Source organism: Coregonus lavaretus (assembly GCF_964263955.1).
Source record: "Coregonus lavaretus genome assembly, chromosome: 40".
Taxonomy (NCBI): domain Eukaryota; kingdom Metazoa; phylum Chordata; class Actinopteri; order Salmoniformes; family Salmonidae; genus Coregonus; species Coregonus lavaretus.
Genome location: NC_140027.1, coordinates 13,541,225 through 13,796,798, shown reverse-complemented (window position 1 = coordinate 13,796,798; position 255,574 = coordinate 13,541,225). Strand labels below are relative to the sequence as shown.

The 255,574-nt window shown below is 43.4% G+C and overlaps 2 protein-coding genes and 1 pseudogene across 3 annotated transcripts; 1 reads left to right on the top strand and 2 right to left on the bottom strand.

The window, feature by feature from the left end:
- Positions 1-9,227: 9,227 nt before the first annotated feature.
- Positions 9,228-43,180, top strand: LOC311113742 (putative C-mannosyltransferase DPY19L4). The gene is given in 21 exon segments (XM_084157043.1): positions 9,228-9,344; positions 9,347-9,352; positions 9,631-9,730; positions 9,840-9,995; positions 10,218-10,342; positions 11,785-11,875; positions 12,276-12,397; positions 12,592-12,737; positions 13,261-13,384; positions 17,795-17,929; positions 18,129-18,260; positions 18,384-18,485; positions 18,682-18,755; positions 18,978-19,136; positions 19,262-19,381; positions 19,491-19,611; positions 39,707-39,763; positions 39,887-39,969; positions 40,112-40,244; positions 40,455-40,613; positions 42,412-43,180. Coding segments are annotated over 21 exon segments (2,331 nt in total). The 5' UTR covers positions 9,228-9,323; the 3' UTR covers positions 42,577-43,180.
- A 27,251-nt stretch (positions 43,181-70,431) lies between these two features.
- LOC311113626 (zinc finger protein ZFPM2-like) lies at positions 70,432-205,975 on the bottom strand (the record flags this gene model as incomplete). The annotated part of the gene is made up of 8 exons (XM_084156887.1): positions 70,432-72,875; positions 91,657-91,899; positions 92,562-92,768; positions 123,665-123,785; positions 137,197-137,321; positions 150,286-150,384; positions 154,323-154,457; positions 205,936-205,975. The coding sequence occupies 8 exons, from the start codon at positions 205,973-205,975 to the stop codon at positions 70,432-70,434; spliced, it is 3,414 nt and encodes a 1,137-aa protein (XP_084013013.1).
- A 4,545-nt stretch (positions 205,976-210,520) lies between these two features.
- On the bottom strand, positions 210,521-237,659 carry LOC311113409 (kelch-like protein 11; annotated as a pseudogene). The gene is made up of 3 exons: positions 237,437-237,659; positions 229,637-231,001; positions 210,521-210,538 (listed from the first exon to the last, which is right to left on the bottom strand). The product of its transcript is annotated as a kelch-like protein 11 (transcript).
- Positions 237,660-255,574: the final 17,915 nt, after the last annotated feature.

The window sequence follows — 255,574 nt, the reverse complement described above, 5'->3', positions numbered from 1 at the left end:
GCAGATTCCCCCCGAGTATGAGGATTTGGCACTGGCGTTCAGTAAGACTAGGGCGGCGCAGCTGCCGCCTCATAGACGGGGGGATTGTGCGATAGATCTCCAGTCAGGAGCAGCTCTCCCGCGGAGCCATGTGTATCCCTTGTCTCAAGAGGAGAGAAAGGCTATGGAGACGTACATCTCTGAGTCTCTTAGACAGGGATACATACGGACCTCCGTTTCACCCGCTTCCTCAAGTTTCTTTTTTGTGAAGAAAAAGGATGGAGGTCTGCGCCCGTGTATTGATTACCGCGGTCTCAATCAGATCACAGTGAAGTACAGCTATCCACTTCCTCTGATTGCGACTATGACGGAGTCACTGCACGGTGCGCAGTTCTTTACAAAATTGGATCTTAGGAGCGCATATAACTTGGTGCGCATTCGAGAGGGCGATGAATGGAAGACAGCGTTTAGCACGACTTCCGGACACTACGAGTATCTAGTCATGCCATATGGGTTGATGAATGCTCCCTCAGTCTTCCAATCCTTCGTCGATGAGATTTTCCGGGACATGCAGGGACAGGGAGTAGTTGTGTACATCGACGACATTCTGGTGTATAGCCCTACCCGTGCTGAGCATGTAGCCCTGGTGCGCCGAGTATTGAGGAGGCTGTTGGAGCATGACCTATATGTCAAGGCAGAGAAATGTCTGTTTTTCCAGAAGTCGGTCTCCTTTCTGGGTTACCAGTTATCTGCGTCAGGGGTGAAGATGGAGGTAGACCGGGTGTCAGCTGTGCGTAATTGGCAGACCCCAACCACTGTGAAGGAGGTGCAACGGTTCTTGGGTTTTGCGAATTATTACCGGAGGTTTATCCGGGGTTTTGGACAGGTGGCAGCTCCCATAACGTCTCTGTTAAAGGGGGGTCCGGTGCGCTTGCGGTGGTCAGCTGAGGCGGACAGGGCATTTGGGAGACTGAAGGACCTGTTTACCTCGGCGCCGGTGTTGGCGCATCCGGATCCCTCTTTACCGTTCCAAGTAGAGGTGGACGCGTCAGAGGCCGGGATAGGGGCCGTTCTTTCCCAGCGTTCTGGCACTCCACCTAAACTCCGTCCCTGTGCGTTTTACAGTAAGAAGCTCAGTCCGGCGGAGCGGAATTATGACGTAGGAGACAGGGAGCTGTTAGCCGTGGTACAGGCCCTAAAGGTGTGGCGGCATTGGCTCGAGGGGGCTCAACACCCTTTCCTCATTCTAACTGACCATCGTAACCTGGAGTACATCCGGGCAGCTAGGAGACTGAATCCTCGCCAGGCTCGCTGGACTATGTTCCTAGCCCGGTTTGTGTTTAAAATCACATACATCCCTGGGTCCCAGAACGGGAAGGCAGATGCTCTGTCTCGGCGGTATGACGCAGAGGAGAGGTCAGTTGAGTCCACGCCCATACTACCGGAGTCCTGTCTGGTTGCTCCGGTGGTGTGGGAGGTTGATGGTGAGATCGAGCGGGCGTTACGCACCGACCCGAGTCCTCCACAGTGTCCTGTGGGTCGGACGTACGTTCCGCTCGAGGTACGCGATCGCCTCATTTGTTGGGCTCATACGTCCCCCTCCTCTGGCCATCCGGGTATCGGCCGGACAGTGCACTGCCTTAGCACGAAGTACTGGTGGCCAACGTTAGCTAGGGATGTGAGGATTTATGTCTCCTCCTGTTCGGTGTGTGCCCAGTGTAAGGCGCCCAGACATTTGCCCAGGGGTAAGTTACAACCCCTGCCTATTCCACAACGACCCTGGTCCCACCTCTCGGTGGATTTTGTTACCGACCTTCCCCCCTCACAGGGGAATACTACCATCCTGGTCGTTGTGGATCGGTTCTCTAAGGCCTGTCGTCTCCTTCCCATGCCGGGTCTACCCACTGCCCTACAGACCGCAGAGGCTCTGTTCACCCATGTCTTCCGGCACTACGGGGTACCCGAGGATATAGTGTCTGACCGAGGCCCCCAGTTCACCTCTAGAGTGTGGAGAGCATTTATGGAACGGTTGGGGGTTTCGGTAAGCCTTACCTCGGGTTACCACCCGGAGAGTAATGGGCAGGTTGAACGTGTCAACCAGGACGTGGGTAGGTTTCTGAGGTCATACTGTCAGGGCCGGCCGGAGGAGTGGGCGAGATATGTGCCCTGGGCCGAGATGGCACAGAACTCTCTTCGCCACTCCTCCACCCAACTAACCCCTTTTCAGTGTGTATTAGGGTACCAGCCGGTTCTGGCACCATGGCATGAGAGCCAGATCGAGGCCCCCGCTGTGGATGAGTGGGTGCGGCGCTCGGAGGAGACGTGGGACGCTGCACACGTCCATCTGCAGCGTGCCATACGTCGACAGAAGACGAGCGCCGACCTACACCGCAGTGAGGGGCCAGTGTACGCACCTGGAGATCGAGTCTGGCTCTCAACCAGAAACCTGCCCCTCCGCCTGCCCTGCCGGAAGCTGGGTCGGCGGTTTGTGGGGCCATTTAAAGTCCTGAGGAGATTGAACGAGGTGAGTTATAGGTTAGAACTACCTGTTGATTACAAAAATATTAACCCCTCGTTCCATGTGTCTCTCCTCAGGCCGGTGGTAGCTGGTCCACTCCAGGACTTTGAGATTGAGGAGACTCCTCCGCCCCCGTTGGACATCGAGGGGGCTCCGGCGTACACCGTGAGGTCCATCCTGGATTCTAGACGCCGGATGGGGGGTCTTCAATATCTCGTGGAGTGGGAGGGGTACGGTCCGGAGGAGCGGTGCTGGGTGCCAAGGAGGGACGTATTAGACCAGTCCCTACTGACCGATTTCCATCGGGGTCATCCTGCGCGCCCTGCTCCGCGTCGTCCGGGTCGTCCCCGAGCTCCGGGTCGGCGCACGGCTGGGGCCGCGCGTCAAGGGGGGGGTACTGTCACGGTTTCGGCCGAGGCTGCTCCTCTTCCTTGTTCGGGCAGGCTTCGGCGGTCGTCGTCTCCGGAGTACTAGCTGTCACCGTTCTATGTTTCATGTTCATTTGGTTTTGTCTGTTCATAACACCTGTCCCTTATTTGTGTCTTAATTGTTTCCCTATTTAGTTTCGTGTGTTTGGGTCAGGTGTTATGCGTGATTGTTTATTGTCAGCCTGCCTCTGAGAAGTTTATTGTATCTCTCGTTGTTGTTACCCGAGAGCTCGCACTACGTGCGCTTTTCTTGTTTAGACGCACTGTGTTTTTGTGCGTAATTGTTTGCGCCACCCGGTTGGGTTGGCGACTCATTGTTCACGTGTTTTTTGAACATTACTAAAGACGGTTGAAGTCATCCTGTTCCTGCGCTTGATTCCTTCCACGCATCTTACACACCACTCTGACAGTGGCCAGAGCGGTAGAAAGAATGACCCACCCCATGACAGGAATAGTAAGGTTTGGGCTGCCGTTAGAGGGCAGTGGGTTTCAGGGGATGCCCATAGGACACTTTTGCCATGGGCCGATTACGGAGAGTATGTTGGGAAAATAACTGAATTGTGTAATAGTCTCAGAGAGACATGCAATCCATCAGACAGGAGAGAAGAGAGAGAAGTCCATCCCCCAGCTTTGAGCGTGAGAAAGAGGAAGATAAGGCGTGACTAGTCCTTGAGGGAGAAATAGTAGATTCTAGTGGGGGGAAGACTAAGGAACCCTTTGATCCAAATTGTGAGGTGTTTGAATTGGCTACTATTGACTTAGCACTTCAACAGGAACAGAGAAACCTAATTTGACATTGACAGTAATGGGTATGAAAATTAATTGGATGATGGGGTTTTGTGTTGAATTAGAGACAGTGAGACTATTAGTCAATACCTAGGAGAGAAGAGAGGTTACGGTAGCAAAGACAGACAAGAAGGAAATAGTAATAGTGGAGACAGGAGTGAGTGGAAGTGTTACAATTGTGACAAAACGGGACATTTTGCTAGAGAATGTGAGGAACCGTGTAGTTACTGCAAGGAAAGGGCACCAGTTAAGAAACTGTAGGCAGAAGGGGAAGAGAGAAATCAGGAGTCCTCATGACCTGGCTGTTTGGTTGTTGTTTTTTAATTGGGGTTTTCAAATAGAAAACAACACACCTAGTATGATGTTTATAAAGCCTTGTTGTTTCAATTTTGGAGGGTTTTCAGCAGGTCAAGGGTGATAGGTCTTAGAGAAGCACACAGTGAATTTTATGGAGTTTTTTAGGTTTTGGCTGAGTTTGGGGTATATATGATTTCTTATGAGAATGAATGTCATGAGGACTTAATGAACACTTGGGATAACTAACATTTATGAAATATGTATAATAATGGTAATGTTTAGTATACTATGGGATTAAACAGTTCGTTAAATGATTTCAATGCCCTCTGAACTCTGTTTTAACATTCTGGTGTTATTTTAATCATCCACACTAGTAAATTCTAAAGGCATGAGAGGAGGACTTTAAGATAGTTTATTTTACTAAGTTGAGGGTAATTTATAGTACTGTGAAAATTGTGAAGAAGATTATAATTTGGTAATAATATATTTGATTTGAACCATAAAATAACAGAAGAGAGAGTGGAGGAATGGCAATTGGATAATGAAATACCAATATTAACTAAAGTGATTGTTTAGGTAGGTGGTAATATTGACACATGGCCAAATCATGTGTCAAAAAGGGGGATGGTTGGATTAAATATTAAATATATACGAAGGAGAGGACAAAATACTTAAAAGATAGTTTATTAACCACACCTGTATGTCAGAGGTTTTGTGCCCCACAGGTGAACTAAAGGAGAAGGTGACCCACTCTATCTAACCAGGAGACTGAATCAGGCCTGGCGGGAAGGGCCCTACCAAGTACTGCCTTTGCCAGCAGAATAGCTGAGAGATCCATCTGGGTCCATGTCACACACTGTAAAAAGGCAAAACCAGCTACACCTGACGAACAAACACAGAGTTAGGAGAAAGATCCGATTACCACTAGGGCTCGGGGGTTGGCTCCTTAACGAAGATTCCCTTACCCTGTCTGATCATCCCTGTGTGAGTTCGATAGAAGGTAAAGCAATGGGTTGGCCTCTGGCATCTGACATGTTCTCAGGGCAAGGGTGGGGATTCACAGGTCTCCCGACGGTAGGTAGCTGTCTGATTGTGGGGGCCATATTCCTAGCACACACGGACCCTCCTGTTTCAGCCAGAAGTGGTAGTTAACCTAACACAAGTTGAAAAGGCATAGGAGACAGCTAGACGTAGGGAAAGGGGAAATTCTAGAGTAAACCTCTCTGAGGGAGGTAGTGAGACCGGGGCTGTGGTAAAGATAGTGCAAAACTATAGACCTGGAGGAAGTAGTACAGGTGGAAACGGGGTATAGAAATCTTAACCTGTGGTTGGAATGGATTCAGTATACGGCAAAAACTATGTCTAAAGAGGACTGTTTTGCCTGTGGGACAGCCAAACCAGGGTTAACAACTACTCCGTTCCCCTTGACAGGCTTTAACTCTCTGTCAGGTTTTTCCTCCATGCAAGCCACCTGGGAATGTGGTGAAAGAGTCTTATGGTAACTTGCACTATCTGTTTCCCCCGATAACAAAGTCATCCCGACCTGGGTTGCCTCCGTTTGAAGTCACAGGGGATTCTAAATTGTTTTTCTAGGACTAGTAAGGATAGGATACAGGGTAGGGCCTTTTAGCTCCTGCTCCCACACAGAGAATGTTACACCTAAAGAGACCATGACTAATCTCTCCTCTTTGTTGCAGCCAGAGGATTTTAGGAGCAAAAAACCAGACCCGTGCTGACATCTGATGGATGTGTGGTGATAACTGATTGTGAACTCACCTACATACGCAAACAATCAAACGTGTCAGAGACTGGTGAGTTGTCACATAGAAAGTAGGACCTCCTCCCGGGATCCTTTGATGAAAGGATATATATTGATGGGATCCACAATCAGATCGCAGCTGGGTTTGAATCAAGTATTTTCTGGTGGTCAACAATTAATAAAAATGTAGATTGGATAAATTATATTTAATATAACCAGCAAAATATTTATAAACCACACTCGTGATGCAATAAAGGGATTAGCTGAGCAGACAGCGGCAACTAGCTTAATGACATGGCAGAATAGAATAGCTTTAGATATGCTTTTGGCTGAGCGGGACGGGGTTTGTGTTCTGTTTGGATATATGTGCTGTACTTTCATCTCCAACAATATAGCACCGGACGGGCCCGTGACCAAAGCGCTTGAGTGACCATCACCACGCTGGAGATCGAACTGGTTGAGAACTCTGGTATTGATAGCTCCATAGACGGTTGGTTTGATAACATATTTGGTAAATGGAAAACTATTGTTGTGACTATTCTGGGTGAACTTATGGCCTCTATGGGTATACTTGTTCTTTGTGGATGTTGCCTTATTTCCTGGCTGAGTGACTGGTTTGGTGAGTACTCTTCTATGGTGGTTACTGGATTTCTGACCCTAGTAATTGTGTTTTTGCTGTTAATGTGTTGTGCTGCTTGCATCGTCCCCTGTCTCAGGAGGTCAGTGGTAGGAGTGGTGCAGGCGTCAGGTATGATGCTGTTGTTACCGGCCCAGGATGATGCAGGTGACTCTGCTACTGACTCTGAGACCAAGCTGGATGATCCATGTTTTGCCTAGTAAAATACATACACGCATTTATTTTCAGTTCTTGCTCATTTATTACCTTATGTTTTTACTAACCACTGTGATTGTTTATTCTTCCTGATGTGAAGGTAAAGGATTCCTGGGTGGCTGGTAGCCAACTCAGTCCATGTTAGGTGTAGGGGAGGAATAGAGGGTTAAAATTATTATTTTTATTTTTATTAACATTAAATGTTGTGATTTAATTTCCATATCCTGTTATTCTTAAGGGTGATTATACTCTGTTTAGAGTGACACAATAAAATTGTTGGCTTTTATTTTTAATTGGATCTGTATGTGATGAATAGCTTGGAAGGAATGCATTAAGGAGGAGCACTGTACTGATATGGATTGTTTCACATAACAGGCTGATAAGAACACTCTCTCTTTGTTGTCTGTGAAACTGTCCTTGAACATGGGTACATGGAGTACAGTTAGTGTCTTTTGGGTGCTGACTGTTATACCATTAATAAAAACGTCGATAGAATTAACTACATACATTAATGTTCAAAAATTAGGCAATTGGACACAACAAGGTTTTGAGGAGGTGCATGGCCAGTTGGCTGCAACCTCTCTCATGGCTTTCCAAAATCGTATTGCTGTCGACATGCTCCTGGCTGAAAAAGGAGGAGTATGTGCTATGTTTGGTGAACAATGTTGTACCTTTATTCCCAACAATACAGCCTCAGATGGCAGCTTGACTGTCGCCCTGGAAGGGTTACGAACTCTTAATGGCAAAATGAAGAGCCACTCAGGGGTGGATACTTCAATGTGGGACTCTTGGATGGATGCGTTTGGTAAATATAAAACGCTTGTTTCTTCTATACTTGTATCCATCTCTGTTTTTGCTGCAATTCTAGTGCTTTGTGGATGCTGTTGCATTCCATGCATACGGACGCTGACAACCAGGATTATAACCACCGCTATTGATCCAAATCCTGCAGATAACGGTCAGATGTTTCCTTTGCTTGCTATTGACGATGCTGACCAAGGATATCTGGATGATGAATAGCATTTAAGCTTTTTGTCACGTCTCTTGTGAGACATGAAGAGGGGGAATGTAAAACTTTATCTTCTGATAAAGTTTTCCCTATTTTGCCAATTGCAGCATTTAAGCTTTTTGTCACGTCTCTTGTGAGACGTGAAGAGGGGGAATGTAAAACTTTATCTTCTGATAAAGTTTTCCCTATTTTGCCAAATTGCAGCATTTAAGCTTTTTGTCACGTCTCTTGTGAGACGTGAAGAGGGGGAATCAAAACTTTATCTTCTGATAAAGTTTTCCCTATTTTGCCAATTACACTGTTAGCTTGTGTCACGTCTTAAGTTTTCCTTCTTTACTGTTACTTGGTCACGTCTCTGGGGAGACGTGAAGAGAGGGATTTGTCGTAGTAAATATATAATGTTATAGCTTGGTCTGACTAAAATCTTGTGCATGACCCATTTTGTGTTGGGCCTTTGTATTCAATACAATGGACAAAAAGAGTCCTATCTTGTCAGCCTTGTCAGCAGGTGGCTATGGACAACACCCACGCCATAGGTCTCTCAGTTCTTCCAACTCACGAGTTCTTGCTCTGAGGACACACACACACACACACACACACACATCATCACTGATAAACACACACACACACACACACACACACACACACACACACACACACACACACACACACACACACACACACACACACACACCACTGATAAACACACACACACACACACACACACACACACACACACACACACACACACACCACTGTTAAACACACACAAACACACACACACACAAAAACCCCCTTCTCTTAGGCTGAACATCTGAAGACAGAGAACCCGACTCAGAGCCAATGCAACAGTGACACTGGCCTGGAGGTGACCTCGCCCAACTCATCAGGACCAATCAGAAGATCAGAACTACTAGATTCAACCTACTTCATTTTATTGTATAAAATGTCAGCACACAATGTTTCGGGGCTCTCTCAGATATCTCCCTACGAGATTGACGAACGGGTCCGTGCACGCGATTCCAGATATCTTTACCTCTGAATAAACTGCCTTTCTTATACCATATCCACCCTGTCCAAAGTCTCTACTTGGTCTCAGTTCTCCAGTAAACTTGTTTTATCAACACGCCCCTGCCCAGTCAAGTGAAATCCATAGATTAGGATATAATGCATTTATTTCAATTGACTAATTTCCTTATATGAACTGCAACTCAGTAAAATCTTTGAAATTGTTGCAATAGTTGGCATGGTGAAAAATGCCCTAAAATAAGGCCTGCTAACACCCGTGGGACAATTTACATTTGCAGCAGCACTACGACACAATGGTAGGGATTATCTGAGCAGGGCTGGGTCACTGATAAATCAATATGATTTGGCGTGTTTTTAGGGAGTTCCATCTTTGTTTTGGTTATTTTCCTAGTTTAGACCTGCTAGGGTGATGACTTCTTCCTCGGGAGTTGTAACAAAGCATTTAGCTAGTTGCCACACTGCCATCTAGTGTGTAGGAGAAGGGTTGACGACACTGGGACATTGTCTGCGAACTTGGTTCAACGAATGACTAACGTTAGCTTTAGTGCCGTGGCTGTCTCTATCAAGCCAGCTAGCTAGTTACTCCGAGTCCTCAAGAGATGTATTCAACCAACCAGAGAAACTACTGTAGCTAGTTAAGTATTAGTAAGCTAGTAGTAACGTTAGCTAGCTATCTATCTCTGTTAATGTCATGGAATTGCTGTGAAACTCCCTGGTAGGTAATGTATTCGTTAGCTTTGCCAGCTAACTTAGCTACAGTACCAGTTTGTACAGATATGTATTAATTTGTTAGGAATCTGTCTGTGTGCTAATTTTGGTTAGTTAGCTAGCTGATTAGCAAACGTTAGCAAGCTAGTTTGTTAACTAATGTTAACGTTATCTAACAGACCCGAAGTAGCTGCTAGTTAGCGAGAAGCGAGCTAGGTGTGGATTATGTTAGGCCAGGGTGTCTGATCCAGAATGTGAATATGCCTCTTGTGGTTTGTTTAACAGGATATGGCAGATTTGAGATGTCGGAAAACATTGGTAAAGGAGAGTGAGGAGGAACACCAGCAATGTGAATCTGAACCTCACTCAGAAAATAATGTTACAGGTAGCCAACCACACTCAGTAGGTGACAAGATACAACTTTATGATTTGGTGACCGCCAGGAAATAAAAGTATGTGGGTGAAGCTGTAATGTATTCCTTTTCTTTTACCAGTGGACAAGGTTAGTTTGAAGGAGAAGTGTTTGGAGGACACAGATGGAGCTGTCTGTGGGGCTCAGGAGAAAGAGGAGGAAAAGAAGGATGAAGATGAAAAGGAGGCAGACGGTCAGAAGCCCTCTCCTGTCAAAAGAACCCAGAGTGCCTGCAGATGTGAGTGGATCTCTTATTTACTCACTGGAAGGGTATGGATGGAGCCTCTCACTGATTCATCTCTTTCACCAGATTCTTCCTCCCAATGCTATGCGCAAATAGCCTGGGGACGAGGTTACTCACTCACTGACACAATCACACAGTAAAAGATGTGGGTGAGTGTGTGCGACTTTTGTATGACAATAACGTGATGTTCAAACGTACTCTACCCCCACTCCACAGCAGTTATGCTTCAGCGGCTAGTGAAGCTGTTCTTCGGATGCCTGGCAGCAGTAACATGTGGCATGATGTATGCTGTGTATCTCTACACCTACCACGAGAGGAAGTTCTGGTTTTCAAGCAGACAGGTGGGTAGCACTAGCCTGGCATGGGAAGGAGTGGAATGATAGCCTACAGCGGTGGTCACCAACCGGTCCATCATGATTGACTGGTCGATCTCCAAGGCATTCCTAGTTGATCGCCAAACATTTCTGTAAAAAAAAAGAAAAAAAATCCTTGCGTTCCTATTTTTTGTATTCGCTTCGCCCTGTTGGCGGTAGGTCCACTTGATTCAGCAGCCCTAGCGCCAGGAAGGCAAAGTGTTCCCATTTTGAACCATTTCATGTGTCTGAAGGTAGAACTCCGCCTACCCGGCAGGCCAAGAGAGCAAATCAAGTGCACCTATAGTTCTGCCGCTGGTCAATCAGATAAATCAGATCACCGTGTTTGCACAGTTTCCTCGAACCTTAGACTGGAAGAAGAAGCCTCGCCCAGCAAAGTTGATGCTGAGATTTCAAAACTTTTAAAACCATGATTAGAGAGAGACTCAACGAATACAGCAAAGACCTGCTATTTTTGTGTGTGTGAGTTCATGTTTAAGTTGTTATTCGGCACTGTCAACACTTTGTTCAACACCTTTTATAAGCCATAAAATGATTATTCTCCCTACTTCCACACTCTACAACCAGCACTGCAGCTGCAATGACTGAGTATAGCAAAGTGTTCCGATAAGCTTGCGTTATTATTAGTGGCTTGTGTCTTTTTTTATATTGAGGAAAATTTCACTTTCTCTGATTATAGGAGTAACAACATGAATTGGTGCATGAGGCAGAAATAATGCAGTGCGAGTTGAGTTTAGCCATCGGCTGGAAGACTGTGTCCCCTTTTCTCAGCGGGTGGAGGGACGGTGAGTCGGGTGAGAGGCAGCCTCACCGCTGCTCCCTCCCTTCCCTCAGACTGACCATCAGATGCAGGCCATCAGTCCAGTAAAAAAACAAAGAAGCAAATTATTATGCTCACTTAGCTGTGCCTCGCAAGTAATACAACAAATGATCCATTACCAATGTGATCATATACCAATTTTATTTTTTATTTTTGTTATATATATCTGAGAAGAACAACATTGGCAGGGCAATTCAAGCATAGCCAATATGCAGTGATAATGTATTGGGCCTATAGCCTACTGCACAAACCTCATTGCTACAGAACTGTTTTTAATTGGTTAATGTTGCATAAGCTTATGTTTTTTAAGTCATGTTTAATACAAATCTGAGCAGTAGATCTCGGCTTGCATTTTGACTCAAAGTGATCTTGACTCAGTAAAGGCTGGTTACCACTGGCCTACAGACTAGTAACCAGGCTAGGGTAGCGCTGCGTCTTCCGCCATCCATTTGTCTCAGCCTGACAGTTGTTCTCTCTTCCTGTCCTGTCTCGTTCTCTCTTCCTGTCTGATAAACCGTTAGATAAGGGCAAGGTGTTAACAGGAATATGAACAGTGCTTACCCTGCCTTTTGTGTTTATTTTGTATCAGGAGCTGGAACGGGAAATCACCTTCCAGGGTGGCAGTGGACTCTACTATTACTACTACAAACACATGTTGACAGCACCCTCCTTTGAAAGTGGTAATAGCCTAATCTTGCCCCAAACATGCCAGTATCCAATACATATCAGTGGTTTTGATATCCAAACCTAAGACAGCCTGCCTCACCCAGTCACAGTTCTACTGTAACACTATCATGCCATACTGTTAATACATTTACATTTACGTAATTTAACAGACGCTCTTATCCAGAGCGACTTACAGGAGCAATTAGGGTTAAGTGCCTTGCTCAAGGGCACATCGACAGATTTTTCACCTAGTTGGCTCGGGGATTAGAACCAGCGACCTTTCGGTTACTGGCACAACGCTCTTAACCACTAAGCTACCTGCCGCCACCAATACAATACATCTATGGTTTTCAGTGATCATCATCATCCTCTTTATTATTTCTGTGTTATGGATTTTTTGTTTTTCTGCTCTAGGGATATACGAGTTGACGAGAGACAACAGGACTGTGTCTGGTCAGACCATCAATGTAGTGGAGCGCCTGTCTCTGTACCCAGAACTTGTCACGAGTCTGCTCTATAGAGTCACAGGAAGCCAGGTCAGTCCACCACCCAGAGATAATCTCTTTCCCTTGATCAAAAAGATCTGACATGAACCTCTGGTTTTTGGCTGCATGGCAACTTGCGTTAGTTGACGCGCTGCCTACCCACAACCTGCAGTCTTATCACCCATAGAGATGCTGGTGATGTACTCTGTGTGTGTCTGACTGGTATGGTTTCCTCCACCCTGCAGGATGTAATAGAGCCAGTATACTTCTACATCGGGGTGGTGTTTGGCCTCCAGGCGGTCTACGTCACTGCCCTCTTCGTGTCCAGCTGGGTGATGAGTGGCACCTGGGTGGCTGGCATGCTGGCCGTGGCCTGGTATGTCATCAACCGGTGAGTGGGAGATGGACACAGTCGGACACAATGTCTGCGTCCCTATTCCCTTCGGTGTGCACTACTTTTGACCAGGGCCCTATGATGCAGGCTATGTCTGTATCCCCATTCTCCTGCCTTTTCCAGAAGTGTGCACTTGTACCCTCCCTGTCATGGATTTAAAAGCATAGGAGTGTTGTAAACACTGGCTGGAGGGTAGTTTCCACCATTGTTAAATCCATGAGAGCAAGTGTAAGTGTGTTGAATCAGGACACAGCCATTATCACCCGAGCCATGGCCCTTCTCCCCGCTTCCGTCACTCAGACGCGGGCAGTACAAGAGCATCATGGCTAAAACTAACAGACTGACCAATAGCTTCTACCCCCAGACCATCAGGCTGCTGAATAGCCACCACTGGTCAGCTACCTGCTCGCCCTGTCCCCCTCCTGCCCCTGTCCCCCTCCTGCCCTGGTCTTCCTAGGCATTTAGAGATTACAACATACCTTGTTTTAATTCTCTCACTGTTCATTCATTTTCTCCCCAGACCAGACACGACCAAAGTGGACTATGCAATTCCTCTGCGGGACAACTGGGCCTTGCCTTATTTCTCCTGCCAAGTTGCAGCCTTAACAGGATTCCTGAGTAATAACATTAACTCTGCCACAGAGGTGAGCTCCCTTTGCATTTTGCTCCAAATGTAATTACTTTTTAAACACCTAGGTAATTGGAGTACGGGAGAGGAATAGAGTGAAAAAAGAAAGAATGGCGCCGAAGTGGATGGCTGCTGTTTTACGGGCTCCTAACCAATTGTGCTATTTTTTTTATTTTTTTCGCATTGTTTGTAACTTATTTTCTACATAATGTTGATGCTACCGTCTCTTATGACTGAAAAGAGCTTCTGGATATCAGAACAGCGATGACTCACCTCAAACTGGACAAAGATTTGTTTCTTTAATGAGTCTGACGAGAAGGATTTCATGTTGCTCCCAGTAATGAAATACAGGGGGCGGAGATCAGGGTGCCTTGTGATAATTAGTCGGCGAGTGGGTAACCCGCCTCTACCATCCGTTCTATTAGCCAACGTGCAATCACTGGAGAATAAACTGGAGAGCTCCGTTCGAGACAACGGGACATTAAAAACTGTAATATCTTATGTTTCACCGTGTCGTCACGACTCACGACCGTTTGCTGGGTTTTCCGTGCATCGGCAGGACAGAACAGCTACATCCGGTAAGACGAGGGGTGGGGGTGTGTGTCTATTTGTCAATAACAGCTGGTGCGCGATATCCAATATTAAGGTAGTCTCGAGGTATTGCTCGTCTCAGGTAGAGTACCACATAATAAGCTGTAGACCACACTATCTACCATTTTTATACCACACTATGTATATTTTTCGTAACTGTCGATTTACCACCACAAACTGATGCTGGCACTAATACCGCACTCAACGAGCTGTATATGGCCATAAGCAACGAAGAAAATGCTCATCCAGAAGTGGCGCTCCTAGTGCCCGGGGACTTTATTGCAGGCAAACAGAGGAAAAAATTACTCTAGACCACCTTTACTCCACACACAGAGACGGGTACAAAGCCCCTTTAACTTTTCCACATTTTGTTATGTTACAGCCTTATTCTAAAATAGTTTAAATATATATTTTTTCATCAATCTACACACAATACCCCATATTGACAAAGCAAAAACAGGTTTTGTATAAAATAAAATAAAAATGACATTTACAAAAGTATTCAGACCCTTTACTCAGTACTTTGTTGAAGAAACGTTGGCAGCGATTGCAGCCTCGAGTCGTCTTGGGTATGACGCTACAAGCTTGGCACACCTGTATATGGGGAGTTTCTCCCATTCTTCTCTGCAGATCCTCTCAAGCTCTGTCAGGTTGGATGGAGAGCGTCGCTGCACAGCTATTTTCAGGTCTCGAGATGTTCGTCCGGGCTCTGGCTGGGCCACTCAAGGACATTCAGAGACTTGTCCCAAAGCCACTCCTGCATTGTCTTGGCTGTGTGCTTAGGGTCGTTGTCCTTAGGGTCGTTGTTGGAAGGTGAACATTCGACCCAGTCTGAGGTCCAGAGCGCTCTGGAGCAGGATTTCTCTATACTTTGCTCCGTTCATCTTTGTTCGATCCTGACATGATACTGCCACCACCATGCTTCACCGTAGGGATGGTGCCAGGTTTCCTCCAGACGTGACGCTTGGCATTCATGGCAAAGTGTTCAGTCTTGGTTTCATCAGACCAGAGAATCTGAGAGTTTTGGTGCCTTATGGCAAACTCCAAGCTGGCTGTAATTTGCCTTTTACTGAGGAGTGGCTTCCGTCTGGCCACTCTACCATAAAAGCCTGATTTGCGGAGTGCTGCAGAGATTGTTGTCCTTCTAGAAGTTTCTCCCATCTCCACAGAGGAACTCTGGAGCTCTGTCAGATTGACCATTGGGGTCTTGGTCACCTCCCTGACCAAGGCCCTTCTCCCCCAATTGCTCAGTTTGGCCGGGCGGCCAGCTCTAGGAAGAGTCTTGGTGGTTCCACATTTCTTCCATTTAAGAATGATGGAGGCCACTTTGTTCTGGGGGACCTTCAATGCTACAGAAATTTTTGGGGACCCTTCCCCAGATTTGACTCCAAGTTGTAGAAAAAACTTTAGGATGATCAATGGAAACAGGAAGCACCTGAGCTCAATTTCGAGTCTCATAGCAAAGGGTCTGATTACTTATGTAAATAAGGTATTTTGGTTTTTATTTTTAATACATTTGCAAAAATTTATAAAAAACAGTTTTCACTTTGTCATTACGGGGTATTGTGTGTCGATTGATGAGGAAAAAATATATAATTTAATCAATTTTAGAATAATGCTGTAACGTAACAAAATGTGGAAAAAGTAAAGGGGTCTGAATACTTTCCAAATGCACTGAATATATCCCAACCAGAAGCCGTGTATTATTGGCAACATCCGCACCGAGCTAAAGGCTAGAGCTGCCGCTTTCAAGGTGCGGGACACTAATAAGAAATGCTGCTATGCCTTCAGACAAACCATCAAACAGGCAATGCGTCAATACAGGACTAAGATTTAATTCTACTACACCGGCTCTGACGCTCGTCGGATGTGGCAGGGCTTGCAAACTATTACAGACTACAAAGGGAAACCTAGCTGCGAGCAGACCAGTGACACGAGCCTACCAGATGGGCTAAATGCCTTTTATGCTCGCTTCGAGGCAAGCAACACTGAAACATGCATGAGAGCACCAGCTGTTCCGGACGACTATGTGATCACGCTCTCCATAGCCGATGTGAGCAAGACCTTTTAAAAGGGTCAACATTCACAAGGGCGCGGGGCCAGACGGATTACCAGGCTGTGTACTCCGAGCCATGCGTGGACCAACTGGCAAGTGTCTTCACTGACATTTTCAACCTCTGCCTGACCGAGTCTGTAATACCTACATGTTTCAAGCAGACCATCATTATCCCTGTGGCCAAGAAAGCGAAGGTAACCTGCCTAAATGAATACCGCCCCGTAGCACTCACGTCGGTAGCCATGAAGTGCTTTGAAAGGCTAGTAATGTCTCACATCAACACCACCATCCCAAACCCTAGACCCACTCCAATTCACATACCGCCCCAACAGATCCACAGATGACGCAATCTCAATCACACTCCACACTGCCCTTTCCCACCTGGACAAAAGGAACACCTATGTGAGAGTGCTGTTCATTGACTACAGCTCAGCGTTCAATACCATAGTGCCCACAAAGTTCATCACTAAGCTAAACAACACATCTGCCACGCTGATCCTCAACACGGGGGCCCCTCGGGTGCGTGCTTAGTCTCCTCCTGTACTCCCTGTTCACCCATGACTGCGTGGCCAAGCACGACTCCTCCAACACCATCATTAAGTTTGCTGACGACACAACGGTGGTAGGCCTGATCACAGACAACGATGAGACAGCCTATAGGGAAAAGGTCAGAGACCTGGCAGTGTGGTGCCAGGACAACAACCTCTCCCTCAACGTGAGCAAGGCAAAGGAGCTGATCGTGGACTACAGGAAAAGGAGGGCCGAACATTCCCCCATTCACATCGACGGGGCTGTAGTGGAGCGGGTCACATCACCAACAAACTATCATGGTCCAAACACACCAAGACAGTCGTGAAGAGGGCACGACAACGCTTTTTCCCCCTCAGGAGACTGAAAAGATTTGGCATGGGTCCTCAGATGCTCAAAGTTCTACGGCTACACCATCGAGAGCATCCTGACCGGTTGCATCACCGCCTGGTATGGCAACTGCTCTGCATACGACCGTAAGGCGCTACAGAGGGTAGTGCGTACCACCCAGTACATCATTGGGTCCAAGCTTCCTGCCGTCCAGGACCTATATACTAGGCGCTGTCAAAGAAAGGCCCAAAAAATTGTCAGACTCCAGTCACCCAAGTTATAGACTGTTCTTTCTGCTACCGTACGTCAAGCGGTACTGGAGCGTCAAGTCTAGGTCCAAAAGGCTCCTTAACAGCTTCTACCCCCAAGCCATAAGACTGCTGAGCAATTAATCAAATGGCCACCCGGACTATTTTCATTGACACCCCCACCACCCCCTTTGTTTTTACACTGCTGCTACTTGCTGTTTATTATCTATGCATTTTCACTTTACCCCTACTCCTGTACATATGACCTCGACTAACCTGTACCCCCGCACATTGACTCTGTACCGGTACCCCCTGTATATAGCCTCATTATTGTTATTTTATTGTGTTACTTTTTATTTTTTACTTTAGTTTATTTAGTCAATATTTTCTTAACTCTATTTTCTTAAAACTGCATTGTTGGTTAAGTAAGCATTTCACGGTAAGGTCTACACCTGTTGTATTCGGCGCATGTGACAAATAGAAATTGATTTCATATGCTTTTTTAGCGCTTTCAATTGAATTGATTTAAAAGCTGTAAACTCATCAGTATGTGTGTGGAAATATGGAATATAGAGATATTCTAAGTGTGTCTTTGAAAGCTCTTCATCATACCCCATGTTGGATTCACCTTATTGGTAATATTGACATGATGGCTCTCCCCTCTGTGTTGTAGATGTTCTGTTACCTCCTGATGAGTGCCACCACCTTCATCTTCATCCTGGTGTGGGAGCACAGTCACTACGTGCTCTTCATCCAGGGCCTGGCCCTGTTCCTGCTTGACTCCTTTGACCTGGTGCCGCCCCGCAAGGTACTGACTTACTGCCATCAAAAGTTATTGTGATATTTTGAAGACCTATTTGCTGACTTGAAATGCTGACTTCCGTCTTCATGGTTGTTGCAGATTAAACATTTGCTTTACGGATATTTTGGTGTGATAAAATGTCTAATTATTCAGTCAATTGGATCTCTTTCTCTCTCTCTCTCTCTCTCTCTGTGTGATTGACAAGATGGCTGACATTCACAAGGTGTACCTGAGCTCTCTGCTCCTGGCCTATGTCCTCCAGTTCCAGAACCCAGCCCTGCTCAGCTCCCCTCTGCTCAGCCTCCTCATCAGCTCTGTGCTCGCGAGGTACTTCCAGGTAGAGATAGCTTCTCACTCACTCTGTGGAACCAAATGGAAGTTAACTTACAGCTCCAAAGCCTAATTTCCACCTTTCACACAAAATGATGACACAAAATGATGAAATATTGAACGTTTTCAGCAAAACATGAAGATGGGCCCCCTAGTGGCCAGACTGATAAAGATCTTTCTGCATTTCTACCTTTGCTTCACCACCGGGATCACTTTCAGCTATGTGGTCAAGGTGAGAGTCCCTGAGTTTAGGTTCAGTTTCATCAATATTGTAACATTGATTAAATATGGGAATGTACCCTCTGTGGATGTGTATCTGGAAGGAAATTGCAATATCTGATTAACAAACACACCACATATTGTATTAGATGGGATTTCATTTGACAAATCAATATTTGAATATAATATGCTTCTAATTTGATTTCCAGCGACTAATGCCAGTCAGTGAGAGTGATTTCATTTTGAAATTTCTTGAAGTGAAATTCGGACTCAACACAACAACGTGAGTTCAACACTTTCAAACTTAGAACTGACCCAAATATTTGGCATTCAGCAATAAGACAAAGATAAGGTCATTCTAGTGTAAGTGGCCTGTAAGTCTTAAACTTCAGTTTACTTCAGTATGCATGTAGTAATATTAAGTGTTCAATCATAATGTTAACTAGCAATGAACAACATTAAATATAAAATATTCACTAAATATTGAATGGTTTCTCTTCCTCAGAGACTTTGTGACCAACCGGCTCCTGTGTCAAGAATGCTTCCAGACGCCCAGTCAGGACTTTTTCCTGCGGCTGACCCAAGCATCAGTCCTGCCTTTCTACTTACTGGTCCTCCTCATCTGTCTCATATCAACACTGCAGACCATCTACAGGAGGCTCAGGTTAGAAACTACACGTAGTAGACGGCAAGAGAAGCTGTTGTTTTGTGTTCTCATAATATGGTAGGTTTGAAATAGGAAGGTTTTTGTATGACTGTTCAGTAATTCCTGTATCTCCATAGTAACAGTGGTGAGCCAATGAAAACAAACCTCCGACTCGAAGATGGACGAATAGGAGAGCAACCAGAGGTCGTCTACCATGTTTTCCACACAATTCTGTTTGGGGCCCTCGCTATGTCCTTTGAGGGGTATGTTCCAAAATGATTCAGGCGTACTTGCTATATAACCTGTCAGATCAGCAAAAAAATGTCTGTCCTTGTTCACGTGTTGTTCAACTATGGATTGATTCTCCCACAGGATGAAGTATTTGTGGACCCCATACGTCTGCATGTTCACAGCGTTTGGTGTGTGTTCTCCAGAGCTCTGGATGACTGTGTTCAGGTGGCTGAGGCTGAAGTCCATCCACCCTGTAGTACTGGTGAGAGAGGCATTTTTTTCCATTCAGTTAGCTCCAAGCGCCACAACTTCTACTCTTTAAGTGGGGACATGCCTCCGGCTCCACACTCATAGCTAACAAATAGATTCCGGAATACCGAACAGTCCCTTTACAAGTCAGAATGTTGAATACATTTTATTTGAACTTACTCTACCGGTTGTCCTCTGAGTTCGTCCTTATGCCATTGGAACTTTGAGACAAAATATCCACAGCAAAGTATTATTAAACCGACTTCAAAACGTGGGTCTCTGCGTGGCTGTCACGGTTTGTTTGTTCATCACCTGAGGCACAACGACGACACAGTGTTTCACCCATTGAGTGATAAGTGCTTAATTCCAGTATCACGTGAGCAGGCAGCCGCATATAAACCCTGGATGACTGACACGGGGAGCTGTATTGAAGCCACCTCAGAACCAGCTTGATACTCAATTGTAAAAAAAGATTTTGGAAGCTAGCTATAGAAATGCATTTATGAATGTCTACATTCATTTTTTTTATATGTTTATTATATTACAGACACTTTAATGCATACTTTTCAATTATATTATTTGAGCTAAACATAAAAATGAAAAAATATATATTAATTTTTTTGGAGAGTATTAATGTTACTGTGCCCACTACAACAACAACATACTTAAATACATGTAATTTTGTCCTTGAAACATTTAATTGAAATACTGTAGAATTTCATTCATTCATATAGAGCCCCACAGTGAATTTGTCATAATACCCATAAAACCTAGCGGTGAAACAGGGAAATGGTTCCAATCGTTTTTCCACCATACATTTTTCTCGTAGGGAATTTTAGAAACACTTTTCATGTAGGCTTACCCTGGCGTGACATTTTGATAACCATGTAAATCTGTCTTGGACAAGGAGACTTTTAGCAATATATTTTTCTCTATTTACTCTGAATCGAAAATGCTAAATACCATCAATGTAGACATGCAAGACTACAAATCCCTGCCAGCTCCTGCAAGGCATCGCTAGCTGACACCTTTGCTAACAGGTATTGTGTCAATTTAAAACTTGCACAAGACAGTTCACAGAATTGTCAATTTTAAAGAAATTTAGCCAGTTTATTCATTACTAAATTAAGCCAACATTAGATAGTTAATCCAGAGATTCTCACCTTTGCCTCGATTCGGCAGTCTCGTCCAGATCATCATGGCATTTGTAGTTCTTTATCATAGCCACATTAGCTGCTAATTAGCATTTCATTTTTGGGGGGGGGATAAATACAGGCGAATATATTTATAAAAGTCACTTTGTCCTAGAGAGATTTACACGGTTATCAAAACGTCACGCCAGGGTAAGCCTACATGAAACACAGCCCTTATTTTAAGTGTTTCTAAAATCCCCTATGGGACAATTGAACGGTGGAAAAACGATTGGAACCATTTCCTTGTTTGACCGCTAGGTTTTATGGGTATTACGACTCATACTGTGGTAGTCTATGGAGGACTGCTTCTACTAGGGAGTGCCAGTATGGCCGACCGGTGGCTTCAAAGCCTCTCAATGGCCAATACATAGCGTCAGCAATCCAGGGTTTATATAGGTCATTGGCCGCATCCCCTATCCAGCCATTAGCCTACTTAGCCGCTTCTTTCCGTCCGTTCTTTCTGCGCATCTCCATCAATTTTAAAAATTATTTAGCCGTGATGGCGAGCTAGGGGTGTGCAGACAGGGTAGGGGTTTCCGTTACATTCGTTTCATTATTGGAGCGGCTCGCAGCGTGATCAAAATTTCGCTTGAAAGAACAAGTAGGTCAGTCTGACTAGGCTTCGCTGTCATGCAGCCATAGAGACATGTTTTAGCAGTGACAGTCATGCTTACGCCTTTACATCACTGAAAACCGTGAGTTTCTAGCCCAAACCCAATTCTACCGTGAATTGGTTCACGTTATTTAATTTTTATAAACAATGTCACGGGCCGTTTTAAACTACTCGTGGGCAGCGAGTTTTTGGTTTGATAACAAACAACCTTGTTTAGTCATACTACTTGGCTAGCTAGCTAACAACATGGTACCCCTTGGCTATGCACACATTTGGATGGCACAGGAAAAATGGAAAAGGGATATATAGCCAACTCAAAGAGATGCTTCAAAGGTAGGATGCATATGCCTAATCACTGAATGAAAATATAAACGCAAAATGCAACAATTTCAAAGATTTTACTGAGTTACAGTTCATGTAAGGAAATCAGTCAATTGAAATAAATAAATTAGGCCCTAATCTATGGATTTCACATGACTGGGTGTTATGTGAATTATTTAACAAACTATTTTAGTGTGTCTGTGCGTCTCCCAAAAGGTTGTAAGTCTTTTGGGATTTAAGTAACGGCCAGAGTCCCGGTCTGCATAGTCAGAGATATTTATTCATTGAGAATTCTGAAACAAAATGGTGGTACAATCCTTTTATACACATAAGTCATACTAAAAATCCTGCCCCCCCCCCCTTAAGCGGCCTGTATTTTTCCACTATACACATCTTGTAAACACACACACACCTCGGCTCAGCTCATGTTTTCCTCTGCTCTCCTGACCATCACTGTTCTTATCTTTTCCCACTCCTTGCTCGGCCAGGTGCAGATATCGCATCCTCCCTAAATTGGGAGGCCCCTTTATCTTGGTTTAGACAGTTCTCCATTGTTGTCTGGTCTAACTCTTACTCACATTGCTAAATAGTAGCTCAATGGTAGCTTACTGGTCCTACACTCACACATTTCTAACACATTATACACAGTTTCAGGGTGTAATAATTAGTTATTAATAATTAATCTATCAATCCACCCTTTGACTTAATATTAAGCACATACAAAATATATGTTGTTATAGAAATAAATCACACTCATTGAAGTATATAAGTTGGTTTGCATATAAAAACATTAAAAAGTGTCTCATTCAATACAGGTTCATCAGGGTTACCCCATGATTAAAAGCGTAATGTTATTATTTAGCAATGGTACCTAACCTGTTTACCCACTATCTGGAAACAACAGTCTAAGCCTATAGTGAAGAACATTTGCTTCATCACATCCTGCAATATTGATTAATTAGTACATCATACTTAAAACGAGACTTTAATACACAAAAGTCATTACAATAACTTTTAAACTAGAGATTTGTAGTTCTAGGTTAACATCCAATCATAGCTCTTCGTTAGATTTTCACTGCAACCTTCACACATTAGAACTAAGAAAAGTTTCATCCAGTCTCAAACTATCTGAATCGTCGTCATCCTCCACCAAGCCTGGTAGGTCATATCCTTCATTCCTTAGGTCGGAGTCCGGGATTGGGCCGTATCTCACCATCTGTTGGGAAACTGCCTTCTCCATCGCCTTGCTCACCAACCCTCGGACACAGGGAATAAGACAACATCCACAAAGAACAAGCATACCCATAGAAGCTATAGCTGCACCCAGAATAGTTACAACAATAGTTTTCCATTTACCAAATATGTTATCAAACCAACCGTTTAGGGAGCTATCAATACCAGAGTTCTCAGCCAGTTCGTTCGCCAGCGTGGTGAGTCCCTGAAGCGCTTTGGTCACGGACCCGTCCGGTGCTGTATTGTTGGGGATGAAAGTACAGCACATAGATCCAAACAGAACACAAACTCCGCCCCGCTCAGCCAAAAGCATATCTAAAGCTATTCTATTCTGCCATGCCATTAAGCTAGTTGCCGCTGTCTGCTCAGCCAATCCCTTTATTGCATCACGAGTGTGGTTTATAAATCTTTGCTGGTTATAGTAAATATAATTTATCCAATCTACGTTTTTATTAATTGTTGACCACCAGAAAAGACTTGATTCAAACCCAGCTGCGATCTGATTCCTAGCTTTGAATTCTTCTGGAACCCCTCGAGGTACTCCTATCCCATCAATATATATCCTTTCATCAAAGGATCCCGGGAGGAGGTCCCGCTTTCTACGTGACAACTCACCAGTCTCTGACACGTTTGATTGTTTGATGAGAGTGAAGGGCATTACCAGCTGAGCTAGCGCACAGGTTCCTGTCCAATTAGTATGTAGGTGAGGCCACAGTCTGTCATCACCACACAACCACCAGATGTCAGCACGGGCCTGGTTTTGGTTCCTAAAATCCTCTGGCTGCAACAAAGAGGAGAGATTAGTCATGGTCTCTTTAGTTGTGACATTCTCTGTGTGGGAGCAGGAGCTAAGATGCCCTACCCTGTATCCTATTTTATCAGTCCTAGAGAAACAATAGTAAGAATCCCCTGAGACTTCAAACGGAGGTAACCTAGGTCGGGGTGACTTTGTTATCGGGGGATACAGATAGTGCAAGTTACTACAAGACTCCTTCACCACATTCCCAGGTGGCTTGAACAATTTAATCATGCAAGATAAACCTGACGGAGAGTTAAAGCCCGTCAAGGGGAACGGAGTAGTTGTTAACCTTGGTTTGGCTGTCCCACAGGCATAACAGTCCTCTTTAGACATAGTTCTTGCCGTATACTGAATCCATTCCAACCACAGGTTAGGATCCCTGTACCCCGTCTCCACCTGTACTACTTCCTTCAGGTCTATAGTTTGCACTATCTTCACCACGGCCCCGGTCTCACTACCTCCCTCAGAGAGGTTTACTCTATATGGTGCCCCAGTTGAAGAGGATATCTCACTTGTCAGGTCTGTAACATCTGCTGGGTTGATTACTACCCAGAAAGCCACTAATGGGTCTCCACAACATTTGCGGTCAAATCCTATGTACCACATTCCCTCATCCGTAGCCTTTACCTGTTTTAGCGTAATTCGGACTTTCAGACAGTACCTACCCTTATATGGGTCGCTCTGCCATTTCTGGTAATTCCCTACTTTCACAATACTCCACCTGTCCTTAAACTGTGTATGGAGATTGACATATCCCCCTCGCTCGGTATGAGCAACTACATGGTCCCAGGATGTACATGGTGACATACATATACAGTGGGGAGAACAAGTATTTGATACACTGCCGATTTTGCAGGTTTTCCTACCTACAAAGCATGTAGAGGTCTGTAATTTTTATCATAGGTACACTTCAACTGTGAGAGACGGAATCTAAAACAAAAATCCAGAAAATCACATTGAATGATTTTTAAGTAATTATTTTGCATTTTATTGCATGACATAAGTATTTGATACATCAGAAAAGCAGAACATAATATTTGGTACAGAAACCTTTGTTTGCAATTACAGAGATCATACGTTTCCTGTAGGTCTTGACCAGGTTTGCACACACTGCAGCAGGGATTTTGGCCCCCTCCTCCATACAGACCTTCCCCAGATCCTTCAGGTTTCGGGGCTGTCGCTGGGCAATATGGACTTTCAGCTCCCTCCAAAGATTTTCTATTGGGTTCAGGTCTGGAGACTGGCTAGGCCACTCCAGAACCTTGAGATGCTTCTTACGGAGCCACTCCTTAGTTGCCCTGGCTGTGTGTTTCGGGTCGTTGTCATGCTGGATGACCCAGCCACGACCCATCTTCAATGCTCTTACTGAGGGAAGGAGGTTGTTGGCCAAGATCTCGCGATACATGGCCCCATCCATCTTCCCCTCAATACGGTGCAGTCGTCCTGTCCCCTTTGCAGAAAAGCATCCCCAAAGAATGATGTTTCCACCTCCATACTTCACGGTTGGGATGGTGTTCTTGGGGTTGTACTCATCCTTCTTCTTCCTCCAAACACAGCGAGTGGAGTTTAGACCAAAAAGCTCTATTTTTGTCTCATCAGACCACATGACCTTCTTCCATTCCTCCTCTGGATCATCCAGATGGTCATTGGCAAACTTCAGACGGGCCTGGACATGCGCTGGCTTGAGCAGGGGGACCTTGCGTGCGCTGCAGGATTTTAATCCATGATGGCGTAGTGTGTTACTAATGGTTTTCTTTGAGACTGTGGTCCCAGCTCTCTTCAGGTCATTGACCAGGTCCTGCCGTGTAGTTCTGGGATGATCCCTCACCTTCCTCATGATCATTGATGCCCCACGAGGTGAGATCTTGCATGGAGCCCCAGACCGAGGGTGATTGACCATCATCTTGAACTTCTTCCATGTTCTAATAATTACAGTTGTTGCCTTCTCACCAAGCTGCTTGCCTATTGTCCTGTAGCCCATCCCAGCCTTGTGCAGGTCTACAATTTTATCCCTGATGTCCTTACACAGCTCTCTGGTCTTGGCCATTGTGGAGAGGTTGGAGTCTGTTTGATTGCGTGTGTGGACAGGTGTCTTTTATACAGGTAACGTGTTCAAACAGGTGCAGTTAATACAGGTAATGAGTGGAGAACAGGAGGGCTTCTTAAAGAAAAACTAACAGGTCTGTGAGAGCCGGAATTCTTACTGGTTGGTAGGTGATCAAATACTTATGTCATGCAATAGAATGCAAATGAATTACTTAAAAATCATACAATGTGATTTTCTGGATTTTTGTTTTAGATTCCGTCTCTCACAGTTGAAGTGTACCTATTATAAAAATTACAGACCTCTACATGCTTTGTAAGTAGGAAAACCTGCAAAATCGGCAGTGTATCAAATACTTGTTCTCCCCACTGTATATCTCCCATCCTTTATGATACTACCAGCCAGTAGTCCCCAACTTCCCAACTGGTCCGCAAAGACCTCAAAGGTGATGTCCTTCCCTACAGTCCCTGTAGGGAAGGACTGTTTCTGTGAGGCCGAACCTTGGTATTATATCCTGGCATATTGCTTTTGCTACTGTTATAGCATCTGCCGAGGAGGTAGGGAAAGCTTCTACCCATTTAGTGTATTTGTCTATTATAGTCAAACACCACTTCTTTCCCTCACTCCTGGTCAGCTCTATAAAGTCCATTTCTAATTGTTGAAAGGGGTACTTAGCCGGAGGGTACTCACCCAGAGGTGCCCTTTGTCTACCCTGGTGATTACTTTGAGCACAGATAACACATCTTGAACAAAAGTTTTTTAAATAATTTGTAATCCCATATGCAACAAAGTGTTGTCTAATCTGCTCTACCATCCCTCCAGTTGACACATGGCTCTGCCCGTGTGTCAATATTGCAGCATATCTAAACAGTGATTTCGGGAGAATTGGTAAGCTGTCTTTGACCCATATTCCTTCCTTATTTACTGCGCCTTGCTTTACCCATCTGTGAACTTCCTTAATTGGGGCCCTACTGTAGCTCTCTATAAGTAGATCTCTGTCTATCGAAACTTCCTCTTTTGACAGCTGACTGGAACCAGAGAAGTGTTTTGACCCAGCCTTCTTAGCTTCCTCATCTGCCTTTACATTCCCCAAAGTAATGCTATCCTTCCCTGTAGTATGCGCCTCACACTTACATATTGCGAGCTTTTTTGGTAATAGTACTGCATCTAGGAGGTCAAGAATCAACTCTGCATGTGTTATTGGTTTACCCGAAGTCGTAACCATTCCTCTATTCTTCCACTGGGCAGCAAAGACGTGTACGGTATTAAAGGCATATGCACTGTCGGTATAGATAGTTATAACCTTCCCTTTACCCAGTTGGCATGCTTTTGTTAATGCCACTATCTCTGCCTGTTGGGCAGAGTAGTTTCTTGGTAAGGGTTCAGCAGCTAGAACCTCGTTCTCTGTCACTACAGCATAACCAGTTGCATTCGTGCCATCAGGATTCTTCCTAGAAGATCCATCAACAAACATTGTTACTTCACAACATGGTATAGCTAAGTCTGTTAAGTCAGGCCTGGGTAGTACTATTTTTTCAGTTTCTTCAATACAGTTATGGGGACTACCATCATTCACAACTGGAACCAATGTTGCAGGATTCAGCGTTGTACATCGTTCAATAGTTAGATTTGGCATGTTCAGCAATCTTATCATACAAGATAGGTGTCGTGCTGGTGACATGTACGCCATCTTGTGTTCCAATAGCAGAATTGACACTGCATGTGGAACTTTTAAGGTTAGATCATGGTATAGTACTATTGAAGCTGAGTCCTGCACTGCATTAGCAGCTGCCACAACTGATTGCAAACAGACAGGCATTGCCTGAGCCACCTCATCAAGTCTTGAAGAAAAATATGCTACCGGTTTATTTTTGTCCCCATGTTTTTGTGTCAGTACTGATGTCATATATCCCTCTCTACAATCCACAGTTTGAGTGAATGGTCTGTCATATCTAGGGAACGCCAGCACCGTTGAAGAGGTCAATAATTGCTTAATTTCCTCAAATTGCAAATCAGCCTCGTTATTCCAGATTATTTTATCATGTGCTGCCATAGCTTTTCCATAGATAAGATCACTCAATTTTCCAGTGTGTAATGCATAATGGGGAATCCATGCTCGACAGTAATTTATCATTCCCAAAAAGCTCATCATTTGTTTCTTATTCAGAGGTTTAGGAGCTTCTAATATTGCTGTTTTTCTTGAGGAGTTTAGGGTTCTCCCATCCTGCGTTATCGTGTGACCTAGATATATTACCTCTTTCTGCCAGAGTTGTAGTTTCTTTTTACTGACCTTGTGCCCTTGTCCTGCCATAAAAGTTAACAACTGGAGAGTATCCTTTTTACACCCTTCCTTCGAGGGGTTTGCTACCAGTATATCATCGACATATATCAAAATTTGGCTCCCCTCTTGGGGTTCAAACATTCCCGGGTTACGTGTGATAGCCTGGGAAAAAATTGTAGGACTTTCCGAATAACCTTGTGGAAGTCTCGAGTATGTGTATTTCTGACCTTTGAAGGTAAAGCCAAACCATCCTTGACTATCAGGATGTACAGGTATACTAAAGAAAGCATTAGCTATGTCTATCACAGTAAAGGAAGAATGTTCTGGTTTCAATTGGTTCAATAGAGTGTGTGGGTCTGGAACACAGGGTGCTCTTGGAATGATGTTCTTATTTACCCCCTGTAGGTCCATTACCATTCGCCAATCATTGCTTGGAGCTGCCTTCTTTACTGGAAATACAGGTGAATGACACTGTGCCTCATCCCCCGGGATTATCACTCCACCTTTGAGTAAGTGGTCAAATGTGGGAGTAATCCCTATAATGGCTTCTGGTTTCATTGGATATTGTTTTTGGTATGGCCTATGGTTTGACCGCGGAACCACCTGGACTGGAGTTACTCCCTTAATTAACCCCACATCGGCTGGTCCCTTAGACCACAACTCTAGAGGTACAATCTCAAGGTCTCTTTCTTGTTCCTCTGTGAGGAAAATATCTGGTCATCAATTATCACATCCTATGTCTAGGTGCACAGCGGGTGTGCAACCTGCTCTCCAATTCAACTTCCTACGATATCGGCCGGTTGATTGGCTATGTTGGTCCCCGTTAGGAGCAGTCTGCCAGTCTTTAACATACTTTGCCTGTGTCACCCATTTCCCCAGATCTAACCACTCCTCTTGAGCTTCCTTTGCCAAGGAGACATGTGGGCTCCATCTCTCTCTATAGAATTGCTGACTCTGTGGCCCCAATTCGACTTCTGCTGCTGCATGGGTGTCATCATAATGAAACCATTTCAAGCCTATTGTCCTTTCTGTGGTTTTAAACAGAGCTTCCTCATATTCTTTACTAGGGACAGAGTGTGTATTATACCACAGAGTACAATGTAAGTCATCCTCAGTCATTTTAGGTGAGTCAGGTACTAGGGTTTTAGTCAAGTCTACTAAGGTCTTTGGTATGTCTGAGTTACCTCCCCTCAACAGGTCCTGGCTATACCAATAACATGGTTCCCCTTCACCACTTACAACCATATTATCCTTTATCACATGAGCCTGCATTCCCCTCACTGTCGGTCTTACTTCTATGTTTAACTGCGTCATCGCATCTCTTCCCAATAGATTAACAGGACACTGTACTGAAATCAGTACAGGCAGAGTAGCTTCACTCCCTGTCTTTACATGTTTCAGTGTTACTGGTGCAGACAGCTGTTCAATACCTTTATGACCAGAGGCTGATCGCACTATAATTTTTTCTCCATTAATGTCAATTCCCTCTGGTGCATTATCTTTACAAATACAGGTTCGGTCTGCCCCAGTATCACAGAGAAATGTTATCTTTTTACCCATTGCTGTCAATGTTAGGTATGGTTTCTGTTCCTGTTGTAATGCCAAATCTACAAGAGACAGATCAAACACCTCCAGTTCTCTCTCCTGCTTCTCCTGATTTCTCTCTTCCTCCCACTCTAGTCATGCCTCCTCTTCTTCCTCTGATTCTGGCTTTCTCCCCCTGTCTCTTCCTCCTCTGCCTGGATTATACTTTCCTCCTTTTCCTCTCTTCCCCTTCTTCTTACAGTCTCTTGACTGGTGCCCTTTCCTTCCACAGTGATAACACGGTTCCTCACATTCTCTAGCAAAATGTCCCGTTTTGTCACAATTGAAACACTTCCATTCACTCCTGTCTCCACTATTACCGTTGCCTCTCTTCTCTCCTAGGTTCTTCCAGTCTCTCCTACCTCCCATCTCCCCTAGGGCTGCCACTAGGTACTCAGCTCCCTTCGCTTCCTTTCTCTTGTTTCGTTCCTTTACATTCTGTTCATGATGGATTGCATAACGTTTAACCTCAGCTAAGGTAGCCGTCCCCCAGCCAATTAGGGTATTTTTTATTGTTTGAGAGATTTCTGGCCTCATTCCACTTAGGAAGGCAATCTTTAACTGTTGGTGATACGAACCCTCTGGTGCCCCTGGTCCTGGATCTATTAGCCCACTGTTTGCATTGAACACATCTCTGTCTCTCTAGGTATTGACTAATAGTCTCACTGTCTCCCTGTTTACACTCATGGACCTTGGAGAAGTCGGCATGTCTGTGATAATATTCCCTCAGATTATCACAGAGTTGTGCCAATTTATCTCCATAAGCCCCTCCTTCTGCCCACTCTAGGACCTGCGCATTCCCGTCTCCGGGAACCCAGTTCCCTCTCACTGCCGCCCAGTCTTTTAACACTATCTGTCTGACTGCCCTCTCTAGTTCCCCTGTAGTCAGCTTAAAGCTGGCGGTCAGCCCTTCCATATCTCTTCTGAACTGGTGTACCCCCGTCTTGGGGTGGGGTATCCCTTCCACTGCTCTCACTACATCTCTCTGGGTCCATGCTCTGTATACTTGTAATGTATCAGGCTGGTTGTCTTCTCCTGCTCTGGGGTTTGGCAGGGCTATTAAGGGATAGGATTGCTCCATTTTACCCTTACCACTGCCAGCCCCATCTGATTCTTCCCCTTCTGACTCATCATTCCCCTTTCTCTTGGCCTCAGCCCTGTGCCTCTCTAGCTTTTTCCTTTTCTCTTTCTCCCTTTTAGCCTCCTGTCTGACTTTCTCTGCCCTTGTCCTGTACTCCTCTACCTCTGGCTCTTCCTCACCTTCATCTTCCCTTCCTCCTCCAGCCCCTTCTTCCTCATAGGGAGGTGGGGCCGGTGGGGGGGCGACATGATTCCCCTGCACTCTCCTTCTCCTCCCTACGTATTCATCATCTGGATTTTCTCTCCATGCCTGGTCTGCCAAGTTTGGATATAACCTTTCTGCCCTCTGCTCTGGGGGAGGCACGGAGACCTCAACCTTCACTTCTCTTTCCCTCTCACTCACTTCTCTTTTCTTGCTGCCTTCTTCCCGCTTTCTAGCTTCTACTAGCCACACCCTGGCTGTTTCTAAGCCCTCTCTTTTCTGTTTCTTTAGATCAGTACCACAATTTAAATGCATTTGTTTAATCATGGATTCCAGTTTAATTACATCAAGTCGCCCATTAAAGCCATATTTCTTTCTCCAAATATGCCCATAATACACATTTCGTTTGTCTCGCATTTCCATGAATTTCTCGTCCTCAGTCAATTCTGGGACCTCTTGTGAGGATTTGCCCCCCATGGTTGGTACTGTTAAAAATCCCTTAGCCACCTCTTCTATATAACAAGTCAATTTAACAAGTAATTCAAAATAGCTTCACACAACAACACCTTGAATCACCCCTTCCTGTATATGTAATCTTGACTAGTCCCCCAGAATTATCTCATACTTTACGGAGGATTTTATCCCCACAATGTAATCTTGATAATTCCTGACAGTCTCATACAACAGGAATGGGTTCTCCCTCCTCTATACAACCACCTGGAATTATTCATAGATGTGACTTCTGAGTAAACATTAGGTCTCACACGTATACAACCTTACATGATTATTGGTGTTATATCGGTAACATGGAGTTTATAAGGCTCCAGAACGGATAGAGTTTACAGCAAAATCTACAGTTGTTTGTGACTTTTGACTTTACTAATATTCTATTTCTCACACATGCTATTTTAATTCCTTCTGGTGTACTTTTTGTATTTGTTTAACCCGGATTATTTGTTGACTGTTCAATAATCTCTTATAGGTTCCATCCCATAGGTGTACTTTTAATAGTTCCTTCTATTTCAACACCGGGTAGTTTCTTTTGGTAATGGCCTATTACCGTGAATCGTTACGGACCCACCAACAGGTTGACTAGTCCCCCAGAATTATCTCCTACTCTACGGAGGAGTCTATCCTCACAATGTAATCTTGATCATTCCTGACAGTCCCCTACATTTCACTTAAAATGGCTACGCATTGATCAATTTGGTACTTTTCAATATTTTAGCAAATTCTCAAATCAATTTCACCAAGTAATGAATAAAGACTACTGACCTTATCCTTGCAGCCGAGATTCAATGTAGGTTTGGATTCCGTCACCGTCTCTGTCATTAATCAGGTGTCCTCTGGCCTGTTTTAACCCTTAATGTCAAAGGGCAGGACTTTCTATTTACGAATGTATCATTCGCCCGTCGACGGTTTTCAGAGTTACCTGGAATGACAGAAACAGGGTATTGGAATCCGGCTCGAAGGACCAAGCTGTTATGTGAATTATTTAACAAACTATTTTAGTGTCTCTGTGCGTCTCCCAAAAGGTTGTAAATCTTTTGGGATTTAAGTAACGGCCAGAGTCCCGGTCTGCATAGTCAGAGATATTTATTCATTGAGAATTCTGAAACAAAATGGTGGTACAATCCTTTTATACACATAAGTCATACTAAAAATCCTGCCCCCCCCCCCCCCCCCTTAGGCGCCTGTATTTTTCCACTATACACATCTTGTAAACACACACACACCTCGGCTCAGCTCATGTTTTCCTCTGCTCTCCTGACCATCACTGTTCTTATCTTTTCCCACTCCTTGCTCGGCCAGGTGCAGATATCGCATCCTCCCTAAATTGGGAGGCCCCTTTATCTTGGTTTAGACAGTTCTCCATTGTTGTCTGGTCTAACTCTTACTCACATTGCTAAATAGTAGCTCAATGGTAGCTTACTGGTCCTACACTCACACATTTCTAACACATTATACACAGTTTCAGGGTGTAATAATTAGTCATTAATAATTAATCTATCACTGGGCAGGGGTCCTCTGTAGCTCAGCTGGTAGAGCACGGCGCTTGTAACGCCAGGGTAGTGGGTTCGATCCCCGGGACCACCCATACACAAAAATGAATGCACGCATGACTGTAAGTCGCTTTGGATAAAAGCGTCTGCTAAATGGCATATTAGTTAGTATTAGTATATTAGGGTGCAGCCATGGGTGGGCCTGGGAGGGCATAGTCCCACTCACTGGGGAGCCAGGCCCAGCCAATCAGAATGAGTTTTTCCCCACAAAAGGGCTTTATTACAGACCAAAATACTCCTCAGTTTCATCAGCTGTCCGGGTGACTGGTCTCCGATTGTCCCGCAGGTGAAGAAGCCGGATGTGGAGTTCCTGGGCTGCCGTGATTACACGTGGTCTGCGGTTGTGAGGCCTTGTTGGACATACTGCCAAATTCTCTAAAATGACGTTGGAGGCGTCTTATGGTAGAGAAATGGACATTAAATTATCTGATAACAGCTCTGGTGGAGCTCACCATTCCTCAACTTCAGACATCTGTGGCGTTGTGTTGTTGTGTAACAAAACTGCAGATTTTAGAGTGGCCTTTTATTGTCTCCACCACAAGGTGAACCTGTGTAATGATTATGCGCAGCTGAACAGTGTATGCTGGAAACACTCTGTTTTGTTATTTTAGCTAAAACATAACCAATCTTTGTTAAACATAAATACCGAACTTGTTTTTGCATGGATTCCGTGACGTGGTTAGCTTTTAACAGCTATGGCCGCTATTTCATGTCCCGGAATCCCACTTAACTGACAGGTTAAAGTCTGCTTCAAAGAGCCGCTAAGCTGCTAGCCATCAAGCTAACGAAGTTAGTCCTAGATGAGTTTTTCAATGGAGCCCTCTTTGTCTGGAGAAATACAGTGCTATGAAAAAGTATTTGCCCCCTTTGTAATTTTCTCTACTTTTGCATATTTGTGATACTGAATGTTATCAGATCTTCAACCAAAACCTAATATTAGATAAAGGGAACATAAGTGGACAAATAACACAACAATTACATATTTATTTCATAAACAAAGTTATGCAACACCCAATTCCCCTGTGTGAAAAAAGAATTGCCCCCTTACACTCAATAACTGGTTGTGCCACCTTTAGCTGCAATGACTCCAACCAAATGCTTCCTGTAGTTGTTGATCAGTCTCTCACGTCACTGTGGAGGATTTTTGGCCCACTATTCCATGCAGAACTGCTTGAACTCAGTGACGTGTGGGTTTTCAAGCATGAACTGCTTGTTTCAAGTCCTGCCACAACATCTCAATTGGGATTAGGTCTGGACTTTGACTAGGCCATTCCAAAACTTCCAATTTGTTGCTTTTTAGCAATTTTCATGTAGACTTGATTGTGTGTTTTGGATCATTGTCTTGCTGCATGACCCAGCTGCGCTGACTCAGCTTCAGCTCACAGACGGATGGTCTGACATTCTCCTGTAGAATTCTCTGATACAGAGCAGAATTCATGGTTCCTTCTATTAAGGCAAGTCGTCCAGGTCCTGAGGCAGCAAAGCATCCCCAAACCATCACACCACCACCACCATGCTTGACCTTTGGTATGATGTTCTTACTGTGGAATGCAGTGTTTGTGCCTACATATACTCCTTCCCCTACGATTTCAAAGTCGACGTCGGCAACCTTCCGTCCCTGCTCTGGATCGAGCAGGGCTTCTCCATTTGTTGGAGGCCTGCGCCGGGAGCTACGGGCTCAAGTTATCCTGCCTCTCGCCCATCCTTAAAGGGTTCTCCGAATCCTGTGAAGCGTGGGAGTGGGTGGATTTCCTTGTGTTCTTGCCAGCCATGATTTTGGGTGAGAAATGTGACTGTTCCTGGTGCAAAAACAATGTCCTATCCTGGAGCTCAAGTAAATAACATTACTAAGCTGCTCCCGAATGTACTACGCCAGGACATGGACATCGATTCTATCATAGTCCATGTGGGTTTTAATGACATTATGAAGGGCAGCTCTGAACAGTTGAAACTGGATTACAAAGAGCTGATTGACTCTCTGCTAGACACTAATAAAAGACCCATAATATCTGGCCCTGTGCCCTCTCTGAATCGTGGCATTAAATGCTTTAGCAGGATCTTTCTCTTCACAACTGGCTACGTGATTATTGCAGCTCAATGGGTGTAACTTTTGTTGACAATTTCGATACCTTTTGGAAACCAAACATGTTTTATAAGGAGGATGGGATCCACCCAAATAATTTGGGTTCCTGGATCCTTTCACAGCATTATTAGACTGTGTTGAGACAATAACTTATCAATGACCCAATCCCAGCTCAGTTAATCCCCATGGATTGATGAGGAATTGAAAAATTGTATGGTTGAGAGGGATGAGGCAAAAGGAATGGCAAATAAGTCTGCCTGCACAACCGATTGGCAAACGTACTGCAAATTTTAGAAATCATGTGACTAAACTGAATAAAAAGAAGAAGAAACTACACTACGAAACAAAGATAAATGACAAAGAACGATAGTAAAAAATCTTTGGAGCACCTTTAATGAAATGTTGGGAAAAAAGGCAAACTCGGCTCCATCATTCATTGAATCAGATGGCTCAATCATCACAAAACCCACTGATATTGCTAACTACTTTAATGAGTTTTTCATTGGCAAGATTAGCAAATTGAGGTATAACATGCCAGCAACAAACGCTGACACTACACAAGTATATTTGACCAAATTATGAAAGATAAGCATTGTAATTTTTGAATTGTTTCTATCAACAATGACAAGCCACCGGGGTCTGACAACTTGGATATTTGCCATATCTTCAATTTAAGCCTACTAGAAAGTGTGTGCCCTCAGGCCTGGAGGGAAGCAAAAGTCATTCCGCTACCTAAGAATTGTAAAGCCCCCTTTACTGGCTCAAATAGCCGACCAATCAGCCTGTTACCAAACTTTAGTAAAGTTTTGGAAAAAATTGTGTTTGACCAGATACAATGCTATTTTACAGTAAACAAATTGACAACAGACTTTCAGCACGCTTATAGGGAAGGACATTCAACAAGCACTTACACAAATGACTGATGATTGGCTGAGAGAAATTTCTGATACAATTATTGAGGGGTCTGTTTTGTTAGACTTCAGTGCGGCTTTTGACATTATTGATCATAGTCTGCTGCTGGGAAAACGTATGTGTTATGGCTAGGGCTGTGGCGTTCATGAAATTTCGTCAGCCGGTGATTGTCAAGCAAATACCAATCGGCCCGACTGTAATTTACCGTTAATTAACATTAACACATTTAGCATATCCTGGCTTCCACACATAGCCTACATGCCACAGATGCTGACCTTTGGAACATCTACATTTTAAAGTCTAATGAATCCTTTTAATATACAGTGGTATTTACCCCCCTTGGCATTTTTCCTATTTTGTTGCCTTACAACCTGAAATTAAAATGGATTTTTGGGGGGGATTATATCATTTGATTTACACAACATGCCTACCACTTTGAAGATGCAAAATAATTTTTGGGGTGAAACAAACAAGAAATAAGACAAAGAAACAGAACTTGAATTTGCATAACTATTCACCCACCCAAAGTAAATATTTTGTAGAGCCACCTTTTGCAGCAATTACAGCTGCAAGTCTGTTGGGGTATGTCTCTATAAACTTGGCACATCTAGCCACTGGGATTATTGCCCATTCTTCAAGGAAAAACTGCTCCAGCTCCTTCAAGTTGGATGGGTTCTGCTGGTGTACAGCAATCTTTAAGTCATACCACAGATTCTCAATTGGATTGAGGTCTAGGCCATTCCAAGATATTTAAATGTTTCCCCTTAAACCACTCGAGTGTTGCTTTAGCAGTATGCTTAGGGTCATTTTCCTGCTGAAAGGTGAACCTCCGTCCCAGTCTCAAATCTCTGGTAGACTGAAACAGGTTTCCCTCAAGAATTTCCCTGTATTTAGCACCATCCATTACATTTACATTTACGTCATTTAGCAGACGCTCTTATCCAGAGCGACTTACAAATAGGTGCATTCACCCTATAGCCAGTGGGATAACCACTTTACAATATATTTTATTTATTTTTAGGGGGGGGGGGGGGGTAGAAGGATTACTTTATCCTATCCCAGGTATTCCTTAAAGAGGTGGGGTTTCAAATGTCTCCGGAAGGTGGTGAGTGACTCCGCTGTCCTGGCGTCGTGAGGGAGCTTGTTCCACCATTGGGGTGCCAGAGCAGCGAACAGTTTTGACTGGGCTGAGCGGGAACTATGCTTCCGCAGAGGAAGGGGAGCCAGCAGGCCAGAGGTGGATGAACGCAATGCCCTCGTTTGGATGTAGGGACTGATCAGAGCCTGAAGGTACAGAGGTGCCGATCCCCTCATAGCTCCATAGGCAAGCACCATGGTCTTGTAACAGATGCGAGCTTCAACTGGAAGCCAGTGGAGTGTGCGGAGGAGCGGGGTGACGTGAGAGAACTTGGGAAGGTTGAACACCAGACGGGCTGTGGCATTCTGGATGAGTTGTAGGGGTTTAATGGCACAGGCAGGGAGCCCAGCCAACAGCAAGTTGCAGTAATCCAGACGGGAGATGACCAGTGCCTGGATTAGGACCTGTGCCGCTTCCTGTGTAAGGCAGGGTTGTACTCTCCGAATGTTGTAGAGCATGAACCTGCAGGATCGGGTCACCGCCTTGATGTTAGCGGAGAATGACAGGGTGTTGTCCAGGGTCACGCCAAGGCTCTTCACACTCTGGGAGGAGGACACAATGGAGTTGTCAACCGTGATGGCGAGATCATGGAACGGGCAGTCCTTCCCCGGGAGGAAGAGCAGCTCCGTCTTGCCAAGGTTCAGCTTGAGGTGGTGATCCGTCATCCATACTGATATGTCTGCCAGACATGCAGAGATGCGATTCGCCACCTGGTTATCAGAAGGGGGAAAGGAGAAGATTAGTTGTGTATCGTCAGCGTAGCAATGATAGGAGAGGCCATGTGAGGATATGACAGAGCCAAGTGACTTGGTGTATAGGGAGAATAGGAGAGGGCCTAGAACTGAGCACTGGGGGACACCAGTGGTGAGAGCACGTGGTGCGGAGACAGCTTCTCGCCACGCCACTTGGTAGGAGCGACCGGTCAGGTAGGACGCGATCCAGGAGTGAGCCGCGCCGGAGATGCCCAGCTCGGAGAGGGTGGAGAGGAGGATCTGATGGTTCACAGTATCAAAGGTGTCTGCTAGAGATTACGTGCAGGAGCGTCCTGCTGGAATTTGTAGTCTTGCTGAGGTCTTCTCTGTTGCTAATTAGCATTTCAGTAAATTGAGGCGAATATATTGAGACAACTCACCTTGTCCGAGAGCGAATTACATGGCTATCAAAATGCCAGGGTAAGCCTACATAAAACACAGACATTATTTGAAGTAGTTCTAAAATTCCAGATGCAAAAATGAAATGGGGGAAAAAACGATTGGAACCATTACTGGGTTTTACAGCTAGGTTTTATGGGTATTATGACACGTCCCCTGTGTCGGACTATTGGCCACAGCCACTATGACGTCCAACCACCTCCCACACTAACTTTGCCACCGCTGCTGAAAAAAATCTTAGGGGAAACACTGAAGTGTGAAGTTAAATTCAATATGTTGTATTGAGTAGAGGTGTGAATATCAGGAACATCGTATCGGCCTGGTATCACATCATTTGTAAAATGTTGGTATTGTGACAACCTCATTCTGAAAATAGGCATATTTTCTTGCAGTTTACAGTGATTTTTCGCATGTTTCCATGTGAAAAAAGGTCACCTTTTTGTGCCCTCACCAGTTTGCATCCCTGCATTTAACATTTACATTTTAGTCATTTAGCAGACGCTCTTATCCAGAGCGACTTACAGGAGCAATTAGGGTTAAGTGCCTTGCTCAAGGGCACATCGACAGATTTTTCACCTAGTCGGCTCGGGGATTAGAACCAGCGACCTTTCGGTTACTGGCACAACGCTCTTAACCACTAAGCTACCTGCCGCCCCCTGCATAAGGACCAACCGCAGAGACAACCGGTAGAGTAAGTTCAAATGTAATTTGGATTAACATTCTGGCTTTCAGAGGTCATAAGGAAACTTTCCAAACAATTGTGTATTGCTTTGTTTCAGACTGATACCTAGTATCACAGTCTGATGTATTGGGCTAGATGCACCATATCTGTTCATAATGTACAGTGAGGGAAAAAAGTATTTGATCCCCTGCTGATTTTGTATGTTTGCCCACTGACAAAGACATGATCAGTCTATAATTTTAATGGTAGGTTTATTTGAACAGTGAGAGACAGCAACAACAACAACAACAACAAAAAAACAGAAAAACGCATGTCAAAAATGTTATAAATTGATTTGCATTTTAATGAGGGAAATAAGTATTGTATTTGACCCCTCTGCAAAACATGACTTAGTACTTGGTGGCAAAACCCTTGTTGGCAATCACAGAGGTCAGATGTTTCTTTTAGTTGGCCACCAGGTTTGCACACATCTCAGGAGGGATTTTGTCCCACTCCTCTTTGCAGATCTTCTCCAAGTCATTAAGGTTTCGATTGAGAGGGGGTCAAATACTTATTTCCCTCATTAAAATGCAAATGAATTTATAACATTTTTGACATGCGTTTTTCTGAATTTTTTTACCATTAAAATTATAGACTGATCATTTCTTTGTCAGTGGGCAAACGTACAACATCTTTTCCCTCACTGTAAAAGTATAACATTAATATTTGGTGCTTGTTTTACCCAAACAGGCCTTAATATTGAGCACAGCAGTTCCAACCATCATTGGATTCAGTTTATGGAGAGAGGTGAGGTTTGCATCATACATTAGTGTCATCATGTATTAGTATTTTCATGCTTTGAACTTTAACAATTAAGGTGACATTTGTAACGTGTTAAATTGTTGGCATAACCCCCTCTCCTTCTTTCAGTACTTTCCCCGTTTCATAGCAGAACTATCAGAGCTGCAGGAATTCTATGACACCGATACAGTAGAGCTGATGAACTGGATAAAGTCAGTAATCTGCCTCATGGCCTCTCACACAGATACTTGAATACAGTTTACCTTGACTTGAGGTTTACACAGTACATTCTTACTCAGGGTTCTGATTCACCAACCCTCTCTTTTTCTGTCCGTTCTTCTCTTTCCTCTCCAGGACCCATGCCCCGATTGCAGCAGTGTTTGCGGGCAGCCCACAGCTGTTGGGTTCGGTGAAGCTGTGCTCAGGTTGGACTGTGACCAGTCTGCCTCTCTACTCAGACATTGACCTGCTGAGGAGGAGTGAGGATGTTAGTAGGCCTACGTGAATCATATGCTGTGCACTTAGTAGAGTAGGAGCAAACGGGAGAAAACGTTATGAGATAGAAAAAACATTCTTAATCGTACATATTAACACATACTGTATCTCCCCCTGAAACATAGGATAGCAGTTCTTCCTATCAATTTGTTTTTTTCTTCTGTCACTCCCCCCATTTGAAACCTTGTTTTGTGGCAAATAGACGTACCAGGTGTATTCAATGAGGTCTGCGGAAGATGTCTACAAGATTCTGTCTTTGCACAAGACAAGCTACGTGATCATCGAAGAGTCGCTGTGCAACGAGTTGAGTCACACCAAGGGCTGCAGGATCAAAGACCTGCTTGATATCGCCAACGGCCATGTGAGTATTATTAACACCACTCCCTATACAGCAACATTATGCTAGACATACACACATGATAAGCAGTAAATGGCGACGCTCTATCTGAGAAATATAGGCACTATTCAGTTGAAGTCGGAAGTTTACATACAATTAGGTTGGAATCAATAAAACTCGTTTTTCAACCACTCCACGCATTTCTTGTTGACAAACTATAGTTTTTGTAAGTCGGTTAGGACATCTACTTTGTGCATGACACAAGTAATTTTTCCAACAATTGTTTACAGACAGATTATTTCACTTATAATTCACTGTATCACAATTCCAGTGGGTCAGAAGTTTACATACACTAAGCTGACTGTGCCTTTAAACAGCTTGGAAAATTCCAGAAAATGATGTCATAGCTTTAGAAGCTTCTGATAGGCTAATTGACATCATTTGAGTCAATTGGAGGTGTACCTGTAGATGTATTTCAAGGCCTACCTTCAAACTCAGTGCCTCTTTGCTTGACATCATGGGAAAATCAAAAGAAATCAGCCAAGACCTCAGAAAAAGAATTGCAGACCTCCACAAGTCTGGTTCATCCTTGGGAGCAATTTCCAAACGCCTGAAGGTACCACGTTCATCTGTACAAACAATAGTACACAAGTATAAACACCATGGGACCACGTAGCCGTCATACCGCTCAGGAAGGAGACGCATTCTGTCTCCTAGAGATGAACGTACTTTGGTGCGAAAAGTGCAAATTAATCCCAGAACAACAGCAAAGGACCTTGTGAAGATGCTGGAGGAAACAGGTACAAAAGTATCTATATCCACAGTAAAACTAGTCCTATATCGACATAACCTGAAAGGCCGCTCAACAAGGGAGAAGCCACTGCTCCAAAACCGCCATAAAAAAGCCAGACTACAGTTTGCAACTGCACATGTGGACAAAGATGGTACTTTTTGGTGAAATGTCCTCTGGTCTGATGAAACAAAAATATAACTGTTTGGCCATAATGACCATCGTTGTGTTTGGAGGAAAAAAGGGGTTGCTTGCAAGCCGAAAAACACCATCCCAACCATAAAGCACGGGTGTGGCAACATCATGCTGTGGGGGTGCTTTGCTGCAGGAGGGACTGGTGCACTTCACAAAATAGATGGCATCATGAGGAAGGAAAATTATGTGGATATATTGAAGCAACATCTCAAGACATCAGTCAGGAAGTTAAAGCTTGGTCGCAAATGGGTCTCCCAAATGGATAATGACCCCAAGTATACTTCCGAAGTTGTGGCAAAATTGCTTAAGGACAACAAAGTCAATATTGGAGTGACCATCACAAAGCCCTGACCTCAATCCTATAGAACATTTGTGGGCAGAACTGAAAAAGTGTGTGCGAGCAAGGAGGCCTACAAACCTGACTCAGTTACACCAGCTCTGTCAGTAGGAATGGGCCAAAATTCACCCAATTTATTGTTGGAAGCTTGTGGAAGGCTACCCGAAATGTTTGACCTAAAGTTCAACAACTTAAAGGCAATGCTACCAAGTACTAATTGAGTGTATGTAAACTTCTGACCCACTGGGAATGTAATGAAAGAAATAAAAGCTGAAATAAATCATTCTCTCTACTATTATTCTGACATTTCACATTCTTAAAATAAAGTGGTGATCCTAACTGGGATTACTAGGATTAAATGTCAGGAATTGTGAAACACTGAGTTTAAATGTATTTGGCTAAGGTGTATGTAAACTTCCGACTTCAACTGTACATATGATTGCTTTCTTGCACATTACTGTTCTTTCTTACGTTGACGGTTGCCCTCCTTCCTCTACCAGGTGGTGTATGACAAAGGCGAGATGTACTCCTTCTCCAAACATGGGCGATTCTGTCATGAGATAAAGATGAACTACTCGCCCTACACCAACTACTTCTCAAGGGTTTTCTGGAACAGGTCCTATCACATCTACAAAGTCAACTCTGTCATCTCCTTCCAGTACTGAAGACCGCTCCGCTTCAGCCTGCTCCTGAGCCAAGACTCTTCTGTCTCTGCAGTGTCTGTTACCATAGTTGGATGCAATACAACCCCTCCGCAGTTGGTGCTTGTAAAATCAGTGGAAGTGTGTTGATTGAATATTCAGTCCCCTTTTAGAATTCTACGGGGAGCGTAAATTGTCTTGATATTGTCATGTTTATCTCTTAATATTGACGCACATGCAGTGCATGTGTGTTTTAATGGATTGTTAAAGTTTGCAGCTTTGTGCGTTAGGATGTATTTGGCTACACTGCCCTGTTTGCTTCTGTATGATGTAAAAGGGAAAGGATGAGCAGAGCTCACTCTGAAGCCTTATGGGGTAGTGAAGGCAGGCTCTGAGGCTACCCAATTTTGTTGCTTTTCATTCTTCAAACCTATTATTCTGGATGCCTTTGTTCAAATTAACAAGTATAGGCCACATAGCTAAAGCAGTGGCTTTTAAGATGCTATTTTGAGCTACCGTCAACTTAGATCTTTCACTGGTCATAGTATGCCAGTCTAACTCGCTATGTCTGGACATTTTCATTTTAAATTGTAGTTATTTCTAAGACTAAAGAAAGTGGATGAATTTGTGTAATTGTGTATTTGTCTCAAACGTATTGCTAGTGCTGAACTGCAATGACTTTTGCAAAGCTGCTATCTGCGTTTTCTCTCCTGAAAATGTAAATGCAAAGATTACATGCTCTTGGAGCAGTCTCGCTCACCAGAATCTGGGCACTCAGTGACCCTTCCCTGTAGGTTTTAGCTTAATAGAGAATCAGTATAATGCCTATGCATCTTTGAATAGATTGTCTGTCCTAGCTTTTCTTGGTGAACTGTTTCTTGGTGAACAAATTTTAGGGTGGAATATGATTGATGTGGTCCTTTTCACCATGGTAAATAGACAACATAACTCAACAGAAAGAAAGTCTGCAAACACACCATTTTATGTTGTGCCTCATATAAGTTTTGTGCATTTTCTGGGAAGATGATGTGTCCTTGTTAATGTTCATGATGTAAAAACCGTCAAGTGGCATGTATTCATGTATGCCAAGGGAAGCCAGGCTTCCCCAGAAAATTGACCAAGAAGAAAATAAAAAAACATAAATAATTTAATCTTTAGTCTCTCTGTGTTTCAGGAGAAAGCATCCCAGTGAGCGAAACAGCGCCCCTGTCTCTCTACGTGTAGGCCATCTACGCTACCAGTCAACATTTTTAGAACACCTACTCATTCAAGGGTTTTTCTTTATTTTTACTATTTTCTACATCGTAGAATAATAGAGAAGACATTAAAACTATGAAATCATGTAGGAACCAAAAAAGTGTTAAACAAATCAAAATATATTTTATATTTGAGATTCATCAAATAGCCACCCTTTGCCTTGATGACAGCTTTGCACACTCTTGGCATTCTCTCAACCAGCTTCATGAGGTAGTCACCAGGAATGCATTTAAATTAACAGGTGTGCCTTCTTAAGTTAATTTGTGGAATTAAATTCCTTCTTAATGTGTTTGAGCCAATCAGTTGTGTTGTGACAAGGTGGGGGGGGGGGGGGGGGTATACAGAAGATAGTCATATTTGGTAAAAGACCAAGTCCATATTATGGCAAGAACATCTCAAATAAGCAACGAGAAACGACAGTCCATCATTACTTTAAGACATGAAGGTCAGTCAAACCGGAAATTGTCAAGAACTTTGAAAGTTTCTTCAAGTGCAGTCGCAAAACCATCAAGCGCTATGATGAAACTGCCTCTCATGAGGACCGCCACAGGAATGGAAGACCCAGAGTTACCTCTGCTGCAGAGGATAAGTTCATTAGAATTACCAGCCTCAGAAATTGCAGCCAAAATAAATGCTTCACAGAGTTGAAGTAACAGACACATCTCAACATCAACTGTTCAGAGGAGACTGTAAATCAGCCCTTAATGGTTGAATTGCTGCAAAGAAACCACTAATGTGTCCTTTGGTCTGGAGTCCAAATTGGAGGTTTTTTGTTCCAACCGCCGTGTCTTTGTGAGACGCGGTGTGGGTGGGTGAACGGATGATCTCCGCATGTGAATTCTCACTGTAAAGCATGGAGTAGGAGGTGTTATGTTGTTGGGGTGCTTTGCTGGTGACACTGTCTGTGATTTATTTAGAATTCAAGGCACACTTAACCAGCATGGCTACCACAGCATTCTGCAGCGATACGCCATCCCATCTGTTTTGGGCTTAGTGGGACTATAATTAGTTTTTCAACAGGACAATGACCCAACACACCTCCAGGCTGTGTAAGGGCTATTTGACCAAGAAGGAGAGTGATGGAGTGCTGCATCAGATGACCTGGCCTCCACAATCCCCCGACCTCAACCAAATTGAGAGGTTTGGGATGAGTCGGACCGCAGAGTGAAGGAAAAGCAGCCAAAAAGTGCTCAGCATATGTGGGAACTCCTTCAAAACTGTTGGAAAAGCATTCCAGGTGAAGCTGGTTAGGAGAATGCCAAGAGTGTGCAAAGCTGTCATCAAGGCAAAGGGTGGCTATTTGAAGAATCTCAAATATAACATATATTTTGATTTGTTTAACACTTTTTTGGTTACTACATTATTCCATATGTGTTATTTCATAATGTTGATGTCTTCACTATTATTCTACAATGTAGAAATAGTAAAAATAATGAAAAACCCTTGAATGAGTAGGTGTTCTTTTGACCGGTAGTGTCAGGAAAAAAGTATTTGAACCCCTGCTGATTTTGTACTTTTGCCCACTGACAAAGAAATGATCAGTCTATAATTTTAATGGTAGGTTTATTTGAACAGTGAGAGACAGAATAACAACAACAAAATTCAGAAAAACGCATGTCAAAAATGTTATAAATTCATTTGCATTTTAATGAAGGAAATAAGTATTTGACCCCCTCTCAATCAGAAAGATTTCTGGCTCCCAGGTGTCTTTTATACAGGTAACGAGCTGAGATTAGGAGCACACTATTAAAGGGAGTGCTCCTAATCTCAGCTTGTTACCTGTATAAAAGACACCTGTCCACAGAAGCAATCAATCAATCAGATTTCAAACTCTCCACCATGGCCAAGACCAAAGAGCTCTCCAAGGATGTCAGGGACAAGATTGTAGACCTACACAAGGCTGGAATGGGCTACAAGACCATCGCCAAGCAGCTTGGTGAGAAGGTGACAACAGTTGGTGCGATTATTCGCAAATGGAAGAAACACAAAAGAGCTGTCAATCTCCCTCGGCCTGGGGCTCCATGCAAGATCTCACCTCGTGGAGTTGCAATGATCATGAGAACGGTGAGGAATCAGCCCAGAACTACACGGGAGGATCTTGTCAATGATCTCAAGGCAGCTGGGACCATAGTCACCAAGAAAACAATTGGTAACACACTACGCCGTGAAGGACTGAAATCCTGTAGCGCCCGCAAGATCCCCCTGCTCAAGAAAGCACATATACAGGGCCTTGTGAAGTTTGCCAATGAACATCTGAATGATTCAGAGGAGAACTGGGTGAAAATGTTGTGGTCAGATGAGACCAAAATGGAGCTCTTTGGCATCAACTCAACTCGCCGTTTTGGAGGAGGAGGAATGCTGCCTATGACCCCAAGAACACCATCCCCACCATCAAACATGGAGGTGGAAACATTATGCTTTGGGGGTGTTTTTCTGCTATGGGGACAGGACAACTTCACCGCATCAAAGGGACGATGGACGGGGCCATGTACCGTCAAATCTTGGGTGAGAACCTCCTTCCCTCAGCCAGGGCATTGAAAATGGGTCGTGGATGGGTATTCCAGCATGACAATGACCCAAAACACACGGCCAAGGCAACAAAGGAGTGGCTCAAGAAGAAGCACATTAAGGTCCAGGAGTGGCCTAGCCAGTCTCCAGACCTTAATCCCATAGAAAATCTGTGGAGGGAGCTGAAGGTTCGAGTTGCCAAACATCAGCCTCGAAACCTTAATGACTTGGAGAAGATCTGCAAAGAGGAGTGGGACAAAATCCCTCCTGAGATGTGTGCAAACCTGGTGGCCAACTACAAGAAACGTCTGACCTCTGTGATTGCCAAAAAGGGAATTGCCACCAAGTACTAAGTCGTGTTTTGCAGAGGGGTCAAATACGTATTTCCCTCATTAAAATGCAAATCAATTTATAACATTTTTGACATGCGGTTTTCTGGATTCTTTTGTTGTTATTCTGTTCTTCATTGTTCAAATAAACCTACCATTAAAGTTATAGACTGATCATGTCTTTGTCAGTGGGCAAACGTACAAAATCAGCAGGGGATCAAATACTTTTTTCCCTCACTGTACATATCCTTTTTTCAAATGTATTTACCTTTATTACTTTCCAACCCCACCACCCCTCCCCTAATTGAGTAAACTAGTGAACAACAACGCTTAGGCCTCTACTTCCAGCATATACATACTATATACATTTTATGGACATAGTTAATTTTTTAATAATTCCATTTAGTTTGTTTTTACTCCTGAACTTCCTCTACCCTCAACCTCTCTAATCATTTTCATGATGTCCATCCGTTTTGCCTCTACATGCCATATCCCCCAAACTGTGCTCTTTTACAAAAGTTCTCAACCTATATATTTAATATGGACACAATATATTTTACATTATTTTGCTGTTATTAGTTGTTATTAGTCCCAACCTTCAGCTCCATTCAACCCCTCCTAAAAATGGACAGTACCAAAACAAATGATCTAATTATTGTCTCTTCGCAGCAAAATCTGCAGAGCTGGGAAGATTGTATCCCTCATATAAATAACATTCTATCGGTTGCAAGAATTTTGTATAATAATTTAAATGGATAAATCCTAAATTTTGAATCTGGCATCGTTTTCGCGTATCAGTTCATTAACCATTTGCCATGGAATCGGAACGTCAAAAATATCTTCCCAACTATTTTGCAATCTATATTGGACGGCTGTCAATCCTTTGGTCCTTAAATGAAACTGGTATACTTTTTTATTTATCACAATTTTCTTTAACCAATTATGGTCTTTAATGCAGGGCCGACAGACAAGTTACTTACTTTTTCCCCCTTCCACTTTCCTCTTCCATTTTTGCGGTAATGCTGCAATTATTTGTTTGTAATTTTGGGTAGAGCACACATTTCCATATGTTTTTGTTAGCTGCATGTGCGACATAACTCCACCAGTTCTACCTATGATATAATTTACGAAGATTATACCTTTTTTAAACATTTTTTCAAAAAATAATGCTTTTTTATCAATTAGTATCTTTGAGTTTAACCACAATATGTGTTCCATTATTTGTTCTGTTGTTTCTGGAGGATTAAATTGAAATTGCAACCAACTTTCTATGGCTTGTTTTAGAAATAGTGATATTTGGGAGATTATTTCCTTTTCAAATAACTGAAAGTGAAAGGTTGTAATCTGAAAATTGGGAAAAAGGCCATTCTTGAACATGGGGTGAGACAATCTTACTAATTTGCTAGAGAACCAGTTCGGATTTAAGTGTAACTTTTGTATGACTGAAGCTTTTAGTGATATGTCTAATGCTTCAATATTTAATCATTTCTGTCCTCCGAATTCATATTCATTATATAAATAGGCCATTTAATTTTGTCTGGCTTGCCGTTCCAAATAAAATGGAATATTTTTTTCTCATATAATTTTAAAAACTGTTCGCTAGGCATTGGCAATACCATAAGCAAATAGGGAAACTGGGATAATATTAAAGAGTTAATCAGGGTGATTTTCCAACAAATAGACAGGTATTTACCTTTCCATGGTAGCAAGAGATTATCTATTTTTGCTAACTTTCTATTAAAATATATTGATGTGAGATAATTTATTTATTTTGGGATATCTATTCCGAGTATATCCTCCCGAGTGGCGCAGTGGTCTAAGGCACTGCATCGCAGTGCTAGCTGTGCAACTAGAGATCCTGGTTCGAATCCAGACTCTGTCGTAGCCGGCCGCGACCGGGTGACCCATGGGACAGCGCACAATTGGCCTAGCGTCGTCCAGGGTAGGGGAGGGAATGGCCGGCAGGGATGTAGCTCAGTTGGTAGAGCATGGCGCTTGCAACGCCAGGGTTGTGGGTTTGTTTCCCACGGTGGGCCAGTATGATGTATGCACTCACTAACTGTAAGTCGCTCTGGATAAGAGCGTCTGCTAAATGACTAAAATGTAAAATAGCAGGCCTGGTTTCCCTGATTTGTCATAGTGTTCTATTGTTTCCAGTACCTGCCTTATATTATCTCCAATGTATCGTCCATGTAAAAAACCTGTCTAATTAGAATGAATAATGTCCGACAATACCTTTTTAATTCTATGCGCTATACATTTTGCTAGAATTCTTGCATCACCCCACTGAAGTGTAACGGGCCTCCAATTTCTTTAACGGACTGGATCTTTATATTTTCCACTTGTATCCTGTTTCAGTAATAATTAAATCAGACCTTCTTCTTGAGTGTCTGATAATCTACCATTTACATAGGAGTAGTTAAAACATGTTAATAACGGTCCTCTGACTATATCAAAACAGTTTTGGTATACCTCAACTGTTATGCCATCCAACCCTGGAGTTTTCCCGGACTTATAGTCTTTAATTGCATCCAGAAGATCCTCCTCTGTAATTTCTCATGAGTCTTTCAGTATGGCTGTTAATTTTACATTATCAATAGAAAAAAATCCATACAATTAGCTTCAGTTAGAGGAGATGGAGGCGACTGAAACGAAAACATATGCTTAAAGTACTTTGCTTCCTCCTTCAAAATATCATTTGGTGAATCATGGGTGACTGCATCATTTGTAACCAGTTTCAGTCAATTATTTTTGGTACCATTTCTATGTTGAAGATTAAAAAAGAACTACCAACCAGTAAGACTTCCGGCTCTCACAGACCTGTTAGTTTTTCTTTAAGAAGCCCTCCTGTTCTCCACTCATTCCCTGTATTAACTGCACCTGTTTGAACTCGTTACCTGTATAAAAGACACCTGTCCACACACTCAATCAAACAGACTCCAACCTCTCCACAATGGCCAAGACCAGAGAGCTGTGTAAGGACATCAGGGATAAAATTAGACCTGCATAAGGCTGGGATGGGCTACAGGACAATAGGAAAGCAGCTTGGTGAGAAGGCAACAACTGTTGGCGCAATTATTAGAAAATGGAAGAAGTTCAAGATGACGGTCAATCACCCTCTGTCTGGGGCTCCATGCAAGATCTCACCTCGTGGGGCATCAATGATCATGAGGAAGGTGAGGGATCAGCCCAGAACTACATGGCAGGACCTGGTCAATGACCTGAAGAGAGCTGGGACCACAGTCTCAAAGAAAACCATTAGTAACACACTACGCCGTCATGGATTAAAATCCTGCAGCGCACGCAAGGTCACCCTGCTCAAGCCAGCGCATGTCCAGGCCTGTCTGAAGTTTGCCAATGACCATCTGGATGATCCAGAGGAGGAATGGGAGAAGGTCATGTGGTCTGATGAGACAAAAATAGAGCTTTTTGGTCTAAACTCCACTCGCCGTGTTTGGAGGAAGAAGAAGGATGAGTACAACCCCAAGAACACCATCCCAATCGTGAAGAATGGAGGTGGAAACATCATTCTTTGGGGATGCTTTTCTGCAAAGGGGACAGGACGACTGCACCGTATTGAGGGGAGGATGGATGGGGCCATGTATCGCGAGATCTTGGCCAACAACCTCCTTCCCTCAGTAAGAGCATTGAAGATGGGTCGTGGCTGGGTCTTCCAGCATGACAACGACCCGAAACACACAGCCAGGGCAACTAAGGAGTGGCTCCGTAAGAAGCATCTCAAGGTCCTGGAGTGGCCTAGCCAGTCTTCAGACCTGAACCCAATAGAACATCTTTGGAGGGAGCTGAAAGTCCGTATTGCCCAGCGACAGCCCCGAAACCTGAAGGATCTGGAGAAGGTCTGTATGGAGGAGTGGGCCAAAATCCCTGCTGCAGTGTGTGCAAACCTGGTCAAGACCTACAGGAAATGTATGATCTCTGTAATTGCAAACAAAGGTTTTTGTACCAAATATTAAGTTCTGCTTTTCTGATGTATCAAATACTTATGTCATGCAATAAAATGCAAATTAATTACTTAAAAATCATACAATGTGATTTTCTCGATTTTTGTTTTAGATTCCGTCTCTCACAGTTGAAGTGTACCTATGATAAAAATTACAGACCTCTATATGCTTTGTAAGTAGGAAAACCTGCAAAATCAGCAGTGTATCAAATACTTGTTCTCCCCACTGTATGTTTGTAAATGTACCATTAAAAAGTACCTAGTAGTAGTAGTAGTTACCTAGTAGAAGTAGTAGTTGATTGAGTGTCAATATAGCTGTAACATGATATTTGCATTGCTACTAAGTAACCCTCCAATTGTTCTCCTTAAGCCCCTCCCCACCCAAGTTGGGATGTCATCCCAGTGATTGGCAGACCACCCCCGTCCCCCCGGATCCCTAGGCCCCCCCGAGAGGCCAGGACCCGTCCTTTGAAAACAGCACACAGTGCCACCCACAAAACAGAAGCAGGTCAACCGCAAAAAGCATTTCCAATGCTCTCACTTCAATTTGCTTTATATATAGCTTTTATCTATTCAAATATCTTGCATATCTTAATTTCCATCATTATCAATTAATATGCGTAATAATGTCAGCAGTTCATGCAAAGGATTGTTACCTATTACCCGGATTGCCAATGCATTACATTACATTTTTGTCAAGCAATTATTATTTTAGCAAACAATTATTGTGGTTCATCCTATATTCTCCCTAATATCCTTACCCCCTTGCAACAGATATTGGATACACACACACACACACACACACACACACTCAACCCCTTTCCTCCACAATCAACAATAAGCTCAGATGTTCAAGAAAGGACCTGATTTACGAATGCATATACAGTTACAGCTGTTTGAGAAAGCATGCAAGATTGATTAACCTATGTCAAGTCCTAGATGATGGATATCAGATCCACCCACTTCCCCTGAAACACAAACACTCTGGTCCCCCGTTGTAACCATTTTTCCCAAGCATCTCTGTGCAGTCAGACCTTTGATTATTTTGTGCCACCAGGGCCACAATAATATGCCCCCTCTCTGATTGTCCGAGTGTGACCCCCTCCCCATTGGTTACTGCAGCCAGTGTTGCCAGCACTGCCACTACCTGGGTGGGGGTACCCCACCGGAATCCACACCGGCTAGGTACAAGGTCGTCAAGGTTCTCATTAGCAGCTTTGAGAATGTCCTTGTATATTATGCTCTTCCATCAGGGGGCGCTTGCTTTGTAGGACCAACCCTGCCAGGCAGGCTCAGAATCTTGAGGGGGCGGTGCTGCTCAAGTAGGTCTCTGACCGCATTTATTTGTATGTTTTGGCTGCATATAGGCAACTCACAGCAGGGCCATAAAACAGATGGGGACTTCTCTTTGGTGTATGGGTCGCTCAGGTGGGTGTCTAGGATATAGGGTTGGGGATTGTTCCATCATGATAGGACAAAAAAAATTAGATTAGATGTATACTTTATTTTAAAATGTATATCCCTCATCTGGACAAAATTGAAAGCTCCCTCTCACAACCCCTGCTCACAGACACACGTTGGTTCTTGGATATGCAACAATTTCCTTCCTTAATGCCACATTTTTCAAACACAAAAACGCACACCACACCTTCCATCACAATACATCCACACATACCCACATACTGTACCTTCTATGTGTTCTGTTTGCTATGTTTTTATCTCCACTATATTGATTGAGTACTTGTGTTCTAATTAGTTATATTTGAAGATGTGTTATTTTGCTTGTTATCTTTTCTTGTAATACCGTCTTATCCCTTTATAAAATACTATAAATGTGCTTTATTATTAATAAATAAATAAATACAAATTATTACAATCCCTACCATGGCTAGTATTGGGTGTTCCAATATTCGACTCCTCTATTAGAACTTTCAGAATAGCCATGGAGTAGTCTTCGTGTCGCGGAAAATTTTGTTGTCAATATATAGTTTATCGACAACGAGAGCAACACGCTTCCCTTTTAATCAATTTTCCTTGAAGATTGGGTATAGAACTTTGCGCGATTCTGCAATCTCCCTCGGGAACTGATCATTCATGCCTATTTTCGTGCCAGCAATTATTTTACCTAGGCTTTTAACCATTACTTTATCCTTTAAAAAAGCAAATTTGGCAATGATTGGACGCTAATTTCTCTATCCTCTTTGTCCGAAATGGTGTACACGTTCGAGTTGGATTTTATCGACAGCCTCGAGTGGGATTTGAAGCGTTGTAAAAAAGAAGTCCTTCACATTTTTTCGGTAACCTCTCCTTCTTTTTCTTGGATACCCGTAAGTACTAGATTTTCTCTCATCGATCTAGTCTAGAAAGTTTAATCTCATTGTCACGCCCTGGCTCTGGGGACTCTCGTATGTTGAGCCAGGGTGTTTATTTTGTTTAGGTTCTAGTCGTTGTCTATCTATGTTGGCCTGAGTGACTCCCAATCAGAGGCAACGAGTGTCAGCTGGTTGTCTCTGATGGGAGCCATATTTAACTGTCTGTCTTTCACTTTGTGTTTGTGGTTTCTTGTTCTGATTTGGTTTGTGTTATACTGTAGACGTCACGACCAAGCAGCGTGTCCAGGAGCCATCGCTAGCAGATCTCCGTGGCAACCTCGACTGGGTCAAGCCTAGTGAGGAGCAGAGAGGGTGGACTTGGGACCAGTTGAGGAAGAGCTTCGACTGGGTCAAGCCCATTGAGGAGCTGAATGGCGGGAGTTGGAGACAGAGGAGCGAGAGTTGGGCGAGAACGATGGAGGCCTGGCCCACGGGGAGGAGAGACCCCCAGAACATTTTTAGGGGGGGGCTCACGACGTCGGGGCAGCAGGAGGCCGCGATAGAGCGGTCCAGCGGGTTGGCAGAGGAGGCCGCCAGGTTACGGGAGTCACTGGTCACCAGGGGGAAGGAGGTTGTAGAGGCACGGCGAGAGGTACTGGCGTGTGTTGCCAGTCCGGTCCGGCCTGTTCCTGATCCCCACGTAGGGCCAGTGGTGTGTGTTCCCAGTACGGTCCGGCCTGTTCCTGCCACTCCCACCAAGTCAGTGGTGCGTTTCGTCAGCCCGGCGCGGCCCGTTCCTGCTCCCCGCACCAAGTCAGTGGTGCGCGTCGTCAGCCCGGTCCGGCCCATTCCTTCTCCCCGCACCAAGTCAGTGGTGCGCGTCGTCAGCCCGGTCCGGCCCATTCCTGCTCCCCGCACCAAGTCAGTGGTGCGCGTCGTCAGCCCGGTCGGGCCCATTCCTGCTCCCCGCACCAAGTCAGTGGTGCGCGTCGTCAGCCCGGTCCGGCCCATTCCTGCTCCCCGCACCAAGTCAGTGGTGCGCGTCGTCAGCCCGGTCCGGCCCATTCCTGCTCCCCGCACCAAGTCAGTGGTGCGCGTCGTCAGCCCGGTCCGGCCCATTCCTGCTCCCCGCACCAAGTCAGGGGTGCGCTTCGTCAGCCCGGTCCGGCCCATTCCTGCTCCCCGCACCAAGTCAGGGGTGCGCTTCGTCAGCCCGGTCCGGCCTGTCCCTGCTCCACGCACCAAGCCTACGGTGTGCGTCGTCAGCCTGGTAAGGCCCATTCCTGCTCCCCGCACCAAGTCAGGGGTGCGCTTCGTCAGCCCGGTCCGGCCCATTCCTGCTCCCCGCACCAAGGCAGTGGTGCGCTTCGTCAGCCCGGCTCGGCCCGTTCCTGCTCCCCGCACCAAGTCAGTGGTGTGCTTCGTCAGCCCAGTCCGGCCTGTCCCTGCTCCACGCACCAAGCCTACGGTGTGCGTCGTCAGCCTGGTAAGGCCCGTTCCTCCTCCACGCACCAAGCCAGGGGTGCGCGTCGTCAGTCCAGCACAACCCGTGCCTGGGTCATGTCCGGAGCCGGATCCGCCGCCGAGGCGGAGTGCCCACCCGGTCCCTCCCCTGTTGTGGTTGGTTGGCGCGGTCGGAGTCCGTGCCTTTGGGGGGGGTACTGTCACGCCCTGGCTCTGGGGACTCTCGTATGTTGAGCCAGGGTGTTTATTTTGTTTAGGTTCTAGTCGTTGTCTATCTATGTTGGCCTGAGTGACTCCCAATCAGAGGCAACGAGTGTCAGCTGGTTGTCTCTGATTGGGAGCCATATTTAACTGTCTGTCTTTCACTTTGTGTTTGTGGTTTCTTGTTCTGATTTGGTTTGTGTTATACTGTAGACGTCACGTTATCGTTGTTGTTTTGATCGTGTGATCATTAAATAAATATAAATATGTTCACCTTCAACGCTGCGCATTGGTCTCTCCCTGACGATCGTGACACTCGTGCTTCTCTCTGTGGGCTAATATTTATTCTGCGAGGCAGTCCCTGGGGAGCTGCACAGCAGTCTCAGGGCTACTGACGCGCCCAGTTTAGAGGGAACATTGGTTGAGACAATGTGGAGATAGTAGCAAATTGAGTTTAGAAAGTTCGACAGGCTGAGGGCGCTCGCTCGGGAAAGATTGCGGAAGCGGACGCTGAAGTGGATTGCGAATCTAATGGCGGTAGAATCAAGGAGAATTTGAATATTGTCCAAAAGAATGAAAAACTGAGCAAAGTAGTGTACAGTGCTGAGAATGTCCTTTCGTATCTTGTTGGAGTACGGTTTGTTAATGAAGAGCAGCTGATCGGATTACCAATCTTGAAGAATCCATTTGAGATATCCAAACTGGTGGAGAGAGTGCTGGTTAAAATGAAGGCTGTGAGGGTCACGAGAGGCGGGCTTGTTTTGATTTTTTGTACTTCTGCAGATCATAAGGAACGTGTGTTGCGTCACACCCGATTTGATAAGTTTGATGTTTCGTGTGTGTCTCTTCGGAACAGGCACCCCTCAAGGGGGTAATATCTGGCGTCTCGTGGGAAGTCGATGTTGAAGAGATTAAAAATATTCCTGGAGTGATTGATACACGTCGGATGAATCGTGTGGTGAATGAAGAAAAGTCTATCTGTTCTTTTGTTTCTTGATATGGAGTCTCTCCCTACTCAAGTGCAGTTGGGATATATAAACTACAGTCAGAGTATTTATCCCAAGACCAATGCAGTGTGATCACTGTAAAGCTTTTGGTCATGTTTCAAGTGTTTGCAGAAGGGAGAAACCGAGATGTCCAAGTTGTGGAAAAGATCATGTAATGTGTTTTAAAAGTGAAAATGTGACATGTTGTAATTGTGGTGTGAACCATGAAGCCACGTCTTTGGAATGCCCAACAAGGGTAAAAGAGAATGAGGTGGCCAAAGTCAGGGTTGTCCAGAGCATTTCATATGTAGCAGCTGTTAAAAGGGTTGAGGGTTTGAATGGTGCTCCTGAAGAGTCCATGATGGTGGATAGGTCTTCACTGCAGGCTGCAGGGATTGCCTTTCACCAGCAGGACCATGATATTTGAAAGAGTATGAAGGTGGACATTGTGGCCTTTATAGCTACGGTGATTAATGGTACTGCCAAGGTGGAGAGAAGGTCCTGGAAAATAGATATTATTGTGGATGCGGCTGAGCGGTTCCTGGGACTGAAAGATTTCTCGACAGAGGAGTTACATGGAATATTGTCACAAGCCGTACCACACTCTCAGGTCCTAGAGCCTGAGAAGGGAGATAAGGAGATTTGAAAGAAGGAAGAAGTGGGAGTTTTGTTTTGTTTTTGTCAAATTACTATTTTTATTTGGGTGGATTAAGTTAGTTTCCCTATCGCTCATGGATTACAACTTTTACATACTGTATATATATATATTTTTTTACCCGTCCAGTTGGTGGCGGCAATACACCTTTTTGGGTTGTAGTCCGCCATAAAACCCACAGAAGAAGAAGAAGAAGACGTAACGTGGACGTTGATTCTGTGGATTTGAAGTGAGAGGGGGATCGCCATTGATGTATTTTGTAGAAAATGAGCATTGGAAGGGAAATGGCGGTGAATAGTGTGAACAAAATGGAAGAAATGGAGAGACAGTTGGAAAAGCAACAACTGTGCTGGAATGCGATCAATATTGGTGACCATTTTGATGATATGGAGCAGGAGGATGAGGGTCAAGGATCTGACTGGTCTGTAGTGGAAAGACATAGGAAGAAGACAGATCATAGTGCTGAAAGCAGTGTAGCGTCTAGTGTAGAAAGCAAAAATAGGTTAAAGGTATATCACTGGGGCCAAGCTTCCTGCCATCCAGGACCTCTATACCAGGCAGTGTCAAAGGCCCTAAAAATAATCAAAGACTCCAGCCACGCTAATCATAGACTGTTCTCTCTGCTACTGCATGGCAAGCGGTACCGGAGCGCCAAGTCTAGGTCCAAAAGGCTTCTTAACAGCTTCTACCCCCAAGCCATAAGACTCCTGAACAGCTAATCATGGCTACCCGGACTACTTGCATTGTCCCCCCCACCCCACCCCAACCCCCTCTTTTACACTGCTGCTACTCTGTTTATTATTTATGCATAGTCACTTTAACTCTACCCACATGTACATATTACCTCAATTACCTCGACTAACCGGTGCCCCCGCACATTGACTCTGTACCGGTACCCCCTGTATATAACCTCCCTACTGTTATTTTATTTTACTGCTGCTCTTTAATTATTTGCTTTTTTTTTTTAATTCTTAAAAACTGCATTGTTGGTTAAGGGCTTGTAAGTAAGCATTTCACTGTAATGTCTACACCTGTGGTATTCGGCGCATGTGGCAAATACAATTTGATTTGATACATACATACATACATACATACATACAGTGCATTCGGAAAGTATTCAGACCCCTTGACTTTTTCCACATTTTGTTACGTTACAGCCTTATTCTAAAATGGATTAAATTGTTTTTTTTCCCCCTCATCAATCTACCCCATAATGACAAAGCAAAAACAGGTTTTTAAAAACCGGAAATATCACATTGTCACGACTTCCGCCGAAGTTGGTGCCTCTCCTTGTGCGGGCGGCTATCGGCGGTCGTCGTCACCGGCTTTCTAGCTGCCACCGATCTACGTTTATTTTTCCATTTGTTTTGTCTTGATTGTACACACCTGGTTCCCATTGCATTATTATTATTTCCCTATTTAACCCTCTGGTTCCCACATGGTTTTGTGCGTGTTTGTTCTTTGTTTTGTGTCATACACTTTTGTGAGCTGGTGTGTTTTCCCTGCGTGGAGATTAGTATTGTTTATTTTCGAGTAAGGTACGTCATTTACTCAGTTCTGTGTCCTGCGCCTGACTCCGTCCTACCGCTGCACATTTGACACATGACAGAAACACGCTCCTAATATGGAGTCAGCAGGTGCAGCCAGTCCTCCGGTACCAGTGGAGGAGAGCGTCCAGCAGCATGCGACGATGCTACAGAATCTTGGCATAGCCATGGATCGCGTTTTGCAGACCATGGAGCGATGGGAGAGAGGGGGTTTTCCCACAACCCCATCAACTTCAGGTCAACCCACACCGATGTCCACCCCTCCGTCACCTGGACCCAGTGGGATTAGGCTCTCGCTCCCGAGGGCATATGCCGGGTGCCAGGGGTTCCTGCTCCAGGTGGAGCTCTACCTGGCGACCATCCACCCGGCTCCCTCGGGATACGAGAGCGTGTCTGCCCTCATCTTCTGTCTGTCGGGTTGATGCAGCGTTGGTTCGCTTTGAGGATTTCACCTGCCGTCTTCGATCATCCACCTGAGGGGAGAGCGGCGGGAGAACGCTTGTTCCACCTCAGACGGGTAGAGGAGCGCACAGGACTTCGCACTGGACTTCAGGACCTTGGCGGCCAGTGCGGGATGGAATGAGAGGGCCCTGATCGACCATTACCAGTGTAGTCTACGTGAGGATGTTCGTCGGGAGCTGGCATGCAAGGAACCACCCTTACCCTCGACCAGCTGGTGGATCTATCTATACGGCTGGATAACCTGTTGGCCACCCGCGGACGTCCGGATCAGGGTCCGTCCATTCCATCCCCCAGCACCTCCGACCCTACCCCTATGGAGCTTGGAGGTGCTGCTCTAAGGGTGACCGGAGGGGGGGGCGTTTCCTGCACCAACTGTGGCCGCAGAGGGCACGCTGCTGGTCGGTGCTGGGGAGGTTCCCCAGGGAGTCGAGGCAGCAGGTAGGGGCACTGGTGGATCATCCCAGGTGAGTAGGCACCAGACTAACCCAGAGCTCCCTGTTGCGCACATGTGTGTATGCATAGAATTTCCGGAGTTTTCCCCGCATTCCCAGCATAAGGCGCTAGTAGATTCAGGCGCAGCTGGGAACTTTATTGACCGTTCAATTGCACGTAGATTAGGGATCCCCATTGTTCCTGTTGATGTGCACTTCCCTGTACATGCCTTAGATAGTCGTCCTTTAGGGTCGGGCCTGATTAGGGAGGTCACAGCTCCCCTCTTTATGAAAATGCAGGAGGGTCATGAGGAGAGAATTAGTCTCTTCCTGATCGATTCTCCTGCGTTTCCTGTGGTGTTGGGGCTTCCCTGGTTGGCCTCTCATGACCCCACTATTTCGTGTCAACAGAGGGCTCTCAAGGGATGGTCACGTCAGTGCTCAGGGAGGTGTGTAGGTGTTTCCTAGGTGCAACTACGTTGGAGAGTCCAAACCAGGTCTCCACTATGCACATTCCCCCCGAATATGCCGATTTGGCTCTCACCTTCTGTAAAAAGAAGGCGACTCAACTACTCCAGGTAGGCGCATAACTTCCCAGGAGTCACGTGTATCCTCTGTCTCAGGAGGAGACGGCGGCTATGGAAACATATGTCTCCGAATCTCTGGGACAGGGATACATTCGGCCTTCCACTTCACCTGCCTCCTCAAGTTTATTTTTTGTGAAGTAAGAAGGATGAAGGTTTACGCTCGTGCATTGACTATCGAGGTCTAAATCAGATCACTGTGCCTCTCATAGCCAGTGTGACAGAGTCATTGCACGGGGTTCGCTTCTTCACCAAATTGGATCTCAGGAGCGCTTGAGAGGGGATGAGTGGAAGACAGCATTTAGTACCACCTCTGGGCACTATGAGTACCTCGTCATGCCGGACGGGTTGATGAATGCTCCATCAGTCTTCCAATCCTTCGTAAACAAGATTTTCAGGGACCTGCACGGGCAGGGTGTAGTGGTGTATATAGATTACATTCTAATATACTCCGCTGCACGCGCCGAGCATGTGTCCCTGGTGCGCAAGGTGCTTGGTCGACTGTTGGAGCATGACCTGTACGTCAAGGCTGAGAAATGTCTGTTCTCCCAGGAATGACACACATGCTGGATCATTAGCTTCCCTACATGAAACAATACTAACAGGAGACTCGACGAGAATGCTGATCCAATGCCTCCCAACACAGAAGTGAACTATTTAAGATAAGGGCCAAGTTAGCAGCCAACACTGATCTAATGTCTTAAGTGACACACCACAAACCACACACACACAATTTACAATTACAGTATTTAGAACACCCTCAGTCCTCTACACAAGATTGTGCTGCTGAAGCCAAGTACCATAGCAGTCTCTTTCTGCTGTAAAGCAGAGGGTAACAGAAAAAGTAGTGCAGGTGATGGGAGATTTCTGTGAGGACACCTGCGTGACTTCATACTAAATGATATGTAGCTCCCTCATTCAACACCTTATGGAACAGCGGGGACTGTGAAGCAACACAAACATAGGCACAGACATGCATACAAACACACACACGATAACATACACATTATACACACACTTACACATGGATATTGTACTGTAGATATGTGATAGCGGTGGAGTAGAGGCCTGAGGGCACACAGTGTGTTGTGAAATCTGTGAATGTATTGTAATGTTTTTAGGCTGGTGAGGCTGGTGAGGGGAAGACGGCTCGTAGTGGTGGCCGGGGTGGGGTGAGTGGAATGGTATCAAGCACATGGTTTTCGTCTGTTTTGTGTTGTTCCATTCACTCCATTCCGGCCATTCCACTCCATTCCGGCCGATGTTGTGGGCCGTCCTCCCGTCACCAGCCCCCACTGGCTTTTATATAAATATATATATACAGTGGGGAAAAAAAGTATTTAGTCAGCCACCAATTGTGCAAGTTCTCCCACTTAAAAATGTATGAGAGGCCTGTCTTTTTAATCATAGGTACATGTCAACTATGACAGACAAATTGAGAAATAAAAATCCAGAAAATCACATTGTAGGATTTTTAATGAATTTATTTGCAAATTATGGTGGAAAATAAGTATTTGGTCACCTACAAACAAGCAAGATTTCTGGCTCTCACAGACCTGTAACTTCTTCTTTAAGAGGCTCCTCTGTCCTCCACTCGTTACCTGTATTAATGGCACCTGTTTGAACTTGTTATCAGTATAAAAGACACCTGTCCACAACCTCAAACAGTCACACTCCAAACTCCACTATGGCCAAGACCAAAGAGCTGTCAAAGGACACCAGAAACAAAATTGTAGACCTGCACCAGGCTGGGAAGACTGAATCTGCAATAGGTAAGCAGCTTGGTTTGAAGAAATCAACTGTGGGAGCAATTATTAGGAAATGGAAGACATACAAGACCACTGACAATCTCCCTCGGTCTGGGTCTCCACGCAAGATCTCACCCCGTGGGGTCGAAATGATCACAAGAACGGTGAGCAAAAATCCCAGAACCACACGGGGGGACCTAGTGAATGACCTGCAGAGAGCTGGGACCAAAGTAACAAAGCCTACCATCATTAACAGACTTCGCTGCCAGGGACTCAAATCCTGCAGTGCTAGACGTGTCCCCCTGCTTAAGCCAATACATGTCCAGGCCCGTCTGAAGTTTGCTAGAGTGCATTTGGATGATCCAGAAGAGGATTGGGAGAATGTCATATGGTCAGATGAAACCAAAATATAACTTTTTGGTAAAAACTCAACTTGTCGTGTTTGGAGGACAAAGAATGCTGAGTTGCATCCAAAGAACACCATACCTGATCCGTGTAAAGGAAAGAATGAATGGGGCCATGTATCGTGAGATTTTGAGTGAAAACCTCCTTCCATCAGCAAGAGCATTGAAGATGAAACGTGGCTGGGTCTTCCAGCATGACAATGATCCCAAACACACCGCCCGGGCAACGAAGGAGTGGCTTCGTAAGAAGCATTTCAAGGTCCTGGAGTGGCCTAGCCAGTCTCCAGATCTCAACCCCATAGAAAATCTTTGGAGGGAGTTGAAAGTCTGTGTTGCCCAGCGACAGCCCCAAAACATCACTGCTCTAGAGGAGATCTGCATGGAGGAATGGGCCAAAATACCAGCAACAGTGTGTGAAAACCTTGTGAAGACTTACAGAAAACGTTTGACCTGTGTCATTGCCAACAAAGGGTATATAACAAAGTATTGAGAAACTTTTGTTATTGACCAAATACTTATTTTCCACCATAATTTGCAAATAAATTAATAAAAAATCCTACAATGTGATTTTCTGGATTTCTTTTTCTCATTTTGTCTGTCATAGTTGACGTGTACCTATGATGAAAATTACAGGCCTCTCTCATCTTTTTAAGTGGGAGAACTTGCACAATTGGTGGCTGACTAAATACTGTTTTCCCCCACTGTATACAGACCCACAATGTATAGCCAATGTGTATTTTATGTTGACTTTGACATGCTGTGTCTGTAGTTTTTGAATACCTTGTGTGCTATTCATACACATATTTCCTTATTGATATATATATATAGCAATCAAATTAAAAATATCTCAAATGAATAATATGTAACCATTGAAACAACTGCATTAGAATGAGTAGAGAAAACGTATTTCACTTACCAGTCTAAAGTGGCGTCCTCTCCTTCCAAAAACATATCTTATGTAAAGTCTTAAGTCTAAACTATATTCACTAAGTCCTCATCTACTGGTTCTGTGACACTTTCCGGTCGATTTCTGCTATAATCTCGTCCAAATCTGTATACCTGGACTTTGATTTAGCTTTTCCAGTATTAGTAGCCATATTGTACTTTCAAAACATGCAGAAAACTTTGTTTACAAAATCGAGCTGTGTGTAACGTGATGCGCCACTTACTTGTTTAGATTTCCAATGGACACTAAACCACGTTGCGCGCGTGCTGAATACACAGGCTTTTCCTCAGACAAAGGACCATCCTATACTCCTGTAAAGCTCGGATCATTGGCTATCTAGCTAGCTATGTTTCAACACGATAGATGGTCATTGGACCAAGATACAGTCAATCAAGTGAACACCGCCCGCCTCATTGGTGCGTGATCATGTCAGTTCTTGGTGGGCTTAAATAGCTTTTGTGTAGCCTATACGTCATGCAGAATGATTTAAAAAAAGGTTTGGTTGCCTTCTTGAGTATCTGATGATCACAGAAAAACTGAACATGACTGGGTGAAACAAGGTGTAGTGTTTATAATATGTCGAGAAAGGAGATATCGCGGAAAGAGATCGGGGTGCTTGGTAAGGAGCCGGCAACGAGTGGCTAATCTGCCTTTGCCATCGATACTATTGGCCAACTTACAATCGCTTGATAATATAGTGGACGAATTACAGGCACGAATATCCTACCAACGGGACATTAAAAACTGTAATATCTTATGCTTCACCGAGTCGTGGCTGAACGAAGACATGAATAACATACAGCTGGCGGGTTATACACTGTATCGGCAGGATAGAACAGCAGCCTCTGCTAAGACAAGGGGCGGATCAGAGTCCGTCCATTCCATCCCCCAGCACCTCCGACCCTACCCCTATGGAGCTCGGAGGTGCTGCTCTAAGGGTGACCGGAGGGGGGGCCGTTTCCTGCACCAACTGTGGCCGCAGAGGGCACGCTGCTGGTCGGTGCTGGGGAGGTTCCCCAGGGAGTCGAGGCAGCAGGTAGGGGCACTGGTGGATCATCCCAGGTGAGTAGGCACCAGACTTACCCAGAGCTCCCTGTTGCGCACATGTGTGTATGCATAGAATTTCCGGAGTTTTCCCCGCATTCCCAGCATAAGGCGCTAGTAGATTCAGGCGCAGCTGGGAACTTTATTGACCGTTCAATTGCACGTAGATTAGGGATCCCCATTGTTCCTGTTGATGTGCACTTCCCTGTACATGCCTTAGATAGTCGTCCTTTAGGGTCGGGCCTGATTAGGGAGGTCACAGCTCCCCTCTTTATGAAAATGCAGGAGGGTCATGAGGAGAGAATTAGTCTCTTCCTGATCGATTCTCCTGCGTTTCCTGTGGTGTTGGGGCGTCCCTGGTTGGCCTCTCATGACCCCACTATTTCGTGTCAACAGAGGGCTCTCAAGGGATGGTCACGTCAGTGCTCAGGGAGGTGTGTAGGTGTTTCCTAGGTGCAACTACGTTGGAGAGTCCAAACCAGGTCTCTACTATGCACATTCCCCCCGAATATGCCGATTTGGGTCTCACCTTCTGTAAAAAGAAGGCGACTCAACTACTCCAGGTAGGCGCATAACTTCCCAGGAGTCACGTGTATCCTCTGTCTCAGGAGGAGACGGCGGCTATGGAAACATATGTCTCCGAATCTCTGGGACAGGGATACATTCGGCCTTCCACTTCACCTGCCTCCTCAAGTTAATTTTTTGTGAAGTAAGAAGGATGAAGGTTTACGCTCGTGCATTGACTATCGAGGTCTAAATCAGATCACTGTGCCTCTCATAGCCAGTGTGACAGAGTCATTGCACGGGGCGCGCTTCTTCACCAAATTGGATCTCAGGAGCGCTTGAGAGGGGATGAGTGGAAGACAGCATTTAGTACCACCTCTGGGCACTATGAGTACCTCGTCATGCCGGACGGGTTGATGAATGCTCCATCAGTCTTCCAATCCTTCGTAAACAAGATTTTCAGGGACCTGCATGGGCAGGGTGTAGTGGTGTATATAGATTAAATTCTAATATACTCAGCTGCACGCGCCGAGCATGTGTCCCTGGTGCGCAAGTTGCTTGGTCGACTGTTGGAGCATGACCTGTACGTCAAGGCTGAGAAATGTCTGTTCTCCCAGGAATGACACACATGCTGGATCATTAGCTTCCCTACATGAAACAATACTAACAGGAGACTCGACGAGAATGCTGATCCAATGCCTCCCAACACAGAAGTGAACTATTTAAGATAAGGGCCAAGTTAGCAGCCAACACTGATCTAATGTCTTAAGTGACACACCACAAACCACACACACACAATTTACAATTACAGTATTTAGAACACCCTCAGTCCTCTACACAAGATTGTGCTGCTGATGCCAAGTCCCATAGCAGTCTCTTTCTGCTGTAAAGCAGAGGGTAACAGAAAAAGTAGTGCAGGTGATGGGAGATTTCTGTGAGGACACCTGCGTGACTTCATACTAAATTATATGTAGCTCCCTCATTCAACACCTTATGGAACAGCGGGGACTGTGAAGCAACACAAACATAGGCACAGACATGCATACAAACACACACACGATAACATACACATTATACACACACTTACACATGGATATTGTACTGTAGATATGTGGTAGCGGTGGAGTAGAGGCCTGAGGGCACACAGTGTGTTGTGAAATCTGTGAATGTATTGTAATGTTTTTAGGCTGGTGAGGCTGGTGAGGGGAAGACGGCTCGTAGTGGTGGCCGGGGTGGGGTGAGTGGAATGGTATCAAGCACATGGTTTTCGTCTGTTTTGTGTTGTTCCATTCACTCCATTCCGGCCATTCCACTCCATTCCGGCCGATGTTGTGGGCCGTCCTCCCGTCACCAGCCCCCACTGGCTTTTATATAAATATATATATACAGTGGGGGAAAAAAGTATTTAGTCAGCCACCAATTGTGCAAGTTCTCCCACTTAACAATATATGAGAGGCCTGTCTTTTTAATCATAGGTACACGTCAACTATGACAGACAAATTGAGAAAAAAAAATCCAGAAAATCACATTGTAGGATTTTTAATGAATTTATTAGCAAATTATGGTGGAAAATAAGTATTTGGTCACCTACAAACAAGCAAGATTTCTGGCTCTCACAGACCTGTAACTTCTTCTTTAAGAGGCTCCTCCGTCCTCCACTCGTTACCTGTATTAATGGCACCTCTTTGAACTTGTTATCAGTATAAAAGACACCTGTCCACAACCTCAAACAGTCACACTCCAAACTCCACTATGGCCAAGACCAAAGAGCTGTCAAAGGACACCAGAAACAAAATTGTAGACCTGCACCAGGCTGGGAAGACTGAATCTGCAATAGGTAAGCAGCTTGGTTTGAAGAAATCAACTGTTGGAGCAATTATTAGGAAATGGAAGACATACAAGACCACTGACAATCTCCCTCGGTCTGGGGCTCCACGCAAGATCTCACCCCGTGGGGTCGAAATTATCACAAGAACGGTGAGCAAAAATCCCAGAACCACACGGGGGGACCTAGTGAATGACCTGCAGAGAGCTGGGACCAAAGTAACAAAGCCTACCATCAGTAACAGACTACGCTGCCAGGGACTCAAATCCTGCAGTGCCAGACGTGTCCCCCTGCTTAAGCCAGTACATGTCCAGGCCCGTCTGAAGTTTGCTAGAGTGCATTTGGATGATCCAGAAGAGGATTGGAAGAATGGCATATGGTCAGATGAAACCAAAATAGAACTTTTTGGTAAAAACTCAACTTGTCGTGTTTGGAGGACAAAGAATGCTGAGTTGCATCCAAAGAACAACATACCTACTGTGAAGCATGGGGTGGTGTCGTATCGGGTGAATGCTGGCAATTATTGCTATCAATCAAGGAGTCCGCTTAGGCTGCACCGTGATTAGAGGCTTTTATTAATATCACAAGGTTACAGCATAAGTTACAGACCCGCGGTGTCTGGAGAAGCACCTCCCAAATTAATCTGAATGCTTCTGACTCTTCTTCGTTTTTCCCCCAGTATATATAATCTCCCCAAGATGTGGGTGGCTCCCTCTACTGTCCAATCCCCTGTCTACAACACACTTCCTGTCTGTTGTATGTGGCGTTACACTAAAACATTCCCTCTTGATACTAAAATCAACGTCCTCTCCGGTTCCACTTAAAACATTAACAACGTCATAATCTTCATATACGATAGTGGAAACATCATGCTTTGGGGCTGTTTTTCTGCAAAGGGACCAGGACGACTAATCCGTGTAAAGGAAAGAATGAATGGGGCCATGTATCGTGAGATTTTGAGTGAAAACCTCCTTCCATCAGCAAGGGCATTGAAGATGAAACGTGGTTGGGTCTTTCAGCATGACAATGATCCCAAACACACCGCCCGGGCAACGAAGGAGTGGCTTCGTAAGAAGCATTTCAAGGTCCTGGAGTTGCCTAGCCAGTCTCCAGATCTCAACCCCATAGAAAATCTTTGGAGGGAGTTGAACGTCTGTGTTGCCCAGCGACAGCCCCAAAACATCCCTGCTCTAGAGGAGATCTGTATGGAGGAATGGGCCAAAATACCAGCAACAGTGTGTGAAAACCTTGTGAAGACTTACAGAAAACGTTTGACCTGTGTCATTGCCAACAAAGGGTATATAACAAAGTATTGAGAAACTTTTGTTATTGACCAAATACTTATTTTCCACCATAATTTGCAAATAAATTCATTAAAAATCCTACCATGTGATTTTCTGGGTTTTTTTCTCTCATTTTGTCTGTCATAGTTGACGTGTACCTATGATGAAAATTACAGGCCTCTCTCATCTTTTTATGTGGGAGAACTTGCACAATTGGTGGCTGACTAAATACTTTTTTCCCCCACTGACTTTGAGAAAGCTTTTCCTTTTCTTTTGGGTTGAGGGCTCTTTACAGGGGACTCGGTGTCCGATGAAGACCGTGGCTGAGGGAGGGGAGCAGAAGTGCGTTGTCTAGACATGCGGCCAGGCTGAGGAAGAGGAGGCTCTGCCTGAGGAAGGGGAAGCTGTGGCTGGGGAGGCAGATGCTCTGGCTGTGGCTCATCAACCTATATAATCATCTTCACTGTACAAACAAGACAAAAGAGAAAAGAAAATCATGACTAAAACACACTTGTATTCATTCATTGACAAATCTGACTCAAAAGTCAGATATATAAAATAAATAGTTCGAACTATGAGAATGTCAACTAAAGTGATAATTCAGTGACAAGAAATAATACACATAGCATTCTATTGTAAGTAAACTTGCGCGTGGGCCTCTAAGCTAAGCTAGCGCTAACTTACGTTGAGCTTCAGTTACTCAAATAGATATTTTAGAATGTATGTTTTGTACTCATACAATAAATTAGTAATAGTAGTATTAGAAGTAATAAATAACAATGGGATTACATACTCTTCTGATGCTTGAGTAGGGCCCTGGACACGATAACCTTCCTTCTCATCGTTGGGGTCTGGTTCGTCCGGTCTAAGCAGGTCCTCATCATCTGATTCAGAGTCAATGGGGATACATGGAGTCCAACTTTCATCTGTTACAATTAATAACGCCTCTGTAACTGTATATTTGTTACTATAGCCTGACATATTTGAATAAACTTTGCGTTTTCCCTCCGAAATTCTAGTGTTGTTGTGCGCTCTGCGTAACCGTGCGTAACGCAGCAAGTCAACTAATATGAGACAACCGGTTGGTCGATTATGACATGTGACTCTTCTATTGAAAGCTCTGGAGCAGTAGAATTAAATGAGCACAAAGACAAACCACGGGGATTGCATCATATATCCAGAAGATGGCGACAAAACAGTGCCTGTTGTGATTGAACCAAACTACTGACTTCATCTTCAAACACATTGTTGGCCATGTAAAACGATGGAAACTCATTGAAATCGACTCGGAATGAGAGAGAGACCCTAGAGTATCTTTTCAAGTGGTTTTATTCGATCAGACACTACTTTTGGTAACAGAAACAACAAAGGTAAGACACAGTTTGTTGTTGTGATAAAAAAAAATGGAAGTTTGTTATTGACGTTCTTTGATTAATAGTTTAGTGAGTGTTGGTCATAGAGGAACACGGCTATCACTGTTGGAATCTGTGAGGTAGCAGCTTTTGAATGGTGTATCGTTTGTGTAGATAGGTTGAGAAAAATACGTTATCTGTCTACGAATATACGGGCATGCACGGTTTCAAAATACAGTACTGGTTTTGCTATATGCTTATATATTTGCTTGGAGTCTGAATATTATTTCATTTGGGCAACAACAGTTTAGCTAGATTCACAGTTGAGACGCTTCTCGTTCCAGTAGTGTATAACATTCAGGTATTCACACATGTTTAAAAACCGTACTATGCCATTGTTTGAGATTGCGGGAGGAGTCCCCCGGATATGGGGAACCTCGTGATGAAGAGGTTAAATTACATATAATTGGCATTTTTCATATGTACAAATGAATTTACAAATAATGTGAGCCTTTGTTCGTGCAAACAAAACCATTAGGAGCTAAAAACATTCATACTTAAAATAAAGATCTTTGTGGCCACCATTTTGTCTCACAGACTTACATACAAAACCATCCAGCTAGCCTTGCTTCATTCACAAAATCTATACAATTTTCACTCGAGACGGGAGAGTTAACTTGCTTCTTCGTTCTCAATGTGAAGAAGAGCAGCGCGCACAGGCAGTAGCAACACTCTGAATGTCTCTCTCTAGTGGTAGCACTAAATATTGACACTCCAGTTGATGATTTTAAAAACAGAGGGAGAACTTGTGTTAATTAAAAACCAATCTATTAATTGAATTGAACAAAAACCTTATATATATGCATTGAAAATACATTTGCGGTACATGCTTCACATATCAAATAGAGTGTGAGCCATATACCAAATTATTTCATAAACACAGCAATGCAAATGCGCATGCAGCCTTGAAAAACCTATATCAGTCATACTGTTACATTCTCCATGGGTATAATCGGGATTTGGAGCCAATATGTAACGTTATGAAATCACGTTGCTGCGACGTGTTGAGATGGTAAGGAAGATGACCAAATGTGGTGGTTATGATATTACCTTCAGATTACGTTGTGGGAATTACCAATAACTACCAATCCATTACGTCAGGGTTGGTCGTGGTTACGTAACGTGTTTGCTGGGAGATACTGTAGATAGACATCACAAAGCAAGTTGGGCCTGAGATTTTAATTTTAATTTCCACAACACATAACATAAAAATATCAAACATTTTGAGAAATTTCATTCCGAACACAGGCATGCATAGCAACACATTTTAACAATGTATTTTTTGACATTGGAATAATCACAACCTTCATGGTAAACACTCATAAACCTTTTATCAACAATTCATCAAATCAGACAAAATAAACATATTAATTCACTCTTTCATAATACTGCAATAGAGATTTTAAAAAAGGACAACAAAATCAACAAACAGAGGTACACTTAAAAAATTACAACGTTTTGCATCAGAGTAAAACCAGACATTTAAATGAATATACAAACTGCAATTTACACATAAAGTACATGACAAAGTTCTACACTGAAATATAAGATCAACAAACGTGTCCTATCATTCCAAAAACAGTATTATTTTAATCACTTCATGATGGTAAACATACTAAAACTCAATAATAATCTGTATAGATAGACAAGCGCTTCTGAGGCTTTTCAACCAAAAATGAGTTATTGTTGTACATATCTTCATAATCAATAAATATGCATTCAAAAGTCAACAATTCTCTGTGCGTATGACATACGGTTTTAGAATTAATTAGCATAAACATCATTATTTTTCAATTAAATATCTATTAAAATCTTAACACTGAAAGTATTTTTCTAATACAATAAATACAACACAAAGAGGGCAAAAAATATGACACCTTTTTTTGTCCAACAAACATGTTTGCATTTTGCTATCAAATTGAAGGGAGATGGTACTCTTGATTGTCCACCAGCAGTGCTGTATTTAAGCTGTGTGTGGCAGGTTTAGGAGGAGAGAGACTGGGCACCGAACCAAACTCATTTGACGTGCTCAGCGGTGTGTGACGAGCAGTAGAACTTCTTGTGCGTTATGAAGTTGGACAGGTTGTTGAACTGGATGTCGCAGGGGCGGCAGTATTTGACATTACCCTGTGTTGCCTGGATGGAGTCGTTCAGGCCTCTTTTCACACAGGAAGTTAGGACCTCCTCTGTCTTTGAAACTACTGGGGAGGATAAAGATGAGGAAGTGCTCTTCTTGGAGTTGACACTGAAAGGACTCTCTGAATCTGACAAGGATGATACGTGGCTGTCTGGGAGATGAGAGTTAACAAGCTTGTTGTCCTGGAGTGTGTTTTCTGTGTCTATGACCATGTCCTCAGGCCCCTGGCGGCCATTTTGGGGCAAAACACCTTGTGTTTCCTGGTAGCCATCAGGCATAGGCTGATTTTTTTCCACCTCACTCCCTTCATTGGGGCTTTGTCTCTGCTCGCTGAGCTCTCTCTGCATCACCACTGTATCTGTGGTGTAGTCGGCAGGCTTGATTCCAAGAAAGGGTGAAATCTGTTCATCACGTCTCATTTTCTTAAATAAAGGAGGGTTAAATTCTTGCGACAGAAACTCGTCCATGCTTTCCTCTTTGATGACAGCGAGCTGATCCCCCTTAGTGCTACCTATTTGAAACAACACCTCATTGGCTCCATTGGTGACACATTTCTCCAAGTTTGTATCGTTGTCATCTACTGGGTTGTTAAACCCTCCTCTTTTTACGACCGCAGATGTTTTGTGATCTGGAGCAGTGACTGGGCAAGAGCTCTGTTTGTGCGCAAGGTAGTCTTCCACTTTGTTGAAGCTGATCTTGCACACTGTGCACTCGTGATAGTCCATGAGTCTTTTATGGGTGGTAGATAATTTACCAGGGCTTGATGATGAACACTTTTTACTGAGATCAATAGGGCTGTCCAGTTCATCTTGCGCTATGGCATTGCACTTAGATATCAGAGCTGATTTTGTGAAAGGGAGATTAGCCTCTGGATGCTTAGGAACCATGCCAAGGAACATGTACCTGGGGTGAAACTGGTTACCGAATATCTCCCCTGGGTCTTGGTACATGCCTGGTCCTCCAATGGGTGCTATCCCAAAGTAACGTGGATGATGATTCATGGAAGACCTCTGTTGTTCGTGGTTGGGACCGTTCATTTCGAAGTTCTTCCTCCGTTTCCGTGTACGCACTGTTCTCTGGGTGGCGGGCAGTTTGTTGCCGTGCGCTCGTTTCATGGGCGGGTCATGACGCGTGGCGCAGTAATACTGCTTGTGAACCATATAGGTCTCTGTACGACTGAAGGTGATCTTACAGGGTTCACACGTTGTCTTGTTAGGGTCTAAGATTTCTGTCTTTGGCGTTTGAGACATTTTGGGACTTGTCACGTCTCCCTGTATAGAGGGGTTCTCATCTGTTCTGGTGGGGGTGGAGGGGTTCTTCACAGTACCTGGGAGCTCAGCCTGTACCTGTGCCTTCCCCTCCCCAACCTTGAACAGGTCTAGTCCTGACAGGTTCAGGCGGGGGGAAGTGAGATGACTGTTGGGGTCAGATAGATGACCCTGACCCATGTTTAGGCTGCCCAACCCACCCAAACCCCCACTTTTAGGGCTCCCTGTATCGGTCACTTTGTCCAGGACACTGGCGTAATCATGTGGCTTGGCCACGTGCTGCCAACCACTATTACAGTAGTGCTTTTTATGAATTAAGTAGTTGTCCAAGTTCCCGAAAGTGATATTGCATTCGAAACACGTGGCCCCTTTGGGGACAAGGTTGCTGTACATGACATGAGCAGGGTAGTGGTTAGTACCTCCATGCCTCAGTCTACGGTGGACCAACTCGGACATCTTAGCCAGGATCTCCGAGGCCTGGGGGGCAGCTGTTATGTCCTGTGAGAAGGGGAAATGGGATAAGAACGGCCCCATGGGGAAAGCAGCGGGGCCCATGTTGTTCTGGATGGGCGAGGACGCCTGGCGAGGGCTGGAGGGCTCCGATTTGACACTGGTGTAGGAGAAACTAGCTCTGCTTCCTGAGTTAGGATCAGCTTTCACTGGGGAAGTCTCTATCTTTTCCAGCTCCGCATTGGGACTGGTCCTGGTGTCAAGGCTGCTACCCAGCACTGGGCTCTGAAGGAGCTCCCTCCCCTGCTCCATCTTGGCCTGCTGGGGTCTCCTCTCCACGCTGCTGCCCCCCTTGGGAGAGCACTCTGTATCGGCCTGACTGAGCTGTCTGAGTGGGCTGTGACTGTGTCCGTGGATCTCGTGGTGCTTGTCCAGTTCTCTGGGGGAGGTGAAGTTGAAGTGGCAGTGGGAGCACCGGTAGCCTGTCTGAGACAGGTGGGAGAGAATGTGCTGCTGGAGGCTGGGGAGAGAGTCTGCTGTGTGGTCACACACTGTGCATTTCATGCTGCCGCCTCCAGTGGACACCGCCTCCTCCACCTTAACACCTAGGGAGGAGATTACAAAGACATTTTAGATTGTTAATATATTTACACTCTTAGTAATAAGGGTATGGTTAGAGTGCAGTACTGTTCCCTGGGATACAAAAATATCAAAATACACATTAGGGCACAGTACTGTTCAGTACCTTTTAGGGTACATGTGCGGATAATGAGTATAAGGGTACATTTTTGTACCCAATATTTTGAATATAAAGGTACAATAAACACACTCTCACTCTCAAAAAAAGGGGTACGATGTGAAGGTACATTTCTGAACTTTTGTACCCTCAATAAGGTACAATGATACATGTTTGCCACCTAAAGGGAACTAACGGATTTGTCACTGGGTTGGTACCCTAAAAAGGCACATTTGTACCATAATCATTATCATTACCATATTTCCCAGCATGCTCTACTGCAGGTAGATTTTGTGCAATTGCTTTTAATATCTGTGTTTTTGCATGTACATTGATTCATTTATTAATCTTAAACTACACAAAGATAAATAAGATAAATGTACCTAAACTAACTACGATTTTATGCACCCGTTACTGAAATCATGGTAACTTTCCCAGGTTTTTCAAAAATTCCAGTTGGTAGATTACTGGAAACAGGAGGGAATAAGCAGGAAATCCTTCAACCAGGATTTCTTGAAAATCTGGGAATTTTGTAAACCATGGGTTTCAGGCCACTGTATTTGGGGAAAACTTGAAAATAAGGCCTTATGCGATATGTAATGTCATAAAGAGACTAATTTGAATAATAACATACACCTAGGAACTCACAGGACTGAAAATGAACAAATTCAACAACCATGTCTCTGTCACTAACAAATACAGTCATGGGTGGTAACTCTACAATTCACTCGAAAAGGCAAGGCACACTGGGAAATTATATTGGCGGCTTGATTTATTGGGGGCGTGGCTTTCAGTTAGTTATTGTTGGACACCCGTGAGTGGAAGTGTTGTACCACTTTAACTGGTCTATGGTAGAGGTACGTTTTTGTCACGTACCAAGAACATATGGCTTTGTCACTGTGTTGGTACTCTTTAAAGACAACATTTACCTTTTCTAAAAGCCTGTGGACTACAGAAAGGTAATATCTGAGGTATGAACTGGGATACAATTATTTACCTATAACTATAGGTACAAAGGATGACCTTACAGGGCACCACCCCAGTGACAAGTGGTTGCACCCCTTTAAGAAAAAAATCCTTTATTTCTGAGAGTGTATGATATTTGTACAGCATATGTCTATTTTTATTTAACCTTTATTTTGAGAGGGAGTCAATGCTGAGACCAAGATCTATTTTCCAGATGAGCCTTTACACTACACATTCATATACATGTTATTATACACAACAACACACAAAAAGCAAAACACAATCATAAAAAAACAGAAAAATTGTTCAGTGAAAAAGACCCCTAACAACCGTCTGAAATGCCCTAGAGACACCAATTCCTCCAATTTTAAAGTGTATTGTAGATCATTACACGACAGAGGTGCAAAAAAACTAAAAGCAGATCTACCCAACCCAGTGGAGATCGAAGGGATCTCCAGAGTTAGCTATCGCTGAGCCCCGGTCCGGTAGCCTGTAAATCTATAGGCTAGCAATGAGGTAAGGTATGGCAGACATTTATGCAAGAGGGCTTTATGGACAAAATCCATCTATGAGACTTCAAGGAGGGCCAGCCCACATTCTGATAAAAATGGTTGTATTTGTATTTATTTGTATTTATTAGGGATCCCCATTAGCTGCTGCCAAGGTTCCTAAAACAAAATATAAAACAGTACATCAAATAACAATATTACACCACTACACATCTACAATACAAAAAAACGTATAATATCACCACACAACAATATTACAATGTACATGTGTGTAGAGTGCGTGTGCTAGTGCTTGAGTGCGTATGCGTGTGTCTGTACCTTTGTGTGTGTCTCTTCACAATCCCCGCTGTTCCATAAAGTGTATTTTAATCTGTTTTTTTAATCTGATTGTACTGCTTGCATCAGTTACCTGATGTGGAATAGAGTTCCATGTAGTCATGGCTCTATGTAGTACTGTACGCCTCCCATAGTCTGTTCTGGACATGAGGATTGTGAAGAGATCTCTGGAATGTCTTGTGGGGTATGCATGGGTGTCCGGTGCTAGTAGTTTAAACAAACAGCTCGGTACATTCAGCTTGTCAACACTTCTCACAAATACAAGTAGTGATGAAGTCAATCTCTCGTCCACTTTAAGCCATGAGAGATTGACATGCATATCATTAATGTTAGCTTCACGTGTACTTTTAAGTGCCAGCCGTGCTGCCCTGTTCTGAGCCAATTGTAATTTTCCCTCTTCACTACTGAACAGTAGACCAGGTGCGACAAAACTAGGGCCTGTAGGACCTGCCTTGTTGATAGTGTTGTTAAGAAGACAGAGCAGTGCTTTATTATGGACAGACCAGGACCTCTATACCAGGCGGTGTCAGAGGAAGGCCCTCAAAATTGTCAAAGACTCCAGCCACCCTAGTCATAGACTGTTCTCTCTGCTACCGCACGGCAAGCAGTACCGGAGTGCCAAGTCTAGGTCCAAAAGACTTCTCAACAGCTTCTACCCCCAAGCCATAAGACTCCTGAACAGCTAATCATGGCTACCCGGTCTATTTGCACTGCCCCCCACCCCATCTTTTTACGCTGCTGCTACTCTGTTAATTATTTATGCATAGTCACTTTAACTCTACCCACATGTACATATTACTTTAACTACCTCAACTAGCCGGTGGCCCCGCACATTGACTCTGCACCAGTACCCCACTGTATATATAGCCTCCCTACTGTTATTTTATTTTACCTCTGCTCTTTTTTTCTCAACACTTTTTTGTTAATGTTTTATTTTACTTTTTTTATTAAAAAGAAATGCACTGTTGGTTAAGGGCTGTAAGTAAGCATTTCACTGCAATGTCTGCACCTGTTGTATTCGGAGCATGTGGCCAATCAAATTTGATTTGATTTGATTTGATTTGACTTCTCCCCATCTTAGCTACTGTTGTATCAATATGTTCTGACCATGACAGTTTACAATCCAGGGTTACTCCAAGCCGTTTAGTCACCTCAACTTGCATTACAAGATTCAGTTGATGTTTAGGTTTTAGTGAATGATTTGCCCCAAATGCAATGCGTTTAGTTTTGGAAATATTTAGGACTAACTTATTCCACCCATTCTGAAACAAAGAGCTGCAGTTAGTTAAGTGTTGCAGTCATTTCAGTCGCTGTAGTAGCTGACGTGTATAGTGTTGAGTCACCCGCATACATCGACACACTTGCTTTACTCAAAGCCAGTGGCATGTCGTTAGTAAAGATTGAAAAAAGTAAGGGGACTAGACAGCTGCCATGGGGAATTCCTGATTCTACCTGGATTATTATATTATATTATGTTGGAGAGGCTTCCATTAAAGAACACCCTCTGTGTTCTGTTAGACAGGTAACCCTTTATCCACAATATAGCAGGGGGTGTAAAGCCATAACACATAAGTTTTTCCAGCAGCACACTATGATCGATAATGTCAAAAGCTACACTGAAGTCTAACAAAACAGCCCCCACAATATTTTTATCATCAATTTATCTCAGCCAATCATCAGTCATTTGTGTAAGTGCTATGCTTGTTGAATGTCCTTCCTTATAACCGTGCTGAAGGTCTGTTGTCAATTTGTTTACTGTAAAATAGCATTGTATCTGGTCAAACACCATTTTTTCCAGAAGTTTACTAAGGGTTGGTAACAGGCTGATTGGTCGGCTATTTGAGCCAGTATGTCACGTCTCCTCCCGTTGCTCCCCTCCGGTGCTCTGATTCGCCGGTCTACTGAGCCACCGGTCTGAGCGCACCACCTTGGCAAAACCGGAAAGGAAATCCTACGCACCCTAATCACCTCCAGCGCACCTGCACCTCATCATCTCATCACCACCCCTATTTAGCCCTGGACTGTTCTGGATGATGTTGTGTGTGATTGTTAAGCTTCGTGTCGTTTACGCTCTCTTTCTTATTTCTCTTTATCATTGTTTAGTAAACCTTGACCTTGTTAATTCCTGCATCTGCGTCCTGCCTCTTCGTATACTCAGTACGTGTCACACAGTAAAGGGGGCTTTACTATTCTTGGGTAGCGGAATGACTTTTGCTTCCCTCCAGGCCTGAGGGCACACACTTTCTAGTAGGCTTAAATTGAAGATATGACAAATAGGAGTGGCAATATCGTCCGCTATTATCCTCAGAAATTTTCCATTCAAGTTGTCAGAGCCCAGTGGCTTGTCATTGTTGATAGACAACAATAATTTTTTCACTTCTTCCGGAATTCCAAAGTACAATGCTTGTCTTTCATAATTTGTTCAGATATACTTGGATGTGTAGTGTCAGCGTTTGTTGCTGGCATGCCATAACTACATTTTCTAATCTTGCCATTGAAAACATCATTAAAGTAGTTGGCAATATCAGTGGGTTTTGTGATGAATGAGCCATCTGATTCAATGAATGACTGTCACGCCCTGACTCAGGGGACGCTTAAATGTTGAGTCAGGGTGTGTATATTCTTTGTTGTGCGTTTTCAATGGGTGTTATTCTAGTATGTATATATCTATGTTGGCCGGTGTGGTTCCCAATCAGAGGCAGCTGTCGCTCGTTGTCTCTGATTGGGGACCATACTTAGGCAGCCTATTGGCACTAGTGGGTTGTGGGATCTTGTTCCTTGTAAGGTATGTTGTGTGTGCTACCTTGGACTTCACGTTTCGTTTCGTTTATTGTTTTGTCGAGTGTTTATTATGTTAATAAACATGTACGTATATCACGCTGCGCCTTGGTCTGTCCCGTCCTTCAACGAACGTGACAATGACGGATCCGAGTTAGCCTTTTTTCCCAAGTATTTCATTTAAGGTGCTCCAAAGCGTTTTACTATCATTCTTTATATCATTTGTTTTTGTTTCATAGTATAGTTTATTTTTATTTTTATTTAGTTTAGTCACATGATTTCTCAATTTGCAGTACGTTTGCCAATCGGTTGTGCTGCCAGACTTATTTGCTATACCTTTTGCCTCGTCCTCTCAACCGTACAATTTTTCAATTCCTCATCAATACAAGGGGATTTAGAAGTTTTTACATTCATTTTCTTAATGGGTGCGTGCGTATTACTAACTGAAATAAGCAATTTCATAAATGTGTCAAGTGCAGTGTCTAGTTGCTCCTCATTACACACCACAGACCAGCAAATATTTTTTACATCATCAACATAAGAATCACTACAAAACATATTGTATGACCTCTTATACACTATATTAGGCCCAGCCTTTGGAACTTTGGATTTCCTAGATATGGCTACTATATTGTGATCACTACATCCTATGGATACTGCTTTAAAGCACATTTATGCAGCATTAGTAATGATCAATACATGTTGATGATTTCATTCCTGTGCTGTAGCCCTGGTAGGTTGACTGACAATCTGAACCAGGTTGCAGGCACTGGTTACAGTTTGACGTTTTTTCTTGAGTGGGCAGCTTGATGAAAGTCAGTCAATATTTAAATCATCCAGAAAATATACTTCTCTGTTGATATCACATACATTATCAAGCATTTCACACATATTATCCAGATACTGACTGTTAGCACTTGGTGGTCTATAGCAGCTTCCCACAAGAATGGGCTTTAGGTGAGGCAGATGAACCTGTAGCCATATTACTTCAACAGTATTTAACATGAGATCCTCTCTAAGCTTTACAGGAATGTGGTTCTGAATTTAGACCACAACACCTCCCCCATTGGCATTTCTGCCTTTTCGGTAGATGTTATAACCATGTATTGCTACCACTGTATCATCAAATGTATTATCTAAGTGAGTTTCAGAGATAGTCAGAGTATGAATGTCATCTGTTACAAGCAAATTATTGACTTCATTAACCTTTTTTCTTAGGCTACATATGTTCATATGGGCTATTTTTTGCACTTTTCTGGGTAGCTTGATTGTTTTTAATGTTTTACTGGGAAGCTTATCAGAAGTAGACTTGCTTATGTTATTTATATTGGAGATGATAGCACATGGTGAGCTGCACCCAGTGGACTTCCTACTAGGGCACTCCACCTCAATGCTAATAGTGTAACTCTGGTTCATTGGCACATGATTACTGCATACAATCGCTGTAGGATCAACAGAGTGCAGTTAGGAATTCAGGGCAGTTAGGGGGACATAAATTGTGCTACTGCTAACACCCCTGGGATAATGTACATTTGATGCAGCATTATGGCAACTCAGCATCACAATGGTAGGGATTAACTGAGCTGGACTTGGGTCATTGACAAGTCATTGTCTCAACGCAGCCTTGAAATGTGTGGACAGAGACCAGGAGCCAAGACTAATCCGATGGACTCCGCCATTCCTGTAGAGTATCTTCTGTTTCCAGAAGGTGTCAAAGTTATCTATAAAAGTGATTCCAACAGAGCTACAGTAATCTTTTAGCCAGGTGTGTAATGCCAATAGCCTGCTGAATCATTCAACCCACGGCCCAACGATGGTACCGGACCTGAAATTATTGGCCACTTTTTTTGGAATCTTTCAGTGCTAGAATCAGTTCTTTCAAATCAATTTTCAGAAGTTACGAGCTAGCCCTCCTGATGTCGTTTGACCCCACATGGACAACAACAGCATCAGCCCATGGCAGCATTCGTAGAACGGTCGGAAGCAGCCTTGTAATGTCCTGTACTCATGCTCCTGGGTAGCACAAGGTTTTTGCACTGGGAACCGAGATGAAGGCGCCGGAACCTCTGGATCCAGGGCGGCAAAGCCGTTTCTGGTCTGTGTCCGGTATGGGCTTAACATCTCCAAGGAGGCCCTCATTGCCAGAGGACGCTTTCTTCGACTTCCACGGCGAGTGACATATCTCCATGGCTGGTTGGTTGGGTTGAGAACAGGAATATCCCCCAAGTCATCCAGGAGCATCCTACTAGCTCCGTTCTCCAGGGAAGGGGGAGACCCCTTCGGGGAGGGATCCCTACAGAGTACCGGCCAGTCGGCTGTGGAGAGCCGACACGGCGGCGACACTTCCACCAGACCAGAGCGGCGCCCAGCTACTTGGGTAGAATAAAAATAAAAAGTAGATGGATGTGGATTCCCCAGTAGCTTTTGTAGGTTCGCTACTTGTTTGCTAAGAGTAGCCACTTCGCCCCTGTAGTCCTCTGCAAGCAAACAGTTGCTACATTGAAAATCTGTGCGGTCCACATTGTCCCGGAATAAAGCAAAGCAAACACAGCTCCTGCAGGGTTGAAAACATTCAATAGCGATCTCCATTTGAGACTGCCGAGCCAGCTAGGCTAGCTGGGTATCTGTGTCTCTCTCTTTACATGGAATCTGGCAGGATCCCGGAACAGATAGTAGTGTTCATAGCAACTGAGCCCAACTGAGCCGCGGGATCCAAAATTAAAAAGTATATAAAATCTAACTTTACAAGAAAACACTGTCACAACTTTACAAAAACAATAAACCGAGGTCTCTCATTCTGCGTTCAGCGGTCAACAACATATGATGTGTACTCAACCTATCGGCCGTAATAAAGCGCAACGCGCTATGATCAACTAAATATAGATGATATTGCCATAGTCAATAACTGGAATAAATGTTGACTGAATTATTTGTTTTCTGCTATTTAACGAAAGACAGAACCTGTTCCTATAGAATAAGCTTATTTTAATTCTTACTTTCTTGACTAAATCATCAACATGGTTTTTGAAAGATAGCTTTTCGACAATCCGAATGCACAGATATTTATAGGCGGGGACACAATCAATGAGGGCACCATCCAAAGTATGTATGCATAAATGATCAGATAATTTTTTACGTGATTTGGGAAAATAACATATACTGTATTAAGGTCAAATTTCAGTTCGACAAAGGCTTTCTGCAGGGCAATAAAGGCAGATTGAATCTTTGACAGAGCCTGGTCAGCTGTGGGGTCAATAGCATACACCACTCTGTCGTCTGCACACAGGTGAAAGTTAGAATTTTATATAAATAAACCAATATTGTTCATGTAAATAGTGAAAAGAACCAGACCAAGAATCGATCCCTTTGTTATGTCCATAAAACCTAAATTAACACCATCAGTAAATACACACTGTGTTCTGTCCTTTAAATAATTTTCAAACCAGCTACAGTGCCTTGCAAAAGTATTCATCCCCCTTGGCGTTTTTTCCTATTTTGTTGCATTACAACCTGTAATTTAAATTGATTTTTATTTGGATTTCATGTAATGGACATACACAAAATAGTCCAAATTGGTGAAATGAAATAAAAAAAATTACTTGTTTCAAAAAATTCACAAAAATAAATAATGGAAAAGAGGTGCGTGCATATGTATTCACCCCCTTTGGTATGAAGCCCCTAAATAAGATCTGGTGCAACCAATTACCTTCAGAAGTCACATAATTAGTTAAATAAAGTCCACCTGTGTGCAATCTAAGTGTCACATGATCTGTCACATGATCTCAGTATATATACACCTGTTCTGAAAGACCCCAGAGTCTGCAACACCACTAACCAAGGGGCACCACCAAGCAAGTGGCACCATGAAGACCTGCTCTCCAAACAGGTCAGGGACAACGTTGTGGAGAAGTACAGATCAGGGTTGGGTTATAAAAAAATCCCACGGAGCACCATTAAATCCATTAATAAAAAATGAAAGAATATGGCACCACAACAAACCTGCCAAGAGAGGGCAGCCCACCAAAACTCATGGACCAGGCAAGGAGGGCATTAATCAGAGAGGCAACAAAGAGACCAAAGATAACCCTGAAGGAGCTGCAAAGCTCCACAGCAGAGATTGGAATATCTGTCCATAGGACCACTTTAAGCCGTACACTCCACAGAGCTGGGCAGAAAGAGTGGCCAGAAAAAAGCCATTGCTTAAAGAAATAAATGTTGAAGGCATCTAGCACATCACAAGTAGGAAGGTGTTGAAGTGAAAACAAAGATTCACTAGAAGTTGATGGAACTTCCATCAAGCTGGGAAAGAGCCAGGCAGTTGACTAGCTGACCAAGGTCAGTTAAACCACAATTTATTTCAAATAAAAAGCCTGCCGAGATAAAATGATGATTAAAAGCATCACTTAATTTTTCTCAGTAGTGATGCCAGAGTCTGACACAACTTGCTTAGGTACAGAAGGACAGGAATTTTCACGCTTCAGTGCATTAACTGTTTTCCAAAATGTTGACCTATCACTACCAGAGTCTGAGATAGAACTTAGAAAGTAGCTAGATTTAGCTTTCTTGACTGAGGAAGTGCATCTATTTCTCAATTGCCTGACAGCTACAAAATCAGTTTTTCTAGCCTTGGCCCAGACCTGATTTCTCATCGTAACAAGACCTGAAAGTTCTGTAGAGAACCAATGATTTATTCAATTTTTTACTCTAAGGCATTTAACGGGAGCGTGTTTGTCTGCAGGTAGTGCTGAGCGATTAGTGCTTTTTGAGGTTGGTTCGGTATCGGTTCGATTATAAAAAAATGATCACGGTTTTTGATTTCGGCTTGTCATGAAGGGTTTGGCAGAGACACTGTCTTCAGCCACCCTCTGGTGAAACGTTTCCTATTGGGAAAGCGGCGGCTTAGGCCAAGGCCTATAGCCACGCTTCCCCAGTGGGATTTGGCTTTGGTACGCGAAGCGCTCTGTGAGCCGCCGTTCCAACCATTGAATCAAATTCCCCTCAAGATGTTGTCTTTGAAGATGGCACTGTTGCTCGCTTTGACCACTGCTAAGCGTGTCACTGATTTGTGTGCTCTTTCGACAAGACCTGACTGCCTTGCCATTAATGGCGATCTGAACAGAGTGGTGTTACGTCCTAACCTGGCATAAGAGCTCATACAGATCACAGATCGTAGAGCTGTGGGCCTTCTCTCCCCCTCCCCATGGTGAGAGGAGAGAGGAACGGCTCCATCGTCTGTGTCCAGTGCGTGCCTTGGCGCGCTACATGGAACGCACGGCGGTGATTAGGTCATCATCTCAGGTGTTTGTGTGTCACGGTGCGGCTGCACTAGGTAGACCACTTTCTAAACAGCGTCTGCCTCATTGACTTTGTGAAGGCATTGAGATGGCTTATGAGGCTGCAGGGCGGCCATTGCCTCTGGGTATAAGAGCCCACTCCACTCGTGGAGTGGCGGCTTCTACTGCCCTTTTCAGAGGAACAGGGGTAGAGGATATTTGCGCAGCGGCGTAGTGGTAGTCACCGTCTCCTTTTATCCGTTTCTATCTCTTAGATATGTCTTCTAACTCTTTGACTCAGTCTGTACTCAGCGGACTTGAGCTAGGAGGAAAGATGCAGGACTGAGGGGGCTGGTCTCCATCAGGTCCGCTCTTTTCTAGGAGAGAGACATATGTGACATGACTCCTGACTGATATTCTCAGTACAGTAGAAGGCATGTTGTTGAGCTGCCCACCAGTGTATAACTGGGTTAGGGTGGAATGATGAGGGAAATAGTGTTTGTAATTTTGTTTACATTACTATTAGACCGGTCATGTAATATTGACGGATCTGCTGGTTCAGATTAGTATGGCTCATATTCTGGTTATCTGCCCACTAGACATTGGCAATGCCTTTGGACTAGGTGTGGCGGATTGTACTGAGGACACAGTATATTGTGACACAGTGTGTCACAGTACTGTGGGACTTGGTCGCAGCCATTGCTGGGCCCGACCTTTTCAATAGGTGGGAAGTGTTAAGCTCGGCAGGGAGTACATTTTGGAACGTTGCGCTCCACCTTAAACCAATAGGAGCAGAGCTTCCCTATGGGGCGGAGCTCCAGGATATACAACGATAGTTACCAGAGTTCTAACTCCAGTTCTATGAGTGGAGCGGAGCCTCATAGGACTTAAGGCCCTGCCGACCATTATTGCTGATTGAGGGGAAGCATCCCCTTATATAGGGACACCTGTACTCCTATTGGCTGCAGGTGTGTGCATCATTTTTTCTCAGGATATTTGCTGTCTAGGCAGCAGGGTAAACCAATAGGAGCAGAGCTCCCCTATGGGACTCCACTCCATTCATAGAACTGGAGTTACAACTCCGGTAACTATCGCTACTTGTATGCTAAATAAAGGATACATAAAACGATGGGGTAGATTAAAACACACAATGTCTGATTGGAGGGAGTACAGTGGAATTATCTTCATCATGTTTTGTTTGTAATTAAAACGTTTGGGTTGCTGATTAAGATGTGCTATGGTGAATGTTAACGAAATGTACACGTTCTCTTCCAGGAGAGAAGGGTGTCATTATCTCTCTCTTTGGAATGTTTCCTGAGACTGTGGTCTGGGGAGTGCCGTTAGTGAAATTCAGCAGTTTTATAAGTATAAAGGTATTTGGATTCAGCCATAAAGGGAGCTACCAAATTAAATAAGGCCTGGCCATTTTTGTTTGTTTTTGCCCTATGGCTTGCAAATACCCTCACACAACACACTTGTTATGAATATTTGTTAGTGTTTTAATACCGTGTTTGACTTCTTGAATGGACTATTTCATTTGGGTTTAGTGGGTTTTTCACAGGTTAGACAGACTGCACTGTCACGAATTCCGCCGAGACTGCTCCTCCTCCTTGTTCGGGCAGGCTTCGGCGTTCGTCGTCCCCGGAGTACTAGCTGCTACCGCTTGATGTTCTCTATGTTTGTTTGGTTTTGTCTTGTTGGTGCACCTGTTTCGTATTATGTATTGATTAGGTCACCTATACGTTTCCTTTGGTTTTGTTTGCAGTTGTGTGTTGTTGTACGCCTGTCCGTTGGTGTATGTTTATTGTTTTCTAGTGTTTAGTGTTTTACGCACCGTTTGCGTAATCGCTCGCCTCCTGTGTGTTGAGGCCCGTTATTTTGTATTTGTCTTTGTGACAATTAAAGTCGGTTTGACTAAGCTTCTGTCTCCAACACCGCATCCACATCAGCCCTTGACATGCACCTTAAAGGGGCACACACATGGAATTTTCTGAAGTTTTAGTTTTCTGAGTTTTAATTAAACTTTTGATAAGAACTGTACTGAAGACTTACTGTACACCTCGGATACGAAATTTATGAAATATTTGACTGTTTTTAAATAATTAGTCTACTATAGAATGAAACACTTCTTTGAACGGTTTGAATGACCTCTGACCTCTGTTGTGACTTTCTAGTGTGGTTTGATCTCCCTCACTGAAAGCAGAGAAACATTGGATGATGATTTAAAGGTCATATGTAATACTGATTTGAAGGTTATTTGTAATACTGATACTTATGATGAATTTATAGTTCATAGCCCTATTTGTGATTTGGTCCACGGGGGAGAAGGAGAGGGTGTTTGCCTTTCAATAAGGGTAGGCTGTCTTAAGTCTATTTTCCTATGACCGTATGGGTACAATTCTTTCTTTACAGAGTTATTATGGATTTGTTATTTTAAATTTGTTTTTATTTCACCAGTAGTGTTGCTGTTTTTCCACATTAATCACATTGTGAGTAATGTGTCAAAATGGGGGAGTTACCAGTCCTCTGAAGGTTTTTGGATTGAAGTTTTACACACCTTGAGTGATATAGAGAAGTGTATCGAGTGATATATGAAGGAGTGTATTGTTGTGTTGTTTGTTCTGTTTTGTTTCGATACAAATCTCACCAGATTGGGTCTGCTGGATGATCGAGATGACTCCCTAAGGATTAGTGGTCTAACTTCCTGATCCTGTAATTTGAAAACATTGTTTCAACAGAATGTGTTGTTATTCTTTGACATTTGTCTTAGAAATTTGTATTGAGAATATTGGTAAAAGTAATACTTTTTTACACAGTCAATGCTTGTCTGGATTTCCTGAATCAGAAATGGACTGAACTAAACTGTTGTTCTGATCTGTCCTCTCTCAAGGTTATGGTGATCGTGACTACAGATGGTATCTATATGCATGAAAGGGATAATTCGGCCAAGAACGGTGTGAACCTCAAAACCCCCTCTAACCGGTTGAAGAAAATGACATTCAATACGGTCCTGCACCACTTCGAGCCAGCAACCTGTACACAGCATCTAATCGAAGCTATCAACTGCTTTTTCTCTCATGCCTTTTGTCTCAGGAGTGCGACAGGAGTGAAGTGAGCATGGAGAGAGATCCGTTCCAAAACTTCTCTAATGTTGCTGGTATACTGGTTGGCAAATGGACAAGACATAATAGGCGTTGTGGTGGGGCTCAGGTGAGACATTAGTCTGTCTGGGAAAATCAGATTATTCCTGAGACATTGAAATTGGGACATTATCATGGGCCATCCATTTTGAACTATAATGCTATCTGAAGAAGAAAATGAAGAGATGCCAGAAGAACGAGTGCCTGGAGGGGGGGGGGGGGGTTGGTCAACTGTGCCCATAATTGTCTAAAATTGTTTATTTTGGGGTATCAGGTTGATTGAGGAGGTCTACACACTGCTAAATTTATAGTAATTTAGACTAAGAATGCATTGAGATACTGATCTGTAATTATAATCCTAATGAGGAAGTTAATACTAGAATTATGGATAATTATACTGTATGTTAATATAGATGTACATTCTGCCAGTGTCGATGTGTGCTAAGTTGAGGGTTTTAACTTTGAGTGATAGGACCAATGTGAATCACTAAGAATTGTCATTCTAAATTTGGTTTCGATCATTAATTGGGTTTTGATTATGATTTGTAAACTGACTGATTGATTTGAGTAAGTTGTTAGTATCTTAATAACTATATGAGAGAAGCAATTAATGTATTATGGATTGATTGTTTTGATTGTTGTTATGCTAATTGTGACATGGGTAAAGAAGTTGTGTACTAAAGATATTGACACTATTCTCAGCATGTCTTGGTGAATGGATGGAGAGGGTGAACTGATCCTGAGAGTGAAACTGATCCTAATCTATTTGACCTACGTATATTCATTAGTAAATTACATTTTTAATGATAATGTTAATGTTCAGGAACTATGCTTCTCCTGGGTCATGTTCATTAGGCACTAAATGGAATACATTTGACTTAAACTGGGAGTCACTACCTGGATTGTCCAACAAGATATGCTCATTTTAGTTTCTACAGATGGTGTTATGGGGATCGAAATAGTTATTTCCACCATGCTGACCAATTGGAGTATGCTCAGTAGCAACATGATGATTTTGTTTCGTACTGATGAAAAATGTACTTTGATTTAGATTGCTGAGAATTTCTTAATGATATTTTAACGTTTATATCATTCCCAATGAAGGATAATTTATGTTAAGGTTTAAAAGCTCAATAAACCAACGGATGGTCATTTACAATGGTAATATATAAGTTTTTTATATGCTTAAGTTAAAACTTGTTTGATGTTTTATTTGGTTTTCTACATTTGTATTAATGTATTTTTAAACCTTGTAATTTTCTTTGAAGTTGAGACGCAAGTCTCAAAATGGGGGAATATGGTTGAAAAATTACAAGATTATGTTTAATACTGTTTTATGCAATAGTATAGGGTTCTTAGAAACTCTCTCTTCTGTGTCTGTGTGAACTGAGAGGAGCCTCTGAAGTTGGGCCTGGCAATTGATTTAGGGATGGCTAGGTAATAAATCCAACAGCCACATTCCATTTCATGATTAATGGTGTGTGAGAGGGAGATGTCTCTGCTCTGACTGACCCTGCATTTTCATAGACTGAATTGGTGTTTGTGTAATGTAAGGTACCAAGGAGAGATGGCTCTGGTATGGATAATGTTGATAAGAACCATGTCTTGGGGGCCAAACCCTGGTTTCCATCCAATGAGAACAGTCTTCACCGCAGATACTGTCTGCTGTGAATTATTAATTTATTTCATACAAATCCTAACCTTTTGACTCATTCCACACATCTGCTGTTTGTCATGTAGAGTGAGAGGGGGTGGGTATCTTGCTATAAAATATCTTTGTATTGTCTGTATGTCAGAGCTCTCAACCCAACAGTCAAGAGTGTTGGGTCGACCAGCCTCACTTACTACCTTATTAATACGTTTTGAAGAGAGTAATATCCTGATTGGTGATTGACCCTGTCTCTCCTCATTATTGATTAGAATTTCCTTGACAGTATCTATATTTATGGTATTTTATATAATAGCACTGGACGGGCTTACCATAGTGGGCTTCCCAATTGGGCTATAGGTAACAGAGCTAACAGTGGAATTCAACTTTATGGTCACAAGATTATTACTGACAATAACCCTGGGAATATGGTTATCTGTAGCAGAATGATGATAACGCAGTGAAATAGTGGGAGTGGGAAAAGTGACCTGAGCAGGGGTTGGGCTGTTTTTGAGTCAATGCTTTATAAGAGCCTCCTCGCTCTTAACTTTTGCCCCTTTCATATTTGGATGCAAGTCATCCCTCTTGTAAAACTGGGGCCTCTCCCAAAAGTGGTCAAAATTGTCAGTCCATCGAGGAACAGTAGGATTTAAGACAGTGGTGTAGCCAGAGGAGATGACTAAAGTGTCCATTCCGCAACCTATTGTTGGTAGAGGCCCGGAAATGAGAACCTGCTTGTCTGTCTCCTTTAGTTTGTCTGAGCACTCTGAAGTCAGCTTTTAATTGCTCTGATTTACGAAGATTGTACTAACACGAATGACTACCGTGTGAGCATTCGGGTGCTTCTCCATCACAGCAGGGACCTGGTGATCAATGTCCTGAACACGGGCTCCAGGGAAGCAGTGGGTCCTTGCTTCCGCGATCACCACATCCCTAACAATGGAGCTCCCTATAACAACCACCACTGGAGGACGACAATAGGGTTGCTGCGAGCCTGTGGGACGTGCTATGGGGGCTTATCCAGGGGATGGCTGGCTCAGTAACCCAGGACCAGATCCAGAAGAGCTTGCGCTGGGTGCTGAGGTGGGTGACCAATAGAGCTCTTGGCCACGCACACTAGTTGTGGGTTTGGCATCGAAATGAGAATGCATGAGCAGAAAATAACCACATACCTACTGTAAAATATGGTGGTAGATCTTTGATGTTATGTGGCTATTTTGCTTCCACTGGTCCTGGGGCCCTTGATAAGGTCAACGGCATCATTAACTTTATCTAGTACCAGAATATTTGAGCCAAAAACCTGGTTCCCTCTGCCAGGAGGCTAAAACTGTATCTTCCAGCAAGACAATAACCCCAAGCACACATCAAAAACCACAAATGGTTAATTGGCCACAAAATCAACATTTGGTATGGCCATCTCTGTCTCCAGACTTGAAAACCATTGAAACCCTGTGGTTTGAAATGAAGAGGGCAGCCCATAAGTGCAGACAAAGGATATCAAGGATCTGGAATGATTCTGTATGGAGGAATGGTCTAAGATCCCTCCCGATGTCTTCTCCAACTTATAAAACATTTTAGAAAAAGGCTCAGTGCTGTTATCCTTGCAAGGTGAGGTATTGAAATGTATTGAAAACAGGTATTAATTTTATACAGTAATCTTTACTCATTTTTATCAAGGGTGTCAATAATTTCGGACCCCACTGTATATGTACTGTATATACATATACACTGAGTGTACAAAGCCTTAGGAACACCAGCTCTTTCCATGACATACAGTGCATTCAGAAAGTGTTCAGACCCCTTCCCTTTTTCCACATTTTGTTATATTACATTCACACAATACCCCATAATGAAAAAGCGAAAACAGGTTTATGACATTTTTGCAAATGTATTAAAAATGTAAAACAGAAATACCTTATTTACATAAGTATTTAGACCCTTTGCTATGAGACTCAAAATTGATCTCAGGTACATCCTGTTTCCATTGATCATCCTTCAGATGTTTCTACAACTTGATTGGAGTCCACCTGTAGTAAATTCAATTGATTGGACATCATTTGGAAAGGCACACACCTGTCTATATATAATGTCCCACAGTTGAAAGTGCATGTTAGAGCAAATAATCCAAGCCATGAGGTCGAAGGAACTGTGCGTAGAACTCCGAGACATGATTGTGTCGAGGCACAGATCTGGGGAAGGGTACCACATTTATTTTGCAGCATTGAAGGTCCCCAAGAATACAGTGGCATCCATCATTCTTGAATGGAAGCAGTTTGAAACCACCAAGACTGTTCCTAGAGCTGGCCGCCCAGCCAAACTGAGCAATCGGGGGAGAAGGGCCTTGGTCAGGGAGGTGACCAAGAACCCGATGGTCACTCTGACAGAGCTCCAGAGTTCCTCTGTGGAGATGGGAGAACATTCCAGAAGGACAACCATCTTTGCAGCACTCCACCAATCAGGCCTTTATGGTAGAGTGGCCAGACGGAAGCCACTCCTCAGTAAAAGGCACATGACAGCCCGCTTGGAGTTTGCCAAAAGGCACCTAAAGGACTCTCAGACCATGAGAAACAAGATTCGCTGGTCTGATGAAACCAAGATTTAACTATTTTGCCTGAATGCCAAGCTTCACGTCTGGAGGAAACCTGGCACCATCCCTACGGTGAAGCGTGGTGGCAGCATCATGCTGTGGGGATGTTTTTCAGCGGCAGGGACTGGCAGACTAGTCAGGATCGAGGGAAATATGAACGGAGCAAAGTACAGAGAGATCCTTGATGAAAACCTGCTCCAGAGCTCTAAGGACCTCAGACTGAGGGTGAAGCATTTCAAGCATTTCAAGCATTTACAAGCATTTCGCTACACCTGCTATAACATCTGCTAAACACGTGTATGTGACAAATAACATTTGATTTGATTTGATTTGAATGTTCTCCTTCCAACTGGACAATGACCCTAAGCACACAACCAAGACAACGCAGGAGTGGCTTCGGGACAAGTCTCTGAATATCCTTGAGTGGCCCAGCCAGAACCCGGACTTGAACCCGATCGAACATCTCTGGAGAGACCTGAAAATAGCTGTGCAGTGACACTCCCCAGCCAACCTGACAGTGCTTGAGAGGATCTGCAGAGAAGAATGGGAGAAACTCCCCAAATACAGGTGTGCCAAGCTTGTAGCGTCATACTCAAGAAGACTCAAGTCTGTAATCGCTGCCAGAGGTGCTTCAACAAAGTACTGAGTAAAGGGTCTGAATACTTACTGTATGTAAATGTGATATTTTTTGTATTTCTAAAAAACAGTTTTTGCTTTGTCATTATGGGGTATTGTGTGTAGATTGATGAGGGGAAAAAACGATTTAATCAATTTTAGAATAAGTCTGTAACGTAACAGAATGTGGAAAAAGTAGGGGTCTGAATACTTTCCGAATGCACCAGGTGAATCCAGGTGAAAGCTATGATCCCTTATCGTTTGTTAAACCCACTTCAATCAGTGTAGATGGAGGGGAGGAGACAGGTTAAAGAAGGATTTTTAAGCCTCGAGACAATTGAGACATGGATTGTGTGTGTGTGCCATTCAGAGGGTGAATGGGCAAGACAAAAATTGTAAGTGCCTTTGAAAGGGGTATGGTAGTAGGTGCCAGGCGCACCGGTCTGAGTATGACAAGAACTGCAACGCTGCTGGGTTTTTCATGCTCAACAGTTTCCCGTGTGCGTCAAGAATGGTCCACCACCCAAAGGACATCCAGCCAACTTGACACAACTTTGCGAGGCATTGTTGTCAAAATGGGCCAGCATCCCTGTGGAACGCTTTCGACACCTTGTAGAGTCCATGCACCGAAGAATTGAGGCTGTTCTGAGAGGGGGGTGCAACTCAACATTAGGAAGGTGTTCCTAATGTTTTATATACGCTGTGTAAATGTCTCACTGTATTGGAAATGAACACTATCAAATTGACAATAATTTGACAGTACCATCATGATGTCAACATATTCTCCTCTCTGCTCACCATTGTGGGTGTTCAAGTGCATCTCCAAGGCCTGCTGTGCTGGTCCAGTTATATTGCAGTGTGGGTAGGGGCCAGGGCCTACGTTGGTCATGTGATGGGGACCAGTCTTCCTGTCTAACTGCTCTGTCATCATGTCTGAGACTGAGTCCCTCTGTCTCCTGCTGCAATAGTACATCAGATGAGCTTGCAGGTTCCTCTCACTGCGGTACCATATCCCACACGCCTTACAAGGGAAGATGTCCTCTGCAGAAAGACAGAGATGAGGCGAGTTCACTCCCTTAGTACAGTGCTTTGGGCATTGGAAAAGTGTTGTATAAATCCAAACACTTATGATGAATACACACACATAGACATTAGAATCACATCTCACTGTACTTAATTTAATATATTTTTTAATCTGGCTTTATTTATATCTGGTGGAAGGAGAGGGGAGTGGGATTAAAAGAAGCACCAGTGCTGTCTCTTGGGTGAGGAAACTGGTTAAGCGTAAGTTATCTTCAATTTTTTACCAGGGCTGGAATAGACTGTCAAACAGCGATGACCTGAACCCAATAGACCTTAATCAGAGTAAATGGGCTGTTGTTTGATGGGGGTGTTGTCTATGTAGGTGAAGAGTAAATACTTAATTTCAACATTAATTGAAGGTCAAGGAGAACCCCTAGGCTCTTATCCCTGCCAAACAGACTCATCTAAACTGAGATAGCTCATTAATGATACACCAACACACACATACACACATTCGCATGCACAAACACAAAAATACACAAACATACTGTACGCACACACACACACCTACGAATGCATGCACAACCACACACACACACCTACACACAAACCTATGCATGGAAGGACACGCACGCACACACACAGATTTCATAGTCTCCTAAGCTTTACGTTGTACTTACTGTTGACTATAGCGTTGGGAAGTATGGATGCCATGTTGGCCTGTTGGGGCAATAGTTGGATGGAGTCCAGCAATCTGGCCGGGTACATCCCCTCAGAGACAGCTGCCTGGCTGACCGCCTGGAGACGGGAGTAGAAGTCCACAGCAAACGCAGCTAGCTCCTCTCCTTCCATGATGGGTTTGGTTGTAGTGCACCAAAGTTGTCCACCTGAGAAAATAAACATGGTGGAATTCTGCACTTCAATTCTAAATATGTGCCTGCAATAATACACCGATGTTGTATATGAAGTATTGTATAGTATATGGTAATACAGTATATGCTCTCTGCTTCAGTTCGCACACTTAACAATTGCTTAGGGCTTAGGCTACATGATTAATAGGTCATTTTCAGATACACCAGCTTGAAAATGCACTAAATGAATTATCTCTGTGCAAGTCAAACATGAGTAAAACCCATGTAATCCACTTCACCGCATTCGTGAAAGTATTCAGACCCCTTCCCTATTTCCACATTTTGTTACGTTACAGCCTTATTCTAAAATTGATGAAATTATTTTTTTGCCTCACCAATCTACACACAATACCCCATAATGACAAGGTTTTTAGAAATGTTACAAACATATTTAGAAAAGTAATAATAATACCTTATTTACATAAGTATTCAGACCCTTTTCTAAGAGACTCGAAATTGAGCTCAGGTGCATCCTGTTTCCATTGATCATCCTTGAGATCAAATCAAATCAAATCAAATCAAATTTTATTGGTCACATGCGCCGAATACAACAGGTGCAGACATTACAGTGAAATGCTTACTTACAGCCCTTAACCAACAGTGCATTTATTTTAAACAAAAAAGTAAGAATAAAACAACAACAAAAAAGTGTTGAGAAAAAAAGAGCAGAAGTAAAATAAAGTGACAGTAGGGAGGCTATATATACAGTAAAATAAAGTGACAGTAGGGAGGCTATATATACAGGGGGGTACCGTTGCATAGTCAATGTGCGGGGGCACCGGCTAGTTGAGGTAGTTGAGGTAATATGTACATGTGGGTAGAGTTAAAGTGACTATGCATAAATACTTAACAGAGTAGCAGCAGCGTAAAAAGGATGGGGTGGGGGGCCAGTGCAAATAGTCCGGGTAGCCATGATTAGCTGTTCAGGAGTCTTATGGCTTGGGGGTAGAAGCTGTTGAGAAGTCTTTTGGACCTAGACTTGGCACTCCGGTACCGCTTGCCGTGCGGTAGCAGAGAGAACAGTCTATGACTAGGGTGGCTGGAGTCTTTGACAATTTTGAGGGCCTTCCTCTGACACTGCCTGGTATAGAGGTCCTGGATGGCAGGGAGCTTTGCCCCAGTGATGTACTGGGCCGTACGCACTACCCTCTGTAGATGTTTCTACAACTTGATTGGAGTCCACCTGTGGTAAATTCAATTGATTGGACATGATTTGGAAAGGCACACACCTGTCTATATAAGGTCCCACAGTTGACAGTGCATGTCAGAGCAAAAACCAGGCCATGAGGTCGAAGGAATTGTCCGTAGAGCTCCGAGACAGGATTGTGTTGAGGCACAGGTCTGGGGAAGGGTACCAAAAACGTTCTGCAGCATTGAAGGTCTGGAAGAAGTTTGGAACCACCAAGACTCTTCCTAGAGCTGGCCGCCCGGCCAAACTGAGCAATCCGGGGAGAAGGGCCTTGGTCAGGGAGGTGACCAAGAACCCGATGGAGCGCCAGAGTTCCTCTGTGGAGATGGGAGAACCTTCCAGAAGGACAACCATCTCTGCAGTACTCCACCAATCAGGCCTTTATGGTAGAGTGTCCAGATGGAAACCACTCCTCAGTAAAAGGCACTATTTTGCCTGAATGCCTAGCGTCATGTCTGGAGGAAACCTGGCACCATCCCTATGATGAAACATGGTGATGGCAGCATCATGCTGTGGGTATGTTTTTCAGTGGCAGGGACTGGGAGACTAGTCTGGATCAAGGGAAAGATGAATGGAGCGAGTACAGAGAGCTCCTTGATGAAAACCTGCTCCAGAGCGCTCAGGTCCTCAGACTGGGGCAAAGGTTCACCTTCCAACAGGACAACAACCCTAAGCACACAGTCAAGACAACGGAGGAGTGGCTTCGGAACAAGTCTCTGAATATCCTTGAGTTGCTCAGCCAGAACCCGGACTTGAACCCGATCGAACATCTCTGGAGAGACCTGAAAATAGCTGTGCAGCGACGCTCCCCATCCAACCTGACAGAGCTTGAGAAGATCTGCAGAGAAGAATGGGAGAAACTCCCCAAATACAGGTGTGGCAAGCTTGTAGCGTCATACCCAAGAAGACTCGAGGCTGTAATCGCTGCCAAAGGTGCTTCAACAAACTACTGAGTAAAGGGTCTGAATACTTATGTAAATGTTTTATATTTTTAATACATTTGCAAACATTTCCAAAAACCTGTTTTTGCTTTGTCATTATGGGGTATTGTGTGTAGATTGATAAGGGGAAAAACAATTTAATCAATTTCAGAATAAGGCTGTAACCTAACAAAATGTGGAAAAAGTCAAGGGGTCTGAATACTTTCCGAATGCACTGTACATCCTAGAACTAACAATTTTCATATGAACGTCCTGGATAATCTATTTCTAGAAGCCTCGGCATGGAACATTCTACAGGAGTCCGGAGAACAAACTAATTATGCAGGAGCACAAGAAAGGTGGGCTTTGGAGCCATGATAACATTTATCTCTCTCCCAATGACAGCCTCTCCGTCTTCCCATTGAAGGAATTAAAGTTTTTAATATGACTATTTACAAAAGTCTGGCTGCCGAGATAATGAGCTAACCATGATACGCTGGAGCTAAACACTAGAGGAAAGAGACAGAGTACTGACAGACCAGCTGGACAATGCTTCTGCTGGATTCTAGTACCTTTCCATTTGGAGATGTGCAAACACACAAAACAATAATACGTATGTGAATGGAGCTAGTATGATTGATTTCAGCTGAACCCAGAGCCGTATGTTGGGAATTTAAGGCTCTGACAATTGCTATTTCAACATTTATTTATTTTTTTATTTTTTTATTTATCAATCAATCAATTTTATTTTATATAGCCCTTCTTACATCAGCTAATATCTCGAAGTGCTGTACAGAAACCCAGCCTAAAACCCCAAACAGCTAGTAATGCAGGTGTAGAAGCACGGTGGCTAGGAAAAACTCCCTAGAAAGGCGAAAACCTAGGAAGAAACCTAGAGAGGAACCAGGCTATGAGGGGTGGCCAGTCCTCTTCTGGCTGTGCCGGGTGAAGATTATAACAGAACCATGCCAAGATGTTCAAAAATGTTCATAAGTGACAAGCATGGTCAAATAATAATCAGGAATAAATCTCAGTTGGCTTTTCATAGCCGATCATTAAGAGTTGAAAACAGCAGGTCTGGGACAGGTAGGGGTTCCATAACCGCAGGCAGAACAGTTGAAACTGGAATAGCAGCAAGGCCAGGCGGACTGGGGACAGCAAGGAGTCACCACGGCCGGTAGTCCCGACGTATGGTCCTAGGGCTCAGGTCTCTCAGTTGGCTTTTCATAGCCGATCATTAAGAGTTGAAAACAGCAGGTCTGGGACAGGTAGGGGTTTCGTAACCGCAGGCAGAACAGTTGAAACTGGAATAGCAGCAAGGCCAGGCGGACTGGGGACAGCAAGGTGTCATCATGCCCGGTAGTCCTGACGTATGGTCCTAGGGCTCAGGTTCTCAGAGAGAAAGAGAGAACGAGAGAATTAGAGAGAGCATACTTAAATTCACACAGGACACTGGATAAGACAGGAGAAGTACTCCAGGTATAACCAACTAACCCCAGCCCCCCGACACATAAACTACTGCAGCATAAATACTGGAGGCTGAGACAGGAGCGGTCCGGAGACACTGTGGCCCCATCCGAAGAAACCCCCGGACAGGGCCAAACAGGAAGGATATAACCCCACCCACTCTGCCAAAGCACAGCCCCCGCACCACTAGAGGGATATCCTCAACCACCAACTTACAATCCTGAGACAAGGCCGAGTATAGCCCACAGAGGTCTCCACCACAGCACAAACCAAGGGGGGGCGCCAACCCAGACAGGAAGATCACGTCAGTAACTCAACCCACTCAAGTGACGCACCCCTCCCAGGGACGGCATGAAAGAGCACCAGCAAGCCAGTGACTCAGCCCCTGCAACAGGGTTAGAGGCAGAGAACCCCAGTGGAGAGGGGAACCGGCCTGGCAGAGACAGCAAGGGCTGTTCGTTGCTCCAGAGCCTTTCCGTTCACCTTCACACTCCTGGGCCAGACTACACTCAATCATATGACCTACTGAAGAGATAAGTCTTCAGTAAAGACTTAAAGGTTGAGACCGAGTCTGCGTCTCTCACATGGGTAGGCAGACTGTTCCATAAAAATGGAGATCTATAGGAGAAAGCCCTGCCTCCCGCTGTTTGCTTAGAAATTCTAGGGACAATTAGGAGGCCTGCGTCTTGTGACCGTAGCGTACGTATTGGTATGTACGGCAGGACCAACTCGGAAAGATAGGTAGGAGCAAGCCCATGTAACGCTTTATAGGTTAACAGTAAAACCTTGAAATCAGCCCTTGCCTTAACAGGAAGCCAGTGTAGGGAAGCTAGCACTGGAGTAATATGATCAAATTTCTTGGTTCTAGTCAGGATTCTAGCAGCCGTATTTAGCACTAACTGAAGTTTATTTAGTGCTTTATCCGGGTAGCCGGAAAATAGAGCATTGCAGTAGTCTAACCTAGAAGTAACAAATGCATGGATAAATTTTTCTGCATCATTTTTGGACAGAAAATTTCTGATTTTTGCAATGTTACGTAGATGGAAAAAAGCTGTCCTTGAAACAGTCTTGATATGTTCGTCAAAAGAGAGATCAGGGTCAAGAGTAACGCCGAGGTCCTTCACAGTTTTATTTGAGACGACTTTACAACCATCAAGATGAATTGTCAGATTTAACAGAAGATCTCTTTGTTTCTTGGGACCTAGAACAAGCATCTCTGTTTTGTCCGAGTTTAAAAGTAAAAAGTTTTCAGCCATCCACTTCCTTATGTCTGAAACACAGGCTTCTAGCGAGGGCAATTTTGGGGCTTCACCATGTTTCATTGAAATGTACAGCTGAGTGTCATCCGCATAGCAGTGAAAGTTAACATTATGTTTTCGAATAACATCCCCAAGAGGTAAAATATATAGTGAAAACAATAGTGGTCCTAAAACGGAACCTTGAGGAACACCGAAATGTACAGTTGATTTGTCGGAGGACAGACCATTCACAGAGACAAACTGATATCTTTCCGACAGGTAAGATCTAAACCAGGCCAGAACTTGTCCGTGTAGACCAATTTGGGTTTCCAGTCTCTCCAAAAGAATGTGGTGATCGATGGTGTCAAAGGCAGCACTAAGGTCTAGTAGCACGAGGACAGATGCAGAGCCTCGGTCTGACGCCATTAAAAGGTCATTTACCACCTTCACAAGTGCAGTCTCAGTGCTATGATGGGGTCTAAAACCAGACTGAAGCATTTCGTATACATTGTTTGTCTTCAGAAAGGCAGTGAGTTGCTGCGCAACAGCTTTTTCTAAAATTTTTGAGAGGAATGGAAGATTCGATATAGGCCGATAGTTTTTTATATTTTCCGGGTCAAGGTTTGGCTTTTTCAAGAGAGGCTTTATCACTGCCACTTTTAGTGAGTTTGGTACACATCCGGTGGATAGAGAGCTGTTTATTATGTTCAACATAGGAGGGCCAAGCACAGGAAGCAGCTCCTTCAGCAGTTTAGTAGGAATAGGATCCAGTATGCAGCTTGAAGGTTTAGAGGCCATGATTATTTTCATCATTGTGTCAAGAGATATAGTACTAAAACACTTAAGTGTCTCTCCCGATCCCAGGCCCTCGCAGAGCTGTGCAGATCCAGGACAGCTAAGCCCTGGAGGAATACGCAGATTCAAAGAGGAGTCCGTAATTTGCTTTCTAATGGTCATGATCTTTTCCTCAAAGAAGTTCATGAATTTATTACTGCTGAAGTGAAAGCCATCCTCTCTTGGGGAATGCTGCTTTTTAGTTAGCTTTGCAACAGTATCAAAAAGAAATTTTGGATTATTCTTATTTTCCTCGATTAAGTTGGAAAAGTAGGATGATCGAGCAGCAGTGAGGGCTCTTCGGTACTGCACGGTACTGTCTTTCCAAGCTAGTCGGAAGACTTCCAGTTTGGTGTGGCGCCATTTCCGTTCCAATTTCCTGGAAGCTTGCTTCAAAGCTCGGGTATTTTCTGTATACCAGGGAGCTAGTTTCTTATGACAAATGTTTTTCGTTTTTAGGGGTGCAACTGCATCTAGGGTATTGCGCAAGGTTAAATTGAGTTCCTCAGTTAAGTGGTTAACTGATTTTTGTCCTCTGACGTCCTTGGGTAGGCAGAAGGAGTCTGGAAGGGCATCAAGGAATTTTTGTGTTGTCTGAGAATTTATAGCACGACTTTTGATGCTCCTTGGTTGGGGTCTGAGCAGATTATTTGTTGCGATTGCAAACGTAATAAAATGGTGGTCCGATAGTCCAGGATTTTGTGGAAAAACATTAAGATCTACAACATTTATTCCATGGGACAAAACTAGGTCCAGAGTATGACTGTGGCAGTGAGTAGGTCCAGAGACATGTTGGACAAAACCCACTGAGTCGATGATGGCTCCGAAAGACTTTTGGAGTGGGTCTGTGGACTTCTCCATGTGAATATTAAAATCACCAAAAATTAGAATATGATCTGCTATGACTACAAGGTCTGATAGGAATTCAGGAAACTCAGAGAGGAACGCTGTATATGGCCCAGGAGGCCTGTAAACAGTAGCTATAAAAAGTGATTGAGTAGGCTGCATAGATTTCATGACTAGAAGCTCAAAAGATGAAAACGCCATTTTTTTTTTTGTAAATTGAAATTTGCTATCGTAAATGTTAGCAACACCTCCGCCTTTGCGAGATGCACGGGGAATATGGTCACTAGTGTAACCAGGAGGTGAGGCCTCATTTAACACAGCAAATTCATCAGGCTTAAGCCATGTTTCAGTCAGGCCAATCACATCAAGATTATGATCAGTGATTAGTTCATTGACTATGACTGCCTTTGAAGTGAGGGATCTAACATTAAGTAACCCTATTTTGAGATGTGAGGTATCACGATCTCTTTCAATAATGGCAGGAATGGAGGAGGTCTTTATCCTAATAAGATTGCTAGGGTGAACACCGCCATGTTTAGTTTTGCCCAACCTAGGTCGAGGCACAGACACAGTCTCAATGGGTATGGCTGAGCTGACTACACTGACTATGCTATTGGCAGACTCCACTAAGCTGGCAGGTTGGCTAACAGCCTGCTGCCTGGCCTGCACCCTATTTCACTGTGGGGCTAGAGGAGTTAGAGCCCTATCTATGTTGGTAGATAAGAGGAGAGCACCCCTCCAGCTAGGATGGAGTCCGTCACTCCTCAGCAGGTCAGGCTTGGTCCTGTTTGTGGGTGAGTCCCAGAAAGAGGGCCAATTATCCACAAATGTTATCTTTTGGGAGGGGCAGAAAACAGTTTTCAACCAGCGATTGAGTGCTGAGACTCTGCTGTAGAGCTCGTCACTTCCCCTAACTGGGAGGGGGCCAGAGACAATTACTCGATGCCGACACATCTTTCTAGCTGATTTACACGCTGAAGCTATGTTGCACTTGGTGACCTCTGACTGTTTCATCCTAACATCGTTGGTGCCGACGTGGATAACAATATCTCTATACTCTCTACACTCGCCAGTTTTAGCTTTAGCCAGCACCATCTTTAGATTAGCCTTAACGTCGGTAGCCCTGCCCCCTGGTAAACAGTGTATGATCGCTGGGTGATTCGTTTTAAGTCTAATACTGCGGGTAATGGAGTCGCCAATGACTAGGGTTTTCAATTTGTCAGAGCTAATGGTGGGAGCCTTCGGCGTCTCAGACCCCGTAACGGGAGGAGTAGAGACAAGAGAAGACTCAGACTCAGACTCCGACTCGCTACATAATGGGGAAAACCGGTTGAAGGTTTCTGTCGGCTGAATGAGCGACACCGGTTGAGCATTCCAACAGTATTTCCCTCCAGAAGCCATGAGAAAGTTGTCCGGCTGCGGGGACTGTGCGGGGGGATTTATACTAACGTTACTGTCTGTACTTACTGGTGGCACAGACGCTGTTTCTTCCTTTCCTACACTGAAATTACCCTTGCCTAACGATTGCGTCTGAAGCTGGGCTTGTAGCACAGCTATTCTCGCCGTAAGGCGATCGTTCTCCTGTATATTATGAGTACAGCGACTGCAATTAGAAGACATCATGTTAATGTTACTACTTAGCTTCGGCTGTTGAAGATGTTGACGAACCATGTCCAGATAAAGCGTCCGGAGTGAAAAAGTTGAATAAGGGAAAAAAGTTGCGATGGAAGAAAGGAAAATAAAGTAAAGTTGGCAGCTAAAACGCACAGGAAAATGACTCTTCTGTCTCGGGATAAAACGTCCGGGGTGAAAAAGTTTAACGAAAAAAGATGAGTGAGGACAAAACTAAAAAGTTGGTAAATTTGTTGAACACAGAGATTGATTAAACGTTTATTAAAAGTAAAACGTGAATAGTTTGGCAGGTAGCCAAGTAGCAACAAACAGCACAGCAGCACGGAGACAATGCAGCAGAAGTCTTATTTAACCTTTATTTAACTAGGCAAATCAGTTAAGAACAAATTCTTATTTACAATGACGGCCTACCAAAAGGCAAATGGCCTCCTGCGGGGACGGGGGCTGGGATTTAAAAAAAAATAATAGGACAAAACACACATCACGACAAGAGAGACACCACAACACTACATAAAGAGAGACCTAAGACAACAACATAGCATGGCAGCAACACATGACAACACAGCATGGTAGCAACACCACATGACAACAACATGGTAGCAACACAACATGGCAGCAGCACAACATGGTAGCAGCACAAAACATGGTACAAACATTATTGGGCACAGACAACAGCACAAAGGCAAGAAGGTAGAGACAACAATACATCATTCGAAGCAGCCACAACTGTCAGTAAGAGTGTCCATGATTGAGTCTTTGAATGAAGAGATGGAGATAAAACTGTCCAGTTTGAGTGATTTTTTGCAGCTCATTCCAGTCGCTAGCTGCAGCGAACTGAAAAGAGGAGCGACCCAGGGATGTGTGCGCTTTGGGGACCTTTGACAGAATGTGACTGGCAGAACGGGTGTTGTATGTGGAGGATGAGGGCTGCAGTAGGTATCTCAGATAGGGGGGAGTGAGGCCTAAGAGGGTTTTATAAATAAGCTTCAACCAGTGGGTCTTGCGATGGGTATACAGAGATGACCAGTTTACAGTGATGTGTCCATCCGTGTACACGTTAACCAATTACAGGTAAAGTGATGAATTCACATAGCCTTCAAATTATACTGTAATTGCAGGTGATTTCATAGCAAGTTAGTACATTTTAAAAGATACTGTTTATAGTAATAAGTATGAATTCAAAGAACATGGTGCCAATCTCTTGTAAAAGCCAAGTAGCAACAGCAGCAACAAAGGTTTGTAAAGGATAAAATTGGCCTGTGGAGGAGCGAATCATAATTATGTTTTTGTGTATGCAGCAGAAGTCTTTAATAGTCTGCTACAAAATATGCAGTCAAGTGTGTCTGTGGTACTATTCCATCTGTCCACACACACACACACACACACACACACACACACACACACACACACACACAGCAGAAAGGCTATTAAAAGTTCACAGTACATTTTATTGGTAGAGCACCCTGAATCACTGGTGTATTCAGTAGTGACGGGACACCAAGGCTTTCTGAAGGCTTTGGCGCTTTCACCAAATTGTGCCGAAAAACTGTTAATTACTCTGAGCTTCATTATCTGTTTACAATGCACATTAGTGGCATCTTCTGGTCAGCAATAAATAGCAGCGTCTGAGTATCAGAGAAGTTTTTTTTCTCCACTGTTTTCATCAAAACTTCGTGGCGCAGCGGTAAGTCGTTGGCTTAAGTAGACTATAATCAGTTGCAATACCAGGTTCGCCTCATACACCATTCTTCACTTTTTTGCCTTCAAATGTAATATAAAAATAAAAAACAGAACCTATAGCATTAATTAGGAGACTTAAGACAGAAGCTAACCTAAATAAAACAAATTATTTGAATAACAGTGCAGAAAATGTGGTTTCACATAAAACAACTTATAGTATGTCTTCAACTGGATTTGACTTCATATCCTCACGTCCCTGAATGTTCCATAGTTCCCTACTCTACCTGCTAAGTCAGGTGACATTTTTTGTACAAAATCCTAACTATATTTGTAAGTACGGTGTCCAGTAGAGGTCGGTGTTTGAAAGCAGCTTGAAATCGAAGAAAGCACCGGAACCACGGCGAAATCAGTGAAATCAGCATTTTGAAAAAGCACGTGATCAAACAATTCTTTGGACGTCATTGATGACATACTTCTGATAGAGTGATAGATGCATCGGCACACTGCTTCAAAGTTAGCTGCTTAGCCATTTTGACGCATGCCTCGGAGCTCTGGCACCAAACGTAACATCACTAGTATTCAGATGCTACAGTTAAAAACTGTTTTATTTAATTTTTTTATCATAGAACAAAATATAGGTAACAATGCTTCGTGGGTGACAGTGTCGATGTATTCAGAGGGTCCCTGGTTCGGGGCAAGTAGAGGAACGGGTTGAGAATATTAGCAGCCAATGGTATTTAACTTATTACTAGCGGCTGCTAATGTTCTCAACTCCGTCCCTCTCCTTGCCTCGAACCAGGGACCCTCTGAATACATCGATACTGTCACCCACGAAGCATCGCTACCTATCAATCCACTACTACTTAAAATGAGTGACGTCACCGATTGAACCCTACTAGTGTTCACCGCTAACTGGCTAGCCGTTTCACATCGGCTTTACAATGGCCTAAACCAAGCATATGCATTTTTACCGATGCCTGTTTAGTCATAAAAGCAAGAGATCATAAATATTATCGTTATATCATGAATCACAATGATTATGCAAAATTAATAGGAAAACATTCAAACCTCTCACAAATTTGGCTGGAAATATTAGGATCAAAGTATCCTAGTAGTTAGGCTATTGTTTGTCAAATGTAAAATAAATCTAGGCCTTCATATAGGCTATATTAAAGCTGTAGGCTAGTACAGTGGCTTGCGAAAGTATTGGCATTTTTCCTATTTTGTTGCCTTAAAACCTGGAATTGAAATTGATTTTTGGTGGGTTTGTACCATTTGCTTTACACAACATGCCTACCACTTTGAAGATGCAAAATATTTGTTATTGTGAAACAAACAAGAAATAAGAAAAAAAAAGAAAACTTGAGCATGCAGAACTATTCCCAAAGTCAATACTTTGTACAGCCACCTTTTGCAGCAATTACAGCTGCAAGTCTCTTGGAGTATGTCTCTATAAGCTTGGCACATCTAGTCACTGGGATTTTTGCCCATTCTTGAAGGCAACAATGCTCCAGCTCCTTCAAGTTGGATGGGTTCCACTGGTGTACAGCAATCTTTAAGTCATACCACAGATTCTCAATTGGATTGAGGTCTGGGCTTTGACTAGGCCATTCCAAGACATTTAACTGTTTCCCCTTAAACCACTTGAGTGTTGCTTTAGCAGTATGCTTAGGGTCATTGTCCTGCTGGAAGGTGAACCTCCGTCTCAGTCTCAAATCTCTGGAAGACTGAAACAGGTTTCCCTCAAGAATTTCCCTGTATTTAGAGCCATCCATCATTCCTTCAATTCTGACCAGTTTCCCAGTCCCTGCCGATGAAAAACATCCCCACATCATGATGCTGCCACCACCATGCTTCACTGTGGGGATGGTGTTCTCGGGGTGATGAGAGGTGTTGGGTTTGCGCCAGACATAGCGTTTTCCTTGATGGCCAAAAAGCTACATTTTAGTCTCATCTGACCAGAGTACCTTCTTCCATTCTCTGCTGTGGAGCTTTGCAGCTCCTTCAGGGTTATCTTTGGTATCTTTGTTGCCTCTCTGATTAATGCCCTCCTTGCCTGGTCCGTGAGTTTTGGTGGGTGGCCCTCTCTTGGAAGGTTTGTTGTGGTGCCATATTCTTTCCATTTTTTAATAATGGATTTAATGGTGCTCCGTGGGATGTTCAAAGTTTCTGATTTTTTTTTATAACTCAACCCTGATCTGTACTTCTCCACAACTTTGTCCCTGACCTGTTTTGAGAGCTCCTTGGTCATGGTGGTGCCGCTTGCTTGTTGGTGCCACTTGCTTAGTGGTGTTGCAGACTCTGGGGCCTTTCAGAACAGGTGTATATATACTGAGATCATGTGACAGATCGTGTGACACTTAGATTGCACACAGGTGGACTTTATTTAACTAATTATGTGACTTCTGAAGGTAATTGGTTGCACCAGATCTTATTTAGGGGCTTCATAGCAAAGGGGGTGAATACACATGCACGCACCACTTATATTTAATTTTTTGAATTTCACTTCACCAATTTGGACTATTTTGTGTATGTCCATTACATGAAATCCAAATAAAAATCAATTTAAATTACAGGTTGTAATGCAACAAAATAGGATAAACGCCAAGGGGGACGAATACTTTTGCAAGGCACTGTATATCAAATCTTTAGCCACATTCTTCAACCTAGGAAGTGAACTAAGAGCAATCAGCTTGAAAGAAATGTACTTCTTGCACTGCAGAGCAGAAAAAGGAAATTAATAAATAAAACGGTGCATGTGCATGTGTGTGTGTGTGTGTGTGTGTGTGTGTGTGTGTGTGTGTGTGTGTGTGTGTGTGTGTGTGTTTGTGTGGATGGGGGGGGATGTGTGTGTGTTTGTGTATTTGTGATTTGTTGATATATTCTGACTTGGCTTTGAAGCCTTTCACCCAGATGGAAGATGACAAAGGAAGAGGAGATAGAAAGTTAACAATGGAGAGAGACATGCCTGAGGAAAGGCAGGTAGCTTAGTGGGTAAGAGCGTTGTGCCAGTAACCGAAAGGTCGCTGGTTCTAATCCCCGAGCCGACTAGGTGAAAAATCTGTCGATGTGCCCTTGAGCAAGGCACTTAACCCTAATTGCTCCTGTAAGTCGCTCTGGATAAGAGCGTCTGCTAAATGATTAAATGTAAATGTAAATGAAATAAACTACACAGCATTTTTCAGTGTAACATTACTAGTGTTGATTCAGGTGTTAAATTCACTCTGTAAGTGTTAAATTAACACTCATTGGTGTAAAAGAACTCATGGGTTCAGACCCATGGGCGGTGCACAATTGGTCCAGCGTCGTCCAAGGTTGGGGAGGGTTTGGCCGGCAGGGATGTAGGTTCGTTTCCCACGGGGGGCCAGTATGAAAAAACTAAAAACATGTATGCATTCACTAATTGTAAGTCGCTCTGGATAAGAGCGTCTGCTAAATGACTAAAATGTAAATGTAAATGTAATTGTTGGTGCTAATAACCAGTGTTAACCCAAAACTACGCCATTATCATCATCATATTTCCCAGCATGCTCTATTGCAAATAGATTTTTTGAATTGTTTGTTTCAATATCTATGTTTTTGGAAGTACATTGATTGATTCATTAATCTTATGCTACTCAAATATAAATAACATACATTTTTCTAAACTTATCCAATCTGTTACTTGGACTTTTGGACCCATTACTGAAATATTTTTTTCCAGTTTAGATGGTTTAGGTAGTCTCATAACTTAGTCTTCCCAACCCGGCAGTCATCCTGAATGTAGGTTGAATAAACATTCCAAATGTTGGATATCCCAGCTCAGCCTGGATTCCAATGACTGAATTCCGCCATTCCTTTTTTTCCCCTTGAAGCAGTTGATCAAGAGGTGACACCTCTTCTCCACAAGGTGGCGGTCTCTCCATGGATCACTGTTACCGCACTGCACTTTGTCATCAACAAATGTTCAGCAATGAGACGAGAATTACGAGTAACTCAACATTTTATTAGTATCTGATTTGTCTCTAATTCACAATTTTCTTGCTCATACACCATAATCAATTGTATCATCAGTCAGTGAATCCATATTACACAGAGATTCACATGGCATTAGCTATACGATAGCATACAGAGGGTAATAGCCTAACATACCATACCTTTGAAAATTCAGCTTTAACATCAGTCACTTTTTACATAGCATTTGCCTATTAAAACCAGCGTTAAATGGGCACTACAATGTTAATAGGATGTTATGATTAGCTCCCCAGGAGGCCTAAGCCTCTTACACTTAGTGTACAAAACAATAACAACATCCTAATATTACTAATAACTTCCTAATATTCAGAACAGCCTCAATTTGTCGGGGCATGGACTCTACAAGATGTCGAAAGCGTTCCACAGAGATGCTGGCCCATGTTGACTCCAATGCTTCCCACAGTTGTGTCAAGTTGGCTGGATGTCCTTTGGGTGGTGGACCATTCTTGATACACACGGGAAACTGTTGGGTGTGAAAAACCCAGCAGCGTTTCAGTTCTTGACACACTCTAACCGGTGCGCCTTGAACCTACAACTATACCCCGTTCAAAGGCACTTAAATCGTTTGTCTTGGCCATTCACCCTCTAATTGGCACACATACACAATCCATGTCTCAATTGTCTCAAGGCTTTAAAATTATTCTTTAACCTGTCTCCTCTCCTTTATCTACACTGATTGAAGTGGATTTATCAAATGACATCAATAAGGGATCATAGCTTTCATCTGTATTCACCTGGTCAGTCTATGTCATGGAAAGAGCAAGTGTTCATAATGTTTTGTATAATCAGTGTATGTCTAAGGATTTATTCAATTGGAACTCAGAACACTAAAACAATACTTTGGAGTGCAGTTTCCCTTGGCTTGAACCATAAATGAAAAGCTTGCACTGAGAAAAAAACAACAACAACAACCACCATTAGTGAAAATGGGACCGCCTGTATCACAGGCCCGCCCCTGCCCCTGGTGCCATTCTGTCATCCTGGCACCACGGCCGGCCAGCTCATTAGGCAGGATAGGGTGGCCGACCTATGACGGCAGATTGACGAGTGCGGCATTTTCTGAGCTAAACTGACCAAGATGCACCTCCAACAACAACAATCCATTATCATAGCGCTATAAAATACTCGCTTCAATGCAAAGGATGGTGGGCAAAGGGTGAGGGAGCCCGAGAGGATCCCTGTGAGTAGTAGGCCAGTACAGTGACCCAAACAGTTTGTACTTTAGTGAGGTTGGCTTCTTGGCGTTTATTGCTATGGTCATTAATTGTACAGCACAGCAGGAAAGGAAATCCTAGAAGATTGATCAATTCTGCCCAAAAACAATGACAATTTCTCTCAACTAGTGGGCTTTTTAGGTGAGCGCTGATGCTGCCCTGTGATAAGCAGTGGCCACTTTGTCAAAGGCGAAAATATTTTGCTTGTTCATTCCCAGCACGCCTCTCCAGGGTGCTGGTTGAGAGATGCATCGCTGCGGCGCTCCACCAATGTTCCGTCAAAAAAATTATCTAACATAAATCATGTAGCAGATATAGGATATTGCAGAAAGAGTATGTGGCCTTTTCTGTAGCCTACAGGCTGGAGATCAAATGTATGACAATGTAATGAGATAATATAATATCATACAGGTTTCTCCGATCAAATAACCTAACCTAAATGGCACCCAATCAAAAAAAAAAAGAAGTGCTGTCATGTTAACAAACAACATATCCTAAAAACAGGACAAGTCAAAGTAAAATGGACAGTATGGAATGGACAATCACAACTGTTGTCCAGGAGTTTCACCCCATTGTCATGATCAGTGGTTTCAAGTTTGTATCCTTCAATTTTTGACAAGGGAAACTGCACTCCGAAGCATTGTTTTAGCATTGTTCTGAGTTCCATAGCGAAAAAGAAAATATGTCTGCATTTCCCGCTGTTGCAAATATGCTCACGATAACTCCTGATGAAGTTGGGTAGCTGATATTCAGATATTAAATAGCTAAATTGATTAGTCATATGAATCAGGACAAATAAAGCCAATGCAACAGCCTGTTTTACAAATGGTGGGCCTACCACATAGATGGGCAGTCATAAAATTCCATTGCAGGCCGACATGGTAGGCTACACCCCAGTAAGCACGAGCCGATGTCTTTTGGACGTCTTTTTTTGGTCCTGTCTGAATCTGAACCAAATCTGAACCAATCATATACGTCTATGTTTGGTTCAGATTTGGTGCGGTCCAGACTGGCTTTAATTTCAACGTCCACGGACATTGATTTTCTGTCCGGTCCCGTCCAAATCTGAACCAATTATAGACGTCTTCTAAATTACATATTTTCAACTTTCATTCAGAACAAAAAAATTGCCTCATTTCAACATCCGGAAAATACATATTTTTCAACGTCGGGAAAAGATGCCTTTTTAACGTCCTGGAAAATATGTATTTAAAACATCTGGAAAATACGTATTTTCACCTTTCATTCAGATCTTTAATTGAACCTAACTTCAACGTCTGAAAATACGTCTTTTATACGTCTTTTCAATGTCATTTAGCTTACTGGGACTATTCTAGTTTTGCAGGGTGCAGCATTTTTTGGTCTCGCCTAGGGCGGCAAAACGGCAAGGACCGGCCCTGCCTGGCACAGACGCTGCACCCCCCTCCACCCCGTCCACCCCGCACATCAGCACACTGCCATCTGCGTCCCGCACCTGTGTCCTCATTGATCGCATGGCCACAGCACTAGATCAAACAGACGGCGGAGGGGACAGCAGTACGAAGCAACTGAATCCCAGGACACGTGTTTAGGGGCAACACACTTGAGCAGAGAGGTGGCGAGGTAAGAGACACTATTTCATTTTCAGATACATTTTTTTTCTTCCGTTCTACAGATGGATCGGGGGCAGGGGGTTTTGGGGTCTTTACGCATATGCCCAAACATTTTACCTGTGTCAAGAGCGAGTTTGTTGATGGACAGATATTGGTGCAGGTAACCAGCTGCTGTCAGTCTGCGGCAAGGTTTACAGGCTGGATGAGCTAAGCTCCTGCAAAGTGACAGTCAGACCGACAGTCCTCTCCTAGTCTCCAACTAACTCCTGTCTTCCTCCACTGCCTCACAGTACATGAGCCAACAAACTTCCACTCCGTTCGAAGTTACTTGTACAGTATATGGTCTTTGTTTCCTCTCTTCCAACACAGACTCAAAGACCCAGAGCCAACAGTTCTGCCTGTTTTTTTAGATCCAGAGCTAGCACCCATCTAACACCCATCTAGCTTGGACACTCCTCCCCTACCTGCCTTCCAGACGCAAAGCATCATGGAAGCTATTTTATCGCTTATTTGTAAAATATATATATATATATATATATCCGGGCAATTTGGATAACTAGGGCCACCACTAACAACTTGTTGTGGAGTTGTGGTGTCACGCTCTGGCTCCGGGACTTTGTGTGTTGAGCCAGGGTGTGTTCGTTTCGTGGTGTTTTGTTTGGTTGGGTGGTTCTATGTGTTGTATTTCTTTGTTTGGTTGAGTGACTCCCAATCAGAGGTAACGAGTGTCAGCTGTTGGCTCGTTGTCTCTGATTGGGAGCCATATTTATACTGTCTGTTTTCACCTTGTGTTTGTGGGTTTTTGTTCCTGTTCAGTCATTGTCACTTTTGGACTTCACGTATCGTCATTTGGTTTTGTCGTTTTCGTGGTTGCTTTATTTAATAAAGTCAACATGTTCGCTACAAACGCTGCGCTTTGGTCCACTCCTTCCTTAGACGATCATGACAGAAAAACCCACCAAGATGGGACCAAGCAGCGTGTCCAGGAGCCATCGCCAGGGAGATCCCTCACAGATCTCCTTCGCCTCCTGGACTGGGTCAAGCCGAGGGAGGAAGACAAGGGCTTGACGTTATGGCAGAAGGGCGAGAAGCTGGCGAGGGATATGGAGAAGTGGTCCACGGGTAGGAGAGACGCCCCGAAAATTTTTAGGGGGGGGCTCACGACGGCGGACCAGCAGGAGGCCGCGATAGAGCGGTCCAGTGGGTTGCCGGAGAAGGCCGCCGGGTTACGGGGGCCACTGGAAGAAGAGGGGATGGAAGGTGTGGAGGCACGGCGAGAGGTACTGGCGTGTGTTGCCAGTCCGGTCCGGCCCGTTCCAGAGCCCGGTGTAGAACCAGTGGTGTGTGTCCCCAGTACGGTCCGGTCTATTCCTGCTCCCCGCATCGAACCTGCGGTGCGCGTCGCCAGCCCAGTCCGGCCCATTCCTGCTCCCCGCATCAAGTCTGTGGTGCGTCTCGTCAGCCCGGCTCTGCCCGTTCCTGCTCACCGCACCAGGTCGGGGGTACGCATCGCCAGCCCGGTCCGGCCCATTCCTGCTCCCCGCGTCAAGTCGGTGGTGCGTCTCGTCAGCCCGGCTCTGCCCGTTCCTGCTCTCCGCGCCAAGTCTGTGGTGCGCGTCACCAGCCCTGTCCGGCCCGTTTCTGCTCTCCGCACCAAGTCTGTGGTGCGCGTCGCCAGCCCAGTCCGGCCCATCCAAGCTCCCCGCACCAGGTCAGTGGTGCACGTCGTCAGCCCGGTCCGGCTCAGTCCTGCTCCCCGCACCAGGTCAGTGGTGCGCGTCGTCAGCCTGGTCCAGCCCGTTCCTGCTACTCGCACCAAACCAGGGATGCGAGTCGTCAGCCTGGTCCAGCTCGTTCCTCCTACACGCACCAAGCCAGGGGCGCGTGTCGTCAGTCCGGCTCCGACCAGCGGGGCTAGACAGGACCAGGGGTACTTTGGGGGGTTGAAGAGGAGGTGGGGATCAGGGCCGGAGCCAGAACCACCGCCGAGGAGGTATGCCCACCCAGCCCTCCCTTGTTTAGCCTTATTGAGGCGCGGTCGCAGTCCGCGCCTTTAGGGGGGGGTACTGTCACGCTCTGGCTCCGGGACTTTGTGTGTTGAGCCAGGGTGTGTTCGTTTCGTGGTGTTTTGTTTGGTTGGGTGGTTCTATGTGTTGTATTTCTTTGTTTGGTTGAGTGACTCCCAATCAGAGGTAACGAGTGTCAGCTGTTGGCTCGTTGTCTCTGATTGGGAGCCATATTTATACTGTCTGTTTTCACCTTGTGTTTGTGGGTTTTTGTTCCTGTTCAGTCATTGTCACTTTTGGACTTCACGTATCGTCATTTGGTTTTGTCGTTTTCGTGGTTGCTTTATTTAATAAAGTCAACATGTTCGCTACAAACGCTGCGCTTTGGTCCACTCCTTCCTTAGACGATCATGACATGTGGAGACAAGCTGAGGAACATTCCTTTAAGGAAAACCTAAAAACAATGTACGTTTTATTAGTCATATGTACGGGATACACATGGTATACACCGTCCAACGAAATGCTTACTTGCAGGTTCCTTCTCGACAATGCAATAACAATAAGAAATAATAAAACATAAGAATACAAAAATAAAGTAAATGGCTCAGTAGGATAGTATAAACATTTTAGCATAGGTATAATACAGGAAGGCACCATTTATAGACCAATATTTACACATGTATTGGGGAAGGGGGGATGGGGGCAGTGTATAAACTGAGCAGTAAAATAAGAGTCTGGTAGCTGTGATGTGTGTGTAGTATTAATGTATTGTATGTGTGTGTGTGTGTGTGTGTGTGTGTGTGTGTGTGTGTGTGTGTGTGTGTGTGTGTGTGTGTGTGTGTGTGTGTGTGTGTGTGTGTGTGTGTGTGTGTGTGTGTGTGTGTGTGTGTGTGTGTGTGTGTGTGTGTGTGTATGTCTGTGTGGGTGTGTGTATGAGTGAGTGCTTGTGTGCAGAAAATCTAAGCAGGTGGTCAGTCCAGTTCAAGTGTTCAGCAGTCTGACAGCTTGTAGATAGAAACTGTCTCTGAGCCTGTTGGTATCAGACTTCATGCAGCTCGTGGCTGGGGTGTGTGGGATCCTTGATGATGCTGCGCGACTTCCTCAGGTACCGTTTCGAGTAGATGTCCTGGATGGGTGGCAGCACGGTCCCAGTGATGTACTGAGCCATCTTCACTGCTGGAGGGTCTTGCGGTCGTGGACATATTTAGCAGATGTTATTGGGGGTGTAGTGAAATACTTGTGTTCTTAGCACCAACAGTGCAGTAATATCTAACAATACACAACAATACACACAAATCTAAAAATAAAATAATGGAATTATTAGGACGAGCAATGTCGGAGTCCGGAGTGTAATATATATATATATATATATATATATATATATATATATATATATATATATATATATATGCATGTGTATGTGGATAGAATATGTAGTATATCTGAAGAATACGTAGGATAGGGTAGTTAAAAAAATGTATGCGCACATGACTGTAAGTCGCTTTGGATAAAAGCGTCTGCTAAATGGCATATTATTATTATTATTATAGTATATGTACAGCAATAGTTGAATAGGATGGCCTTGACTAGAATACGGTATATACATATGAAATGGTGTAATGGTAGAGAGTATCAAATAATGACAGAACAATTACCTATTATTTTTTACCTTTGGATGGTCTTTCAAAAGTTGGTCAGAACACATACATAGCTTTCTTCTGTTCTTCTGCTTAATTTACCACTGACATATGGAATCAGTATAAAACCCTCACAAAGAGCTAAATAAATATGAGCAGATTATCCACCCTATTATCCTCCCCCAGTCCTCCCACCCTGAACCCCCCAAGTGTTCCGTAGTAGAAAGCAATGTCTCTCACTTAACACATGGATCCAGACGCTCCCTATGAGCGAGACTCGGGCTGTTCTGTTTATTAATGATGGAATTTGGAATGTTGGCACAGCGCAGAATCAGCCCGCAAACAATCCCCGCTGCCAATGGTTCCAATGGTTCCAACCCTTACGGGCTAGCCCTGTGCCTCATTAGCCCAGGCATATTTAATCCAGAAGTTTCTTATCAAATGTGACACCTGCATCTCCAAATGGCACTTCCGCCTTCATTGGCATGTATTTGGGTGAGCGGGCTCCAAGGTGCTTTGTGGAGATTAAGAGGGAGAAAGACAGGGAGCGAGAGAATCAACGCTTATTTTATTTTATCCTTTAGCAGGTCTGGACTGAATCCAAAGGAGTTTTTGTCTTGTTGTTGTAATTAGAAAGGCTTTTAAGTGATAACACAGCTTCTGAGGAATATGAATATGGAAAGAGTGCGGCAGAGCTGCATGAACCCGTCCGCACTCACTCCATGTTTGGCGAACGCAAAAATGTTTGAACAACAGATGGCTGTTTCATGGGGGGGAGAAAAACTTGAAGGAAGGCAAACATTTACTTTAGGAATAATTCAACACTTTTGATTGAAGTTATTCTGAGCTACTGTTTGAATGAGTGTCATGTGTGAGGCATTCATGTCGGGAAATTTCTGACAGGTATCCACCTAATTTCCATGGAAGAGTGTGCAATTAATTAAGTCACATGACATGATGCTCAACCAGCACTCCGCATGGTGCCTGACAGGTGTATGATGCTAGCTTCGACTTTGTAAATTGAGTCCTAGCAGACATGATTCCTTGTCACTTAAAAGCTAGTATAAAAATGTACGGCGGATGTAAGGGAAATTCTTAAAAGCGGGCTGCTGATAGCTACTACCACAGCTCACATATTCAGTGGTGCTAATCAGAGACGGGCTTTTCCTGGCTCATCCCCCTGCCAACCAAAGCTCATAAATAACTAGGAGATGCAGAGCAGACTGCAGGGATGATGATGCCATATGATGGACATTTCATGTAAATGTTGTTCTTATTTGGCAGGCAGGCAGTATGATCTCTGCTCTGATCATTTACTCTCAGGGGTGTCGGTATACTGAACTATACTTCTCTGGGGACACGGTTAGTGTATAAGCCCTGGCTCCTGCTTGATTACAGCAAAAACGTAGCCCTGGCTCTAAGTCCTTGGTTAGTGTAACCAGTAACACTATGATCACATTGAGGCACATGTGGCACACATAAATCATGATGTTTGTGGAAATATAACCCTTATGTTTTAGTTTTTCATATTTTAAACAGAAGAGGTGGTATTGTAGCATATTCATGCATACATGTGTTTTATGGCGTTTTATGAGCTATTTTGAGGTAAAGAGCAATGATCTGGAACACTCAAAAGAGGGATCTGCGTGATGTATAATAAAAGACGCAGCATCCTTAATAGTCTATTGACGCACCCGTGCATCAATCTAAGTAACATAATAAAAAAATCCCCATCAAAGTCCGTCAGTTTAAGCTAAAGTCTGAAGGTAACCCATACAAACGAATGGAAGTATGGAGGTAGTTTTGTGCCTGAGCTTTCTTGTATCTCCTAGATATAGGACAGACACTTCAAAACCTTATTCCTAATGATTTCTTTTTTTACTCTCTTTTCTGCCATTTATGAACGTGTTATTCAATGCATTTCTATGGGCTATAGTAGGTAGTAAAGGCCAAATTCAATATTTTATCAAACATACAGTATATATATATATATATATATATATATATATACCAAAAGGGAACCTACAATTTGAAATCAAATAGCTAAATGATCCATGGTATGACCATCTTAAAACAACTCCATATGTTAGCTTAATTACCTCCCCCCCGACTGGCTTAGACTTTTAGAGGTTATTAAAAAAGGAAAGAATGAAATACAAAGAGAAAGGCGTCCTCCTTTCCTGAAAAGCTTAAGGGATCACTCATCCTGTCCTGTCAGATACTTTCCTCCTTCTCTCCCTCCCTTCTTCCCTCCCTCCATCCAGAATGGTTGCCCATCTCTGATCTCTGTGCCAGGAGGATTCCTGTTGGGCCTGTAACTTTTCAATCCCTCTGCCAGGATCTCGGGGGCTGTTACATTTCACTCCCTCTGCCAGGATCTCTGGTGCTGTTACTTCACACTTCCTCATCAAAGTGTGGGAGTGTGATAACACAACATTAATATCAAACTTCTACAACATCCAAGATCCAATAAGACTTTCGACTGCAAAACACAGCTCCACCATAATGTATATTGACCCACTACTGCACCCACTATTTAGACCCACTTCTACCACATCCGAAATTCAACATTAAACAAAAAAACATAGCTGTACCATATTAATGTATACCTGCACCACTGTAAAGCACAGCCTCCATATGTAATACAGCTAGAAGCTACTACAGCCTGCCATCATCCAAAACAGGAACTGTACTGATAAGCCATTACCAATTTCTTTCTTCCTGTTGTAACAGCAGACATTTTTCTGCCATTGCCCCCAGTTTCACCCTGCTGCGTCCCGACCTCACACTTCCATTACGTTCCCACAGAGCAACCAACTTCCATAAGGCTGTCACATATCCGTCAGAGAGAAGGGGGATGAGGGGGGAGACGGGAGAGAGAGATGATAAATCTAAGTGCAGCGACTGGGGCCTAGCTACCATCTAATGAACAGTCTAAACCCCCTGCCTAGTACTAACAACTGTCTATGAGCATCAGGGTCTGGGGTACGATAGGGAATTACGTTTTGTCGCCTCGTCCAGTGTTGATCAGACCAGGCTTTATGACACATCGTCAGACCTTACGAAAACTTCTAGTAGAGCTTAATAATCTCATACATTTCCTTCCTTTCCTCTGACATACCATGCAGCCGCTGACAGTCACTCAAGATAATCCAAAAGCCTTCTGACAGGATAGAGAGCATTTATAAAACACATAAATAATGTTTGCTGCCATTTTGGCACCGGGAGTCAACGGAATAAGAGATTATGTTTCTCCATTACTGTTTGAGCAAATTCTCACAATCAAATCTGGTAACAATCCAAACACAATTCAAATAATACATTTTTTTTTGGCAATGAACCTCAACGTAAAAACGCATTTGAAAACCCCTATGGAAAGTCACATGGAAGCAGAGATTAAATTATGTGAGGCACCCTGCGACACCCTGAGGTGACTGTCAGATGGTGGTAGGGCGGCAGGTAGCTTAGTGGTTAAGAGCGTTGTGCCAGTAACCGAAAGGTCGCTGGTTCTAATCCCCGAGCTGACTAGGTGAAAAGTCTGTCGATGTGCCCTTGAGCAAGGCACTTAACCCTAATTGCTCCTGTAAGTCGCTCTGGATAAGAGCGTCTGCTAAATTACTAAAATATAAAAATGTAAAATGTGATGCGGTCAGCCCAACGCATCACCAGGGACATACTGCCTGCCCTCCAGGACATCTACAGCACCCGGTGTCACAGGAAGGCAAAGAAGATCATCAAGGACCTCAGCCACTCGAGCCACGGTCTGTTCTCCCCTCTACCATCTAGAAGGCGGAGACAGTACAGGTGCATCAAACCTGGGATCGAGAGACTGAAAAACAGCTTCTATCTCCAGGCCATCAGACTGTTAAATAGTCACCATTAGCTGGCCTCCGCCCGGTACCCTGCCCTGAACTTTAGACAATGTTACTAGCTGCCTACCACTCGGTACTCAACCCGCTCAAATAAGCAAAGAGAAACAACAGTCCATCATTACTTTAAGAGATGAAGGTCATTCAATCCGGAAAATTTCAAGAACTTTGAACGTTTCTTCAAATGCAGTCACAAAAACAATCAAGCGCTATGATAAAACTGGCTCTCATGAGGACCGCCACAGGAATGGAAGACCCAGAGTTACCTATGTTGCAGAGGATAAGTTCATTAGACTTACCAGCCTCAGAAATTGCAGCCCAAATAAATGCTTCACAGAGTTGAAGTAACAGACACATCTCAACATCAACTGTTCAGAGGAGACTGCGTGAATCAGGCCTTCATGGTCGAATTGCTGCAAAGAAACCACTACTAAAGGACACCGAAAATAAGAACAGATTTGCTTGGGCCAAGAAACACGAGCAATGGACATTAGACCGGTGGAGATTTGTCCTTTGGCTGGAGTCCATATTGGAGATTTTGGTTCCAACCGCCGTGACTTTGTGAGATGTGGTGTGGGTGAACGGATTATCTCCGCATGTGTATTTAACCAGCATAGCTACCACAGCATTCTGCAGCGATACACCATCTCATCTGGTTTGGGATTAGTGGGACTATCATTTGTTTTTCAACAGGACAATGACCCAACACACCTCCAGGCTGTGTAAGGACAATTTTACCAAGAAGGAGAGTGACGGAGTGCTGCATCAGATGACCTGGCCTCCACAATCCCCCAACCTCAACCAAATTGAGATGGTTTGGGATGAGTCGGACCGCAGATTGAAGGAAAAGCAGCCAACAAGTGCTCAGCATATGTGGGAACTCCTTCAAGACTGTTGGAAAAGTATTCCAGGTGAAGCTGGTTGGGAGAATGCCAAGAGTGTGCAAAGCTGTCATCAAGGCAAAGGGTGGCTATTTGAAGAATCTCAAATATAAAATATATTTTGATTTGTTTAACACTTTTTTGGTTACTACATGATTCCATATGTGTTATTTAATAGTTTTGATGTCTTCACTATTATTCTACAATGTAGAAAATAGTAAAAATAAAGAAAAACCCTTGAATGAGTAGGTGTTCTAAAACTTCTGACCGGTAGAGTATATTTATATTCCGGACTCTGACATTGCTCGTTCTATATTTCTTAATTCCTTTCTTAAAATTTTTGGGATTTGCGTGTATTGTTTTGTATTGTTAGGTATTGCTGCACTGTTGGAGCTAGGAACATAAACATTTTGCTACACCCGCGATAACATCTGCAAAATATGCGACCAATAAAAATGTATTTGACTTAAGAACATTTGGCATATCTCGTATTAATCTTGGAAACCCAGAACTAAAATCTTGAGTAATTGCATCAGATGCTCAATTAGGTTCTGGGGGGGAGATGTACAGTGAGGGAAACAAGTATTTGATCCCCTGCTGATTTTGTACGTTTGCCCACTGACAAAGACATGATCAGTCTATAATTTTAATGGTAGGTTTATTTGAACAGTGAGAGATGGAATAACAACAAAAAAATCCAGAAAAACGCATGTCAAAAATGTTATAAATTGATTAGCATTTTAATGAGAGAAATAAGTATTTGACCCCTCTGCAAAACATGACTTAGTACTTGGTGGCAAAACCCTTGTTGGCAATCACAGAGGTCAGAAGTTTCTTGTAGTTGGCCACCAGGTTTGCACACATCTCAGGAGGGATTTTGTTCCACTCCTCTTTGCAGATCTTCTCCAAGTCATTAAGGTTTCGAGGCTGACGTTTGGCAACTCGAACCTTCAGCTCCCTCCACAGATTTTCTATGGGATTAAGGTCTGGAGACTGGCTAGGCCACTCCTGGACCTTAATGTGCTTCTTCTTGAGCCACTCCTTTGTTGCCTTGGCCGTGTGTTTTGGGTCATTGTTATGCTGGAATACCCATCCACGACCCATTTTCAATGCCCTGGCTGAGGGAAGGAGGTTCTCACTCAAGATTTGACAGTACATGGCCCTGTCCATTGTCCCTTTGATGCGGTGCAGTTCTCCTGTCCCCTTAGCAGAAAAACACCCCCAAAGCATAATGTTTCCACCTCCATGTTTGACGGTGGGGATGGTGATCTTGGGATCATAGGCAGCATTCCTCCTACTCCAAACACGGTGAGTTGAGTTGATGCCAAAGAGCTCAATTTTGGTCTCATCTGACCATAACACTTTCACCCAGTTCTCCTCTGAATCATTCAGATGTTCATTGGCAAACTTCAGACGGCCCTGTATATGTGCTTTCTTGAGCAGGGGGACCTTGCGGGCGCTGCAGGATTTCAGTCCTTCACGGCGTAGTGTGTTACCAATGGTTTTCGTGGTGACTATGGTCCCAGCTGCCTTGAGATTATTGACAAGATCCTCCCGTGTAGTTCTGGGCTGATTCCTCACCGTTCTCATGATCATTGCAACTCCACAAGGTGAGATCTTGCATGGAGCCCCAGGCCGAGGGAGATTGACAGTTCTTTTGTGTTTCTTCCATTTGCGAATAATCACACCAACTGTTGTCACCTTCTCACCAAGCTGCTTGGCGATGGTCTTGTAGCCGATTCCAGCCTTGTGTAGGTCTACAATCTTGTCCCTGACATCCTTGGAGAGCTCTTTGGTCTTGGCCATGGTGGAGAATTTGGAATCTGATTGATTGATTGCTTCTGTGGACAGGTGTCTTTTATACAGGTAACAAACTGAGATTAGGAGCACTCCCTTTAAGAGTGTGCTCTTAATCTCAGCTCGTTACCTGTATAAAAGACACCTGGGAGACAGAAATCTTTCTGATTGAGAGGGGGTCAAATACTTATTTCCCTCATTAAAATGCAAATCATTTTATAACATTTTTGACATGGGTTTTTGTGGATTTTGTTGTTGTTATTCTGTCTCTCACTGTTCAAATAAACCTACCATTAAAATTATAGACTGATCATTTCTTTATCAGTGGGTAAACGTACAAAATCAGCAGGGGATCAAATACTTTTTTCCCTCACTGTATGAGAAAAGATACTAACAAGACTAGTGAAGTCTCCTCCCCCCTTAAAGGGAAACGCTTATCCAAAGCATAGGCCAAATGTCCTCTCCACTTCCAAAATTTGAAAGATGTGAACACCTGTAAAATCGTGATTTGTCCAAATGGTCAATGATGAAAAAATCTGCACACTGGAACAAAATTCCTCATTAGTCGTCGCATCCCACAGTCTGTTGACAGAAGCTACATACCATCCTATGTCACGTCTGTCCACAAAATATTAATACAGTATTAGCATGTTACAGTAGCTACAATAGATCAAATAGACCAGTCAAATATCAATATTGAAAACATAATGTTCTGGAAACCCATTCACTGCCAAAACTGTAATATCTTATGTTTCACCGAGTCGTGGCTGAACAACGACATGGATAATATAGAGTTGGCTGGGTTTTCCGTGCATCGGCAAGACAGAACAGCTACCTCCGGTAAGACAAGTGGTGGTGGTCTGTGTTTATTTGTCAATAACTGCTGGTGTGCGAAATCTAATTTTAAAGAAGTCTCTAGGTTTTGCTCGCCTGAGGTAGAGTATCTCATGATAAGCTGTAGACCACACTATTTACCAAGAGAGTTTTCATCTGTAGTTTTCGTAGCTGTCTATTTACCACCACAAACCGATGCTGGCACTAAAACCGCACTAAACGAGCTGTGTAAGGCCATAAGCAAACAAGAAAATGCTCATCCAGAGGCGGCACTCCTAGTGGCTGGGGACTTTAATGCAGGAAAACTTAAATCCATTTGACCTCATTTCTACCAGCATGTCACATGTACAACCAGAGGAAAAAAACTCTAGACCACCTTTCCTCCACACACAGAGATGTGTACTAAGCTCTCCCTCGTCCTCCATTTGGCAAATCTGACCATAATTATATCCTGATTCCTGCTTACAAGCAAAAACTAAAGCAGGAAATACCAGTGACTCGCTCAATACGGAAGTGGTCAGATGAAGAAGATGCTAAGATTCAGGACTGTTTTGCTAGCACAGACTGGAATATGTTCCAGGATTCATCCGATGGCATTGAGGAGTGTACCACATCAGTCACCGGCTTCATCAATAAGTGCATCGATGACGTCGTCCCCACAGTGACCGTACGCACATACCCCAACCAGAAGCCATGGATTACAGGCAACATCCGCACTGAGCTAAAGGGTAGAGCTGCCGCTTCCAAGGAGTGGGACTGTAAACCGGACGCTTATAAGAAATCCCACTATGCCCTTCGACGAACCATCAAACAGGCAAAACGTCAATACAGGACTAAGATTGAATCCTACTACACTGGCTCTGACACTTGTCAGATGTGGAAGGGCTTGCAAACTAGTACGGACTACAAAGGGAGGCATGCATGAGAGCACCAGCTGTTCCGGACGACTGTGTGATCACGCTCTCCGTAGCCGATGTAAGTAAGACCTTTAAACAGGTCAACATTCACAAGGCCGCAGGGCCAGACGGATTACCAGGATGTGTACTCAGAGCATGCGCTGACCAACTGGCAAGTGTCTTCACAGACATTTTCAACCTGTCCCTGACCGAGTCTGTAATACCTACATGTTTCAAGCAGACCACCATAGTCCCTGTGCCCAAGAACACCAAGGTAACCTGCCTAAATGACTACCGACCCATAGCCGAGCATGCCCCCATTCTCATCGATGGGGCTGTAGTGGAGCAGGTCGAGAGATTCAAGTTCCTTGGTGTCCATATCACCAACAAACTATCATGGTCCAAAAACACCAAGAAAGTTGTGAAGAGGCACAACGCCAATTCCCCCTCAGGAGACTGAAAGGATTTGGCATGGCTCCTCAGATCCTCAAAAGTTATACAGCTGCACCATCGAGAGCATCCTGACTGGTTGCATCCCCGCCTGGTATGGCAACTGATCAGCGTCCGACCACAAGGCGCTACAGAGGGTAGTGCGTACGGCCCAGGCCAAGCTTCCTGCCATCCAGGACCTCTATACCAGGCGGTGTCAGAGGAAGGCCCTAAAAATTAGTCGGCAAGCGGTACCGGAGAGCCAAGTCTAGGTCCAAAAGGCTCCTTAACAGCTTCTACCCCCAAGCCATAAGACTGCTTAACTGCTAATCAAATGGCTACCCAGACTATTTGCATAGACCCCCCCTTTTTCTTACGCTGCTGCTACTCGCTGTTTCTTATCTACTGTATGCATATTTACTTTACCCCTACCTACATGTACATATTTCCTCAATTACCTTGACTAACCTGTACCCCCGCACATTGACCTGGTACGGTCCCCCTGTATATATAGCCTCGTTACTGTTATTTTATTGTTTTCCTTTTTCAAAAAAATGTTTTTACTTTAGTTTATTTTGTCACTATTTTCTTAACTCTTAAAACGTCATTGTTGTTAAGGGCTTGTAAGTAAGCATTTCACGGTAAGGTCTACACCTGTTGTATTCGACGCATGTGACTAATCATTTTATTTTATTTTATTTTATTTTATCTACTGTGTGACAGTACTACGCACTTCCCAGCTCTAGATTATAGACCTCCGTTTTCTGTCTGATCCTCTGCCACTCCATCCAGCCTCTATCCAACCCAACCATAAAGACAGATCCTGTGGCTAAACCCAATCAATTACCGCTCCGTACGATTCATTACCAGCTTCCCTCTGAGAGCCATGATTCAGTTAATCTTTGTTGTGTTTTAATTAAGCACAATCGCAGCACACTGACTGGCTGCTGCTGTCGCTGCTGTGGCTGTGGAGTCTCCCTCAGGGTGCCCTTTCTGTTTCAACGGACTGATAATAGAATATGACATCGGTGGAGATGTTCTGTTATTCTTCACAGAATTCTTCACATGTTCTGCTCTCTCCTAAGATAACTGATAAGCTTCTCATTGCCTTAAGTCTTCATATTTTAGAAAGCATTTATAGATGAAGGATTTTGCCAAACAATGATAGCTGAAGTAAATTAATTGTTAACATTATGGCTAGAACATTTTAGGGGTGTTTAGTTCATAGAAATGTCATGTTTCTGTTTGTTGTTAATATGGAATGATTCTATAGATTAAATGTTGTTCCTTAATATACAGTTTAGAGTTGCAATTTGATAGCAAAACTCAGAAAACAACTGTAAAAGAATTGATATGTTGAATAAATGCACAACTTCTTACAATAAATGAGTGCAAATAGACAAAAATGCAAAACTATCCAAAGAATGACAGGAGGGAGAGGAAAAATAATTTTCCCAGTCAGGATGTTGGTAAGAGGCCCACAAAACGTATCACATCCTGAGCTGACCTGTTGGAAAAATATTGTCCAAGATTCAGATAGTGCAGTGCCATCGTTGAAATAAATGTCGGTCGACAGGCTTCCATTGAAATTAGGCCCCTTCAGATTGGTGTCAATTGTATAATTGTGCGGCTGGATATAACAACGGAAAGTGGCTCAACACTAACAAACAAACCCCAACCAAGGGAGGGATAATAGTGGTCAGGTACTAGCCTATAGGGAAATCCCTGCTCCCTCAGTCTCCATGGGATTTGATTACTACAGTTGGTATTAAAGACAAGATGTTCTATTCTAGCATTTACTAAACCAGGAAGTCCCCTTCAGGTCAATAGACACCTTTACGAGGGAGACTTGTTCCCAATAGTACAGTGTTAGTGAAAGGACAAATAGAGTACGTACCTATGCTGTAAACAACACAATTGCTCTTGCCATCTTCTGCTGCCAGCCAGATGACGTCCTGAAGCCACCTGGGACCACCAGTCAGAACCACGGGAACAGGCTGCTTTGGAGACATGGCGCTCTGTAGGACAGGAGAGACGGTGGTGGTACGTTAGCATTTTGCTGGCTAAAAACCTGTGATCACTCACACTCATTCATCAATCAGGCCTGTCACTCTTATGTAAAGTGAGTTTTCATAGCCTTTTTCACAGTTGACCTGAGAGTGAGATTGAAGGATAGTGTGTGTGATGGGGAGTGTGTTATGGAGTACAGGCTGGGCCGAGGCTGCCACTCGAATCTGTCCTCCCTCCATCCTGAACAAAGGGATTATTGTTACGGGCTCTTCTGAATTTTCACCCTGGTGCGATCTTGTCCTTCAGGGGGCTTTGGAATCCTGAAGAGAATTCCGATGGAGAGAAGAAGAAGAAGAAGAAGAAGAAGAAGAAGAAGAAGAAGAAGAAGAAGAAGAAGAAGAAGAAGAAGAAGAAGAAGAAGAAGAAGAAGAAGAAGAAGAAGAAGAAGAAGAAGAGGAGAGGGGAGCTGCTTTAGATGTGATCTTTAGACACATTGTACCTCGCTATCGGTGCGATCGCCGTTGCTTCTTGAAGACTGGTGGGGAAGGGAAAGAATCTAAAGAATTGGTGTGCGTTTCAAAAGAGTGACCCAGGGCTACACATCACAATGCAGGGGTAAATTATGATCTTGGACTATATTTCACTTCCTGCCTAGTTCAGATATGGTATGTAATTTCTCATAAAGAGTGGTTTAATGTGCTTTTAGAGAGACAGAGAGACAGAATACCACTGCTTGACACATTATTCTCTGTCTAAATATAAGTGTTCCTAATCTGTAACATGTTGACCCTCTCCTCTGAGCTCAACAGCAATACTGGGCATCCTTGAAGTGAAATGATCTACTGCATATCAAATCTCACGTACCGTAGAGACTCTGAGTGCATCCGAAATGGCACTCTATTCCCTATATAGTGCACTTCTTTTGATAAGGGAATAGTGAATGTGTATATGGAATAATGCATGCAATAAAAAAGAACACATGTAATGTATCTCTATGGAAGAGGGTGCTATTTCAGACGCAGCCTCTGCCATGGTTTAGGAACCTCATCGTTAAATGAAAATCTATATAACAACAAGTTGACTCACATTATAAGATAAACCTTATTGATTTTTGGTTTTTCTAGACTTTGGCTGACTGTTGTTCAATCTAATGTGAACTTTCAACCGTTAGATTAGGATCACAATGATTGGGTCCGGTCAGGATATCAGTTCCAATGTATCTCTGTGAGCTGCTCTATCTCTGCCTCATGTTCAGCAATAGGCTGGTATACCATCAATTACTGCTTCAAGAAGAAGGAAGAAGGGGTCTGTTCCCATACAGCCCAGATCAAACCGGTTTTAAAGCTATGTTCTGGTATTAGAAAAAGAACAAAACGGTATATATCAAGAATTTAAATGATCGTTAAACACATTCCCAGATCCCAGACTGTAGTTTTAAGTGTCTAATTCTGCTGCATACATACAGCACAATAAGTAATGTCTCCTTCTGAGCCATTGTGACTGACTGTGACACACCACCAGCTGATGCACACATTTGCATGTCATTAGATGATGACATGAATCTGCAGGCAGCTGTCCACTTTAGACAATAAAGATGACCAAGATCTATCATATCAATAATAGCCATACATAAAATCCTATGAATTAGAGTGTCCCATAAGGACATTTTCTAGCAATTATTTTAACATAAGATTTGGCTATATTCAACCATGAAAGAAAGAGCTCTCTACATTTGCTCTCAGAAGTGTTTTATTTAATCATAGCATTCATCTTTCCTTAGCCTGATAGCCCAGCAGAAGATGTGTTGAAATCTGCATTTCTGCTGAATGCTGCCATTTCATTCTCCCTCATCTCCTAATTCACCTGGTTGGCTAATTTGACAGGGATTTGTTTTAGGGCCCTGGCACAGCACCGGGCGGGGGAGCTGAGAGGCAGGGGTTGAGGCGGGTGAGTGGGGTGAGGGACACTTATCAGGCCTCAGCAGCAGCAGGGGCTTGCCACCTCATGGTCAGACTAGGCTGTTTTTTTGGAAGGAGGTCGTCCTCAACATTAGACATGTACTGACTTCACTATGTCGTTCTAGCTTCTCACCACATATCCAGAGAAAAGTTTTGAAATTCTCTGAAAAAGTGTTCTATTTAAAAAGTTTGGTCACTAGCTACCTTTGGAATTTGGATCCCGCGGACAAGATGGCTGTTCTGGAGAGCGCCAAGAACTTGAGAGGAACCAACATCTTCCTTAACGAGGACTACTCGGAAGCTGTGCGCCAGAGGTGGAAAGAACTTATCCCAGCCATAAAAGCTGCCAGAGAGTGTGGGTACATTGCTTACATCCACTACGACAGGCTAAATTGCAGTGAAAAAGTATTTGTCCCCTTTCTGATTTCTCTATTTTTGCATATTTTTGATACTGAATGTTATCAGATCTTTAACCAAAACCTAATATTAGATCAATGGAACCTGAGTAAAAATGCAAATAGCCTAGGTAGCCATGATTAGCTGTTCAGGAGTCTTATGGCCTGGGGGTAGAAGCTGTTAAGAAGCCTTTTGGACCTAGACTTGGCGCTCCGGTACCGCTTGCCATGCGGTAGCAGAGAGAACAGTCTATGATTAGGGTGGCTGGAGTCTTTGACAATTTTTAGGGCCTTCCTCTGACACTGCCTGATATAGAGGTCCTGGATGGCAGGAAGCTTGGCCTCAGTGATGTACTGGGCCATACACACTACCCTCTGTAGTGCCTTGCAATCGAAGGCCGAGCAGTTGCCATACCAGGCGGTGATGCAACCAGTCAGGATGCTCTCGATGGTGCAGCTGTATAACTTTTTGAGGATCTGAGGACCCATGCCAAATCTTTTCAGTCTCCTGAGGTGGAATAGGCTTTGTTGTGCCCTCTTCACGACTGTCTTGGTGTGTTTGGACCATGATAGTTTGTTGGTGATGTGGACACCAAGGAACTTCAAGCTCTCAACCTGTTCCACTACAGCCCCGTCAATGAGACTGCTCAGTCCTCTTTTTTTTCCTGTAGTCCACAATCATCACTCAATAACTGGTTGTGCCACCTTTAACTGCAATGACTGCAACCAAATGCTTCCTGTCGTTGTTGATCAGTCTCTCACATTGCTGTGGAGGACTATGGCGAAGAGTGGGCCATCGCTGTTGGAAGAATGTTCTATGGACAGATGAGTCAAAAGTAAAACTTTTTGGACAACATGGGTCCCATTATGCCAACACCCCCCCACCCCCCAAACAGTACAGGAACTATATAATCCAGGTGTATTGATCAGATTCTTTATTTAACCCTTTTTCTCCCCATTTTTGTGATATCCAATTGGCACTGCTTCTTGACACACTGCTTGCTTAACCTGGAAGCCAGCCGCACCAATGTGTCAGAGGAAACACGGTACTACTGGCAACCGAAGTCAGCATGCATGCGCCCGGCCCGGCCCACCACAGGACTCGCTAGAGTGCGATGGGACAAGGACATCCAGGCCGGCCAAACTCTCCCCTAACCCAGACAACGCTAGGCCAATTGTGCGCTGCCTCATGGGTCTCCCGGTCGCGGCCGGCTGTGACACAGCCTGAGATCGAACCCGGTAATGAGGAGCATCCAGACGCTGCACTTGATTCATTTATGAAATTGTTTTTTCCAGTTATTGATAAGCATGTACCTATTAAGAAACTGACTGTTACAACTGTTAAGGCCCAGTGGATTGATGAGGAATTTAAAAGCTGTATGGTTGAGAGGGACGAGGCAAATAGAGTGGTGAATAAGTCTGGCTGCACTTCTGATTGGCAAATTTACTGTAAATTATGTGACTAAACTGAACAAAAATAAGAAGAAATTGTATTATGAAACCAAGATAAATGACAAAGTATGATGGAAAAAAGCTTTGGAATACTTTAAATGAAATTATGGGCAGAAAGACTAATTCAACTCCATCTTTCATTGAATCAGATGGCTAATTTATCACAAAACCTTTTGATGTTGCCAATTACTTTAATGACTATTTAATTGGCAAAGTAGGAAATGCCAACAACAAACTGTGAGCCATCATATTCATGCATAAAAAACCTACTAATGAAAGAAAAGCATTGTAAGTTTAAATTCTGTAAAGTAAGTGTGAGGTGGGAAAAGTTTTGTTGTCCATCAATAATGAGAAACCACCTGGTATTGACGACTTAGATGAAAGCTACTGAGGATTGTACCGAACAATATTGCCAATCCTATTTGTCATATTTTTTTAATGAGTTTGGAGAAAAATGTTTGTTCTCAGACCTGGAGGGAAGCCAAAGTCATTCCACTACCCAAGAATGGTAAAGCACCCTTTACTGTTTTTACTAATGACATGCCACTGGCATTAAACAAAGCCTGTGTGTCTATGTGTGCTTATGATTCAACCCTGGTCTGCAACCACAGCTAGTGAAATCACTGCAACCCTAAACAAAGGGTTGAAGTCCATTTTAGAATGGGTGGCCAGCAATAAACTAGTTGTCACGTCTCCTCCCGTTGCTCCCCTCCGGCGCTCTGATTCGCCGGTCTACTGAGCCACCGGTCTGAGCGCACCACCTTGGCAACACCGGAATGGAAACCCAACGCACCCTAATCACCTCCAGCGCACCTGCACCTCATCATCTCATCACCACCCCTATTTAGCCCTGGACTGTTCTGGAAGATGTTGTGTGTGATTGTTAAGCTTCGTGTCGTTTACGCGATCGTTGTTATTTCTCATTGTTAAGTAAACCTTGACCTTGTTAATTCCTAATGCCTCTTTGTATCCTCAGTACGCGTCACACTAGTCCTGAACATGTCTAAAACTAAGAGCATTTTATCTGGTACAAATCATCCCCTAAATTCTAGTCCTCAGCCGAATCTGATAATAAATAATGTGGCTGTTGAGGAGACTAAATTTTTTGGTGTTACCTTGGATTGTAAACTGTATACAGTATCTATTCTATACAGTATCTATTCAATGGTTGTAAAGATGGAGAGAAGTCTGACCTTGATAAAGAGATGCTCTGCTTTTTTGACACCACACTCCACAAAGTATGTCCTGCAGGCTCTAGTTTTATCTTATCTTGATTATTGCCCAGTCATATGGTCAGGTGCTGCAAAGAAGGACCTAGAAAAACTGCAGTTGGCCCAGAACCGAGCGGTACGTCTTGCTCTTTACTGTAATCAGAGGGCTAATATCAATACTATGCATGCCAGTCTCTCTTGTAGAGGAGAGACTGACTGCATCACTTCTTCTTTTTATGCAAAACGTGTTGAAAATGTCAAATTGTTTGCATAGTCAAAATACACACAGCTCTAATACACACTTTCCCCACCAGACATGCCACAAGGGGTCTTTTCACAGTCCCCAATCCAGAACAAATTCAAGGAAACGTACAGTATTATATAGTGCCATGATTGCATGGGACTCCCTTCCATCTCAGATTGCTCAAGTGAACAGCAAACCTGGGTTTAAAAAACAGATAAAGCAACACCTCACGGTACAACACCTCTCCCTTATTTGACCTCGATATTTTGTGTGTATGTACTGATATGTAGGCAATGTGTGACGTTTTACATTTATTCTGTTCTTGTCTATTCATGTTCTGTAGTATGTCATGTTTCAGGTTTTGTGTGGACCCCAGGAACAGTCGCTGCAGCTCATGGGGATCCTAATAAATCAAATACCAAATACCTCACCGGGAGGAATGTCAGCCTGTACCATGCGTCCTGCCTGTCTGGTGGAGGTAAGAGAAGCGAGGGAGGCGAGAGAGAAGAAATGCATCTATGATCATTGGAGACTGTTCATGCGTCATGCGCCCCCCCCTTGGTTTGTGCTGTGGTGGAGACCTCTGTGGGCTATACTCGGCCTTGTCTCAGGATTGTAAGTTGGTGGTTGGGGATATCCCTCTAGTGGTGCGGGGGCTGTGCTTTGGCGGAGTGGGTGGGGTTATATCCTTCCTGTTTGGCCCTGTCCGGGGGTTTCTTCGGATGGGGCCACAGTGTCTCCGGACCGCTCCTGTCTCAGCCTCCAGTATTTATGCTGCAGTAGTTTATGTGTCGGGGGGCTGGGGTTAGTTGGTTATACCTGGAGTACTTCTCCTGTCTTATCCAGTGTCCTGTGTGAATTTAAGTATGCTCTCTCTAATTCTCTCGTTCTCTCTTTCTCTCTGAGAACCTGAGCCCTAGGACCATACGTCAGGACTACCGGGCATGATGACACCTTGCTGTCCCCAGTCCGCCTGGCCCTGCTGCTATTCCAGTTTCAACTGTTCTGCCTGCGGCTACGAAACCCCTACCTGTCCCAGACCTGCTGTTTTCAACTCTTTAATGATCGGCTATGAAAAGCCAACTGAGAGACCTGAGCCCTAGGACCATACGTCGGGACTACCGGCCGTGGTGACTCCTTGCTGTCCCCAGTCCGCCTGGCCTTGCTGCTATTCCAGTTTCAACTGTTCTGCCTGCGGTTATGGAACCCCTACCTGTCCCAGACCTGCTGTTTTCAACTCTTAATGATCGGCTATGAAAAGCCAACTGAGATTTATTCCTGATTATTATTTGACCATGCTTGTCACTTATGAACATTTTTGAACATCTTGGCATGGTTCTGTTATAATCTCCACCCGGCACAGCCAGAAGAGGACTGGCCACCCCTCATAGCCTGGTTCCTCTCTAGGTTTCTTCCTAGGTTTTCACCTTTCTAGGGAGTTTTTCCTAGCCACCGTGCTTCTACACCTGCATTACTAGCTGTTTGGGGTTTTAGGCTGGGTTTCTGTACAGCACTTCGAGATATTATCTGATGTAAGAAGGGCTATATAAAATAAAATTGATTGATTGATTGATTGATGCGTTCATGATCTCTTTATCACGGAGGAGTCTAAAGAGCTTTGTTTTAAGCTATGGGATACCGCAGCATCATCATCACAGGATAGACCTCCAAAGCTGATGGACTGATGCTGTTCAAGTTTGTATTGAGTATCCCTGACTATCTATGGAAATTGATGGCTAATGCAGTATTGCACGTTTTCACTGGTCAGATAATGTTGAACTAGAATAGTATAAACTTGAGTTATATTATGTGGACTTTAAAACAGGACTTTAAAACAGGGGGCACATCCCAATGTTTTCATCAAAGGAATCTTTCAAAGACATCTTGGACAGGAAATGTAAGCCCAACGTTCCAGATACAGTTGAAGTCCGACGTTTACATACACCTTAGCCAAATACATTTAAACTCCGTTTTTCACAATTCCTGACATTTAATCCTAGTAAAGATTCCCTGTCTTAGGTCAGTTAGGATCATCACTTTATTTTAAGAATGTGAAATGTCAGAATAATAGTAGAGAGAATTATTTATTCAAGCTTTTATTTCTTTCATCACATTCGTAGTGGGTCAGAAGTTTACATACACCCAATTAGTATTTGGTAGCATTGCCTTTAAATTGTTTAACTTGGGTCAAACGTTTCATGTAGCCTTCCACAAGCTTCCCACAATATGTTGGGTGAATTTTGGCCCATTCCTCCTGACAGAGCTGGTGTAACTGAGTCAGGTTTGTAGGCCTCCTTGCTTGCACACGCTTTTTCAGTTCTGCCCACAAATGTTCTATAGGATTGAGGTCAGGGCTTTGTGATGGCCACTCCAATACCTTGACTTTGTTGTCCTTAAGTCATTTTGCCACAACTTTGGAAGTATGCTTGGGGTCATTGTCCATTTGGAAGACCCATTTGCGACCAAGCTTTAACTTTCTGACTGATGTCTTGAGATGTTGCTTCAATATATCCACATCATTTTTCTTCCTTATGATGCCATCTATTTTGTGAAGTGCACTAGTCCCTCCTGCAGCAAAGCACCCCCACAGCATGATGCTGCCACCCCCGTGCTTCACGGTTGTGATGGTGTTCTTCGGCTTGCAAGCAATCCCCTTTTTCCTCCTAACATAACGATGGTCATTATGGCCAAACAGCTCTATTTTTGTTTCATCAGACCAGAGGACATTTCTCCAAAAAGTAAGATCTTTGTCCCCATGTGCAGTTGCAAACCGTAGTCTGTCTTTTTTGATGGCGGTTTTGGAGCAGTGGCTTCTTCCTTGCTGAGTGGCCTTTCAGGTTATGTCGATATAGGACTCGTTTTACTGTGGATATAGATACTTTTGTACCTGTTTCCTCCAGCATCTTCACAAGGTCCTTTGCTGTTGTTCTGGGATTGATATGCACTTTTCGCACCAAAGTACGTTCATCTCTAGGAAACAGAACGCGTCTCCTTCCTGAGCGGTATGACGACTGCGTGGTCCCATGGTGTTTATACTTGCGTACTATAGTTTCTACAGATGAACGTGGTACCTTCAGGCGTTTGGAAATTGCTCCTAAGGATGAACCAGACTTGTGGAGGTCTACAATTTTTTTTTCTGAGGTCTTGGCTGATTTATTTTGATTTCCCCATGATTTCAAGCAAAGAGGCACTGAGTTTGAAGGTAGGCCTTGAAATACATCCACAGGTACACCTCCAATTGACTCAAATGATGTCAATTAGCCTATCAGAAGCTTCTAAAGCCATGACATCATTTTCTGGAATTTTCCAAGCTGTTTAAAGGCACAGTCAACTTAGAGTATGTAAACTTCTGACCCACTGGAATTGTGATACAGTGAATTATAAGTGAGTCTGTAAACAATTGTTGGAAAAATGACTTGTGTCATGCACAAAGTAGATGTCCTAACCGACTTGGCAAAACTATAGTTTGTTAACAAGACATTTGTGGAGTGGTTGAAAAACGAGTTTTAATGACTCCAACCTAAGTGTATGTAAACTTCCGACTTCAACTCAACTGTATATGAGAGAGAGAGAGAGAGAGAGAGAGAGAGAGAGAGAGAGAGAGAGAGAGAGAGAGAGAGAGAGAGAGAGAGAGAGAGAGAGAGAGAGAGAGAGAGAGAGAGAGAGAGAGAGAGAGAGAGAGAGAGAGAGAGAGAGAGAGAGAGAGAGAGAGAGGTCCACTCTCCTCTCAAGTCCCACTGATTCTGCTCTTCCCAGCCAGGCTGAATCCTCTTTTCCTTATCAGACCAGCACAGGCTGCATCGGACTCTCCCTGCTCTGACAGCAGCGACAACAGTGGGCCAGCGATACCACCGCGCTTCAGAGAGGGGAACCTGCCACAGGCACAGATTACAAACACATGCACACGCGGGTACCCATGCATGCGCACTCACACACACATTCCTTGCTTGCCACTCATGTCTCTCTCAGAAACAAACACAAGCAAACAAATTCTAACTTTGCAGGAATCCAAAAAATGAAAGTAAGTTGGTGGAATGATAGAGACCACAACGATTGTCTCCTAGTTCGTGAAAATATTGAAATATCTGATGTCATTGGGAAGTTCTTTGCAACATGCATTATATACAGTGCCTTCAGAAAGTATTCAGACCCTTTGACTTTTTTCACATTTTGTTACGTTACATCATTATTCGAAAATGGATTTTTTTTTTTAACTAATCTCAGCAATCTACACACAATCCCCCTAATGACAAAACGAAAACAGGTTTTTAGAAATGTTTGCAAATGTATTAAAAAGTTAAAAACCTAAATACCTTATTTACATGAGTATTCAGACCCTTTGATATGAGACTCGAAATTGACCTCAGATGCATCCTGTTTCCATTGATCATCCTTGAGATGTTTCTACAACTTGATTGGAGTCCACCTGTGGTAAATTCAATTGATTGGACATGATTTGGAAAGGCACACGCCTGTCTATATAAGGTCCCACAGTTGACAGTGCATGTCAGAGCAAAAACCAAGGCATGAGGTCAAAGGAATTGTCCGTAGAGCTCCAAGACAGGATTGTGTCAAGGCACAGATCTGGCGAAGGGTACCAAAGAATGTCTGCAGCATTGAAGGTCCCCAAGAACACAGTGGCCTCCATCATTCTTAAATGGAAGAAGTTTGGAATCGCCTAGAGCTGGCCGCTCGGTCAAACTGAGCAATCGGACGAGAAGGGCCTTGGTCAGGGAGGTGACCAAGAACACTCTGACAGAGCTCTAGAGTTCCTCTGTGGAGATGGGAGTACCTTCCAGAAGGACAACCACCTTTGCAGCACTCCACCAATCAGGCCTTTATGGTAGAGTGGCCAGACGGAAGCTACTTCTCAGTAAAAGGCACATGACAGCCGCTTGGAGTTTGCCAAAAGGCACCTAAAGACTCTCAGACCATGAGAAAGAAGATTATCTGGTCTGATGAAACCAAGATTGAACTCTTTGGCCTGAATGCCAAGCGTCACGTCATGAGGAAACCTGGCACCATCCCTACGGTGAAGCATGGTGGTGGCAGCATCATGCTGTGGGGATGTTTTTGAGCGGCAGGGACTGGGAGACTAGTCTGGATCGAGGGAAAGATGAACGGCGCAAAGTACAGAGAGATCCTTGATGAAAACCTGCTCCAGAGCACTCAGGACCTCAGACTGGGGTGAAGGTTCACCTTCCAACAGGACAATGACCCTAAGCACACAGCCAAGACAACGCAGGAGTGGCTTCAGGACAAGTCTCTGAATGTCCTTGAGTGGCCCAGCCAGAGCCTGGACTCAAACCCGATCGAACATTTCTGGAGAGACCTGAAAATAGCTGTGCAGCAACTCTCCCCATTCAACTTGATAGAGCTTGAGAGGATCTGCAGAGAAGAATGAGAGAAACTCCCCAAATACAGGTGTGCCAAGCTTGTAGCGTCATACCCAAGAAGACTCGATGCTGTAATCGCTGCCAAAGGTGTTTCAACTAAGTATTTTTTATTTATTTTATTTCACCTTTATTTAACCAGGTAAACCAGTTGAGAACAGGTTCTCATTTACAACTGCGACCTGGCCAAGATAAAGCAAAGCAGTGCAATAAAAACAACACAGAGTTACATATGTGGTAAAAAAACATAAAGTCAAAAATACAACAGAAAATATATATACAGTGTGTGCAAATGTAGCAAGTTATGGAGGTAAGGCAATAAATAGGCTATAGTGCAGAATAATTACAATAGTATTAACACTGGAATGCTAGATGTGCAAGAGATTATGTGCAAATAGAGATACTGGGGTGCAAAAGAGCAAAATAAATAACAATATAGGGATGAGGTAGTTGGGTGGGCTAATTTCAGATGGGCTGTGTACAGGTGCAGTGATCGGTAAGGTGCTCTGACAACTGATGCTTAAAGTTATTGAGGGAGATAAGAGTCTCCAGCTTCAGAGATTTTTGCAATTCGTTCCAGTCATTGGCAGCAGAGAACTGGAAGGAATGGCGGCCAAAGGAGGTGTTGGCTTTGGGAATGACCAGTGAGATATACCTGCTGGAGCGCAGACTACGGGTGGGTGCTGCTATGGTGACCAATGAGCTAAGATAAGGCGGGGATTTGCCTAGCAGTGATTTATAGATGGCCTGGAGCCAGTGGGTTTGACGACGAACATGTAGTGAGGACCAGCCAACAAGAGCGTACAGGTCACAGTGGTGGGTAGTGTATGGGGCTTTGGAGACAAAACGGATGGCACTGTGATAGACTACATCCAATTTGCTGAGTAGAGTGTTGGAGGCTATTTTGTAAATGACATCGCCGAAGTCAAGGATCGGTAGGATAGTCAGTTTTACGAGGGCATGTTTGGCAGCATGAGTGAAGGAGGCTTTGTTGCGAAATAGGAAGCCGATTCTAGATTTAACTTTGGATTGGAGATTCTTTATGTGAGTCTGGAAGTTGAGTTTACAGTCTAACCAGACACCTAGGTATTTGTAGTTGTCCACATACTCTAGGTCAGACCCGTCGAGAGTGGTGATTCTAGTCGGGTGCCAGCAGCGTTCGATTGAAAAGCATGCATTTAGTTTTACTAGTGTTTAAGAGCAGTTGGAGGCTACTGAAGGATTGTTGTATGGCATTGAAGCTCGTTTGGAGGTTTGTTAACACAGTGTCCAATGAAGGGCCAGATGTATACAAAATGGTGTCGTCTGCGTAGAGGTGGATCTGAGAGTCACCAGCAGCAAGAGCGACATCATTGATATACACGGAGAAAAGTGTCGGCCCAAGAATTGAACCCTGTGGCACCCCCATAGAGACTGCCATAGGTCCAGACAACAGGCCCTCCGATTTGACACACTGAACTCTATCTGAGAAGTAGTTGGTGAACCAGGCGAGGCAGTCATTTGAGAAACCAAGGCTATTTAGTCTGCCAATAAGAATGCGGTGGTTGACAGAGTCGAAAGCCTTGGCCAGGTCGATGAAGACGGCTGCACAGTACTGTCTATTATCAATCGCGGTTATAATATCGTGTATGACCTTGAGCGTGGCTGAAGTGCACCCGTGACCAGCTCGGAAACCGGATTGCATAGCGGAGAAGGTACGGTGGTATTCGAAATGGTCGGTGATCTGTTTGTTAACTTGGCTTTCAAATACTTTCGAAAGGCAGGGCAGGATGGATATAGGTCTGTAGCAGTTTGGATCTAGAGTGTCACCCCCTTTGAAGAGGGGGATGACCGCGGCAGCTTTCCAATCTCTGGGGATCTCAGACGTTATGAAAGAGAGGTTGAACAGACTAGTAATAGGGGTTGCGACAATTTCGGCGGCTAGTTTTAGAAAGAAAGGGTCCAGATTGTCTAGCCCAGCTGATTTGTAGGGGTCCAGATTTTGCAGCGCTTTCAAAACATCAGCTGTCTGAATTTGTGTGAAGGAGAAGCGGGGGGGTCATGGGCAAGTTGCAGCAGAGGGTGCAGAGTTGGTGGCCGGGTTAGTGGTAGCCAGATGGAAAGCATGGCCAGCTGTAGCAAAATGCTTGTTGAAATTCTCGATTATTGTAGATTTATCGGTGGTGATAGTGTTTCCTAGCCTCAGTGCAGTGGGCAGCTGGGAGGAAGTGCTCTTATTCTCCATGGACTTTACAGTGTCCCAAAACTTTTTGGAGTTAGTGCTACAGGATGCAAATTTCTGTTTGAAAAAGTTAGCCTTTGCTTTCCTGACTGCTTGTGTATATTGGTTCCTAACTTCCCTGAAAAGTTGCATATCGCGGGGGCTATTTGATGCTAATGCTGTACGCCACAGGATGTTTTTGTGCTGGTCAAGGGCAGTCAAGTCTGAGGAGAACCAGGGGCTATATCGGTTCTTAGTTCTGTATTTTTTGAATGGGGCATGTTTATTTAAGATTTTAAGTATTGAGTAAAGGGTCATAATACTTATGTAAATGTTATATTTCAAAAATTTCGAAAAACCTCTTTTTATTTTGTCATTATGGGGTATTGTGTGTATGTTTATGAGGGGAAAAAACAATTTAATCAATTTTAGAATAAGGCTGTAACATAACAAAATGTGGAAAAAGTCAAGGGGTCTGAATACATTCCAAAGGCACTGTATTTGGACCCATATCGTTCATATCACATCTCCAGAACATAAACAGTGTTCATTATTGAGTTACCTACCATGTCACTTCCTGCTGTGGTCATTTCGATCTTCCCCTCAAAAGGACCCCATGTGGTGCCCACAGTAAGTGCCTGGCGAGAACGTGTCCGCCGCTCTGTACCGTCATAGAGAATCTCCAGCTCTCCTATAAAACACCACACAATCAGTATTTAGATGATTTATTAACATTCAATCATAGCTCAACTTGAGTTCATAATTCTTTAATGAAAACAGTTTTCTTCTCCATGTTATCATAATGAGGCACCACACCTTTGTGCAGTTAAAGAGAGTGTATGATAGATAGTCTTCGGTACACTCTTAGAAAAAAAGGTGCTTTCTAGAACCTTAAAGGGTTCTTCGGCTGTCCCCATAGGAGAACCCTTTGAATAACCCTTTTTGGTTGCAGGTAGAACCCTTTTGGTTCTAGGTAGAACACTTTTGGGTTCCATGTAGACCCCTTTCTACTGAGAGTTCCACAAGGAACCCACAAGGGTTCTACCTGGAACCAAAAGGGGTTTTACCTGGAACCAAAAAGGGTTCTCCTATGGGGACAGCCGAAGAAGCCTTTTGGAACCCTTGTTTTTTTGTCAAGGTCCCTTGAGTGTATTTCAGGATTACTTCCTTCCTCATCATACATTGAACACCACCACCACCATCACCATCCTCACTGAGCCTCTCCTCCCTCTGCAGTTAATTACCAGATCATAAACTTCACTAAAGCGCCTCTCCCTAGCCTCAATCCTGGATGACCTAGTTGTCTCTTTGATTAGGGTTCAGCCCCAGCAGTTTGACAGCCAACAGATAAAGTGGATTAAGCCTCTTTGTCCATCCAGTTTTGATGTGAACAGTGGAGGAGCGTGTTAAATCACCCAGTTTCAGGAGTATATTTTTTTTAATGCTCAGGAGATCGACCAGATAGAAAGGCTGAGGAACCTAAGTCTCTGGCTCAGCGAGATCAAGAGTCGTTATTTCTCTGTGACTAAGAACTTACAGAGAGGCAGGGAGTTCCTGATTGAGCGGCCCACTGGTCTTGTTAAATGCAATGAGCACTGAGCATACTAGTAAAAACCTCACGGAATACATAAATACAATACTCCAATACCCATGAAATATATATTCAAGTCTGTCACACGAGGCACATCTCCCTCTCTCTCTCTGTCTCTCTCTCACTCTGATGAATTTCTCTGTTCTGAAAACAATTAGAATTGAAGTTTGGTTTCGGGGGGAACATTGGGGAGTAGGGACACTTAAGGAACATTTTAAACTCTGTTTTCATTTTTCCCTTCTCCCGCTCGTCGTCCTGCACCGCTCCCCCACATCAGTGACACGGAGAAGTAATCCAATACACAGGCCTCTATTGTGCTGAGATGAGAGGCTGGCTTCATCCACTGCTGGGGACCTAATGCACCTCTGCTCCCTCGCTCCCTCTCACCCTTTTACACTCCCCTCACTCCCTCTCTTCCTCTCTCTGCAGCCTAATCTGTGAGGGACTTAAAGGGACCTTATCTCCAGGCTCTCCTGCTTCATTTCATGCTTGATTTACTTTAATTTGTCTGATAGGGCACAAGGATTTGGAGACAGCCCATCTTTGGTTTGGGAGAGGAAGAGAGTGGGAAAAAACAGTATTTCTCAGGCACATTGTCGCGGGTTTTTGACTTCTCTCGCTCTCTGTCTAGATTTCCTGGAGAGGGGAATGATCTTGCTGTTGTGGTGCAGCAGTCTGTTTGAGTGCGTTGGAGGTTTCAAACCGTTAGAGAATAAAGAGGTTGTAGGGTGTGGAGTGACTTCATGGGGCGGCAGGTAGCTTAGTGGTTAAGAGTGTTGTGACAGTAACCGAAAGGTCGCTGGTTCTAATCCCCGAGCCGACTAGGTGAAAAATCTGTCGATGTGCCCTTGAGCAAGTCACTTAACCCTAATTTGCTCCTGTAAGTCGCTCTGGATAAGAGCGTCTGCTAAAATGTAAATGTAATGATGTGCTGCAGCACAGTGATGGTCGTGTCAAGTCCTCTCACAGTCATACTGTGAGACAGTGTACAGCCCCTGCTGATGGTTCAGGGCTGACCGACCACAAGTTCAAGACTCAGATATACAGTATATCGCTCTATAATCACCCCAAAATTAAAAACAAGGTTGTGTTCTGTGGACTCAAATCCCAATCCAACAATTGGTCTTGAATCATCTAACTAGCCAATTCTAAACCACAAAACGCAATAATTAAAATAATCTTCGTATTAAATCATTATGTATTTAATTGGGAGTGTGATATAAGGCTCATAAAAAAAATAATTGAGCAAAAATAAATAAATAACAGTTGTCACTATTAATGAGACAATTTATTTCTTGATTAACTTCCATACTTCCTCAGTAACCTGTGTATGTTTCCTCTGGTCCAACAGGCTTTCCTTTCCTCCCACACACCTCCCATCCTATTTTACCATAATCAGAAAGCCTATATTTCACTCCCCTGACCTTCCTGTCAAACCCCTGTGGGGTAGGCAGCACCGCTACTCGGGTCAAGGCTTTCTAGTTCTATTCTTCCTTTAGATCTGCCACTCACCCCCCATTTACAAACACTAATAAATGAATATCTCTAGTCGTGAAGGGCAGCACAGAAGGGGGCTTTGCTTTCCATTCCATTGACAGACTTGAATTCAAACATCCAAACTCAAGCAGTCGTCCTCCCCCTCACTCACTAAAAAAATAGGCTGACTTGACTAAGATCATTGAAATTCCCCTCACGACGCGGAATTTACTTAACAGCGGGTGTGAGAGCACTGATAAACAGACTGATGATTCAGCAATACGTCTTTATCCGGGCTGAGGCTTTAATTACTGCCGAGTTGTTTGTGGAGGACATGATTAATATGCCGGAGAAAACCTCCTAATTGAATACCGCAACACTCCCACAATCAGGGAGGAACATGGTGTTTTGTTTTTTGAAGATTAGAGGCCTTTTATCATTATCATTATTTAATATTATTATTAACAGCATTATTTGGTGTCTTAGTTAATTCAGCTGACAACCAGGCCCCTCCTCCTCCTCCCTCCCTCCATCGTTCATCAACATACTAAGAAAAGGAAATGAGAGATCCATCATTTAGACACTGTTTTTAAAAACAAGACAAAGTGAGGGTCAGGTGGACAAGTGTGTTGATAATATTCGCAAAGGAGGAATTGGAAGTATAGAGAGATATATAATAAATACTAGAGTGGTTGATGTTACGAATGACACTCTCAACACCTTTCATATGTATACAGAAGCCTATTCACATTCTGAGTGTCAAAAGCCAATCTTCTTGCTCTTACAAAGGAAATCAAGGATAGTTAAAATCACAGTGTTAAAAATGTTGGGTTAAATTGACTCATTGGCGTTATCTTGACCCTCAAGAGAGTGATACACTCGCTGGAGTTAATGTTGATAAATGGAGTTAATTTGGATGGAGTCCTTTTAACTCCATTAAGAGTAACCAGAGACAGGGAGTTAAATCTATGGAGCTATCCACAGATGTGGGAGGGGCCACATTGTTATATTTCCCAGCATGTTCTGTTACAGGTTGATTTAAAAACTTGTTTGTTTCAATATCTGTGTTTTTGCATGTACATTGATTGTTTTTTAAAATCTTATGCTACACAAAGATAAGTAACACATTTTTCTAAACTAATCCAATCTGTAAGTGGTTGAATTTATACCAACCGTTAATGAGATAGTTGTTCCAGTTTACATGGTGTAGGTAGTCTTCATGTACTGCATTTTCTTTCCTACTCTGACAGGCATTCTAAATACAAGTTGTAAGTAGTGACCGTATTACCGCCACACCGGCGGTCACAATGAAGGCAGTCAAATTCCACATTACTGTTTAGTCATGGTAATTAGGCTTCTCCAAGCTCTTATGCTGCTGCTGGTCATTAGTAGCCTACCAAACTTGCTAACTGCCTGGTACTCAGCACTCTACTGTCCCTCTAATCACTCTGACATCAATGCAAATGTTTTCCAAAATCTAATCAAACACTTCATGAGAGCCCATGAGCTCATGTTGTGCAACATTTCTATAGGCTATGCAATTGCGGGAGAAAACAGAGTGAATGCCGCTAATAAAAAGAGGAGGATCCCATCAGCTTTCCATAGGCTATACCTATTATATTTCTTCCTAATATTGAGCACATTGCTTCTATATACAACAGGAGTATAACGTACCTCGCTGGCATGAAAATAAACCACGGGGAAAAGCGTCCTCCATTCGCTATTTCAGTGCATATATGATATGTATTATTTCCCGCAGCCCCTGTTTCGATACAGGTGCATGATAATGGTCCATTCTAAATCAAAAGAAATGTCACACAAATATTATTTAGTACACTACCGGTCAACAGTTTTAGGACACCTACTCATTCAAGGGTTTTTCTTTACTTTTACTATTTTCTACATTGTAGAATAATAGTGAAGACATCAAAACTATGAAATAACACATATGGAATCATGTAGTAACCAAAAAAGTGTTAAACAAATCAAATAGCCACCCTTTGCCTTGATGACAGCTTTGCACACTCTTGTCATTCTCTCAACCAGCATCGCCTGGAATGCTTTTCCAACCGTCTTGAAGGAGTTCCCACATATGCTGAGCACTTGTTGGCTGCTTTTCCTTCACTCTGCGGTCCGACTCATCCCAAACCATCTCAATTTGGTTGAGGTTGGGGGATTGTGGAGGCCAGGTCATCTGATGCAGCACTCCATCACTCTCCTTCTTGGTAAAATAGCCCTAACACAGCCTGGAGGTGTATAATTGCATTTGCGGTCACTTTTGATAATGGTGTTTTCCGCTAATGGAACATTTGCGCTTATAGCCTACTACCATGTGCGCATTGCTGCGCTTATAATGTGAAGAAATAGCCTAATAGTTTATCAACATTTTAAGCTAAACGTTCTGACCTGTTGCGCCAGCTACATTGCATAAAAACATATTTTTTTAATGCTAGTGGTTGTATTAATTTGGGATCTATCGCATCCCACAACTGTCCCAGACTATGTTTGGAATATTTATTTCTTGCACAGAATAGGTTGACTTTTGTACAATGGGGATAGTAGATTGACATAGGCTAGTGTTTTTGCTGTTCGTTAGGCCTACTCATCTTGTTGGCTGATGAAAAGTAAATGTGGACAGTTCTTCCAATATCTTCAAAATGCACCTCGGAATTGGATAAGGATGCGCGCAGTTGCGTTCCCTATGTGTCTGTCTTAATTTGTTGCCTGTGAGAAAGACCCGATTACGTGACGGAGAGCTGTGTGAGTGACAGACACTTTGGATTGCGCAGCACACTCAGGGAGAAGGGCACAACACAGCACTCCGGACCGCAAATGGCATGGATTTTTTTAGGGTGCATTACGGCCACAAAGGGGATGCTGCCGTGAAATTCAAGGCATTATCAAGTGCTTGTCAAATTGGGAATGAGAGACTTTTGGAGGGTGTACAGCCTGCGCAAAAAACAAAGTAGAGCTCATGCCTTTCAAGCGACTTTTTTCAAATCATCATTAGAGTCTAATCATGCAGCCTTACAATGTATGAATATTTGAAGATAAATAAACAACGCAGAGGACTAGAGGTCAAGAGGAAATTAACGATCAATGCAAATAGTTGTATTTCAGTTGAACATCTGTTTAGAATCTGTGTAGGGGTTTCAGTCCAGGATTCATAGCTACATGTGGCAAGTTTTTATTGGTTGAAATTGTCTATACATTGAGCCTGAAACTAGATACTTGATATTTGGCCATTGGCCCAATTTTATTGCAAGGAATTCTAATTGGTCAGCCACATGCTAGGTTTGAGGCTATAAACTACATCCTGTCTCTTTGTTCAGTGGAGAAACATTGAGGACAGGGAAGAATGAACATCTACCATCTACTTTCCAGCATAACAACTATGATTTGTTCTCTTTGAATAAATATATTTTTCTCCGCCTGATTTGCTTTGGGGTCTGTATTATTGAAGAATAACATCAACTGCTAACACAATGTATTAAAAATCAAAACATATAGCCCAACATTTGTAGAACAACTAAAGTTATATTAATAACTCTAAATTAAGCAACTCTAAATTGTATTCTTCATACTATAAAATAAAATAAATAATGCCATAGAATTATAAGCAAATCCTGTCTGCTAAATTAACTAGTGTAGCCCACAGTCATTTGGCATAGCCACATCAGGACCTAACATAAGGACAACTCAGAATATGCTATTATTTTCTTCTGAAATAGACAACATTTTCTTCATTTCATGCTTCTTTAGACCTGTCTAAAATAAATCATGGATTTATTGTGAAGGTGTAGGCTATATTACATGGATTTATTATACTTTTTTAAATGGCTTGTAGGCTACAGTGGGGGAAAAAAGTATTTAGTCAGCCACCAATTGTGCAAGTTCTCCCACTTAAAAAGATGAGAGAGGCCTGTAATTTTCTTCATAGGTACACGTCAAATATGACAGACAAAATTAGGGGAAAAAATCCAGAAAATCACATTGTAGGATTTTTTATGAATTTATTTGCAAATTATGGTGGAAAATAAGTATTTGGTCAATAACAAAAGTTTCTCAATACTTTGTTATATACCCTTTGTTGGCAATGACACAGGTCAAATGTTTTCTGTAAGTCTTCACAAGGTTTTCACACACTGTTGCTGGTATTTTGGCCCATTCCTCCATGCAGATCTCCTCTAGAGCAGTGATGTTTTGGGGCTGTCGCTGGGCAACACGGACTTTCAACTCCCTCCAAAGATTTTCTATGGGGTTGAGATCTGGAAACTGGCTAGGCCAATCCAGGACCTTGAAATGCTTCTTACGAAGCCACTCCTTCATTGCCCGGGCGGTGTGTTTGGGATCATTGTCATGCTGAAAGACCCAGCAACGTTTCATCTTCAATGCCCTTGCTGATGGAAGGAGGTTTTCACTCAAAATCTCACGATACATGGCCCCATTCATTCTTTCCTTTACACGGATCAGTCGTCCTGGTCCCTTTGCAGAAAAACAGCCCCAAAGCATGATGTTTCCACTCCCATGCTTCATAGTAGGTATGGTGTTCTTTGGATGCAACTCAGCATTCTTTGTCCTCCAAACAGGACGAGTTGAGTTTTGACCAAAAGTTCTATTTTGGTTTCATCTGACCATATGACATTCTCCCAAACCTCTTCTGGATCATCCAAATGCACTCTAGCAAACTTCAGACGGGCCTGGACATGTACTGGCTTAAGCAGGGGGACACGTCTGGCACTGCAGGATTTGAGTCCCTGGCGGCGTAGTGTGTTACTGATGGTAGGCTTTGTTACTTTGGTCCCAGCTCTCTGCAGGTCATTCACTAGGTCCCCCCGTGTGGTTCTGGGATTTTTGCTCACCGTTCTTGTGATCATTTTGACCCCACAGGGTGAGATCTTGCGTGGAGTCCCAGATCGAGGGAGATTATCAGTGGTCTTGTATGTCTTCCATTTCCTAATAATTGCTCCCACAGTTGATTTCTTCAATCCAAGCTGCTTACCTATTGCAGATTCAGTCTTCCCAGCCTGGTGCAGGTCTACAATTTTGTTTCTGGTGTCCTTTGACAGCTCTTTGGTCTTGGCCATAGTGGAGTTTGGAGTGTGACTGTTTGAGGTTGTGGACAGGTGTATTTTATACTGATAACAAGTTCAAACAGGTGCCATTAATACAGGTAATGAGTGGAGGACAGAGGAGCCTCTTAAAGAAGAAGTTACAGGTCTGTGAAAGCTTGTTTGAAGGTGACCAAATACTTATTTTCCACCATAATTTGCAAATAAATTCATAAAAAATCCTACAATGTGATTTTCTGGAAAAGAAATTCTCAATTTGTCTGTCATAGTTGACGTGTACCTATGATGAAAATTACAGGCCTCTCTCATCTTTTTAAGTGGGAGAACTTGCACAATTGGTGGCTGACTAAATACATTTTTTCCCCACTGTATGTGTGAAAGCCAGGAGATGCTAAATATATTTATGTTAATTAGTGGTCAATTACCGTGAGACCAACAGTTATTTGCTTGACAATCACCGGCTGACAAAATTCCATGACCGCCACAGCCCTAGTTGTGAGTGATGTAAAAGTGCTGGATATCTTAAGCTAGCTCATCACTAAGCTAAGGATCCTGGGACTAAACACCTCCCTCTGCAACTGGATCCTGGACTTCCTGACGGGCCGCCCCCAGGTGGTAAGGGTAGGTAACAACACATCTGCCACAATGATCCTCAACACGGGTGCCCCTCAGGGGTGCTTGCTCAGTCCCCTCCTGTACTCTCTGTTCACCCATGACTGCATGGCCAGGCACGACTCCAACACCATCATTAAGTTTGCCGCGACACAACAGTGGTAGGCCTGATCACCGACAACGATGAGACAGCCTATAGGGAAGAGGTCAGAGACCTGGCCGTGTGGTGCCAGGACAACAACCTCTCCCTCAACGTGACCAAGACAAAGGAGATGATTGTGGACTACAGGAAAAAAAAGAGGACTGAGCACGCCCCCATTCTCATCGACGGGGCTGTAGTGGAACAGGTTGAGAGCTTCAAGTTCCTTGGTGTCCACATCACCAACAAACTATCATGGTCCAAACACACCAAGACAGTCGTGAAGAGGGCACAACAAAGCCTATTCCCCCTCAGGAGACTGAAAAGATTTGGCATGGGTCCTCAGATCCTCAAAAAATTCTACAGCTGCACCATCGAGAGCATCCTGACTGGTTGCATCACCGCCTGGTATGGCAACTGCTTGGCCTCCGACCGCAAGGCACTACAGAGGGTAGTGTGTACGGCCCAGTACATCACTGGGGCCAAGCTTCCTGCCATCCAGGACCTCTATACCAGGCGGTGTCAGAGGAAGGCCCTCAAAATTGTCAAAGACTCCAGCCACCCTAGACATAGACTGTTCTCCCTGCTACCGCACGGCAAGCGGTACCGGAGTGCCAAATCTAGGTCCAAAAGACTTCTCAACAGCTTCTACCCCCAAGCCATAAGACTCCTGAACAGCTAATCATGGCTACCCGGACTATTTGCACTGCCCCCCCACCCCATCCTTTTTACGCTGCTGCTACTCTGTTAATTATTTATGCATAGTCACTTTAACTCTACCCACATGTACATATTACTTCAACTATCTCAACTAGCCGGTGCCCCCGCACATTGACTCTGCACCGGTACCCCCCTGTATATATAGCCTCCCTACTGTTATTTTATTTTACTTCTGCTCTTTTTTTCTCAACACTTTTTTTGTTGTTGTTTTATTTTTACTTTTTTTGTTAAAAATAAATGCACTGTTGGTTAAGGGCTGTAAGTAAGCATTTCACTGTAATGTCTGCACCTGTTGTATTCGGCGCATGTGACCAATAAAATTTGATTTGATTTTGATTTGATTTGATCTTCCTGCAAGTTGACTTCCAACAGAGATTGGATATCACATTGCACACCAATATAATGTGACACATGAAGAAATATTCAAATAAGGCTTTACACCCTTATAACTCAAAGGAAGTTGAAAGTTAATTCAAAACAAAACAGAAAAGGATAAAATGGCAAGGGAGTTGATTAAAAATAGCACTGAAAATAATAAAATGGCAATTGGTGTTCAATTTAAGCAACTCTTTGAGGGCTGGATATTTACTCCATTTTGTGTCATTATAACTCCAACAAATCAACACCATAATGAGTAGTTCAAAATGGGGATTGGAGGATATAAACCCACAAATAGTAATAATAATAAATAAATAATAATAATAATAATATACATTTGACTCCTTAGGAGTTTCATTAACTCTTGTGATTTTACTGTGTACATTTCCAATATGGCACTTTCAAAAATACCTTTCAGATGTATACGTATACTACAGTGCCTTGCAAAAGTATTCATCCCTCTTGGCATTTTTCCTATTTTGTTGCATTACAACCTGTAATTTAAATGGATTTTTATTTGGATTTCATGTAATGGACATACACAAAATAGTCAAAATTGGTGAAGTGAAATGAAAACAATTATTTGTTTAAAAATATTCTAAAAAATAAATAACGGAAAAGTGGTGCATGCATATGTATTCACCCCTTTGCTATGAAGCCCCTAAATAAGATCTGGTGCAACCAATTACCTTCAGAAGTCACATAATTAGTTAAATAAAGTCCACCTGTGTGCAATCTAAGTGTCACATGATCTGTCACATGATCTCAGTATATATACACCTGTTCTGAAAGGCCCCAGAGTCTGCAACAACACTAAGCAAGGGGCACCACCAAGCAAGTGGCACCATGAAGACCTGCTCTCCAAACAGGTCAGGGACAACGTTGTGGAGAAGTACAGATCAGGGTTGGGTTATAAAAAAATATCTGAATCTTTGAACATCCCACGGAGTACCATTAAATCCATTATTAAAAAATGGAAAGAATATGGCACCACAACAAACCTGCCAAGAGAGGAACGCCCACCAAAACTCACGGACCAGGCAAGGAGGGCATTAATCAGAGAGGCAACAAAGAGACCAAAGATATCCCTGAAGGAGCTGCAAAGCTCCACAGCGGAGATTGGAGTATCTGTCCATAGGACCACTTTAAGCCGTACACGCCACAGAGATGGGCTTTACAGAAGAGTGGCCAGAAAAAAGCCATTGCTTAAAGAAAGAAATAAACAAACACATTTGGTGTTCGCCAAAAGGCATGTGGGAGACTCCCCAAACATATGGAAGAAGGTACTCTGGTCAGATGAGACAAAAATTGAGCTTTTTGGCCATCAAGGAAAACGCTACGTCTGGCGCAAACCCAACAACTCTCATCACCCCGAGAACACCATGCTGCCACCACCATGCTGTGGGGATGTTTTTCATTGGCAGGGACTGGGAAACTGGTCAGAATTGAAGGAATGATGGATGGTGCTAAATACAGGGAAATTCTTGAGGGAAACCTGTTTCAGTCTTCCAGAGATTTGAGACTGGGACAGAGGTTCACCTTCCAGCAGGATAATGACCCTAAGCATACTGCTAAAGCAACACTCGAGTGGTTTAAGGGGAAAACATTAAAATGTGTTGGAATGGCCTAGTCAAAACCCAGACCTCAATCCAATTGAGAATCTTTGGTATGACTTAAAGATTGCTGTACACCAGCGGAACCCATCCAACTTGAAGGAGCTGGAGCAGTTTTGCCTTGAAGAATGGGCAAAAATCCCAGTGGCTAGATGTGCCAATCTTATAGAGACATACCCCAAGAGACTTGCAGCTGTAATTGCTGCAAAAGGTGGCTCTACAAAGTATTGACTTTGGGGGGGTGAATAGTTATGCACGCTCAAGTTTTATGTTTTTTTTTTGTTATTTCTTGTTTGTTTCTCCAAAAAAATATTTTGCATCTTCAAAGTGGTAGGCATGTTGTGTAAAGAAAATGATACAACCCCCCCAAAAATCCATTTTAATTCCAGGTTGTAAGGCAACAAAATAGGAAAAATGCCAAGGGGGGTGAATACTTTTGCAAGCCACTGTATACAGTCGATTTATCCTATATCCTTGACTTCATCACATAAAATTCTGAATGTCAAAAGCCAATCTTCCTGCTCTTACATTTCCAATACCGCACTTTCAGATGTATACGTAAACTATACAGTAGATGTATGCTATATCCCTGACTTCATCACTTCACATAACTGTATGTCAAAAGCCAGGAGACTCCTCCCACTCTATCTCCTTTCAATAATACCTTTCGGAGATGTAGGCCTATATACATGTATATATTTACACACATCCCTGGTTTCACCACATCACATACTGTAATATGTCAAAAGCCAAGAGACTCTGATTCTCACTGTATCTCCCAGCTCTTACATTTCCAATCTGCTCTAGCCCAGTGTGACCGGGCCGGTCTCGCCACTGGTTTACACCCGCTTTGCTCTCCGCCAGTCCCCCTGTGAAAAGGCTTTAGGGGCTCAATCATGGAGACTTTGATGTCGTCTGGAGCTGTAATGATTTAACATTGTTTAGGGGATTTCTTTAATCCAACGCTGCCATTAAAATCCCTTTTCCATCCCCATCCTTCCTCCGATCCTTCCAGGCCCTCGTTACTTGCTGCTGCATCCATGTCCCTCCTCCGTCTCACTTTGTCCCCCCCCCCGTAACTTATTATTGGGCTTATTATGGGACAGGATCACATTTAAATTTCTTGCCAGTTGGAAAATGTTATATCCAAATCAGAGTGGTTGGTGGTGATAATGGAGGTTAGAACTTGGAAGTGAATTGAAACTGTAGGCCTACAGACTTATAATTATAAATTGATTATAGAATAGGTTTGTGAATATATAACACATTTATATTTCACTGTTAGTAAGATGCAACATTGACAGGACACCACAATTGATATGACATAGAAGTAAAAAAAATCTCCATTGATCAAAGATCAAACATGTATTATTTGTTTACATTTCCAGATTCACATGTAAAATATGTTATATCCCATCAGAGGAAAATGTGTATATCAACATTTCCATATAATTATTCCCTAAACCAGTGGTTCTCAAACCTTTCCTCTGGGAGAGGACATTTAACAATTTTGTTGTAGCACTGAACTAACTCCCCTGATTCACCTAGTGAAGGTCTTGATGATTAGTTGACAATTTGCATCAGGTGTACTAGCTGTGGAATAGTTAAAATACATGGAATGGCTGTGGGTTCAGGAGGAGAGATTTGAGAACCCCTGCCCTAAGCAACGTCACCAAAGAGCAGCAAAATCTCGGAGAAAAATACATATTTCTAAGCGATCAGATAAAAGGCAATGTAGCTCATTACTGACATGGAAATTATTCTTTATCTTCTTTTAATCATGTTCTGCCCTGAAGGAGATCAGAGCTATAGGAGATACCAGACTGACTGTAGTAATCTGGGACAAAGACAACGTCTGTCTGTGCGAGTAATATCATACTAGACAATGACTACAAAGAACCATGATGAGATATGAACCAGATATGCCAGATCCTTTACGTTTATAGTTTGTGTTTGTTCATTTGATGAAGGTGTGGTGGACTTAATCGGAATTGGGTAGTGTATGTGTGTGCGTCTGCATGCATGTGTGCGTGTGTGAGTGTGTGTTGTCTTACTTGGGCCGTCCCACTCTTCATCTTTCTGTAGCCTGACTTCTGACTTCCCACAGTGTCCATCATCATCCTGTGATTTTGATTGGCCACCATCTTCTTCACCTGAGGAAGGAGAGTTCAGAGTTCAGAGGTCAGCCTCACTCAGCAGCAAAGGGGCCAGTAATCTAATGGTAATATCCACTTGGTTATTTTACAGTCTACCTGCTATTCATTTAGTAATTAAATGGTTATTACATAAATATATAAAAAACCAGTTGAAATAGGACTGCAAACTAAGGCATTAGCAGAGTTTATACAACGGGTGGGTCTAATCCTGGATGCTAATTGGTTAAAACCGCATTCCAGCCGGTGTCTATTCCACAAGTTACCACCGGCTAAATCTATGAAGTTGAAATGCCTATTTACTCCGTCTGACCCCATCCAACTTTGGCTAACACAGTCATGTCAAACAGTGCAGCCAGAATAACAGCAAAGTAGCTGCATTTGCGTTTGTTTAAACTGTTTTCTACAGTGTAGATCTAGTATATAAATTGCCTGGCTGGGCTGATGAGACAGTGGATTGCGCAGTCAGATGAAACAGAGTATATAGGCATTTCAACGTCATAGATTTAGCCTGTGGTAACTTGTGGAATAGACACCGGCTGGAAGTGGTTTTAACCTATCAGCATCCAGAATTAGACCCACCTGTTGTATAAATATAAGATCTACACTGTAAAAAGCATCTAGACATTATCGCCCATTTCTTTTAGACTAGCATTTGGTTTTCAACAGCAGAGATTTGTGATAACCTTGATGTTGTCTTTCTGACATTTGCAACATTGTTTCAATATTGAAATTCAATGGTATTGAAAGTGTCGGGAGTCGGGACGATATAGGCTGGCAGCTTTTCTCAGTGAATCAGCATCATTCTTATGGATATATTTAAAGAATGACAATAGAAAAACACAAAATGCAGCTAGTTTGCTGTTATTCCAGCTTCAGTTTGAAGTGATTGTGTTAGCTGTGTAGTTGGCTATCTCTCCTGAACAGTAGCCTGGCGAGAGAGCAAATGTTCTACGCCAGGCAAAATTGCACATCATTAGCTAATGCATATATCCCAAAAAATCACTAGAAAACAGCTTAAACAAACGCAAATGCAGCTACTTTGCTGTTATTCTAGCTTCACTGTTTGACGTTGGCTAGCTAGCAAGGGATAAGAACGTTGCCAGCCATCATGGCAATGGAACATTTAGAATGAACGACTGGGTCGCATCTCCCATAGATTTAGAACAAAAACACTGAACGACTGGGTCGCTTGCGTCTCTGGCAACCGAACCGATAGCACAAATGACCAGCCGGCTTGGGCAGCAACCCTAGATTTGTGTCAGGACCATATCTCATGGAAGGATGAAATAGTATGAATAAATTCATCAAAATAAAGTTTTGAATTAAAATGTGTAAATCATTATTTGAATATGTTGTTAACCCATTGTATAAAAGTGGTAATGCCCTCGAAGCCGGTGTTTGGAGAATATATTGGCACGGGTTTGCTGGTCTCGGGCCTAACAACACCCGTGCCAATATACACTACATGGCCAAACGTATGTGGACACCCCTTCAAATTAGTGGATTTGGCTATTTCAGCGACACCCGTTGCTGACAGGTGTATAAAATCAAGAACACAGCCATGCAATCGCCATAGACAAACATTGGCAGTAGAATGGCCCGTACTGAAGAGTTCAGCGACATTCAACATGGCACCTTTCCAACAAGTCAGTTCATCAACTTTCTGCCCTGCTAGAGCTGCCCCGGTCAACTGTAAATGCTGTTATTGTGCCAACTGTAAAGTTTGGTGGAGTAGGAATAATGGTCTGGGGCGGTTTTTCATGGTTGGGGCTAGGCCCTTTAGTTCCAATGAAGGGAAATCTTAACGTTACAGCATACAATTACATTCTAGATGATTCTGTGCTTCCAACTTTATGGCAACAGTTTGGGGCCCTTTCCTGTTTCAGCATGACAATGCCCCCGTGCACAAAGCGAGATCCATACAGAAATGATTTGTCGAGATTGGTGTGTAAGAACTTAACTGGCCTGCACAGAGCCCTGACCTCAACCCCATCGAACACCTTTGGGATGAATTGGAAAGCCAACTGCGAGCCAGGCCTAATCACCCAACATCAGTGCCCGACCTAACTAATGCTCTTGTGGCTGAATGTAAGCAAATCCCTGCAGCAATATTCCAACATCTAGTGGAAAGCCTTCCCAGAAGAGTGGAGGCTGTTATAGCAGCAAAGTGGGGACCAACTCCATATTAATGCCCATGATTTTGGAATGAGATGTTTGACAAGCAGGTGTCCACATACTTTTGATCATGTAGTGTATCCTCCAAACACTGGCTTCTTGGGCATTATCACTTAATTATGCTATTCAACTGACACTGTTCATACTGGGAATTAATACAGCAAAAGACAGGGGAAATGTGGTATGGACTTCACAAGTATGCAGCCTCAGGACATTGACATTAAGCTGTGCCCCTTGAGCAACATAAACTGGAGTAAATGGCTCATGTGTGTTCATTACAATACAGTAATGTAACACTGATGTTCTGCAGGACTAACAGGAAAAGTAAAACATCAGCAGAATGAAGGACATGAGGAAGATTACCAAGGGATTTGCAAAACTACTGTAAACAGCTGCTAGCCTGGTACTTAATCTATTATTAGTTTAACTGTACTGATGTCCGCTAGAAGGAGTTTGTACTGTAAGGAAGGATGGCATGGCGTTTAGAATGAATGATAAGACTGATGTTACAGCCGTAACTGTATGTACCTGACTGGTTGACGTCACAGAAAATGATTTCTCGACTACTACATAAAGTATGAGACTGAGTCCTCTGCATACACCTGGTACATCTGTGTATAAGGCTGGTTAATGTCCATTCAACACATAAATTATAAAATATATCAAATACATATCAGGAATCATTCTCTGTCTTCACCTGTGGACTTGATCATTTCCACAAGCACACACAATTATTTAAAAAAGCAGGTGCCCAAAACAATTTCAATATAATTTGTAGCTAGAAATGAATGCGCTTAAACATTGTCCCTTTTATTCCTTAACAAAAAGAACAAAATGAATGCATAATAATGAACTGCAACACCAATTTGAAAGATTTTCCGTTTGAAGATTTCTTCCCTGCAAGGCACTGAAGGTAGTTTATAAAGTTTGTGTCTCCAAACTTTCTTGAATGCAGTAAATATTGAAATACATTTCAAAGGGAAGATTCATCATTTAGAAATAACATACTGTATGTACCGTTTAGACGGCGAGTGAATTTAAAAAGGCCTGGGGTTGTTGAATTCCAGTACGGGAGACGGCGAATATAATATCCTTACCTCATTGACCCTGGAGCAGTGTGTAAATTAGCCTTGTGTGATTGTAAGGTGTGGCCAGGAGAAATGTATGTAATTGAATTTCAGTTCAAAGAGCTAGTGATAGTATACTGTAGCTCGGGATGTTGGAGCCCTCCAGCGATCGTTGTTATTTACCTCCTATGACCAATAAACTTGTTAGTAAAGAAGAGGTTTTTCTCAATATCACACTTCTTGTTGAAATTGAATTTTAGAATGAAAAGGAAAATAATGTTCCCCCCGCAACGGAGGGTGATGGGGGTGGTGTGCAGATGGAGAGAAAGAAAGATAGGTGAGAAAGAGAGGGGAAGGAGTGACAGATTCACTCTGGGTGGGTGTACTGAAGGTGTTGAAGAGGGGAATGGAAGATGATTGTGCTTAAGGTTGTTTGTTATTTCTGTTTGGGTATTGGTACTAAAGCCAACTAACTGCCAGTCCCTTCAGTTAGATCTAGACAGAAGAAAACTTCTGTGCATTTTTCTTGACATTTTGTAGGATAATAAAACGAAAACTTTGACAACAATGTATTTCCTTATTGGTTAGACTTTTGCAAAACAGGTGGGGGATCTCAACAGTTATCAAACGTTATAGTATATAAAGAAACCAACATAAATACTGTGGCTGAATAATGAAAAGTAGAAGTATCACCTTTGTTGCTGGAGTCATCAGCATCTGACACACTTTTGCGGTCGGCATCATCAGAGGGGTTTCCATCCATTGAGTGTTTGTAAGACAGCGCCTCTCTCTCTGATTCACAAAACCCCTGGACCTCTTCCACACCAACTTCCAATAGGCCTGAGAGGGAGAGGGAGAGGGAGAGGGAGAGGGAGAGGGAGAGGGAGAGGGAGAGGGAGAGGGAGAGGGAGAGACAACAGTCAGTTCAAGCATTCCCAAAATACATGTCCACATTACTGATCATTACAATCTGCCTTCACAAAGATCTTCCCTCTTCTCAGGCAGAGAGAGATAAAACTAGAATAATAGAAAACATTATTATCAAGAGAGAATAGAGTGAAATGGGGTGATACAATAGGTCCTACTTCACTCTGCTTTGAAAATTCAGAATGGAAGCATATTCTACACAACAAAGTGGTTATTCCACAGTGAGCAAAACAGGAACTGATCAAAAGCGTAAGGTTGCACAGCGGTGATAAATATTCACAAAAGCAAGGCAGTGAAGGTAGTCAGAATATAACACACTTTTTTATTATTATGTCAGTACAATGTTGATTTTTAATTTACTCCTCCTTTTAATTTACGCCTTTGGGAAGTACACCACCAGTGTAATCAGTAAGTTCATTTTTACCCGTTTGATTCATTTTCCTCCCCTCCACACAATTGTACTCCTTTAAATCGGAGTGATTCGTTATTGCTCTGAGCTGTACAAATTCTTTGATATTTGCATATTCCTGTTTTTGCTTTAATCAGGGGCAGTGGAGGAATCACGGATACCTACCTGCATGAATTAATTAGTTCAGGAAATTTCACCTTTGATATACTGTATTTAATTTGTTTAATGTCATTTGAAACTTGACATGAAATTTTAATGTAAACATGAATGTAAATATGCATTTGAAATTCTAATGTATATTTACATTAGAATTTCTATCCTTGGAGTCTGACTGAGGATACATCAGGTGTAAAGAGAATATTGGTTTTGTGTGTGTGTGTGTGTGTGTGTGTGTGTGTGCATGTGCACGAATGCATGCTTGCTTGCGTGTGTGTGTGTGTGCATGCATGCTTGCCACACGTTATTGGTCAAACTGTCAACAGAGTAGCTAGCAAGCAACAAGATATGCAAAATAGCTGTCTAAAAACCACTTGAGGGTAAATAAATCAGATTTGACCATTTAGACACAAGTTGCATGGCCAGGAATCTGATTTGAAATGTGGCTTGAAATATCTGATTCCATGTGCCTCTTGGCTGTTTAGACTGGAGGAAAAAGATCAGTTTCAAATCGGATATGCAAAAATAATCGCTTTGAGTCACTTCAAACTGTCAATGTGAACAAGGCTTTACTCTCTCTTATTCTTACACACAGCGTCCCTAAGATCCTTTGATCTCCATTTGTGACTCTCTCTTTCATCAGTGTTGGGAATTACTCCTTTGTAGGAGGTTAGAGAGTGAAGCCCTGCTCATGAAAAGAGGCAGAGCACAGATTTTGCTTTGTCATTATGGGGTATTGTGTGTAGATTGATGACGGAAAAAACCGATTTAACCAATTTTAGAATAAGGCTGTAACGTAACAAAATGTGGAAAAAGTCAAGGTGTCTGAATACTTTCCGAATGCATTGTATATTTCACTGTTGCATGTCAAAAACCGAATGACCACACACACAAAAATAATGGTTCTAAATAGTACCAGATAGGGGTTGTAACCATGGCAGAGAGTTTTTTGGTGCTTTATAGAACCGTTTTGAAAGTTCTATAAAGATTCATGCTCATTAGGTTCTAAACAGAACCTGCATGGTGCTAGAGTATAAAAAACCATTTCCTAAGGTTATATACAGTGCCTTGCAAAAGTATTCAACCTCCTTCGCGTTTTTCCTATTTTTTTGCATTACAACCTGTAATTTAAATGGATTTTATTTGGATTTCATGTAATGGATATACAAAAAATAGACCAAATTGGTGAAGTGAAATGAAAAAAATTACTTGTTTAAAAAAATTCTAAAAAATTAATAACGGAAAAGTGGTGGGTGCATATATATTCACCACCTTTGCTATGAAGCCCCTAAATAAGATCTGGTGCAACCAATTACCTTCAGAAGTCACATAATTAGTTAAATAAAGTCCACCTGTGTGCAATCTAAGTGTCACATGATCTGTCACATGATCTCAGTATATATACACGTGTTCTGAAAGGCCCCAGAGTCTGAAACACCACTAAGCAAGGGGCACCACCAAGTAAGTGGCACCATGAAGACCAAGGAGCTCTCCAAACAGGTCAGGGACAAAGTTGTGGAGAAGTACATATCAGGGTTGGGTTATAAAAAAATATCAGAAACCTTGAACATCCCACGGAGCACCATTAAATCCATTATAAAAAAATTGAAAGAATATGGCACCACAACAATCCTGCCAAGAGAGGGCCGCCCACCAAAACTCATGGACCAGGCAAGGAGGGCATTAATCAGAGAGGCAACAAAAATACCAAAGATAACCCTGAAGGTGCTGCAAAGCTCCACAGCGGAGATTGGAATATCTGTCCATTGGACCACTTTAAGCCGTACACTCCACAGAGCTGGGCTTTACGGAAGAGTGGCCAGAAAAAAAGCCATTGCTTAAAGAAAAATATAAGCAAACACGTTTGGTGTTCGCCAAAAGCCATGTTGGAGACTCCCCAAACATATGGAAGAAGGTAATCTGGTCAGATGAGACTAAAATTAAGCTTTTTGGCCATCAAGGAAAACGCTATGTCTGGCGCAAACCCAACACCTCTCATCACCCCGAGAACACCATCCCTACAGTGAAGCATGGTGGTGGCAACATCATGCTGTGGGGATGTCTTTCATCGGCAGGGACTGGGAAACTGATCAGAATTGAAAGAATGATGGATGGTGCTAAATACAGGGAAATTCTTGAGGGAAACCTGTTTCAGTCTTCCAGAGATTTGAGACTGGGACAGAGGTTCACCTTCCAGCAGGACAATGACCCTAATCATACTGCTAAAGCAACACTCAAGTGGTCTTGGAATGGCCTAGTCAAAGCCCAGACCTCAATCCAATTGAGAATCTGTGGTATGACTTAAAGATTGCTGTACACCAGCAGAACCCATCCAACTTGAAGGAGCTGGAGCAGTTTTGCCTTGAAGAATAGGCAAAAATCCCTGTGGCTAGGTGTGCCAAGCTTATAGAGACATACCCCAAGAGACTTGCAGCTGTAATTGCTGCAAAAGGTGGCTCTACAAAGTATTGACTTTGAGGGGGTGAATAGTTATGCACGCTCAGGTTTTCAGTTTTTTGGTCTTATTTCTTGTTTGTTTCAATATTTTGCATCTTCAAAGTGGTAGGCATGTTGTGTAAATCAAATGATACAACCCCCCAAAAAATCCATTTTAATTCCAGGTTGTAAGGCAACAAAATAGGAAAAATGCCAAGGGGGGTGAATACTTTTGCAAGCCACTGTAAAGAACCATTAAAAAATGTTTTATGTCGCACCAAAAAAGGGTTCTGCTAGTGGTAACAACCAGGGCCTAAAATGTACTTTTTGGTCCACCAGCCACTGTGGGAGGTAGATGGAAAAATCTACCAGCTTAATGTTTCTAAAACAAAAAATGTATTAGTAAGTAGTAATGTGATATATTGCTAAATTTCACTTCATTTATTGTGACCCAAGTCTTTTAATCAAAATATCAGATGAGACAAAATGTACCAACTCAAGTCATGTCACTTGTGTGTGAGATTTTGGATCTGACTACTAGTAGACAGCATCTCTTCGCTATCAGTTGAAGCAGCAGACTCTAACTAACATTGAAAAACAACCGACCTTGTGAACAAAACAATGTAAGTAGCCAAGAAACATGTGGACAAAGTCTCACTTTGTAGACTTTCGAGTAAATTAGACCAACTTTTATGCCTGTTCGCAGTGCCTCCAAAAATGAATCTATCAGCACAGTGCACAAAGCTCCTTAGCCAGGCAGTGTTGCTGCGCAAGGTGAGTTATAGATTCGTATTTATTTGTGCGATTAGCAGCTATAAAACAAAATGGCAGAAATACTTTGAAAACAGTTACTGCAGCATTTTTCTGCTATAAATCACAATTTGCACGTGCTCATACTTGACTACATTTTATGACCTGGTTATAACCCTTTCTGGGGCTATATAGAACCCTTTTTTATGATTCTTTATGGAACCTTTATGGAGAATGGTTATATAAAAAAGCTTTCTCAGTCTGAAAGGTTCTTTGTAGATCCTTTTGAAAAACCATACAGGGTTTTTTATTCTATTCAAATCAAAATCAAATCAAATTTTAAAATCAAATTTTATTGATCATATACACATATTTAGATGTTATTGCGGGTGTAGCGAAATGCTTGTGTTCCTAGCTCCAACAGTGCAGTAGTATCTAACAATTCACAACAATACACAAATCTAAAAGTAAAAGAATGGAATTAAGAAATATATAAATATTAGGACGAGCAATGTCGGAGTGGCTGGCATTGACTAAAATACAGTAGTATATACATACGAGATGAGTTAAGCAGTATGTAAACATTATTAAAGTGACTAGTGTTCCATTATTAAAGTGGCCAGTTATTCCATGTCTATGTATATAGGGCAGCAGCCTCTAAGGTTCAGGGTTGAGTAGGCAGGTGGTAGCCGGCTAGTGATGGCTATTTAATAGTCTAATCGCCTTGAGATAGAAGCTGTTTTCAGTCTCTCGGTCCCAGCTTTGATGCACCTGTACTGACCTCACCTTCTGGATGATAGCGGGGTGAACAGGCAGTGGCTCGGGTGGTTGATGTCCATGATGATCTTTTTGGCCTTCCTGTGACATCGGGTGCTGTAGGTGTCCTGGAGGGCAGGCAGTGTGCCCCCGGTGATGCGTTGGGCAGACCACACCACCCTCTGGAGAGCCCTGCGGTTGTGGGCGGTGCAGTTGCCGTACCAGGCGGTGATACAACCCGACAGGGTGCTCTCAATTGTATATCTGTAATTGTTTCTGAGGGTCTTGGGGGCCAAGATGAATTTCTTCAGTCTCCTGAGGTTGAAGAGGCACTGTTGCGCCTTCTTCACCACCCTGTCTGTGTGGGTGGACCATTTCATATTGTCAGTGATGTGTACGCCGAGGAACTTTAAGGTTTCCACCTTCTCCACTGCAGTCCCATCGATGTGGATAGGGGTGTGCTCCCTCTGCTGTTTCCTGAAGTCCACAATCAGCTCCTTCATTCGTTGACGTGGAGGTAGAGGTTATTTTCCTGGCACCACTCCGCCATGGCCCTCACCTCCTCCCTGTAGGCTGTCTCGTCATTGTTGGTAATCAGGCCTGCTACTGTTGTGTCGTCTGCAAACTTGATGATTTAGTTGGAGGCGTATGTGGCCACTCAGTCATGGGTGAACAGGGAGTACTGGAGGGGGCTTAGCACGCACCCTTGTGGGGCCCCTGTGTTGAGGGTCAGCGAAGTGGAGGTGTTGTTTCCTACCTTCAGCACCTGGGGTTGGCCCGTCAGGAAGTCCAGGACCCAGTTGCAAAGGGCGGGGTTCAGACCCAGGGCCCGAGCTTAATTATCGGCCAGTCTGCACTGTCTGCACAGCGCGTTATCGACCCAGAACATATCGTTTTCTCTGCCGGAATCACTGATTCACTGGACCTTTAACACCGGATCATCGTAGCTAGATAGCTGCAATCAAATGGATGTTGTTTTTGGCTAATCAGCCTTGAGCTAGCCGCGAGCCAGGCCCTTCTCCCGGCTATCTACCTCTCTGTCAACCGGATGGGACCTCCTAGTGTTGACACGGAGCCCCGCCGATCCAACACGACTGGTCTGCCGACGAAATCGTCTGATGTGATTACAACAGGTTTCCCGTTACGACGTCGACCACGAAGATCCATCTGCTAGCCCCGGCCCACTAGCACACGCTAGCCGTGGCCTCTTGCTCGCCAGTGCTATAGCAGCCCCCGAACTACCTCCGAACTCTCCTATTGCTGTTCACCGGACCTTATGATAACTCAGCTATACAGCTGATGCCTGCTGGACTGTTCCTTTATACGGTACCGCATCCTGTTTATGTTTAGCCTCAGCCCAAACTTTGTCGCCATTACCAGCCGTTGTCTTAGCTCTCTCAATTAACACATGTGATTGCTTTATGCCTCTCTCCCATGTCAATATGCCTTGCTTATTGCTGTTTCGGTTATTTCTTATTGTACTATTTCACTGTACATCCCCCAGCCCAGCTCAACCTGCCATAGAAAGCTCCTTTGTCCCACCCCCCATACACGCGGAGACCGACTCAATCGGTGCCTCCAGTGATGCTATCTCTTTCATCGTTACCCAACGCTTAGGTTTACCTCCACTGTACTCATATCCTTCCATATCCTTTTCTGTACATAATGCCCTGAATCTATTCTACAACGCCCGGAAACCTGCTCCTTTTTTTCTCTGTACCCAACGCACTAGAAGACCAGTACTTAAAGCCTTTAGCCGTATCCTTATTCTACTCCTTCTCTGTTCCTCTGGTGATGTAGAGGTTAACCCAGGCCCTGTAGTCCCCAGTATCAATCCTACTCCCCAGGCGTTATCATTTGTTGACTTCTGTAACCATAAAAGCATTGGTTTCTTGCACGTTAACATCCGAAGCCTCCTCCCTAAGTTTGAGTTATTCACTGCGTTAGCACACTCCGCCAACCCTGATGTTCTAGCAGTGTCTGAATCCTGGCTTAGGAAGGCCACCAAAAATGCAGAAATGTCCATCCCCAACTACAACATTTTCCGTCTCGATAGAACTGCCAAAGGGGGTGGGATTGCAATCTACTGTAGAGATAGCCTGCAGAGCTCTATCGTACTATCCAGGTCTGTGCCCAAACAGTTTGAGCTTCTACTTCTAAAAATCCACCTTTCCAGAAATAAGTCTCTCACTGTTGCCGCTTGCTACAGACCCCCCTCAGCCCCGAGCTGTGCCCTGGACACCATATGTGAACTGATTGCCCCCCATCTAATTGAGAATTTCAACAAGCATTTTGCTACGGCTGGCCATGCTTTCCACCTGGCTACCACTACCCCGGCCACCAGCTCTGCACCCTCCGCTGCAACTTGCACCATCCGGTTTCCGAGCTGGTCATGGGTGCACCTCAGCCACGCTCAAGGTCCTAAACGATATTATAACCGCGATCGATAAAAGACAATACTGCGCAGCCGTCTTCATCGACCTGGCCAAGGCTTTCGACTCTGTCAACCACCGCATTCTTATTGGCAGACTAAATAGCCTTGGTTTCTCTAATGACTGCCTCGCCTGGTTCACCAACTACTTCTCAGATAGAGTTCAATGTGTCAAATCGGAGGGCCTGTTGTCTGGACTTCTGGCCGTCTCTATGGGGGTGCCACAGGGTTCAATTCTCGGGCCAACTCTATTCTCTGTGTATATCAATGATGTTGCTCTTGCTGCTGGTGAAGCTCGGATCCACCTCGGACACCATTTTGTATACATCTGGCCCTTCATTGGACACTGTGTTAACAAACCTCCAAACGAGCTTCAACACCATACAACACTCCTTCCGTAGCCTCCAACTGCTCTTAAACACTAGTAAAACTAAATGCATGCTCTTCAACCGAACGCTGCTTGCACCCGCCCACCCGACTAGAATCACTACTCTCGGCGGGTCTGACCTAGAGAATGTGGACAACTACAAATACCTAGGTGTCTGGTTAGACTGTAAACTCTCCTTCCAGACTCACATTAAGCTTCTATAATCAAAAGTTAGATCTAGAATCGGCTTCCTATTTCGCAACAAATCCTCCTTCACTCATGCTACCAAACATGCCCTCGTAAAACTGACTATCCTACCGATCCTTGACTTCGGCGACAAATTTACAAAATAGCCTCCAACACTCTACTCAGCAAATTGGATGTAGTCTATCACAGTGCCATCCGTTTTGTCTCCAAAGCCCCATATACTACCCACCATTGTGACCTGTACGGTCTTGTTGACTGGCCCTCACTACACATTCGTCGCCAAACCCACTGGCTCCAGGTCATCTATAAATCACTGCTAGGCAAATCCCCGTCTTACCTTAGCTCACTGGTCACCATAGCAACACCCACCCGTAGTCTGCGCTCCAGCAGGTATATCTCACTGATCATCCCCAAAGCCAACAAACACCTCCTTTGGCCGCCATTCCTTCCAGTTGTCTGCTGCCAATGACTGGAACGAACTGCAAAAATCTCTGAAGCTGGAGACTCTTATCTCCCTCACTAACTTTAAGCGTCAGTTGTCAGAGCAGCTTACCGATCACTGCACCTGTACACAGCCATTCTGAAATTAGCCCACCCAACTACCTCATCCCCATATTGTTATTTATTGTTATTTATTTTGCTAATTTGCACCCCAGTATCTCTATTTGCACATCATCTTTTGCACATCTATCATTCCAGTGTTAATACGAAATTGTAACTATTTTGCACTATGGCCTATTTATTGCCTTACCTCCATAACTTACTACATTCGCACACACTGTATATATATTTTCTGTTTGTATTTTTGACTTTATGTTTTGTTTACCCCATATGTAACTCTGTGTTGTTGTTTTTATCGCACTGCTTTGCTTTATCTTGGCCAGGTCGCAGTTGTAAATGAGAACTTGTTCTCAACTGGCTTACCTGGTTAAATAAAGGTGGGGGGAAAAAAAGAAAAAGAAAATGATGAGCTTGGAGGGTACTATGGTGTTGAAGGCTGTAACTGGATCCTGGACTTCCTGACGGGCCGCCCCCAGGTGGTGAGGTTAGGCAACAGCCCTTCCGCTACGCTACCCTTTCCCAGGATAAATAACTGAGAGAAACTGGTAAATTATAATCAATTATTTATATAAACAGCATGCCGTGAAATGGAACTGTTAAATTATATGCAATGATGTCTAAAACTGGCTTCTCTACGGCCTCTGCATGATGAATCAATGCTCAGTATGGAGCGCAGTTCACAATGCATGTAGACCTATCATCTCATCATGGTAACTTTTTTTCTTGTGACAGGTAGGCCTACATTTGCTGCAGCATAGACTATGCTACAGTAAAACAAAGACTGAATGCCTGTCTAATTTACCCATCTTCATCTGGCTTTCGGAGGTCACCTTGATTTTTAATTGTAAAGAATGTTTTTCTTTATTGCAGCTACATAGTTTTAAAACAGCCTGTCACTCGAATATGTTGCTATAAATCAGTGCACGCACGAGCACTCTCTCGCAGTCTTTCTCTCTCTCCCATCAACTCCATGCAAATTGCATCCAAAATAGATTGATACAGTGAGGGAAAAAAGTATTTGATCCCCTGCTGATTTGTACGTTTGCCCACTGACAAAGAAATGATCAGTCTATAATTTTAATGGTAGGTTTATTTGAACAGTGAGAGACAGAATAACAAAACAAAAATGTATTTGCATTTTAATGAGGGAAATAAGTATTTGACCCTCCTCTCAGTCAGAAAGATTTCTGGCTCCCAGGTGTCTTTTATACAGGTAACGAGCTGAGATTAGGAGCACACTCTTAAAGGGAGTGCTCCTAATCTCAGCTTGTTACCTGTATAAAAGACACCTGTCCACAGAAGCAATCAATCAGATTCCAAACTCTCCACCATGGCCAAGACCAAAGAGCTCTCCAAGGATGTCAGGGACAAGATTGTAGACCTACACAAGGCTGGAATGGGCTACAAGACCATCGCCAAGATGCTTGGTGAGAAGGTGACAACAGTTGGTGCGATTATTCGCAAATGGAAGAAACACAAAAGCGCTGTCAATCTCCCTCGGCCTGGGGCTCCATGCAAGATCTCACCTTGTGGAGTTGCAATGATCATGAGAACGGTGAGGAATCAGCCCAGAACTACACGGGAGGATCTTGTCAATGATCTCAAGGTAGCTGGGACCATAGTCACCAAGAAAACAATTGGTAACACACTACGCCGTGAAGGACTGAAATCCTGCAGCGCCCGTAAGGTCCCCCTGCTCAAGAAAGCACATATACAGGGCCGTCTGAAGTTTGCCAATGAACATCTGAATGATTCAGAGGAGAACTGGGTGAAAGTGTTGTGGTCAGATGAGACCAAAATGGAGCTCTTTGGCATCAACTCAACTCGCCGTGTTTGGAGGTGGAGGAATGCTGCCTATGACCCCAAGAACACCATCCCCACCATCAAACATGGAGGTGGAAACATTATGCTTTGGGGGTGTTTTTCTGCTAAGTGAACAGGACAACTTCACTGCATCAAAGGGACGATGGACAGGGCCATGTACTGTCAAATCTTGGGTGAGAACCTCCTTCCCTCAGCCAGGGCATTGAAAATGGGTCGTGGATGGGTATTCCAGCATGACAATGACCCAAAACACACGGCCAAGGCAACAAAGGAGTGGCTCAAGAAGAAGCACATTAAGGTCCTGGAGTGGCATAGCCAATCTCCAGACCTTAATCCCATAGAAAATCTGTGGAGGGAGCTGAAAGTTCGAGTTGCCAAACGTCAACCTCGAAACCTTAATGACTTGGAGAAGATCTGCAAAGAGGAGTGGGACAAAATCCCTCCTGAGATGTGTGCAAACCTGGTGGCCAACTACAAGAAACTTCTGACCTCTGTGATTGCCAACAAGGGTTTTGCCACCAAGTACTAAGTCATGTTTTGCAGAGGGGTCAAATACTTATTTCCCTCATTAAAATGCAAATCAATTTATAACATTTTTTACATGCGTTTTTCTGGATTTTTTTGGTTGTTATTCTGTCTCTCACTGTTCAAATAAACATACCATTAAAATTATAGACTGATCATGTCTTTGTCAGTGGGCAAACATACAAAATCAGCAGGGGATCAAATACTTTTTCTGTATATAGCCCTATATATAGATACCCTAGCCTACCTTTCAGGTAATAAATTAAATGCAGTATTAGCCTTATATTTAGCTAATTAATGATGGGTTATGCATAATAAACTTCTAACTGTCTCATGCGCAATGTGCTACACTGGCCTCTCCTTAAAAACACTGCTTAGCTCTTGGAGTCCCATGCAGGTAAAGCTAGACTAGAATAGATTGCTGGAAATATACCAATACACTATTAGAAGAGGGACGCAAGCTCTTTTTTGCTGAATGTTAAATACAGCAGCCAATAGAACTCACCGGTAGTTTGAAAGAAGAGTGAATGCGCGATGGTGGTAGGCTATAGCAGTTATTTATTCAGACCCATAACCATTCAATCTTCATGAAGAGAAGTGAAAGCCCAAGGATGTCATTAGAATGATGAAGATAAGCACAACGAAAAGTATTACATTTAACTGTTGAAAGCGAGGAAGGAATGAAGCAACAATAGAGAGAGAAAGAGGAGGTAGGCTAATAACATTAGGGGGAATATTATGAAAGGTATACTGTATATGTGTCAGCCTACTAAATTATACAAATAGGCCCTAATATATTATGCTTGTAACCTTTTAGGCTGCATGTGCTGCACTGGAATCCCATGTTCTCTTCTGCTTTATCATGGTTTGTGTGTAATTCCAGTCCATATAATACAGTATAATACAATACAGTACAGTAATACAGTTCACACTCAATAAGATTATGTATTGGATAGCGGCACAATCATTTGGGCTTGGGCTCATTAAAAGTAATTAATGTAGGACTCATAAAATGTATTTAATGTATGGCTCATCAGGCTCAGGTAGCATCAGGTTTGAATTTTCATTCTGATCAAAGCTCTAATCAAATCCAGACATGTATATGCTTTATAATGCTTTTGAAGGGCACTTCCGGTTTTGGCGAGAAATACTGGGTTACCCGGGAGAAAGGTGATTTATTTTCGGGATGGAACATTTGTAAAATACTCTGCCTCAACTTCAGCAAGACAAAGGAGCTGATCATGGACTACAGGAAACGGAGGGCCAAGCACACCCCCATCCACATTGACGGGGGTCGAAAGCTTCAAGAGCGGGTCGAGAGCTTCAAGTTCCTTGGTGTCCACATCAATAGGAATTATCATGGTCTGTTACAGGAGGGGGTCGCAGTTCCGGAGCGACCCACTAGGTGTCATCCTCCGACAACCATAGGCACCTCCTCACTCACAGTCTGGACTAATCATTATCCTATTGGTGTCACCTGTGTCTACCTGTTCACCTGTGTATTTATGCCCTCACTTCCCTGTGTTCCCTTGTTCTATTTTCTCTGCTAGTTTCTCAATGCCAAACAGTACTAATCAGTGTCTGATCGCGAGACGTATGTACAGGTACTTGAGAAGTGTTCTCCCTGTTTCATTGTTGTTTTCAGTCGTAGTTAGTATTTCATATGTTTGCTGTCAGCCTGTTTTTGGAGACCAATTTGCTCCTCCTTTATTTTATCGTGACAAGTCCGTTATTTTGTATCCTGGTTTTGGGACCACCAGTAAAGATCCTTGTTTCACCATCTCTGCCTACTGCCTACTGTCTATCCTGCACCGCATCTGGGTCACACCTCACACCAACCCTTACAATGGTCCACACACACCAGGCACAACAACACCTCTTCCCCTTCAGGAGGCTGAAAAGATTTGTCATGGGCCCTCAGATCCTCCAAAAGTTCTACAGCTGCACCATTGAAAGCATCTTGACTGGCTCCAACTGCAAGGCGCTACAGAGGGTAGTGCATACGGCCCAGTACATCATTAGGGCCGAGCTCCCTGTCATCCAGGACCTCTATATCAGGTGATGTCAGAGGAAGGCCCTAAAAATTGTCAAAGACTCCAGCTACCTAAATCATAGACTGTTAGTTTGTTAAATAGTTAACCAGTAGCTACCCGGACTATCTACATGGAGCCTCTTTTTATTTTTTTATTTTTTATTTTATTTCACCTTTATTTAACCAGGTAAACCAGTTGAGAACAAGTTCTCATTTACAACTGCGACCTGGCCAAGATAAAGCAAAGCAGTGCGATAAAAACAACAACACAGAGTTACATATGGGGCAAAACAAAACAAAGTCAAAAATACAACAGAAATACATATATATACAGTGTGTGCAAATGTAGCAAGTTATGGAGGTAAGGCAATAAATAGGCTATAGTGCAAAATAATTACAATTAGTATTAACACTGGAATGATAGATGTGCAAGAGATGATGTGCAAATAGAGATACTGGGGTACAAATGAGCAAAATAAATAACAATATAGGGATGAGGTAGTTGGGCGGGCTAATTTCAGATGGGCTGTGTACAGGTGCAGTGATCGGTAAGGTGCTCTGACAACTGATGCTTAAAGTTAGTGAGGGAGATAAGTGTCTCCAGCTTCAGAGATTTTTGCAATTTGTTCCAGTCATTGGCAGCAGAGAACTGGAAGGAATTGCGGCCAAAGGAGGTGTTGGCTTTGGGGATGACCAGTGAGATATACCTGCTGGAGCGCAGACTACGGGTGGGTGTTGCTATGGTGACCAATGAGCTAAGATAAGGCGGGGATTTGCCTAGCAGTGATTTTGACTCATCACATACGCTGCTGCTACTGTTTATTATCTATCCTGTTGCCTAGTCACTTTATCCCTACCTATATGTACATATCTACGTCAATTACCTCGTACCCCTGCACATTGACTCGTTACTGGTACCCCGTGTATATAGCCAAGTCATCGTTACTCATTGTGTTATTATTTTTCTATTATTTATCTTTCTTTGTCTCTGCATTGTTGGTCTACACCTGTTGTTTATGAAGTATTTGACAAATAACATTTGATTGATTGATTGATTGGATTGTGTTGTAATTCCCTTGTTGATAAAGCTCACTAAAAGAAGAAAGAAATATGAATCTCTGGTTGTCTGAGTGTGATACTAAACACGGACAATACAAATGTACACAAACTAAATTTAATCTCACCTACCTCAACATCACTCTCTCTCAAACACTGACTGAATCAGATGAGCCAGAGAAAACACCCACAAACACACACACACACCCACACACACACACACACTAACCTACAAAATAAAATATGCAATAATATATGCAGGCATGAGCTGACTGACTGCTAATTTCATGGTTGGATTTGTCTCCCGCCTGCGATGTAAGAGGTGTGTGTTTGCATGGTGATAGTGCCAGTGCACACTATCAGCTGGCTCCACAGTACAGTATGGGGCCCGTATCACAGAGCTGGGGCCCTCCGCAGGTCCCCTAATTAGAGGTGAGGTAATTGAATGTGACAGGAGAGAGAGGCATGGAAATCTTCCCTGAGCCTCCGCCACTGCACTGCCTCTATGTCACACACACACACTGCTGCTTGATGCCTGGCTCCTGGTTTTCTAATCTGGTGATCCACTCAGCACGTGACCGTAGCTTGCTTGGCCCAGGGACACAGCACTGCAGCAGCACCTGAGACTTCAATGGAAGTCAATGTGGTCTAAAGTGTTTCTCAATCTCCGGTCCCTGGACCTGAACTGGTCCCCGGCCTTAATGCTATGGTGTTTCCATAGTGGGAAGCTATGGTTTCAGCTATATGCATGAGTCTATACAAGACAGCATTCAAATATAAATATTATCTTATTCTAGCGTTGGTGGATGCTGGATTATACGTCCAATTCAAGTCAATGATACTGTTGTGTTCATTGCGGGTATTCATAATGGAAAGGTTAACATCGCGATAGACATGCATCTTAACATTGTTCATAATAGCACTAAGGCGTGACACCTGATAAGAATTTTCAAATCTATCAGCCCACTGCCACTTCATTAGGAACAGAAAACAAGTAAATTACTAGAACTGCGTCCAAAACAGCACCCTATTCCCTAACTTGGATGGAGAATTACTGAGGATGATACTATTTGCCATCTCTTCAATCTAAGCCTACAGAAAAGTGTGCCCTCAGGCCTGGAGGAAGCAAAAGTCATTCCACTACCCAAGAATAGCAAAGCACCCTTTACTGGCTCAAACAGCCGACCAATCAGCCTGTTACCAACCCTTAGTAAACTTTTGAAAAAATGGTGTTTGACCAGATACAATGCTATTTCACAGTAAACAAATTAACAACTGATTTTCAGCATGCTTATAGGGAAGGCCATTCAACATGTACGGGACTTACACAAAGGACTGATGATTGGCTGAGAGAAATGTTTAATAAAAAATATTGTGGGAGCTGTTTTGTTAGACTTCAGTGCAGCTTTTGACATTATCGATCATAATCTGCTGCTGGAAAAATGTGTGTGCTTAACATCCCCTGCTATTATTTTTTATTTTTTTGTCATTTAGCAGACACTCTTATCCAGAGCGACTTACAGGAGCAATTAGGGTTAAGTGCCTTATTCAAGGGCACATCGACAGATTTTTCACCTAGTCGGCTCGGGGATTAGAACCAGCGACCTTTCGGTTACTGGCACAACGCTCTTAACCACTAAGCTACCTGCCGCCCGCTATGTAGTGGATCGAAAGTTACCTGTCTAACAGAACACAGAGGGTGTCCTTTAATGGAAGCCTCTTTAACATAATTTAGGTAGAGTACAATTGGCCCAGAACAGGGCAGCCCGGTTGGCCCTTAAATGTAGAAGGAGAGCTAACATTAATAATATGCATGTCAATCTCTCCTGGCTCAAAGTAGAGGAGAGATTGACTTCATCACTACTTGTATTTGTGAGAAGTATTGACATTGAATGCACCGAGCTGTCTGTTTAAAGTAGTAGCACACAGCTCAGACACCCATACATACCCCACAAGACATGCCACCAGAAGTCTCTTCACAGTCCCCAAGTCCAGAACAGACTATGGGAAGAGCACAGTACTACATAGAGCCATGACTACATGGAACTCTATTCCACATCAAATTACTCATGCAAGCAGTAAATTCAGATTTAAAAAACAGATAAAAATACACCTTATGGAACAGCGGGGACTTTGAAGAGACACACACACAGGTACAGACACACACATACACACACACACACATTGTCACGCCCTGACGTATAGAACTCTTGTTAGTTGAGTCAGGGTGTGGAAGTTCTGTTATTATTTCTATGTTTTCTATCTAGGATTGTATTTCTATGCTTGGCCAGGTATGGTTCCCAATCAGAGGCAGCTGTCGCTCGTTGTCTCTGATTGGGGATCATACTTAGGTAGCCCAGTTGCCTACTATGTTTGTGGGATCTTGTTCCTGTGTTAGGCTTGTATTGTGTATAGCCTTGGACGTTACGTTACGTTACTTTGGTTTGGTTTGTGTTTATTATTTAATAAACATGTTCGCATACCATGCTGCACCTTGGTCTGACCTGTCTCTCAACGATCGTGACACACATGATAACATATGCACTATACACACGTACACATGGATTTTGTGTTGTAGACATGTGGTAGTAGAGTTGTGGCCTGAGGGCACACACTTAATGTGTTGTGAAATCTGTTGTGAAATGTATTGTAATGTATTTTTTTTTAAATTGTATATAACTACCTTAATTTTGCTGGACCCCAGGCATAATAAATACAAATGCAAAGTAGTGCACTGATCGGGCCATAGGGCTCTGGTCAAAGGTAGTGCACACTATGCAGAGAATAGGGTGCCATTTGGGACGCAGATATTCATTACTGGAAGAGGTTATAGCTGACAGGCATCTTTTTGCTAATGAAGTCTAATTAAACTAAAAATCAGAGATCAACATTCATAGTACCTCTTGGTAAAAGCGAATGGGGAGATTTTGTTCACACCCTCAATTCTCAGTCTGAATTCACGTCACGATGAACTCGATAATCCCCTAAACCACGCCCACAAATTGGAGAAGGCAACTGCCTGTGCCCATTCAAAATAGTATGGATTTACAACGTTTCAATTTTATTTATTTCACTTTAACTTTTTCTGTACCCATCGCTGCAACTCCCGTATGGACTCGGGAGAGGCGCAGGTCGAGAGCCATGCGTCCTCCAAAACATGACCCTGCCAAGCTTCTTGACACACTGCTCGCTTAACCCGGAAGTCAGCTGCACCAATGTGTCGGAGGAAACACCGTACAACTGGCGACCACGTCAGCGTGCATGCGCCCGGCCCGCCATAGGAATTGCTAGATGGGACAAGGACATCCCGGCCGGCCAAACCCTCCCCCGGACAACGCTGCACCGGCTCATAGGTTAGGGATTGAACCCGGGCCTGTAGTGACGCCTCAAGCACTGTGATGCAGTGCCTTAGACCGCTGCGCCACTCGGGAGGTGTCGTTATTACTTGTAAACATAACAACTTTTTGGGGTTGTAATCAATGTTCCCTCAAAAAACACTGAGGCTGTACTCGCTTTAAGTTGCAGTTTTAACAGTGGCCAAGTAGGCTACTGTGGCTATTTGATCATAATGTACGCCAACCAGAGTGGCCTTCCATCAAAAACAATGAAGAAAAACTCATCCCATAACATATTAACATGAAAATAGCTGTTCTATCATTTAGCCTACAGTAGCAGCCAATTTGTGGCGTTCAATGCCGACATTCCATTTGACTTTTGAAAAAAAAACATGCAGGCCTTGACATTAACCTGTTTATCCACTTGTCCTTCAGACAAGGAGGTGACTGAAAATGTTGCGTTTGAAACCAAATTATGCTACACTCTGCCTATTGGCTACTTAGCTTATTCAAGACCGTCTCAAAATACAACACTTCCCCTTTAAGACATAAAAAAGCTCTTTACCTGACTCGCTTTTCAAAGATGGCTAGAAATGCACACAGTTTGTGCTCTTGTTGGAAGAAACCATTGTTGACTAGAAATTAGCTATAACTGGGCTAATAACTCACTAACTAGCAAAGAATATGAACAAATGTGCACACATGGCTACATGCAACTGTCACTTTCATCTCAAAACAAGTGCATCTACTCTCGACTGCTGAATGGCACAGATCCATATATGGCAATGGCTATTTGCATATAGGCCTACTGCAGCTCTGATTGGTTATGGCGCACCGGTCTGTGTAGAATACAGGCCTGAGTCATGCCTGTCAAAGCAATAGAATCCTACTCCAATGCGCTCTGCCTACAAGAAAATATCTTGCACAGTTAGTTTTGCATACTAAATCTTGCATAGTTCGTTTTGTTTCGGTATATTACATTGAAAGTGGCTAATATTGCGTTGATTCGATAACAATTGCCACAGTAGAGCGAAACATTGATAGTGTTAACTAAAGCGGAAAACTGTAGCTCATATTTCTTCTGCACTGCAGTCAGAGGTGAGAGGGAACATTGGTTGTAATTAACCCTATGTTGTTTTGATTATTGCTTAAGCAGTTGCTATGACTATATTTGGTCATTGCAAAATACTTATTTTGGATGCAGAAGTAATTAGCTAGAATGCTAACTCCTATTCACATAGATTGGTAGCATAGCTAGCCAAAGAGCATTTACCTGGTAAAAGTTGAAGTGATTTTTAAGAACAATGCAGTTGACTGGTGACAATGACACAAACAAGCAAGACATTCATACTAGCCTTAGTTTTAAATGCACTCTTAAGCAACATGGAAATGTAGGCTTACTGGAAATTCCTCAACACTTTCCACCTGGAGAGGACTGTACAGTTCATAATACTGTTCATATTTACAGTGACCTATACACTACATTAGGTATGTCACCCTCTTTTTTCGGTTGATGGGGATTAACACACACAAACACACCCCTAGCTTGACGGCTGTGAAATGGTGATACAACGTTAGCAGATCGCGCTGTCAAACTGACTCCAAGGTGCCGAAATCCCCACGCACACACAGCTAACCCCAGAGCAGTGCTTTCTTTTTCCAATCGAAACATAGCTACTACTCTGCGGTCTGGTGTCTGTTAAAAGCAAGTGTTTCACTCCTGACCAAGGAGTACAGTGACAGAGAGAGTCACATAGCTGTCGAGTGAGAGCCATCAGAGAGAGAGAGAGAGAGAAAGCATAACACAAGTCTCCCTCCTCTCCACATGCCCATCCTGCCCAGGCAGCACACATCAAACACACAGCTGTGGCACCTTGGCTGGGGATAAGGGCATCCGATCCACCGTGCAACGCTGTGCGGTGCCATGCCGCATCGTGTGCCTAATCTCAGTCCCCCCACCCCCCTCCACCTCTCATTCTCAACTGTACAGTCCTCTCATTCTCTGTCTCTCTCAGCTTGTTCCAGTTCAGGATCCTGCAGTGCATGGCAAGATCTGGGTAGAGTCTGGCCCAGGCCAGGATGCATGCTATGGGCTGTTTTCAGTGAGAGAGAGAGAGAGAGAGAGAGAGAGAGAGAGAGAGAGAGAGAGAGAGAGAGAGAGAGAGAGAGAGAGAGAGAGAGAGAGAGAGAGAGAGAGAGAGAGGAGAGAGAAGAGAGAGAGAGAGAGAGAGAGAGAGAGAGAGAGAGAGAGAGAGAGAGAGAGAGAGAGAGAGAGAGAGAGAGAGAGAGAGAGAGAGAGAGAGAGAGAGAGAGAGAGAGAGAGAGAGAGAGAGAGAGAGAGAGAGAGAGAGAGAGAGAGAGAGAGAGAGAGAACAACCTGAGACCTAAATTGACTGTTGTTTACCTCCAGGCCTTATTGAGGAAAGATAAAAGTGTCTCTCTCACCATTGCATCAAATGTAACATCTGAATAAAAGGTCAGGGCCTGTGATCATAACGCGTCTAAGAGTAGGGGTGCTGATCTTAGATCAGTTTAGAATTTTAGATCATAATGAATAAGGTCATATGGACAGGGAAGACCTGATCCTACCTCAACAATCCTATTGAGAGACGCTTTATGGCTTTTTTCTGACTTGTCCTCTGAACATTTTCTGTCTGTAACAAATAGTCCCAGATTGATGTTGAAAAATCAGAATGTGAATTTGAGTTCTCGTTTCACTGTCTGCAAAGAAACACTTGTGTGATCGTGATTCATCTTCCCCCATTTTTGTTGGAACCATCTTCTTCTCGCATGCAAAAATAGTTATTAATGCAGTGTATTAAAGATGCTTGTTCTGTTCCAACATTACCATAATTCTACCCATGTGCATCTCTGGGCTTTCTTCATAACCATGAAAACTGATTGTTTATTCCCGTCTTTAAATGAGATTAGGAGGACTGATTACACAGCACTGAGCCATGAATAGGGTTCAAATCCCCCAGAGTAATGAATGTATTTTCACTAATCTCCCCCCTTTTTAACTGGGAGAGAGGAGCATCGCAACAATACCTCTTTTAGTGCTGCTGTTGCCTCTTGTATTTAATGTCTTAGTGTCTTAGTGAGACAACAAAATAAAAGCCTAAACCCCGCACTAGAGGGACATTGGTAGTGTTAACACTCAGAGAGGTAAGGAGAGGGGAGAGCTGTTGACCTGGGTTTGTCCTTGACTTTGCCTTCCGTTCCTCTGTTTGAAGAGATCTAGAGATTTTGATCTATTCCCAACAGTCAATCTGTTGATTCCTTGGTGGCTGGCCTGGCTGCCTCATATCAATCAATCTGAGTTTATCGGACCTGTCTGTCTTTCCTTCCGGTTTTTCATCTTCACTCTCTTCTCCAGACCCAGCCTCTCTCTCTCTCTCTCTCTCTCTCTCTCTCTCTCTCTCTCTCTCTCTCTCTCTCTCTCTCTCTCTCTCTCTCTCTCTCTCTCTCTCTCTCTCTCTCTAATAATGTGAATTATACAAACCAACATCACAAAAATGGATGATGATCTTTAGGGAAGCAGTATGCAAACATATTCAAGTGTTTACAGTAAAACAATGGGAAAAAACTTTGTAACTAATGACTTCAAATACATCCCATATATTTAAATTGCAGTATTTCACTTCCAGTCTAAATGATACAAAATAAAAATAAATGATATAATGAAATCAAGTTGAGGTAAATTAACTCAAAACAGCTGGTATCTGGGGGAAAAGGAGCAACAACACAGTGTTGTCTGGGTACACAGGACAGCCATATAGTCATGTGTAGTTAAGTCTTACTGTAGGCACTGGTTGTGTATCGTCTGCTTCCCAGCTTTGAACCCAAAAGCTGCTCTTATTAAAGCATTTCTCAAGTATTAAAGTATTAAGTTGCTGTCTCATGGTTGCAGGAAACTTATGTTATCACTTGTTTTCTCTACAGATTTCGTCTGCCATTAGCGATTTTCCACTTTAAACTTCTGAGTGTATCTCTGTTGTACCAGTCATGGAAATACTGATGTTTTAATTAAACAGAAAAACTTGTCTAATACTAATAAATGTTGCCCTCCATCGCTTCTCATTGGCCATTCTAGTGTCAATCGGTTAAATATAAATTATGATCGTTATTCCTTGCTTTGCTTAAGCTCCTATAACACCTGCAGTTTTTGACTTGAATCAGACAAAAATACAGCATGTTATTAAGATGTAATTTCAACACCTTTTCTGAGGGCAAAGATTTGATCAACAATTGAACTGACTCTAAAGCAAATATTCCACTGTCACAGTGGTTGAAACATGTAGTGTGTGAGCATGCTTCGGAATGCTGTTGTGGTGGTTCATTCAGTGCAAGCAAATACCTGATGGAATATTTCAAAGTCACGGCATAAGACCATAATGTGTATTTTCTCAAGTTCGAGGGGCTGAGATGGGAGAGAATTTGATCAACTTGTGCCCGAAGGCTTTGTGAGCATTTATCCGTCTACGAGAAAGCAAATTCCATGATCCGCCAAAACTGAGAGAGCCAGGCCGTACATTTAAGATACATAATCTGTTTAGGTAGGGACCCAAATCAATTCACCATCCCATGGAGTCTTTCTACGGATTAGTTAATTCTGAAGTTCTCTCTCTCGCTCTGTCTCGAGTCTCCACAGTCTAATCCTTTCTGAAGTTCACTGATTATTCAAATTACAACCAGGAATTAAATGAAGAGAATTACAGGTCAAAATCAACTTCATACTTCTCTGAATCAAATCATTTACATTTACAATACATTAGAACACACTGTGATTATGTTAATTTCCTGCCCTTCTTTTAGTAAAATCCACCTCCCTTTTCTGTGCAGAAAAACTAATCAATGAAAGACTAATCTATATCCCTGATATTGTACTGTTCCCAGTGTTGCACTGACAATGATACTAAGAGTGTTTTTAAAGAAGTTGAAAATACATCTTTACCATTGACAGTAAAAGTATAAATACAAATAATTAAAGAGCAGTCTCAACAATGACCTTTTAAGATATCAATATCAAATAATTCAATCCTGCTATGTTTTTTTCTTCTTTCAAAACTCGCATTCCGTGTTCTACCATGAGCAGACTAGTGAGATAAACTATATTGATATCTGCATTATTCAACAACAACAAACAGAAGTGAGTTCTTGTAACTGATAATGGTGATTGACTATCACAAGCATTGATGCCTACAATCTAACTGAAGGTTAAACTGAAAATAAAAGGGATTTTGTTGCCCCAGGCTTGCTGGACATCACTGATAGCGAATCTACAAACACTGGAACAGATGGTAAATGATAAAGGTTTGTCAAATAAACATCTTGCTTGTCTTGCTTTTTTACATAGATTCTATCGGAAAAGAACAATGCCAATTTCAATTGATTGGGGTGATTGTGTCAATTCTGGAATAAGCAGTTCACACCAGAGTATACCTCATTCTTCTGTCACAAAACAAACTTTAAAAGTTGTTCCAGTGTGGTTAATTGAAGACAGATTATATTCCTTATTAATGCTCATTTTCTCTGCATATTGAGGCACAACAGAAAGTTGCCCAAACAGTCCATACTATTCATTCATTCACCAGCCTCTCAACACAATAGCCCCAACCTGTACACCACAATAAATCTACACCAAAACGGAAACAATCTAACAAATCAACACCTGTCAGTAATGAAGAAGTAGTTATCAACACCTCGCATTTAACAAAGGAAACAGCCATCAACACCATTAATATCCTCCCACATGGGCTGACTTGTCTGACTGCTCAGTGCTCTGCTAGCTAAAGGGTTCTACACAGAATACGCAAACAGGGCCGACGGAGCGTAGCGCAGTGTTTCGGTCGTTTTTCGTCACAAATACGTTTTTTCTACCTCGAAATTGAACCCGACGTATCATTCCTTGTGAAGACTGAGGGGCAGTATTGAGTGAGTTTTGCAACGGAAGTCCCGCCCCTGTCTACATCACATCTTTTCCAGTATCCCTTGTGGTATAAACATAGAAGAGATGAACGTACTGTTACTTCGCTTCTACTACTTGCAAGCTTCCTTTGTGCTTTTATTTCGAGATTTGCTACGCGCAATTATGTCTATGTCCAGTTTTAAGGAATGTATGTGCGAGCTGGAGAGACAATACGAGAACCTTTTCAAACCTTCGATGCAGTTGTATTCGGACAATCACACAAAACAGCTGGAGGGAGGGTTGTACTGATATCAAAGAAACATGGAGAAAGATTCGGGACCAGTATGTTCGCAATCTGAAAAGGGTGAAGGAGATGAGGAGTGGGGCTGCTGGTGTGTGTGACCCACCGATTGTCTGACAACTGGATTGGTTTCGTGTTCAAGTGAAACATCGTCAGACAGACACCAATATGCCAGATACGGTTTGTACTCTTGTCATGCAGCCGAATTGTTTTGTATATTGTGTGTGTTTGTGATTCAATGTTTACAGACGTAGTTAGAACATGTGAAATCAGAAATTGTGAGTGAGAAATGTACATTGACTGTGTTGTTATCATAATGATTAGCAGAGTTAGTTCAAACATCTGAAAACAGACACAGTGTTGTGTGTGTGCGCTACTTAGATTGAGATGTTAATGAAATCAGTTCTTTTGAGTAAGCATTTCAACTCAAAAGGAGCCCATGGAGATGTTTTAAGATTGCGTGCAATGTGTTCTAATGTATTCGCCATCTGCTTGTAGGTATTGGAGGGCGGTGGAGTTTTGGACAGCCCAGAGACAGAGCAGAGCCCTGAGGGCCCATCTACAGGTGGTTCATCGCCCCTTGGTTCATCATCTCCCTCTCTCCCCGGCCTGATTCATCACCTTCACGGCCCCTCTCCCCAGGCCTTTCTCACCAACACCCAACGCACCGTCCAGGCGCACCCTTGCTCTCTGACCAGCAACTCCATCAACCTCCGCCACATCTCTCCGAACCAGCTCCAACGGCCGGAAGAGGAAGACTGCTGAGGATCTTTTGGACACTGACATTATGCAGCAGGAGTTACAGAAACAGCAGCAGTGTCCAGCAGAGGCAGTATACGACATCATGGTACCATGGATGGTGTCTATTCTTGCTGATCAATGTCTCCCGTTTGTCAGGGACATGACGATGTCCTTTCACAGGACCATCGATCAGTGCGCCGTCCGCTCTCAAGTGAGACAGAGCCCTCTGTCTCACCCCAAAAACAGATGTTGTGTGCTTTTCTTATACACACGTACGGGTGGTGGGTAATTTACTAAGGTTATTTCCTCATTCAAATGTTACTAGTGTTTACTTTGATTTTTTTTCACTTATTTCCCCTTTCATCACACTTTTCACCGGTGTATTACATTGTTTTACATTGCACTATTTCCCTAAATAAATATCTGAAATGTCTGCAAATGTATTTGTCTGGTTATTTGAACTAAAATCTTAAGGTTCTGAATCAGTCACACAGTGAACTTGTACTGCTTTGTACATGAGCTATGTAGATGAGGTTAATGTCTTGGGGATCTTTATTGTCTGCATCTGGACACTCATTCTCACCCATGTACCAAAGCAGGAAGGTCTCCATTGAAAGGCCACTACACATTACCATGTGCAACCTTGTGTTATGTTGACTAGGTACATATCTAGAGGGTCTAGCCTCATTGTCTATAGCTGGACAGCCATGCTCACCCATGTACCATAGCAGGAAGGTCCTCATTGAAAGGCCGCTACACAACACAAGGTTAGGTAAATGTCTTGAGGGTCTAGCCTCCAAAGAATATATGACAAACTAAAACAACAAGGATAAAGTGACTCATTATGGTTGTTTTTATTGTGATTTGTAAGTGTGAATAAAAAACACAGCAAAACCAAGTGTGTAGCTCACAACATGAGATACTATATATACAAAAGTATGTGGACACCCCTTCAAATTAGTGGATTTGGCTATTTCTGCCACACCCTTTGCTGACAGGTGTATAAAACCGAGCACACAGCCATGCAATCTCCATAGACAAACATTGGCAGTAGAATGGGATTACTGAAGAGCTCAGTGACTTTCAATGTGGCACCGTCATAGGATGTCACCTTTCTAACAAGTCAGTTCTTAAAATGTCTGCCCTGCTAGAGCTGCCCCAGTCAACTGTAAGTGCTGTTATTGTGAAGTGGAAATGTCTAGGAGCAACTACGGCTCAGCCGCAAAGTGGTAGGCCACACAAGCTCACAAAACGGGGCTGCTGAAGTGCGTAGCGTGTAAAAATAGTCTGTCCTTGGTTGCAACACTCACTACCGAGTTCCAAACTACCTCTGGAAGCAACGTCAGCACAAGAACTGTTCGTCGGGAGCTTCATGAAATGGGTTTCCATGGCCGCACACAAGTCTAAGATCACCATGTGCAATGCCTAGCGTCGGCTGGAGTGGTGTAAAGATCGCCGCCATTGGACTCTGGAGCAGTGGAAACGCGTTCTCTGGAGTGATGAATCACACTTCACCATCTGGCAGTCCGACGGACAAATCTGGGTTTGGCGGATGCCGGGAGAACGCACCAATGCATAGTGCCAGGAGGAATAATGGTCTGGGGCTGTTTTTCATGGTTCGGGCTAGGCCCCTTAGTTCCAGTGAAGGAACATCTTAACGCTACAGCACACAATGACATTCTAGACAATTCTGTGCTTCCAACTTTGTGGCAAAAGTTTGGGGAAGGCCCTTTCCTGTTTCAGCATGACAATGCCACTGTGCAAAAAGCTAGGTCCATACATAAATGGTTTGTCGAGATCGGTGTGGAAGAACTTGACTGGTCTGCACAGAGCCCTGACCTCAACCCCATCGAACACCTTTGGGATGAATTGGAACGCCGACTGCGAGCCAGGCCTAATCGGCCAACATCATGCCCGACCTCACTAATGCTTGTGACTGAATGGAAGAAAGTCCCTGCAGCAATGTTCCAACATCTAGTGGAAAGCCTTCCCAGAAGAGTGGAGGCTGTTATAGCAGCAAAGGGGGGACCAACTCCATATTTATGCCCATGATTTTAGAATGAGATGTTCGACGAGCAGGTGTCCACATACTTTTTTGTCATGTAGTGTATGTGTGCAGATGTTTCCAAACCACACTCCAACGTTTACTGTAGGGTGCTATGCGTGATAGCAGCATCCTTGAAAGACACTTGACCAGCTGGTGTGAAGAAGTAGTCTTTGAGGTTGTTGCGCATGTCTATAGCAACTCTGGATGCCCTGTCTGACGACTTGTTTCTTGGGTCCAGGAAGCAGGTGTCTCCTTGTACCACCTGTCTCCACTCTCATGGACGCAGGTCCCCAGTGGGTGTGGACTGGTCAACAAACGTGGGGTGGATGTACCGTGTTGATGACTCTTTGTTGTCAGTGTCTGTAGTGCAAAGGTAATTTTGGAGGGCCACGCACGCCTTCACAATGGTCTCAACATTCTCTCACGCAACCTCAACGCCTCGTCCCAGGATCTTCCATCTTGCAGCAAGGATCACAAAGCAGTTCTCTGAAATTCTTCTGGCTCTTGAGTGGTTTTAGTTGTAGAACTTCTTGGCGTTATCAAGGCCAGAAGAACCTTTGTCCCACATCGATCCCAGTGAAGCCCATTTTGCCACGGAGGGATAAGCAGAGTTGTGGACTCTGATGACTTGAGACTCGACTTGGACTTGGAGCCTCAAGACTTGGGACTCGACTTTGACTTGAGACTGATAACTTGAAATGATCTGGTCAAGTTTTGTAAGGTTTTGTCACTCATTTTGTGGAACAGAGTCTACGTGGATTGATTACTCTACACGCAGCGAGACAGTAGCCGCAGCATTGCCTTTGCAAAAAAACCTGCAACAGATTGGCTAGTGAAATGCACAAGGCACCCGGATTGGACCAGCAAACTGTCAATCGACACAGGTCAGGCGAACAGATTGCTGATATGCTCTACAGCTATAGGATCGGATGCAGCGCAAACAACAAATTGAAGGAAGAGAGGATTGCCATAACAAATAATTATGCAGCTCCAAAAATTGTTTGGTGATCAAGAATATGAACGGTTTACTTTGCAAGCTCACCAGCAATGGAGCAACAATTTCTAGAATATGCCTACTGGTCTTTTGGTATGTAACAATTGCTTGAAATGTGTCATTTGGGTTTTGCACCATAGGCGCGGCTCTTCACTTGCGCTATCCTAACTCCCGCCAGTGGAGAGTGCTTTTTTTCTCATGTTGAAATGTTTGCTGTTGCTTTTACACGTTTAAATGCATAGTCCCTATGTGGTAAATCTATATTACATCTAATACTACAATAATTGCTATTGTTTCATCATTCCATCCCGTTACCGTTTATTGCAACACATAGACATTTCTGTTTGATGTTTCATAGGCCTATGATACATTTTCATTTAGCCAACCATTTCTTACTCTGCTCTGAGTTGGCGAGATGTTTATAGTGCACATTAAAGTTTGCAAGACTCATGAGGTAGAAGTTATGTTTATTTAATTCAATGTATGGTTTCTTTTGTTCATATTTTTTGGGTTATGTCGGAGTTCTGTGTGTCTGTGTCCTATGTCTCTCTCATTTTTGTTGTGCATGAACAAATGATTGTTCCATGTATGCATGGTGTTGAAATATCATTAATAATCATGAAGTCTGATTAAGACGAATGTACCAATGTAACAATGGATGTGGAAATTGCCTTTTACATTGTAGAACCAGTTTTTTGGTTGTAATTGCCAATTGGGTAATTGTATGGTCCTGGGGGCCAAGTGATTTTACTATGTAGGCCTACCTCTTTGAGCTCCTGTTAGACAGATTCGATTTGGTTTCTCAAGGGGAGGCTGTACAGTCTTGCCCTCTACATGTGTCCGTTCAGATAGGACAGGTTAAGCTTGGTACAGAGGCTATTTCTTTTGGGCTATTGCCAGTGTATATTTGGTAAATCTACTTGTATATTTTGTATGGATCACCAAGACCTGTAAATAAATCTACACTGACCACACCAACCTGCCTTCCCTTCTGCTGATTTCATGCCCTTACAACTGCTACAAGGTCCCTATTTTACAATTACATAGTCTAATCAAAATGTGTTGTGGACAAAATAATGAAAAGGGACGTCTGGTAATAAAGCCTCAATAAATAGACAAAGATTTGTAGTTGAACAAGGCTTTGCATTTATAGATGTTATTTTTTACTTGACTTGAGATTTGACTTGAAAACTTGTGACTGGACTTGACTTAGAATGCACGACTTACATGCTGACCACACCGCTCGCTCGCGTGCGTGACCATTGCGCGCATGTTGATTTTGTCCACCCATACCAGACACGATCAGGACACACAGGTTGAAAACTCTAAACCAACTATATTAATTTGGGGACAGGTCGATAAGCATTAAACATTTATGGCAATTTAGCCTAGTAATCTCTCCTCCTTCAGGCTTCTTCTTTGGACTTTATATGGCGGTTGGCAACCAACTTTAAGGTGCATTACCACCACCAACTGGACTGGAGTGTGGACCTCAGTTCGTCTTTCAATCACCCACGTGGGTATATGCTCCTAAAAACCATTGAGGAGATGGGAGAGGCGGACTTGCAGCTCACCAAGCGTCACAAATAGAACATAGTTCTATTTTAGCGCCTGGCTTCTCAGACGCTCATGGACGCGCGCGAGCAGTGTGGGTGCAATAATTGAATAACATGTACAGTGAGGGAAAAAAGTATTTGATCCCCTGCTGATTTTCTAAGTTTGCCCACTGACAAAGAAATGATCAGTCTATAATTTTAATGGTAGGTTTATTTTAACAGTGAGAGACAGAATAACAACAAAAAAATCCAGAAAAACGCATGTAAAAAATGTTATAAATTGATTTGCATTTTAATGAGGGAAATAAGTATTTGACCCTCCTCTCAGTCAGAAAGATTTCTGGCTCCCAGGTGTCTTTTATACAGGTATCTCAGCTTGTTACCTGTATAAAAGACACCTGTCCACAGAAGCAATCAATCAATCAGATTCCAAACTCTCCACCATGGCCACGACCAAAGAGCTCTCCAAGTATGTCAGGGCAAAGATTGTAGACCTACACAAGGCTGGAATGGGCTACAAGACCATCGCCAAGCAGCTTGGTGAGAAGGTGACAACAGTTGGTGCGATTATTCGCAAATGGAAGAAACACAAAATAACTGTCAATCTCCCTCGGCCTGGGGCTCCATGCAAGATCTCACCTCGTGGAGTTGCAATGATCATGAGAACGGTGAGGAATCAGCCCAGAACTACACGGGAGGATCTTGTCAATGATCTCAAGGCAGCTGGGACCATAGTCACCAAGAAAACAATTGGTAACACACTACGCCGTGAAGGACTGAAATCAAGCAGCGCCCGCAAGGTCCCCCTGCTCAAGAAAGCACATATACAGGCCCGTCTGAAGTTTGCCAATGAACATCTGAATGATTCAGAGGAGAACTGGATGAAAGTGTTATGGTCAGATGAGACCAAAATCGAGCTCTTTGGCATCAACTCAACTCGCTGTGTTTGGAGGAGGAGGAATGCTGCCTATGACCCCAAGAACACCATCCCCACCGTCAAACATGGAGGTGGAAACATTATGCTTTGGGGGTGTTTTTCTGCTAAGGGGACAGGACAACTTCACCGCATCAAAGGGACGATGGACGGGCCATGTACCGTCAAATCCTGGGTGAGAACCTCCTTCCCTCAGCCAGGGCATTGAAAATGGGTCGTGGATGGGTATTCCAGCATGACAATGACCCAAAACACACGGCCAAGGCAACAAAGGAGTGGCTCAAGAAGAAGCACATTAAGGTCCTGGAGTGGCCTAGCCAATCTCCAGACCTTAATCCCATAGAAAATCTGTGGAGGGAGCTGAAGGTTCGAGTTGCCAAACGTCAGCCTCGAAACCTTAATGACTTGGAGAAGATCTGCAAAGAGGAGTGGGACAAAATCCCTCCTGAGATGTGTGCAAACCTGGTGGCCAACTACAAGAAACGTCTGACCTCTGTGATTGCCAACAAGGGTTTTGCCACCAAGTACTAAGTCATGTTTCGCAGAGGGGTCAAATACTTATTTCCCTCATTCAAATGCAAATCAATTTATAACATTTTTTAAATGCGTTTTTCTGGATTTATTTTTTGTTATTCTGTCTCTCACTGTTCAAATAAACCTACCATTAAAATTATAGACTGATCATGTCTTTGTCAGTGGGCAAACGTACAAAATCAGCAGGGGATCAAATACTTTTTTCCCTCACTGTATGTGTAAATGTATTTTGCAACGCTCGGGCACGTGACGCGGGTGGTGCGGTCAGCATGTTAGACTTGACTCGAGTCTTGACCCGTAACTTGGGTTACGTTATGCTACACTGCAAAGTTTCTATTCATGAGTCTGGGATAGAACGTATAGGCCTAGGCGATACTGTTTTTTAAAATAATGTCATAATTAATAGGGTGACACATTAGACTACCGTTAAGTACAGAATATCTCACCACCGTGCGTTTCCATCTCCTCCCCTTTCTCCTTCATTACTTTCTCAAGCACGCAGAGAGAGGAGCTGTCAACAGTTTAATGAAATATGTTTCTTTGTGAAAACATGTTACATTCTATGTTCCCAAACAGATTTCACTTGGTTGCCCAAATTAAGCACTTGGTAGCTGCATGAACATGGTTGGGGTGCCCATGGCATACAGAGTTTGGGTGGAATATCACCTGTCTTGTCGCCCAGCGAGAGGCAGTGGTTGATGCATGGAGTGAAATAAGCAGAGTAGCCTACCTGAACGAACAGGCGGGAAAGCGGCTTCCATTCGCTATTCAAGTGCATTGGCAGATGACATGTATTTTTTTCCCCTGCCCATTTGATAATGGGCCATTCTAAATTGAAACTAATTTAACATATTACATTGAGAATAGTCTGATGGGTGATAATATGATCACTTGATGAGAAAACAGTGTGCAGCCTGAGGCAAGGAACAGAGCGCAAGCTTTTTTCGCAACTTTCTCAAATCATCAATAGCATATGGTCGCCTCATGCAGCTCATATATGTTTGGATTTCTAAGACATTCTATGGTTTGTATCATTAACAACTAAAGTTGCCAAATAACTCTAAATCTAGAGTAACCTATAGAACCTGTTTCAAATTATCACTTTTACGCTCAACATGGCCTTCACTCGCTCCAGAATGGGGAAAATATCCTTTCTATTATATTCACAACTAAGTTCAATTAGATTATCCTTACTATAAAATCATATAATATAAAATAATGTCACGGAACATATAAGCATATGTTGTCTGCTAAATGAACAAACCTACAGCCTATGGCATGCCACATTGCCAGATAACACAGTAATAGGCCAACTCATATTCTGTTCATCTGAAATACATTTTATCCCTATCATAATGTTTCTTTAGACCTACCTAAAATAAATAATGGGATTTATTGCTTTGGTGTATATTAAATTGATTTATTAGACTTGTTAAAATGTTGATGTTCCAAAGGCACACATCAGCAGCTTGTATGTGTGGAGGCCTGGAGATGCTAAACATGTTTATGTTAATTAACGGTCAATTACCGTGAGACCGGCAGACTTTTGCATGACAATAACCGGCTGACAAAATTTCACAGCCCTAGACAAGAGATGTGTATTCTCCATCGTCCCCTCTTGTAGTGTTCAGTGGACGAACTCGCCATTTTCGCCATTTTTTTTCTTCTCCTTCTGAGTAGTAAGAGCAGTTCAAGCTCTTCCTGTTCAAACTCTAACCATTTCAATTCATAGAGAGACATGTTTGCTTCTGCTTCTGTGGCTAAAAAGTAGCGTCGTAAAGCATAGAACATAGGTAGAGCATGGCGCTTGCAACGCCAGGGTTGTGGGTTCGTTTCCCACAGGGGGCCAGTATGAAAATGTATGCACTCAATAACTGTAAGTCGCTCTGGATAAGAGTGTCTGCTAAATGACTAAAATGTAAATGCATGCATAACTATTCACACCCCCCAAAGTCAATACTTTGTAGAGCAACCTTTTGCAGCAATTACAGCTGCAAGTCTCTTGGGGTATGTCTCTATAAGCTTGGCACATTTAGCCACTGGGATTTTTGCCCATTCTCCAAGGCAACTGCTCCAACTCCTTCAAGTTGGATGGGTTCCGCTGGTGTACATCAATCTTTAAGTCATACCACAGATTTTCAATTGGATTGAGGTCTGGGCTTTGACTAGGCAATTTTAGTCTCATCTGACCAGAGTACCTTCTTCCATATGTTTAGGGAGTCTCCCACATGCCTTTTGGCGAACACCAAACGTGTTTGCTTATTTTTTTCTTAAAGCAATGGCTTTTTTCTGGCCACTGTGGAGTGTACGACTTAAAGTGGTCCTATGGACAGATACTCCAATCTCCGCTTTGGAGCTTTGCAGCTCCTTCAGGGTTATCTTTGGTCTCTTTGTTGGCTCTGATTAATGCCCTCCTTGCCTGGTCCGTTAGTTTTGGTGGGCGGCCCTCTCTTGGCAGGTTTGTTGTGGTGCCATTTCTTTCCATTTTTTCATAATGGATTTAATGGTGCTCCGTGGGATGTTCAAAGTTTCTGATATTTTTTTATCACCCAACCCTGATCTGTAGTTCTCCACAACCTTCTCCCTGACCTGTTTGGAGAGCTCCTTGGTCTTCATGGTGCCGTTTGCTTGGTGGTGCCCCTTGCTTAGTGCTGTTGCAGACTCTGGGGCCTTTCAGAACAGGTGTATATATATATATATATATATATACAGAGATCATGTGACAGATCATGTGACACTTACAGTGGGGGGAAAAGTATTTAGTCAGCCACCAATTGTGCAAGTTCTCCCACTTAAAGAGATGAGAGAGGCCTGTAATTTTCATCATAGGTACACGTCAACTATGAAAGACAAATTGAGAAAAAGAAATCCAGAAAATCACATTGTAGGATTTTTTATGAATTTATTTGCAAATTATGGTGGAAAATAAGTATTTGGTCACCTACAAACAAGCAAGATTTCTGGCTATCACAGACCTGTAACTTCTTCTTTAAGAGGCTCCTCTGTCCTCCACTCGTTACCTGTATTAATGGCACCTGTTTGAACTTGTTATCAGTATAAAAGACACCTGTCCACAACCTCAAACAGTCACAATCCAAACTCCACTATGGCCAAGACCAAAGAGCTGTCAAAGGACACCAGAAACAACATTGTAGACCTGCACCAGGCTGGGAAGACTGAATCTGCAATAGGTAAGCAGCTTGGTTTGAAGAAATCAACTGTGGGAGCAATTATTAGGAAATGGAAGACATACAAGACCACTGATAATCTCCCTCGATCTGGGGCTCCACGCAAGATCTCACCCCGTGGGGTCAAAATGATCACAAGAACGGTGAGCAAAAATCCCAGAACCACACGGGGGGACCTAGTGAATGACCTGCAGAGAGCTGGGACCAAAGTAACAAAGCCTACCATCAGTAACACACTACGCCGCCAGGGACTCAAATCCTGCAGTGCCAGACGTGTCCCCCTGCTTAAGCCAGTACATATATAGGCCCGTCTGAAGTTTGCTAGAGTGCATTTGGATAATCCAGAAGAGGATTGGGAGAATGTCATATGGTCAGATGAAACCAAAATATAACTTTTTGGTAAAAACTCAACTCGTCGTGTTTGGAGGACAAAGAATGCTGAGTTGCATCCAAAGAACACCATACCTACTGTGAAGCATGGGGGTGGAAACATCATGCTTTGGGGCTGTTTTTCTGCAAAGGGACCAGGACGACTGATCCGTGTAAAGGAAAGAATGAATGGGGCCATGTATCGTGAGATTTTGAGTGAAAACCTCCTTCCATCAGCAAGGGCATTGAAGATGAAACGTGGCTGGGTCTTTCAACATGACAATGATCCCAAACACACCGCCCGGGCAACGAAGGAGTGGCTTCGTAAGAAGCATTTCAAGGTCCTGGAGTGGCCTAGCCAGTCTCCAGATCTCAACCCCATAGACAATCTTTGGAGGGAGTTGAAAGTCTGTGTTGCCCAGCGACAGCCCCAAAACATCACTGCTCTAGAGGAGATCTGCATGGAGGAATGGGCCAAAATACCAGCAACAGTGTGTGAAAACCTTGTGAAGACTTACAGAAAACGTTTGACCTGTGTCATTGCCAACAAAGGGTATATAACAAAGTATTGAGAAACTTTTGTTATTGACCAAATACTTATTTTCCACCATAATTTGCAAATAAATTCATTAAAAATCCTACAATGTGATTTTCTGGAGAAAAAAAATCTCATTTTGTCTGTCATAGTTGACGTGTACCTATGATGAAAATTACAGGCCTCTCTCATCTTTTTAAGTGGGAGAACTTGCACAATTGGTGGCTGACTAAATACTTTTTTTCCCCACTGTATATTGCACACAGGTGGACTTTATTTAACTAATTATGTGACTTCTGAAGGTAATTGGTTGCACCAGATCTTATTTAGGGGCTTCATAGCAAAAGGGGTGAATACATATGCACGCACCATTTTTCCGTTATTTTTTTTTGAGAATTTTTTTAAACAAGTTATTTTTTTCATTTCACTTCACCAATTTGGACTATTTGTGTATGTCCATTACATGAAATCCAAATAAAAATATATTTAAATTACAGGTTGTAATGCAACAAAATAGGAAAAACGCCAAGGGGGATGAATACTTTTGCAAGGCACTGTACTCTGGCTCCCCAAGCCCCCTAGTGGATATACACTACACATGGCAGACTTCCTCTCTGGGTGTAATGCAACGAAAAGAGCCCGCTGACCCCCAAAAACGAATCCACCCACAAACATGCACACATCTATGCACGTATCTACACACGTAAATCGTGTAGCCACCTTAACAGAGAGGATCATCTGACATCACTGCTTTCATCCCTGTGTCATCATGGTCGCAGTGATAGCCATCATCAACATGAAACGTGTGTTGTTTTAAAATATTGTAGAGAGGGAGAGAGACAGAGAGAATCAGAGATTTGTATTTATTTAACCTTTATTTTAACAGAGAAGACATTGAGACCTACAGTCAATTGTGCCCTGTATAAAGATTGACTCCTCTCTGAGTCTCAGCTCCTCATTACATTTTAGCAGATGTTCTTACTCAATTAGGGTTAAGTGCCTTGCTCAAGGGTACATCAACAGATTTTTCACCTAGTCGGCTCAGGGATTCAAACCAGCAACCTTTTGGTTACTGGACTAACGCTCTTAACGGCTAGGCTACCTGCCACCTCTTTGTAGACCAGTGGACCACAACACTGTGTATCTAATTAACAGAGTGAACAGATGCTGGGGATGGAGAGAGAGAAGCTGGCATTGATCTTGGAATTCACAATTCTTCACTGACTGAGAGCCACACTACCAAATAGGCGTATAGAGGGCTTGCAGTTGAAGTATGAAGCCTGCTGGCGGCCATGTTGGAAGACCACCACATTATTTCTTCTGACAACAACAGCTGAGTGGCTACTCCAAACTGCATGATAACAGTGTCTAAAACTAGTTGATTCATCACCACGGTCATTTCCTGTAGAGTATTTGGCTGCTCTTACAAGGCAGGAAAGACAACGGGAAAAAAATATGTTTACAGATTCCCCGCAATCATGAAACACCAAGATAAGAACTGTCAGAAAAGCGAAGAAACCTTTTTGCCCGTCAAGACCTGAACCCAGACAGCTGTCAGTAACAGGTCTGCTATGAACATTTCATCACTGGTAAATTAAGTCTGATCGATTTCAAGTTTAGTTTAGCTGTTATGCTAACCAGGCGTTAACAACAACAATAAAGCTGTGTTCGAATACCCATACTAACATACTGTATACTACATACATAATGAGTATATATTACATACTATATACTATTAGTTCATTTTAGTATACTGTAAACCAGGGTTTCCCAAACTCAATCCTCGGGACCCCAAGGGGTGCACGTTTTGGTTTTTGCCCTAGCACTACACAGCTGATTCAAATTATCAAAGCTTGATGATTAGTTGATTATTTGAATCAGCTGTGTAGTGCTAGGGCAAAAAACAAAACGTGCACCCCTTGGGGTCCCGAGGACCAAGTTTGGGAAACCCTGCTGTAAACGAACGGTATCCTTTCAGTTGAGCATAATAGCGCTTCGCCTGTCTACTGGAAGTTGATGCTGTTGCTATGCAACTTCTTGCTAGCTTGTTAGCATAACAAATAACTAGCTAGACATCTTACGACTTCATTAACAATGTCCATTAAGAACGCACAACGACTATACCACTTAGCTAAGCTAAGAATGACGTGAATAATCAAGTCAATAGGTTGCGTTCGTAAATTCACTCTGGTTATCTACTCCGATTTCAGAGCACTCTCGTCTGAGTGTGCAAGAGCGCAGAATAACTGACCAATTTATGAACAGTCAACACCTGTTGAATATGGCCGGTGTCAGTAAACATCTGCAAAAAAGCGTAATTAAATTGTTGCCAGCAGCACAGTTACAGTCACTAACGCTCTGGATAACATAAAAAGAGCCTAACCAGCTCTACTAGGGCGAGTAAAATGGTCAGAGTGAGCTGTTCTCTCATTTGTGTCTGCAAGTAGCTAGCAAGCTAGCCAACGTTAGCCAGTTAGCTTGGGTGCTTGACTGCCATTGTGAGGTCAGAACGCTCGGATCAACCCTACTCCTCGGCCAGAGCGTCCAGTGTGCGGTCTGAACGCTCAGAGAGCTAAGCGCTCTGAATTTACGAACGGACAATCTGACAACACTCTTAATTTATGAACGCCCAGAGCACACTGTGGTACTCCAGATTGAATTTACGAACACACAGTTGGGTTGTTAGTTAGATAGCATATAATATACTGGCAAGTTTGATGTATTAGTAGCCAACTAACTTTAGGTAGCTAGCTAACATACGGTACATAATGCTGTAATGATATGTTATGCGGTTCGTAAGGATAGCGTAGCTAACAAATTGTCAGCCAACATAACGTGTAATGTAACTTATTTAAAAGTCATTACTTTATTACATTGCTCAACATTTTCTTAACATTTGTCATAATTAGTTAAAGCAATGAATTTGTATCTGCTCTCGTCGGATTTCGGCTGCATATTTTCCGCCATTTTCTTCTAATCTGAAAACGTTGTGAAGCCACGCCCATTTTCGGAAGAATTGCATTATGGGCCTTAAAAGCACAGAAATAGTGTCCACTGCTTGTACACTCCGTATTTTGGTGAATGTAGTACGACATCTGGGAACTTTTGGCATACTAAATATATACATACTATGACCAATAAACATACTACATTTACATACATTTAAGTCAAATAGTATGGTTAGTGCAGTTAGTATGAGTATTCGAATACAGCTTAAATTAGCCCAAATTAGCTAGCTAGATAGCTTGTAGTCTATCAATTAGCATGTATTGCGTGAGTTGAACATATTGGAGAAGCTATTTCTCAACATAGAAATTAACCTTTATAACAAAGGATTGCATGCCTCTATCATCGCATTTGCAGACAAATGTAAGCCTACTATTGCTAATGTTATGAGTAGATTGGATAGTGATAATTTAGGCTATTAATAAGGTAGGTTATATCAGAGACATGTCATGCAATTCTACAACACTTTATATGACTGGAGAAATTAGCAGAATATTTGTTAATACGTAGCCTAGGCCTACTCTACTGACACTGACAACAGATCAATAATGATCTCCTGAGTGGCGCAGTGGTCTAAGGTGCCGCATCACAGTGCTAACTGTGCCACTAGAGATCCTGGTTCAAATCCAGGCTCTGTCGCAGCCGGCTGCGACCGGGAGACTCATGGGCGGCGCACAATTGGCCCAGCGTCGTCCAGGGTAGGGGAGGGAATGGCCGGCAGGGATGTATTTCAGTTGATAGAGCATGGCATTTGCAACGCCAGGGTTGTGGGTTCGATTCCCACGGGGGGCCAGTATAAAAAATATAAAATATGTATTCACTAACTGTAAGTTGCTCTGGATAAGAGCGTCTGCTAAATGTAATAAAAATGACGTTGTCTTGAATGCAACCATGTAATCAAGGCCTATGAAAAAGGGATCCTGGCTAAAAGGGATCCAAATTGTCCCCCCAAAAAATGCATTTTAGCTAACCCTAACCCTTTTCCTAACCTTTTCGCCAGCCTATGTAAGAAAATGGGGAAAACGCAGAGTGGAATGTTTAAATGTTCTACGCCGGTGGCTGGCGCAGCACAGCATGAGGAGAAAGGCAATCAACGATGGTCACATCTCACGAGCCGTGGAAGCCGAAGACCTCCCGCAAAGCAGTCTACACTCCCAACGAGCGGATACAAACCACAAATAGTTTTGCCGTCCTGGAGCCTGATCTTCCTGCACCTTCGTCGCTGGGGGTGCCTGTGTCTGCGGCCGCAGTGCCTACTATTACGATTTCAAAGTCAACGTCGGCAACATTCCATCCCTGCTCTGGGTCAGAGTCCTGCATCCTGTGAAGCGTAGGAGTGGGCGGATTTCGTCCTTCTCGCCAGCCGTGATTTTGGGCAGCTCCATGGTAAGAAATGTGACCATTCCTGGTGCAAAAACAATGTCCTATCCCGGAGCTCGAGTAAATTACATTACTAAGCTGCTCCCTGAATGTACTACGTCAGGACATGGAAATCGATTCTATCGTAGACCTTGTGGGTTTTAATGACATTATGAAGGGCAGCTCTGAACAGTTGAAACTGGGTTTTAAAGAGCTGATTGATTCTCTGCTAGACACTAACATAAAACCTATCATTTCTGGCCCTGTGCCCTCGCTGAATCGTGGTATTGAACGCATTAGCAGGATTCTTACTCTTCACAACTGGCTACGTGATTATTGCAGCTCAATGGGTGTAACTTTTGTTGACAATTTCGATACACGTTTTATAAGGAGGATGGAATCCACCCAAATAATTTGGGTTCCTGGATCCTTTCACATCGTTATAAGGCTGCGTTGAGACAATGATTTAGCAGTGACCCAAGCCCAGCGCAGCTAATCCCTACCATTGTGACGCGGAGTTGTCAAAATGCTTCAGCAAATGTACATTACATCAATAGCCCACATTAACATATGTAGCTTAAGAAACAAGGTTCATGAAATCAATACTTTGCTAGTAACAGATGACATTCATATTCTGACTATCTCTGAAACTCATTTAGATAATACCTTTGATGATACAGTGGTAGCAATACAAGGATATAACATTTACAGAAAATATAGAAATGCCAATGGTGGAGGTGTTGCTGTTTATATTCTGAACCACATTCCTGTGAAGATTAGAGAGGATCTCATGTTAAATACTGTTGAAGTAATATGGCTACAGGTTCATCTGCCTCACGTAAAGCCAATTCTGGTGGGAAGCTGCTATAAACCACCAAGTGCTAACAGTCAGTATCTGGATAACATGTGTGAAATGCTTGATAATGTATGTGATATCAATAGAGAGGTATACTTTCTGGGTGATTTAAATATTGACTGGCTTTCATCAGGCTGCCCACTCAAGAGAAAGCTTCAAACTGTAACCAGTGTCTGCAACCTGGTTCAGGTAATCAGTCAACCTAACAGGGTGGTTACAAACAGTACAGGAATTAAATCATCAACATGTATTGATCATATCTTTACTAATGCTGCAGAGATTTGTTTGAAAGCAGTATCCAAATCCATTGGCTGTAGTGATCACAATATAGTAGCCATATCTAGGAAAACCAAAGTTCCAAAGGCTGGGCCTAATATTGTGTATAAGAGGTCATGCAATACATTTTGTAGTGATTCCTATGTTGTTGATGTAAAGAATATATGTTGGTCCGTGGTGTGTAATGAGGAGCAAACAGACACTGCAATTGACACATTTATGAAATTGCTTATTCCAGTTACTAATAAGCATGCACCCATTAAGAAAATGACTGTAAAAACTATTAAATCCCCATGGATTGATGAGGAATTGAAAAATTGTATGGTTGAGAGGGATGAGGCAAAAGGAGTGGCAAATAAGTCTGGCTGTACAACCGATTGAAAACGTATGGCAAATTGAGAAATCATGTGACTAAACTGAATAAAACGAAGAAGAAACTACACTATGAAACAAAGATAAATGACATAAAGAATTATAGTAAAAAGCTTTGGAGCACCTTAAATGAAATTTTGGGAAAAAAGGCAAACTCCATCATTCATTGAATCAGATGACTCATTCATCACAAAACCAACTGATATTGCCAACTACTTTAATACTTTTTTCATTGGCAAGATTAGCAAACTTAGGCATGACATGCTAGCAACAATTGCTGACACTACACATCCAAGAGTATCTCACCAAATTATGAAAGACAAGTGTTGTAATTTTGAATTCCGTAAAGTGATTGTGGAAGAGGTGAAAAAAGTATTGTTGTCTATTAACAATGACAAGCCACCGGGGTCTGACAACTTGGATGGAAAATTGCTGAGGATGATAACGGACGATATTGTCACGCCTATTTTGTCATGGGCCTCTCACTCCACCGGGTTACCACCTTAATTTTCTTCCACTCTGCTCACCACTCTCTCTACTCAGCCTAACTAGCTCCACCTGTCCCTGCTCTGCTCTGCTCTAATTACTCTGCCAGCTGCGCTGCATTACCCACTACCTCTCCCAGTATTTAAGGCCCTGTCTTTCAGCTCTCCGGTGTCAGATCGTCTGCAAAGCTCACACCCGGAACCTGTTTGCTCGCGCTTCTGGCTCACCCTGGTTTTGTGACCCCGGACCTGCCTGTTTTTTGGATACTCTTCTGCCTCAGGAGATCCAGACCTGCTTCTGCCTTTACGACTCCTGACTACTCTTCAATCCCGGTAACTCTGACCAGCCTTCTGCCTTGCTACTACGTATTTTGGATTTCCCTTGAACTGTACTGCTGCCTGGTTTCATTCCGCCCTGTTGTGTCTGTGTCTCCCCCCCCCCAGGACTTCTGGACCACCCACCACCGGCTTCATAGGACGCATCGCTGCCACTGGGGGGGGCACAGACCCAGCACATTGGACGGGATCCCTGTTACCCCTGGAGCCTTCATTCACTCCCTACTTCCCTTTTCCCTTAAGTTTAATAAACTTTCTGGTGTGACGCAATTGTGGTCCTCTGGTCGTCTGTCTGAACCGTGACAGTACGATCTGACCATTATGGACTCAGCGCACACTTTCCCCGACATGGAAACCGAGGAGCATGAGCAGCAGTTCCAGCAGCAGCAACAACAACTCGCCATGATCATTCAACTCCTCACCAACCTTACCCCAGCCAGTCTGCCCACCAGCCCTGCCCCCGAGTTACCTGCCCCGGTCATTGCAGCCGCTGCTCCGGAACCCAAGATTGGAAACCCCGAGCGGTTCAACGGCGATTCAACCCAGGTCCGGCCATTCCTGACTAGCTGCCGACTTCAGTTCTCCTTGCAGCCAAGGACCTTCGCCACGGAGGGGGCTAAAGTTGGGTATGCCATCACTCACCTGACGGGCCGAGCTCGACTCTGGGGAACAGCAGAGTTCGAACGTCAAACCCCCGCATGTGCAACCTTCGACCTGTTTGCTGAGGAGATGCTGAAGGTGTTTGACCTGGATTCACCCACCGCAGAGGCGTCTCGTGAACTGTTCAGTATTCGACAAGGCAGACGTACAGTCGCAGACCATTCCATCGACTTCCGAACCCTGGCTAGACGAAGTTCTTGGAACACACCATCGTTGGTGGACGCGTTCTTCCATAGTTTGGCTGACTATATCAAGGACGAGTTGGTCTCCCATGAACTGCCTTCCACTCTTGATGAAGCCATCGCACTGACTGTCAGGATCGACAGAAGGATACAGACCCGTCGTCGTGAGAGGGGGCGCCAAGGTCCACCTACTACCGGCATTCGGAGAGATCCGACTGGGCTCCTGTCATCTACTGCCACTCACCCAGGTCAGCTTGATCAGTCTGAGCCTATGGAGATTGGGCGAGCCTCTCTCACTCCTGCAGAGCGCCAGCGCCGCTTCACCTCAAACCTCTGCCTCTATTGTGGAGGTGATGGACATCGTGTGGTAACCTGCCCTTTAAAGGGCCGAAGCTCACCGGGCATAGGGGGAGTCCGGTTGAGTTCAATGACCATCCAGTCCTCCGACCGCAAACCCCTGCTGCAAGTTCACCTCCGCCTCTCTGACTCAACTCACACCCTGGCTGCTCTGGTGGATTCTGGCGCCGAAGCCAACATAATGGACATCAAGCTGGCACGCCAACTGGGACTGGAGAACCTCTGTTTGACACCTCCTATTCCTGCCCGGGCACTGGACGGACACTTACTCGGATCGGTCACTCATGTCACGGCCCCGGTCTCGATGGGTCTGTCCGGAAACCATCAAGAAACTATCCAGTTTCACCTGCTCCCCTCTCCAGGCCAACCCCTCATCCTGGGTTACCCATGGCTCCGCCGGCACAACCCTCAGCTCGACTGGGTGACCGGGGTGATCAGGGAGTGGGGAGAGGACTGCCACCGAACCTGCCTGCTTGCTGCCGCACTACCCCCTCGGCCAGTACCTACTAACTCCGCTCCTGACCTCTCCAATGTCCCAGAATGCTACCATGGTCTCAGAGAGGTGTTTAACAAAGCAAGAGCCACATCTCTGCCCCCTCACCGACCGTACGACTGTGCCATCGACCTCCTCCCTGGAACAGCTCCTCCAAAGGGTCGTCTTTATTCGTTGTCTGCTCCTGAAAGAAAGTCCATGGAGGACTACATCAATGGCTCTCTGTCCGCAGGATTAATCCGTTCATCTTCATCTCCTGCTGGTGCTGGTTTCTTCTTTGTGGGGAAGAAGGACGGATCTCTTCGCCCCTGCATCGACTACAGGGGACTCAACGACATCACAGTGAAAAACCGTTACCCTCTGCCTCTGCTCACCTCTGCTTTTGAGTTGCTCCAGGGAGCCACTGTTTTTACCAAGTTGGATCTCAGAAACGCTTACCACCTAGTGCGGATCCGGGAGGGAGATGAATGGAAAACCGCATTCAATACACCAACAGGCCACTACGAGTATCTGGTTATGCCTTTTGGCCTCACCAATGCTCCTGCTGTGTTCCAGGCTCTAGTGAATGATGTACTGCGGGACATGTTAAACAAGTTTGTCTTCGTTTACCTGGATGACATCTTAATCTACTCCAGAAACCTGTCTGAACACACCCGCCATGTCCAGCAAGTCCTTCATCGTCTTCTGGAGAATTCCCTCTACGCCAAGGCAGAGAAATGTGAGTTTCACGTCAAGACAGTGGCCTTCCTGGGGTACATAGTGGCAGAGGGAAGTATCCAAATGGATCCTGCCAAAGTATCAGCAGTCACTTCATGGCCAGTTCCGGAGAACAGAAAGAAGCTGCAACAGTTTCTGGGGTTTGCTAACTTCTATAGGAAGTTTATCCGGAACTACAGTACCGTTGCTGCCCCTCTCACTGCTCTAACCAGCACCAAGCAACCCTTCACCTGGACCCCAGCAGCCGACAAAGCCTTCAGTACCCTCAAGGTGAGGTTCACCTCCGCTCCCATCCTCCAGATGCCTGATGTGGACCGGCAATTCATTGTGGAGGTGGACGCCTCGGATGTGGGAGTTGGTGCTGTGATTTCTCAGTGGGCTGCGGAGGATAGGAAGCTCCATCCCTGTGCCTTTTTCTCACGTCGGTTGTCCCCCTCTGAGTGCAATTACGACATAGGGAACCGTGAGCTGCTGGCTGTGAAGCTTGCCTTGGAGGAGTGGCGTCACTGGCTGGAGGGGTCCACCATTCCATTTCTCGTTTGGACCGATCATAAGAACTTGGAGTACATCCGCACGGCCAAACGGTTGAACTCCAGGCAGTCCCGCTGGGCCCTGTTCTTCACCAGGTTTAATTTCACTCTGTCATACCGGCCTGGATCACGCAACACCAAGCCAGACGCCCTCTCCCGTCAATTCCAGAAGGATGACACCCCCTCCAAGGACCCTGTGTCGATTCTGCCAAGTCCCTGCATCGTTGCAGCTCTGACCTGGGCTGTTGAGGAACAGGTGCTGGAGGCTCTCCGTAACCAGCCAGGTCCCAGCACTTGCCCAGCTGACCGCCTTTTTGTCCCCGAAGACCTGAGGTCCCAGGTCGTTCAGTGGGGACATGACTCCCGCCTAGCTTGTCACCCTGGCTCCACCCGCACTTACAACCTGCTCGCCCAGAGGTTCTGGTGGCCCTCTCTGAGGAAGGATGTACGGGGATTCGTCCAAGCCTGCCCCATCTGCAACCAACACAAGTCGTCCTGCCAGCCCCCAGCCGGATTGCTGCAGCCCCTGCCTGTGCCCAGACGTCCCTGGTCTCACATCGCCCTTGACTTTGTCACGGGGCTGCCCCCTTCAAGTGGCATGACCGTCATTCTCACCATCGTTGACCGTTTCAGCAAGATGGCACACTTCATTCCCCTTCCCAAGCTCCCAACCGCCAAGGAGACCGCCCAGGTGGTCCTGGAACACGTCTTCCGGATCCACGGACTGCCTAAGGATGTAGTTTCTGACCGTGGTCCACAATTCTCCTCCGCTTTTTGGAAGGAGTTCTGTCACCTGCTGGGAGCCACAGTCAGTCTGACTTCCGGATTCCATCCCCAATCCAATGGGCAGTCAGAGCGGGCTAATCAGGAGCTCGAGAAGGCACTGCGATGCATGACTTCACGCAACCCCCACTCCTGGTCGCAGCAATTGACATGGGTGGAGTACGCACACAATTCTCTGACCTGCTCTGCCATCGGTATGTCCCCTTTCCAATGTGTTTATGGATACCAGCCTCCTCTATTTGCCAGCCAGGAAGAGGAGGTTACTTGCCCATCTGCACTTGCTTTTGCCCGTCGATGTCGCCGCACCTGGTCACAAGCCCGAGCCACACTCCTCAGATCCGTTGCCAGCTACACTACCGGGGCCAACCGTCGGAGAATTCCTGCTCCCACCTACCATGTTGGTCAAAGGGTGTGGTTGTCATCGAAGAACCTGCCACTCAGGGTGGAGTCGCAGAAGCTGGCACCTCGGTTCATTGGCCCATTCCCTATCATAAGAGTGATTAGCCCAACTGCTGTCCGGCTCCAACTGCCTAATTCCCTGAGGGTGCACCCCACTTTCCATGTGTCTAAGATTAAGCCCATCCATGAGAGTCCGCTGGTCCCTGCTGCGCCTGGTCCTCCTCCTCCACGGCTCGTCGATGGTGGTCTGGTTTACACCGTCCGCCGCCTGCTTCGGTCCAGACGGAGGGGTAGGGGTCTCCAGTACCTCATTGACTGGGAGGGCTATGGACCTGAGGAGAGGACCTGGGTGCCAGCTAGTCGGATTGTGGATAGGACTCTCATCACCGCTTTCCACCAACGGCATCCTGATCAACCTGCAATCCGTAGGGGCCGCCCCAGAGGGGTCCCTAACCGTCCTGCCCGCTCGGCTTCCTGTCCTGTGCCTGATCCTGTCTCGGGACCTGTCCCATCTCCCGACCACGGCCCTCCGGCTTCCTCCGAGGATGAGGACGTTCACTCGGACCGTTCGGAGGAGTTCTAGCCCTCCTCCGGCTCCCCTCCTCCCGCCCGGCGTGGTGTTGCTCTTGGGACTTCTGGGGCCGTCCCTTGGGGGGGGGGTTCTGTCATGGGCCTCTCACTCCACCGGGTTACCACCTTAATTTTCTTCCACTCTGCTCACCACTCTCTCTACTCAGCCTAACTAGCTCCACCTGTCCCTGCTCTGCTCTGCTCTAATTACTCTGCCAGCTGCGCTGCATTACCCACTACCTCTCCCAGTATTTAAGGCCCTGTCTTTCAGCTCTCCGGTGTCAGATCGTCTGCAAAGCTCACACCCGGAACCTGTTTGCTCGCGCTTCTGGCTCACCCTGGTTTTGTGACCCCGGACCTGCCTGTTTTTTGGATACTCTTCTGCCTCAGGAGATCCAGACCTGCTTCTGCCTTTACGACTCCTGACTACTCTTCAATCCCGGTAACTCTGACCAGCCTTCTGCCTTGCTACTACGTATTTTGGATTTCCCTTGAACTGTACTGCTGCCTGGTTTCATTCCGCCCTGTTGTGTCTGTGTCTCCCCCCCCCAGGACTTCTGGACCACCCACCACCGGCTTCATAGGACGCATCGCTGCCACTGGGGGGGGCACAGACCCAGCACATTGGACGGGATCCCTGTTACCCCTGGAGCCTTCATTCACTCCCTACTTCCCTTTTCCCTTAAGTTTAATAAACTTTCTGGTGTGACGCAATTGTGGTCCTCTGGTCGTCTGTCTGAACCGTGACATATTTGCCATATTTTCAATTTAAGCCTACTAGAATGTGTGTGCCCCCAGGCTTGGAGGGAAGCAAAAGTCTTTCCACTACCTAAGAATAGTAAAGCCCCCTTTAGTGGCTCAAATAGCCGACCAATTAGCTTGTTACCAACCTTTAGTAAACTATTGGGAAGAAGAAATATTTGACCAGATACAATGCTATTTCACTGTAAACAAATTGACAACAAACTTTCAGCATGCTTATAGAGAAGGACATTCAACAAGCACAGCACTTACACAAATGACTGATGATTGGCTGAGAGAAATTGATGATAAAAAAGATTGTGGGGGCTGTTTTATTAGACTTCAGTGCGGCTTTTGACATTATCGATCATAGTCTGCTGCTGGAAAAACGTATGTGTTATGGCATTTCACACATAATATCCAGATACTGACTGTTAGCACTTGGTGGTTTATAGCAGCTTCGCACCAGAATTGGCTTTAGGTGAGGCAGATGAACCTGTAGCCATATTACTTCAACAGTATTTAACATGAGATCCTCTCTAATCTTCACAGGAATGTGGTTCTGAATATGAACAGCAACACCTCCACCATTGGCATTTCTATATTTTCTGTAAATGTTATATCCTTGTATTGCTACCACTGTACCATCAAATATATTATCTAAGTGAGTTTCAGAGATAGTCAGAATATAAATGTCATCTGTTACTAGCAAATTATTTATTTCATGAACCTTGTTTCTTAAATTACATATGTTAACGTGGGCTATTTTGAGCACTTTTCTTCTGGGATGCTTACTTGTTTTTATTGCTTTACTGGGAAGCTTTGCAGCAGTAGATGTGCTCATATTCTTTATGTTAGTGCAGGGTGAGCTGCACACAGTGGACTGCCTCCAGGAACCCAAATGATTTGGGTGGATCCCATCCTCCTTATAAAACGTGTTTTGTTTCCAAAAGGTATCGAAATTGTCAACAAAAGTTACACCCATTGATCTGCAATAATCATGTAGCCAGTTGTGAAGAGTAAGAATCCTGCTAAAGCGTTCAATGCCACGATTCAGAGAGGGCACAGGGCCAGATATTATGGGTTTTTTGTTAGTGTCTAGCAGAGAGTCAATCAGCTCTTTAAAATCCAGTTTCAACTGTTCAGAGCTACCCTTCATAATGTCATTAAAACCCACATGGACTACAATATAATCGTTTTCCATGTGCTGACGTAGTACATTTGGGAGCAGCTTAGTAATGTAATTTACTCGAGCTCCGGGATAGGACATTGTTTTTGCACCAGGAACGATCACATTTCTTACCATGGAGCTGCCCAAAATCACGGCTGGCGAGAAGGACGACGAAATCCACCCACTCCCACGCTTCACAGGATGCAGGCCTCCGACAGATGGAGAATCCCCGCTCGATCCAGAGCAGGGACGGAAGGTTGCCGACGTCGACTTCGAAATCGTAGTAGTAGGCACTGCGGCCGCAGACACAGGCACCCCCACGAAGGTGCAGGATGATTAGGCTCTAGGACGGCGAAACTATTAGTTGTTTGTATCCGCTCATTGAGAGTGTAGACTGCTTTGTGGGAGGTCTTCGGCTTCCACTGCTCGTGAGATGCGACCATCGTTGATTGCCTTTCTCCTCATGCTGTGCTCCTTCAATGGCACTATCAGATGTGGGAGCGCTAGGCAATACCGGCCAGTCGGATAACGACAAATGACAAGGCGGAGATGCATCCAACAAGCGCGAACGCCAACCAGCCACCGGCGTAGAAAATGTAAACATTCCACTCTGCGTTTTCCCCAGTTTCTTACATGGGCTGGTGACCTGCGTGATCAAGGAAGCCACCTGAAGCCTATAATCCTCTTCATGTAAACAATTGCTGCATTGGAACTCTGAGTGAACTTGACTGGGTGAACTTGACTGGCCTGCACAGAGCCCTGACCTCAACCCCATCGAACACCTTTGGGATGAATTGGAACACCGACTGCGAACCAGGCCTAATCGCCCAACATCAGTGCCCAACCTCACTAATGCTCTTGTGGCTGAATGGAAGCAAGTCCCTGCAGCAATGTTCCAACATCTAGTGGAAAGCCTTCCCAGAAGAGTGGAGGCTGTTATAGCAGCAAAGGGGGACCAACTCCATACTAATGCCCATAATTTTGGAATTAGATGTTTGACTAGTATCCACATACTTTTGGTCATGTAGTATAAATTAATATTTGGTGTTTTATATCACTTGCACTTCTAGATGCGTAACCATGGCTTCCAAACTGACAGCGACTACAGGCCAAAACAGACCAAAAGGACACTACCAAATGCTCAACCATTTAAGGTTTAAGGCTTGCTGCCACTCCAATCTGTCCCCTATACATTTTAAATTGATGGGGTCCTATAACCACATATGAGTTAAATTGGTACAGCATTCTCACTAACGGGTGTAACAAATATAGCCTCTTACAACGCACACCTCAAAATATGTTAATGAGCCAGAAACAACAATACCATGCAACCACTAGTGGTCAAAAGGTTTTTAGCACTCCAAAGATACAGTATGGTACTGTATTCTGTGGGGTGGAATTACAATACCATTCGAAATACAGCAATTATTTCCCTGCCCACGACATTTTCCCACAATGCACCATAATTTACAGTATGCTTCAGTAAAACATTTCAGTATTTTACTGTTGATAATACCCCAAATTACTGTATAAATTAGTTTTCTGTTACAGCGGGGCTCTCCAACCCCAATCTAGCGCACCTGATTCTAATAATTAGCTGGTTGGTAAGCTGAATCAGGTTAGTTACAGCTGGGGTTGAAATAAACATTTACAGGAGGGTAGCTCTCCAGAAACAGGGTTGGAGAGCCCTGCGTTACAGTGTACACACTCACAGAAAGAGTCAGGACAGGACAGGTGCCCATTGAAACATGGATATTTACAGTATACTAACTCTAAAGGAGCAGATAGGCTGTGTGTAGGAGAGGCATGGTGGTGTGCGGACACTGTGGAGGTTAAGAATCACACAACCACATATCACACCGCCCCAGCCTAATCTGCAAAACAGATTATTTTAATCCTCCTGTCATAAATTTGGCCAGCCCACCATGGAATGGAGACCAATCTGAACAATATTTATTGGCATATTGGCTTGGAGGTGATAAGGCAAAGAACAACAGCTGCTACCAGCTTGGGCTGGTTAGACAGGGCTGATACCATTGATATGTGTTCTCCCATACAACACCTCCTTTTCGTCTATCTGGCTTTGGGATCTTATTACAATAAAAGCTCTGGGGGGGAGGAAGGTGGATGGAGGAGGGGGAAAAACCAACGGGAAAGATTTCCAACAAGAAATGCCTTTGTTATATCTTCTATCTGTGTGTGAGGAAAAAAGAGAGAAATAATAACAATAATAATAATAATTTCAAAAGGGGACAAAAGTTGAGGCAGGGGACAAAATACATAATATATCACCATATTATCAGAATATCCTGGAGGTGGGATAATAAAGGGACTCGGGAGTGCGGACAGAGTGACTATTTTTTGTCTTATCAGCCAAAGTGGTGGAAGAGGGGGGTGGGGGGTGAAACAGGGATTATCGGCAAACTGCAGACTGGAATTCTAATGGTAATAATGCGGTGTCTGATGGTATATCTTCTACAGCTTATCTTCTCCATTATCTCCCCTTATCACCTCAGTCATCAGGGCAAATTAATGGAGCTCTTTCAGACCTCCTCTTTTTATCTGCTCTGCAGAGGGTACCCCAGAGAATGGAATAAGCAAAATATTAAAATACTCTGCTCACTGTGAATCGCACAGACAGATAACAGGCAGGGGCAATGCGTTCCATCGAAGGGGGAGCAGAGAAATCCTCCTTACCCTTTATCAACCTTTTTGTCCTCTGCTATAACTGTCTGTGCTGCTGGGCTGGCTCTCAGGCTCACCACATCCCCCCAACCATACTAGAGTTTTTACTTTGATGTATAACCCAATGACAGGAGGTGAGACGTACACACTGTATAAAGTACATACAGGTCATGTACGTTGACCTAATTTTGTTTGAAGGGTTGAAACAGTTATATTATTTAAACACACTAGTTGTTACTCTGATAACACCAAGGCAGTCCAATGACATAAGGTGGAGCAGAACAGACTGCATTATATACAAGTTAAACACTTTATTTGAGCCCTCGGTAATAAGGGCTGCATAACAATGTCATAACAATATATCATAAATAGCCAGGGACATGGCCATTATTAAAATATTTTGAAACATGTAAATGCGTAAATAAATGCCATATGAGGCAGTGGTTTGTATAAGGTTTAGGACAGGTCATCACAATGTGTTCAGGGCTGGGTCATCTTATGACCCTGAATCAATGATAAATTACTATATAAATCTAATCACAAGCACACAGAAAAATTATATTTAATGCAGTGATTTTTTGTAGAGTTAAAAATATTAAACAAATAGCCTACCAAACATTACCCACTGGGCACAGACGTCAGTTAAACTTCTAGTTTTGATTAACATTTGGTTGAGTTGTCAACTAAAGTGAATTCAATGTGAAATCAACAACCAAATTCACCATGTCATTGGAATTAGGTTAAAAGTTAGGTGAAAATTGATTCCACATTGATTCAACATCATCACATAGATTTTCTGTTGTTGAAATGATGTGTAAACAATGTTGATTCAATACATTTTTGCCAAGTGGATAAGCTCTGCAGTCATGCCATTCAGAAACAGGAGTATCTTTAATGCAATTAATCACCATAATTGTCAGATAACATAAATTGATCAATTCATGAATGGTTAAAACCAAGTTTAAAAAAGTTTAGTTGATTTTCTTTTGTTTGCACAAAAACAATTTATAAAGAGGAATCCAGTAAAAGTAAATATCGCTGATGGAACACATGGATACATTGTATTCAATAATAACTGTTTCAACACTTCTAAGAAATATTATGAAAAGAGCAACAACAAAAAAGTTGGCGGCACTAATAAAATTAGCAGAAATGACAACATTTCACTAAACTCCAGAAAATGTTGTATACAACTATTTATAAATGATTGTGACCATGCATTATATATTATATAGGCCTATTGATATAATGATGATGATTTCTTTCAAATACAGTTGTATATTTCAACACATGCTTTTTTTTTCAACATATATGGTAGGCTATAAAGAATCTCACAATAGAGTCAGAGACCTTATTACAATCAACTTTTGATTCGTAAATATTTCAGTAGCCTAAACTGTCTGTGTTTTAATAAAGCAACACAAAAGATGGAGAGAAAAATCTACTTACGTTTAAATTGCCTTGGATTGCTCTGCTTCCTTCGGGACATGCCTGCTCAGTGCTCAGAGCTGAGAGCTGCTCAAATAATCCTTCTATACTTTTCTCAAATATGCCTTTTGATTCATCCAAATGCCAACCACTGTATAGGTCTTGAAGAGTAGGCTACATGTAACTGACATAAAACGATTCAAGCACCCGTGCTGTATTTAGCTTATCTCTTGCGCTCGTACCTCGTCCTATGAGAGGGCTGTGTTGTCCGCTTGAACTGAAGCGAGACGTTGACAGAAGGTTGCGTTTTTGTTTCAGAAAGAGGTGTGTGCCTCCCGGTGTTCCGTAGCTGTAGGCGCAATACTCTCAGATAGCCTTTTCGCTAACGACAACCCTTTTTCTAACCATAAACTGTCTCCTAACCTACTATGTTAATTATCCGAACCTGCTGCATAAGTTCTCCTAACCTGCTACAAAAAAAAGTCACTTCCGGTTGTAGCTGTATCGAAGTGGCATGAAAAGAGTGTTTCTACAATACTCTCAGACACATTATTCCCACACTGTACAACTTTAATGAGTACCATACATTATTTACAGTAAATTGCAAAATAAACTTTAACAGTAGGCCTACATTACTGTAACTGCACAGCATTGTGGGATTGGCAACATGCAACTTTTTCAAACAATTCTGAGTGATAGGATTGAGAGACATCAAGGTCTGAAGTGAATCAGCCAAAAAAGGTGTGTACAACATTTACTGTATATGATTCACCTAAATTGATTACACCGAACATTACACGGCAATAAAGAAACTGTGATTTATACGCTACATTTGTCAACACTAAAATACTTTAAAGCATTATACTGCAGCATACTGCAATGTAGGAAAATGTTGTGGGCAGGGAAAGAATTGCTGTATTTCGAATGGTACCGTAATTCCACCCCACAGAATACAGTACCGTACCGTATTTTTGGAGCGCCAAAAACCTTTTGACCACTACTGGTTGCATGGTATCGTTGTTTCTGGCTCATGAACAGATTTTGAGGTGCCTTGTAAGAGGATACATTTGTGCCACCCGTTAGTGAGGGTGCAGTACCAATTTATCTGATATATGGTAGCAGTGCCCCAACAATTAAATGTGTATAGGGGACAGATTGGAGTGGCAGCTAGTCGCAAACCTCTAATGGGTGAGTATTTGCCATGTCCTTTGGTCTGTTTTACCCTGTAGTCACTGCCAGTTTGGAAGCCTTTATTAAGGCCTCTAGAAGTGCAAGTGATATAAAATACTGAAACAGGGTATTTTATATCACTTGGACTTCTAGACAGCCTTAAAGTGGCACTCCAGTCTCATTTTCACCTAATTTAACACATGATTTACTTAACAAAAGGCACATCTCAATATGTGGTCAAGGTAAATTATGACATCTTCTATTGTTCCTCAAGCATGGAGGGAGGCAAATGACACTTTGAATGCCCTCCTCCTTGAAGTGTGGGGTTGTGTCTAAAAAACACTATTTTGCTCAAAACGTATTGTTTTACCCTTTAGTGTGCATACTTTAATGTATCTATACTTGGGATTTCGCTTTTCAACGGTAAAAGTTCAAATAAAATAAAATTGTATGTTATCGCAGGTGCAGTGAAATGCTTGTGTGTCTAGCTCCGTAATCCAGAAAAATTTAAAAATAAGTTATATGGGATGAGCCATGACTAGAATACAGTATAAGTGCAAAGTATTGAGACCCCTTTCCTTTTTCCACATTTTGTTACGTTACAGCCTTATTCTAAAATGTATCAAATAAAACATTTTCCTCATAAATCTACACACAATACCCCATAATGACAAACTGAAAACAGGTTTTTATAAATTTTTACAAATGTATAAAAAAATATAAAACAGAAATACCTTATTTACATAAGAATGGAATCTGATTGATTGCTTCTGTGGACAGGTTTCTTTTATACAGGTAACAAGCTGAGATTAGGAGCACTCCCTTTAAGAGTGTGCTCCTAATCTCAGCTCGTTACCTGTATAAAAGACACCTGGGAGCCAGAAATCTTTCTGATTGAGAGGGGGTCAAATACTTATTTCCCTCATTAAAATGCAAATCAATTTATAACATTTTTGACATGCGTTTTTCTGGATTTTCTTGTTGTTATTCTGTTCAAATAAACCTACCATTACAATTATAGACTGATCATTTCTTTGTCAGTGGGTAAACATACAAAATCAGCAGGGGATCACATACTTTTTTCCCTCACTGTATGTGTCTCTTCGCAGTCCCCGCTGTTCCATAAGGTGTATTTTTACCTGTTTTTTAAAATCTGATTCTACTGCTTGCATCAGTTACCTGATGTGGAATAGAGTTCCATGTAGTCATTACATTTAAATTTTAGTCATTTAGCAGACGCTCTTATCCAGAGCGACTTACAGTTAGTGAATACATATATATTTTTTTATACTGGCCCCCCGTGGGAATCGAACCCACAACCCTGGCGTTGCAAACGCCATGCTCTATCAACTGAGCTACATCCCTGCCGGCCATTCCCTCCCCTACCCTGGACGACGCTGGGCCAATTGTGCGCCGCCCATGAGTCTCCCGGTCGCGGCCGGCGGCGACAGAGCCTGGATCATGCCTCCCATAGTCTGTTCTAGACTTGGGGATTGTGAAGAGACCTCTGGTGGCAGGTCTTGTGGGGTATGTATGGGTGTCCAAGCTCTGTGCCAGTAGTTTAAACAGACAGCTCGGTACATTCAGCTTGTCAACACATCTTACAAAAACAAGTAGTGATGAAGTCAATCTCTCTTCCACTTTGAGCCATGAGAGATTGACATGCATGTCATTAATGTTAGCTCCCTGTGTACTTTTAAGGGCCAGCAGTGCTGCTCTGTTCGGAGCCAATTGTAATTTTCCTAAGTCCCTCTTTGACCACACGACTGAACAGTAGTCCAGGTGTAACAAAACTAGGACCTGTAGGACCTGGCTTGTTGATAGCGTTGTTAAGAAGGTAGCACTTTATTATGGACAGACTTCTCGACATCTTAGCTGACGTTGTATCAATATGTTTTGACCATGACAGTTTACAATCCAGGGTTACTCCAAGCAGTTTAGGGTTTAGTCAATTACATGATTTGGAAAGGCACCTGTCTATATAAGGTCCCACAGTTGACAATGCATGTCAGAGCAAAAACCAAGCCATGAGGTCGAAGGAATTGTCCGTAGAGCTCCGAGACATGATTGTGTCGAGGCACAGCTCTGGGGAAGGGTACCAAAACATTTCTGTGGCATTGAAAGTCCCCAAGAACAGAGTGGCCTCCATCATTCTTAAACCACCAAAACTCTTCCTGGAGCTGGCCGCACGTCCAAACTGAGCAATCGGGGAAGAAGGACCTTGGTCAGGGAGGTCACGCTAACAGAGCTCCAGAGTTCCTCTGTGGAGATGGGAGAACCTTCCAGAATGACAACCATCTCTGCAGCACTCCACCAATCAGGCCTTTGTGATAGGGTGGCCAGACGGAAGCCACTCCTAAATGCCAAGCGTCACGTCTGGAGGAAAACTGGCACCATCAAGGATGGTGGTGGCAGCATTATGCTGTGGGGATGTTTTTCAGCGGCAGGGACTGGGAGACTAGTCAGGATCAAGGGAAAGATGAACGGACAGGATGCTCTCAATGGTGCATCTGTAGAAGTTTGTGAGGGTCTTAGGGGCCAAGCCGAATTTCTTCAACCTCTTGAGGTTGAAGAGGCATGTTGCGCCTTCTTCACCGCTCTGTCTGTGTGAAGGGACCATTTCAGGTTGTCAGTGATGTGCACGTCAAGGAACTTGAAGCTTTTGACCCTGTCCACTGTGGCCCCGTCGATGTGGATGTGCTCTCTCTGCCGTCAAATTTTTTTCTGAGGTCTTGGCTGATTTCTTTTGATTTTCCCATGATGTCAAGCATATAGGCACTGAGTTTCAATGTAGGCCTTGAAATACATCCACAGGTACACCTCCAATTGACTCAAATGATATCAATTAGCCTTCAGCACCTTCTAAAGCCATGACATCATTTTCTGGAATTTTCCAAGCTGTTTAAAGGCACAGTCAACTTAGTGTGTGTAAACTTCTGACCCACTGGAATTGTGATACAGTGAATTATAAGTGAAATAATCTGTCTGTAAACAATTGTTGGAAAAATTACTTGTGTCATGCACAAAGTAGATGTCCTAACCGACTTACCAAAACTATAGTTTGTTAACAAAACATTTGTGGAGTGGTTGAAAAACAAGTTTTAATGACTTCTACCTAAGTGTATGTTAACTTCTGACTTCAACTGTATATCATTCAGGGTTTTAGGCTCAGAATGCATCCCAGGACACATTTTACTTCTTTAGCTATCATACAATAGGAGCTATAAGGTTGTACAAGCTTTTATCTATTCACCAATCTGTGACTGAAATTGAAGGATTTCCACCTCTCCTTTTATGGAACATCAATAAGTTCCAACAGAGGGAGGATTCCACCGCAATTCAGGCATGTGTGTGCGATAACATCTGACTTGGCGGAGGGAAGCACGCGCCGCGAGATGGATTAATTATGCGGTGAACATGGATATTCAGTTTATCATCACTTAGCAAAGGAGCGCTGTGCACACGATCAGAGGAGCAGGATAAGGAATTAACAATGCAATGGCACCTTGCAGCTCCTCATCCTACAAGTTCTGGGTTTTTCACTGTAATTAAAAAAAACATGCAATTATGTTCATATCTCACGCGGACTGTAGAGCCTAAGTGGGTCTGGTAAATAATTGCGCTTCCACATGAGTGTTGGATAAAAAAATGGGACAAAGAACGGAATTGTTGATTTCCAATGTAGGTCACCTGGGATGGAGGCATAGGGAGGAAACATGTATTGGTGAGGATCGGAAAGATTGAACAGACTGTAAAAAAAAAAACTCTACAGTATTATACAATAAAACTAACAGTAAAGTAACATATTCATTATTTGCAATGCAAAATGGGTGATTTTAGGCATAAACAGTCAATTAAACCGTAAATTCTAAAAAACGTGGGTTTAACAGTACATTTCTGTAACCGCACAGCATTGTGTGATTGCCAATTTGCAACTATTTTGAACAATTCTCAGTGATAGGATTGAAAGGGGTCAAGGTCTGAAGTGAACCAAACAAACAAGGTGTGTACAACATTTCTACGATTTACAAAGATAAATACACTGAATATTACACTGTAATGAAAAACTGTAATTTATACGGTACATTTGTACATTTATCAACAGTAAAATACTGTGAAGCATTATACTGCAGCATACTATATACAGCAGCAAAATGTGCTGTCAATTATGGTGCATTGTGGGAAAATGTTGTGGGCAGGGAAATAAATGCCGTATTTTCAATGGTACTGTATTTCCACCCCACAGAATACAGTACCATATCGCAGTTTTCGAGCACCAAAAACCTTTCTACCACTACACTGTAAAATAAATCCTGTTGTTTTCACGGTAACTTACTGGCAGCCAGTTACCTGTAAATACAGTATGTACTTTTTTTACAGTAACTTACAGGTAACTGGCTGCCAGTAATTTTCCGTAAAAACAAAATTATTTTTTATTTCTTTTTTTACAGTGTATTTGTTCCAGGGTATTGCTATTTCTGGCTCATTAAAATCTTTTGAGGATTGCCTTGAAAGAGGCTACATTTGTGCCTCCCGTAAGTGAGAGCTCTGTACCAATTTCACTGAACGTGTTGCAACATTTAAATACTTAGGCATTTGGATTGATATGGATTTGACATTTAAAAAACATATAGTTGAGCTGGTTAAGAAGCTAAGATTTAAAGTTGGCTTCTTCTACAAAAACAGATTGTGCCTTTCTCTAAGCAGTAGAAAGCAGATTATTCAGTCAACCTTTTTATCTGTTCTTGATTATAGTGATAGTATTTATCAAAGTGCAGCTGCTACTACACTTAAACCTTTGGATGTCATCTACCACAATGCCCTTCGTTTTGTTACAGGCGACAGTTTTGATACTCATTGCTAAAGACCCGTAGATCTCTACATTACTCCCTTTTTGTTTACAAGGCCCTACTTCATAAACTTCCGTCTTATCTACTTTTACTGTTGTATAGACACCTGAGTTGCCTAACCCGGTCACAGAATTGGTTAACTCTTGAGGTTCCTAGGGTCTCCACCGAGCTAGATAAATCTGCTTTTAGTTTTAATGCACCGTATTTCTGGAACAAAATTCAAAATACATTTCATCTTGATGTTTTGGTGCCATTGGGCAATTGAAAGTATTGATTGGGGATTTATTTGTCGATGAATGTAACTGTTTTTCTTGGTGATTTATGATGTTTTATTTGTGCTTACCATGATTGTGTTATTTTATTCTAATGTATGTACAGTGGGGAGAACAATTATTTGATACACTGCATATTTTGCAGGTTTTCCTACTTACAAAGCATGTAGAGGTCTGTCATTTTTATCATAGGTACACTTCAACTGTGAGAGACAGAATCTAAAACAAAAATCCAGAAAATCACATTGTATGATTTTTAAGTAATTAATTTGCATTTTATTGCATGACATAAGTATTTGATCACCTACCAACCAGTAAGAATTCCGGCTCTCACAGACCTGTTAGTTTTTCTTTAAGAAACCCTCCTGTTCTCCACTCATTACCTGTATTAACTGCACCTGTTTGAACTCGTTACCTGTATAAAAGACACCTGTCCACACACTCAATCAAACAGACTCCAACCTCTCCACAATGGCCAAGACCAGAGAGCTGTGTAAGGACATCAGGGATACAATTGTAGACCTGCACAAGGCTGGGATGGGTTACAGGACAATAGGCAAGCAGCTTGGTGAGAAGGCAACAACTTTTGGTGCAATTATTAGAAAATGGAAGAAGTTCAAGATGACGGTCAATCACCCTCGGGATGGGCCTCCATGCAAGATCTCACCTCGTGGGGCATCAATGATCACGAGGAAGGTGAGGGATCAGCCCAGAACTACACGGCAGGACCTGGTCAATGACCTGAAGAGAGCTGGGACCACAGTCTCAAAGAAAACCATTAGTAACACACTACGCCGTCATGGATTAAAATCCTGCAGCGCATGCAAGGTCCCCCTGCTCAAGCAAGCGCATGTCCAGGCCCGTCTGAAGTTTGCCAATGACCATCTGGATGATCCAGAGGAGGAATGGGAGAAGTTCATGTGGTCTGATGAGACAAAAATAGAGCTTTTTGGTCTAAACTCCACTCGCCGTGTTTGGAGGAAGAAGAAGGATGAGTACAACCCCAAGAACACCATCCCAACCGTGAAGCATGGAGGTGGAAACATAATTCTTTGGGGATGCTTTTCTGCAAAGGGGACAGGACGACTGCACTGTATTGAGGGGAGGATGGATGGGGCCATGTATCGCGAGATCTTGGCCAACAACCTCCTTCCCTCAGTAAGAGCATTGAAGATGGGTCATGGCTGGGTCTTCCAGCATGACAATGACCCGAAACACACAGCCAGGGCAACTAAGGAGTGGCTCCGTAAGAAGCATCTCAAGGTCCTGGAGTGGCCTAGCAAGTCTCCAGACCTGAACCCAATAGAACATCTTTGGAGGGAGATGAAAGTCCATATTGCCCAGCGACAGCCCCGAAACCTGAAGGATCTGGAGAAGGTCTGTATGGAGGAGTGGGCCAAAATCCCTGCTGCAGTGTGTGCAAACCTGGTCAAGACCTACAGGAAACGTATGATCTCTGTAATCGCAAACAAAGGTTTCTGTACCAAATATTAAGTTCTGCTTTTCTGATGTATCAAATACTTATGTCATGCAATAAAATGCAAATGAATTACTTAAAAATCATACAATGTGATTTTCTGGATTTTTGTTTTAGATTCTGTCTCTCACAGTTGAAGTGTACCTATGATAAAAAATACAGACCTCTACCTGCTTTGTAAGTAGGAAAACCTGCAAAATCGGCAGTGTATCAAATACTTGTTCTCCCCACTGTATATATATATATACAGTGGGGGAAAAAGTATTTAGTCAGCCACCAATTGTGCAAGTTCTCCCACTTAAAAAGATGAGAGAGGCCTGTAATTTTCATCATAGGTACACAAAAAAAATCCAGAAAATCACATTGTAGGATTTTTTATGAATTTATTTGCATATTATGGTGGAAAATAAGTATTTGGTCACCTACAAACAAGCAAGATTTCTGGCTCTCACAGACCTGTAACTTCTTCTTTAAGAGGCTCCTCTGTCCTCCACTCGTTACCTGTATTAATGGCACCTGTTTGAAGTTGTTATCAGTATAAAAGACACCTGTCCACAACCTCAAACAGTCACACTCCAAACTCCACTATGGCCAAGACCAAAGAGCTGTCAAAGGACACCAGAAACAAAATTGTAGACCTGCACCAGGCTGGGAAGACTGAATCTGCAATAGGTAAGCAGCTTGGTTTGAAGAAATCAACTGTGGGAGCAATTATTAGGAAATGGAAGACATACAAGACCACTGATAATCTCCCTCGATCTGGGGCTCCACGCAAGATCTCACCCCGTGGGGTCAAAATGATCACAAGAACGGTGAGCAAAAATCCCAGAACCACACGGGGGGACCTAGTGAATGACCTGCAGAGAGCTGGGACCAAAGTAACAAAGCCTACCATCAGTAACACACTACGCCACTAGGGACTCAAATCCTGCAGTGCCAGACGTGTCCCCCTGCTTAAGCCAGTACATGTCCAGGCCCGTCTGAAGTTTGCTAGAGTGCATTTGGATGATCCAGAAGAGGATTGGGAGAATGTCATATGGTCAGATGAAACCAAAATAGAAATTTTTGGTAAAAACTCAACTCGTCGTGTTTGGAGGACAAAGAATGCTGAGTTGCATCCAAAGAACACCATACCTACTGTGAAGCATGGGGGTGGAAACATCATGCTTTGGGGCTGTTTTTCTGCAAAGGGACCAGGACGACTGATCCGTGTAAAGGAAATATACCCCATAATGATGAAGCAAAAACAGGTTTTTAGAAATGTTTGCACATTTCTTAACAATACAAAACATAAATACTTTATTTACATAAGTATTCAGACCCTTTTCTATGAGACTCGAAATTTTGCTCAGGTGCATCCTGTTTCCATCGATCATCCTTGAGATGTGTCTACAACTTGATTGGAGTCCACCTGTGGTAAATGCAATATATTGGACATGGTTTGGAAAGGCACACACCTGTCTATACTGTATAAGGTCCCACAGTTGACAGTGCATGTCAAAGCAAAAACCAAGCCATGAGGTCGAAGGAATTGTCCATAGAGCTCTGAGACAGGATTGTGTCGAACACAAAACAAATCAAATCAAATGTTATAGCGGGTGTAGCGAAATGCTTGTGCTTCTAGCTCTGACAGTGCAGTAATATCTAACAAGTACTATCTAACAATTTCACAACATATACCTAATACACGCAAAAATAGTAAGGAATGGAATTTAAGAAAATATACATATATGGACAAGCAATGACAGAGCGGCATGGACTAAAATACAGTAGAATATTATAGAATAGAATGCAGTATATACATGAGTAGTGCAAGACATGTAAACATTATTAAAGTGACTGTAGACTAGTGTTCCAAGTGGCCAGTGATTTCAATAGGCAGCAGCAGCCTCTAATGTGCTAGTGATGGCTATTTAACAGTCTGATGGCCTTGAGATAGAAGCTGTTTTTCATTGTCTCGGTCCCAGCTTTGATGCACCTGTACTGACCTCACCTTCTGGATGATAGCGGGGTGAACAGGCAGTGGCTCGGGTGGTTGATGTCATTGATGATCTTTTTGGCCTTCCTGTGACATCGGGTGCTGTATGTGTCTTGGAGGGCGGGTAGTTTGCCCCCGATAATGCGTTCGGCAGACCGCACCCCCCTCTGGAGAGCCCTGCAGTTACGGGCGGTGCAGTTGCCATACCAGGTGGTGATACAGCCCGACAGGATGCTCTCAATTGTGCATCTGTAAAAGTTTGTGAGGGTTTTAGGTGCCAAGCCGAATTTCTTCAGCCTCCTGAGGTTGAAGAGGCTCTGTTGTGCCTTCTTCACCAAACTGTCTGCGTGGGTGGACAATTTCAGTTTGTCGGTGATGTTTATGCCAAGGAACTTGAAGCTTTCCACCTTCTCTACTGCGGTCCCGTCGATGTGGATAGGGGGGGTGCACCCTCTGCTGTATCCTGAAGTCCACGATCATCTCCTTTGCTTTGTTGACGTTGAGTGAGAGGTTATTTTCTGGGGAAGGGTACCAAAACATTTCTGTAGCATTGATGGTCCGCAAGAACACAGTGGCCTCCATCATTCTTAAATGGAAGAAGTTTGGAACCACCAAGACTCTTCCTAGAGCTGGCCGCCTGTCCAAACAGAGCAATCGGGGGAGAAGGGCCTTGGTCAGGGAGGTGACCAAGAACCCGATGGTCACTCTGACAGAGCTCTAGAGTTCCTCTGTGGAGATGGGAGAACCTTCCAGAAGGACAACCATCTCTGCAGCACTCCACCAATCAGGATTTTATGGTAGAGTGGCCAGATGGAAGCCACTCCTCAGTAAAAGGCATATGACAGCCCGCTTGGAGTTTGCCAAAAGGCACCTAAAGACTCAAACCATGAGAAACAAGATTCTATGCTCTGATGAAACCAAGATTGAACTCTTTGGCCTGAATGCCAAGCATCACATCTGGAGGAAACCTGGCACCATCCCTACGGTGAAGCATGGTGGTGGCAGCATCATGCTGTGGGGATGTTTTTCAGCAGCAGGGACTGGGAGACTAGTCAGGATTGAGCGAAAGATGAACGGAGCAAAGTACAGAGAGATCCTTGATGAAAACCTGCTTCAGAGCACTCAGGATCAAGACAACGCAGGAGTCGCTTCGGGACAAGTATCTGAATATCCTTGAGTGGCCCAGCCAGAGCCTGGACTTGAACACGATCTAACATCTCTAAAGAGACCAGAAAATAGCTGTGCAGCAACGCTCCCCATCCAATCTGACAGAGCTTGAGAGGATCTGTAGAGAAGAATGGGAGAAACTCCCCAAATACAGGTGTGCCAAGCTTGTAGTGTCATACCCAGAAGACTCAAGGCTGTAATCACTGCCAAAGGTGCTTCAACAAAGTACTGAGTAAAGAGTCTGACTACTTACGTTAATGTGATATTGCCGTTTTTTATTTGTAATAAATTAGCTAAAATAAAGCAGTTTTTTTCCTTTGTCATTATGGGGAATTGTGTGTAGATTGATGAGGGAAAAAAACTATTTAATCAATTTTAGAATAAGGCTGTAACCTAACAAAATGTGGTAAAAGTCAAGCGGTCTGAATACTTTCCGAAGGCACTGTATATATATAAATTTGGACACACATACTCATTCCAGGGTTTTTCTTTATTTTTACTATTTTGTACATTGTAGAATAATAGTAAATACATCAAAATGATGAAATAACACATATGGAATCATGTAGTAACCATAAAAGCGTTAAACAAATCCAAATATATTTTATATTTGAGATTCTTCAAAGTAGCAACCCTTTGCCTTGATTACATCTTTGCACACTCTTGGCATTCTCTCAACCAGCTTCGTGAGGTAGTCACCTGGAACGCATTTCAATTAACAGGTGTGCCTTCTTAAAAGTTAATTTGTGGAATTTCTTTCCTTCTTAATGCATTTGAGCCAATCAGTTGTGTTGTGACAAGGTAAGGGTGGTATACAGAAGATAGCCCTATTTGGTAAAAGACCAAGTCCATATTACGGCAAGAACAGCTCAAATAACCAAAGAGAAACGACAGTCCATCATTACTTTAAGACATGAAGGTCAGTCAATCTGGAAAATTTCTAGAACTTTGAAAGTTTCTTCAAGTGCAGTCGCAAAAACCATCAAGCGCTATGATGAAACTGGCTCTCATGAGGACCGCCACAGGAAAGGAAGACCCAGAGTTACCTCTGCTGCAGAGGATAAGTTCATTAGACTTACCAGCCTCAGAAATTGCAGCCAAATAAATGCTACACAGAGTTCAAGTAACAGACACATCTCAACATCAACTGTTCAAAGGAGACTGCGTGAATCAGGCCTTCATGGTTGAATTGCTGCAAAGAAACCCCTACTAAAGGACACCAATAAGAAGAAGAGACTTGCTTGGACCTGGAAACACGAGCAATGGACATTAGACCGGTAGAAATCTGTCCTTTGTTCTGATGAGTCCAAATTTGAGATTTTTGGTTCTAACCGCCGTGTCTTTGTGAGACGCGGAGTAGGTGAATGGATGATCTCTGCATGTGTGGTTCCTACCGTGAAACATGGAGGAGGAGGTGTGATGGTGTGGGGGTGCTTTGCTGGTGACACTGTCTGTGATTTATTTAGAATTCAAGGCACACTTAACCAGCATGGTACCACAGCGTTCTGCAGCGATACGCCATCCCATCTTGTTTGCGCTTAGTGGGACTATCATTTGTTTTTCAACAGGACAATGACCCAACACCCCTCCAGGCTGTGTAAGGGCTATTTGACCAAGAAGGAGAGTGATGGAGTGCTGCATCAGATGACCTGGCCTCCACAATCACCCGACCTCAACCCAATTGAAATGGTTTGGGATGAGTTGGACTGCAGGGTGAAGGAAAAGCAACCAACAAGTGCTCAGCATATGTGGGAACTCCTTCAAGACTGTTGGAAAAGCATTCCTCAAGAAGCTGGTTGAGAGAATGCCAAGAGTGTGCAAATCTGTCTCAAATATAAAATATATTTTGATTTGTTTAACACTTTTTTGGTTACTACATAATTCCATATGTGTTATTTCATTTTAAACAATGTAGAAAATAGTAAAAATAAAGAAAAACCCTTGAATGAGTAGGTGTGTCCAAACTTTTGACAGGTACTGTTTATATATATATATATATATATATATATATATATATATATATATATACAGTGGGGGAAAAAAGTATTTAGTCAGCCACCAATTGTGCAAGTTCTCCCACTTAACAAGATGAGAGAGGCCTGTAATTTTCATCATAGGTACACGTCAACTATGACAGACAAATTGAGAAAAAAAAATCCAGAAACTCACATTGTAGGATTTTTAATGAATTTATTTGCAAATTATGGTGGAAAATAAGTATTTGGTCATCTACAAACAAGCAAGATTTCTGGCTCTCACAGACCTGTAACTTCTTCTTTAAGAGGCTCCTCTGTCCTCCACTCGTTACCTGTATTAATGGCACCTGTTTGAACTTGTTATCAGTATAAAAGACACCTGTCCACAACCTCAAACAGTCACAATCCAAACTCCACTATGGCCAAGACCAAAGAGCTGTCAAAGGACACCAGAAACAAAATTGTAGACCTGCACCAGGCTGGGAAGACTGAATCTGCAATAGGTAAGCAGCTTGGTTTGAATAAATCAACTGTGGGAGCAATTATTAGGAAATGGAAGACATACAAGACCACTGATAATCTCTCTCGATCTGGGGCTCCACGCAAGATCTCACCCCGTGGGGTCAAAATGATCACAAGAACGGTGAGCAAAAATCCCAGAACCACACGGGGGGACCTAGTGAATGACCTGCAGAGAGCTGGGACCAAAGTAACAAAGCCTACCATCAGTAACACACTACGCCGCCAGGGACTCAAATCCTGCAGTGCCAGACGTGTCCCCCTGCTTAAGCCAGTACATGTCCAGGCCCATCTGAAGTTTGCTAGAGTGCATTTGGATGATCCAGAAGAGGATTGGGAGAATGTCATATGGTCAGATGAAACCAAAATATAACTTTTTGGTAAAAACTCAACTCGTCGTGTTTGGAGGACAAAGAATGCTGAGTTGCATCCAAAGAACACCATACCTACTGTGAAGCATGGGGGTGGAAACATCATGCTTTGGGGCTGTTTTTCTGCAAAGGGACCAGGACGACTGATCCGTGTAAAGGAAAGAATGAATGGGGCCTTGTATCGTGAGATTTTGAGTCAAAACCTCCTTCCATCAGCAAAGGCATTAATAATAATTGAAGATGAAACGTGGCTGGGTCTTTCAGCATGACAATGATGCCAAACACACCGCCCGGGCAACGAAGGAGTGGCTTCGTAAGAAGCATTTCAAGGTCCTGGAGTGGCCTAGCCTGTCTCCAGATCTCAACCCCATAGAAAATCTTTGGAGGGAGTTGAAAGTCCGTGTTGCCCAGCGACAGCCCCAAAACATCACTGCTCTAGAGGAGATCTGCATGGAGGAATGGGCCAAAATACCAGCAACAGTGTGTGAAAACCTTGTGAAGACTTACAGAAAACGTTTGACCTGTGTCATTGCCAACAAAGGGTATATAACAAAGTATTGAGAAACTTTTGTTATTGACCAAATACTTATTTTCCACCATAATTTGCAAATAAATTCATTAAAAATCCTACAATGTGATTTTCTGGATTTTTTTTCTCATTTTGTCTGTCATAGTTGACGTGTACATATGATGAAAATTACAGGCCTCTCTCATCTTTTTAAGTGGGAGAACTTGCACAATTGGTGGCTGACTAAATACTTTTTTCCCCCACTGTGTATATATATATGATTTCATTAAATCCAGGAGTTGGTTTTATAAAACAATGTACAGCTGTTCCTGTCGCTATACCTCCTTGAGGCGCCTCCTGGCCTGGGACTGGCGTTGCTGGTTCGCTGCTTGTGATTATGGCTATATGCAATTGCAATGGCATAGCCTTGTTTGTTAATTTAGCAGAAAATATACTCTTATATTCCCGTGCCCTTATCACAGTGAAGACACATCTATTTTATAGTAAGAATATAATGGAATATATAACTAGCTCCTGAGTGGCGCAGTGGTCTAAGGCACTGCATCGCAGTGCTAACTGTGCCACTAGAGATCCTGGTTCGAATCCAGGCTCTGTCGCAGCTGGCCGTGACCGGGAGACTCATGGGCGGCGCACAATTGGTCCAGGGTAGGGGAGGGAATGGCTGGCAGGGATGTAGGTCAGTTGATAGAGCATGGTGTTTGCAACGCCAGGGTTGTGGGTTCGATTCCCACGGGGGGCCAGTATAAAAAAATATGTGTTCACTAACTGTAAGTCGCTCTGGATAAGAGCGTCTGCTAAATGACTAAAATGTAAATAACACATAAAAGAGAAAATAATATTTTTCCAAAAGAAAAAAGTTGCCAGTGTGAGTGAGATGCGCATCTCATGTCTGGAACAGTAAATGTTTTAAAGGGTGACAATTTGAGAAGTGTCTCATGCGCTCAATTTTAACAGTTGAAATACACTTTTTAGATTTCATCCGGATTAGGTTCGGCCTGTTCTTTGAAATTTTCAAAAAGGATTGACAATTTTACATTTACCATTGCATGATTGCGCATGAATGACCTTTTACCCCACGACACGACACATCTATTTGGTGAGTAGGCTTACTATAGTGTTCTTCCCTAGCTTGTTTTTAAATGGCATCTGAAATCAAAAGTAGTCTATTCTATATTACATTATTAGGTTATTAATATAGGCACATGGGATTCAGTTCCTTGTGCTTGACTAGAAAGCAATATCGAATTGATGTGTCTGCTGCTTATGTTGTAGACTGTTGTCTACCTGATCTTGCGTGATTGATGTTATTTTTTTTACTGTCCGTTTATTCTAAAGAACAAGGTGTAGCCTAAGCCTAATTGTTTCTCCATGGATCTGACTTGGCCTGCTCGTTGCACTTTGCCTTGTATCAATCTGTGCGCTCGGTAATCCGGGTATAGGTATAGCCTACTTAATGATGATTGACGACTATTCAAACATTCAAACATTAATGCATTTATGATAATAGTTACTTTTGAAGTTATTAGCCCTAACTGTAAAATTTTAACTAATATGAGGGGGGGGGGGGGGGGTGGATCAGCTTAATATTGCAGATAGATTGTATCTTCTATCAATGTAATTGTCTGCATCACTTCCAATCCCCCCCCATTTTTTATATATATACTCCCCTTTATTACTTTTCAACCCCGCCATCCTTTCCTTACTTGGAGTAAATTAGTGAACAACAATGCCCAGGCCTCTACTTCCGGTCTATACTTACTATCTACACTTTATGGACACAGTTAATTTTACAATAATTATATTATATATATATATATATATATATATATTATTATTATTAATTTTTTTTGCTCCTGAACTTCTTCTACTCTCAACCTCTCCGATCATTTTCATGATGTCCATCCGGTTTGCTTCTATATGCCATATCTTTCTAAATGTGCTCTTTCCCAAAAGCTCCCAACATACAACCTATATACTTATTATGGACACAGTATGCTTACATTATTAGCTATCTTTGTTATTATTTGTTGTTATTTGTTATTAGTCCCATCCTTCAACTCTATTCAACACCTCCCATCTATCTCTTAACACCATCCATATAGGATTTCTATTTGCCATATATATTTCAACCGTACTGTGATGTTTTACAAAAGTTCTGAACCTTTCTATTCTCATTGCTTCTACAGATTGTGAATTAAAAATAAACATTTTTGCTAAAAGTATTATTATATTATTGATCGATTGACTATGACTTTTCAGATCACCCAGTAATGCTATTTGCAAGGTTAGCTCCAGGCAAATATTGCAATCCTTTAGCCATTCCTGGACCTGTGTCCAAAAACAAGCTACAAATGGACAGAACCAAAACAAATGATATAATGATTCTGTCTCTTCACAGCAAAATCTGCAGAGCTGTGAAGATTGTATCCCCCATATAAATAACATTCTATTGGTAGCAAGAGTTTTATATAATAATTTAAATTGAAAGATTCTAATTTTTGAATCCGGTGTCGTTTTGCATGTCAGTTCATAAACACTATGTGAACTGACATGCAGTTCACAACTATTTTGCAATCTATATGGGACGGCTGTCAATCCTTTGGTCCTTAAGTGAAACCGATATACTTTTTTATTTATCACAGTTTTCCTTAACCATTTATGTTCTTTAATGCAAGGCCGACAGACAAGTTCCTTACTTTCTCCCCCTTCCACTTTCCTCTTCCACTTTTGCGGTAAGGCTGCAATTATTTTGTTGTAATTTTGGGTAGAGCAGACATTTCCATATGTTTTTGTTAGCTGCATGAGCGACATAACTCCACCAGTCCTACCGATGATATCATTTACGAAGATTATACCTTTTTTAAACATTCTGTCAAAAAATAAAAATGTTTTGTCAATTAGTATATTTGAATTTAACCACAATATTTGTTGCATTATTTGTTCTGTCGTTTCTGGAGGATTAAATTGAAATTGCAACCAACTTTCTATGGCTTGTTTTAGAAATAGTGATATTTGGGAGATGATTTCCTTTTCAAATAACTGCAAATTAGTTGTTGTAATCTAAATAAAGGGAAAAAGGCCTTTCTTGAACATTGGGTGAGACAATCTTACTAATTTGCTTGAGAACCACTTCGGATTTAAGTATAACTTTTGTATGACTAAAGCTTTTAGTGATAGGTCTAATGCTTTAATATTTAATAATTTCTGTCCTCCGAATTCATGTTCATTATATAAATATATCCTTTTAATTTTGTCTGGCTTGCCGTTCCAAATAAAATTGAATATTCTTTTCTCATATAATTTAAAAAACTGTTCGCTAGGTGTAGGCAAGACCATAAGCAAATAGGTAAACTGGGATAATACTAAAGAGTTAATCAGGGTGATTTTTCCACAAATTGACAGGTATTTTCCTTTCCATTGTAGTAAGATCTTATCTATTTTTGCTAACTTTCTATTAAAATGTATTGAAGTGAGATCATTTATTTCCTTTGGGATATGTATTCCGAGTATATCCACATCACCATCAGACCATTTTATTGGTAAACTACATGGTAATGTAAATATTGTATTTTTTAGTGATCCAATTCGTAATATAGTACATTTGTCATAATTTGGTTGTAATCCAGAGAGGTTAGAAAATGTATCTAGATCCTCTATGAGGCTGTGGAGGGATTCTAGTTGTGGATTTAAAAGAAAACATGAATCATCAGCGTACAATGACACCTTTGTTTTTAAGCCCTGGATTTCTAATCCTCTGATATTATTATTGGATCTGATTTTAATAGCTAACATCTCGATGGCCACAATAAATAGATATGCCCATAGTGGACAACCTTGTTTCACTCCTCTTGACAGTTTAAAACTTTCGGAGAAATAGCCATTATTTACTATTTTACACCTAGGGTTACTATACATGATTTTGACCCATTTTATAAGAGATTCTCCAAAATTGAAATGCTCCAGGCATTTATACATAAACCCCAGTCGAACTTTATCAAATGCCTTTTCGAAGTCTGCTATGAATAGCAGGCCTGGTTTCCCATATTTTCCATCGTGTTCTATTGTTTCCAATACTTGCCTTATATTATCTCCAATGTATCTTCCATGTAAAAAACCTGTCTGATTAGAATGAATAATATCCGACAATACCTTTTTAATTCTATGCGCTATACATTTTGCTAGAATTTTTGCATCACAACACTGAAGTGTAAGGGGCCTCCAATTTTGTAAATGGACTGGGATCTTTATATTTTCCACTTGTATCCTGTTTCAGTAATAATGAGATCTTCTTCTTGAGTGTCAGATAATCTACCATTTACATAGGAGTGGTTAAAACATGCTAATAACGGTCCTCTTAGTATATCAAAAAAGGTTTGGTATACCTCGACTGGTATGCCATCCAACCCTGGAGTTTTCCCAGACTTAAAGTCTTTAATTGCATCCAGAAGTTCCTCCTCTGTAATTTCACCTTCACATGAGTCTTTCTGTGTGGCTGTTAATTTGACATTATCAATAGAAAAAAAATCTCTACAATTAGCTTCAGTTAGAGGAGATGGAGGCGACTGAAAATAAAACATATGCTCAAAGTACTTTGTTTCTTCCTTCAAAATATCATTTGGTGAATTATGGGTGACTCCGTCAATTGTAACCAGTTTCCTTAAGTTATTTTTGGTAGCATTCCTATGTTGAAGATTAAAAAAGAATTTTGTGCATTTTTCCCCATATTCCATCCAGTTTGCTTTATTTTTATAATATATTACACTTGATCTTTCTTGAATAAGTTTCTCCATTTCTTTTTGTTTTTCCTCTAATTTATTCTGAGCCTCTATGTTACAGTTTTTATTGCCATCTACAGTGGGGGAAAAAAGTATTTAGTCAAACACCAATTGTGCAAGTTCTTCCACTTAAAAAGATGAGACAGGCCTGTAATTTTCATCATAGGTACACGTCAACTATGACAGACAAAATGAGAAAAAAAATTCCAGAAAATGACATTGTAGGATTTTTTATGAATTTATTTGCAAGTTATGGTGGAAAATAAGTATTTGTTCAATAACAAAAGTTTCTCAATACTTTGTTATATACCCTTTGTTGGCAATGACACAGGTCAAAGGTTTTCTGTAAGTCTTCACAAGGTTTTCACACACTGTTGCTGGTATTTTGGCCCAAATTATGGTGGAAAATAAGTATTTGGTCACCTACAAACAAGCAAGATTTCTGGCTCTCACAGACCTGTAACTTCTTCTTTAAGAGGTTCCTCTGTCCTCCACTCGTTACCTGTATTAATGGCACCTGTTTGAAGTTGTTATCAGTATAAAAGACACCTGTCCACAACCTCAAACAGTCACACTCCAAACTCCACTATGGCCAAGACCAAAGAGCTGTCAAAGGACAACAGAAACAAAATGGTAGACCTGCACCAGGCTGGGAAGACTGAATCTGCAATAGGTAAGCAGCTTGGTTTGAAGAAATCAACTGTGGGAGCAACTATTAGGAAATGGAAGACATACAAGACCACTGATAATCTCCCTCGATCTGGGGCTCCACGCAAGATCTCACCCCGTGGGGTCAAAATTATCACAAGAATGGTGAGCAAAAATCCCAGAACCACACGGGGGGACCTAGTGAATGACCTGCAGAGAGCTGGGACCAAAGTAACAAAGCCTACCATCAGTAACACACTACGCCGCCAGGGACTCAAATCCTGCAATGCCAGACGTGTCCCCCTAATTAAGCCAGTACATGTCCAGGCCCGTCTGAAGTTTGCTAGAGTGCATTTGGATGATCCAGAAGAGGATTGGGAGAATGTCATATGGTCAGATGAAACCAAAATATAACTTTTTGGTAAAAACTCAACTCATCGTGTTTGGAGGACAAAGAATGCTGAGTTGCATCCAAACAACACCATACCTACTGTGAAGCATGGGGGTGGAAACATCATGCTTTGGGGCTGTTTTTATGCAAAGGGTCCAGGACGACTGATCCGTGTAAAGGAAAGAATGAATGGGGCCATGTATCGTGAGATTTTGAGTGAAAACCTCCTTCCATCAGCAAGGGCATTGAAGATGAAACGTGGCTGGGTCTTTCAGCATGACAATGATCCCAAACACACCGCCCGGGCAACGAAGGAGTGGCTTCGTAAGAAGCATTTCAAGGTCCTGGAGTGGCCTAGCCAGTCTCCAGATCTCAACCCCATAGAAAATCTTTGGAGGGAGTTGAAAGTCTGTGTTGCCCAGCGACAGCCCCAAAACATCACTGCTCTAGAGGAGATCTGCATGGAGGAATGGGCCAAAATACCAGCAACAGTGTGTGAAAACCTTGTGAAGACTTACAGAAAACGTTTGACCTGTGTCATTGCCAACAAAGGGTATATAACGTGGTCCTCTGTAGCTCAGCTGGTAGAGCACGGCGCTTGTAACGCCAAGGTAGTGGGTTCGATCCCCGGGACCACCCATACACAAAAATGTATGCACGCATGACTGTAAGTCGCTTTGGATAAAAGCGTCTGCTAAATGGCATATTATTTTATTATTATAACAAAGTATTGAGAAACTTTTGTTATTGACCAAATACTTATTTTCCACCATAATTTGCAAATAAATTCATAAAAAATCCTACAATGTGATTTTCTGGAGAAAAAAAATCTCATTTTGTCTGTCATAGTTGACGTGTACTTATGATGAAAATTACAGGCCTCTCTCATCTTTTTAAGTGGGAGAACTTGCACAATTGGTGGCTGACTAAATACTTTTTTCCCCCACTGTATCTGTTCTGTTAGACTTTCTATTTCCTTTCTTAGTATAAACTCTTTTGACCTAAATTGCTTTTGTTTTCGAGATTTGTACTGAATTGCATGGCCTCTAAAGGCACATTTAAAGGTGTCCCATACAATAAGGGGATTCGCTGTACCTATGTTATGTTGGAAAAAGTCAGTTATAAATTCCTTTGTTCTAGTTATAAATAAATTATCATCCAATAGGCTTTGATTAAATTTCCAATATCCTCGCCCACGTGGAAATTCAGTAAGAGTAATGTATATGCCTATTATATGATGGTCCGACCGCATTCTGTCCCCTATCAACACTTTTTTTTAAACCTTTGGTGCCAACGAGAATGAGATAAGAAAGAAGTCAAGACGACTAGCTTGATTCAGTCTCCGCCATGTATATCTCACTAGATCAGTATATTTAAGCCTCCATATATCTACTAGTTCTAATGTATCCATGACATTCACAATTTCCTTGAGAGCATGTGGGTGATTGTTTGTGGTGTGATTTCCTTTACGGTCCATTGAGCTATTTAAAACAGTATTATAATCCCCCACCATAATAATGTTGTCTTGAATTGCTTGCAGGGTTGATCATTTATTATATATATTGTCAAAGAATTGTGGATCATCATTATTTGGTCCGTAAAGGTTAATGAGCCATATCTGTTTATGGTCCAATAACATATTTAAAATAATCCATCTACCTTGCGTATCTATTTGGACAATTTGCACATTCGGATCGAAATTACTATTAATTAATATCATCACCCCTTTTGAATTTCTTTGCCCATGGGAGAAGTATATTTCCTCCCCCCATTCTTTTTTCCACGCTACTTCATCTCGAATTGTTGAATGAGTTTCCTGTATACAATAGATATTATATTCCTTCTCTTTGAGCCATGTAAATATTGTTCTTCTTTTGTTATTATCAGCTAAGCCATTACAATTATGACTGGCTATACTTATTTCACCATACACCATAATGAGATACAAGTTTCAAATCTATTTATCATTATATATGTTTGTAAATTTACCAATAAAAAATACCGTAATGATTGAGTGTCCATATAGCTGTACCGTGATATTTGCATTGCTACGGAGTAACCCTTCAATTGTTCTCCACTAATTCCCCCGCTAATGCCCCTCCCCATCCCAAGTTGAGCCGTCATCCCAGTGATCAGCATCCCACCCACGTCCCTCCAGATCCCTAAGGCCCCGAGAGGCCAGGACCCATCCATCGAAAACAGCACACAGTGCCACCCACAAAACAGAAGCAGATTAACCGCCAAAAGCATTTCCAATGCTTTCACCTCTATATATATATATATATCTATATAACCATTTTTTTTAAATTATGCATATCCTATTTTCCATCATTATCAATTAATATGCGTAATAATGTCGGCAGTTCACGCGTAGGATTCTAACATATAACCCGGATTGCCATTGTATTACATTTAATTCATTGACAAGCAATTATTATCCTAGCAAATAATTCCCGTGGTCCATCCCATACCCCCCCCCCTCCCCCCCAACATCCCCCCCCCCCCCACAACAGATGCCAGACAAGCACACACGCACATACTCACATACTCCAACACACTCAACCCCCCTCCTCCACAATCCACCATAAAATCAGATACTCAATGGCTGTTATATCCCAGAGCCCAACTCGAGAAATAACCTGATTTACGAGTGCACATACAGTTAAAGCTGATTGAGAAAGCATGCAGATTGAGCAGAAATTGATAACAATGTGAGATTTGATTAATCTACTTAATCTATGTCAAGATCAGATCCACCCTCTTCACCTGAGACACAAACACTCTGATCCGCTGTTGTAACCATTTTCCCAAGCATCTCCGTGCGGTCAGACCTTTGATTATTTTGTGCCACCTGGGCCGCAATGATAAACCCCCTCTCTGATTGTCCGAGTGTGACCCCCTCCCCATGGGTTACTGCAGCCAGTGTTGCCAGCACTGCCACTACTTGGGTGGGCGTACCCCACCGGAATCCCCACCGGCTAGGTAAAAGGTCATCAAGGTTCTCATTAGCAGCTTTGAGAATTTCCTTGTATATTATGCTCTCCCATCAGGGGGCTCTGGCTTTGTAGGACCAACCCTGCCAGGCAGGCTCAGAATCTTGAGGGGGCGGTGCTGCTCAAGTAGGTCTCTGACCGCATTTATTTCTCTGTTTAGGCTGCATAGTCACAGCAGGTCCATAAAAGAGATGGGAACTTCTCTTTGGTGAATGGGTCGCTCAGGTGGGTGTCCAGGTTATAGGGTTAGGGATCTTTCCATCATGATAGGACAATGAAAAATTAGATTAGATGTATACTATATTTAAAAATGTATATCCCTCATCTACACAAAATTGAAAGCTCTCTCTCACTACCCCTGCTCATAGACCCCCGGTCGGCTCTGGGATATGCAACCATTTCCCCTCTCACTCACTTAACACCGCACCTTTTCAAACACAGAAATGCACACCACATGGTTGACTGCGGAAGAAATGGGCAGAGCGTGCAAACGCACCTGCATCCACATCTGCCGCAAGGGGGAAAGGACGCCAGAGAGAACACAGGACCAACCACAACAACCATCCCCCAAAACAACAACCTCCCGCCAAAAAAGCCATGTTCTACGTATACATAACGGTCCTCCACACTCACCGCCTTCACGTCCCGCAGGATCTTGGGCGCTGACTCCAGGTTGTGCCACTGGCTCAGGCTCGTACACGCTCACGACCTTGAAGCCCGGGCTGAAGTTGCCGTGGCCACCGATGCTATACAGGATGTCTTTGATACAGGTGAGACCAAAGGAGTGTTTACGTGTGGTCAGGTTGCTCACCTGTTCCCAGGTGTTGCGGTTGGGGTTGTAGCGCTCCACGGTCTTGGCAAAGCCCGGTTCCATGGAGCGTGCTACGTAGACGTGGGACTCTGTGGTGGCGATGGCATGGCCATCCAGGTGGTTGTGGATGTGGGGCAGGTTGACCCAGCGGTCCTCGTAGATGAAGTAGCCCACACATTCACTCAGGTAGTCACCCCCCTCTGACACCCCGCCCACCACCATGATCACGTCCATGTTCTGGCCGAAGCGCGGCTGGAAGGAGGCCATGTAGGACGACCAGAACTCCAGGTCAGCTGACTTGAGGTTCTCACAGCGGAATGGCGTGGCCCTCCACGGCATCAGACACCAGATGGAGACAGGCCTCGTTGGCCACCATCAGCGCCTCATTCTTCACCACGTGTGTCAGATAGGTGGCCTTAATCTGGGGTAGCCGGAGGATACGGAACAACTCCTCAAAGTACCTCCACCGCTGTTCTGTGTTCCTCTGGACCCACTTCACCACAGCCTCAAACAACACCTCTTCCGCGTCCACGGTGATCTCTGCGTCAGACAGCCAGTCCCTCACCAGGTGGAAGGGAACTCCTTATCCTGGATGACCTTGTGGAAATTGCGTCGGATCATGTCTGCGGCCCGCAGAGCCAGCTGGTCCAGGGTGTACATGTGGGCCTGGCTGTGCACGGCCACACAGTTGGCCAGGCTCAGCTTCTTCTTCAAGAACTCCCCATAGAAGTCCTTCAGATGCAGCAGCAGGAACCTGTCAGTAAGCTCCAATACTTCATGCACATTGCAGGTGCTCACACGTATTTCTCCCGTGTACATGTATTGAATGACGCTCTCCACCGTCTCCGGGTCTGGTCCCAATTCAGCGCTCCATTCCTTCATCTCAACCCGACCCGACAGCGCAGTGAAATAGTCCGTAGCCGCGGCCAGTACAGAACGGTGAGCAGAAAACTCACAGCTCTGAACATTCCCGGTTGCCACCCCACTGCTGAAGGCCAGCGTCACGTCACAGAACAATCCATGCTTCTTCTGTTCGTTCTGCCGCCGAGACAGCTCTGTGCAGTGGGAGGAGGAGGTGACATCCTTGCCCTCTTCCGTGTCCCCGTCCCCGACAATGATGCTGGGCGTGCTGCTACCGCTACTACCCCGGCAAATATCTCCTAGATAAAGAACAAACACTTCAAAACCTTCTTATTATATTTCCTTTCTTTTTTTTTGCCATTTATGATTGTGTTATTCAATGCGTTTCTCTGGGCTATAGTAGTAAAGGCCAAATTCAATACTTTATCAAATAATGTTTTATATATATTTTTTATACCTAAAGGGGTCCTAAAATTCAAAATCAAATATCTAAATTATCCATAGTATGACCATCTTGGGGCACTCTGTTCACAACATTGCCATCAGAAAACTGCTCGCCCACACGACGCTCTGCAATCTGCCCAGTACAGTTGAAACCAGGATTCATCCGTGAAGAGCACAATTCTCCTCCTGCGTGCCAGTGGCCATCGAAGGTGAGCATTTGCCCACTGAAGTCAGTAACGATGCCGAACTGCAGTCAGGTCAAGACCCTGGTGAGGACGACGAGCACGCAGATGAGCTTCCCTGAGAGGGTTTCTGACAGTTTGTGCAGAAATTCTTCGGTTGTGCAAATCCACAGTTTCATCAGCTGTCTGGGTGGCTGGTCTCAAATGATCCCGCAGGTGAAGAAGCCAGATGTGGAGGTCCTGGGCTGGCATGGTGTCACGCCCTGGCTCTGGGGCTCTGTTATGTTGAGCCAGGGTGTGTAGTTTCTGTGTGTTTGTGTTCTGTGTTTAAGTTCTAGTTCATGTGTAGCTATGTTGGTCGGGGTGGTTCTCAATCAGAGGCAACGTGAATCAGCTGTTGCTTGTTGTCTCTGATTGGGGACCATACTTAGGCAGCCGTTTGGCAGTAGTGTATTGTGGGATCTTGTTCCGTGTATGGTTAGTGTTTGTAACCAAGGACATCACGTTATCGTTTTGTTGTTTTGTTCGTGTGATCATTCAAATTAAAAGTATGTTCGCATTCCACGCTGCGTCTTGGTCCTCTGTGTATGACGATCGTGACAGAAGATCCCACCAATACAGGACCAAGCAGCGTGCCCAGGAGCAGACAGCCTGGACGTGGGAGCAGATATTGGACGGGCAGGGGTCCTGGACTTGGGAAGAAATCCAGGCCGGGATGGATCGCCGTCCGTGGGAGGAGACGGTGGAGGCGCGCCGGAGAGAGGAGCAGCGGCGCCAACCGGGCCGTCGTCGGATCGGCGAGAGGCACCCCCAATAAATTTTTAGGGGGGGGCACATGGCATGGACGACGGGGCTGCTGGAGGCAGATAAGGGGCGAGTTCGTGGACGAGGAGAGAAGGCCACCGGGTTACGGGAGCCATTGGTGAGAAGAGGGAAGGAAGATGTAGAGGCACGGCGAGAGGTACTGAGGTGTGTTGCCAGTCCGGTCCGGCCCGTTCCTGATCCCCGTGTAAGGCCAGTGGTGTGTGTTCCCAGTACGGTCCGGCCTGTTCCTGTCCCTCGCACCAAGCCTACGGTGCACGTCGCCAGCCTGGCCCGGCCTGTTCCTGCCCCTCGCACCAAGCCTACGGTGCGCGTCGCCAGCCCGGCCCGGCCTGTTCCTGCTCCCCGCACCAAGCCAATGGTGCGCGTCGCCAGCCCGGCCCGGCCTGTTCATGCTCCCCGCACCAAGCCAATGGTGCGTGTCGCCAGCCCGGCCCGGCCTGTTCCTGCTCCCCGCACCAAGCCTATGGTGCGTGTCGCCAGCCCGGCCCGGCCTGTTCCTGCCCCTCGCACCAAGCCTACGGTGCGCGTCGCCAGCCCGGCCCGGCCTGTTCCTGCTCCCCGCACCAAGCCAATGGTGCGCGTCGCCAGCCCGGCCCGGCCTATTCCTGCTCCCCGCACCAAGCCAATGGTGCGCGTCACCAGCCCGGCCCGGCCTGTTCCTGCTCCCCGCACCAAGCCTATGGTGCGCGTCGCCAGCCCGGCCCGGCCTATTCCTGCTCCCCGCACCAAGCCTATGGTGCGCGTCGTCAGCCCGGTCTGGCCCATTCCTGCTCCCCGCACCAAGCCTGTGGTGCGCATCGTCAGCCCGGTCCGGCCCGTTCCTGCTCCCCGCACCAAGCCTGTGGTGCGCATCGTCAGCCCGGTCCGGCCCGTTCCTGCTCCCCGCACCAAGCCAGGGGTGCGCGTCGTCAGCCCGGTCCGGCTCATTCCTGCTCCCCGCACCAAGCCTGTGGTGCGCGTCGTCAGTCCGGCACAGCCCGTGCCCGTTTCACCGGTGCCTGGTCAGGTACCGGTCAGCTGCTCCACACCGGAGCCTAAGCAATCCGCTCCACCGATGTCCAGTCCAGCTCCAGCCAGCGGGACCAGACCAGGGGCACTACGGGGGGGTTATTAGAGGGTGGTGGTCACGCCCGGAGCCGGATCCGCCTCCGAGGAGGAATGCCCACCCGGCCCTCCCCTGTTCGGTTTATGTTTGTCGCAGTCCGCGTCTTTGGGGGGGGGTACTGTCACGCCCTGGCTCTGGGACTCTGTTATGTTGAGCCAGGGTGTGTAGTTTCTGTGTGTTTGTGTTCTGTGTTTAAGTTCTAGTTCATGTGTAGCTATGTTGGCCGGGGTGGTTCTCAATCAGAGGCAACGTGAATCAGCTGTTGCTTGTTGTCTCTGATTGGGAACCATACTTAGGCAGCCGTTTGGCAGTAGTGTATTGTGGGATCTTGTTCCGTGTATGGTTAGTGTTTGTAACCAAGGACGTCACGTTATCGTTTTGTTGTTTTGTTCGTGTGATCATTCAAATTAAAAGTATGTTCGCATTCCACGCTGCGCCTTGGTCCTCTGTGTATGACGATCGTGACACATGGTTACACGTGGTCTGCAATTGTGAGGCCGGTTGGACGTACTTCCAAATTTTCTAAAACGGTGTTGAAGGTGGCTTAAGGTAGAGAAATGAACATTAAATTCTCTGGGAACAGCTCTGGTGGTCATTCCTGCAGTCAGCAAGCCAATTGCACGCTCCCTCAAAGCTTGAGACATCTCTGGCATTGTGTTGTGTGACAAACCTGCACATTTTAGAGTGGCCTTTTATTGTCCCCAGCACAAGATGCACCTGTGTAATGATCATGCTGTTTAATCAGCTTCTTGATTTGCCACACCTGTCAGGTGGATGGATAATCTTGGCAAAGGAGAAATGCTCACTAAAAGGGATGTAAACAAATTTGTGCCCACATTCTTTGAGAAATAAGCTTTTTGTGTGTATGGAACATTTCTGGGATCTTATATTTTTGTTCAGTATAATTCTACGAATACTATTTGCATCAAACGAGGGTAGAACTGTTGAAAACTGCGCTGCTTGAAAACATTTGCTTTCCTTCATATTTCAGGTGTCTTGTTTTGGTTCGAGAAGATGGTAAATTACACAGTTGTATACGGAAAGGTTTAACACTCAGGGACCTGCTTATAACTGCTCTAATACTCAAATCCCCCAACATGCATGCACTGAAAACAGCAGATAATGCATACCTATAGAATTTGAATTTCACTATGGCAGACAAAAATTCTGATTGATGTGTATGGATGTTGTATACAGTGCGCAAACATTGTTTATGTGGCAATAAAACACTGTTATACCCTTCCTTTAAATTCAAGGCATACGACTGAAACATATGGGACTTTTGAGATAAGAAGAGAATATGGTGAATGCCGCTTGCCTTCCCAGCTGCTCTGATGTTCACTTCTATGTGTTTTTTACTGCATTAAGTAGAGTAGTGGGTGCTGTGAAACACTGAGGGGTCAACACAATTAAACAGGAAACAGATGTGTTTGGAAACATCAAGGTTAGGAAGAAGCCACAGCCGACACTTTGTACCAAACAAGGATGTCAAAGTGTGAATGAACTCTGAATCTAGTTACACAGGTTACCAATTCCTTGAGAGAGAGGGAAAGAACAGCATATAGAGAGGCAGAGAGAGAGAGATCTAGTTACACTGATTTGAACACCATCTGGAAGTTTTCTACAGTACAGAAGAGAAACTGGAAAGAAAAGGAAATTTGTCATAACAAAGTTTATTCCCTGACATAGTGTGTAATCAAGATCTGGCGAATGCTACCAGGACGGAGACTTATTCACCTCAGGTGGCTGGTTTAATGACTCCATTGAAAGACTGGGGGCCAAATAAAAGTTAATGTTAGTAGCGCCCAAAGGCTTTTAGCACTTGCAACGAGCCATGAAATTACTGCCTGGCTGGGTGGAAACGGAAGGGGCAGGTCCTCTGGGAATTGCTACCTCACATATTTTTGATGGGAGTGTGTGTGTGTGGTGGGGGGCTGCCTCTTTGTGTGTGTGTGTGTGTGTGTGTGTGTGTGTGTGTGTGTGTGTGTGTGTGTGTGTGTGTGTGTGTGTGTGTGTGTGTGTGTGTGTGTGTGTGTGTGTGTGTGTGTGTGTGTGTGTGTGTGTGTGTGTGTGTGCGAGGAGGGTGACAGGGGACTCAAATCTCACAGCAACTCTCCCAAGTAGTCTAATTTCCAGAATTGGTGTGTGTTGAGTAAAGTATATAAAACACTTTTCGCTATTGACTAGCTATTGTTTCAGACAACATGATTCCTCCACAAACAATGGATTTGAATAAATATGCAGATTAAATATTCATAGACAGGCTAATTAGTAATCAGAGTGCCTATGATACTGATAGGGACACTGCTACCCCAGAGAGAAACAGGAAAATATCAGGCATTTTTCATAATACTGTATCACAGTTGAGTTGCATTAAATTCAAAGAGATTTCTGAGATGAGACAAATTCCTAGACGTTGATAAAGTTCTAGCCAAGGCATGACGTCAGCCTCAGAAGAAGACATTCATTAGCAGTATGCATATGACGTGCTGCTGCTGTCTCTGCTCCTCTCCCTATCAAGTCATGCCTAGCTGGAGGACTGATAACAGACAAATGTGAAAACCCAGATAAGGAAGTGAATGCAAATATTTCTGATTTTCCTTCTGAATTCTGGGTAAAAATGTCAGTAAAGGGGCCTCCCGAGTGGCGCAGCGGTCTAAGGCACTGCATCGCAGTGCTTGAGGCGTCACTACAGACCCGAATTCAATCCCGGGATGTGTCGCAGCCGGCCGCGACCGGGAGACCCATGAGGCGGCTCACAGTTGGCCCACCGTCGTCCAGGTTTGGCCGGCCGGGATGTCCTTGTCGCTCTAGCGACTCCTTGTGGCGGGCCGGGTGACTTCAGTCGTCAATTGTACGGGGTTTCCTCCGACACATTGGTGCGGCTAGCTTCCGGGTTAGACGAGCAGTGTGTCAAGAAGCAGTGCGGCTTGGCATGGTCGTGTTTCGGAGGACGCATGGCTCTCGACCTTCGCCTCTCCCGAGTCCGTACGGGAGTTGCAGCGATGGGACAAGACTGTAACTACAAATTGGGGAGAAAAAGGGGTAAAACAAAGTGTGTATTTTGTGTGTTCTTTTCTCTCTCAGTTTGTCATAAAATGACTCCTCTTTTGGGGTTTTTCTAAATTGGCTTTTCTTCCAGCAGTGTTGGCTGTGTGTACTGTGTGGCTCTGTATTAAGCTGTTTGTTTGGGGCTGGTCATTTGTTTCCATAATTACAGTGATGATAGTAGCATAATTGTTTCTAAATCGCCACTGTGCGTCTGTGTTAGAAGGTTGCAATAGACATTACAGGATTTGAGAATTTGTTAGAATAAATGCCCATAATTCTGAGACCAAAGTAGATTTTTTGGGGATCACAAAACAAACATTTTCTGAGAAAACAAAAATATTTTGCATAAATCACTAAAGCCAGTTAATTTGCAGGAATTGATTGGCCAACTATGCTTTGTATTGACAATTCTTTCTTCAAGGTAGGCTATTTAAGATACTGAAAATGTCACGTGTGACCCATTTGCATGCAATCTAGATGAAGAATTTCTATTGGATAATTGATGAGTCATGTGATTTGGATTCTGTGTATTTAAACCCCCCTGTTTTTGTGTTCTAGGCAGCTGCTCACAGGAGGCTAATGCAGTCCAGAGGCATGGTGGAGCCTATGTTTTGCTAGTGCATGTAGGGCGTTATTTGGTGAGTGCATGGCTAATGGAGGTTGTTTAAGATTAAATGGAAGTCTTGAAAAGATGGACGCCTGCCACACTGCACCACTTCCTGTGCCCCTTTGTTTTCTTTGTTTTGGTTTGTATAATTATTTTAACTATGGTTTTAGCAAACAAAACAATCGAAAGGAAATGAGAAACTGGAATGTGTTTGAAATGGAAATATTGAAAAACATGCCTTAGTAAATGTTAAAAACTATCCCTTCATTGTCTGCCTCTGCTTCACTCTGCCTGCTCAACCCAGACCTAGAACTTGTCACTTTGTACCTTGTGACATTTGGCGTAGTCGGCAGGATCTGGGCCACTGAGTGGAAAGTTGTAGAACAGGGCCAGTTTTGGTTTGCTTTTACTGTTCTGTGTTCTCCAAAGTTCTGCAGTCTCTCCCATGGGTGGTTTTGACGATAGCTGGGGCAGAAGAGGAAGCCATCCCCTGCTGTTCTGAGAGACTGTGTGACCTAACTGGCCTGGGGTGTGCTAAGGTGCCCTATGGGCGAAGGCTGAGCAGCTCTAAGGACATGGCTGGAGATGTGTGGCCTGTTGAGGCTGAAGGGGACGTGCAAGCCAAGGGGACAGGTCAACACTGCTGTGGGGGCTGCCAACAGCTGGATTGAGTAGTCCACAAAGTGGGTGAGCGGCGTAGCTGAGGTGACGGCTGGGCAGCTGCTGGATGTCACACCTATCATTGCCTGGCAGTCAGGATGCCGGCCCAGTGGAGGAGTGGGGCTACCACAGGTCGACCAGGTGAAGAGGAGGCAGGGGATGGCAAAATACAAAATGGCCCTGGCTGCTGCAGGACACCATGTGGGAGAGCTGCAAGCAGGTATTGGAGCACTGTATTCGCAATGGGACCTGTTTGTATATTTGAGTATATGCGGGGGGTTTTGTGACACATCACCTTTTTCTAACTGTGTGAAATAAATTATGGCACATGTGTTTTGCAGTGCTTTTATGCACTATCAAGTATGAAGACGTACTCCTTTTAAATATGGAAAACCATGCCTTAATGAATGTTAAAAACGGTCCCTTCGATGTCTGCCTCTGCTTCACTCTGCCTGCTCAACCCAGACCTAGAACCTGTCACCTTCCACCTTGTGACAAATACATAATGTGTCTCTATGCCTTATTTTCTAGTTCCCAGAATCTCCATCAAAATGTGCCCTGAAATTACAGTATTGTTCTACTAAACATGGGTTTATCACTTGAGGGAGTGTCAATATCATCGACTGTACACACAGTGAAAGTACAACATGCAACATTGCATAATTTAACCTTAACAGCCATATTGATCTGTCCTGTGCTTATCTGTCCTCAGATCAGAGCTTAGAGTGAGCCTTAGCACTGGGCTGTTTGGGTTAATTGAACACCCACACATACAGAAGACAAAAGGATCCAATGCACTCCATATAGTAGTGTTGTATTTTATATGATTTCATATTGCACTGAGGCATATGCTGAAATTATTAAACACACACACTTGCTCACATCTTTCAATGATAGCAGCTGGATCAACACTCAAGATCCAACAGAACAGAAAAACAACATTGCTCGTTCTCATTCAAATATATTTTAAGTCATGCAATCAATTAAAATGTTTACACAAAGTGAAAGTCTTACTAGAAATAGAGTGGACAGTGTGGTAGTACATAGGAATAGTCTACATTAAGACATCACTATCTATAAGCAGTTGAGAATATACACTGTACTTTTTACAGTAAATGACTGGCCGCACAGTAGCCAGTAGCTAATTGTATTTTTTTTGCTGTAAATTTACAGCAATTTGTTACAGTGTTGTGTAAATAATACCCAAACAAGAATAATGAACACACTTTAATTCGGTTGAATGAGCAATGGGGAAGGGCCGGATGCCACTGTTAATTGAGGACTGAATTTATTCAAGAAATGTGTTAAAGATGTGAAATGTTAACTGGTTAATATGTACCTCATGGGATTTAAATGCTAGTCATGGCACAACAACAACCTGCTGGCCTAAGAATGGTCTTTTGTCATGAAGAAATAGATTGGCATTTGGCAATTAATCATACTCTAGAAGAGCCAATCTGACTGTGTTGCATCCACTATATTATATAGATAATTTGAGATGCAAGTACAATGTTTGACTCTGGAGGATAACATAGAAGAATTCGGAATTCCCATAATGTTGATATAACCTTACTTATGAAGAGATAGTACCAGTGGCAAACTCTGCATGAGTGTTTGACAGGCCAATTGACCATGATGACACAAGGAGACTCAGCCCTCTCCTCTTCTTTCCTTTCCTTTCCTCTCCTTTCCTTCCTCTCATATCCTCTCCTCTCCACTCCTCCCTTCCTCTCCTCTCCTTTCCTCTTTCCCCCTCCTCTCCTCTGCTCTGCAATGGCAGTGATACACATGGTTCAGGTACTAGCACAGTCCCAGAGGAGATGAACACAACTCAAAAAGGAGGGTACTGCAGGAATTCATTTCACTGCTATGGACAGACAGATCTCACACATCTGTCAGATCTGCCCATCAAAATGGTTCTGTACATTAAAATAATGTCACGGGTAAGAAAATGTGTCTGTCAGCCAGGGAATTGTAAAGATGTACAAAGCAAGCTATTGGAAACGTTGGGCCATACTTAACCTCTGGCTGTACTCTCATTGCCATACTGGCTGTGTTTTTTTTTGTGTGTGTCAGAGTGTAAAGGAGTTCAACTCATCTTGCCCTGTCCAGAAAAGCAGGTCTTATGCCATCCAAAGTACTAGGCCTACTTTTAATTTTTTTTCAATCGCACTAACAATTTGCTGCATTAAAGAACAAACCAGATACCACAATGCATATAATCAAAACATTCCCTTATGCTCCAAATGTACTGCCTCTTCCCTTTGTGTGATCTTAGCAGGTATATTGAAATGTATTTGCTCCAACCAACTAGTTATAAATATTCAGTTCCCTATAAGTAGTCTGGCCTTCACCCATCCCTCCATCTGTGTGGGGAGCCTTCATTATGATAAAGGCTTAAGGAGTATATGGGATGCAGCTAATCTCCCAATCCTTCCATACACTGAGGTGACATCGAGGACGGCTGTGTTAGATAGGAGCATATGTGGCGTAATAAAACTGGGTGCCAGACGAGGGGCCCCAGTGGACAGTGTGTGATGAAGAGAGAGTAGAGGGGAATATTTCAAATGAGCTCAAGAATAGAGATAAGGAGGCCTCGGAGGATTCCATCTGCATAGCTGCCTGCCTAGCTGCCTAGCTGATGGCCTGCTCCCAGGAAGGAAGCATTTCAGTAGTGACAGAATGGTGCAGATCGCTTAATCAGCATAAAGACTCCTATCCCAACTGCACACAGCCCTCTGTCATGACTGTATGACTATATTCCCCTACTCTCTCGCTGAGACTGGTTTAGTTTGTGTGTGGGGCAATTATCATGAGTTGCTGGAGATGGAGCAGCAACCCAACCTCTGAGTGGGGCGGGAGGCCCAGAGAGAGAGGGTGGATTAGGAGGGGGTCAGAAATAGGTGTACTAGCAAACCAATCAGTGTAATGTTAAATTGCTGTGCATGATTATTTAATGAATCAATACTACCATGCATTTCATTGATGCTTATCAGCATAATTATACAGTATTTTTAATTCAGTGTTGCTTTATGTTTAATATTTGTTGTAAAATTGTTTGTTGTAAGCTTGGTTGTCGTAAATTTGCTTGTGAAAATTGTATAGTAGCAGTATTATTTCTATTTTAAGACTGCTACTATTCTCTGCCACTGCAGAATGTATAGAAATTCAAATGAGAGGCACATCAGTTTGGGCATATCAATATGGCTATTGTTTAAGACAACATGATTCCTAGACAGGAGAATTAGTCATCAGAGTGCCTTTGATACTGATAGGGATACTGCTATCGTAGGATAAATAAAGGGGGCATATGAGCAGACAATGAAAGCTCTTACAATATTCGATGATTACATTTCTCTGAAACAGGTTATAGGCTACATGTGCACCACCAAGTCAGAACAGTAGGCGAAATTAAGAGGGGAAAATAGACCAAATTATTAGGGTGAGGCAAATGGGCTACTAACAGCTTACTACACAACATACACTTAGTATTACTTTCTTAGCTACAGTATACATATCTCCCTGGCATATTACTTCATTTATGCAGCAGCAGACAATACATTTTTGGACTTACCTTATTGTGCTGTGCTCACTTGAACAGGAAGGTGGCACGGCGGTCCTTCGTGGGTAAATTTTGTCATCAAACTTTGTCATCAAAATCTGTCATTATCTGAATTTATGGTGCTTTCAAGACAACTGGGAACTTGGAAAAAACAAGGTTGAATCATGATGATGTCAGTGATCTTCAGGTCGTAGCTCTAGAAAGAGGCCCGAGTTCCGGATTTACAATTCCGAGTTGGATGACCGTTCAAAACGTTTTTTTCCCAGTCAGAGCTAGTTTTTTCCCGAGTTCCCAGATGTCTTCAACTCACTGAAGTAAAGTTTTCGCAGTTCCGAGTTAACAGTTGTTTTGAGCACAGCACAAATCATGCTTCATTGACAGCATGGCCAATGTTGAATGTTTATCATTTTAAACTTGGAAAAGAGACCCTTAATCCCAGATTTGGGACCACACAGCCACTCCACTGAATAGCAGGCTAGTGATTGCTTTGCAATGCTTACAGATAGCCACTGATTCATTCCAAACCCCTCATTGTTGAATTTGCGATTTCCAACTTATTGTGTGATGTTTATGTCCAATGGCCGATGAGCACCGATACGTTTTATCTATAATTTCTCTTCATTATTTATCTTCATATGACAAGGATTAAAAAGGATTTGCCAGTAGATTGTCGACTTGATTCATGATGATGACTGCTAGCTAAGATTTTTTAAGTATGATGTTGACATGATCAGTCCAATCAAAGCTACTGTAGATATAACGTGATTTGATGTCATTTTATCTGTGGCCAATGACCTTGGGCCTTCTTGGATGGGCACTTCTAATGTCACTTTATGGCAGCACCCAAGGGGCTTGAATTTTCGAGCTCTACCCTTAGACTTGGCGGTGACGTAGTGTCCCCATGAGTGACAAAACACTGAGGCAATCACGGCACAACTAGAGAACATTACCAACACCTACTCTCCGTATTTTCCGCTGGCTGCCCCACCACCACAGAAAGCACTGAGCTAGGCTGAAACAGAGAGACCATGTTTGTATGTTGAGTTGCATTAAATTAAAAGAGATTTCTGAGATGAGACAAATTCCTAGACGTTGATAAAGTTCTAGCCAAGGCATGACGTCCGCCTCAGAAGAAGACATTCATTAGCAGTATGCATATGGTGTGCTGCTGCTGTCTCTGCTCCTCTCCCTATCAAGTCATGCCTAGCTGGAGGACTGATAACAGACAAATGTAAAAACCCAGATAAGGAAGTGAATGCAAATATTCATGATTTTTGTTCTGAATTCTGGCTAAAAAATGTCAGTAAAACAATGTGTGTAATTGTGTGTGTTCTCTTCTCTCTCAGTTTCAGTGATTTTTCCAAACGTAAACTGACTCCTCTTTTGGCGTTTTTCTAAATTGGCTTTTCTTCCAGCAGTGTTGGCTGTCTGTATTGTGTGGCTCTGTGTTAAGCTGTTTGTTTGTTGGGGCTGGCCATTTGTTTCCATAATTACAGTGATGACAGTAGCCTAATTGTTTCTAAAGCGCCACTGTGCGTCTGTGTTAGAAGATTGCAGTAGAATGTGTTATAATAAACACCCATAATTCTGAGACCAAAGTAGAATTTAGGGGGATGACAAAACAAACATTTTCTTAGAAAACAAAAATATTTTGCATAAGCCAGTTAATTTGCAGGAATTTAATGGCCAACTGTGCTCTGTATTGACAATTCTTTCTTCAATACTATTATCAAGGTAGGCTATTTTGGAGATCATTACAGCCAAAATGACATTCTTTTCATCCCTGCTATGTAGACAAAGCTTATTTCCGTGACAATTTCGCTGATTAAGATGAAAACATTACTTTGAACTACCTTTGGGTCCCTTTAACATTTCAACAACATTAAAAGTCATGTCTTACACGGGTCTTAGTTTTCGAAATAGCAAAGAAAACATGTAAACTGCACGTTAACTTACCTTTCAGATCAAAAAGTGAGCTCCCATGAAGCTATTAACATTTAATTAATGTGCAAATCAGTTCAAGTCATACACTGGCTCCTCTGGCTAGCATATTTGTATTTTGAGTTTCCCTTGTCTTGTCTTACTAAAGCATGCTATTAGTCCTATTATGATTATTTTTCCCTACCTCCCTGTTACAGGAGGTGGTCGCAGTTCCGGAGCGACCCACTAGGTGTCAACCTTAGGCACCTCTTTACTCACAGTCTGGACTAATCATTATCCTATTGGTGTCACCTGTGTCAACCTGTTCACCTGTGTATTTATGCCCTTACTTCCCTGTGTTCCCTTGCTCAGTTTTCTCTGCTAGTTTCTCTATGCTCAGCAGTACTAATCAGTGTCTGATCGGAGAAGTATGTACAGGTACTCGAGAAGTGTTCTCCCTGTTTCTTTATTATTTCAGTCGTAGTTACTATTTCGTATTTTGGCTGTCAGCCTGTTTTTGGAGACTTATTTGCTCCACCTTTCTTTTATCATGTTAAGTACGTTGTTTTGTATCCTGGCTTTGGGACCACCAGTAAAGATCCTTGTTTCACCATCTCTGCCTACTGCCTACTGTCTATCCTGCACAACACCTGGGTCACACCTCACACTAACCCTTACACCTCCCTTCCTCCAACACATGGCATAGGCATAGCTCAGTATTACAGCAGTACACTTGTGGTTGAATATAATGCAGGACACAACAGACAGTTGAATAATGTTGAACTCACAAATACCAAAAGGGTTTTACAACAATTAATTAAATGAACACCCTGTGGAAAAAAACTACCTGGCAATATTTAAGATTAAAACATGAAAAAGTTGTTTTTTGTGGAACAGGTGTGTCATGAACTTGTTGATTTTATTGAATATGCCCACATGCAGTTATAGACTGCAATACATGAGTATAGACTAACATCAACACATAAACAATAACATTCAATTTAGTTGAGAAAACAGAAGTATGAATGATAAGTACATAAAGTACATATGAGAGGGGGCAGTCTTGGCAGAAGTAGGGTATGGGTGCATTTTTTTTAATTCTTAGTTCTGGTGTGTGGGATAGAGAAGAGGTGGGTGCTACAGGTGGTTCTGCCAGTCACTTTCCCTCGACAGGCAGCCAGCCTCAGAAGGTGGACTTGAAGAGGGAGACTGTAAAGTCCAGGTACAGCTGTTCTCTTTGCTCTTGGAGTGTTTGCAGGGCTAGTGTATGATGTGCATCTGTGGATCTCACTGTGCCCAGGATGAAATGTCAAGCACAGATCAAACCACATGACATTAACAGTAGCTGTAGATAATGTAATGAAAAGTAGGATCTTGGAGGGTGGTTGATCATGGAGGACATCAGGTGGATCCAGGTCTGGGGAAGGGATACAGTAGGTATCTCAAAGCATGGCAGAACCCCTAGATCCTGAAGAACAGGAGCACAGTAAAAGGGAAAGGGAGACAGAGGCATAGAAGGATTGCAGAAAGAAAACACACAGGTTACAGGTAGATCCAGGCCAGGTTGAATTGTCCCCATATGTGACTCGTTTCAGGAAACTAGGCGTATGTCGCGCGTCACTACTTCACAGGAGAGGCATTTGAACGTGAACTTTGTTTTTAAATCAAAATGCGTTTTTTTCCTGGAACATGTGAACTTTCATGTGCCTTAATAACAAACTTGTATGCCATCTGTATACACAATAACAATTGTTAAATTACGAGCCTAGTTGGTTTAGCCACAGAAAAAGACAGCAGCCTTCCCGCTAGCCATGATTGGCTGAGATAATGAGTGGGCTGGACATGCCGAGAGATGAGTTCAGATTGGTCTGCCATGTTGTACGCTTCTGTTTATTTGAGCTGGTCAGTATGTGTAGGTAATCCTGCCTAACGTGGATTTAAAAAATATATATTGTAGAACTGCATAAGTGTTGCTTTCCACTTTCTGGAGGACTGAGTTTTGAAATCAGTGGAATTAGAGCATGATAGCTAAGGAGATGGAGAAAACACCTGTCTCCGGATTACATCTTCAAACTAAGGGCAACCATGGCATCCGTGACAGAGAGTGAGAAGCGTCCATCTATGTATACGGGTAAGATAGTCTAGCTAGCTACATTTTCATATAGTACACATTTCTAATTTTGTCAGAAAGTAGTTTTCATTTCAAGTTAAAGTGTACTGTTAGCTAGCTAGCTAACGTTAGCTGGCTGGCTCGCTAGCTAACGTTATGTGTATGATCTGTGTAGTAATATTATTCGTATCTCAGAGCCATTTGCTTTGCTAGTTATAGCCTAATGTTAGCTAGCTAACATTGAACCTAGTTGGTTAGCTACCTGCAGATTCATGCAGGGTAGTAACGTCATGAGTTGGGATTATGGTTCATTGTTTAGCTAGCTAGCTAGCTACATGTCTTAACAAAAGACTCCACTATGCAAGTAACCATTTCAATAGAATGTTAATGATGTCACTGCGAAAACTGTTGATAGACGTAGCTGGTAAATTCGCTCTGGCTACCTACTCTGATTTCAGAGCACTCTGAGTGTGCCAGAGCGCAGAATAACTGACGAATTTACAAGTGCTCAACACCCATTGAATATGTCAGTAAACATTGGCATAAAAGCATAAATTGTTGTCAGCAGCACAGTTGCCGTCACCAATGCTCTGGATAACATAAAAACAGCCTAACCAGCTCTGCTAGGGTGAGTAAAACGGTCAGTGAGCTGTTCTCTCATTTGTGTCTGGAAGTAGCTAGCCAACGTTAGCCAGTTAGCTTGGATGCTTGACTGCTGTTGTTAGGACAGAACGCTCAATCCTTAAAGAGATGGGTGGGGCTAAAGCTTAAGAGGGTGTGAACGATGCTGAATTTGTCTTTCTTCAATTCCTCATGTCCTCTCTCTTCGCCTCCTTTTTAAAACGGATTGGAGGAGAATATCTGAGGTTCCTCACCTGTAAGGGCTAAAGGACTGTATTATTCTTAGGTTGCTGTTTTGGTTTGGGCGTGTTCGCCTCCGGGCGTCAGTCAGAACGCAATGATGGCAAGGCACAGTGAATGGTTGACTTGTAGATTACTTGGAGGAATAACAGTATATAACAGGCAGAGTATGTACAGGGCTATGGGTTGATCACTAGGAAGGCTACTGTGTGTACCACTGATCCATAACTATGGGTGTGGAAGAGTGAATGTGTGGTTTCTCTAGGAGAGATCAGAATACAAAGTGCCATTAATTTCAGGATAACATACATAGAAATACAATGACATTATATGACACTACTTACAATATAAACTATAAAGGTATCACTATAACCATGTTACTACATATAGAAGGGCTTAAACTAAAGCACCACTAGGTGACAGTAGTAACACATTAATGACTTGGGCATTATGAATAACTGAATGGATGGACTATGACTAATTCCTATAAGGACCCAGGAAAGGGTGGGACCTAATACAATTTCCAACATAACATGCTCCGGCGCCATCTTAGGCTTGACCAACTAATAATTACTAACTCTCTTAACAGGCCAAAATACACTGGAAAGTCACACTAACGTGCTATAATACTCAAAACGGTATGCATACACAAATATAATACACAGAGTGTAAGAGCACCCTTATAACCGAAATGACTGGTATGACCTTGACCCGTCATCCACGGGCCGCACATGTCACTGCAGTAATAACCAAACAAAACCACCTTTACGCGTTTACTAAAGGAATGATGCATCACACCAAGCCTCCTGTATCTCAGTTGGTAGAGCATGGCGCTTGTAACGCCAGGGTTGTGGGTTCGATTCCCACGGGGGGCCAGTATGAAACATGTATGCACTCACTTACTGTAAGTCGCTCTGGATAAGAGCGTCTGCTAAATGACTAAAATGTAAAACCTAGAGTGAGAACAGCTAGAGAGAGGCAACCTTTCATACAAACACACAGTGTGACTTATTTAACCGTCTGTTTTGCTTTTACCATGTCGGAGGGTATATCCGTGGTCAGTGGATGGTTCTGAAAAGAATTGTGTTGTTTGCATCACCTGAGCATTGGCCAGGAAATAATTTAATCTAATTGTGAGGCGCTACCACCCCCCTTCAAATCAAAAGCAAATATGGATGTCAATGTCGAAGTTGGAGAGAAAGCAGCCAGTGGTCAAACATAGGAGGGAGGAGGGGTTGGGGTCGAGTCGAGTGGGCAGGTTGTTGGGCAATCGGACGTCACTAGACAAAGGATTTCGTTTGGAGGAAGAGGAAAGAACCTGTAACAGGATGAGGAGAAGGAAGGGGCAGAATCAGGAGACAGGAGGTAGTAAGATTCAAACAGAAGGGAGAGATGATAGGTTTTACATCGTCCAGATATTTTTAATTACTGCAGATTAAGAAGACACAGGGAGAGAAAGCCATTTGGACTATTGAAATGTTCCCCTTGTTTGTTTGTCAGTCCCCATTTACTGATTGACATGGTTGAAGTTGCACTCGCTGCAGTGATGGTAGGTATTCCAGAGGAATGGCGCTTAAAAAAATAGGGGCAACATACTGCTTGTAATTGAGACATTATGCTAATAAAAAAATTACATATCAGATAATTAATTGTGCAATGTAAACATGGAAAATATCTTGTTGTCTTGCCTCCTGATGTGATTTTTGAAAGCTCAGCTCGCATTTCTGTCGTTGCTGGGAGGTAGTTATTTGACAGAGGCCCACACCATGGCAGCCTGGTATGGAACAAGCAAAACAAAGGAAAAACTACCTATCGTGAATGTAGTAATTCAGCAAGAAATCAGTTCATTTAAACACATACATTGGTATTCAATAGGTACTGTTATTGCTAAAATAACCTCACTGCAACAGTGTTTCCTATGATCTACTAATACAGCTCTTTCCCCTTATGCATTTCCCTGGTATAGGCCTGAATAGGCAGTAAGGTACTTAATTGTTAACCAGAAATTATTTGATATTGAGATAAAAACGGCTGCATTGGACCTTTAAAACAAGTTTTCTGCTATTCTACACATTTTGCCATGGGGCAGAGAGAAAACGTTGCAATTTTATATCAAATGTCATGCAATTTTACTCATTTTGCCATGACTTATGCCATGGTTATTTGATATCTGAGTGAGAATGACTAACAAAATCAATGGGGGCCTCCTGGAGATCAGGGCCCCTGGGCACGTGCCCTGCGTGCCCGGTCGTTACTCTGCCATTATTATTACTGTCATGAATCCCGCTTCCTGAGTCTGTTTCTGCCTGAGTTGCCTGTTTTCTGTCCTGGAGTCTTTTTTCCTGAGTTTCCTGAACGCACCCTGTCTGGTTGCCGGGCGACGAAGCAAGGCGGGAGATCTCTCTATTACCCGCACCTGCATCTCATCAGCTATCTGCACACCTGGTCCTGATCATCACCTCTCCATTTCATAAGCTCTGACCTGACATCCATTCCCTGCCGGATCGTTAGCCATGAACAGTATGTTGTGCCTGCGTATCAGCCTCAGATTACTAAAAGTTAGTTTTGCTGTTCTGTTACTTTTTGCTTGCTGTGAACTCACCTTCGTTTCCTCTGTCTACAGTTACTCTCACGGTATATTCACTCCACCTCTGCCTGGTCGTCTGTGGCTTCAGAAACAACATTGGATCTGCCCATTCACTCCCACCAACTCACCTCCACTGCCAGCTCCGTCACCTGGATTCTCCTGCTTCCACATTTAAGTCTTTAAATAAATACTCACCTTCATTCAACTCACCTTGTCCTGGTCAGCTTCTGGGTTCCACTTTAGAGAATCGTGACAATTACAAGTTTAGATAGCTGGCTAGACTAACTACCAATCAAAAAATGGTTAGCTGACATGGCTAATTGAGTGACTGTCAGTGACTGACATAACAAGAGGGAAACTGCTTTTGCCGTTTTTGCACCTGGTGCATTCTATTATTCTTACTCTCAATAGTAAGTTGAGACCCCGACGGAGTTCCCCAAATAAACATTTTCGCTTAGGGACCCCTGTCGCTTATGCCATCAGAATGTGCCCTGAAATGATTTGTTTTACTAAACATGGGTTTATCACTTGAGGGAGAGTGTCAATATCAATATCACACAGTGCAAGTATAACACACAACATCACATCATTTAACAACAGCCACATTGATCTGTCCTGTGCTTATCTGTCCTCAGACCAGAGCTTAGATCCAGGCTTAGCCCTGGGCTGTTTAGGTCAATTGAACACCACACATACAGAAGACAAAAGGATCCAATGCACTCCAGATAATAGGGTTGTATTTTACAGGATTTCATAATGCTCTGAGGCATATGCTGAAATTATTAAATAACATACATATTTTTTCTTATTATTAATGATTGAGTTTATGGTTCCCGGACCATCACTCTTTGAGTTTTTGTTACCATGTTTCTACCCAGACCAGATTTTGTTGAATATCTCAGAAGAAGATACCAGGATCATGAATTATGATTTATGAATACATGCAGTCCAACAATAAGTCAGGATTCAACTGGCACAATCATAGCCTTGCATTTTATCAGAAATCATTAGAATATTTGAAAAGCAGTCTTATTGTATGCTTGTTTGTGCATGGTGCGAGAAGATAAATTAAAGGGGACTTTTTAACTGAAGATCTTGAGCCAAAATTGGACACACATTTTAATTAAATTTCTGGAGCAAATAACAACAGGCCATTATAAATCATTTGGTATCACTTAAACTATTTCCCCTTCCCTATGTGACAAACACAGTGGAAAGGCCTTTCCAGGTCCTGATAAGTGTTAATAAATTACCAGAATTTCCCAGTTAATGGCTGTCAGCCTGCAAGTATGAGATATCATTGTGTGTCATGAATATTTTGATGGTGTGATTAGATTAAAATGCAGTGAATTCCTAAACAGCAATGCCAAAGCACTACTGATCATAAATGTTTATTTAAAAAAAAAATCCTTCTATTTTTTGCATATCTACTGATAAGTTATAATTAGAATGACACTGCCTGTTTGCTGCAAGATCTGCAAACAACCTTATCCTAGTCTTCTGATGTGGAAGCTTAAGGAAAATGCAGGTCTTTTGGGACTGCGTATACTTTGCCTGGAGCGATAATGGTTTTTATTGTGATGTTAAAGAAGTTTGTATTTGTGTAGGAAATGGAGAAAAGGCAAAAGGAGAGAAGAAGAAGAAGAAGGAGAAGAAGGAGAAGAAGAAGAAGAAGAAGAAGAAGAAGAAGACGAAGAAATTCTAGTTATCATCCCTGTGCGGCATTGATTGGAGATTCTGTAATTCTCTCTCTCTGTGACTCCATTCCCTCTCCCATATTATTTGTCTGAGATAGGAATCACATACATGAATGAAATGCTCATATAATCTAATTGACAGTTTTGACTGGGACAAAAGTCTGACAGATGAATATTAGTCAAGCAAAATGAGAGAATTGCTAGGAGAGTTGGCTGATTTGATCTATTTCTTTCTCTCCTCTCTCTCTCTCTCTCCTCCCACCCTCAAAGAGCTTTATTGGCATGGGAAACATATGTTACATTGCCAAAGCAAGTGAAATAGATAATTAACAAAAGTGTATTATTTCACTTTCTCTCTCTCTCTCTCTCTCTCTCTCTCTCTCTCTCTCTCTCTCTCTCTCTCTCTCTCTATCTCTCTCTCTCTCTCTCTCTCTTCCTCTCATCACTTCCACATGTATACTTTAATTGTGTCTTTGAAATTCCATCATGCCATATTTGCAATTTTTTGGCATTCAAATCTGCAAAAATCTGAATCCACTACCAATATTTGTATACAGTAGATGTGCTACCTGCCTGAATGCATAGTGCCAACTGTAAAGTTAGGTGGAGGAGGAATAATGGTCTGGGGCTGTTTTTCATAGTTCGGGCTAGGCCCCTTAGTTCCAGTGAAGGGAACTCTTAACGCTACAGCATACAATGACATTCTAGACGATTCTGTGCTTCCAACTTTGTGGCAACAGTTTGGGGAAGGTCCTTTCCTGTTTCAGCATGACAATGCCCCTGTGTACAAAGCAAGGTCCATACAGAAATGGTTTGTCAAGATTGGTGTGGAAGAACTTGACTGGCCTGCACAGAGCCCTAACCTCAACCCCATCAAACACCTTTGGGATAAATTGGAATGCAGACTGCGAGCCAGGCCTAATTGCCCAACAATTAATGATCTTGTGGCAAGTCCCTGCAGCAATCTTCCAACATCTAGTGGAAAGCCTTCCCAGAAGAGTGAAGGCTGTTATACATTTACATTTTTACATTTTAATCATTTAGCAGACGCTCTTATCCAGAGCGACTTACAGTTAGTGAGTGCATACATTTTCATACTGGTCCCCCGTGAGAATCGAACCCACAACCCTGGCGTTGCAAGCGCCATGCTCTACCAACTGAGCTATAGCATCAAAGGGAGGACCAACGTCATATTAATGACCATGTTTTTGGAATGAGATGTTCGGCGAGCATGTGTCCATATACTTTTGGCAATGTAGTGTATATGCTCCCAGCACCAGCCATGCAACAACACTGTTTGGCACTTTTAATTGCTCATTTGTTGAAAGAGAAAAGGCATCTGCACAGATGGCTGTCGAAATATGTGACGTGTCAGTAAAGATTTGCATCTCTGTGTTCATTTGCATGGTACTCGCTCTCTGTGATGATTCTCTATCCCCCCTCAAAACTGGCTGGGTAAAAGCTGCAAGACATCTAGAAATATGCATTCCCAAATGGCTGCTCCAACTAGTGAAGTCCACACCTGTCACTCAACCACTTTAAACCTTACAGTACAGGTGTATATCTCACTCCCATTGGACTCTATTGTGCTATGTTTAGCTGATTAAAACTAAACTAATACATTAGTATTACTGCAGTGTTGTTTTTCAGCAATGGTTTGCATCACTTTTTCCATCATTGTCAGGTGTAGAAAACACCACATGAAAATTAACAATGTTATTATATTTATTTGCATTCCTTATTACCTTATACAATTCATCTATCTAACTAACCCTAAAGCACCCTAAATTCTCCCCTAATTTAAGAACAACAACCCTCTTCTGCATTATGTTTACTTAGGGCTCTTCACATATTTATTATTTTAGGTTTTCCATCCAAATCTGAGGGCATATTTCAACCCTTTAACACAGAACTCTCTGTCAAAGCTCTGAGGTATGAGCATGAATATAGGTTGACATTTAAAAATGTCAGGGGTAAGGGTGCTGTGTGAAAATAGGTTCTTATCAGCAGTTCTGTATGAGTTGATGTTTAATGGGGCTTATTACACAATTATTTGTGCTGAAGTATGAGAGATTGTACATGTTGGGTGTGAAGTGTATTTTAACTTAAGTGAAATTGCATCAGGACTAGCCTCGGCCGCCCAGGCTTTGCTCAAGGTGAGGTGAAAGCCTGTGACAGAGGCTATATCAGGACAGGTAGACATGATAAACTGTACTCTTGGAGGGAGTCTAATTCATTTGCCATGTTGCAAGTAAGGAGATTGTAGCTATCTACTTCAATCAGAATCCTCTTCTATCTGAAGATCTTAGAATGACCGAGGAGACAGTAAGCTATTGATTCACAAAACCACCTACTGTATAGATCTGTCCATTTTGACTTTATCTTTTTCCATTCTCCTCTTAGATACAAGAGCATGTTGACATTTGAGAACCGGTGACTGTGATGGTTGTCTTATGAAGGCTGTTTTCAACATTATCTGGAAACTTTGAGCACTGTAAATGTCCTCGTTGATGAGAGGGAGATAAGAACAAATCGTATTCTGCCTGTCTCTGTCAGGTGACTACTGTGTCTCTTGAGATCTGTCAAGGATCTACAGATATGCCCTTTATAAATCTTTTCCTCTCATCTCTTAATTATTAAAGGTCTCATTTGAGGAGAGAGACTGAACGTTCACTAATGATGGTAGAACAGAGGCAAGAAACTTGATATTCTACTCATTGCTTCCATCTAGTGTTATAGTAAAGTATGTACACATTCTAGCCATTTTCAGAAACCTTTATCAATACAGCCACCAGGGGTCTCTGTATAACACAATGAACAAAGAGTTTTGAGCCAGACAGCAAGAACAGCTCCACAATAATGGAGTGCATTAAAGGTAACAACCATTTTGCACTGTTTCGCTATGGTTTTAGTCATCAATCTATTTATTCTACAGTAGGCTTCAGCTATATGTTAAATCCAAATGGCAAGTGACATAACAACAACTGCTTAATTTTGGAAGAGTTGCCACATCAAAAGATGTCAAATCAATGAATTTCCACATAACATGTCCATGAATCAATTTCTCCGCTGGACCTTCAAGTACCAATGCTCAAATAATGCTTGATTATTTTCTTTTTTGCTTGCATCATTTAATAGGTAAGTGGTCTGAATTTCAAGGTGATTGTGGTATTTAGAGTCACTCACATATGGTAAGGAAAAACCAATAAGGGATATGTGTGGGTCATTATGCAACCATCACAGCTAACCTGGCATTTGTGTGTAAGAAAAACTGAGTCATCTTCTAGGAGCCATTTTCCATGTTTTTCTCTCTATGATCTATGAAGGCATGGGGAGAAGTTGCTTCACCTACACTCTGTCTTCCTCTAGCATCACAGCCCAACATAGCCTTCCACCAAGAAATAAATACAGTTATACACTAAATCAATTATATGAGTATTGGCTGGCCTTCCTCAACAGATTATAAGGTGTCTTCATCTCTTTTATCTGTTTCTCTTGAACCTATTTTTTGAGTTAGGGGTGCTGAAAATACTTGTATTTTCTCCTCAACACAACTACCAAACTAGTCCACACCCTAATCCTTTAGGCCTACTGTAAAACTACAACAACAACAACACCATACCTTATCCTTCTTTGACTTGTTTTTGTTACTCATTTTTCCAATATAGCATTACAACTTGTACTCAAATGTTACTCAATATAAACATGTAAACAAGGTTTTCTAAAATGTCTGGCAATGACTAAAATGGTTTGAAAGCTGCGCATAGCCAAATGAATCTGCTTTTAATCTGTTGTATGTTCTTAAACAGTGGCTTTGATACAAGCACCACCCAATACATAAGGAAAACTCTTGTATTAGAGTCCCTTGCATTATAATCATCATCTGCCATCAAATGAGACGGATATCCCAAAATCAAGAGAGGAGGGAGCAGTGGCGACCCATCATTCAGAGCAGGTGGGGCAGAGACTGTTTAGCTATAAAAAAAAAATTAAAAAAATACATACAGTGAATTCGGAAAATATTCAGACCGCTTGTCGTTTTCTACATGTTGTTACATTACAGCCTTACTCTAAAATAGATTAAATACAAGTTTTTCCTAATCAATCTACACACAATACCCCATTATGACAAAGCGAAAGCAGGTTTTTAGATTTTTTTTCTAATTTATTAAAAATCTAAAACAGAAATACCTTATTTACATAAGACATTTGCAATGAGACTCGAAATTGAGCTCAGGTGCATCCTGTTTCCATTGATCATCCTTGAGATATTTCTACAACTTGATTGGAGTCCACCTGTTGTAAATTCAATTGATTGGACAAGATTTGGAAAGGCGCACACCTGTCTATATAAGGTCCCACAGTTGACAGTGCATGTCTGAACAAAAACAAAGCCATGAGGTACCCAAGAACAGAGTTGCCTCCATCATTCTTAAATGGAAGAAGTTTGGAACCACCAAGACTCTTCCTAGAGCTGGCCGCCCGGCCAAACTGAGCAATCGGGGGAGAAGGGCCTTGGTCAGGGAGGTGACAAAGAATCCGATGGTCACTCTGACAGAGCTCCAGAGTTCCTCTGTGGAGATGGGAGAACATTCCAGAAGGACAACCATCTGTAGAGCACTCCACCAATCAGGCCTTTATGGTAGTGTGTCCAGACAGAAGCCACTCCTCAGTAAAAGGCACATGACAGCCCACTTGGAGTTTGCCAAAAGGCACCTAAAGGACTCAGACCATGTGAAACAAGATTCTCTGGTCTGCTGAAACCAAGATTGAACTCTTTGGCCTGAATGCCAGGCGTCACGTCTGGAGGAAACCTGGCACCATCCTTACGGTGAAGCATGGTGGTGGCAGCATCATGCTGTGGGGATGTTTTTCAGCATTAGGGACTGGGAGACTAGTTAGGATCGAGGGAAAGATGAATGGAGCAAAGTATAGAAAGATGCTTGATAAAAACCTGCTCCAGAGCGCTCAGGACCTCAGACTTGCCCAAAGCTTCACCTTCCAACAGCCAAGAAAACGCAGGAGTGGCTTCGGGACAAGTCTCTGAATGTCCTTGAGTAGCCCAGCCAGAGGCCGGACTTGAACCTGATCGAACATCTCTGGAGAGACCTAAAGCTAGCTGTGCAGTGACGCTACCCATCCAACCTGACAGAGCTTGAGAGGATCTGCAAAGAAGAATGGGAGAAACTCCCCAAATACAGGTGTGCCAAGCTTGTAGCGTCATACCCAAGAAGACTCGAGGCTGTAATCGCTGCCAAGGG